This window comes from Gobio gobio (assembly GCF_949357685.1).
Source record: "Gobio gobio genome assembly, chromosome: 17".
NCBI classification, from domain to species: domain Eukaryota; kingdom Metazoa; phylum Chordata; class Actinopteri; order Cypriniformes; family Gobionidae; genus Gobio; species Gobio gobio.
Window position 1 is genome coordinate 17,119,257 of NC_137110.1, and position 288,358 is coordinate 17,407,614.

At 38.7% G+C, this 288,358-nt stretch overlaps 7 protein-coding genes across 11 annotated transcripts; 2 read left to right on the forward strand and 5 right to left on the reverse strand.

The window, feature by feature from the left end:
* Nucleotides 1–25,635: 25,635 nt before the first annotated feature.
* Nucleotides 25,636–39,572, reverse strand: traf3ip2l (TRAF3 interacting protein 2-like). The gene is made up of 10 exons (XM_079840679.1): nt 39,425–39,572; nt 38,403–38,490; nt 36,260–36,915; nt 33,030–33,072; nt 32,842–32,909; nt 31,404–31,501; nt 31,237–31,305; nt 29,857–29,970; nt 29,702–29,776; nt 25,636–27,521 (listed from the first exon to the last, which is right to left on the reverse strand). Exons 2-10 carry the CDS (start codon nt 38,432–38,434, stop codon nt 27,375–27,377), a joined length of 1,302 nt encoding a protein of 433 aa, XP_079696805.1. The 5' UTR covers nt 38,435–38,490; nt 39,425–39,572; the 3' UTR covers nt 25,636–27,374.
* Nucleotides 39,573–40,088: 516 nt separating this feature from the next.
* chd1l (chromodomain helicase DNA binding protein 1-like) lies at nt 40,089–60,299 on the reverse strand. Its single transcript, XM_079841875.1, has 25 exons — nt 60,067–60,299; nt 59,053–59,165; nt 58,838–58,944; nt 58,085–58,199; nt 57,948–57,979; nt 57,195–57,276; nt 56,896–57,058; nt 55,993–56,148; nt 55,809–55,901; nt 55,616–55,712; nt 52,768–52,841; nt 52,232–52,342; nt 50,983–51,097; nt 50,603–50,756; nt 50,269–50,449; nt 50,030–50,175; nt 48,472–48,635; nt 48,153–48,349; nt 47,490–47,588; nt 45,844–45,914; nt 45,635–45,749; nt 44,140–44,248; nt 43,347–43,628; nt 43,156–43,237; nt 40,089–40,840 (listed from the first exon to the last, which is right to left on the reverse strand). The coding sequence occupies exons 1-25, from the start codon at nt 60,158–60,160 to the stop codon at nt 40,718–40,720; spliced, it is 3,075 nt and encodes a 1,024-aa protein (XP_079698001.1). The 5' UTR covers nt 60,161–60,299; the 3' UTR covers nt 40,089–40,717.
* Nucleotides 60,300–60,553: 254 nt separating this feature from the next.
* sft2d2a (SFT2 domain containing 2a) lies at nt 60,554–63,002 on the reverse strand. The gene is made up of 8 exons (XM_079840379.1): nt 62,803–63,002; nt 62,540–62,629; nt 62,162–62,247; nt 61,998–62,079; nt 61,448–61,483; nt 61,286–61,344; nt 61,107–61,136; nt 60,554–60,892 (listed from the first exon to the last, which is right to left on the reverse strand). Exons 1-8 carry the CDS (start codon nt 62,863–62,865, stop codon nt 60,841–60,843), a joined length of 498 nt encoding a protein of 165 aa, XP_079696505.1. The 5' UTR covers nt 62,866–63,002; the 3' UTR covers nt 60,554–60,840.
* A 659-nt stretch (nt 63,003–63,661) lies between these two features.
* On the reverse strand, nt 63,662–73,515 carry tmem45a (transmembrane protein 45a). Its single transcript, XM_079840380.1, has 6 exons — nt 73,287–73,515; nt 70,840–71,041; nt 69,648–69,860; nt 66,399–66,583; nt 66,185–66,327; nt 63,662–64,697 (listed from the first exon to the last, which is right to left on the reverse strand). The coding sequence occupies exons 2-6, from the start codon at nt 71,033–71,035 to the stop codon at nt 64,601–64,603; spliced, it is 834 nt and encodes a 277-aa protein (XP_079696506.1). The 5' UTR covers nt 71,036–71,041; nt 73,287–73,515; the 3' UTR covers nt 63,662–64,600.
* Nucleotides 73,516–74,110: 595 nt separating this feature from the next.
* Nucleotides 74,111–85,034, reverse strand: lnp1 (leukemia NUP98 fusion partner 1). Of its 2 annotated transcripts, none has more exons than XM_079841610.1 (4): nt 84,431–85,034; nt 80,300–80,536; nt 76,398–76,496; nt 74,111–76,065 (listed from the first exon to the last, which is right to left on the reverse strand). In XM_079841610.1, the coding sequence occupies exons 1-4, from the start codon at nt 84,578–84,580 to the stop codon at nt 75,913–75,915; spliced, it is 639 nt and encodes a 212-aa protein (XP_079697736.1). In that variant the 5' UTR covers nt 84,581–85,034; the 3' UTR covers nt 74,111–75,912. The 2 variants fall into 2 exon arrangements, with proteins under 2 accessions (XP_079697736.1, XP_079697737.1); XM_079841611.1 differs by having other exon boundaries at nt 80,312–80,536; nt 84,431–84,917.
* A 6,520-nt stretch (nt 85,035–91,554) lies between these two features.
* On the forward strand, nt 91,555–150,832 carry opa1 (OPA1 mitochondrial dynamin like GTPase). Of its 4 annotated transcripts, XM_079840139.1 has the most exons (31): nt 91,603–91,781; nt 92,929–93,247; nt 93,588–93,684; nt 95,138–95,245; nt 98,376–98,423; nt 100,301–100,389; nt 107,657–107,812; nt 110,585–110,638; nt 110,727–110,831; nt 110,927–111,013; nt 112,665–112,778; nt 112,925–113,005; nt 113,094–113,168; nt 113,270–113,341; nt 113,469–113,568; nt 113,675–113,805; nt 114,025–114,097; nt 114,171–114,243; nt 114,332–114,447; nt 117,184–117,248; nt 117,554–117,630; nt 120,245–120,410; nt 121,146–121,298; nt 121,432–121,540; nt 121,616–121,695; nt 121,817–121,957; nt 122,060–122,176; nt 122,642–122,735; nt 122,909–123,019; nt 147,035–147,103; nt 150,596–150,832. In XM_079840139.1, the coding sequence occupies exons 1-30, from the start codon at nt 91,753–91,755 to the stop codon at nt 147,097–147,099; spliced, it is 3,105 nt and encodes a 1,034-aa protein (XP_079696265.1). In that variant the 5' UTR covers nt 91,603–91,752; the 3' UTR covers nt 147,100–147,103; nt 150,596–150,832. The 4 variants fall into 4 exon arrangements, with proteins under 4 accessions (XP_079696268.1, XP_079696266.1, XP_079696267.1 ...); XM_079840140.1 differs by lacking the exon at nt 98,376–98,423 and having other exon boundaries at nt 91,576–91,781; XM_079840141.1 differs by lacking the exon at nt 107,657–107,812 and having other exon boundaries at nt 91,598–91,781.
* A 119,745-nt stretch (nt 150,833–270,577) lies between these two features.
* her6 (hairy-related 6) lies at nt 270,578–272,522 on the forward strand. The gene is made up of 4 exons (XM_079840646.1): nt 270,578–271,125; nt 271,258–271,353; nt 271,460–271,547; nt 271,706–272,522. Exons 1-4 carry the CDS (start codon nt 271,018–271,020, stop codon nt 272,224–272,226), a joined length of 813 nt encoding a protein of 270 aa, XP_079696772.1. The 5' UTR covers nt 270,578–271,017; the 3' UTR covers nt 272,227–272,522.
* Nucleotides 272,523–288,358: the final 15,836 nt, after the last annotated feature.

Consider the following 288,358-nt stretch of genomic DNA (forward strand, 5'->3'; position numbering starts at 1 on the left):
GTATTCTCTAATTTACTAAAGCACAAAATAAGATATCCAGAATCCCCTCTGTAAAAGCCCTCTCATCTAATATGTCAAAAAATAGAACCAAGAATTTTAAACCTGGTCCTTTCCAATTTCCAGATTTTGTTTTTGGAAATGTATGCAAATGAGCGTATATTTATGTATATAAGGCCTCATCTGCATATTAAAACATTAATTTACACAAAACTTGTAATACATTTTTTTCTTATGTTTATGCCAGTAATAAACTGGAAAGGTTTCACAGTGATATCTTGTAATTAAAAAAAAAATCCCTATTCACCTGTAGTGTCTCGCCTTAAGAAAGGAAGATGTGTTCAGAGTTTTGCAGACCGGATACAGCAAAAGTTTAATCTATCAACTAGCTCTGCTTCACCTTCTTCGTTGCTCTGGTTGGTTGTAGCACTATCCTATTGCGTGCAGAGGGAATTTGAAAGACAACCGTTTATCCCACCCCTCGGATTGAGTCCTGCCAATTGTGAGTTCCCAGACCCAACATCTTGAGTCAGGCTAGCTAACATAGTTTTTTTGCAAAAATTCTGCTGTTAAAAATGATTCTTAAAAAAATTAACCAATGCAAACTGATTGCTTCAAAAGCACATTGATTAGCAACCTCTGAGCTCTAAACAGGTCTATCTTTAAAGGTTTATAAGTTATCGAAAAAAATAATAATTCAGTGACTTTGTCTGTATATGCCGGTGCCAATTGTGTCAAATGTGTCATTGAATCATGCATTCAACTGATTGTTCAAAAAGCTGATTCATTGCAGGAACACCACTACTGTGTTGCCGGGAGACTATAGGATGAGACACTGGAAGAAATGTTATATGAGGTAAATAGTTATTTTTTATACTCTTCAGCAATTATTTGTAATAATTTGTTATTTGTGTGATGTTTTCCATAATAGAAACCAAGGCCTGCTAGCTTTGAAGTATTTGATTTATATCTTCAATTAATCTCAAGATCCAAGAATGACCTTTAAGATGCATCAAACAGTGACAAATGGGGTCATTAGAGATAACCTTCTCTTAAACATTGCATGTTGACTGGTTGATGTGGTTGGTGAAATACATTTCAGGTATTATTCCTTTTAGATTTGGCAAATAAAAGCATAACACAATTTAAAACTCTAAAATACAAGAGTCAAGAAAGATTGAACATTGGTTTCAGAGACTTATAAGTAAATATTGCCATAAAAACATCTGAGCTGAGATAAGAATGATATTACTATTTTTGATTAGCAATGTGGCATTTTGATGACATTTTCACTTTTGAATAGTAGCTGGAGTCATGGCAAACAAGATATGATTAATGCATAATGAGAGTATAGTTTAAAGATGTAATTTGAACGTTAATATGTTAATCAAATGGTTTCATTCCTGTAAAAAGAGATCAGGGGATGAATTCATACAAAAGATCCACCACACTGAGAGTTATTGTTCTGCCAAAATGAAAAAGGAAATGTTATCCTGTGTTATGCTCAATTGGCATCATCAAAGAGAGTGACAGTGGACGCCAACAGGATATTGCCCACCAGTACAAACACAGTTGGTCACAGTTGGAGTCTTGCGGTTCTTTGATTTAAACATAAAAAAATATTAAAAATACACTGGAACTTTGTGCCTGCAAAGTATAAACTTGGAAGACTTCTTGATTTTTAAATTTGAAAAAAAAAGAAAAGAGAATGTTATTTTTTTATTATTAATCAGTTGTAGCATATCAGTTGTTGTTGATCAATCATCAATTTTTATTTTATTTTTTTACAATTGAACAAAAGCTGCATTATGTGAAAAATGCTGAAAACTACAATGTCAGGTTCCTTCTCTAAATTACAACACATGCCCAGGGGAATCTTTCCAATGAAAATAGACAGTGTTTAACTGAAAGAACACTTCAAGAGTCTGACCTTCATATGCCAGACTGGAAGTTAATTTTACATCTCATTTAAAGCCAGTGATCAGAGAGGCTGAGTTTCCCCTGCAGATAGGGCTGCGGAAGACTGGGATTTTCAAAGCAGGTTTTAATCTGCCTGACCCTCTCACATGGAAAGGTAGACTACCCACAGTGCACTTAGACCTAAAACAGCTTTATCAGAGCTCAGCCTAAATGCAATTTAAATCCATTGCCTTGAGCTGAATGTCCATAGTAATACAATACTGAAACAAGGAGCATCCTAAGGTCTTGGTGACAACAAAGAACACATTTTATTCTTATTTTTATGTTTGTTTGTTTTTTTATTATAGTGCTGTCAAGGTGAATAATTGCAATGAATCACATCTAATACAAAAAAGTTTTGTAAATATAGGGTCATATGATTTGAATATCATCAAAAAGTTTATTTATTTCACTAATTCCATTCAAAAAGTGAAACTTATATATTATATTCATTCATTACACACAGACTGATATATTTCAAATGTTTATTTCTTTTCATTTTGATGATTATAACTGACAACTAAGGAAAATCCCAAATTCAGTATCTCGGAAAATTAGAATATTGTGAAAAGGTTAAATATTGAAGACACCTGGAGCCACACTCTAATCAGCTAATTAACTCAAAACACCTGCAAAGGCCTTTTAATGGTCTCTCAGTCTCGTTCTGTTGGCTACACAATCATGGGAAAGACTGCTGACTTGACAGTTGTCCAAAAGACGACCATTGACACCTTGCACAAGGAGGGCAAGACACAAAAGGTCATTGCAAAAGAGGCTGGCTGTTCACAGAGCTCTGTGTCCAAGCACATTAATAGAGAGGCGAAGGGAAGGAAAAGATGTGGTAGAAAAAAGTATACAAGCAATAGGGATAACCGCACCCTGGAGAGGATTGTGAAACAAAACCCATTCAAAAATGTGGGGGAGATTCTGCAGCTGGAGTCAGTGCTTCAAGAACCACTATGCACAGACGTACACTCTAAAAAAAAAGGTTCTATATGGCACAAAAAATGGTTCTTGGCTAGTAATCATAGGGGAACCTTTTTAAGTGCTATATAGCACCAATTTTGGTGCTTCAGTGGTTCTTCAGCGGTTCTTCAGAGGTTCTTCGCCGGTTCTTTGACTAAGGTGCTATATAGCACCGCTAACTAAGGGTTTCGGCTGTCGCATTCCTTGTGTCAAGCCACTCTTGAACAACAGACATAGTCAGAAGCGTCTCACCTGGGCTAAAGACAAAAAGGACTGGACTGCTGCTGAGTGGTCCAAAGTTATGTTCTCTGATGAAAGTAAATTTTGCATTTCCTTTGGAAATCAGGGTCCCAGAGTCTGGAGGAAGAGAGAACACAATCCACGTTGCTTGAGGTCCAGTGTAAAGTTTACACAGTCAGTGTTTGGGGTGCCATGTCATCTGCTGGTGTTGGTCCACTGTGTTTTCTGAGGTCCAAGGTCAATGCAGCCATATACAAGGAAATTTTAGAGCACTTCATGCTTCCTGCTGCTGACCAACTTTATGGAGATGCAGATTTAATTTTCCAACAGGACTTATGACCAGCACCTGTATAATGTCTGTGTCATTGTTACACATTTGACCAATTACAAACCACATTAATCCTAATAATTACTATTCATTTTGTATTTAATAATTTATAAGTGATATATAATTGTTCATGGAGGCGGGAAATGAAAAACACCAGGTGCAGATTTATTAGGCACATTTTCTTTTACAGATAAAACGAGCCAAAAAAGAGATTTAACTCAGAATAAAAAGTCAAAAATTATTAAATGCCTATGAGAAGGAGACAATACTAATGCAATACTAGAAATTGCAGTTAAGGCATGACCATTGGACAGAGAAATGCTCAATGGGTCAGCAGGGTCAGACAAAAACAGGTGGCGAAGAAAAGACACAAGAAGTAAAAATTAAGGTGAAGAATTAAGTGTGAAACCATCAGGAACCCTTTAGTCTCCAGCGCAACCATTTTACAGAACTGCAACCTACCTGGAGTCTCCATAAGTGCAAGGTGCCAGGATCTCAGAGACTTAAGTTAGGTAAAAAAATTAAATCCTTACAAAAAAAAAAGACCCTACTTAATAAGAATGACACGCTGAAGTGTTTTTATAGGCTTTATAGACAGATAGGTTGAGAGTGACTCTTGAAGGACCAGCACCAAATCCTCTTGTACAACTGTTTGAAGATTTCATTTTCCAGAATCTGGCAGTAAGTTTTGGGAGATCATTTGGTAACACTTTATTTTGATAGTCCACTTTAGACATTCTACTAACTATAAGTAACTTTGCAACTACATGTCAACTAACTGTTATTAGAGTATTTGTAGACTGTCTGCTTAATATTTACTAAAACTTTATTTTGTTGGTCCCCCAACAGACATTCTACTGACTATAAGTAACTTGGCAACTACAATTCAACTTATTCTACTAACCCGGACCCTAACACCTAACCATAACCTACCAGTCTACTGACAGTCAACTAATACTCTAATGACAGTTAGTTGACATGTAGTTGCAAAGTTACTTATAGTTAGTAGAATGTTTAAAGTGGACTATCGAAATAAAGTGTAACCGATCATTTTTAGTCCATCTCCTATCCTGAAGACTGTTTTCCAGAGATGGACTGTAAATGAACTCCCAAAGTTTACTGTCAGATTCTGGAAGATGAATTCTTCAATCAGTGGTATCAGAGGAGCTAAACTCTGCAAGAAAGTGGCCCTCCAGGATCAACGTTCCCCACCCCTGCTATAAAGCCTATAAAAAACAGTATCTATAGATAGAATATGTTTAAATATGTAATTTTTTGAGTTTTAAGGGATCAAATAATTGACTAAAGGGGGATGTTAAGGTGCGGGTACATTTACCGGTGTTCAGTGAATTTTTGCATGCAAAAATCAGTCATTTTAGTCAGGAAAGTTTCACAACTTAGATTTTGTAACGGGTTCAATTTGGTCAATCGGATTGGCCGTGTGACTTTTGTGCTATGTGCTATTTTACATTTTAGCCCATTGGTGGCTAATTCATATGATCGTATTTGCACGGTACATTTTTGTACGATTCACAAATTAATACAAAATCTCCATCACTTAACATAGTTACATTTTCTCCTGAGATCAGGTTGGAAATTTCACTAATGTGAGTGACCACATGATTTGAACTAATATTCACCGTCTTACATTTCTACCAACTTTGGCACTCTGTGAATATGGAGAAGGAAGCTATTTCAAGAGGCCAAGTCACAGATTTTGCAAAGATCAATATATTCATATGAATGTGGTGACCTTCTCACATTCAAAGACAAGAATGACTGCACTCCAGATACTTTCAGAGGTCTTTTGTGCGGCCTGGTCATACCTAATTCAGATCGATAGGCCCTATTGGTCCAAAAAAAAAAAAAAAATGAAGTAGCTCTCTGTGCAAGATCATACCTTTGATTAGTAGTTCGCTTTCCTCTGTAAACAGAGATACACAGCGACCAAGCCAGAGCTCACACTGCAAGCATTTTTAACGGTATCTGTCAAGGGGCTCATTAAAACAGGAAATAAAATACATCTGAGAGCTGTGAGTAGTTCAGGAAATGACCAGCAATATCTAGGCTCTTTCCTTCTCGCTCCTGTGGCTGGCAAATAAACCCTAGGAGAAGGCAGGAAGCAACTTATTCAGTCTGGAATTGGCTAGATTGTGATATTCAGCAGAAGATAATGAGAAGTGATGGGGCAAGGCAGACAGGCCAGATAAAAGGCCTCCAGGCATGCTGAATGCCGTTTAAAGGTGGGCACATTGACGATTCGCACCTCACGTTCAGGAGAACTCTTTATCCACCCGTGTTGTTTTTGTCCGCCGCTTCTCTTGCCACATAAGCGAGAGCTTTTATTTGTAGTGCCTGACAATTTCTGCGAGCCACTGTGGAGCAGAAGCAATGGAGGTGAACATGTTTGTGTGAGGAGAAATGCTATCCAATTCCAGTGGGGTCCCTGTGGTAAGGGCCCAATATCTGCAGACACACAAGCAGAGCATAAGTAAATAGCCATATAGTGGTATATTTGAAGACCCGGTTGGAGTCCATTTCATCTTCACTGAGCCGGTTCAGGAGATGCACTGAAGTTTACTTGCCAATTTAAATGTAGGCTGGTGTTTCCATGTGGTAAATTCAGTTTACCACCCGAATTGATTTCCTTACTTTGGCTTCATTTAAATGCAGCTGGTGCATTTCAACCAGGTTTTCTTTTCCCTCTGCAGGGGGACTTCTGCGTCTTAGTGCGATTCAAAGACACTCATAGATGACACAGACAGGTATGTGCCCTCTGGGATGGTCTTTGAATGAAGTTTTTGAATGTTTCATATTCAACGCGCTTTCTGTGATCACACCTCGCTCGTATGAAAACAAGCGCCAGGGATGAGACTTGATTTGGTACTTTTGTCCTCCTGCTATAGTACTAATTCTTTTTGTTCAAAACACGAATTGCTGCTTGCATTATAATAAGGCCTTACTTTCTCCCTTCTACCAAGCGCACAATTCATAGCCAGCTCTCTTACTTGCGTGCCCGCACTGGTATTGTTTTTAGAATACCATTCGACGTGTCCTCTGTGAATTAGTGTTATCTCAGCTGCACAAACGCAGTTCACGGATAACGTGACATGTTGTTAACCTGGGCCATCATGCATTCAAGACAACAAATTTACCAATGTCCTATTATGACAGAACCCGCATCAAATTGTTAATCTTTTCAAGATGCTCGCTGTCTTCTCCAATAACCGCATTCATTTTTTTTTTTTTCAAATACATTTATGCCAAAACCCACATCACCTTCGGTTAGAGCTCCTTTTAATATATTGCATATAATGACCACAGGGAATGACAAAGAACTGCTAAATTACCTATTCTGTTATCATAAAGTTATAACCTAAACCTCTCAGCCAGGTGATTACTGCTGGGGCTCGCCTGACTTGCTTCTCTGAATACTGATGATATTCTACGATATTCAAAATATTATAAATATTTAAAACCGTCATCTTGAAGATCATGAATATTAAACCGCTAGGTGTTGTATACTTCATATTGTGCATCTCAATAAAGATTGTGATTCTATTATATGCTACATTTATTAAACAAAGTGCTGTAATCCCAAGAGATTTGCCAGTCAATGATAGCACACGTCTAGGACCTGTTAGAAGGAAGAGGGAAAAGGCAGTGGATTGTAAAATTCATTATTCTACTGATTTAGGTTAAAATGATGTGGAAAAACATTTCGCTCCCGGTGTATGTACTTAAAAAGGAAGGGGGTCTCCTTTCAGTTTGATCATTCATGTGTGCAAATGTTCCTATTTCTGTTCCAAATGATCAAAAGTTCTCATTCAGCTGGCACATAGAGGTCCATCAATCATGTACATACTGAAAAAAGTTAGCACAGAGGATTCACAAGGGCGAACTGCAAATAGTTTTACTCACATTGAATTATTTAACTCTTTTTTAATTTGCATGGAGAATTAATATTACATTTTAACTTGAGATAAATAGAGATGCTGTCATAAAATCTTTTTTTAGGAAAGCCTGCTCGTTAGAACATGAGCTCTACATCGTGTGCATATTTGCCGATATGACTTGAATCTGTCTCCTTTTTTTTGGTGCAAATCAGACTGTAATCAATATACAGTGTAGCCGCTTAGAGAACAACTTTCCAGTGATAAAATCGAATGTTTTTGCTGAGGTTATGATCAACACCTTCATTTCCCCATTCTACTTCATCAAAGCAATGACCTGGAAATATGTCACCTTGTAGTGTCACCACGTTCAGTCATCTTTGGAGGCCACCTGCAGTTCGAACGTCTCATTTTCAGATTCTGCAGATTTGTATCACCGTGTCCCCACAAGTTTTCATCTAAAGTGACATTCTGCAAATACGTGAAAATGACTTTCATATGCGGTTTTATAAGACAAATTCACACCACATCTTTACAGGGCTCGCTGGAAAGTTAGCAGAAAATAAATGTGTGCCCATTTATCATTTGTCAGACCGCCATCTCCTGATCTCATCCCTTCTGTGAATTGCGTGCGGAAGGTGCAATTAAATTGACGACAGACTGAATCCGGCTTTTAAAAACGCTTGAGACATTATAACGCTGTCTATTGTGAAAAAAAATAAACATTACATGAACATATTAAATAAATAAACAATGCAACGGTAAAGCGTATGGTACCGAAATGATTGATCTTGCAGCCAGAAGACAACCTCCCCGCATCCTTGACACTCTACTCTTCCTGAAATTAAGGCACATCAGAAACGAGCCACCTTTTGATATGCCTACTGTTGAGGGAGTGAGCTGTGCTGAACAGATGGAGAGAGCAGCAGGGGTCTGGGTGGACCCACATTCCTATAGAGATTCCCCTGGACAAACAGTGGAAAGTGACTGTGGTAATTAATCCATCTTCCTCATTTCTTACTCTATCTCTCTTTCATCCCTTTATAACAGGACGGGGTCACGGTAGGGCATGAGTGTTTGTCTGCTATTTTAAATGTACTTTTTTTTTAGCTGCTGGAGAAAGGAGCCAGGGGTTGGTTTAATTAGGATGGTGTGATACTCATGCCTTAAGTTATTGTGGCCCCCAGTTTAGGAATATAATGGCAGTAGCTGGATGGATGGATGGATAGTGTGAATAGATGTGAATATGATCAAAAATGGCAGTGAAAAAAAATCTGCATCATTAATACTTTTGAGCTTTCATTCAAGAATTTAAGAAAAAATAACCTTTAATTGAATTAAAAAGAATTGAAGTGGGGGAAATCACATTATGAAAAAATATTTGTTCCTAATACACTATGGCCACAATTGAAGGGGCCACATTATGCCCCATTTCACAAGATGTAATATAAATCTCTGCTGTCCACAGAATGTGTCTGAAGTTTCATCTCAAAATTCCCCCCAGAACATTTATAGCTTGTCAAATTTGCCCCTATTTGGGTGTGAGCAAAAACGTGCCGTTTTTGTGTGTGTCCCTTTAAATGCAAATGAGCTGCTGCTCCCCACCCCTCTTCCAGAAGAGAGCGGATCCTTTACACGAGCTTCGGATGCTCAGTAAACAACAAAACAGGTGAAATAACCAGCTGTGGAGTGCAGACTATGTTTGAACCGGAGTCGGACACAGATGGAGAGACTCAGGAAGAGGTTGCGACTGCATGTTTTTGAATGGTTAGTGGATACATTTATGTAACTTTACACCATGTCTACACTGGACGCGACCGTTGATGGGTTGCGTCGCTACAGCTAGAAGCTGTCTACACTGGACGCGACAAAGCAACCGTTGCAAAGCATTTGTCCTTCGTGTCAGTACGTCGTAAATAGAACGAGGCATCAGTTTATTGTCAGGGATTTGTTGTTGTGTCGCGCCACACTGCATCCAGTATAGACAACATCACTGATTATAATAGGTTATATTCAGGGCTTGACAATAAAGGATTAGCTCACTTTTAAATAAACTTTTGCTGATAATTTACTCACCCCCTTGTCATCCAAGATGTCCATGTCTTTCTTTCTGCAGTCGAAAAGAAATTAAGTTTTTTGAACCATTCCAGGATTGTTCTCCATATAATGGACTTCAATGGGCCCCAAACGGTTCAAGGTACAGCTTCAAAGGGCTTTAAGCAATACCAAACGATGAATAAGGGTCTTATCTAGCGAAACGATCCGTTTCTGCGAGAAACTAAGCAGTATTTATGCTATTATTTGACCTCTTATCAGACGAACTTGATCATCTCTGAGCTCCGCCATAACTTCCGCTAAGTGAGGTCAAAATACGAGCCTGGTCATAGATGTATACGTAGATGCCTCATTAGCGCTTGCACGGATCAGTAGAATGAGGCATCTACGATCGATATATCTATATGACCATGCTCGTATTTTGACCTCACTTAGCGGGAGTTTTGGCTGAGCTCAGAGATGATCACGTTCGTCTGATAAGAGGTAAAATAATAGCATAAATACTGCTCGGTTTCTCTCAGTATATAAAGCCCTGGTCATGTTATGTTTTGTTGCGTCGCATAGCGCCACTTGCGTGTAGACACGGTGTTAGTTGTTGTGTTGTGGGGTTACGTTGATTCAACTCATCGACTAGCATGTACTGTCATGTTAATCTATACAATGCACAATAAATGTACGTTTTTGAATCACGCAGACGGTGAGCATTTTCGAGTTAAAACTAACGACATAGTTCTATTCTCTGTGAATACAGAAAGAGACTATGGTAACTTTAGCCATATTACCCGTACAGCATTCTAGAAAGCTCATTCAGAAAGGAAATTAGCAAACATTCAAAATATGAAGTGCCATCCTTACTTGTTCAGGATATAACCCTCGTTGGTGAAGCATTCATGAGTAAAATGATTTGCGCAAATATATAACATTTTACTGACATTCTTCAGCACATTTCCTTAAAAAATTAACCACGGTGTCCTCAGTGGCTCGGATGCCAGATATATGCATATATATCCATGCACATATGGCAGAGCAGACTGTCAATGATTTTTCATTATCGATTATTATCGATTAGTTGTTGCAGTCCTAGTCCTGATGCACAATGAGGAGGAAAGTTTGATTGGCCAAAGACTCTCCAAGGATCACAGATGGAGAATTGCTGAGATTAGTTGAGTCTTGGGGTCAGAAAGCCAAAAAATAAATAAAAACCTACATGACCACAAGTTGTTTGGGAGGGTTTCTAGAAAAATCCTCCTCGCTCATCCAAAAACAACCTCCAGCATATTCAGTTGTCAGACACGACAGGAACTTCAAAAGGGACTTGGTTCTGTGGTCAGATGAAACTGAAAGAAAAAAAAAACAGATGGGGGTTTGATGCAAACAGGGATAAAAGTACCCCATGCCCACAGTTAAATATACCGCTGGATCTTTAATGTTGAGGTCCTGAACATCTTGTCCAGATACATGGTATCATGGATTAAATTGAAAGATTCTGGAATCTACCGCCGCTTCAATATAATAACTTAAATTCATAATCAAAGCCTCAATAAATATTCATCCTCCTATAAAATTATTATGATTTTAACGATTCTTTCCAGTTATGATTTTGCTTAAATCAAGAGGACCAATGATTGTTTCTTCCTTTATATTTTCTAAAGTTTGTATTTGTCTCTGAGTGGTGACTGTGATTGCTCATTTAGCCCGGCTTCAAGAGATGAAATATGGATTTGTCTTTCATGTTATTTTTTTATTTTATTTTATTTCATTTTATATTTCCTTTTACTGAAACCCTAAAGAATCAAGATGAATATGGTCTGTACTATTGTCTGTATCTCTCACTGAGAGAAAAGCACATGTTATCAATATGTTTTGGAAAACTTTCTCTGGTTGGGACCAGATCTCACCAACTCCAACCTTGGAAAGACTGTGTATCTGTGTATGTGCGCAGTATTCGGTGTCTGTCGTATGTCTGTCGTATGTCGGAGTCTGGAAGGTCATTACGTGCCTAATTCCAGGGTGAAAGAGTCAACAAGTGATATCTGTACACGTGAATCTGATTAACTGACAATGTGTGGAAATTTACCAAGACTGTCCATCAGTAATGACGTGGCTAGACCTTGAAAACAGTATAACTGTTCTGAAATTGTATGTACGATAGGCGGAGGCGGGTAGGCTGGTAGAGGGAGCGCGGCCTACGAACTCCTTCTGAGACTTGAAGCTGGCTTCTGTGGATGAAACTGCAAACTATTCTTCAGTACATTTGACTTTAATTAATCTAACTTCTGACTCTTGGTCTTCATTTTTCACTACTGGTCCTGGGTCCTAAGGTGTTACCCCAACAAAATACCAACAGATAAAAAAATCAAAACGTGATGGCCTCTGCTAGAAATATTATTTTTGCCAAGATCAAAGACGATTGACAGTTAGCATATAGTTTGGATTGGTGGTATGGTTCTGTTCTGGGCAAAAACTCCCTGTGCATCCATGCAGCCTAGCATGGATAAGAGCAGGGAGAGCAGCGATAACCCCCCTTTGGGTAAACAGAACAGAACCAACATAATGTACTGCAGATATCGTTAATGTCAATATTTAATGTATAACATAATTCGGGAATTTAGCCTGATTCAAGGGGAATCAGAATGCCAAATCCTGACTGATGAGAGGAGGAGCTGGGGATGGAGGAGGGTAATTGGCTCCGGAGAATCGCGATAGCTGCTGATAATACTGAAGGAGCGTATGCTCTTATAGACATTTAGACGTGTATCAGCTGACAGTCAGCTGATGCACGCTTGACTAACGTGACCTGCCAGAACTAACGCTATACGCTTGATAATAGGCTGTGGTTGGATCTTCCATCAGGACAATGATCGAAAACAAACATCAAAATCAACACAAAAACGTGTCACTGAACACAAACTGAAGCTTCTTCCATGGCCGTCCCAGTCTCCTGACATGAACCCTATAGAAAATGAGTGGGGTGAACTGAAGAGAAGAAGCACCGACATGGATCTGGGAATCTGAAGGATCTGGAGCAATTGTGTATGAAGGAATGGTCTCTGATATCTTGTCAGGTGTTCTCCAAACTCACCAGGCATTATATAGAAGAAGACTCAGAGCTGTTATCTTTGCAAAAGGAGGTATTGGAAATATTGGGAAAAAAAAGGTACCATTAATTGTGTCCAACGTGTATTAGGGAAAAAACATATATTCCCCACCATTTTAAATTCTTAGGGTTCTAAATATTAGATTTTTGTGATTTTTAAAAAAAGAGTAAAGATCTAAAGGTTAATGATGCAGATTTATTTTCACAGGCTTTTTTGTTCATATTTACCAAGGGTACCAACAATTCTGTCCATGTCTGTAGATAGATAGATAGATTTTAACGAGGTGATAGTTCATCACGTGACCACAATATGTATGGAATCCTTCACCTTCTGTTCACTGACCCAGTTTTCTATACTATGCTCATTTATAATGGACAGCCATTCTTGTCAATTCCTGGCCTTAGGGCACAGGAAGACATGGATAAGGACATTATAATAAAGTTTGTGGTATGTTTTAGTTATAGAATTGAGAGCTTATATTAAATCATATTTTTAATAAATCAGAAACTCAGATATATTTTGATATTTACTGCTTAGTTGGAACCATGGGATAGTCTATATTTTCTTCAACCCCTCAAATGTAATTAATACATTGTTGATTTAAGACTCTATGGCCTGGTTTCACAGATAGGGCTTAGATTAAGCCAGGATTAGACCTTCAATTACCACATTTAAGTATCTTTTATAAACGTGCTCTAGAAAAAAAAAACATTACTGGCGTGCATCTTGAGAAAAAATAATGGCACTGACATATTTTAAGATGTGTCAGTGCAAGTTGCTTTCAGTTAAAACAGCTCAAACATGCATTTTAGTCTGGGACTAGTCTTTAGCCTTGTCTATGAAACCGGGGGTATATCCAGTCCTTATATTTGGGGTAAAATTATATGAGGTAACGGTCTATAAAATGTTAGTTATGTAGCTTCTTGTTTATTGAACTGTTGTAGGCTATAAAATATCCACGTCTGAATAAATATTTGCTAAACATAAAAAAAAAAATGCAATATTAGCCCATAACTGAAAGTATTCCTTGTAACCGATAGTAGCTCCGCTTCCATTACAGATTTACGCAAAACTTTTGCTATATTTTCTATAAAAAAAATGTACCATTATGACAGGGTCACAAATGTCAATAAAAAAAAAACTATTGCGAAATGACAGCATTTCAATTAACCGTTGTTATACGACTAAGCGCGATTTTTTTTCCTCTTGCGATAAGTCATTCCAAAAATCATAACCACACCCTAACCCTACCCTAACCCTACTCACAACCGTATCCCGCCACCCCATTAGACAGAGAGGTGGAGCTGGACTATTCCCACCCCACTGGACCTCCAGAGAGGAGGAGCAGGATGTCATTTGACTCTGCAATGAGTATCACTTGATGGATGTTGGTAGGTTTGCATACAATATATCGCAGTCACCGCACTAAAGATTATTTTTAACCGAAGAAGACGTAAGCGTGTTATCCAAGCATTAATGGCAAGGAAAGCCCCTTAAACTTGGGAATGGCCACGTATGAGGTGTTTCTGGGTGTTTCTCCCTCATATCTGCTTCGAGGTCTTGATAAATTCTGGCATATCTTTGTTATTTAAAATACAGTATTCCCGTAATTCTTTTGTCTTCAATGAGTTTCATAAAGAACACAAGCTGCGTCTACATTAGGTACTACGTTGAATTTGAACTTACTTTGCGACCGTTTAAAAAAGTACGTTCTATGGTTTGAATGCGTGTAGTATGAATGTAATCCGGATGTACTACATCCGCCATGTTGTCATTATCATGTGACCAGCGTCAGTTGCGTCCCCTCACCTCCATTCATAAATCCTCTCCCATGGCCTCATGGGATAGTAAAGTGTCCATCTAATGCACACTTCAGAATCTCGCCAGAAGTAGTAGGTCATCCGGGGACTTTTCGAATACTATGTATTCAGACATACTACTCTGTTGCCGAACTTTTTTCTGCATACTATAGGGCAGTATTCGATTTCGGATGCAGCAACAGCCTCGTCTTCTGAGTCGTCCAAACTAGAGTTGTTCCAATTCCGATACCACAACAAATTTTGGTATCGGTGAGTACTTGAACCCATGTACCGATCCGATTGTCACATGTCCAGTCTGTTTTGGTTGTGTTTTCTGTCGTTGTCATGTTCCTTTGTTCTCTTTCCCGCCACTTTCTCTGTTACCCTCGTTAGCCTAGTTCTGTTCAGCTGTGTGTAGTTCATTATCATCTGTGTCACCTGTGCCCCTCGTTATTTATTATGTACCTGTGGGTGGGAAACATGTGTGTGTTACACATGTGGGTGGGGCTCTGGTTCCGCCAAGGCGCCCAAAGACTCCTGTCCCGCCTAGGTGCCCAAAGGCTCCAGACCTGCCCAGGTCTCCTGCTCTGCCCAAGGCTCCAGACCCACCCAGGTCTCCTGTTCCGTCCAAGGCTCCAGACCCGCCCAGGTCTCCTGCTCCGTCCAAGGCTCCAGATCCGCCCAGGTCTCCCGACCCGCCATGGCCGCCCACGGCTCCACCCTGGAGGCCCCCCAGCCAGTCAGACCCCAGTGCTCCCGCCTCCATGGTGCCCACCCTCCCTCCCCATTTGGACTTCTACGGCGCGAGGACGCGCCTATAGGGAGGGGGGCGTTATGTCACATGTCCAGTCTGTTTTGGTTGTGTTTTCTGTCATTGTTATGTTCCTTTGTTCTCTTTCCCGCCACTTTCTCTGTTACCCTTGTTAGTCTAGTTCTGTTCAGCTGTGTGTAGTTCATTATCATCTGTGTAACCTGTGCCCCTCGTTATTTCAGTCATCTGTGTTTGTATATAAGTTCCTCTTGTTCACTCTGTCTTTTTCCGGTCACCGTTATGCTGTTCTGTTATGCCCGTTATGCAGAGCCGTTATCCCTGTATGTGTTTCTGAACTTACCCTCAGTAAACTACATTTGAGATACTGCCTCTCCTTGTCTTCCTGCCTGAGCCAAACTGTAACACCGATACCATTTTCTTAAACAAGACCTAGTTATGACCGCGAGCTTTGCCTAACCACTGCGCGGTTCTTCTTCGCTGCTCAGAATGCATTGCAAATACAGGAAGTTGTGCTGTGTTGCCACAAGCAACCCATGTTTAGAGCAGCGATGAAGAAATGAAAATGCGTTAGCAGCATGTCCGCTGTTTAGCAGTATTTCAGACTGGACCAACCAGATAGTAAAACGGCGACTAGGGATGTCACAAGTACGGGCACTTCAGTACCAAGTCGGTGCTGAAATTTTAAAATTGTGATGATACCAGCATTTCTGTAGTAAGTTACCGACTCGCAAGTAGGCTATATTCGGTAACGTACCCGCAGCTGCGTTCAGTCGCTTCCGTGTTAATCTAAGCGCAGGGCTCCAGACTGTAGCCGAATACCTGTGAATATTAAACCGCAAAATACTATTTAAATATTACTCCTGCAAATTTCTACGTCTCTGTCGTGTGTCACTATATGAGGACACGAACGAATAAACCGTCACTTCATGAGAATTTACCGTTTGAAAAAACTGTAATATCATGAACACAGACACTAAAAGCTCTTCACGGCAATCCGTCAAAATAAAAGTTTGGTTTAACATGAATAAATGTACAATATATTAACCTACAGTTGTAGCCTACAGTAGATTTAGCTACGGCTTTATGTAATAATAATAATAAAGCCTAGACGGTTACTTATTTTTTTTACTTGTTTTGTTGCAAAGAGATTATTTTCTGATTAATATATAATTTTTATATTCCTAAACTTATTTTTTTATACCGTTATATTGTAAAACTAAAATATCTTTTTTAGTTTGCGGTGTTAGATTTGTGGCTGCATTTGAAGTTCTTTTTCGCTTAAGAAAAATAAATAATATTACTGTCAAATGCATGTCAGATAATAAAAATACTGTAATAAATAGTTCACCGTGTATTTGTTCATGTTTTAATAAGGGATAGGTCTGATCGGCTGATACCCTGAGCCCAGGTATCGGTATCGGGAAGGGAAAAAGGGTATCGGAACATCTCTATTCCAAACATACCATGTCATCTTTAAAGAATGATCGACTTTGACCTGTAAATGTGAAAAAACGGTTTGCAGTTTTGTGAACTATTCCTTTTTTGAATTGCCTGAACCCGCTCGTGCGAGCGTTAAAAAATTGACGTGGCCTTATTTTATTATTTTCGATTTGAGCAATTTGAAGGGTAATGGAAACGCTTCTAGTGACTTGTTTTCATTCCCGGAAAAGATCTCCCTTTTCCTTCCCCTTCCCAGCTCTTAAAAAACTGCAAGTATAAAATAAACTGTGAAACATGGCTTCAGAAAGAGTGCTTCTGAGGGTTTGTTTCTGGGTAATCTGGAATGATTCATAAAATGGAATCAATTTGCTCTAAAATGGGATTACCTTTATTTCCTCGCTTCGGTTTCCTTCCCGTGTTCCAGCAGGTTTAATTATTGTCGGCACACTGCAGTATCTTAATGGCAAATAATATTAGAAACGAATTCATTACAGGTCAGAAATATCTGACAGTCACAAGTAATACAGAAAGACACATTTTACCCAGTTCAATCGTTTTTGTCAGGACTCATTCTGCTCTTGAGTGAAGAGCGGGTCTGGGAAGATGACTACTTTGATTTTTGTCTCATTTCAGCTTTCATTGTTTCCCACAGGGCAAGAGATGAAGGCTTTTCCCAAAAGACTGCTGCTAGACTCAGTTATTTTTCCTGGAGGAGGCCCTTGAACACAGGACTGACCTAAGCATTGAGTTTTGAGCCAGACTGTATTGATGTGATGGGGTAAAGCTTGTTATAAAGTCAGTTGTTATAGAGTTGTAATTCCTTCTCCTTTGTGAGCCACAAAAAAGCACTCGGGTAAATGAGCCGGAGGGGTTTCTTGGATGCATATGCCGACCACATATTTAGTTTTCTAAGATGTATCTCACCTGCTGAGCAGACACATAGTGAGAATGATAACAGGCACAATTAGAAATGTGAGTTTATCTGTTGGTTGTTCTCCTCCTCACTGCAACTGGATATAGGCCTAAGTTTACTTGAATAGCAGCTGGAAAGTGTAAGCACATCCGAAATCTTTCAGAGGTGAAATAAATGCAGTATCAGTATTATTTCATTACCACTCTTTGTTGAATATCAACATATCCGTTTGTAGTTTGCGTGTTCTTATTGCGTCAGTCCATAATTGCCATTTAAACTTTGACTCGTTTTATTACACTGAAACTTGATGAACTGCAATGTTACCATGGCAACAACACTTCACAAGTTTAAGGATCACCCGGCTTCCCCTTGCAGGAACAAAACAGCAGCCGTGATTTCATGCGCAGAATTACTCCCTTGATACTTCCTGAAGTAACTCCTATAAAACGTTCCCACGAAATGCAATCAAAATGAAAGAAATACAGGGCCTTGGAAGCATCAAAAATGTGATTTGAACACTTCTTTTTCTTCCTATGAGAGTTCATTTCCTTCTTTGATATTCCTGTCCTTATTTGCCATAAAGAACTTATTAAATTGGAATTTAATGATGAAATACTGTGTCACGGATCTAGTGGGGGTTCAGAAGCCTGGCAATGGACCGTTACAGAGCATGCTCAAAGAAATCTATTACGACAGCATCGTTCCGCATCATTATATTATCTTTGTAAACAGAGAGTCAATTGAAGTTGAATCGAGGGTGGTTTTTAGGTCATGTATATGTTCATTAATGTCATTTTCTGTCCTAGAACAAAGCTATTCATAGTTTCACAGCTGTATATCACTTTCTAGGCTCCACATCGAGGATCAAGTGATGCAACCCCATTGTCAGACTGCTAGAAAAGAGGAAATGTCACTGATCATATATGGCTCTGTATTGAATTATTCAGCAGTGTAAAAATAGAATGTGTGAAACCTTCAATTCGGGGTGGAACTGAAAAACTATCTCAAACAAAGACCTGATGAGATACTGCCCCCTAAAGGACTGCAGCAGCAATGCAGACGGTTTTTTTTTTTTTTGTCTGATTCTTTTCTAATTAGGTCAGAATGTTAATGAACAGAAACTTTTTTTTTTTAAAGTCTGTATCCTGTTATTAGAAAGAAAAAATAAATATTACTTCATATTATAGTTTCAGATAAAAAAAAAACCAATGAAGTACAGTGTAACTGGAGGACAGAAAAACCTGCATAATATATTTGACTTCCTAAATGGAAAACAAATTGCAGCTATTATTGCTACTGCACTGGGTAAAACTCCATAATAATATTTCATAGAAACATTATAACAAAATAATGCTTAACATATTAAATAACTAATAATTGCAAAAGTCACTGAACATTAATGTAAAGATTTTCATATATATTCATATATTAATGTAAATTTTAAGCATTATAGGGAAGATGCTCATTTAGAAGAAAAGGTTCTGTCAGGCGATTAATTATTTTGTTTTATTCATTTACAGCTCAAAAACATGCTTTATCACAAGAAAAAATAACAATAAATCCTCCTGGGACCCACAAATAGACTTTTGTCCACTGCAGTGGACGTTATATTTTAGGGAATTTCTCTGACATCATACATGTCACATGTCACAGTCTGGATGTCCTTTAAAGAGCACATTCGGGGCTTTGCAGAGATACCACATGTTTGGAGGTTTCACCTGGACAACAACAACTTCTTGGTCTTTAAAAATGGCTGACATTAATGTTTAGCACTCTTAATGGAAATATGATAATATTTTTTAATTATAATTTAAATCTGATTAATTTTCAAATTGTTTGTTATAAATCAACATCTCAGGAAAATGTTACGGGGTTTCTGATCAAAATATGACTTTCTGTTACAAAACAGGGCATTGATTTCATAAATGACCACTGTAGGACGCCAGGACTTAAATCATGTTTATCAGGCATTTTGGAGACACAACAAGTGAATAGGGAAAGAAATTACATATCAATATTCCTATGAAATATTAGATATTATTATGAAAATGTTGCCAATTATTACTCCCATTATTACACTTCTATTTTCATTACATGTTTCACCAAGAATACATTAATATGCAAATTAGATGCAGTGTATAGATGCATTGTATTGAATGGGAAAATCCAAGTATGGCCATTTTACCCACATATTACATAAAGTAAAATGGTATATCAATGCATTCCGTTATATATCTTTCATAACATAGTTCAGACTCATATTTAAACAAAGTTTGTTTTAAAAAAAATCCTTAAACCTAAAAATGTATTGGTGAATTAAAAATAAATACCATTGTTTTTGCCTATACATGCAATTTCATGTCATTTTATTTTTTAAGCAACTGAGTCCTGGTGTCAACTACAGAGGACATATCATAACATATGAATAAAATTTCATTTTTCAAAAAAGTTTGTTTCTTATGCTCTAAACAATGTAATGACATGAAAAAATACTAAATTCAAAACACTTTTTTTCCCCTGGGTCCCAGGAGGATAAATAACCCGTTAAACATAAAAGTATTATGCAATCTTTTAAGACGTTTCTCCTTATAGAACCTTTTTGGCACAAATAGTTATTTAAAGGGATAGTTCACCCAAAAAAGAAAGATCTGTCATCGTTACTCACCCTCAAGTTGTTCCAAAACCTGTATAAATTTATGTTTTGCTGAACACAAAGGAAGATATTTGGAAGAAGTTTTTTTTTCTTGAGAGAAATCTGCTTAGTTATAAACATTCTTCCAAATATCTTCCTTTGTCAGTAAATTATGACAGAATTTTTGGGTGAACTATCCCTTTAAGAAACGCACTACATTTTTTTTTTTTATATACAACAGTGTGGACTATTTAATGGCAGGTTTCAATTGTGACAACATGCCCCGTTATTGTTTTGTTTTTTCTTTTAGGTAATAAAGATGAAAATGTTCTATAATGTTTTTTATAGCTGTTAAATGAAAATTCCACTTTTTTTGTTCCCCTAGAGTTAAACAGTTGATTTTTACCGTTTTCGAATCCATTCAGCTGATCTCCGGGTCTGGCGGTAGCACTTTTAGCATAGCTTAGCATAGATCATTGAATCTGATTCCAAAGATTACCAAAGAGTTTCAATATTTTTCCTATTTAAAACTTGACTCTTATGCTGCGTTCCAGGCAGGTTTTTGAACCCGTAAGTTACAACTTCAAACCACGTCTCACGACTTTGTAGCGTTCCAGGCAAAGTCACGCCAAATTGCCTGAGCGCAAGCAATCATGTGGTAGCTAGAAGTAAACAAAGCATGGCGGACCGTATGAGGCTTATACTAAACTTACAATCATTTATATCGCCAAAGGTGCTTACTTGCTTATTTGAGGGAAACGGAGGGGAAAAAACGGCGCATACAGCAAGAGAAGCTATTATACCTTTAATTTAACGTTAATTGTATATTTGTTTCATAAACACCGCATCCGTATGGGGCTGTCATTGTTGTTTCGCGAGCTATGTGACGTCAGATCTGGTAACTGGGAGTACATCGATCTAGTACGAGTTCACGGGTGGGAAGTCACGGGTTTGACTGCCGTTCCAGTGCACTTTCAAGGGTAGAAGGTTGGAAAAACACTGGTTACGGGTTGCCTGGAACGCGGCATTAGTTTCACAGGGTTAACAGGCTTCAAGGTTCACTCACAAATGAAAATGGCTAGGAACTATACTCTCATTCCTGCCTAATAATCACGGAACTTTTCTGCTGTACCATGGGTGCAGCGGCGCAATGATATTTTACGCAGCGCCTGAAAATAAGCTAACTTCCGTCAACATAACCAACGTGACCATAGATATCCATAATAAAGGCTAGATGTCTCGTGCGCGCTGCTGGCCAATGGAGGTCGACGTCCGCACCTGGCGGCCATCTTGTCACAGGCAGCTTGCTCACTCGTAACATTGTTTTCATGGGTGCTTGCACTTTTTAAATAACCATAACTTGCTCAATTTGCTACCGATTTGCAAACAGTTTGGTTTGTTATAAACGTCAGAGATGTAGTTATGACACTGCAGTGCATACTTATGAAAAATTATTCATAATTTGTTCAAGCATCCATAATTATAGCCACGTTAATAAAGTTTGTAAGAAACCAAACCATTTGTAAGTCCGTCAAGATTTCAGTGAGATAAGAGTATTTGTGTTCATGCAGATCACTCTCCTTACATCAGGTACCACAGAGCCCTGCCTGTGACAAGATGGCCGCCGGTGATGACGTTAGAGACTCTGCCGTAAGACATCTAGCCTTTATTATGGATATCTATGAACGTGACAACCTACTAGCACTATCAGCTGAATGGATTCGAAAACGCTAAAACTCAACTGTTTTCAAGCCTATTTTCAAAAATAGTGAGTGTTCCTTTAACACTGAGGTAAGTGACTTGCAAAAATAGCCCAGTTATCCCCTATAATAATGACTTATTAGTATAAACTAGGCCTACACCCCGATTTCTTCTTCAACATTTACAGTAATAGCACAAGTGAAGAGTGCCATCTTAAGGCACAACAAAGCAAAGAGCCGCAGTTCTGTGCTGCAGGTGATGACTGAACTCTGTAATGCATTGTGGATTTTCTAAATGAATGTAAAGATGTGAAAACACTGTCACTTCATATTGTTAGTGACAAGCCTTCACAATATTTCACAGAGCTGCGGTGCGGTTGATGGATGACATATTCCTGGAATTAACTTGTTTCATCTAGAAATTAACCAGCTATAAAAAGACTACTTTAGAGATCCTGTTCCCATAACCTTTTCTGTCACTGAGTCGAGTAATCAATCATTCTGTTTCTCATCTCATTTTAATTACAAACTGATAACCATTTCTCCTCAGCAAATCATTTTTGGATACTGCTAATATTGTTCATATGAGGATTATGTCGGCCTCTCTATGACCAAATCCTCTTGATTATATTGTTACGGCTGATTTATAATAATTCATTCCTGATAAGCCTCAATAGGAGGGGTTACACTTTGTTTAATGGGGCTTAATTAACCTTCAGTAACTCCTTGAAGACAAACTAACTGGGTTCAGCTCTTTGAGATTCCATCCTGCATGACAGATGTTTGACAAGTTTGTTATGTTCAACAGGGTTAACAGGCTTCAAGGTTCACTCATAAATGAAAATTCATCATTTACTCAGGTCATTCCGATACTGACTTCATTCCACCGAATACAAAAGAAGACATTCTACTCTCTTACATAAAACAAAAGTGGATGCGGAGCTGATAAAACTGCAAAAAGGTGACCCTGTAGACTGGCCCACCCTTTGCACCTATAACAGCTCTTCTGAGAAGGCTTTCCACAAGGTTTAGGAGTGTGTTTATGGGAATATTTGACCATTCTTCTAGAAGCGCATTTGTGAGGTCAGGCACTGATGTTCAGTGTTGGGGGTAACGCATTACAAGTAACTTGAGTTACGTAATAATATTACTTTTTCCAAGTAACTAGTAAAGTAATGCATTACTTTTCAAATTTACAACAAAATATCTGAGTTACTTTTTCAAAAAAGTAACTCAAGTTACTTTTTCACATTAATTTGACTGACAGCTCTCCTGCCCCCATGTTGAGAAAAATAAGTGCAGAGGCGTTGTGTGTAAACATGATGGTTATTGTAGTTCTAGACTAAATGTGAGCATTTATTTCACTTGCACAATAAAGATTCTGTACTCCTCAAAATGAATAAAATCAGTCAAATGCAAAATCAGAATACAATGCAAACCTCCAATAATTAAATGTTAAATAAAACAACTATTTTTATGCATAATCTACCTTTATATTTAATTTATCAATGTCTTGCTGCTGACCTTTGATGATGAAAATGACTAGATTTTTTGTTTTTATTGGTAAAACTTTTTTCTCCTGCATCCTATTCTACCATTATCCAGAATGGCAGCAGAGCTGCGCCCTCTACTGTTCATGCGTTTGCATTTTTACCTCAGCCTGGGGCTCATTATTTCAATTTTGGTATGAAGAGGTCTTTACCGTTGCACAAAAATATAACTTTTTTTTGTTATAAAAAACAACAAAAACAAGCCCAGCCCAGGTGAGAAAAAGTAACGCAAAAGTAACGTAACGCATTACTTTTCTTAAAAAGTAACTAAGTAACTCAATTAGTTACTTTTTAAGGGATTAACACAATATTGTAATGCATTACTTTTCAAAGTAACTTTCCCCAACACTGCTGATGTTGGACGAGAAGGCCTGGCTCGCAGTCTCCGCTCTAATTCATCCCAAAGGTGTATCGGGTTGAGTTCTGGACACTGTGCAGGCCATTCAAGTTCCTCCACACCAAACTCGCTCATCCATGTCTTTATGGTCCTTGCTTTGTGCACTGGTGTGTGGTCATGTTGGAACAGGAAGGGGGCATCCCCAAACTGTTCTCACAAAGTTGGGAGCATGAAATTGTCCAAAATATCTTGGTATGGTGAGCAGAAGTGCACCAAACTATAATAAAATATTTGGTTGCTTTTATTATTTGAGTGCCATTGCATGAGAGAACAAACAATTGAACCAAGTGAAAATTTGTTTGAAGAAAAATGCCAGAAAGACTTTTTTTTAAGCAAAATATTTCACCTGAAGCATTAAGAGTTTATTTCACTGGAACTAAGGCCCCATTTACACTGCATGGTTCAATTGACCCAATTCCGATTTTTCCCTCATGTGGCACAGATCTGATATGACGGCTGCGTCCGAAACCTGGAAAATGCTACCTTCGGAGGACACATTTCAAGGTAGGAAGTCATCAAGGCACGACAGAATCTAATGTTAGCTTCACTTCCTGTCTCCTGAGATACCTTCATCTGATCGATTTTTGAAGGCAGCTTATTTGTATCCTTCACTGCCTTTGATATCCCACAATCCTGTGCTTTCCATTCTGTGACAGTTGAGCTGGGAAAAAAAGATGGTGTCCGAAAGTTGCGTTTGCTGGTCAGTTTGTGTGTAAATGTACGTTTTTTACCAACATTTTCTACTTTTGATGTCATTTCTATCGAGAAATTACTAATGTAGGCTAGTTAAATATTTGTTTAGTTCTCACCAACGCTCTCTCTATTTTGCTGTAGATCATTAAACTGTTACACTGCCTAAGAAGTCTGTCCGAAATTAGTTTCTTGAGGTGCCTTCATGCACAAACGCTGCCTTACAAGCCATTGTCTTATAAGGCAGCGAGGCAACGAGTCAGCTGCCTAGGTTTTCGGACGCAGCCCTGATGTGAATGTGTAAGCAGGAAAAAAACACATGAATTCCGATATCCTCAAATCGGATTCAGGCTTCACTCGTATGTGGTAATAAATTATATGATTCGGATACGTACATTTGCGTCTGCCATGATGTAAGCAGTCAATAACATGCAACGGGCTCTCCTCTTTTTTCTCTGCCTTATACGAGAGCAATTTGCTGACCTTTAAAGATAGCGCGGAAAGCAAAACATTGAATAATCATTTCGTCTGCGTCCATGCATATCGCGCCGTTATAGCCTACTTAATTTTCCGGATCAGAACATCTTGGGCTGTTTCGCCAGTGTGTAGTGTAAATGCAAATACCGGATACGGGTCGCTTTTAAAATATGTAAGCCAGGCTCAGTGGTTCCAGTGCGTCATCGAGCCACCGTTTTAGTACTACACAGTTCACAATCTTTGTTACGTGTTTCAGCAATACATTTGTAACATTTATAATGTGTTCAGAAACAAATTTTAGAATTTCCTTTACTGTGACTTTAATTTAGTGATACCACTGCATACCACTAGAGGGAGCCTTGAGAACCGCTGCCGTGGAATATTTAGTAGCGAGGAAATTTCACGAATTGACTTACTGCACAAGTGCAACCTATCACGGTACCACGCTGGAATTCACGAGCTCATAAGAGTGACCCATTCTTTCACAAATGTTTGAAGAAGCAGTCTTGATTTATACACATTTGGCCATGGAAGTCCCAATACTTTTGGCAATATAGTGTATATAAATATAAAAATCTCCCTCATGTTCCATGAAAGAAAGAAGTAGTTTATCCAAAGTGACTTATTGCATTTCAAGCTAAACATTTTATCAGTTGATAAACTCTGCTTGTTTGATAAATGGTGTGTCCACCAGTTAGCCTGCTAAAAAAACAGTATTAAAAGTCTGTGTGCAGTTATATGGGAATAAGTGGTTTATTTTTCAGAAATGAAAAAGTATGGGAGGTATGAATTTTGAGTCTCTGGAGCATGTGGCAATAGCCTCAGGCAGGTATTGTTCTGCATGCCATGACATATTTTCTAGCAAAGCACTTTTTTATATATTTTTTATAGCTGACTGCCATTACATAATTATATACTCATACACACATCAATTGCTATCTGATCAATACAATCCTGAGCATCGTCCACTCGTAGTTTCTTTGTTAAACCAACACCGTTGCACTCAAAAACAAGGTATGGTAAACTGTCCTAATGTCCCTCAAAGCCCTGATTCTGTCATCTTATTTAATCAATAAGTTGTACAGACAAACCAATTTTTTTTCATTCAATAAAAGGGTGTATGCTGATAAAACATGAAAGATCATACAATCTCAACATGACACTGGCAGAGCTGTGGAAATATTATAACTGAAATCAATTTTAACGTTTTTATCTGGCGTATTACTAAAAAACAACTCTAAGGCACAAGTAGTCTGTTATAATAAAATCTATACAGTGTGTGAAGATACTACAGTACCAGTTTGTATAGTAAATTATGTCCTCCATCTATTTCAGGTTCATCCAACAGCAAAGAACCGAGATGAAAAGGTTACATGTCTTTGAAGATTCCTGGTCTACTACAATGAGTCCGCGTTAAAAGTGTACTTATATAGCTACTGTTACAGACAATTTAATTAAGTCAAAAGGACTGGTCACATTTACCACTGTTTACGAATTTTCAAAATCAAGTCATTTCAATAGGAATCTACAAGAATAGGTACTTTGTGTGAGGGTGAAAGATTTCCCCACGCAGCTTTTGCAACAGATTTGCGGTGTTGACCAATAGAAAGCTGCTTGGTTTGAAAGTACATTCAGTCCGACTTTAGATTAGGGTCCAATTCTCACTATTAACTATGACTTTTGCCTCAATAAACTCATAATTACTGCTTATTAATAGCTAGTAAGGTAATTGTTAAGTTATTGGGTAGGATTAAAGGATGTAGAATTAGGTCATGCAGAATAAAGCATTAAATATAAGTACTAATATGCAGCCAATATCCTAGTAATATACATGCTAATAAGCAACTAGTTAATAGTGGGAATTGGACCCTAAACTAAAGTGTTCCCGTAAATTCTGTCTTTTTCATACATCTCTGTACTATTACCAATAGACCTTTTTTGCCTGTGAAATTTTGGCAAAATGTCACAGTTTATATTCATCAATCGTGAGTGGTGAAATATTCAATGACAGGAGTTTTATACAAAGATTAAAACCTAGTATGACAGAAGCTTGTGTTTTAACATATTAAACAGACATCTAGTAGTTCAGAGGGGCAAGTAAACTTAAAGGGATAGTTCACCCCCCAAAAAAAGCTTTTCATCATTTACTCACCCTCATGTTGTTTCAAACCTGTATGAGTTTCTTTCTTCTGCTGAACACAAAAGAAGATATTCAAAAGAATGTTGGTAACCAGACGGAAGCCATTTTTTTCCTACCATGGAAGACAATGGCTACCGTCAACTGTTCTTTCATTCTTTGAAAGATCTTGTTTTGTGTTCAACAGAAGAAAGAAACTCATACAGGTTTGGAACAACACGGGTGAGTAAGTGATGACAACATTTTCATTTTTGGGTGAACTATTCCTTTAAAATGGATCACAGGCTTGTTAATAACTGACATAATGGGTCTACATAGCAAACCTAACTAACTAAATGGGGATGGAGACAATGGTTGGCAGCTCTCCAATGGGTGGCGGGTTGTACTTCTCAACCCGCATGAGTCGACGAAGAATGTCATCTCGGTCCCTGGGCCAGGTGAAGATTTGTGTGCTTTGAAGCCATGATGGGACGTGGCACTGGCAAACAGAAGCAGACAGAAATGTTGCAAACTAACACAGAGGCATTATTACATCTGAACTGGATTTAAGTGGAATATAATGGAGTAATCCTTTGGGTGTTCCCATAGTGTTGATCAAACAACCACAGATGTCTATTACTGTTATGATAACAGTTAATCACAAATGTGTATTTTGGCTCCTTGAGCGAGTACTTGTTCAAACACAAATATCATTTCATTAAAGGGATCCCATGGCGTTAAGACTTGTATGTCTTAATATAACATAAATGATGTCTCTTACTGAAATATGTAGTAGAAAACCCATGTAATGGCAAAAATTAATTCATTGACATCACTAATAAGAGACAAACCATAATCCAATTGTCTTTATAAAGATTTATTTTCCTTGCAAGGAAGAGCCACGGTCAAACGCAGCCGCTCGAGGCTACCTTGAGCGTGAACTGGAGACACAAAGAAGCCACAAGCTTCTTATACCCCCAATGTCTAAATAACCCCCTCAGTAATTTCCCATACATCTGGCGAAACCCACTGAAGATTTCGCCTTGAGCAATTAAAAGCAAGAAACACAATGGTCCTTCATCTGTAACAACAGACAGAGTATCACCTACTCTTAATCAGCATATCTATTCAAACGCATAGATGCTAGTCAGGAATTCCAATTCCAAGAGCCATAAAAGATAAAAGGGACAATGTATGGCTTCCACAGGTGGGGCCTCTTTGATCTGACTCATTTAAAACACAATAGAGAAAACAGGTCTGGAAGATTAAATCTTCTGTGATTACATTTTTCCCCAACACCCATCAAAGATCCACGTTATTTAAAAAATCCATTATATATTTGGACAATGGGTGGCGCCATTTTGTTTGCGTTCTATGTTGATGACGTAGAATGGTTGCACTCGGCAATCAACTGGCGCTACCCGTAGCTATTCTTACCACAACACAACTCAAAAAATGTTTCAGAATTAAACAAAACCAATCATTTGCTTTGTAATTGCATTTAAAACAAGTGCACACAAACTCTCTCTCACACACAGACACACCAATAGATCGGCGCGCGCTCACACTCTCACACACACACACTCAATCAGCTGTAATGTTATACATGAGGTTGACTTGCCTAGTTTGTCACCTGGTTACGATTCGGCAGGCCAGCACTCTCCCTGGCTGAATCCGAAATCGCCCCCTATACCCTCAAATATGGCATTATTTGAGGGCACAGCCATTTGCAGTGGTGTCCGAAACCATAGTGGACGTTATTGAGTGCACTCATTCAATCCCACACTGCACCGCAATAATGAGTGTACAGAACTGTATTAGTGGATAACATAGGGAAAAGAGATTTCAGATTCAGCCCCTGTTGTGGAGACTGACGAGGGTTGCCCATAACATATCTCGATTGAGACAGAGCAGTCTGTCAGATCAGATGTGTGTGTGTGTGTGTGTGTGTGCTTGCGTGCGTTTGTGTTTGTGGGAGAGAGCGCACGCACACAATCTCAATTGAGACCCTGTCAGATGACCCTGTGTGTGTGTGTGTGTGTGTGTGTGTGTGTGTGTGTATGTGTGTGAGCATGCACGCGCGTGCCGATCTGTTGGTGTGTTTGTGTGTGTGAGAGAGAGTGTTTGAGTGTGTTTCAAATGCAATTACAAAGCAATTGATTGGTTTTGTTTAACTCTGAAATATTTTCAAGTTGTGTTGTGGTAAGAATAGCTACGGGTAGCGCCAGTTGATTGCCAAGTGCAACCATTCTACGTCATCAACCTAGAACGCAAACAAAATGGCGCCGCCCATTGTCCAAATATATAATGGATTTTTTAAATAACGTGGATCTTTCATGGGTTTTCTACTACATATTTCAGTAAGAGACATAATTTGTAATATTATGCCATACAAGCCTTAACACCATGGGATCCCTTTAAAGGGATAGTTCACCCATAAATGAAAACCCTCAAGCTGTTCCAAACCTGAAGAATATGGTTTGCCGAACAGTTACTGACTGTCAAAACAGGGCCAACTGTTCGGTTACAGACATTCTTCAAAAGCATCTTCTTTTGTGTTCAGCAGAAGAAAGAAATTCATACAGGTTTGGAACAACTTGAGAGAAAAACTTTCATTTTTGGATGAACTATCCCTTTAAGTAAATGGCTTTCAGTTCCTGAAAAGAGACACAGTTTTACCTTCTTGGCACCAGGAAACAAAATGGGGATGAATCTGTAATTCCTGGCCCCGTTCTGAATGAATTCGTTTTGTAACTAAAAGACAAAGTTTTTGAGTCAATTGACAAGAAAAATATGATTATAATTGATTTCCACTATTTAACTGTAAGCTGTACCTGCTTGTGTATGTAGACGGTGTTGAGCGTTTCATCGTTTTCCATGAAAAATGAGGCATTGGTCACAATCTCATGGTACTTTGGACTAATGACTATGATGATCAGATAGTCTTTCTGTGAATAATAAAAAAAACCCACAAAATTAGTCAACTTAATGGACAGAAAGTAGCAATTAGTTCAGATAATAATTAAAGCGTTTGTTCACTCTGTAACTGCTGAAACTAGACACGCAGGTTTATCATTGTCACTGCAGCAGACAGTTTCCTTGTGTAACTGTAGCACTGAAAGGAAATGATGCCAGAAATATGTCCTCCCCCACTTGAGGTCTGAATTAAATTAATTAAAACTACTTGTTTCAGGGATACATGTTTTTTTAAAAATGTATTATTAGATGGTCTAAAAATGCATAAAATTAAAAGTTTTGTTGGATTTGTTCATGCCATCATACTTTCTTAAAATAAATAAATGATGTCCCACCACTTGCAAAGTTCAGCAGATTAATGCAAAATAAGAACACCTGGCCTTCATAAAATTGTACAAGTTCCCATGTACCTTGTGTATTTGCCTAATAAAATAATTCTTATTTAATAACGAGTGTAGTATTTCTACTCCAGCTTTGTTTAACACATATTACCATGTTTAAATCCATTCCTCAGAATTCAATATATCACAATCTGAATATACATAATGGTTGACTATATTAGTGGTGCTATAGATGTGTGTATTGCCAACTCACAAACTGGCTGCAAGCATTTAGGAGGACACACACTGCCATTTTAAAGGGAAAATGTAATAGTATGGTCAACTATATGTCAGGGATCAATCCTTGCCATTTATAAGGTTTAAAAGGTTAAACAGTGACATTTTATCAGACATATAACATCAATGACCATAAAATTTGCGATTTGTAAGAGCTGAAGACATCCTCAACAAAGGAGAGCACCCACCAATAGGCTCTACGTATTGACCATAAACAGCGATATTAGTTCTTACACTGCTTGCAATTTAATAGTAAGCAGTTCTTTATAAATGCAACCATTGTTGATATCTCTGTGACGTTTTTATATACATGTTTGTTGGTTACACTTCATTTTAAGTGTATGTGTCATTGTTACATGTAATTATATATGTAAGTACTGAGTAATATTAATGAACTACATGTACTTACTATAGGGTTAGGGTAGGATTAGGGTTTGGTTGAGGTTTAGTTGCATGTAATTATGCATCATTTACTGTTATTATATACAGTTTATTATGAAGTATTGTCCGAGTCCAATAAATCTGCTCCTAAGTGGCTTGTAAGAACTTGTGCTGTGTATGTCAAACTATGAAAAACATGCGCTCTGAAATACTAGGAGGCCTGAGATGATCACTACTTACTTCGCTGATGTATCTCTCCATGAAATCAATCTTGCTTATGCTCTTGAACTGCTGTTCAAACATGTCAATCTGTGCAAAAAGAACAAAGGGGCTGAACATGATCTCTGACAGACCCCATATCAAACATGGCTGCAAGGCAATGTTTGGCACAGGTGGCTTTATCTTACGTGAGTGTAGAAGCCATTGTGTCTCAGTAGCGCGACAAAGTTGATGATCTCTTTGACATGTTTTTCACTGTCTGCTTCATAAGTAACAAACACCTTCCCTGCAATAATAAAGAGTGAAGAAATATTAAATAGATCATTAAATTAGAATAATTAAAGTTTTTGCTAATTATATTTAAAGTACTATTAACTAAATATTATCTACATACTACATCTTTAAAGGATCAATTCACGTTAAAATGAAAATGTCCTGATATTTTACTCTAACCATCATCTCATCCAAGATGTTCAACGTAATAACGTTTTTGAGGAAAACATCCCACGATGGCCTTCAATGGCAACCAAAATGTTGAAGGTCCAAATCAATGCAGTTTCAAAGGGCTTCAGAGGCTCTGCCCGATCCCAGCTGAGGAATAGGGTCTTATCTAGCGAAAACATCGGTCATTTTCAGGAAAAAAAATAAACATTTATATACTTTTTAACCTAAATTGCTCATCTTGCGCTGCTCTGCGACATACCACGGATTGCACAATCACGTCGGAAAGGTCACGCTAGACGTAGGTGGAAGTACCGCCCCAAGCGAATGTGCTTAAGACTAATCCAAAAGCCCTTTACAAAAAAAACTCCATCTCCAACTTCAAAATCATCTGACATCGTAACCTTTCTGTCGTGATTGCGCAATCCGTGGTGTGTCGCAGAGCAGCGCAAGATGAGCAATTTAGGCAAGGCAAGTTTATTTATATAGCCCATTTCATACATAGTGGCAATTTTCTGTGCTTTACACAGAAAAGGAATTAAAATATTCATAAGAGTATAATATATATATATATATAGTATAACCTTATTCACCCCTATCTGGAGTGGAAGAAAATGGAGAGTCAGGTGTACGATTTTACTATTTATATTTGTCAGGTAACTTTGCGTTTAAACAGTACCCTTGCAGATATATCTATCCATCAGAGCAGATCTAAACTCTAACCCAGGGGACTCTTTTAATTTAGGTTAAAAAGTATATATATTTTAATTTTAGAAAATGACCGATGGTTTCACTAGATAAGATCCTATTCCTCAGTTGGGATCGCGCAGAGCATCTGAAGCCCTTGGAAGGCCTTTGAAACTGCATTGATTTGGACTTTCAACATTTTGGTTGTCATTGAAGTCCATTGTGTGGAGGAAAAATCCTGAAATGTTTTCCTCAAAAAACTTAATTTCTTTTCCACTGAAGGAAGAAAGACATGAACATCTTGAATGTCATGGGGGTGAGTAAATCATCAGGAAATGTTCCTTTTGAAGTGAACTAATCCTTTAACACATAAACACTTTATGTTCAGGTGACTCTGAAGACAGACAAGACATATTTTTTTCTTTATTACAGTTGGATGTTACACACATCCAACTCCACATTCTTACAGTGTTGCTCAACATCAGTGTGTATACTCACTTTGCTCCAGGGACAGAGGGGCTGTGCTTGGGGTTAGTTTAGCTCGAGGGTGAGGAGCAGTGTGGCCACTGTGAGAGATCAGAGCATTGCATAAAGACCTCAGGAAAAAATTACGTTTAATGCATCATTGAAAATCAGTCTCCTACAAACAATACAAGACTGGTTGTCCCACCACTATTACACATTACCTATGAGTGAACTCTGTGTCTGATTGTCTGGTGTTTTCAAGACCTGTTGGAGATGAAATGGTGAAGTGAGACATTAATCAGAATACACTGTAAAAAAAAATGTATCAGGTAACCTAACATATAGTAACATTTAAATTAACAGCTTTTATTCAAACCAAAATATTATTTAATATGATTGGATCCGCCTGATAATTTGAGTTACACTCCTCAATTCAGATAAAGTAAAAGTATTTTATTATAAATACGTGGCCATTTTCCATCATTTGATGAATCATTGCTGCCTTTATCAATACAAATGTACACAAGCATCTCATTTTATTAATATTACGTTTACCGCCTGCAGTAATAGCTACACATTAACTGTGCCAGGCAAATAATTAAAAACAAAATGAAGCAATACGTTTAAAACTTAAAATTGAAATAAATGAATCACCTTTTTTAATGTAGTTAAATAAAACAATAAAAAAATAAAGAACTTTTATATGGAAAAATAAATTGACTACTTAATTTGTGTTTTTGAAATGTAGTTAAATAGCAAATTAGAAGATTTTTTTTTAAATGCACATTATAAACCACATTTTGAAAAGTAATTTGTCAGTTGATTTTCTTTTTTCATTTGCTAATTCCTTTTCTTTATGTCCATTAGTTAATATAGGTGACTGTATATCAAAGACGCATGAAATATTGCATGGTGTTCCACAAGGATCAATCCTTGGGCCTGTCTTATTTTCATTATACATGCTCCCTTCGGGTAGAAATTATTATTATTATTCAGAAATACGACATATATTTTTTATGCTGATGATATACAGCTTTATATCTCAGTTGAGTTCAGAGACACTGCTGTATTACATAGAGAGAGGTTGTCTGACCAGCATTGTAAAGTGAATGAACACAAATTTTTGAAACTGAACCAAGAAACCCCCCCCCGAAATTCTCATTATGGGCCCAAAACATGAGCGGGAGAGGTTAGAAGCTGGATTGGGTACCTTAGCCCTACAATCTAAGAAGGAAGTAAAGAACCTAGGTGTCATTTTGGACTGTGACCTGACTTTTAAGTCTTTTAAGTCTCAAAACTTGCTTTGGTCATCTGAGAAATATTGCTAAGATTTGTCCTTTTTAACCCTGGATGATGCTAAAAAAACTCCTTCATGCTTTTATCTTCTCTCATCTTGATTATTGTAATGCTATATACACTGGCTTACCTAAAGGCTCTATAGGGAAGCTACAACTGATGCAAAATGCATCTGCCAGAGTATTAATGAAATTAAAAAGGAGAGAGCATATCACACCAGTTTTAATGGACTTACATTGGTTACCAGTTCATCAAAGGATTGATTTTAAGGTTATTTTATTGGTTTAAAAAACACTGCATAATCTGACACCTCTCTACATTTCAGACTGTCTGTCAAGACACGTTCCAAATCGTCTAGATCCTCTAGCGCTAATCTTCATCTGGTGGTACTTCTTTTAGCCACTATACTCCAAATATTTGGAATTCTCATCTAATGAAGTGAAAGAGGCTCCAAGCATTCATATTTTTAAACGGCGGGTTAAGACATATCTTTTTAAAGTTTCTTATCAGAATAATATGGTGTGAAGGTTTCATCATTGATATTGAGGTGACATTGTATTGACAATTTCTTTATTTTACATTTTTTTTACATTTCTGTTGTTTAATCTTTTTATATTGACTTGTATATTGACTATTCTAACATTTACAGCGTGTGAGCATTATTAACTGCAATTCGTAAAAATTTATATAATGAGCGAGTACATCATGAATCCATTTTCCAAACCGTGTTTTTTGTCTTCTCCTGAATCACTACGGCACACCTATAATAAGTGTTTATATTCAGACTATTTTAGACTGGTTCGGGTCGGCACCACTGCGGAGTAGCACAGTACCAGCTTGATCGTCATAAACATAAACAGAAAGAAGTAGCTCCGGCTACAATGTTCTTCCGCCGCAAGACGCATGCAGTCAAAGTCACGGAAGGCAGCTTTAAAGGTGCACTGTGTACATTTTAGCGGCATCTAGTGGTGAGGTTGTGAATTGCAACCGCCCACCCCTCTCTTTTCAAGCACATAGAGAAACTACGGCGGCAAAGATGTCGTCTGAGACAGCAGAGAGTAGCTAGCGCTCTGTAGAGCAGTTTGTCCGTTTAGGGCTACTGTAGAAACATGACGGCGAAAAATGGCGACTTCACAGCAAGGGGACCCGCGGTGTGTGTAGATAGAAATGGCTCATTCTAAGGTAATAACAGCATAACGGTTCATTAAGTAAGGTCTTTATACACCACTGTAAACATAGTTATGTATATTATTGCATTTCTGTCAATAGATCCTCATAAATACTACACACTGCACCTTTAAGTAGGCCTACACTACTTAACAGTTTCATACGCTTTTAGTATTTACTAGTTATAAAAGTTCCTATCGTCTGCTGTGTTCATTGCAAAAATGTAGCCATGTGCAGTAATATTGAAAATTGAGGATGCAATGCATCGGGATATCAAATCGTTGACATGATAATCGTAACATCCCTATCGTCAGTGCAACCATGCAGCTTTAGAATTGTTAGACTCTCAGTTTTTAGACTTATTGTACGAGCCACCCAAAGTACATGTCAGATGGACTATCACTGCACACCGTAAGATATACTAAATGTTTATTAAAGTGGGAAGTTTATATCTGTTTTATTTCTATATTTTCATTATGCAATGGATAGTAATGCTCTGGAAGATGTTGCAAACAAAGCCACTTTTTTATAATTTCCACAGTAAGTATGCATTTAAATAAAAAGGGCAACAGTGACTTAATCTAAATACGGTTCAGTTACAGTATTTCAGTATATTTAACATTTATAGATTATTGAAGTCTGTGAATAAAATGTTTGTTTGTTTTTTGCATTTAAATACCACACTTAAAAGTGAAACCTTACATTCATATAATTAATCTACTGACAAAATATGAGCGTCACTTGTAAAATGGAAACTTGTTGCTCAACTGAATTGCAAATTTGGCAGAGGCAGGATTTGCCGTAGGCTTGATAAAGATTCCTGATAAAGACATCATACAGTTAAAAGACAATGGGCTTTTGAATGTTGGTATTATTCATTATTGTGTTTACAGCCTTTAGTGGCAAGTGTTATGCCGGAAAAAAAAAACACCTCACTCATGACTGAATCATAATAGGCATGGAATTTTAACAAAGAACCGAGACTTACGTGAAGGCCAACAGGGCCTTTGGTAATGTGGTCTGTAATGATAGCCATGATCCATTTGATACACATCCACAGGGTACTGACTACAGCAGGGCGGCCCACGGGACGCGCAGGGTTGCGGAGGCATGCAGTAGCTGTGAGGTGCGAACGCAGTTGGGATAGAGTGCAGTGAACGTGGCTGTTCTAGACTGCCCTCACCAAGACTGTGCCTATCTGGAGAGCAGGAGTAGCAGGAATCATTAGGATAACTGCAGTAATTTCCAGACACCAAGCAAGAAGGAAAGTTGCCACTAGGGTATTCCACTGAACTGCTGCCCACTGAACTTGAGTGGAGCAGGTCTCTGTTGTGTGGCTCTAGGGTGCTCAGACATGCTTCCGTCTGACTGGGAAAGGGTGTCTGGGGACTGTAGCCAGAGGGCAGACCTAGCGGGGGCTGGTAAGGTCTGTAGCTGGACTGTATGGATCTGTAGTTGGTCTTTCTGTCTCTGCAAATATCTGTGAAGTCGGCCTGTGCATTCAAAGAAGACTCATTCTCAGACATGCAACAGTCACTGTTGAAGGGTTGGGAATCGGTGGACTCTGAGTCACAGATGGCATCCTCAGTAATGATTTTATCCATAGTCTCGTCGTTCTCTTCTGGAAAGTTGAGGGATTGTAAACTGTAGTGGCCAAAATGGAGATTTGTAGTTAACATAGGACCAGAATAATTCAGATAAAAATCGACATTTGAAGAGTGACAATACACAATGACACTGCCCTAAATACTGTTTTAACCACTACAATACAATACATCGAAAATATTGCTGTAGCTTGCAGACGTTCCTAATATTTATTCAAACAGCAATGTTTCAGTCGAACAACCTTCTACATGCAGTTTGAAAACTTACCTAGTTCCTGGATGTCAGAAGAAGGCTGTCAGACATAAATGTTTGAATAAACAGGGCACAAAAATAAACAGCCCTGTGCCAGTGTGAGCTGTCGGTTTATGTTAACATATACATATATATACACCGATCAGGCATAACATTACAGGTGAAGTGAATAACACTGATTATCTTTTCATCACAGCACTGTTAGTGGGCGGGATATATTAGGCAGCAAGTGAACATTTTGTCCTCAAAGTCGATGTGTTAGAAGCAGGACAAATGGGCAAGCATAAGGATTTGAGCGAGTTTGACAAGGGCAAAATTGTGATGGCTAGACGACTGGGTAAGAGCATCCGTGGGATCACAGAGCAATGGAAGAAGGTGGCCTGGTCTGATGAATCACGTTTTCTTTTACATCACGTGGATGGCCAGGTGCGTCACTTACCTGCGGAACACATTGCACCAGAATGCACTTTGGGAAGAAGGCATGCCGGCGGAGGCAATGTTCTGCTGGGAAACCTTGGGTCCTGCCATCCATGTGGATGTTACTTTGACACGTATCACCTACCTAAGCGTTGTTGCAGACCATGTACAACCTTTCATGGAAATGGTATTCCCTGGTGGCTGTGAACTCTTTCAGCAGGATAATCCCTCAATCCCATCGAGCATCTGTGGAATGTGCTGAACAAACAAGTCCGATCCATAGAGGCCCCACCTTGCAACTTACAGGACTTAAAGGATCTGGTGCTAACATCTTGGTGACAGATACCACAGCACACCTTCAGGGGTCTAGTGGAGTCCATGCCTCGACGGGTCAGGGCTGTTTTGGCAGCAAAAGGGGGACCAACACAATATTAGGATATAATGTTATGCCTGATCGGTGAATATCCGAGTAAAACGGCTTCCCAAACATGAAAAAAATGTAGGAAGGGACTTGTATTTGTCCAATGAGAATTATGTTGTCCAATGAGAATCATTGTTGTTTGCCATTGCTGTAATCTCAAGTGAGTGACAGGTTGTCCCACCCTCGCACAAAAAAACATGTCTTTAGTTATGCCTGATTGGTGTATGTATAATATATATATATATATATATATATATATATATATATATATATATATATATATATATATATATATATATATATTACATATCATATTTTATATTATGCTTATAATTCTTAATTTACTAGCCATTGGCAGGTAATGCAAAAAAAAAAAAAAAAACAGTTAAAATTTGGAACAAACTTATATATTGATAAAATGGGATGCATATTTTACCTATATTGTAAGCAGTGCTGAGCAGGCATCATCCTTGTGCCTAATACAAAAGAGCTGCAGCCATTTCATATCCCCAGTCAGCAAAAATCTGTAATAAGTAATTAATAAAATATGAATACAGGAAACCTTGACTGATGATCACCCTGTGAAATAAAATTGTATTTGAGAAAATGAACAACCTTTGGTTAGATGGCTACAGAAACACAGGAACCCACAATTATGCCATGGGGATTTTTTTTTTTCACTCTCTCGCTTGCTTTTTCTGTCAACTTACTGTATGAAATTGCAATGCACGTTACATAAACTGCGGAAAACACCCCGTTTGTCATAATCACAAGTAATAAGGCCATCAATCTCAAGCACAAGTGGAATACTTTAAAAAACAAACCAACTGCAACTTCGTAATTTCTTTATGAACTAGAGCATATAGTAGCACTGCCGAGTGAAAGGAATTCGAGGAAGGACAATGTTCGAAACCAAAGTATCTCAGTTAAATCATGTCATTCTCCTTTCCGAACAGTTGAGCAGTAGATGATAGATGAATGTCTTTAATTAAAAAGTATTAAAGTATAAACAAGTATAATGTACATTCATTAAAATGTTGTCCTAGTAACCACAGTATCCGTCAAGATAATGTAGTTAGTATAGTATCAAAATACATTCAATGGAATCTTTTATTTTAAAAATAAATAAATAATAATAATAAGAGTTACTTATATTGTTGAAATTTTTTTTAATTTGGACATTTTCGTTTAAATTAGCTTCGTGTTGTCGCTTTAAAACTGCCGCGGGCTTCATAACATGCATTAACGTTACTCAGGTAAAATTTGTACAAGAAACGCAATACGTTTTTCATATTTCTAGCTTCGTACCGTAGTAGTACTAACGTTATACAAGAAAAACCTTCCAAAACTAAAATCTTAGAAAAGCTTAAATACTCAAAAACAACAAAATAAAACTCTGCGCTACCTTTTATGACTCTTAAAATGTCACGTCTAACGTCACACAAAACACCTCCATACCTGTAAACTGACCAGTAGATTTAGTCGCGTGAATTATTTAATTCCGATCAGCCTCAATCGCTGGACATTACAAACGCACGAGCTGTAACAGTCGAAGTACAGACTGACTGCTTGGAAGTTTCTGAACAACACCTGCACCACAAACTCCGCCCACTTCCCAGAAAGCACATCCTCGTAGACGTAGATGTTTATCTTCACCAAAATAGTTCACGAATCGTTCTTTTGAGCCGATTCTTTTTAAAGATGCCGACGAACCGATTCGCCCAGTGTTTGTAAATCACTTGACAGTAAAGGGTTGACTTTGAGAGTAAAACTGTGAAATGGGAACTAAATAGCAAGGATACTGACAATAAACAATGATTCATAATAATTGAATAGCATATAACACATTAGTTAATATTATAGCCAACAATATTAATTTTGTTAACAATACTTTTTGAACAATAACATAATTTGACTCTTTACAGATATGCAGCAATTTCACTGCAAATGTTACAAATATTCAGGTACATTTCTGAGCGACATTGGGTCTTTGAACAAACAGGAAGGACTAAATGAACTAGAGTTCAACCTAAATAAAACAGTGGACCAAAAAAACCCAACAAACAAAAAAACATTTACTCTAGGACTATATGGATAAACAACTCACTCACAGCAGTCTTTTGGGGGTTACTTTTTATTATAAAAAAATTGCCAATGACAATAATTTTCCATAAACATAAGCACATTATCATAGACATCTGTGGTTTGGTTTTTGAGCTAAACATTTCTGAGTAAAACCGACATCCGAGATCCGACACTGAACTAACAGCTTTTACACCTTTATCTTTGATTTTGCTTTTTGCTGTTTTTTTTACATTTTGCAGTATGTAAAGTAGATTTGCTGTATCAGTGTCTTTTTGCAATTTTATTAATTTGCTCAATTGCATACGTTGACAACTAAAAACAGGGTGACGTTTTAAACCACAGCACTGGTTATGTGAAATCATGTAGGAAAATAATGTAAATGTTTGACATGCACTCACTCTTACCACAGATAAGTGCATAGAGTAAATACATTAGTGTGTACTGTAAAGTCTCTCCTGAGTGTGTCGTTTCTCTTTACACAGAAAGCAATGCTTTATTATTTAACTCATCCTATGACAAACCTCTTGATGTCATTTAGCTGTAACTGGATATACAGCGACAGACCAGTTCATTTCAAACCCTAAATAGAAAACAGATGCGATTGTAGATTAGCCTAAAGCAAACTGATTTGATCAGACACTTTGGAAGCACACAGGAGGAGCTTTGTCAACTTAACCCGATTACATATTTAGACACATTGACTTTCCTTTGGTTAGCAAAGCAGGACTCCAGCCACTTTTTCTCTACAAGGAGTGCCTGAGGGTACTGATGCAATAGATCTCTCAGTTCCTGAAAAGAAAAAAAAGAATAATACATAGCATATTGCTGTTACTAAATCAAATGCCAAAATATTAGTATTAATAAACGGTAATCTAATTAGTAGGCAAATCGAAGGGGTCCCTATTAGGCATTTTTACATTTTCAACATTGTATAGTGTGTAATGTTGCTCTTTCAGCATGAAAAAGGTCTGCAGACTCAACAAAGCCACTACATAGGGAGTTATTGTCTATATCCGTAAGCACGGTTTCTGAACTCCCTGAAACGGCGTGAAAATTTAAACAAGGCATACGCAAAAAAAGGGGTGAGGACTGGATGAGTTTTGTTAAAGGGATAGCCCAAAAGGTTAAAAAGTAATCCATACGGCTCCGAGGGGTTAATAAAGGCCTTCTGAAGCTAGTCGATGGGTTTGTGTAAGAAAAGTATCCACATTTAAAACTTTACAACAAAAAAAAAAAGTTAAATATCTCGCTTCCACCAGACTGCCTTCCGTATTCAATTTACAAAGAAACTGTAACGCCTATCGCAGTTCAGCTTACGTTACGTCCTACATATTTTGCGCCAGTTATGCTTTTTCCGTAAGTTGAATACATGTGTTCCGCCGGAAGCTAGATATTTTACTTTATACCATGTTAAATATGGATATTTTTCTTACACAAACGCATCGCTTTGCTTCAGAAGGCCTTTATTAACCCCCGGGAGCCGTGTGGAGTACTTTTATAATGGATGGATGCACTTTTTTGGGCTTCAAATTTTGGGCTCCCATTCACTGCCATTATAAAAGACATTTTTTAATATAACTCTGACTGTATTCGTCTGAAAGAAGAATGTCATATACAACTAGGATGGCTTGAGGGCGAGTAAATAAATGGAGTAATTTTCATTTTGGAGTGAAAAATGAACTATTGTGGTTAATGTAAAGGACCGTGACATTTCCGAAACATGCTCGAAACGGTTGATCAAAAACACAAAGACCAATCAGAACACACTGCGCTTTTTAGAAGGAGAGGCTTCATAGAGTGTATAGAAATAATTAGTTCTTAAAGGGGTGATGAACTGAGAAATCAACTTTCCCTTGAGCTTTTGATATATAAAAGGTCATGGTAATATAAGAATATCCTGTAAGTTTCAGAGCTGAAAACTTCCTTGTTAGTCAAAGAAAAGCTTTTATAGACACCAGGCGCAGCAAACGATCGATCTCAGAATGTGTCAGGCTATGACGTGAGAGTGTAGTGAAGCACCGCCTCAACAGAAGAAGAACGCCTGATTCTGTAGCCCCACCCACCGACTCACGCCACTAACATGACAGCTAAGAGTAGCGTAGAGCTAAACAGCATCAATCTAAACAGCATATCTAGATTTAAATTTAGAGAGACCAGCACGTGACCTGACAGATTTGGATTATTCCTATCCAAAATGAGATGATCATGTGAGCCTTATGTATAGTGTAACTTCGAGGGTTAAAGCCGCAGGGTGCTCTCACACAAAACGCCAAAAACAGTCTCGTTGAAGTTATGATTTATGGCGTTCCAGTAGGCAAAATGGAAAAAATAAGTTAAGCTAAGTTCAATAAAAAGCAGAAACCTTTTGACTGATATCTATGGATTATGTGTACGTGTCTAACTGAACATAACTTAGCACGCTGTCACAGGCTGGAGAATACTTAATTTGTGGTGTTCTTGGTTCATTACTGCCTTGAAGTGCGTTGTTCACTCTCTTGACTCAATATTTGAAGGGCGTGCACACGCGTGTGTGTGTGTGTGTGTGTGTGTACGGTTCGCGGTTATATTCATAGATCGGGCAGGCCAAGTAACATTAATACAAAAACAAAATTCCAATCAATCGCGGGGGGATGAGAGATGAATCATTGTGTTTGTTTGATAAAGACATTTTGCTAGCCCTGGCTGTGGGCTGGGCGATTCATTCCGTTTGCCGTTTGCCACACGCTTTCACTGACAGTCGAGCAGAAGCTCATTAAATATGCAAATCTTATCCAATCCTAGCCATGGGCGTTTACTTCCAAGTCTTCAGTGTGGCACGCCCATAAAATCCGAGCATGCAGGAGAGAGCCTCAAAACCAGGGCAGAAAATAGCCTATTACTTATTCATTATGATGTTTTTGAATGTAAAAACCATGCAAACGCAATAAGTTGACCTCAGACAACAGTATAAAAAAAATGTAAAAAGCCAGTTCATGACCCCTTTAAAAATCAAGAATGAAAACCTTTTCTAATTGACCCCATTAATAAATTCAAGACATTGAGAAATGGCATAATAGGTCCCCTTTAATACCTCTTTAAAAAGTCAAGTGTTTTGATTGTACTACCTTTGCATGGACAGGACTTTCTACCTCTCCTACGATATGAGTGACGTGTGAGCTCATGAGATCCTCTTCATCACCATCATATGTGCAGAAATGTTAAGGAGTACACCATCAGCCTAGTGGTTAAACACATTTGTTCACAATTTTTTTCATGCAGAGGAACATGTGGGTAATGGAAGGACGTGAAAGGATATGTGATAAGGTAGCGGGTGAGCTTCTTCTTTTCTGTAGCAGCCATGTTGTAGAAGTAGATATGAACACCTCTCATGAAGTCAGCCAACCCTGGTGTGCCCTGACTTTCATGTGATGTAGTGGAGATTTTTGGTGACTTTGTAAGGTCTTTTTTGTTACCAAGGGGACTGGAGGAGTGTGGGGATCCTGCTGCTGATGCTGCAGGGTCTGAGGTTGATGGAGTAGCCGCGCAAGTGGTGGAAGAAACCGTAGAAGAGTGTGAAGTGGCTCGCCTATAATAGTAGCTGAAAAACAAGTCAAGGATAATTCCTGTTTCTAATGATGATATCAAATCCATTACTTCTAAAGTAATTAGAGTATTCATTTAGGGGGCTTTCACACCGGGCACATTTGATGTGGTCTGAATTTGAGTTTGATTGCTCCTGGTACTCCCCCATTGCATTGGTCTGGTTTCACACTCACTTGATTCTCTCGAACCCCAGTACATGTGCGTTCATCTTACTTATAGTTGCTTTAATATTCATGCGAATCACATCACAGTTCCAGTGCAACCGAACTCAGACCACCACATATAGGTAGTTTTGGGTTTGGTACCATGGCGCACTCCCCGGTCCGCACGACAGCTTTCCAATTTTTCATGTGCTTATGTTTTGAACTAAACTGCCAGTGTGAAAGCATTCTTAGAGTACAGATATTACATTCTATTCATGCATCTAGCTAAATGTCAAAGTGATGCAAATAACTTATGGCTTCAGTTCACTGTTTTTAGAAGTAAGGACTTCTGGGGTTGGATACATAGACGTGGAGATGCCTTTGGTGGCCAGGTGTTTACGGATGAGTCTCTCTGTACCGTACCAATTGAAGCCTTTAGTGGAGTGACCAATCCGAGGCAGATGGACACTTGCTATTGAAGATAACACAGAAAAGGTTTAATATCAGAGGTTAAAGACATCATTAACCGACCATTTTTGAAAAAGCTGAACTTCTTTTAAGTTGAGCGGCGAGTTTTTAGAACGGTGTGTCATGCACAAGACACGAGTCAAACACATCCATCTCGTGCAGGGTTGGGCAACTCTGGATTCACTTTCCTGCAGAGTTTAGCTCCAACTCTAATAAAACACATATGATCAAGCTAATCAAGTTCTTCAGGATAAAGCTACAGGCAGGTAAGTTTAAACAGGGTTGGAGCTAAACTCTGCAGGAAAGTGCATCTTAGTGGCCAGAGTTGCCTAGCCCTGATTTAGAGTTTTGAAATAACTCTACCTCTTGGAAACAATCCCATCAAACCTATATAATGCTAAAAGGTGTGTGCAGTGAACTTGGATTTTAAGACAGGTTTGCAGAGCAGGGCCCTCATTTATCAATAGTGCGTAGAAAAGGTTCTATATTTCGTCCTACGACTGAAATTTAGAATGTTTCTAAGTACAAGAAAATACGTATTTATCAAACGTGTGCACAGTTCTTACGCACATGAGTAAGTAGTCATTGTTGATAAATCCCACATGTGCGTAAGTACCATGCTCGTTCACGGTCATTAGCATTCGGAAACGCCTCCAATGAACCATATATGGTGACAACATATCCCTTTAAAATCATGTAATTGTGTTTTTTCCTCACCACAATTATGGAAAAAAAAAAGAGGAACTTCACAAACACAGAAGGAGTCACGCAACGACGTTTATCAACAACAAATTTGCATTAACCGAATGGAATCCTTTTCTATTTACGTCATAAAATTTGTTGGTTGATGGTGCTTTTTTGGCGATGTGGGTGCAGTCTATGGCTCCGATTATGTGTGGGAATCTGGCGATAGCGTGAAAGCCCCATTTTATTTCGGCTTGTTGAGGATTTCGGTAAGGGAAATGGATGTTGGTTGGGTCCAAGGAAATAATTGCATCCAACATTTGTCTTTTATAGGGTTTGACACCCATTACGCATTGTGTTTAAAATGACAAATATATAGGACATATGTAGATTGCTTAATGCATACTGTGACACTCTTAAATGCTTTTTTATGTGTAGTATCGCTATCCTACCACTAGATTCTCTGCATAAGGATGCTCAGAGGTGTGCTTTTATTTACACACATTTTTACGTATAAGTAAATCCCACACTTTGCGTAAAACTGTTCTTACGCACAGATCTGTGCGTATGCACCGTTGATAAATGAGGCCCCAGGAGTGTAGTTCAGAGGCAGCTGTAATAAAACACAAATAATATATGACAATAATATACATAGCCATGTCGTTGCAACTAGCTCAAAATTCATCAACAAATGAGTGCTGAGTACCCTTCTTTTGTTTGGCATCTCTGTAGATTTTCTTGAGGCCCTCATCCAAGGCAGAGAGCCGAATGCCTGACAACTTGTTGGCTTTATCCCTCTGCTGGGCAACTATGAGTGCCAGCTAGAGAGACAGGAGGCATAAAATGATTAAATAAATGAATGATTAAAAATAATTAACAGCAGTAGATTAAAGACAAAACAGCTTGCTGACTTACGTAGTCTCTTCCACTGAGCCTCGACTGTTTGTCATCAATAGGAAAAAGCAGAACATTCCCAAGTTCTAAGTCTGCAACACACAATTATCACTTTATCATTTATATATTTTGCTTGTTGCATTTAAATTTTGACCCAAACAGTTATGGAATAATGGAATCAACATGTGTTGAGTAAGCTGTCAATTCTAATGATATTTTTTAAATTATTGGTAAATATTATACATATATATATATGATGCTGGCTGATATTGGATATTGAATTGTGCAAATAATTATTTTTTAAATAAATGCTGTTCTGTTAAATGTTCTATTCCTCACAGAATAAAAAAAGAATAAAGAATAGAAAAAAATAACAAATGTTATATATGCAAATGGAAAAAAGTTACTTTAAATTGTAATATTTCACATTGTTTTTGATCAAATAAATGAATCCTTGGTGAAATTACCTGTGAAAAGTAGTGTAATCTTTAGCAAATCTCATAATTAATATCCATTTTTTCTAGTGCTGTGAATCAATTAAATTTTTTTTAACTAATTAATTTAAAAAAATCTGTAATTAATCATGATTAAATCACAATTAAAAAACATTGGAGTTTTTAATATTTTGATATTGTAATAATTTCAGTTACTCTCCAAATTAATGAAGAAACAATTTAAAGACAGCATATTTTAAATATTTGTTGTAATGGCATATTTTTATGAATGAAGGCCACTGATCACTGATACTAATGTCGCTATGAAACATAATGACGTTACATTACAGTATAACTGAAAGCTACCAATTTCAACATTTATTAGGCTTTATTAACTTTTCATTTAATTGAACAAAACAATCTTTACATAAACCCATTATAATAAATGTTATATTTACCCATGGCCTTCCCTGTTAGACATAGTCTATACAGAAATTGAATAAAGTTATCAACACCTTTCTTAACTGTATAAATAGTAAATGAAATATAGATTAATCATCATTAAAGCTGCAGTCCATAGTTTTTCCTCTTTGTTGCCATCTCTGTTCGAAATCTCCAATTGTAGTTATTCGCGGAATTATCAACTTTACGTGAATTGTGCCTCGGCATGGCACAAAGGAATCAAATGTTTTGAGGAGAATGTACAGCTGTCAGTCACCGTGCCGGTGTGGATACTGTCATTCGGAATCACAGATTCTACTTTGGAATTTCCCGCGGAAATCCACCAGTACCACTGGAATTAAAAAAATATTACAAGCTTACCGTGGTAAATCGCGCTAAGGTAAGCAGATCGTTTTGAACATTGGCTGGGTACTTGCTCAAATTTATTTTGGATCATTTTTAACCCAAAAAAGTTACGGACTGCACTAATAAACAGGAATAAACATGTCTACGATCACCCCAGTGTAGAGCAGAACTACAGAACAGCTTTGTACACTATTATGTGAAAGTACAGCAAGCTGTTCTACTGCAAATGTAAATACCATCTTTATAGTTCTGATACCACAAACTACATAAAAGCCAAACATCACATTGATCATGGGTATTAAATCAATTCTGAAAAATCAGCCTGCAAGTGAGCTGTGTGAACTGGATCCAGACGTCAGTATGGAATGTTTGTAAATTATGACTGAGCATGAATTAGACCTGTCTCAGCAAAGACCTGTTTGTCACCTTTCATGTCGCCAGCCAACTCGTACTGCTTCCTCGGCTCATCTGATCTGAGCTCCAGTGCGGAGAACAATCCTCCTCGGCCCCAGTGTCCAGAGTCGTCTACACCAAACACACATCACATCATGCCATCTGTTAAAGGGGTACTTCATCACTGGCAAAATGGGCTTTCAATAAAACTTGGCTGCCTATACAGTAGAAAGGCAATCTTTTTGCTTTGATATTGATGCTACCTGACTAGAGAAATACCACTTAGCAAACTTTTAGTCACAATGTTGTTGACTTGTTTTATTTGCGGAAGTTACTTTTGGTTTTCAGTGAAGGATCCAGCCTGTTGTTGGCAGTGGCTAAAGACGGCCGAGAATTGTAAATATGGAGAGAACTGCAACTGCAACGAAAAATCTGAAAAACTTCAGTGTTTGTGGTCATTTGCAGTGATAAACCTACCCATACAATAATAACTGTCCTGTTAATTACTGTTACTTTAGTGCTCTTAAAAGTCTGCTGGATGACGACATTGTAACAATACAAAGCGGGTAGAAAATGTTACATTTTAACAAGCCATGTGGAATAATCAATATGTTGACAGTGGTCTTCTATCAGTGAGACGTCTCTGTTACAGGCCAACTTGGCTACCCCGTTGAGAAGTTTTTAATAGAGACATACCAACACAGTGCACGATGATGGCATCTTCTCGATCAGCCTGAGGGCGAGTTACATCACCCAACACATAGCGAATGGCTGTGTGATCCGAATCAGTGGAGCTCCAGCTGACATCATCATCTTCATCCATTTCTTCTCCCTCACTGTCGACACTTGGCAAGCACAGCGATCTGTAGCCACAAGAGTCCCACCATGCCATCCTGACATTGAAAAACAAAGATTTACATACAATATACAGGCTATAAAATATATATACACAGGAACATACAATACATTTACTATATACTGGTCAAAAATGTGAATGCCACAATTTTCTTTTTACTTCTTCTTGTAATTTAGCTCTTCCTGTTGCTTCTTCCTTTCCTCCTGTAGCTTTGCCCTCTTTGCAGCAGCTTCTTGTCTCTTCTGACGTCTCTGTTCTAACTCTGATTCTGTAAGAGGTCTCTTCTTCCTCCCTTGGTCTATCAATGGTCCAGTCAGGGACACCTGATAGGCAGTAAAAGACATACGTTTTAGTTCAAATTAAGTAGGCCTACATGAATAAATATATATATTTTTTAATTCTAAAATATTAATAATTGGCTATCATAAAAAAAGAAAAAAAATCACAGCAAGTAAATATTTGTGAATATTAAATTCACATTAAACACAACTGTTCAAATGTTGGTAAGATTTTTAAAGGAAGTCTATGCTCACCAAGGCTGCATTTATTTAATCAAAAATAATTTTATCAAACAAATCTTTTATTTTAATATATCTTAAAATTAAATGTATTCTTGGCAAAGCTACATTTTCAACATAATTACAATCTCCATATCACATGATCCTTCAGAAATCCTTCTAATATGCTGATTTGTAACACTGTAATAGTCTTTACTGTGACTTTTGATTAACATAACATGTCCTTGTTGAATAAAAATAAAAGTATTAATTTCTTAAAAATGAACAGAAAATACTGACCCAAAATGATTTCATTAAGGGGTCCTTATAATGCCCCTTTAAACATGATGGAAAATAAGCCTCTGATGTCCCCAGAGTGTGTATGTGAAGTTTTAGCTCAAAATACCCCACCGATAATTTTTATAGCATCACTTTTTGAGGGTGAGCAAAAACGCACTGTTTTTGTGTGCGTCCCTTTAAATGCAAATGAGCTGCAACTTCCCCTTTCAAGAGGGCGGGGCTTCAAGAGCTTGTGTTAGTTAGCACAAATTCGCCCTGAAAAGGTCAGACACTGTTCAGCCTTTTATGTTCAAACCAGAGTCGGACAATGAAGGAGAGACTCAAGAAGAAGTGACATGTAGAATGCAACAGGACGTTTATGAATGTGTAGTTGATGAATTTATGTAGCTGATGTGGAGTTAACTATCTTCAAGTCATTGATTAGCATATTCTGTCATGACAATCTATAAATCGCTCGTGGAAACTGTTGTAAAATGCCTTCAGAGCCAGAGAATATATGCTGCATGAAGACAGAACAGGTACAGTTTAGTCAAATTATGTTGTCATCTTGCTTTTATGACATGCTATTGCATTTGTGTTACGTACTGTATTGCAATAAATGTGAAAAGATGGATCTGGCAGCTTGAGCAGACTCCCAAATGTGCTCTACCTACAACAACTCTTCCACTTCTCTAAAGCAGCCCAACCGGGGGCAGGGTATATGTGTTCCCGGGGGCAGGGTATATGTGAATTTTAGGGTTAGTGATGTCACTAACCCGTGAATAAGCTCGTTGTAGTCCCTACCAGCCGTTTGTTGTAGTGCTTAAAAAACTATTTCTTTAAAAGAAAATATCTCCCTTTGCTTTTAAAGAGCAACATTACACACTAACTAAAATTTAAAAAGTGAAACCATATATCAACCACCCCTTTAAATAAGTTACCCCAGCTTTGTTACGAAGTGCGCGACCCTCCTTCCCAGCATCCTCTAGATCAGGTAACTGCTTCTCAAGTAAAAGTTCAAAGGTCTTCTCATCCTCGGCACTGGGGTCTTTAGAGTAGTCCTTCCCCTCGAAGTAGTACATGTGGTCTGGAGGTCAGGAAACACATTAACAGTTCATTTCATTCTCATTTTCAAGTGCCAGTTATACCAGGATCACTGAAAAGAAGCTAAGTGTTGTACTTTGACCCTCCATGTCCTCATCTTCCTCTTTATCACTGTCATTAAGCTTGACATGCTCTTCATCCGTTAGCCATCGCCCATCTCGAGAATGCCCTAGGATCAGCCTGAGGTCCACATCTTGAATAGAGCTCTCCTCTGACGACAGCAGTTTATCCACACCAAACTTCAGGATCTCACTCAACTAGTTTGGTGGGGATATAAAAGACAGCATACTGAAAAATTGCTAACATGTGCAGTTTCACAATAAGCAAAACCACAAGTGTACAAAGATATGAGCCAGGAAACAGTGCACAGAGATAAGATGACGAGTCAGAGAATGTGTGTCTCTTTCTACCTGAAGGCCTGAAGCTGCGGCTTGAGCCTGGTCCAGCAGAGAAAAGCGCCCCTCCTCAATCACTGTGTCTGTGAGACGTAGTTTAGACACAGCGCGGGAATAGATGATCTCTTCTACAGTATCTCTACCGAGAAGCCGGATCACTTTAACAGGCCTGCACACAACGAAAAGATGAGAATTATCTACATGGTCAAGTGTTCTTAACAGGGGACGTTTAAAGCATGTTCAAACAGGACAATTAAAATGTCAATTACATTTTGGTCTGGTCCTCGAACGAAACCATCACATGGACCACTTTTGTGGCACTTATTCCTTTTTTATTCTTGACACTTCAAAACTAGCTGGAACAACACAGAATATGTATTTTGCCAGTGGAGTACCTTGTTTGGCCAATCCTGTGGGCTCTGGCTGCTGCTTGTAGGTCATTCTGTGGGTTGAAATCACTGTCCACAAATATCACAGTATCTGCTGCTGTTAGGTTCATTCCAACCCCTCCTAAAACATGAAACAAAAACTCTGTTGAAAGCCAAGGTGCAAGGTCAGCAAATACAGGTACACTACAGTTCAAAAGGGCTCAGAAAGATTTTGAAAGAAGTTTTTGAAAGAATATCGTATGCTCACAAAGACTGCATTTATTTCATCCAACATACAGTAAAATAATAATATTGTGAAATATTATTACAATTTAAAATAACTATTTTAATATATATTAAAATGCTATTTATTTCTGTAATGGCAAAACCAAATTTTCAGCCGTCATTACTCCAGTCTTCATACGATCCTTAAGAAATCATTCTAATATGATGATTTGCTGCTCAACAGAACTAGTTTAGTATCACTGAAATACTATTATAATGTTTTTATTAATATTTTTTAAAAATTAGTTTATATTTTTATTTTAAATTTAGTTCAAGTTTCAGTAATTTTTACAGAGTTTTTATTTTTATTTAAGTTAATGTTTATTTTACTTCAAGTAACAAATATAATTTTTTAGGATTTTAGTTTTAGTTTCCAGTAACTATAATAACCCTGGTGCTCAAGTAACATTATTATTATCACAGTTGAAAACAGTTGTGCTGCTTAATATTTTGTGGAAACCGTGATACTTTGAGGTTCTTTTAAGTTCAAAAGAACAGCATTTATTTGAATAGAAGTTTTTTGTAATATAATGCATTATAAATGTCACTTTTAATCATTTTAAAGCATCCTTGCTCAATAAAAGTATTAAATGGTAGTGAATGATATTTGAAGGGTAGTGTGTATACTGATAAGAGTTCAAATACAATTTTACAGTGAAAGTGAGGCTGTAATTATTATAAGAAGAAGAAGGGAAAAAAAGGCTGAATCTCTCTCTACATCACTGCCATCTCATACAGAGACACGGTTGTAATGCATGTTCTCAATATTTATGCATTATCTCGTCACGACTTTCAATTTTTCAATTACTTAGTCGTTCTAAAAGATGCTAATAAGATTTGCATCAAACACATAAGGCCACTTTTACAACCTTGAATGGCATTCATATAATACTCTAAATATTATATAAAGTAACTAATAAAAAATCGATTGATTGATTTATTATAGAGTGTGATATTGTGAATTTCTGACTTTCCCAGACTGTGAACTCACCAGCTTTGGTGCTGAGGAGAAATATAAAAACATCTTTGGTGCTGAAGTTTTTAATAGCTAGGTTACGTTCCTCTCCCCGGACTGAACCATCCAAACGCTCATAACTGTAACCTGCAGAGAAGTGGGAGGGCCCAATCAGAGCTGGCAGTTACACGGCCGGTAGCACATTAACACACATGCAGCAGAAAACACAGGATGTGATGCTAAACCCACATTAACTGCTCTAGATCAGAGGGCTAGATTACTAGGAGAATATGTAGGGTAAGGTTACATAAATATTCCAAATTGAGAAGAAACACAAAGCGAATACACATTTCTTTTTAAATGACTGAAGTCTTGAGCAAGCACAGTGTGGTAACATTACATTGTTTGTGATTTCGCTTTCATTTAATCATTTAAAGTCGGTTGTTGCTTGAGTCAAAAAAAAAAAAAAAAGTAAGCAGTAAGCACTTTGGTGATCTGTCATGCACATGGTGAGACCACAGGTTAATAAGTAAAGGTGAAGGCTCTGACAGAGTCAAAGTGTGTCTTAGTACCTCTGTACTCCAAGTAATCTTGCAGAATATCCAGCATCCTGGTCATTTGAGAGAACAGAAGAACACGATGGCCCCTGAAAACAGTGACAAAAACATCTATTTTATATCACCAAATCAATAAAACACATTTAAAGCTACACAAATGTAACGTTTGGTCTTCTAGCAGCTTAATAAAAAAGAGAATAAAACTGCATGCGTTTTTGAATGTGGTTCAAGGCACTGGTGTACACATGGATAAAGGACATTTTATCAAAGCGGAGGGATTTTTTGTTTTGTTTTAACAACCTGAGGACAACCAACATTTTTCTCGTACGTTGTGACTTCAAACTTGCAGCTTGAAACTACCCACAGTCTGAGCTCCTTTTCACAGTGTACGGATATGATGTGACACATGGGTGAATTACATACACCAATCAGGCATAACATTATGACGTGAATAACAGTGATTATCTCTTCATCACGGCAACAAGTGAACAATTTGTCCTCAATGTGTTAGAAGCAGGAAAAATGGGCAAGCATAAGGATTTGAGTTAGTTTGACAAGGGCCAAATTGTGATAGCTAGACGACTGGGTCAGAGCTTCTCCAAAACGGCAGCTCTTGTGTGGTGTTCCCAGTCTGCAGTGGTCAGTATCTATAAAAAGTGGTCCAAGGAAGGAACAGTGTTGAACCGATGACAGGGTCATGGGCGGCCAAGGCTCATTGATGCACGTGGGGAGTGAAGGCTCGCCATTGTGGTCCGACCAAACAGACGAGCTACTATAGTTCAAATTGCTCAAGAAGTTAATGCTGGTCAGGGTGCCCATGCTGACCCCTGTCCACCGCCGAAAGCGGTGTCAAGTCTGAGCCATGGAGGCCCCACCTCGCAACTTAGAGGACTTAAAGGACCTGCTGCTAACATCTTGGTGCCAGATACCACAGAAAGTTCAAATATTTAATGCATTGATGCTTAAAAATAGTGTTAGACCGATATATGCGATTTTTACGTGTATCGGCATCGGCCGATACAAGGCTGCTACGTTCGCCGATATTTTTTTCCCCCTGCATTATTTACAGACAGGCGTCCACAGGGCAGCTCTCACCGTCTTCAAACTGTCTGGCTCTCCCTCCCTCGCGCATATTAATCAAAATCAATTGAGAATTGACACGATGGTAAAAGGTCGAAAGACTGAAGTTTCACGTGGAGCATTGGGAGATTTTTTCCTGAATCACCGCTGATGTTGCTCTACAAGAGATTAAGTTAAGTGCACCTACACTTTAAAAAATGCTGTGTTAAAAATAACCCAAGGGTGGACTAACCCATCAATTGGGTTGTTTTAACCCAGCAATTGGGTTGTTTTAAGCAAACATTTAACCCAACCGCTGGGTCAAAACAACCCAATTGCTGGGTTAGTCCATATTCAACCCAACTTGGGTTATTTTTAACCCAGCATTTTTTAGAGTGTAACCATTAAATGACTAGGTTGTAAATAGTTTTAAAATTAAGTATAGTACAGTCAGTGTGCACTGTATTATGCTGCTTGATTGTTGATACTGTGTGCAATAGTGTAATTATTTTATTTATGCTTAAATATTTATTTTCAGAATTTATTTTCAACACTGAACTCTTTTTTTTTCTTGTTCTACCTCACCTGTTTTTACAATTTGTTAAATATAGTTTTTTTTTAGTTCAATAAATGTTCCTTTTTTAAATTGTTATCATCATGATCATTGTGTCATTTTTATGATGTAAATTGAGGGAGCAAAAGCAGTATCGGCTCCAAATATCGGCTCAAGAAAATCGGCAGCCCGTATCGGTCATCGGCTAAGGCTGATGAAAAAAAAACGGTATCGGCACTAAAAAAAATCCATATCGGTCAATCCCTACTTAAAAAGTTTGGAAGGTATTTTACATTGCTGTAGTCCAAATATGACTAAAAGAAGTTAAATGTAATTCAGAAAAATTAAACTTCAGTTTCACCATAAATTTAATGTGGTAACAAAATCTCAAAATCTGTATACCAGTTATGTCAGGGTTGGTGAAGGGAAAGGAGCGAGGACTCAGAGATGCAGAGGATATGGGCTTTTAATGATAATAATAAAACAAAAAACAAGACAAAACAAAACTACCCCGAGGGGGAAAAACAGACTTGACTTGACTTGGCCCGACTTGACTTGCAGGGAGAACATGAGGTAAATACGATGACGATTCCGCACTGGACTGCAAACACAAGGAGATTAAATAGGGAACAAACAAAAGAGGGTAACGAGGGAAGACAGGTGGGGCAAATGAACCAATAATCAGGAAACAAGGTGGGCGGGGTTAGACAATGGACACGAGCACATGGCACAAAGAAACACTTAACAAGACATGTGCTCACAAAAAACATGACATGAACATGCAACTAATGAGAACTCATCAGCTGCATGTTCACACAAAACATGACATGACGTAGCACGTAGCCAGTGAAAAAACACCAACCACGTGCTACACAACATAAGACAAAACATGAAAGCATACGGCCGATGTAAACATGAACCGTGTGCTACACAGAACACAACACAGACAGAAGAGCACACGCTCACATCACAAAACAAACACACGGAGCATGAATGTCCGAATCCCAACACAAAACTGAAACCCAAACTAGACCGAAGTGCTGGGATCCGAACACCACGCCCCGCACACAAAACACAAGGACAGAAGAGCACGCAGCTCGAGCATGCTCAAAGCTGCGCGCTCACACAAGACAAGACAAACAATACAGGAGTGTCAGGGCTCTGTCACAAAACCATGAATAAACTAGACAGAAGTGACAGAACCCTGACAAGTTAAGTTTTTGGCAGGAACTTTAGGTGAAAAAGACAAACCCCTCCTGAAGATATGCCAGCATTGTGTCCAACAGAGAGAGCTTTCCACTGGCCTCCACTAAATGCTCCCCCATCTCAAACGGTTCTGGTTCCACACCTTACATGGAAATAGTGCGGAATAAAGACAATAAGTTAGATAAATAAATGTGCTTTGCTTACCATGGAAAATCATAGAAAGTGATAGAGTGATTACCATCAAACAAGTACGGATGGTTCACACATTTCCTGAGCTGCATTAAAACGTTCAGAAGTCGGGTCTTAGTGCTTTGATCTATCCTAAAGGCATCTGAAATTATTAAACAGAGAGTGAACACTCATCCTTTTGTTGCTAAAGTATTCAATTTTTTCTTTTGTGAAATGATTCATGACAGTCTTACCGAGGTCTCTCATCAGAATGGCTTTATAGTATCTCTTCTGAAGAGCAGACAGCCCATGAAAAACCACAAGTTCAGTCTTCTTGGGCAGTTCGGCTGCCACTTCTGCTTTAACTCTGCGTAGCAAAAAAGGCTGGAGCACTCGATGAAGCTCATCGGCTGAAGACAAGAACAATCATGTCACAAACTCCCATACAAGGTCACTCGAGTACAAAAATTAATTTATGATCTATATCCTATTATCTAAAGATATTATCTATTCATTTCTGACTCCTTTGTGCTTATTTATGGGTTATTATCTGAAGTGGTTAGTTTGGCACCAGATGTGAGCAATTTTTCTGTTTCAAGCTGAACAAAAGTTTGTAAATGTTGCAGGCAGTCATGTCACAGTAAATTTCACCATAAACAGCAATTACAATCGGTTTAAAAATATGTTTGTTTAACTAAAGCCCTGAAGGTCAATGATGGCATCTATTTTTTGGATATTTAACATTTGCTTAAGCCAACAACCTTAAAGTCATCATGAAACAGAACTTGCGATAGTCTTTTCTTTGTATCCGAATGAAACAGCTTCCTGAACAAGAAAGAAATGGAGGGCTTGATTTCAGAATTGATTGGATCATTGTGGTTTGCTATTGCTGTGATCTCATATGAGTGGCAGGTTGTCCTGCCCTCATGGTTGATTAAATATTAAGAGGGTACATACATACATGTAAAAAAAATATGATGTGCATGGATAAATCATTTATAATAAATACTGCAATATTCCATTAAAAAACAAGAATAGTCCGTTTTGATTTCATGGTGACTTTAAGTGCTAATAAGGATGGTGGCAGACATAAGTTGTCTTTCAGCGCAACCAGTTTGATTTTCAAACTGAAACCGTAAAGGTTGGGGATGCCATACCAAGGGCAGGTTCAGTCTGTACGTCTGCATAGGCACTAACAAAGTCCTCAACAGATTCAGGAAGAAACAGACTGGGCTGGATGAAGGTGAGGAGGGAATACACTTCTTGCAAGTTATTCTGAATGGGAGTGCCTGTCAACAGCACTCGAAAACCCACTGTAAACTGAGAAAAAGCAAATGGCAGATGGCAGTTAATAGCAGGGAAAATCTGAAAAATTGACAGGCAGGGCTAGGTTTATCATCAAGGGTTTTACAGACTGACAAAAAAGCATGCCTATATTAAAATGCAATCATGTAACCTCTTTGAGGGTTTGGTGCAGCAATGATTCCTGGTTCTTTAGCCGGTGAGCCTCATCAACAACTAAAATCTTCCATTTCCAGCTGTGAGAATAGAGTGGAGTGGTACAGTTGAATTTGAATAGAAATATGCAGTCACTGATGCAGATAACTCGATTTTTTTAAATAATTATCAGTTTATGTCTAAAATAAATTAAAATATACTACAACTTTAAAATACTAAATTAGTAGTAATTTTCTTAAAGTTTTTTTAAAGTTAAAAATATTAACTTTAAGTGTTAGATGACAGCCAAGGTCATTTTAAACATAAAAATAGGGCAAATGAGCATGAACAATTAAATATTTAATATCCAAACTTTGACCATTGTATCTCCAACTATGGCCAATGACAAAAAATAAAAAAAGCTTTAATATCACCCAATAATCAATATGGGCCCGGTTTCACAGACAAGCCTTAGATTAAGCTCAGGAATAGGCCATCGTTAAATTAGCAAATTTAAGTAGCTTTTATAAATGTGCCTTACAAACATACATTACTGTGTATCTTGAGACAAAACAATGGCACTGACATATCTAGTTGCTTTCAGTTAAAACAGCTCAAACATCCATTTTAGACCGGGACTATGCTTAAGCCTTGTCTGTGAAACCAGGCACTATTGTATCAATATTGTCATTTAATTACATGTAAAATGTGTAGCAGAATTGTGTAATTTATATAAAGATTTATAATATATCCGTTCAAAAACATAGATCACCTTTTCAGGAATCTGGCATCCTTGAGGCACATCTATTAAATATGAAAATGATTTCACATTAACGGTGCAAATACTTTGAAAGCAACCTTTTGAATGTAGTAATCATGGATTTATCCTCTGAAAACAGATGCACTGACCTCATAGGTGGTGAGAAGAATATGGAAGTTTTTGCCATTTTTGAGCTCTTCCTGGAGCTCCGCCCTTCTCTCTTTATCCCCAGTGTAACAGAGCACAGAAAGACTGGGACAGAAGCTGAATAAAAAGGAAAATAAGAGAACCTTAACTAATCTATCATGTGAAGTCGAAGCTTATATTGCCTTCAAGGTAGATCCTAATCCAGAGTTTATTTGCTACTGTCTCCACCTAGTGACAGTGACAACATACTGTCTTTTAGGTCAAATAAATTTATGCTGGATTATTCACACATTCATAAGGTGGAATATAGTTTCTCAGTCCTGTAAAAGTAACAAATCAAGATGTTTAAAGTCCTCATGAAACGGAAGTTATGATAGTATTTTCTTTCCAATAGAGTGGTGCAGATATGACATCACTTTGTAGGCCAAAACGCGGAAATGAGTTAGCATTTTAGCACTTCCGGTTCCCTCGTCCCAAAGTCAATGGTTTTTTAATTTTTTTATAGGATTTTGATTAAATGGCTGAGATATGACGCAATCTACAGGCGACTCCCTCACACGTCCCGGTTCGGTTAAAATAGCAATTTCTCACGATTAACAAATAGCTGGAAACATTTGGGATATTGTAAGTACTCAACTGAACAAAATATATAACACTGGCCTAGTGGTTTTTGGATATTTTACTGAAACATTTTTACATAGTGCACCTTTAATATACTGACCATACAAGTCTGATCATATACCAGTATCCCTTACCGTTCCAACTCTTGCCTCCAGTTCTCCAAAACTGATAAGGGACAAAGCACAAGGAATGGTCCGTTCATCTTAAGGCATCCTCGCGCATATGCCAGCAAAGAGATGGTCTACAGCAGAGGATGACATCTCACTTATCTGATATCTGACATCTTGGAATAAATCTTTGGCTTAAAAGCAAGCAATATAAGCAAGATAAAACCCATCCCATTACTAACCTGACAAGTCTTGCCCAGACCCATCTCATCACCAAGGATGCAGCCCTGCTGGTTCTTCATGCACTGTGACAGCCACCTCACTCCATCAACCTGATAAGACCTCAGATGAATAGCTGTCAGGAAGGAGATAAAGTATTGTAGTGTTGTTTGTAAAAAACCTTAGATTTAGAAAATGTCAAACCATAACCATGCCTTTTTTACTGGTCAAATTAATGCACCACATGAAAAGCCAACCATGGCCAAAAATGTTGTACGATGAAATGGATGCCAATGGCTCTAAAAGTTAAGTTTGGGGTGTAATTTCCAGGTAATTTCAGAATCATAGACCCTTTTCACATTTCTGAAGAATTCATTAAATATTTTTGTGTGCCCATTTGCTCAAATAGCAAAAGAAAAACGCCACAATAGTGATTTCACAACTTTCAAAAAGAGGGGAAAAAAGAGATTGATTGATAACGGCAGTCAAAAGAGAGAAATATGTTCGTAACTAGTTTTTTTTTTTTTTGTACTTTGATGCAAAAGTAATACAATGCAAAGTATTAGTGTTATAAATGTACATACTTAAAAAAAAATGAAAATACAAAAAATGTTGCAGGATTTACGATTAAAACTTTACCGATTACCGTTAAAGCATGTCATCACAGTCTGTGAAAAGGGATTATAAAATACACGATGAGGTGGAGAAATGGCGTCAGGAATAACGAAATTTGAGTAATAACAAGTACCCTTGACTGGAATCAAATTTTGTGCTGGAAATATACAAATAGGTTCAAGTGTGCTCAAGAACTTACAAACTATCTAGGCATCCTATTGAGATAAGCACATTAGGTTGAGACACGGCCACTCTATTTATCTACGAACGCACTCCATAAAAAAAAAAATATGTATTTGTATTACACGTCGTATGTGAAATATTTTTCATGCCAAAAAAATAAAAATAAAAATTAAGTAGGCACATATATACTTTTCTGTGTTTCTTTTAAACATATTATACGAAGCTTTCCATTCACTCACCTCCTAGTCCCCATTTTTTCAGGTCACTCTCCATTAGTTCCGATTTGTCCTTTTCTGGTATGTTGCTTCTGACTGCTTGAAGAAATATTGACATTGTTGTGGTTTAGTTACGTTTAACTTAAGCCCTCTAATTTTCCACACTTTATTCAGTCGAAAATAAAGTTATAGTAGGTTTCGCGCTCCAGAGGACTACTTCCTGCAACAGTGAGTGGGCGGGTACCAAGACAGACGTCGTCCAATGAGTAGTCGGAAATGTAATTACGTATGGTCAATATTAAAGGCGACATTGTTAAAAAGAGGGAACAAATATTATGAAGTAAATATAAATTAAAAAAGTTTGCCTTCAAAACCAAACAAGGTCACATATGTGTATTGCAGACCTTGAATTCACAAATCCTGGCAGATAATATATACAGTTAGCATAAAACACAATTATACAATTGTAATATATATATATATATATACAATAAACAAAATCACAAAATTTAGCTGATAAAACTTTTCTTTATTTACAGGGTGTTATCATTAAACAATATTAAGACAAAGGTAGAGAAAAATAGAAAGTGCAACTTTCAAAAGCCAGCCCCAAAACATTTGCTTTTATAAATATACATTTTCAGGTATCTTACAATCTTTCCTAACTGTTTTACAACATAATTAATGGTATTAAAACTATAGCTTTGTCCCATTGTGCCATTCTGTCAATGATGTTTTGAGGATCAGAATACTTGAGTAGAAAGTCCCTGAGTGATGAAAGGCCAAACCTCAACCTCTTCATTTCACACACATGGTGCACAGCATGGAGAAAAACTTCAGGACGGCATCTCTGGTCAAGGCAAAGAGAATGTAAGGCCTTATAAAAGATGTCTAGACTCAATATTATAAAACATCCAAGTTAAAAAAAGGCTGTGCATGATTACGGCTGTCATATACCAGATTTACCTGCAAAATATTTAATTTATAACAGAATACAACAAAAAAACGGCACATTTGTAAATGTCAATCTGTTCATATCTAATGCTGTGCAATTCCAGACTAACCTTGCGAAAGGAATGTATGACAGGCTATACCTACAGAGAAGAAAAATTAAAATTGATTACATTTATTTCAGTACAATAATAAACACCGGGTGCTGAGCTACTGGTTTAAATAATGTACTTAAAATATTAAATGAAATTTTTAATCTAAAATGTTAGATTATGCATCAATGGAAACTTACCATGCAAATGCAAGGATTTGTAGAATGACAAACACCAAAGTGAGTGCAAAGATCTTCCACTGCGATATAGAGATTAGTGTTAATAAAAAGATTAAAAATAATACTGCACCATCTGATTCAGACTTAGTTTGAAATACGCAATAAGGATAGAATAGAACTCACCCAAAAAGCTGCACAGAGTGTGAGAACCAGACATGTCTATAGACCACAAAATGAAAAGTGGAACTCTTAATACCTGATCAAAAATACTGGATCTGTAATCAGAATCTGTATTCGCTGTAACTGGCAGACTTCTAAAGGTTGCACATAAACTAAAATTATATATATATTTGTTATTTAAAAAATTACTTCCAAAATGAGATGTATTTCCAAATGAAACAGGATATTTAATAAGAAAATAGAATGCGGCATGAAAATTATTTACATTATTACCACTATCCTCCCTATTGGTGACATCATCCAAAAAAGTAAGGAAAGTAAGTTTCAGAGGTGGAATAACTTTTTTTGTTAAAACTTACAAGGATAAACACATTTTAAATGTGCACAATTAAATGAACTGTTTCCAACACCAAAACATGTATAAAAAAAGATTTCGTCTTGACTTTAAACGTGTTTGTCTGCAAATTTAAAGACTCTTCTAACATGTCTGCTTTATTTTCACAAATACAATTTTCATTTTTAGTGTTATATGAGAAAAAAAGGAACAACTCACTATCATAACAACCGTAGCAAAGGCTCTGGTCTTGTCACACATGCGTTTCAGCTGTTTCATCGGTCCCATCAAAAACATGGTGCTGGGGGTGGGTTCAAATTAGACAGGCAAGTCATCAAAATATAATAATAAATAGTACATTTAAATACAGCTTGTCGACCCACCTTATTAAGGAGCATATGTTGCCAAATGTGTAAAACACAATGAAGAGAATCAATCCCATTTTGGGAATAAATAGACAACATACTCCCTGATGAAAGAAAGAAAAAAGCCAGTTATTAATATAGTACTTAATAGTCACAAAGTTAGACCAAATAATACAAGAAAGCAAAGTAGTTCATTTCCTAAACTTCTAACTCTAAAAATATTTGGATGCACATTACAATGGCATTTCATCTCATTCCAGAGAGAGCAGGTCAAACCGGTGACACAGCTCTGCTTCTAAACATATTCCTCCAACTCATCGCCTATCCCTTCTCAACAGTAAGGAAGTTACCTGTGTGATAACCAAAATACAATTTATTACATTTTAAGTCACTGACCAAGACACTGCACACTACTCCGATGACCATACAGACGAGGAATCCTTTCACGCGCGGCCCCCATCCCAGCGTGGACGCTTCATTCGCCGCCTTGAGTGAGCAGACAACTGTGATTTACATGTTTTTTTTCTTTCAAAATGTGATGTTGGAATGTCAATACGTTGAAAATCAACGTCATATTATTATGTTTATATTTTTGTTTAAATATCTTAATTAAAAATCCTAATTAAGATTTATAGGAGAACACAAAGACAGTGACTTACCTGCAGTATAGTCCTGTCATTGTTTCCATCATGACCACCCAGAACTGCTCGGAGTTTGTCCATTACTGTACATTCAATTCTCGGTATTAACTGAATCAATTCACTCTAAATCCCTGAGAATGTGTTGTTGTCTCATTGTCCAGCTGGCACTCGCCTCGACATCACTCGTGCTTACCTTTGCCTTCTGGGTTCCCTTCATTGAACATGATCGCATTTTGCTCAAGCACGCCACCTACTGGTGCTTCTCAAGTGCACTAAATTAGTATAGACAAATTTTGATCCATACTCTATACTATATATATATTTTCACTGTACTATAGACTATGGATCAAAATTTGTCAGTTGTTTTTCGTGTTACTGGACAACTTTTTAAGAGACAGTTTTTTTTGTTTCCATCCAAGCAGATTCTATCTATCTATCTATCTATCTATCTATCTATCTATCTATCTATCTATCTATCTATCTATCTATCTATCTATCTATCTATCTATCTATCTATCTATCTATCTATCTATCTATCTATCTATCTATCTCTATCTATCTATCTATCTATCTATCTATCTATCTATCTATCTATCTATCTATCTATCTATCTATCTATCTATCCATCCATCCATCCATCCATCCATCCATCCATCCATCCATCCATCCATCCATCCATCCATCCATCCATCCATCCATCCATCCATCCATCCATCCATCCATCCATCCATCCATCCATCCATCCATCCATCCATCCATCCATCCATCCATCCATCCATCCATCGTTAGTTGGGTCTTTGAACAATTCAGAAAAATAAATACCAGAACATGCCAAATAAATAGCAATTAATATAAATACAGTCACTGCACACTGTTATAGATTAATAAAGTATTTTATTGGAAAAATACTTGTTTTTAGAAAATGTATTTATCAAATTAAATTAATCAATAAATGCATGTGATAAGATACTCTAATTAAAAGATTTTCACATACAATGGCCAATCCTGATTTTTTTCCTTTTCTTTTCCAAAGAATACCGTGGCACAAACGAACACAACAGAATAACTGAGGAATTGTCAAGGCTGTCAAGAATTGTCAAGAAAACACAAAAGTGTCATCATTTGATGACTGAAAAGTGACTTACAAACCCTCAAATCCTAGGGGGCATTAAAATATAATAATTTCAGCATATACAGTAGATCATATAGTACCACTAAAAACAATATGATAAAAATATGATATTCTCTGTCCTTGAGTGACAACATATAAAATACTGACAAGGCACACAAAGAAATTTACACAGTATTGCGTCAAAGAGAAAATGATGTAATGACAACAAATAGTGTACATTATGAATGACCCAAGAATAATCAATACATCATATTTGATGGACTTTAATCCAAACTATAGAAAAGAATCAAGTTTTAACTAATTTCTCAGATGTTGGTCCTGAGGTGCATCAGAGAAATGAAGTGGAAGTGATATAGTCAAATAAAAAGGAATGACCACATAAGATAAGATTTTTTTCTAACTGTAGTGATCGTACTGGGAACATGAGCGAGAGATTTAACACTATGGCTCTTGTGATTTACTTAGAGTCACTTGTAGCAGTTTGATGAAAAAGATCTTCGGAGGCAAGACTGCCACTGTTTGTCATCACTCATCTGCTCTTCAGGAAATTAAGACAAAGCTAATATTTAGTGACAAAGCCTCTCTGTTACTATCCATCTCTCACTCTCTGTCTCCATATTTGTCTTTGGTCTGAGGCCCAAATGCATTTGGATGCAGGGTTGAACGAGTAAAGATGATAAACACTCATAACATCTCGTCTTCAGACTCTACTTCCTTCTCCCTTGGTTTCAAAAGCCCCATTTCCATGGGTGGCATCCTCCTCAGTCTGGAACGCACAGCACTGGAGGGAGAACAATGAAGGCAAATGAGAAGGAACTCAAATCTAACATATAGAAAGACATTTTCATAAAAAATATGATTTCATATGCAATGGGGTCAATACGTTTTTTTCTGTTTTTGTTTAATGCACACCAAGGCTGTATTTATTCGATCAAAAATACGGAAAAAAATGTAATATTGTGAAATATTAATACAATTTAAAATAACTGTTTTCTATTTTAATACATTTTTAAAAGTAATTCTTTCCTATGATGGCAAAGCTGAATTTTCAGCAGCCATTACTCTGGTCTTAAATGTCACATGATTCTTCAGAAATTATTCTAATATGCTGATTTGGTGCTCAAGAAACATTTCTTATCATTATCAGTGTTGAATAAGCAATTGTGCTGCCTAATATTGTTCTGGAAATGCATGTAATACATTTTTTTTTTTTTATCTTTGATGAATAGAAAAAAAAAAAACAGCATTTATTTTAAATAGAATCTTTTGTAACATGATACTGTAGATGTATTTATTGTAGATGTATTTTCACTTGATCAGTTTAAAGGGATAGTTCACCCAAAAATGAAAATTCTGTCATTACTCCCCCTCATGTCGTTACAAACCCGTAAGTACTTCGTTCATCTTCGGAATACATAAAAAGATTTCTCAGGCCCCTCCATAGACAGCAATTTAATTACCACTTTCAAGGCCCAGAAAGGTAGTAAAGACATCGAGTTCTTCGTCAGAACGTGTGCAAACGTGTTGTGCGAGGCCCAGGGGTATATTAACGGGGGTCTACTGTTGCTATAGTGACAAACAATTTGTTGTTTATGTGGATATTTAAGAAAAAAAAATTATATTCAGTTTAACAGCCTTAGGTTCAAGAAGTTAAACTGTAACTGAACTGCGCAGTGTGCACATTTTGACGCTTAAATTATGTTCTAAATTATGAATGGGTCAAAACGTGTTTGCTCGTCTGAATCCACTTGAATTACTTTGGACTGCTCTCTCACTGAATCATCTGAAGCAATTTCTCAGTCAGTAAAATAAACAGACAGTATATTGAAAGAACAACAAGCACTGTTTTTCAATTGTTTTCCTCTGTGAACATGCGCTAAATGGATGTCTGACAATTCCGTTCCTTTTTGCAGTTTTCAGATTTAAAAACATTAAAAACGTCTAGAGATAGAGTAGGCTTTACTCGTTCTGCGGCATTGATGCTCCGAAATGTGCATACCGGTAATAGTTAGGCTATATGGTTATTTAACTTTATAGTGTTAAATAAAAAACTGCTGTCTATGGAGAGGTCAGAGAGCTCTCGGATTTCATCAAAAATATCTTCATTTGTGTTACGAAGATGAACGAAGGTCTTACGGGTTTGAAACTAAATTAAAAAAAAATTTTTAAAGTACTGACCCTAATCTTCTGAATGGCATTTTATGTTCCTTTAGCTCTTTTTAGGTTTTTGTATTTCATGTTAGAATGGATAGGATATGTCATACTCACCATAGAACAGACCAGTACGCTACAGCTACAGTGAGCAATGCAAACGCGAGGTGCCAGCAGTAGCATAACGTGACAAACATAACATTGTCATGGTCTGTCTGATCCCATTTCACTTGACTGGGCGGGTACAACACAAAACCAATCTAGAAAATACAAGAAAAAGAGAGTTAAACAGTGTCGAGTCAAAATGATTTATGTATGCCCACACACTGACCTGCCAGAACCAGCTGCCCTGAAGTACAGTGAGAGTGGCTCTGAAAAGTTCTAGTAGAATATTCCCCCTGTGGAAAACCTCCAGAAGGCAGATGAAAGCTTGTCCAAAGATGGCATAGAGGAGAAGAGTGTGCACATGGACATCAAGCATGTCTCTACCATGGAGATGATAAAGGAACAGAAATCCTGCAAGAGGCAGTCATGTACTTTAAATATTAAATTTGAAATATTACAAAATTAGAAAATGAGGAACTTCAAGCGTAAAAAAGGGTGCTCAATTTAGGTAACAATTCACATATTATCCAACATTAAAAATGTTTTACATACAATTTTTTTCTCTTTTACATACACCGATCAGGCATAACATTATGACAATATTACAGTCGCTTTGGTACATTTCTCAGATCAGAATTGAAATTCTCAAAACTACCTGTTCAATTCTCACATCATTGTGTCACTTGTGCACATCAAAAAAGCAGTTTTTCATTTCTTTGAACAAGTTGCAAATGCTTTTGTACATCCATGCAAATGATTATGTACAATTTTCTGCTGTTTCCTACATTATCAGTTGCTTATGTCATGTTGATCAAAATGTATTATATTGGGTCTCTGTTGAATAGTCTCACCCCCCACAACATTTAGGCATTAGTTCATAGCACAAGTCTTTACATGCAAAATGGTTGAACAAGTTGTCGTAATATGTCAAGCATATTTCTATGCATTTCCGTTAGACGTTCATATTTCTACTTTTGTTTTTCTTTTTTTTCTTCTTTGTGCTATGCAGTGCTGTCTTTTTCTCTCTGTATCGCAATGACATGGTCTGTCAACAAATTACAGTACAAACAGTAAATGTGAATCTTGTCCAGTCTCTTACAATCAAACTCACACATACACTAAGGTGTAACCAACAATTTACAATAATTGTCATCAAAACTTTAGCCATAGTTTACATCAGAACATCCCTCTAGAGTACACTGTTATATTGACAACATGACTAAGCAATTTGACTGTCTTATCCGTACACAATGACACAAGGACTTGTCATTCTGATGGCACTGACATGTTCATTGACACAGATATTTACTTTTGAGAGATGAACTAAGGATTTTGAGCAAGAGACTGGCTTTTGCAGGTAATCCATGGTGTTTTGCTATTTGTACGAATTGTTTTGAGAAATGCACTTACTGTTTTGCAAATTTATGTCGAGGATGATTCGAGAAATGTACCAAAGCGACTGAGAAAAACTGTAAGTTGATCCCCCTTTTTCTGCTAAAACAGTCCTGACCCGTCAAGGCACGGACTCCACTAGACCCCTGAAGGTGTGCTGTGGTATCTGGCACCAAGATGTAAGCAGCAGATCCTTTAAGTCCTGTAAGTTGTGAGGTGGGGCCTCCATGGATCGGACTTGTTTGTTCAGCACATCCCACAGATGCTCGATTGGATCGAGATCTGGGGAATTTGGAGGCCAAGTCAACACCTCAAACTCGTTGTTGTGCTCCTCAAACCATTCCTGAACCATTTTTGCTTTGTGGCAGGGCGCATTATCCTGCTGAAAGAAGCCACAGCTACCAGGGAATACTGCTTCCATGAAAGGGTGTACATGGTTTGCAACAATGCTTAGGTAGGGTACGTGTCAAAGTAACATCCACATGGAAGGCAGGACCCAAGGTTTCCCAGCAGAACATTGCCCAAAGCATCACACTGTCTCCGTCGACTTGCCTTCTTCCTATAGTGCATCCTTGTGCATGTGTTCCCCAGGTAAGCGACACACATGCACCCAGACATCCACGTGATGTAAAAGAAAACGTGATTACAGTTTTTCTCAGTCGCTTTGGTACATTTCTCGAATCATCCTCGACATTTGCAAAACAGTAAGTGCATTTCTCAAAACAATTCGTACAAATAGCAAAACACCATGGATTACCTGCAAAAGCCAGTCTCTTGCTCAAAATCCTAAGTTCATCTCTCAAAAGTAAATATCTGTGTCAATGACCATGTCAGTGCCATCAGAATGACAAGTCCTTGTGTCATTGTGTACGGATAAGACAGTCAAATTGCTTAGTCATGTTGTCAATATAACAGTGTACTCTAGAGGGATGTTCTGATGTAAACTATGGCTAAAGTATTGATGACAATTATTGTAAATTGTTGGTTATACCTTAGTGTATGTGTGAGTTTGATTGTAAGAGACTGGACAAGATTCACATTTACGCTTTTACTGTTTGTACTGTAATTTGTTGACAGACCATGTCATTGCGATACAGAGAGAAAAAGACAGCACTGCATAGCACAAAGGAAAAAAAAACTGAAAAACAAAAGTAGAAATATGAGCGTCTAACGGAAATGTATAAAAATATGCTTGACATATTATGACAACTTGTTCAACCATTTTGCATGTAAAGACTTATGCTATGAACTAATGCCTAAATGTTGTGGGGGGTGAGACTATTCAACAGAGACCCAATATAATACATTTTGATCAACATGACATAAGCAACTGATAATGTAGGAAACAGCAGAAAATTGTACATAATCATTTGCATGGATGTACAAAAGCATTTGCAACTTGTTCAAAGAAATGAGAAACTGCTTTTTTGATGTGCACAAGTGACACAATGATGTGAGAATTGAACAGGTAGTTTTGAGAATTTGAATTCTGATCTGGGAAATGTACCAAAGCGATTGAGAAAAACTGTAATCAGACCAGGCCACCTTCTTCCATTGCTCTGGTCCAGTTCTGATGCTCACGTGCCCAGTGTTGGTGCTTTCGGCGGTGGACAGGGGTCAGCATGGGCACCCTGACTGGTCTGCGGCTATGCAGCCCCATACACAACAAACTGCGATGCACTGTGTATTCTGACACCTTTCTATCAGAACCAGCATTAACTTGATCGGACTACACAGGCTAGCCTTCGCTCCCCACGTGCATGAATGAGCCATAGCCGCCCATGACACTGTCACTGGTTCACCAATGTTCCTTCCTTGGACCACTTTTGATAGATTCTGACCACTGCAGAACACCTCACAAGAGCTGCAGTTGCTCTGACCCAGTCATATAGCCATCACAATTTGGCCCTCTTCAAACATTTTTCCTGCTTCTAACACATCAACTTTTAGGACAAAATGTTCACTTGCCGTGATGAAGATATAATCAGTGTTATTCACTTCACCGGTCATAATGTTATGCCTGATTGGTGTAGTATTTTTTGACCAATTTAGAAATCAATATGTGGGAAAATCAAGAACCTACCCTCATTAAAGAAAGCAAGACCCAGGAGCATACGGTCTAATGCCAATGGGGCGATGTCTGTGCTGTGGACAGTGAGAGATATGGCCCCGGCGATGGCAAAGAACAGGTACATGGTGGTGTGCTGCCAGTTCATCAGCTGTTCCCAGTGCTGAGTGGAAGAATCGTACAGTTGAAACTTGGGCCCACCTGCTAAAAGCTGCTCTGCTAACATACCTGTGTAAATGGCAAGAGAAAAAGAAATATAACAAGCAGCAATTATGGGGCCAAGCACCACAGAGACAGAATAAAGAGCCAGAAATCAAGGCAGCGGGTTCTGACCAACTGCTAAAATGAGGAAAGACATTTGGAGATGGTTTTAAGCTAAATGGTTAAAAGCCCATACATACAATCACAACCATTAGGTGGCACGGTGCCAAAACTGTACAGGTACCCTCAGGTCGTGGTTCTCATAACACACACTAAGTTTGGTCAGAATACGCTAAAGCATTGCAGAGATAGTCTCACGTCCATTTTGGCATGCTCTTCATCAAATTCGCTTGCATGTTCCTCAAGAACAGTTTGATGAATCAACTGTTTTTTTGTTGCCGTGGGCTCACTGACTTAAAATAAGTTAAAATAAGACAAAACAAGCATTAAAATATATTTCTTATTTCAATTGACCCCCTCAACAACTGTATATTGTCTTTGAAGAATCAGGGTTCCCACTGCTTCAAAAACCTGAATGTGGAAGCATAATAAAAATGTACAGAAAAGTGTGATATATATAGACAAAATATTAATGTAAATTAATAACTCCATGGGAAGTTGTATACATTTTATGAGTATACAATTCTCTAGTTAAGCCAAACTGTAAAATATTTGACTGGCTAGAAATTGAGTAGAAAATATATTTTTAAATCTGTATCCTTATCCTTATACATGTACAACTGGAACAGTCATGGAGCCTTTGAATATAGTTGTTGACAATAGGGGACCTTAGAGTCAAAAAGGTTGAGAATCACTTGTTTGACTGTAAAACCTTTGATTTAGCAGCAATTTCTTTTACACCATTCAGTCCTATATAGTAAAAAATGGTTTTTGAATCCAAATGTATTTCTTTGCTGAACCTAATGTGCTTTAAAGACAACCTTTATTTGTCTACATCTATAATGAAACTTCATATTATATTGATGAAGGCATGGCAGCAACTCACCAATAATAGAAAATGATAAAATGACAGCTCCTTCTATGATTTCTATGCGGCGTTGGGTAGCTCGAGATGCAAGTCTGCCCGCACCAGCACTTTTGTTCCTGCGGGTGGCGTACAAAAACGTCTGCTTTGCGGCCCACCACAGACCAGTGATCAGGAAGAAACTTCCAGGCAATGCATGGCCTTTAAAACTTCCCATGATTTCCTGAAAATCAGAATAACAATTGTATTTATTAATAATAAATAAATAAAAACTACAAAACCAAAATACCTCATAATAGTAATTCTGCTTCATAGTATCTCAAAATCTTCAGTGATTAAAGCAAAACGAAAAGACTATGTTTGTTTACTGGATTTGTTTAGTAGATTATGTTATATAGATATATATATATAGACAAAATGAGAGACTTCATATTGATATACCCATCTTTTCCTCCAAGATCTGCATTTTTACAGGTGTGAAAACTGTTTCTAATTACGAAACAAAAATATATTGCAGTATATTGGAAAATATCATGTAATACATTAGGCAATATATTCCCATATATGGGATTTAATATTTATATTTTCCAATATATTGCAATATATTGAAAGCGGCAATCATTTGTATATTTTGCAACATACTGCAATATATTACATATATTCTATATATGTACCATCAATATATTAACAATATATTATAATATATTTCAAGTAATATATTGGTAAATATATTTTCCTTTCATAAGAGTTTGTTACTCCAGGGTGGCATATAGCATGCCATCCTGAACAAACAATTCCACACAAAGATATATACTCAGCAAAGATTTATATTAAACAACAATGTGAGGATAGATAAAAAGAAAAAAAGTCCAAACCATAACAAATCAGAAAGTCTACACTGTTAATCTTGGAAGTTTAAAACGGTAACACTTTACAATAAGATTTCATTACTTAACATTGGTTAATCACTTCAGTTAACATGAACTAAGAATAAACAATACTTCTACAGCATTCATTAATTAATGTTTATTTTAACATTTACTAATACCATATTAAAATCAAATGTTGTATTTGTTAACATAAGTTAATGCACTAAAAGGAACAAACAATGAACGACAGTATTTTTATTAACTAACATTAACCAAGATTAATAAATACAGTAACAAATGTATTGCGCAGCGTTAGTTCATGTTATTTCTTGTTACCAAACAAGTCCTTATAAGTGTTACCTTTAAACCTACAAAAAAGCAGACTCCTGTCTTAAACATTCACCATGAAGGCTAAATGGCATGTTGATTTATAGGCCTAATTGACGGAACTTTAATTTTGCATTTAGCATTTAACTTTAAAGATCAATAAAATCAAGTATTCTTGTTCTAAAGTAATCAAATCAACACATAAGGAAATTATAAAAATGGCATGTTCCTCCTTTTCTCTTGAAGAGGATGATTTCGGATGGAGTATTATTTAATCAACAGGCTGATCAGCACTTGGCCTCAATTTCATTCAGGTCCCATGACAAACAAAAGGAAGGTGGTCATTACTGCCAAAATCAGATGTGTGAGTGTCTAAGTGTGTCCTTGAGACCAAGACCTTTTATTTAAACGTCTCCTTACAATTGCTTTCAGAAAACATGAAAAGGACGCTATAGGCAGAGGCAGCAAGACTCATAATGATCAAATGGGGGAAGAAAGAACAAAAATCAAAGTGATGGTAATAATGAGAGTTTGAGACAAAATCTTATTACTCAGATTTAATCCATTTGCCATTTCTGTCATGGCTTATTTCAACCGAATGTCTCAAATGTTGTCCTTAAAATTAAATTTCTGTCATCATTTTCTCACCCTCATGTCGTTCCAAACCAATTCTTCTTTTGCGTGTGAAGAGAGAAAGTAATACGGAAATGAGGGTGAAATTGTATTTATTATGCACTATATGACAATGAAAATCAAGGCAATGAGTAGCATCTCTGCAGCTTTGATCTAAACACACTGCTCTTCAGGATGCTCTGCTGTTACCATAGAGACAAACCGAAGCTTTGAGAGTCTCTCCAGTGAAGAGGCCCGATCCTTTGAAGTGTTTATGACAACAGAAGGACGACATTATTTGGAATTGGAAAAACAGTCTTTTTTTCCGAACCAAAAGAAAAGAGAACTCGCAGTGCACTTTTAGGCTACACAGACACACACACACAAACAAACAAAAAAATGTAAAAATATGATATACTGCAGGTTTCACGAAAAGATGCAAAAATAAATAGGCAAATTTAAAATCGTTTAAAACCTTACATGAACAACGATTTATTACACCGTAATGACTGTAACAATTTTTTGTGTAAAAAAAAAGGCTTTTTAAAGACAGATAAGGAGAAAAGGCGTTCTGGGTCCGTTATTTCATTAAGAAAAAGTGGAAATAATAACTTCATTCGGGCACAGTAAGTGTCTGAAATATGATTTAAGAGTTCTTACCTTATCGATTGACCAAATAACGTTAATTGGGATATTCTTGAGAAAAATAAGAAGGAACCTCAGAGTCGATGTTTTTCTCGAGTGTCTGCATTTGATGCTGTAACAGTTCACAAAAAATGTTGAAACATCCTCACACGGTTCCTTTTAGTCCCTCTTGACCATCATCACTTTTTTTTCCCACCAGGAATTCACGTATAAACTTGTTCGTCCACTTTTCCAGCTGTTTCGCAACCAGATTTGTGGGGTTTTCAGAGCGTCTTCATAAGGGAACCTCCCATTCCATCAACGATTCGTCCGTGCAGCCACTAGACGTCATTGTTTTCGAATGTGATTGGTTAGTTCACCTGTCAATCAACAGTTGGTCTCTTTTCCACGTGTGCATTTCTTTTCTTCTCTGACCGAAGCAGTCTGAAGTCTGGACTGAAGCTAGACTTCACTACAATAAACAGAAATTTCAGTCCAGTGGTTTGAGAAATTAAAAGTAGTGTAGTTTTGCTATGCGTTACGTATTTTGAAAACCTTGACAAATTATTGATAGACAGACCACAATTCAGTCATGTTCTCGCTATAAACAATTTGCAAGAAAAGATAAATACGCCTTTTAACGTTTTAGCTACTAATGCTTTGGTAAAAGTTGAATAGGCATAATATTTTGCTGCCATACAGTTTTATAAGTACACTATTCACAGAGTTTTGTAGGGTTTTCACTGTTATTGTTTCACTGTTATCAGTGTACAATTGGGCGGGACACGAGGGCAGGGTTTGGGGACGTGCACAAAGACACGGTCCCTCAAGGGTCTGGCACGGAGAGAAGAACACCATCTCACTGTATATTCATTATTTATTTCACAGTTTATAACGTGGCACTCACTTACATTTATAGAAATGGCATTTAAACTAAATAACATACTGGTACTAAATCGATAAAATCTGTTCTGTAAAAACAAGTATCCTAATGGCACATATGCAACAATAATGTCAAAATAACAGCACTATATAAAAACTTTGCAACAATGTAGTTAGGCTCATTTCTTAATCTGTTAATATTTAATTAAAGGTATGGTTTCAGTACAAACAACATTTCTACAACTTTGAAACTTATATTTTCTTTTCTGATCATCAGAAAAATCACAATAGCCTATATTGGACAGAGTCTAAAATTCTCTGCCTTTGAATTTGGCATGTACGTTAATGGGTAATGCAGATATGCATTTTGAGCAATACATAAGTGAAGAGATGGACAAAGAGAAAACAAAAAAGCTCTGGTCATACATTTAACATGCACAGTTTTAACCTAGCCAAACATTCTGTCCTCATGACAGCACAGAGGAAAATAAGCAAGAAAGACGGAAAAGGAGGGTAAGGAATGAATGGCTCTTGAGATGCACATCCAAAACTCTTAGGCCTATCTCAAGTAACAGACCATATAATCACATAGTATTGCTACACACTCGCCTATACTTAAGTCTTAAACCCATGCCTCCACCCAGAGATGATGGTCTTGTTTTGTTTTTATTAACACATAAACATGTGCCCAGGGTCACAGGAAGCAAACAGACACGGAAAGTGATGAAATATGGACATTGTCAGGAAAACTGGACATGAGCAGAGGACTCAGGCATGGTCACATGAACTCGACAGGTGGTATACATGACTGTCTCTGTTAAAGCCATTTCTCAATGCACTGTAAGAGAGGAAAGCCAAATAATGGAAGGTCATTCAAACTAGGGTGTGGCATATAAAAATGGAAAACTATTGGAACATGTTTCTATACTAAAAATACTGAAACAATTATTGCTTTTAAAGAACCGCAAGAGTTTACTGAATATAAGTTTACATGATCTATATGCATAAATGATTGGGAAATTCCTTCTCTAGAATGGGGGGGGGGGGGGGGTCTGTATATCTTAACCCATAAAATGTTATATCACTGTATTTTACAACAGCCGTAACAGAGGCATGATGGCACCTGCATTACAACTGCATGCATGAAAAAACGATCTGTTGACCTTTGAGGGGCAAAACCGTGGCCCACCATTGATTTCCATTATAGTGGCGTATAGCCACCAGCTTATTTCCACTTTCCAGCATGCGCATTTGCTACTGTATTTTCACAACTGCAACTCCTGACATATGACCTGCAAATTCAGGAAAACATATTTACAGTTTCAACATCCATAATTCATCCAGTCTAGTGGCAAAATAACCCTAATCATTTTATATTCACAGTTTGGTTTTCTAATCCAAAATAGCTGTATATTAACTCTGAAACACAAAATTTGACTGAAAGTTAACTATTACACATAACCATATTACGGTTCATATCATTCTTACCAAAGACATTTTTAATGGTAATTTATAAAATGTAAATGACTTGGAATGGGAAAATAAAAATAAAATAAAAATGCTGGTATCTAATTCTTTGCTGATTTAAAAAAGGGGGGAAAGACAACATTTCCTGCAAACAAGAAATCACCATGTTCATTTTTTTAAAAGCAAAAGTAGTGTGGAAATACACACAAACTTAAATAGATTTTTCAAATTAATGTAATTTTGATAATACACTGAGTGAGTACTGTTCAGTTGAACTACTATTGGTACACATGGAATATTCCACTGGAAACAATCAACGCTGTCTACGCAAAGAGAGTTGACGACGGGGAACGCAATATTCCTCTTGTCCAGGGCAGAACGGTGTCTCCTTCCCTCGTTCACATGCAGGTGCTGAACTCCCACTACGTGGACGTGCACGGTGCTCTGGCCATTTTGCCTGCACAATCTATAATCAGAGACGGAATATTCAATGTCACACCTGGCACAAGAGCAGCAAATAACCAGACTAAGTACTGCATGTATGCCAGGAGGGGGAAAAAAAATATATTGAAATTGGTGTCCGGCGTAAACCTCTATTCATTAAACCACTGCCTCAATTAAAATGGGGCGTCTGGACTCTGGACTCCATACACTAATAAGGTTACACTTTGAACCCCATCTGTATGATGAAGAGGAGGGAACACATGCAAAATAATGATCAAGCGTTATGAGTTAAAGGGACGGATTTGGCACTGTTAACAAGCAACAGAGGAGAGAATTGATGCAGGAAGTGTTTACCTCTTTATGAAAATGATGGCTGCAGTTAAGCTCTTGGATGCCACCCCTTCCATTCCGAAGTTCTTCATGGCAAATAAGACATATGCTATCTGCATCGCCCTACAAATAAAGCAGAGAATAAAAATATAATTATTATAGGGCATTGCATTGATGCACTTTGTCTAACAGTCTATAACTGTACTGTATATTGCAGTATGTACTAACACTACCGTTCAAAAGTGTTGGTAAGATTTTTCTCTTATGCTCACCTAGGTTGCATTTTTTGATCAAAAACACAGTAAAACGTGTTATATTGTGAAATATTGTTACAATCTAAAATTATTTTGTGTACATTTTAAAATGTAATTTATTGCTTTGATGGCAAAGCTGAGTTTTCAACAGGCATTACTCTAGTCATCAGTGTCACATGTTCCTACAGAGATCCTTATAATATGCTGATTTGCTCAAGAAACATTTCTTCTTATGTTGAAAACAGTTTTGCTGCTTAATTAGTTTTTTTGTGCTTTCTTTTTCAGGATTCTTTGATGAATAGAAAGTTCAAAAGAACAGCAGTTATTTGAGATAAAACATTTTTGTAAGACTTTAAATGTGTGTCTATCACTTTTGATGAATTGAATGCAATTTCAAAAATCAAATAAATAAATCTTACTGACCCCCAACTTTTGAACAGTAGAGTTGAGTATGTTGGCTATACGGCATACAATAAAGTTGTTCACTTTTCCATCATGAAAAAAGCACCGCAAAGATTAGTCAGGTGATGTAGGACTGTGCGCGACTTTCCAGTTCCCGCTGGATTTTGTACTCCAGATATATAAACTTAATAAAACCTGAACCTCGTTGTAGGTCCATCAGTTGTATTTTTTTAAAAACTTCTTTGTTGATTCGAATACCTTTTTAAATGGTGGTTGAAATAAAATGCTGCATGGAGTCGACCAATAAAAATGCTGCGTGAACTCAACCAATCAGCCTGTTCAATGCCCAAGTCCCACCACTGAAAATTCCTGAACTTTGAAAAAGTACTACCTCACGAGGGGAAATATTTACCCGGAACTTCATTTAGACACTGGTTCCTGCAGTCGAAACACATAGACCCCTTTTCCACCAAGGCAGTTGGAATGCTGGTTTAGAGCCAGAGCCTAGTTTCAAATCGGTTCTTTGTCTTTCGACACCCAATGAAAGCACCAGCTCTGAACCAGGAAAAGTGATTCTTAAAGGGTAACTTCAGTGATTTAGCATTAAGCTTTGTATCAGTAGAAACCCCGTAGTATATTTGAATTATGATACTTTATGATATCCCCCTGAGACGAGAGAATTATGCATTTTATTTCTGGAAAAAAAATCCTCCGATGACGCAAATATCGTCATTTTGCGTCATCGGAGGATTTTTTGGCCAGAAGCTAAAAACTACAGCCAGTAGAAGGAGCTGTACCGCATTTTAAACCCGCCCACAGGGGAGAGATCTCACTCTCAGAATGTAAATGCGCTTGGCTCGGCCTCAGGGATTCATAACGGAGCAGTGCGGAGCAAAGTGAGTGTTTCAACTTTTCAATGAATTCCTATGAAAGTTTAACTTCCATATGCGATCAGAAAACGCGCCAGACTGGACACGCGCTGAGAAGGACACGCGCTGAGCCGTGCTGAACGTTACCTCAGCTCTGCTCAGCTCTTACTTCCCTCTCGTGCTCCTGTTGCGTTTGTCCTGTGACTTTCGTTCGGCTCACTCACACTTTATTGAAAAGACACGTTCAGTTTTTAATTGTAGTGTTTATTCTCTAACTGAACAAAATTATTGTATTATTATGAAGATCAAAACGACGCTGGGGGCGGTGTAGGGAGTGGCCTAGTAGGGCAGCGAAGCAAGTGCATTCTGGGAGTTGTTGTCTTTCATCCACATGAGACAAAAATACATTTTCTGTCTTTTCTCAGTCTATAAGGCACCAAATTCAAAAATAATGTCACATTTCTACTACATAAACGACACAGTTTAAATACACATTCATCTTCCCAGCGCTGAAGTGCCCCAAAACATAGCTGGTCTAGAAAGAACCGCTTGCATCAGGGGCTGTGGGCTGGGTTACCGTGCCCAACAAGACGAACACAAACTTGTGACCGCCATATTTGAAATAGCAGCTAATCGATCTAAAAGCTGCTCAATTGTAATCTCCGTCTATACAAACTACGGCGAGCTGCACGAATGCTTTGGATTTACAGTGTTTTGATGCCGATGTAGGTTTGCAAAGTCATGTGCATCAATAGTAACGCAACATTCGCCATTGTTGATGGAAGGCTTGTTCGAGATGCATCGCGCTGCGCAGACCGATCGCCATATGACATCAAAGTACAGCGAGAGCATATGACACATTGAGATTTTGAATCACTCTTGCGGTACTTTGATGTCATACGCTGATCAGTCTGCGTAGCACTGATGCATCTCGAAGCCTGGTGTGTTTGTGTTTCCCGCTGCCTCGCTAGCGTTGCCGAGAAGGATGAGACGTATACAGTGACGCAAGACTTGGCTCTGTGGTGGCTCTCTAGCCCGTGGAAAGGCAAACCGGTTCTTAGAAGGCTCGTCAGTCAAACCAACTCCAAGTGGAAAAGGGGTAACGTACCACCCCAAAGTCCCTAGTTACTGGGGAAAGTTCCTGCGGTGGAAACGCAGCTTATGGGTGCTTTCCAGATGGAAGGCTGTATCCTAGTGAGGCATTGTCCTAGTCCCATCCTTTGGAGGCTCATAGGCAAGAGTCCACCTTAGGATTAAACCATAGAATGTTACACTGATGCATCCTTCAAAATGAGACGAATGAAGGATGCGATCCAAGGATCTTTCAAACTGAGATGTCCTTTGACAGAGCTTGATGATGTGGCAGCCGACATATGCAGCCATCAGAGGACGAAGCCTTCTAATTGAGAAGCACCCTTCAACTCTGCATAGCCTCATCATGGAACATGCTGATGACGTGTGATGTCCATAGAAGCAGGGAGTGTGGAGGTATGGAAATACATAGGTTGACGGGGAGGTAAGACATCCTATCAAGTGGTGCAGGATTTTCCCCATAAACAAGCTGTGTGTTAATGATACTTATACATTTTGTCCATCATGATAATTATTACGGATTAACACAACTTGTATGAATTTTGAAGCCTAAATGCAGTCGCCAGAAGTGAAAAGCTAAAGGCTATAAACGGACAACACCACGGTTGCTCAACTTCAACATCACCACGACTAAGCTTCCGACAACTCTTTCCATTTTTATTTCAAAATATTTTCCAAGAACGTTAGAATAGTTTATAAGGGTACAATTATGAGGATAATTGAGGCTGTAAAAGCAGACTGTTCGGCGTGATGACGTTAATCTCCCTGACTGCCTCTGTCATCCCATTTAGCCTTGTTAGCAACCGCCTTTTTCAAGACACGTAATAGCTTCAAAAAAATCACGAGTGGGGTAGTACTGATGTATTTTATGTTGTAAAATAAAACGTGAAAGTGTCTTGAGCTTGTGTTCACCACAGACCTTGTGTTCTCCACAGGAGTACGGAACCAAGTGTTAAAATGCGAACTAATTTCCATGTTTTGGGTTACAAAGTAATGTCATACCTGCACCACTCTATTGCATTTGGACCAAATGCAATGATTGGACGAAAAAAAATGTTTGTCCTTCCAGAGAAAATATATGCACATGTTTTTAATATTTAGACCACCTATTATTGATTGCCATCAGGATGTTAAGAGAGTTTCAACCAGTATAACATAAAGTGTTTCTGAAAAGAAAAAAATAATCATATCAGCCTTTGTGGTTTGGACCTTGTTTTGGGGGGTATGACATTTTCAAATTTTTAAGTATGACAGTTGCAGAACCTTTTTGGTCCATTGTATGTGACGTGTAATCTGGCCTCTCACCCACCAGTGATATCACCTTCTGGTTGTGGAAACGTAGCCTCTTCTCCAAACACTCGGAGAGCTCTGGAATGGTGGGGATGTGACATTCAGGTCCCCCCATTTTGGTTCTGCTGTTTTCGTCTGAAGACACACGCCGGGCACGAGGGTGAGAGTGCACCTCCTTCTCCTCACGGCTCTTTGAGTGGACATGGGCAGGGGTCATAGCATGGAGATGGTTCACCTTCATAGCTTCCAGCTGAGACTTTTAGTACAGAAAACAAGACAGAGAGATAGGGAGAAAGACCATGACATAGAAAGTGATAAGCTACATATTCAATAATCAGAATATTTTAAAGCAAAAGGAAATTATTTCATGAATGATTATTGTTTGTTTGCACATTTTGAAGTAGGGCATATTTGATATTGAGCTGAATAACATCATTGAGTAAGCAGTCATAATTTCCTATTGCAAATGAATGATGAAGTTAGTATTAAGGCTCAATATAAACACCCGTATAAGACACTTAATCATTTTGCAGATAATTGCAGTAAATAGACATAATAGTCTGTAAGCTCTGCCATTACAAGGGTCAAATATAGGCTAATTATTCTTGAGAAGCTCATAATGACTTGTGTAAGCATTTCACTTGAAGTCAAGCTAATCATAGTAGCTTTATTAACTTGCCTATTAACGTGTTTACTGCCATTCACTACTGTCTCTACTCTCTTAGGCTAAATAACATGTACACTGTTTACAGATAGCTATGTTATTTTCTCCAACACAAACTGAGCATGTATGCATTGCCAAAACTAATTTCCTGACCTATACAGTTCAAATATAGATGAACACAAATAATGAAAAACCAATTTAACATGTCACCATGACACTATGGAAATTTAAAGTCAATAATTCACATAAAAAAACAACAGATAAACGTGCCGGCTCGTCATGAGGAGGTGTAGCCAGGCGATGATTTTAAAATGTTCAAAAATGTAACATATTTGACCCAGAACTTTTCTCTGAATGGATATATGTACCACATATAATTTCTAGGAGGACTCTGGAGCAAAATTACTCTTTACAATATTCAAATAATTCAGTATATGTTTACCATTCTGTGCATATGAAAACATGCAAAGCCACCTCAGGAGACTTTTGGAATAGCACTCTGTGGCCTTTTTATATTGATCACATTCAGATCTGAGCATATAAATAATGTGATCATTTTAGCAACAACAGTGACATGTAAAGATAGTAAAAAAGCTAAACTTACACAAGTTGTATTATTTTAAAGAAAAAGCTGTTCTCTAGTAGTATATTCTAAATGTAATCAATTATGTATACATATACACCGATCAGGCATAACATTATGACCACTGACAGGTAAAGTTAATTGATTATCTCTTCATCACGGCACCTGTTAGTGGGTGATATATATATTAGACAGCAAGTGAACATTTTGTCTTTAAAAATTAAAGTTGATAAGGGCCAAATTGTGATGGCTAGATGACTGGGTCAGAGCATCTCCAAAACTGCAGCTCTTGTGGGGTGTTCCCGGTCTGCAGTGGTCAGTATCTATCAAAAGTGGTCCAAGGAAGGAATAGTGGTGAACCGGTGACAGGGTCATGGGCGGCCAAGGCTCATTGATGCACATAGGGAGCGAAGGCTGACCCATGTGGTCCGATCAAACAGACGAGCTACTGTAGCTCAAATTGCTCAAGAAGTTAATGCTGGTTCTGATAGAAAGGTGTCAGCATACACAGTGCATCACAGTTTGTTGTGTATGGGGCTGCATAGCCACAGACCAGTCAGGGTGCCCATGCTGACCCCTGTCCACCGTCGAAAGCACCAACAGCACCTTCCATGTGAATGCTACTTTGACACGTACCACCTACCTAACCATTGTTGCAGACCATGTACACCCTTTCATGAAAACGGCATTCCCTGCATGATCCTTTCAGCAGGATAATGCGCCCGGCCACAAAGCAAAATGGTTCAGGAATGGTTTGAGGAGCATAGCAATGAGTTTGAGGTGTTGACTTGGCCTCAAAATTCCCCAGATCTCAATCCAGTCGAGCATCTGTGGGATGTGCTGAACAAACAAGTTCGATCAATGGAGGCCCCACCTCTCAACTTACAGGACTTAAAGGATCTGCTGCTAACATCTTGGTGCCAGATACCACAGCACACCTTAAGGGGTCAGGTGGAGTCTGTGCCTCGACGGGTCAGGGCTGTTTTGGCAGCACAAGGGGGACCAACACAATAGTCATAATGTTATGCCCGATTGGTGTAATTTATAAATGTATAAATACATATTATTCTAAATGTAATCAATTAGTAAACAATTTGAAGAAGGTTAACATATATACATTTTGCATGCACATGGGCTGAAACCATTACATTTAAATTCACAATTTATCCAGATGTAAATCAAAAGTAATGTCTTGGTTTGGTCGGACATTATAAAAGTTAGCTGATAACCTTTGCTGGAATAAGTGAAATGTATGAAACTGAATACTGAACCTTTATAAAACATTTATTGTACTGTTTATGTAAATTGTGATATTTAAATGTAATGCATGCAGTTAGGAAAGCATGAAGGATATTCAACTTAAATAATCAGTTCTGGTTTAAATGGCTCACCAACAAATACATTTATAGAATACTTGGCTGTCTGTTTTTATTTTAAATTAGCAGTAATCCATTTTAATCCAGGCAACCATCACACATTTTGTTTTCTTCTCTCCCATATTTTTGCTATAAACAGTCCTGCTGTACATTGTTTACACAAGGGGGCTGTGAGGCGTGAGAAAGAGCGTGTGATGCACTGATTTGTGGGGGAAGAGAACGAATTTCTGCTGGGTCACCACCTCTAATCAGAGCATACTTTCCTGTTTTCGCAGAGGCTCTCTTCCAAAACACATTATACAATATTTTGCCCAGCTTTATTTTCAAGATCAACTGAGTCTGCATGTCAATTTGCCAATGGATTCGTTTGCTCCCAGAAGCAACAAAGACACCAGTGCTCAAAGTGTTGAATGCATTTATAATAATTCTAAATGTATAATTCTAAACAATATAATTTTAAAATTATTTAAATAAATATTAAAATATTAAAATATTTAATATATACAAATATTTAAATATTTTTTTAATATAATGAATTATAAATAATATTAAATGTGTGTGTTACATTTGTATTATTGTATACTATACATTTATAATTATAAAATATATATAGTTTATGATTTATTATATTATATAACTTTTATATTACTTTTAGCTGTACAAAACAGCTGCTTGATACAGCAAATTAGTATTTTTCATCATATTCTAATGTATTGTCATAATTACAAACACACTGGCTTGTAGTGCAAGTTTTCACAATGTACTTTGTCATTATAAAAAAAAATATTGATTGTAGTGCAGTTTGTCCTACACTCTAAAAAAAAAAAGGTTCTATATTGCACCAAAAATGGTTCTTGGCTCGTAATCATAGGGGAACCTTTTTTAGTGCTATATAGCACCAATTTTGGTGCTTCAGTGGTTCTTCAGCGGTTCTTCAGAGGTTCTTCAGAGGTTCTTCAGCGGTTCTTCAGAGGTTCTTCAGAGGTTCTTCAGAGGTTCTTCACCGGTTCTTTGACTAAGGTGCTATATAGCACCTCTGAAGAACCGCTGAAGAACCACTGAAGCACCAAAATTGGTGCTATATAGCACTAAAAAAGGTTCCCCTATGATTACGAGCCTTTTTTTTTAGAGTGTATGATGTCCAATTGATTTGTCCAATATATTTGAAAAAAAAGTTCTCAACATTCAAGAGTAAGTAAAACTCTTGAACAAAAAATTGCAAGTAAGAAATAAGTACCTAATTTATGCATTGCAAAATAAGGTGGGTATTATAATTATAAAATTAAGTTAAATTAAATACAACAATATTTCTGCCAAGAGATATAGTTCATTATCCTAACATTTGGCTCATTTTGACAATGACTTTGAACATGTCAAATCAGAGTTTAAAGTTGAAACTACCATTTTATACCAGGGAACTCTTAATACAATCTGGGTTTTGTTTAGTAACATACATTCATATGTTGCATTTCTGATCATTCCCATTCCCCTAACATCATTCCACATGTGTGATCATCACTACCTTACCATACAGGGCAAAGAGGCACGGCGGTCAGTTTTGTAGCGGGAGGTCCTCCTTAAGCTCCTCTTCCTTTCTTTGGCGTGCTCCTCCCCGTGCCCCCAGTAACTGCTCATCCACTTGGTGAAGTTCCCATCATCGTCCTCCTCATTGTCCATAAGAATAGCGGGAAGCAGCCGAAGAGACAGCTTGGGAGCTGGTGTGTGGAGCTCTCCGTGAGGCTCCTGTCTCCTGGAAAGAAAAAGCGGAGCAGGGTGCAGCCGGCGTTAGATGATCCAGCTGGGTCAGACGGGGCTGATGTTGAGCTTCTCAGGAACTCTTTCGTTGAAGGCAGGGCGAGGTCCAGACTCCAGACTGTGGACGATATAGGCTGGGCTTGGCTTTGTGGTAGGATGAAATTGGATTCCTCCAGTTAGGTGCTCACAAGGTGTGGGTGTAACTGCAAGCCGACCCAAAAATATGCATGCACAGCTTTTTGTCGAAGTCTTTAAATACAAGTCTTTGGATCCTCTGTAATCTATTTAACATGAGAGAGGGAGGGGACTGTAGTATAAGGGCAGGAGAGGGGGCGAGCTAGTTAGACAGAAACAGAGAAAGAGAGAGAGAGAGGATGGTGTTTTGTGGGTTGGTGCTCTGCTTTTAATCTTTCCATTACAGAGCGATGGGCCTGAGGGTGGGAGTTAGTCACACACACTCTGTGCAACTCCAATTCTCCCATACTTTCCCCTCACTGGGCACATCAAACCTGTCAATAATTATGGACTGCAGCAGGCGAGAACCAGCATGTGTTATGAGAGTGGGTGTGATCATGTATTTATACTTCAGTACTGTCTGGCAATGAGTATAAAGTAAGATTACCAATCGATACTTTGTTCTGATTATGACAAATGCTTTTCGCTTTGTATAACCATTAGGGAAGAAATGTGGGTTGTATTGCAGCAATTTAATCAACAAACCAAAAGAAGATATGGTAACACTTCTATACTGTATATAAAGTAAATAATAAAGTAATATATTAAAATATAAGAATAATTGTAAATAAAAGTTAAATATTTTATAGTATTTTGCAGTATTGTTTCTTATGAAAATGGTTTATTGTTTTAATGCATTATACTTTCGTAGCATTATATAAGCTAAATGTATTAGTTATATAAGCTAAAAGTGTGCTTACAATTATTCATGATATCAATGCATTATAAGGTGCGTCATGGCATAATTAATACATTAAAAAACACTTTTATAATGCAATGTCCAAATGAACTATTTTAATAATACAACCAAATCCTAAATATGTTATGAATCATAACCGATTATGTCTGTCTACTACAGCAAGTTCAAAAAGCACAGCGTTCAGACAAATTATTCTCGCATTATAAATGTTGCAGCTGCACGTTCAGTAGCACGTATTTTCAGCTGACCCCATTTTAGAATATGATAAACCCCCTCCCTTTCAGGAAGAAGCAATCTGGGGCACACAGCAACCACCCCCAAGCCTCGTCTACTGTCCTGCTCCAGTTGTTCCCACCGCTGGACATTGGGGCAGCAGAGCATACAGTATGAGCGGCCAGAGACCCTAATAACACACCACACCTGTGGCCATGTCTGTTTGACCCTTGCCCTTAATTACAAGGGTGTTGTTGTTGTGTAAAATGTAAATTCTGGGTCACTATATTTATTTTATTCCTTATGAAATATTGCCTGAAATTAGTCATTACAAAAACAGTTTTGCACAACGCGCACATGGGGGTTTCTTCAACTATGGGCACTTTTCTCACAATGTCCATTTCAAATAATGTGCTGTGTTTACTGTTGTAGTATTCTGTTAATTTCTAGCATTTCATGTTTTGTTTATATATGTTTACTGTATGTAAAAATGCACAAATTAAATAATGATTATGCTTTTTGCATAATTTTACAGTTTGATTGAAAATGATTCTGAATAAAGATATTCTGTTCAAGTTATTAATTAATATTTTTATGATGTTTTTGAAAGAAGTTCCTTTTGCTCGAAGCTGCATTTATTTGAAAAATACAGTAAAACTATTTAATATTTTGAAATATTATAAAAAAAAATAATAAATTAGATGTAATTCATTCATGTTATGTTGAAGCTGAATTATCAGCTAGAATTTGTTTGTAACAATGTAAAAATGTAAAACAATACCCCCCCCTAAAATATTACATATATAAATATTAATAATTTTTTAGCAAAAGCTCTATAAAATGTTTTAAAAAATTAGCTCTTTATTCAAGCAAAATGTATGACCTAAATACAGTAAAACACTTAATATTTTGAAATATTATTACACATTTTATATACATATATTTTACATGTAATTACTTTATGTTAAAGCTGAATCCCCCTCCAAAAATATTTATTACATATATAAATTCTCTTCCGATTGTTTTTAGCAAAAGCACTTTAAAAATGTGTATTAAAAATAGCTCTTTATCCAAGCAAAAAGCAATGTTCTGGAAAATACAATATGTGATCTTTCAGATATTACATGCATTGGGATTGTGTCAAGCACTGACAGAAAGACCTGTTCTCACCGAAACCCTAAGGATGTGTGTCCTTACACTAATGCAAAGTGCTTCTAATCACATAAATCTAAATGACCATCTCTTTTGCTATCCAAGGATCTTAATCTTATTATCCTGCTATTCCATGTAGGTATTCACATAATTTAGATTATAACATTAAGGAGTTTAAAGTTGATGAATCATGTTGTTGTGGATAGCTGAAGAGTCCATTCAGTGTTGGGTTGAGTGTGACCAAATCCAACTACTTCCTGACAGAAGTAGCAATTGAACGGGAATAAATGCTGACTATAAAAATAAATCTGTACTTTTCTTCCTAGTTTCAGTGCATACTTGTGTGCGTGCGACAACTGATTTATTTGACCATAGAAAGGACTTTATTTTTTTGTGGTTCTATTTCAGGTGTTTTCTTACAATAAAAAACAGCCCTGGTCCTACATTCTCCCATCTAAAAATAGCAGGGATGACTATATTTGTTCTTGGTCTAACCAGACCTCTGAATAATGAGCTTATGGTTCAAAAAGGACAGAGTGCTTCTAAAATTGGAGCCAATCATGGTTGTTGACTGTGGAGTACAAATAATTATCTCAAGAGGTCTTGACTATAAATGATTATTCACTGTTTGTACAGAATCCAGGAGTCGTCCTGAAATTGCAATTTACAATACTAAGTTATACTAGTAGTTTAAACTGTTAAATTAAATTATCTGTTGAATTAAGCCTAAGATCTCATGACACAGTTTTCAACACTGAGGAGAAAGTGAGTGTCTTTTAAGGATGACCACTGTCCTTAAGGCATCTAATCAACGATAATAAATGTTTAGTGTGTTCGTCATATTTTGAGTTTTGAATGGCCTTAACCTAAATTCACTAACTAAAAGATGAGTGAAAAGACCCAGGCTGAACGGAGGCTATACAGGGAGACAGCAGCCTCATAACTGCGTTACTAGCACAAACACAAATTGATCATGTCTCGTGTTCTAGCTAAGAGCTATGATTGATCTAAACTTGCTATGGCAGTGTGCATTCAATTGACATTTTACATCATGTGTCAACCAGAGAGCCTAGATACAGTATAGCAGTGTTTTTATAAACCACTGAACACACGTACACTGTCTTGAAATCTGATTTTTGGAAATTTGAAAAATCAAATGTTTATTTGAATCAACATATCCACTATCAACTAATATAATATAATGTAATGTAATGTAATGTAATGTAATTTAATGTAATGTAAGAACAAATAATTAAATGACAAGCAGTAGCACAAACAAGTGAAATAGAACAAAGTTACAAAATAAACAGTGCTTTTCGGGTAGGTCTACAGTAGCATAGTTACAGAAATTCAATAAAGTAGGCTAATCAAATGTAAAATAACACTTTCTTCACTGTATAAATTAAATATAGATTAATCCTTAAATTTACAAAAGTTATTCCGACAAAAGCAGAGTGATTTTCTGTTTGTCTTTTGTTTTTAACATTAATGACACAGACAGCAGCAGGAATATTAGGCTGCTGTCACTTTAAGACAATGCACGGATCTAATACCATAGGGGTTCAATCTTCAACTGGCTGGCAGGAGCCGCCACTGGCACGTGGGCGGTGGCAGCTGGCAGTGGGATTCTGGGTGGGCTGGCTGGCAGTTGAGCTGTGCGTATAACGTGTTCACTCTTGCTGCATGGAAATACATTATTTTATTATTAAGAATATAATCTTAGGAATCTATTCTTTTGTATAATAGACGTTTAGGGGGGGTTCTCACAATTAAAGCAGTCAAATGAACGTGATCACATGGGTGCTTACTGACGCTTGGCTGGCCGCTCAGTTCAGCCAGCCGCCCTTGCCTCTAATTCCAAGAAAATTGAAAGAAAAAAATTGCCTATGAAAACATGAATTATTCCAATATGAGTATTCAGAGAGCGGCCAGCCAAGCGTCAGTAAGCCCCGAGTCGTGATCACGTTCATTTGACTGCTTTAATAGTGAAAAACCCCTCTAAAACATCTATCATACACAATAATATATTCCTAAGATTATATTCATAATGATATAATAATGTATTTCCATGCAGCGAGAGTGATAGAGAAAGCGTTACACTCGTAGCTCAACAGCGGCTGGTTGGATTGAGCGGCCAGCCAAGCGTCAGTAAGCACCCAGTCGTTTTCACGTTCATTTGACTGCTTTAAAGGGTTAGTTCACCCAAAAATGAAAATTCTGTCATTAATTACCCTCATGTCGTTCGACACCCGTCAGACCTCCGTTCATCTTCAGAACACAAATTAAGATATTTGAGTTGAAATCTGATGGCTCTGAAAGGCCTCCATTGGCACAATGCACGGTTCACTCTCAAGACCCATAAAAGACGTCGTTACAAAGTCCATCTCACTTCAGTGGTTCTACAATAACTTTATGGAGTGACGATAATAGTTTTTGTGTGCAAAAAAACCCTAAATAACAACTTATATAGTGATGACGATTTCAAAACACGGCATCATGAAGCTTCGAAGCGTTATGAATCAGTGAGTCGAATCATGATTCGGATCGCGTGTCAAACCGCCAAACTGCTGAAATTTGGCGATCCAAACTGCTGAATCGACTCACTGATTCATAACGCTTCGAAGCTTCATGATGCCGTGTTTTGAAATCGTCATCACTATATAAGTCGTTATTTAGGGGTTTTTTTGCGCACAAAAACTATTATCGTCACTCCATAAAGTTATTGTAGAACCACTGAAGTGAGACGGACTTTGTAACGACGTCTTTAGTACCTTTTATGGGTCTTGAGAGTGTACCGTGCATTGTGCCAATGGAGGCCTTTCAGAGCCATCAGATTTCAACTAAAATATCTACATTTGTGTTCCGAAGATGAACGGAGGTCTTACGGGTGTCGAACGACATGAGGGTAAGTAATTAATGACAGAATTTTCATTTTTGGGTGAACTAACCCTTTAATGGTGAGAACCCCCCCTAAAACACCTATAACAATAGATTCCTAAGATTATATTCACAAAAATAAAAATAATGTATTTCCTTGTAGATCCAGTGATAGAGAACGCGTGTAGTCGTAGCTCAACAGCAGCTGGTTGGATTAAGCGGCCAGCCAAGCGTCAGTAAGCACCCAGTCGTGATTATGTTCACTACTTTAATGGTGAGAAACCCCCCTAAAATGTCTATCATACTAAATAATATATTCCTAAGATTATATTCACAATAATAAAATAATGTATTTCCATGCAGCAAAGATTGATATACTCGGAGCTTAACAGCGGCTGGTTGGACTAAGCGGCCAGCCACGCGTCAGTAAGCTCAACGGTGGCTGAGACTGGCAGCTGCCACCACCCTAACAGGTCACATGATCTGCTAGTGGCGGCTCCTGCCAGCCAGTTGAAGATTGAACCCCTTCTCTCTCATATATTGTTACATACGTTTTCTTTCTCATCTGTTTATGTTCAGTTAAGACATAACCAACTATAGCCCTATTTAGACCTTCTTTTTGATCTGAATGGTAGGCTATGTGGAAAACATCCCACACAGCACGCAAGTAACAAATTTAGTTTTCTTTCGAGTCATATTACGCTTGAATATTCACTTGGCAACACCGATTTTTACTCGCATTGGCCTCTTGGCGAGTGTTAATTTTAGGCTGTATAAAGCACTTTCAGTTGTCTCACAGGCCTACATTTTTAGAGAAGTTCTCTTTCAGACATTGTCCAAAGAGAAATACTTCACACCCTTGGCAGTCTCAATATCATGCCATCATCCCAAGAGGTCACGTTTCATAAGCACATATATTCAGCTCGAACAACTTGTCTATACACTATTCACAGTCCAGAAGCCAGAACAAAGAGCACCTCCAGTTTAATAAAATTTGACCTTGCCTATTGAAGACACTCAAAGAGGAAGATTACAGTACAGTCTTTGTTCAGGGGGAGAGTCTTACAGGGGACATTTATAAAAGAAAATAATACATTATTTCTTAAGCTTAACTTGATCTGTGAAGATGACAGTTATAGTTCTAAAGTAATTTTGGTAAATGTTAAGTTGAAGATTTAAAGGTTAAAGCTAGTCGTTCAATAGCATCTGTGTCACTTGTCCCTCTAGTGGAATTTAGTTGTATTGCAATCACAAGTAGAACCTAAAATTAATCTCAGAGCGGCTGATGACTTACAATATCCTACTTTTTTTTTTACTTTTATAGGTTTTGTTACCCTCCCATAACGAGCAAAGATTAAAAAAATTAATTTAAAATGAAGGAAATCCATTGTACTGGCTGCTATGCACACATTTAGGGAATGTCATGTCTATACACTGTGATGAACTCATATTATAGCCAAAAATCAGACTGCTTTTCTTACAGTCACTTTATTTGTGAGAATACAATGCACTTTAGAAATCTTTTTCTTTTTTGTGGTTTCACCTTAGTATTTTACAAATAGCCATTAAAATAATTTCTTCTCCAGTTATACTGCTCATAAAAACTCACATATGTACATAATGTCATTTCAGATTACATAAATAAAAAAATAAAAAATGGTACCATTACATGTGACCCAGACCGTGACTTTTATTTTTATTTTTTGCTGGCTTTTGTTTTGAAAGCATGACGTCACGCTTTGGACCAGGAACTACTTTCCACTCCTCCAGCAGCAGTTGACACTGGTGATCGCCTGCTTGCTATGCCCTTGTTAGCCACGCAGCTAACCTAAGTGCCACATTTGGAAAGATGCATTGAAAGTTATAGCGGAAAGAGATCTGACAGACACCTATACATTCTATTATTGTCAATAGCAGGATGTTACGAGCCGGAAGTGTAGTTACCTGGTAAGTAGAGTAGCTCGTTTGCAGCTACAGAATTTAACGCAGATACAGTAGACTGGGAGGCAGGTGAAATATAACTAACACTGCCTAATCCCATCTCTGATATAAATACACTAATTTATAATTATAAAGGTTAACTGTGAATATTTCCCCTTTAATGACTCATGCTACGTGCTATCGTTTCCTAAATGACACTGACTGACAGGCTATACTACTGCACTAAATAGACACCACCCGAACACTGACTCACTTTTCGCGTTTTTGGATAAATTACATCAATAATAAACAAAGATTCTACGTTGATATCACAATTATATCCTTAAAATATAATAGGACAAATTGCTGTCTATATTCCTTCCTGTTTTAAAGCACTAGCCATTGGGCAACTGTTATAGGAACAACCAAGAACTATTCTGAGGTTTTGTTTTGTGTTCTTGCTTGAAAATGTATCTATAGTCATTTAAAAGGCATTGTTTTCAGGCATTTGTTGGTCTATTAACACAGTTGTCAAGTTTTGGACTTTATACCTTATACAGTGATGTGGTTTTGCATGCTGCGTGTGTTTGACATGTCCCGTTACAGCTATAAATTGTCACTTTTAATCGAAAACGATGGCACACCACGTGAACCATTAGTGTTTTAAAAAAAAATAATTTTCAACTCATTGTAGCTTTCAAGTCATTCGCATAGATTCAAAACAATACTTTTTTTAAGCTTTGCTAGACTTAAAATGTGTTACAGCTGCCAAATGTGGGACTTTATATCTTATACTATGCTGTGGGTTTGCCTGCACTGCGGCCTATGTCTGACAGAAAGCAGAAGACCTGACATTATTACATATTTTTGTATGTAAGAAAATAGATGTGTATTTTTCTTTAAATGTTTCATATTACATTTTATTTACAAAAAACAAACAAAAAACTAAAACCCTAATGATACTCATAACAACTATAAATTGACAACAATGCCATTGCGCCAGTTCTATCAGCTGGCCCAATATTTTGACACTGGCTCCAGGCCATCGAGCCATCCATACTCTTAAGCCCTGCATTTGAACAATATAGTCTATATTCTTCTAATATTCCCATATTGTTATACTCTGGAGAAATAAGAGACTCAGAATGATCACAATGTATCTCTCTCTCCACAGCATTGCCTGCAAGAATCTGCTTCCCCCCAGAATGGGGGTGAAGTTCAGAGTCCCATTGCAGAAACTGCACCCGTTCTCTCGTGCCATCCATCACCGCTACTCTGCTAACAGCAATCCACAAAGACCACCTCACTGCTCAGCTGCCCGCCATTACACGTCTCTCTCCAGACTCCCCATGCGTCCCCCCAAATCCCGGTCAGGAGGACACGGCTATCAACAGCACCGGACTTTCTGGGTGGCCCGACTTGCTGCCAAACTGCTGAAACTGAGGTACATCTTGCTGGGCTCAGCAGTTGGAGGTGGATATACAGCAAAAAAGGTACGCTTAACTATTTGGTTGTTTTGGGCCAATTGAAACGACTGACCTCATGGTCATTTTACTTGCACATGCAGAGTCTGAATTTGAATCTGAATTTGAATGGACACTGGGTGTGCTGGTTGTCCTATTTCAAACAAGATGCAGATATTTGGTTTTCATTTCATCACTGACTCCAATGTCATCATGTTCTTTTAACAGATTAAGCATGTGACTTATAGATTTATAGTATCAGCCATCATATTAGTTGTCAACAATATACTATTGGCTGTTGGAATCAGACAAAATGTTAATTATTAGTACACTACTAGTCAATAAATCCTGTCTGTTCTGTTTTTTACAGACTTATGATGAATGGAAGGATATGCTTCCTGATATGAGCCAATATACATGGGTTGTGCCAGACTTCATATGGGAGCTGAGTGAAAATATTGATTTAGGTAAGTAATTCAGAGAGCCATATTTTGATCAAACAATATGCTTATGCTAGGGATTCACTGGTATGAAATTCTGGCTGATACCGATAACTGATAATACTTTATATTTGAAAGCCAATAACCTATATATTGGCCGATAAAACTAAATCTAATTCTATATTTTTATATAATTTTTATTTATATCTATATTTTTATATAATTTTTATATAATTGAAAGAATTTAATTTTATACTCAGATGGCCAAATTCCTTTATCAAAAAAAGTATTGCCTTTCAATGAAATAAAAAAGCTCAAATAATGCTAACAAGTCATTAGACAACAAGTATAAATAATAAAAACGCATGTGCCATGGATAAATAAAATGGAATATCCTCCGCATGTACAATAATAAAATGATTTTAATTAAACAATATTGTTGATGAAAAAAGTTATTTATTATTAATAATGCATCAATGTTTTTGCAAAAAGAAATATCTCAAATTAATATTACTGTTTTAAATAACAACATTGTTGTTTGAGCTGCACGCTGAAGCTGAAAAGCTGAATGAACACAAACTGAAGCGCTTTGTTAGTGGGTTAATTAACTCAATGAAACTTTTATGAGATTAATAAGATATTATGCAACATAAACATAATATTACAACTTATATCTGCACAAAATGACACAAATGCACAAGTGAACTTGAAGTTACATAGTCAGAAGAATTTATATAACTGCTGTTGTGGACGCGCTCTTCCTGTAACAATGCGCTGAAACACGGCAACTGAACCCAAAGGAGCATCACAGCGTTTTATTACAGTAGTGTTCTCATTATATTGTTATGTATATGATAGTCCCAATCATGTCGTTCCAAACCCGTAAGACCTTTGTTCATCTTCGGAACACAAATGAAGATATTTTTGATGAAGATATCTCTGACCTCTCCATAGACAGCTATTTAATTAACACTTTCAAGGCCAAGAAGATAGAAGAGAGAGAGATAAAAATAAACAAATGTACAGAAAATAAACAGAATATTACAACTTACAATTGCATAAAAGTTTGTCATGAAGGTGTAACTTTGTTGTAGATGCGCTTTTCCCGCAACAATGTGCTAAAACACTGCGCAATTGAATCCACAGCATTCTTTTACAGTTTTCTCATTATAATTTTATGTACCCTGTGTATGACAAGTTTACGCTGCACATGTTGCGCTTAACTGTATTTTCCTTTTCAAAGTGATTCCAAGAATATTTTAAGCAATTCAAAACCATAATGGTGAACAATGTGCCTCTGAAGCAAATAATCAATTTTTTATCAGCTTTAATATATCACCTAAATATCTTATTGGGGCAATAACGATAGCACAAAAAATCTACATATATCAGCCAATACTGATATATAGTGCGTCCCTAGCATATGCTGTAGTTGTGAATTATTTTGCTAATGATGTAATTTCTTTGCCTCCGAATAAAGACAAGCTCGCCAAGGCTTTGCCTGAACTAGAAGAGATAGCCAAACTACTACCTGATATGGAAAAGATTGGAGAGAACTTCACTTTCCTGAAGAGCCTCCTCACCAGCGGTAAGCAATGTCTTTTTCACACACACCTCATGATGGACACAAACTGAATACAGAGGAACAACATATAGGATTTATAAAAAAACAAAACAAGAAATGATTACTTTTTATTAATCAAGGATGCAATAAATTGATCAAAAGTGACAGAAACGACATTAATATATTACAAAATACACTGTATATATATATATATATATTTTTTTTTTTTCAAATAATCCTGAAAAAAGTATTATGAGCAGCAGCACAGATGTTTTCAAGATTCTTAATCTCAAGAAATGTTTCTTGAGCACCAAATCAGCATATTAAGGCCTGTTCACACCCGGACAATCCACACGCGTTTATCGCAGACGTTTAAAGGCCCACTGAAATGCCTTGAAAAGCACAGAATTATGTGTTGACGTAATTTCCCCTGAAACGCGGCGCGTTAAAAAACTGGCCGACCAATCTGCGCTTTTGTTCACGTGCCTGGAGCTGCCGAAGTTACAGTAAAACACGACTTGGTGGCGCTCAAGCTCAAAATGGTCTTGCCGAGCACACATTGATACGACGAAGAAGTAGTAAGTAGACAAAGAAGAATATGAGCTGCTAATGCTGCTTGCCAGTTAGCAAAAAGTGTGTGATTTGTTTCGGTCATAGACATAATATGTCTATGGTTTTGGCAAGCACTTAAATACTGTCTCTTTTCTTCTTCTGTGTGACAAGTGAGTGTCAGAAGCATAAAGTGCTGCAGCACCACCTTGTGTACCAGGAGTACCATCTACTGAATTTGCACGTTCACTCGGTGCATTGCCAGTGAAAATCGCTTGGGTGAGAACACAGACGCGCCGAAAAACGCTGCCGATAAGCACACGCAATATTCGTCCCGTTGTGTACAGGCGTTTTGAATGATTTCTGAAGCATCATGTGATTCCTAAGAAATGGTCAGCTTTGCAGTCTCAGTAATAAATTACAATTTAAAGGGATCGTTCACCCAAAAATGAAAATTAGCCCATGATTTACTCACCCTCAAGTCATCCTAGAGTATATTCTTTCAGACGAATACAATCGGAGTTGCATTAAAAATTGCCCTGGCTAATCCAAGCTTTATAATGGCATTGACTTTATGGTTTGTTTTTGAAGTCCATAAAAGTGCATGTATCCATCATATAACTGCTCCATACGGCTCCGAGGGGTTAATAAAGGCTTTCTGAAGCCAAGTGGTGCACGTTTGTGTAAGAAAAATATCCATATTTAAAACTTTATAGACTAAAATAACTGTCTTCCGGCGGTTGTTGTAATAGGGCTGGGCCGATAAACGATATCATATCGAATCGCGATAAAATTCATGTCGATAACGATGAGAAGCTCTGGACATTTTTACTCGAAATGGATTGATGTAACAACCAATTACACAACAGAAATAAACGCAACAACAACCAGTCCGCGTGCAGCTTTTAGCTTGCACGTCAAAGTACACGCTCTACTGGCAAAGAAAAATCGACACGAGAAGGAAAAAAATAGTTGAATATTAAATTGAAAATGAAACTTACCTTGCGTTATCATCAAAAGATGATGAAATTTTCAATAAAAGGTAGCACGAATTCAGTTACTCATTTGAACCGCTCGGGTCAAAGTACAAACGCCAGCGCAGCACGAGTAATGGAATATTATTACAGTATTTGTTTTTTAGCTATAGAATTTGTTCATTTATACTAAATGTTTTTAGGCTACTGATTTTCATACAAATACCATAGAAACCATAGATACATTTTACCAAGGCAGTGAAGAGCTATATGCATTGTTTTAACTGTGGTTATCATGATCTAAATAAATGGAAGACCAATGGTTAATTTGTAATACAACTCAGAATATTTAAATTTTACCATATAAAAATGAGGTTGTTACAATTTTTTTTTACAGATGTCTGTGTTTTTTTTAATGAACATACATTCTGCATCCTCCTAACTCAAGCTACTACTACTACTACTGTCAACTCACTGTCAAATTTCTAAGAGACTAAACATGTAGTTTTTTTAATATTGCAGCCTGCATGGCAAACTGTGCCGAAGATATATGCCAAAGTCAGGCAACACAAACCTCATGACTAGAAACAATATCACCCGTTAGCACATGCAGAAATGAATACATTATTTCCTCTATTAAGATATTTAATTTGTTAAGGAAAAATGACTGGAAAAGGAATTTAAAAATGTGAAATGTTTGTCATGTTCTGACAATAAAGAGTAGTTTAAAACACACAATTAACAGTCTGGTTTCTACAACTTTCACTTAAGAGCAAATATCTTCCTTTAATTTTGAAAGAAATAAATATTTGACATTTATCTGAATTATCGATATCGACTGATGTGAACATTTTTTATCGAGATCACTTTTTGACCATATCGCCCAGCCCTAAGTTGTAATAATATTTCACAATGTTACTATATATTTGATCAAATAAAAGCAGTGTTGGTGAGAATAAGGCTTTTCTTTCAATAACTTTTATAAAATGTTACCAACCCCAAATGTTTGAATGGTTGTGTAAATTTTACAGTATTTAATAAAAATATAGTGGCCATATAACACAACTCTCTCTTTACGAATTTATTAAGTTTAACATAGTGAATGTGGTTTATTATCTATTTTGATCTTCTGAAAAGATTCCCAAAAATCGAAGTTTACTGCAATGTTTGTGAATGTCAGTTTATGTGAATGTCTCTGTGTGTGTGTGTGTGTGTGTGTGTGTGTGTGTGTGTGTGTATGTGTGAATATTAAGATTTTTAAAGCTTCAAGGAGCTAAATCTAACCATGACCCCATGTTGTTTGTCTCTATGATTTCTGCCAACTAAATGGATCAGTATAGTCTTAGACACTGCATTGCTTATAATCATTTTCACATTTGCATAATCAGCATCTTCCTAATGGTAATACGACATTGAGGCATTTTAAGATTTTTCACATAAGTCTGGGTTATTTGTTTGCATTAACATATTTTCCAGTATACTGTGCTGACACTGCTTGACCGCTAGAATCCCAATCCAATGTGCAATGAAATGAGCGCTCCATGCTTTTTCTACAGCCTTTATTTTATTTTCATTTCATTTGTTCCTCTTGTTCCTCCCTTCTCCTCTCCCTCCCTCCACGTTCTTCACAGGTTTGGGTAGTGAAGTCAATGGAGCTTCTGGCCTGCGTCTGTTATTAGGTGTGTAAATGTCTCCCTTAGCGTGCCTCGATTTCTCCTGCGCTGCTGCACTGATGAAATAAGTTGATGGGGTGTGCGTCTCTAAGGATGGACCTGCAAAACCCCTCTTATCAAAGGAATAATCTTTAAATTATTATAAAAATGTTGTTAGTCAGAAATCGCTTTATTGTCTGTACAGAGCTACTGCTTCTTTATGTGACAGAAGCTTAATTTGAACAGATAAAGTAAGCTTCCTGTTGCAGTTGCGTTACAGTGTTGCGTTGCATTTCAAAAGTCTGGGGTTGGTAAAATGTTTTTGAAATGGCTGTTTTCTATTTTAATATATTTTAATTTATTCCTGTGATGCAAAGCTGAATTTTCAGCAGAGATTACTCCAGTCTTCAGAGTCACATTTAATAGAAAATTCAAAGAAATAGCATTTATTTAAAGTATAATTTTTTTGTAACAATGTAAATGGCTATAGTCTCTTTTTTCTCTCAATTGAATGCGTCTTTGCTCAACAAATGTATTCATTTCTTACATTAAAAAAAGTACTGACCCCAAACTTTTTTAACGCTAGTGTATATTTAGTCTAAACTGGATCACAAAGACTCAAGTGTTATCAAGTTTGTTTGACTTTTTATAATATACAATTTTCCAAAATCTTTTAACTAGATGCTACAGCATTCAGTCCCAGTCAATTTCAGATGCATTTGCAGTTACAGTACAGATGCAGTTAATGACACTAACAGTATCTGTGAATGTGTGATTTCTCCGATTTTAATTGTCTTGCCACTTGGTCCCTTGACTTCACCTTCTCCTCTCTAAAGATTTTGTGGGCCCTTCCCTGTGTTTGTCCCTTTCTCTCTTTCCATCGATAATTTATTCTATATGAAGTTCTTACAGCTCAAGAGTTTTGAAAAGTACACTGACTGAATATTTAATCAGAATTTTTTAAAAGGGTTATTTCACCCAAAAATGAAAATTCTGTCATTAATTACTCACCCTCATGTCGTTCTAAACCCGTAAAACCTTCGTTCATCTTCGGAACACAAATTAAGATATTTTTAATGAAATCTGAGAGCTCTCTGACCCCTCCATAGGCAGCAATTTAATTACCACTTTCAAGGCTCAGAAAGGTAGGAAATACATCTATAATCGTCCATGTGACTCCAGTGGTTCAATCTTAATTTTATGAAGTGATAATAATAACAATAACAATAATAATAATAACAACTTTATTCTTTTCTTATTCTTTTATTCTTATACTTAATTAAACCACTGTAGTCACATGGACGATTTTAACAAAGTCTTTAATACCTTTCTGGGCCTCGAAAGTGGTAATTAAATTGCCTTCTATGGAGGGGTCAGAGAGCTCTCGGATTTCATCAAAAATATCTTAATTCGTGTTCTTACAGGTTTGGAACAATATGAGGGTGAGTAATTAATGACAGAATTTTCATTTTTGGGTGAACTAACCCTTTAAGTATCTCAGACAGGGATTGATTGTTCAGAACTGTGTTTTATATTATGTTCATGTTTTCTATAGCAGATTGCACATATTTTCTCATACAGTATTTATTCTCATTAGTATTACTACACTCACTACAATCCTAAAATTATATGGTCATTAAGTGTGCCTTGATAATTTATCAACTATTTCTCAAGCACTTTTGCACCATTTACTTTTCAAACCTTTGAGTCTCTTTGGGATATGGTAACTTAGTATAGGCTAATGGCTTTAAACTACAAGAAAATATATGCTTTCGCATGCTAATTTTTATTGTCACCTGACACAAAGTTCTATTTGTAATGTCTAAATGCTAAATTATTAAAAAAAGGTATTAAAAAGGGGAAAACAACATTTTTTTAAATGTTGTTTTTGTTTTTTTTCCTAGAAACCACAGGTGATTCAGCCCTGAGAGCACCAGATGTCCCACCAACGTCTGCAGCCATGTCCGACGGTAGTGATAAACAGTTCAAGAAGGTAAATGTCTCTCTTTTCACTGCATAAGTTATGTTACAAATGGCTTTTCTGAATGCTAAAGCTCGACCATAATAGTATGGCGTATTATGGCGGCTCTTTTCATCATTATAATAATTTAAGCAGCTTATGCTTTATCTGCATTTTTCTGCCTAGCTGTGTTACTTGGGCTTTTTCTTAGCATTAACTGAGTTGCCATTTGCTGTTCATTTGTTTTGACTGTTTACTGTAAGGTACAGGTTTACTGTATTGGTTGATGGTCCTGCTATTCTGCTTTAATATGGACACATGGACATTATGTTTCAGTAGCTTGTGGGAACTTGCTAATGCTGAAGTTAAGTTTCTCTTTTATTAAGCTGTCCCCTTACTCAACCAATTAAAATTAGGGGTGCACCGATCCGACTTTTTCAGTCCCGATACCGATACCGATGCCTGGGCTTTGTGTATCTGTCGATACCCGATACCGATCCGATATATTGTTGAATTAATAATAAACTGTATATCTTCCACCTTATACCTTCCTTGAAGAGACTAAAGGCACCAGACTTTACTAACTAAACATAACTAAGACAAAATAACAGATGTATGTAAGGTGTTGAATTCTTATTTATTTAAAAAACAATTGTGCATTCAAATCTAAAATAGAATGTAATCAAACTTCTTTAAATAAATAAAATGTAGCAGTGGAAACAAAAAACAGTGTATTGGTCAAACATACAATAGTAATCTGACAGTTACCAAACATTTTTTACACTACAGATAATTGTTTTGGTATATAATCATATCAATATTAAAAAGTAGCATTACAAATTAACAAATAGTCTAATTTTCTACCATATGCAATTTAATAAAAATTTTCAGCTAGCTAATAACAACTTTGTTCTGGTTTCACCTCACTCCAGATTAAATGATTGTAGGCTAGGCCTATTTATTTTACTACACATTGTCAACAAAAATAAGATGAAATACTGTTGATAATTAAAAATAATTCTTACTACCCACTCTTGCTAAAATGGGTAAGCACACTTGTGTTCTCATTTCAGTTGCGTTCTGAGTAAATTAATAAACTGAGTTCATGAGTTCAGTGTTGGACAGATCAGTTGTTCTGGCCAGTCGTTAAAATGATTCGGTTCAAAGGAGTCATTAGGTCACGAATCGGACATTAGCAGACGCGTTGTGTGCGAATCCCGTCTGTTAGAACATCGCGAAAGATGTCAACACACAGAAAACACTTCATAACTGGATATAATTTGTCTCCCGCTTATTGAAAGTATGCTTTATGTCAGCTGGTCAGAGAAGAGTCAATGTTTTTTGAGCGCAATTCACACCCAGTGATAATTCAAGGACAAAATTGTCCGAATGTGTCACGTGCAACATGGTTTCGGTCTTCCGAGCTTTTGATTTGGATTAATATGTGAAATATGAGAGCGAACACTGATTATTTTGAAGACCCAGAGAGCGCGCGCGGGGGAGGAGCTCTCAGATCGGTCTCTCTGTCACTCAGTCACAAGCGCAGCATCTGTTCTACATCACTCGTAAATCACAATAACTCATCAAATTAGGCTTTGGCCGTCAAAAAAATGTCAATGCAGGAAAGACCCTGACTTTGCAGTAATACCCTCGAAACAGCGACGAACTAGTTGGCGTGGCAAGCGTGAAATATCTCCTCCACACAGCTGACTCTCTGGCTCGCTCCCTTCTAGCATGCGACACACGTGAAGCTGACGAATGACGTAGGTTCTGCTGCGACGGAAAAAAAACACCTGGGCTGTTTCCGAAATCGCCCCCTATACCCTCATTCACTATTCCCTACATTAGTCCACTGATATAGTCCACTTCGAAAACGAGTGAGTGATTTCGGACACTAAGTCGCCGGAAAGGCAGCCGTTTTTGCAGTTTGTGCTTGCTGTTTGGCAGCTCCAGTAATAATGAAAAGATTTATCCTGAACTCTGCTACGGAAACTAGCATGTAACCTTAATCAAACAATATAATAATCATCTTAAAAAGGATCATTTATACCTGTATGCATGATATTGGGCTGGACCAGTGCGGTTCGGAAGATGGATGGATGATTGATTCAGCTGTGGGCACTATTTGAGGGAACAGCCATTTAGTGGTGTCCGAAACCATAGTGGACGTTATTAAGTGCACTCATACAATCCCACAATGCACCACAATAACGAGTTTGCAACCGATGCATGCTCGACGGCTAGAGAATACCCATAATGCACTGTGAGAGTCGCGCCGTGCATTGAATGAATTCCCGCGTTTCGCCAGGAGATGGCATCGACTCACACACTTTTTAAGACCAATGATATTGGGCCCACTCACTTATCGTCTCTAATTGAGCATGTCTGTTTACATACCCTGATAAACACTGATTAAACGCGTTAGTAGCTTTATTTTCACTTTTCTAATATTTTCTTCATATTCATAGAAAATAAAATCCTTTCCGATCTGATATATGATGGAAAAAAGGATCAGTGCGAGTTTGGCAAAAGGCGAATTCGAACCTCTGATCGATTTGCGTCAAATCTTATCGTCAAGCCTCTTACCCCTACACTATTGCTGCTGATGAAGATTGTGTATTCCGTAGGTGTGTCTTCCTCAACCAGACGTTTAAACAAGCCGATATATTTAAATATATTTTTTGTAAATTGCATCTACTCCAGTAAAATGTTTCTGTTAAAGGACCCACCGACATTTTTTTTGCTTCTGACGCCCATAATATTAATAGTAGCCTACTATAAAGTATGAAATATATAGGCCTACTACAAATATTATTATTATTTTTTTTAATTAAATGCTTATTAGTTACTTTATTATTCCCCTTTCCAAGTAAGTTCAGTGCCACACAAGTAAAGAGTTATAGGGTTAACTTTAAGCTTGTTGGCTCGTTTTTGGAGTAATGGAGAATGAGGGTACATAGGGCGAATCGGACAGCGGTAAGTTCATTCATTCAGTGCGCGACTCTCAGTGCGTTGAGAGTACACCGTCTGGTTGAGTGAGAGAACGTTTCAAACGCATAAGGAGTTGTTTCTCGTTTGCTCTCGAAATGCTCTCGCGGGACTTTGCTGTCATACGCCGATCGGGCATCGAACAAGCATATTCTCCAGCGCGTACATCTAATGTACACTCGTTATTGCGGTGCATGGTGGGATTGAATAAGTGCACTCAAAGACGTCCACTATTGTTTCGGACACCATTAAAAATGGATGTTCACTCAAATAGTGCCCTATTTAAGGGTATAGGGGGCGATTTCGAACACAGCCCTGGATCGGCTTGTGGATCTGTTAATTTTTCCGATCCCCGATCCAGCTATTTTGTCAGTATCGCGGCCGATATCCGATCCTAATATCGGATCGGTGCACCCCTAATTAAAATACACTACATGGCTAAAAAGTATGTGAACTTTCATGCTGGAACAGAAAAGGCATCCATTCTGCTCCAGATGTCTATGCATGGCTTTGTTCTTGTTTTTACGCTCCTCCTAGTAATGGGTGTAACTGAATTACCTAAACCAACCACAGTGCTGTAGTGTGCAGTAGTGTTGTTTTTGGCGGCCTGTTTTAATTTTAGTTTTAGTCTAGTCTTTGTGTCAAGCTGTCATTTGAGTTTTTATTAGTTTTAGTCACGTTCATACTATTTTTAGTCTAGTCAAGTTTCAGTCGACTAAAAATCTGAGCATTTTAGCCTTATTTTAGTCAGAATTATCCACTACTATTTTCGTCTAGTTTTAGTCAGTGAAAATTGAATTTTAGTCTCTTTTTAGTGATGCAATTCTATTTAACCCAGTCAATATACACTTACCTAAATGATTATTAGGAACACCTGTTCAATTTCTCATTAATGAAATTATCTAATCAACCAATCACATGGCAGTTCCTTCAATGCATTTACGGGTGTGGTCCTGGTCAAGACAATCTCCTGAACTCCAAACTGAATGTCAGAATGAGAAAGAAAGGTGATTTAAGAAATTTTGAGCGTGGCATTGTTGTTGGTGCCAGACGGGCCGGTCTGAGTATTTCACAATCTGCTCAGTTACTTGGATTTTCACGCACAACCATTTCTTGGGTTTACAAAGAATGGTGTGAAAAGGGAAAAACATCCAGTATGCGGCAGTCCTGTGGGCGAAAATGCCTTGTTGATGCTAGAGGTCAGAGGAGAATGGGCCGACTGATTCAAGCTGATAGAAGAGCAACTTTGACTGAAATAACCACTCGTTACAACCGAGGTATGCAGCAAAGCATTTGTGAAGCCACAACACGCACAACCTTGAGGCGGATGGGCTACAACAGCAGAAGACCCCAGCGGGTACCACTCATCTCCACTACAAATAGGAAAAAGAGGCTACAATTTGCACGAGCTCACCAAAATTGGACGGTTGAAGATTGGAAAAATGTTGCCTGGTCTGATGAGTCTCGATTTCTGTTGAGACATTCAGATGGTAGAGTCAGAATTTGGCGTAAACAGAATGAGAGCATGGATCCATCATGCTTTGTGCAGGCTGGTGGTGGTGGTGTAATGGTGTGGGGGATGTTTTCTTTGCACACTTTAGGCCCCTTAGTGCCAATTGGGCATTGTTTAAATGTCACGGCCTACCTGAGCATTGTTTTTGACCATGTCCATCCCTTTATGACCACCATGTACCCATCATCTGATGGCTACTTCCAGCAGGATAATGCACCATGTCACAAAGCTCGAATCATTTTAAATTGGTTTCTTGAACATGACAATGAGTTCACTGTACTAAAATGGCCCCCACAGTCACCAGATCTCAACCCAATAGAGCATCTTTGGGATGTGGTGGAACGGGAGCTTCGTGCCCTGGATGTGCATCCCACAAATCTCCATCAACTGCAAGATGCTATCCTATCAATATGGGCCAACATTTCTAAAGAATGCTTTCAGCACCTTGTTGAATCAATGCCACGTAGAATTAAAGCAGTTCTGAAGGCGAAAGGGGGTCAAACACAGTATTAGTATGGTGTTCCTAATAATCCTTTAGGTGAGTGTAGTATAAGTACCTAGTGAATAGACAAAACCAAAATTTTCTTTTAGCCAAACCCATTTCAAACAAGATTATTTTATTATATTATTGTTACCTTATAGACTCAATAATGCATCCATTCCAGACACGGAAGACGCTCTGATTTGAATTTAAAACATATTTATTTTACCAACCAAACATGTTAGAGGTACACACACATAAATTTAAATAAAAACATTGAGATGTCTCTTAAGGTTCGTGGTGTTTTTTCCCATGAGTTTGTGGCCGCATTTCTCCCAAACTTTTTCCACAACACATTCCGTTTTCTTTTCCACTTCTATGTAATGAAAGTTTTTCCAATTGTCGTTTCTTAATTTTCTCCTATACGAACACCGGCTGGCCGGCCATTGGTCCCTTTCTCTGTTTCAGACTTAACTTTATTGTCGTTTATGCTAACTCACTGCAGCTGCATCTTCTAAATAATGCCGCGAGTAGGGCTTGAGGAAGTGAAGTGACGCCGCCTGCATCTGCGCAGTGCGACCTGATGCAGCCCCTGAAGTGAGACATGCAGAAATACTGCAAAATAATAATAATAACGCGACGAAATAACTTTTATAACATTTCGTCTCATCTCGTTTTGGTCAACGAAAATGAAGAGACATTTTAGCATAGTTTTTTATTTTGTAAACCACATTGAGTCTTGTTTTTATTCGTCAACAATATTGCATTATACATTTAATTCTAGTCATCGTCACATGACCAGCATTTACGTTGCGCCTTGTCTCGTTTTCGTCACGTGATAAAGGTTCGTTGACGACGATATTTAGTCATAATTTTCGTTGAGGAAAGCAACACTAGTGGGCAGATGTATCTTTTATCGACTTGCTGAAACATTGACAGATGAGCATCAAGGCTTTTTGAGATACTTTTGTGTCATGCAAGTCAACAACTCATCATTTTAGATGTTCTAAAATCTTTTTTTCCAAGGTGTTTTAAAGGTCAGATCCAGTTTTATAATGATGATAATAATGATTAATTTCTGTCTTTTTCAGCTCATTGTCTGTGTAAAAGCTTCCCCCCTCCATAACTCCTACATGTTTGTCTGCCATGGTCATTTTATGCTTTATGAGAGAACTTGCTTCTCTGAGAGCAAAGAATTCACTACTTGATATGCTAATGTTTAATGTCAGTGTTCTGTTTTCCGTTTTCTTTGTTCCATCACTCATAAATCACTCTTTGTCTGCAGTGGAAAACTATATACTTTTAGTTTATCTTAGATTGACACTGAAGTTTTTAATATTAGCATTCATAAAAGAGCATATAGCCCATCAAATAACAAGGTTGTAGCAGATATATTGGAAGTCTAAACATTATATACACTATCGTTCAGTATACTTTATAGTATACTTTATAAATTTATACTTTTATTCATCAAGGATGCATTAAATTGATCAAAAGTGGCAGTACATTTATAATGTTACAAAAGTTTCCCATTTCAGATAAATGCTGTTCTTTTAAAATTTCTATTCATCAAAGAAAAAATGTTTCATGGTTTCCACAACAATATTTAACCGCACAACTGTTTTCAACATTGATAATAATAAGAACGATTTCTTTAACACCAAATTATTTGGAATTGTAATAATATTTCACAATATTGCTGTTTTTGAGCAAATAATGCATTCTTGGTGAGCAAAAACATTTAAAAAATCGTACCTACCCCAAATTTTTTATGGTAGTATGTGTGTGTGTGTATGACAACATTTTACAATTGAATTAATACATGGGCTATGTTCTGAAGCCGCGTTTTTTGAAAGATGTGTAGTTATATTTGCTCTCTCTAGCTTCAGGCTTTGCACTGCTCTGCAACTCAATCACTTATTGTACCTCAAATGCTTGCTTTGCCTTTTAGCACTAGTTTTATATGATATTAGTGATCTATTAAAACTTAGACGTGCCCTCCTGCAATTATAGCAGCTTGACAATATTTACTGTGAGTGCAGGCCTTGAATGTGATTCAACATTATTACTAGTGCGAATAAATGTTCTCTTTTTAATTTCCTCTGATGTCCGCAGTTCAGCTCTTCCCCTGCCGTTTGCTGAGAGACCTTTATGGTAGTTTCTTATGCTCTTTAAGATTTTAGGTTCACCATAACCAAATCCAAAACTACTGTATTATCAAGAGCAGTACATTAAAGGGAGACGGACCATTACCCAAAGTACCAAAGTTGGTAATCAGGTTGATTGATTGCCCCTCTCTGTCACTGTGCGTCCCTCAGCAGGGGCTGCTCAGCGAGCTCATTCTCATTCAGCAGCAGATCCAGCAGCATGAGGAGGAGATGCGGCGGGCGGCAGCCAATAATGCTCCGCCTCCGCCGCTTGAACCCAGTCCCAGCCCGGCCCCGAACCCCAGCCCCTCGCAGTCCAAACGCAAGGTGAAGGTTCACTCCCCCACCATCCCTCTGATGCTGTGGCTCTCATGCCAGTCTTTGACTGCTCCACACCATTCTTTTTTAGTTACGTTATGCTTTTGAAAGGATATTTTGAATTTCTGACACTCATAAATGTATATTTCCCAAATTATTATTAGCTGACTATAATGCAGATGCTTATATTTCTAATATATCTAGCAGAATGGTGGAGGTATTCACGACTGGTGTGAGCGAACTACAGCTTTAATATACTCTAGTTATAAACCAAATAAGTAGCTCCACTCATCCAGGCGCCTGTAGGAAATTACATGTCCTAAGTGAGAATTTAGCCTAATCTACACTTGTATTTTAATTTGACCTGAGCATCTATATGACTACATGCTCTTACCACCAAAATGCTGATTTCACTGTGATCTTATTCCATCTCATAACATATATAGTGGGGTCCAAAGTCTTAGACCACTACCACTAGATAAAATTTTTTTTTATTTAAAGGTGCACTGTGTAAATTTTAGTAGCATTTAGCGGTGAGGTTGCGAATTGCAACCATCCTCCGTTTACCCCTCCCTTTTGAAGTTCATAGAGAAGCTACGGTGGCCGACACAGGATGAAGATGTAATCGTCTGAGACAGCAGGGAGTAGCTAGCGTTCTGTAGAGCAGTTTGTCCATTTAGGGCTACTGTAGAAAAATGGCGGCGCAAAATGGAGACTTCACTGTAAGGGGACCCACTGTGTATGTAGATAGAAATGGCTCATTCTAAGGTAATAAAAATGTAACAATTCATTATGTAAGTTCTTTATACACCACTGAAAACATAGTTATGTATATTAAAATGCATTTCTGTCAATAGATCCTCATAAATATTACACACTGCACCTTTAATTAAAAAGTTTTCATTCCAAAATATAGGGGATACTGATCCTAGTTGGGCAAAGTTGTCACAAAGCCTATCTATTTAAACATATGATTAAAAATGCCTCTAAAAATAAAATTACAATATCATACTTTTGTAATAGGTTAATTTTTGAGGAAGATTTTTAACAAAAGGTTGAACTGTGTTCTCAGTCAGGGATATTTTTCAGAAATGTTAGGTCAGGGTAAGCTAAAACATGTTTTAGATGTTATGAATGTTTTAATTACAACATTTTTCTATTGTGACACCTTACCCCATACAATGTGGCAAAATGCTTTTCTATTATAAAATGTTCCAAAGAGCATTATCACAAATTTGCTCATTTTATTAGTGACCTGAAAATAGTACAGAATCTTTATGTATAAATATTTATTTTTCAATTTATGCTTTGTTTCTTGGTTTATAATTTGAGATACAACTTAAAACATTTATTTACAAGATTAAAGGAGTAGTTCACTTTAAAATAAAAAATACTCCATGATTTACTCACCCTCAAGCCATTCTAGGTGTATATGACTTACTTCTTTCTGATGAACACAACCTGTGTTATATTAATAAATACTCTGACGCTTCCAAGCTTTATAATGGCAGTGACGGGTCCATTGAGTTTGAAGCTCAAAAAAGCACATCCATCCATAATAAACATAATCCACATGGCTCCGGGGGGTTAATAAAGGCCTTCTGACAGACCGCCTTCCATAATGAAAAAAGCGCGACAAATTACGTCGAACGTAGCATAAGCTTTTTGAACTGTGAGAGGCGTTACACTTTCTGCGTTTCAGGATATTTTTTAATATATCTCCGAATTGTGTTCATCAGAAAGAAGAAAATCATATACACCTAGGATGGGTTGAGGGTGAGTAAATCATGGGGTAATTTTCATTTTAAAGTGAACTTTAAATAAACTTTAGATTTTTGATCTCAGATTTTCAGTGTGGTCCCAGACTTTTGAACCCCATGGTTTGCACTAGACATTGATTTTTAATGAAAAAAAGTGACTTTGAAAACATCATCCATTTAAACAATCCAGTAAAATACTAGCAACGCTAGTAGCTTTCAAAAGACCACTATTAAAAACAAATAAAAAACATAAAATTTGCAATCCATCTATTACGAGCAGTATAAAGTGAGTCTTGTATATTTGCATAATTTTTGCGATAAGCCCAAACTGGATCCATTCTGCCTTGCTCATGCAAACCCATTTATTTACACAGTCCCAAGTGAACAGTTAATTTTCACTGCATGGAGTGGTGTGCCGTCCTGCCACATGGAGTGCAATGCACTTTGCCTCAGCGGTTGGCCAGCAAAACTAACCTGCCTAACACCAGAACCAGTTATGTCGTCTATCTGCACATAAGCAAAAGACATGTTATTTAGCAGGAAACAAAAAACATTTTATATCACACACCCTTGTTTTTTACGTGTGTTTGTGTGTGTTTGATGTCTTCCGTTTGTGTCCTTTCCTTTGTGTCCAATCATTCACTGCTTTTCTGTGATTTGCCCAGTAGTTTGAGGTGTGTGCGCTCAACAATTGCATTGCAGGTGCGGGCCAATAAATGATTCAAGAAGCGCTTTTGATGCATTGATTTTATAATCTAAGCATCCTTTACAAATCGTTTTTTGTGTGGTGATTTGTGTGAAGAATAAATGATTGATTAAATGCTTGAAAAATCCAGAAGTGTAATTTCTTTTCTTTGCATTAACTTGCCTTTCCTCTGCTGGGATGCCCACTGGAATTGAATGCATGCGATGTGGATTGCTTGTGCAATGACTCTTACAGGGGGATATTAGGAAGATGATCAGCTGTCCTGAAAAGATATAACATGGTCATAGTCTGCTACATTGTTTCTTGTGCTTACAGTCATCTGATAAAGAAAGAGTTGACCAGCTTCAGGAAGAACTTCTCCGAACTCAGGTATCAACTGTTAAGTGTCATTAATTTTAAGCCTTGACTTTTTAAGTTTGTAATCATTTTATACTCCATTTCTCTCATGCTTGTATAGATGAAGTACCAACGGATGCTGGAGCGTCTGGAAAAGGAGAATAAGGAACTGAGGAAAGTCGTATTGCAGAAAGATGACAAGGGGATTCACCAAAGAAAAGTCAAGGTCAGATTTCAACCGTTTTTGTTTTTGTCGGTGAACGCAAAGAACAGATTACTGGGTTTCGTTGATGCATTTGTCCTGTTCTTGATCCTGTGCAGAAGTCTTTGATTGATATGTACTCTGAGGTCCTGGACATTCTCTCAGATTATGACTCCAACTACAATACTCAAGATCACCTGCCAAGGGTCAGTGTCATTCTTATTTGTTCTTCTTTTAGAATGTCAAATATTTACACAAAGCTTGAGACTAGTAACTCTTTTGAAAGTCGATTCATTTGTAGATTAATCTTTAATTCATTGATTAATTGGGTATTCTTTCCATCAAAAATGTCTATAAAATGTATGCTGCATTGAGTTCAAAATGGTTTTAAATTAGTACTATCAATCGATTATTTAAAAAAAAAAAACGAATTACATATTTTTTCTGTAATTAATCGCGTTGGAGTTTGTAATATTTTTATATTGTAATAATTTCAGTTACTCTCCAAATTAATTTAGAAACAACTTGACATCTTTTTACAACATCTTTTTATGAATGAAGGCAGGTCAGTATCACTATGAACTAGTGCTGCTACTGATGTCTCTATGAAATTGATTAATGATAGACATTCAACATTACAGTATAATTGAAAGCTATCAATTTCAACATTTGTTAGGTTTTAAAAAAAACGGACCCACTTTATATTAGGTGGCCTTAACTATTATGCACTTACATGTAAATGAATCATTTGATACAATGCACTTCCTACCTGTTAGAGATATACAGAAAATGAATAAAGTTATCAAACACCTGTATGAAATATAGATTAATCCTTATTAAAGCTACAATTGTCTGTTACCTTTGTTGTTTGATTAACATTAATGACAGACATCATAGCAACTGATTTATTAGGCTGCTGTCACTTTAAGATCTGTTGCTGCCGAACATGACACGGATCTGACATGCTGTTACGCGCATCTCATTTTCTCACATCTCTTAAAGTTCATTTAAGACATTATTTAACTTATTTACAACTGTTCTTATGAGAATACCTGACAAAACGGACAATTTAGCATAATTCTTTGTGTTATTGTTTGTTCAAGCACGAAAGAGCTCGATTCAAGTGCGCACGATACTGGCACGCGTCTTTCCGTGCATCGTGTGAGTGTGTCACATAGACAGGATATTCACAGACAGCCCGTTCTCTTTTGTCTTGTGGCGCTTAAATGGTTTAAAAGCATTTTTCATGAATAAGAGTGTGATCATATAATGTAACGCTAGCCAAAGGATGATTGGAAAACGTAAGCTGCATTAATTGTGTTAAATATTTTTAACGAGTTAATAATAATAATAAAATAAAAAGATTACAAAATAAACAAACTGCAAACTACGTTTTACAGGTAAAACTCACATTCCCTCCTCTGAACATAATAACGCATTACTGCAACCTTATTATTTCCCTGTAACGTGGTTACATAAAACACCTGGTAACACTTTACAATAAGGTTGTATTAGTTAACATTAGTTAATGCATTAGTTAACATGAACTAACCATGGACAACACCTCTGTTCAGCATTAGTTAATCTTTGTTAGCATTAGTTCATAAAAATCCAGCTATTTATGGTTTGTTTATGTTAGTTCACAGTGCATTAACTAATGTTAGCAAGATTTAAATAATGCATTAGTAAATGTCGCAATTAACATTAACAAAGATAAATAAATAGTTTATAAGTGCAGTTCATTATTAGTTCATGTTAACTAATGTAGTTAACTAATGAACCTTATTGTAAAGTGTTACCAAACACCTCTTAATGAGTCAAACATAACCAGGTTCTGTCTTCTCTTCTCTTCTCTAGGTGGTGGTGGTTGGAGACCAGAGTGCAGGAAAGACTAGTGTGTTGGAGATGATAGCTCAAGCTAGAATCTTCCCCAGAGGCTCTGGAGAAATGATGACCAGGTCTCCTGTTAAGGTGAATTAAACTATTTAAACTCTGTAGTAGTTACATGCTCTAACTGCTGATTTGATGCAAACATTTTTTGTATTATTATCAATGTTGAAAACAGTTGTCCTGCTTCATATTTGTGATGCGTTTACCTGACTTGTTTTATTCTGAAGGTGACATTGAGCGAAGGCCCTCACCATGTAGCAATGTTCAAAGACAGCACTCGTGAGTTTGACCTTGGGAAAGAGGAGGATGTAAGTATCTTAAAATTCTGTAGTGCAAGTTTGTGAGTCTTTATATTTGACTGCCAGGTCACTAAGATGAGGTTCTTTTCTTCACTAGCTTGCAGCATTGAGGCACGAGATTGAACTCCGGATGCGGAAGAGTGTGAAGGATGGTCAGACAGTCAGCCCTGAGGTGAGACCCTTGTTCCTTCAGTGCTTTGTGAAAACATTTACGCTTGAATCTGCCTGAATGCTTTGATATTCATAATTCATGTGTTTTCTATTTTTTGTTAGACCATTTCCTTAAGTGTAAAAGGCCCAGGAATCCAGAGAATGGTGCTCGTTGACTTGCCGGGGGTTATTAGTGTAAGTTTTGTGTACATTTTCATACAGTTTTACTCATCACACATAAGCTTATACATCTATGCAGAACATGGTACATGTTCTTGACTTGATTAAAAGTATGTCACTTGACTGTTTCATTTGTATACAGACTGTGACCGCCGGCATGGCTGCTGACACAAAGGAAACCATTTTTAGCATTAGTAAAGCCTACATGCAGAATCCAAATGCCATCATCCTATGCATTCAGGGTGAGTTTTCACTCTTTCATTAAAATATTTGTCATTAAGCACTATCATTGCTTTTAGCCAACACTATTAATATTTCTTTGTCTCTTGTTTTATTTCTCTCTTTCAGATGGCTCAGTAGATGCAGAGCGTAGTATAGTCACTGATCTTGTCAGTCAGATGGACCCTCAGGGCAAAAGGACCATCTTTGTTCTTACCAAGGTTGACATGGCAGAAAAGAATCTAGCTAGTCCAAACAGAGTAAGACCTTGAGATATTTCACTACATGAACTCCCAATACTAAGTGTTACCTGCTGTATTAGCCACTAGAGGGAGCTCCTTTGTATCCTCTGACACTAAGAAGGAAATATTAAATGCTTTTATGTGCAGGTGATGGCATTCATGGGAATGTTTTACACTTCATTTACAAAGTTAAAACATTTAGTTATTCGCCTCACTATTCATTTTCTCTATTTGTAGATCCAGCAAATAGTTGAAGGCAGATTATTCCCAATGAAGGCTTTGGGCTACTTTGCAGTAGTAACCGGCAAAGGTAAACAGTGAGATCTTTTTCATTTGCATTTTGCTGGGCTTAGATGTCATTCAAACTCATGATTGTTTTGTAGGCAGTACTAATGAGAGCATAGACTCCATCAAAGACTACGAGGAGGACTTCTTCCAGAACTCAAGATTGCTGAGGTAGGACTCAAATGCCTATTTCTACTTTACCTTTTTCTATAATCTGTCACATATTTTGATTGAACTGTCTTCAACCAAACTGCTATAGGGATGGCATGTTGAAAGCGCATCAGGTGACCACAAAGAACCTGAGTCTTGCTGTGTCAGACTGCTTCTGGAAGATGGTGAGAGAGTCAGTGGAACAACAAGCAGATGCTTTCAAAGGTAAGAAGGAAAAGAAATACAAAATGTGCAGATTGGCGGGTCCCCAGGACCAGGATTTAAAATCACTTTTCTAAAGCCATATGATAGCATTCTGCAAAGAACATACTTTTTTTTTCCACCAGAAACATTTTCTATTCACCCTCTCTCTCAGATATGTAATATTTGTCTACATCTATATCATATAGCATATCCTTTTAGGACAGTGGTTCACAACCAGGGAGCCAGGACCCATTAGTGGGACCTTATCGATCTTACAAGGAGGTCTCAAGATGACTTGAAATAATTTAAAATAAGAAAAAACAAACATTAAAATAATCTGACATTTTTTAACCTGATTAATAATTATAAAAAATTATAAAAAAATAGGTAAAATCCACGGTAAAAAAAATCCTAGACGTGGAAATATCATGTAAATTAATCAAATCTTTTGAACTATATGACCATTTTTATAGCTAATAAACATTTTATTGTTATTCAGTCAGGTAGAAATTGTGAGTGATAAATATATTTAAAAATCCTTATCCTTAATATACCCTTTTATCCTTTCGGAGTTCTATGAAGCAGGTGAATAGAAACTACTTTTTTTTTTTGCGAATAACAAAAGAAACAAATCCCTGATCGCATTTCTAATGATTTTCCAAAAGATGAAAAAATATTGAGAGATATTGTGGTCAGAAAAGGAAGATGTCAAATTTGCTGTCACTCCCTTAGCCGTTGTGTTACAAACACCCTCACAGCAGGTTTTCTGAAATGTAATCCAATGTAATGTAACACTAGTGTTATAAATGCAATAAAAAAAAAATGAAAATATAAAATATAATTGCTGAAATTTCTATGTTAATAATTGGAAACACATCTTCAAAGCCTGTGAAAAAAGGTCCATCCTTACACAGTACAGTGGTGGCCAAAATTATTAGAACACTTGGCATCTGCGAGTCGTCTTATTGGGCCTGGATTTATTTTCCAAGAGGACAATGACCCGAAACATTCTTCTAACTATTGCCGGAACTACCTGCGACGGAAGGAATCTGCTGGAACATTGAAAATGATGGACTGGCCCCCTCAAAGTCCGGACCTCAACCCCATCAAGCACATTTGGGGCGAGTTGGAAAATAAACTGGACAGATTGTACATTCAAAGGAAAGCCTTTGGCTTCAGTTGCAGAAGGCATGGGATAACATTAGTGTTCTCAGAGGAAATGTATTCACTATGCCAGAGAGATGTGCTGCTGTAATTGCTGCAAAAGGTGGACATACCAAATATTAAAGTGGTTAAATACAATAAGACTCACTTCATCTGATATTTGATGGTCAGAGCAACCATCTGCATGTTTCATTATGAAATTAAATCATGTTTTGGAGGCCAAAAAAAGGTCAATATTTTCAGATCTGTCAAATGTTTTAATAATTTTAGCCACCACTGTATATAACAAATTACTGAAAAAGTCATGGGTCCCTTGATTACTCCTATGGACAATAGGGAGCCTTGAAGTCAGAAAGGTTGTTAACCATGGCTTTAGGACATGTCTGAAAACCATGAAATAAAAAAGGCACATGAACGGTGCTTTTAAGTTTGATTATTGCTATTTTTATCCCTTAATAAGATGCTGATTTTCAAGGGAGTTTTGAGAAGAGTACACATCAGCTCTCAGGAGACTCAGTAAATAAACCTTAATAGAATCCAAACCAACAGCTCGACAGCCACTTAACTCTGGAACCCACCTCAGCAGAGCTATTTCCTAGTCCTGTGCGTGGCGATTCCCGTCACACCTCACCTCAGCTCAGGCGTTCTGCACAGGGCACGCTGGAGACCTCCATGCTGCCAATTAACAGGCCACCCCTGCTAACGCTCTGCCTCTAGATTTATTACCTGACACGGGACGCTCCTCAAACCTTTGTGTGGGCTATCGATCTCCACAGCTGCACCAGGGCCAGCCCGATAACCAGAGCAATTAGCGTCATCTCCATTGTGCGAGACGGCCGGCCCGTGTGTATGCTGGGAATGCGGGGGCCCCAGGGGGACGTGGGGTTGCTGATACAGTGCACGCCTGCCTCCAGGTGCATTGATCACGGCCACAGCGCAGGCTATCTGGTGTCCCTTTTTGGGGAGCTAGACAGAGATGGGAAGTGTCTGAGGAATAGGGCTGTTGTCATTTGTAAAGTTTTAGTCAAAGTTCACTCTATTATTTTTGGTGGCTAAGTGAACTTTGAACGCATTGTTTTAAAGAAAATCTGATTATTCTTTTTTGTGTGAAACCAATAGCCAAGTTGCTAATGATAATTTTTTTACTTACTGTACATCTGACCTACTTGCTACAATCATATGAACTGAAATCGAAATGTTTTGAAATTTGTAGCACTTTTTTACCACATGTTAAGGTCACAATGGTGGTTATATTAGTACCTCTATGTAAGACACACTTTCCATAAAATTATATAAAGGGATAGTCCACCCAAAATTGAAATTTCAAAGTATTCCAAACCTCTTTGACTTCTTCTGTATAACACAGATGATGATATTTTGAATGTTCAAAACAGTTTTGGTGTACATTGACTTGCATTGATTGTATGGACAAAAAAATACAATGAAAGTTAATTTGGAACCAATGGGAATCTTTTTTTTTGTGTTCTGCAAAAGAAAGCCATACAGATTTGGAATGACAATGAGTGAAAAAACAAACAAAATCTATGGATCGTAATGAAAAGCTAAATGGATCTTTCCTTCCTTGTTGACCAGCATCTCGATTTAACCTGGAGACTGAGTGGAAGAACAACTACCCTCGCTTACGAGAGCTGGACAGGGTAAGAATCAGCTCCTGGTTGATCTATACTAGATCTTTAAGTCTAGGACACCTTATTAAGTGTCAGATCAATATTCTAATTTAAGTATGGCAAATAATTAACGCCACATTAGTGAATATTAGGAATATAAAATGTTCCTAATGTGTTGTCCTTTCAAAAAGAAAGTGGAGAATAAAAGAAAAAATTTTTAATTCTGTAATTTATGTATTGGAAAATCTTTGACATCCTTAATAATCATGTGTGATATGACCAGAGCTTAAGTATATATATTTTTATACTGTGTATATTATGCTCTTCATTCATAGAATGAGCTCTATGAGAAGGCCAAAAATGAGATCTTGGATGAGGTGATCAGCTTGAGTCAAGTTACACCAAAACACTGGTGAGCACTTATCTTTTCATCAACTACAAAATGAATCATAGGACTGTCAATCGATTAAACATTTTCAACAAATGAATAATGTGTTCTGTGTGGATGGCTTCTTACTAATTTTGTAATTGACTTGAGATTTACAAAAATATTAATGCTGGGCAATCGATTAATCGCGTTTAATCGCATCCAAAATAAAAGTTTGTATTTACATAATATATGTGTGTGTACTGTGTATAATTATTATGTATATATAAATACACACACATGCATGTATATATTTAAGAAAAAATTTATATTTATGTATAAAATATTTATATATAAGATAAAGTATATAAATATATATACAGTATATACATCCAAATATTTCTCAAATATATACATGGAGTATGTATTTATACATAATTATACACAGTACACACACATATATTATGTAAACACAAACATTTATTTTGGATGCGATTAATCACGATTAATTGATTTGCCCAGCACAATTTTTTTTTATTTGGTACTTCCAACTTAAATTTCTTCTCTATTAGTGTGCTTGTTCATTCTTTTGTTCATTGGGTGTGTTCGACAGGAAGTGGTGCTGAGGAGATCGATCGGTGTATGACATCAAAGCTGTCTGCTCTCGCTGTACTTTGATGTTGTACATCAGTCTGCATAGTCAAGTGCAACTTCTAGTCAAACACACCTATTCGTTCATTGATTCATTAGTTAATTTATTTGTTCATTTGTTGATTAATTAATTAATGTATTCATTCATTTAATTTTATTCATTATTTTATGATATTTATACTTTGCTAAACATAGCTTTTGACATCACATATCCAGGGTAAAAAAAAAACATTAATTAAAATTATGTTAATAGCATATATATATATATATATTAGTGGTGGGTATAGATTAATTTCTTTAATCTAGATTAATCTCACTGTAATCTTGGAATGAATCTAGATTAAAATGGCTCATTTGAATTCTGCCGAAGGCATTCAGAATATGTGTGCTCGTAAGTGATCGTTTGTCTTTTTGTAGTTTGAATAATAAATAACTTCTGTCGCTGTAAGACCTGTCGCATGCATGGATCCCAAACACTGTTCCTGTGAGCTGGTTACGACTGTGTTTACGTTAAAACCATAGGTTAAAACTCACCAAAATGGGCATTGAGACATTTTTGAGTGTATTTGACCATTAATAATATCTAAGAGCTCCTTTTTGCACTTGTATGTCAGAGGCGGGTTTATTACGGTATGTGTGTGTGCGCTTCAGATGCGAGCGCGAAATCTGCGGGAATTAGTAGAATTAACGTTATGTGCAACCCCGCGCGAAATTCAGACCGGTCACACATGAGGAAAAATCCAGCAGAACACCCGTTTACAATGTTCAGAGGATTAGGCGGTGCGTGTCAACTTGCTGTCGGCCGGAGAGAAGAGCGCAGCTGATATCGATACTGTAGAAAATTAGTATTGTATCGTTTCAGATATTTCAGTATTGATACATAGCGAAATATCAATATTTTTGACGAAACTCGAATCTCTCGCCCCTTCAGTGCAATTCGGCATCCGCGCTACAATATCAAGGTGAAAGTCATCATAGCTTGCGTAGTATAGACCCAGCTCCCATCCCAACTTTGAGAATAGATTAACGGCGATATTTTTTTTATCGCCCGATAAGAGTCTCACGTTAATGCACATAATATATATATATATATATATATATATATATATATATATATATATATATATATATATATATATATATATATATATATATATATATATATATATATATATATATATATATATATATATATATATATTAGTGGTCGGCCCGTATCGGCATTAACGTGCTGCGTTAACGTGAGACTCTTATCGGGCGATTAAAAAAAATATCGCCGTTAATCTATTCTCAAAGTTGAGCTGGGAGCTGGGTCTATACTACGCAAGCTATGATGACTTTCACCTTGATATTTTAGCGCGGATGTATACCTAGCCGAATTGCACTGTAGGGGCGAGAGAACGAGTCTTCGTTTCACAGAGGAGAATTCCTCATTTGTTGTGATTTTGCTGATGGACAAGAAATATATATATATATATTTCTTGTCCATCAGCAAAACCACAACAAATGAGGAATTCTCCTCTGTGAATCATTGTTGGCTGGCTGACATTAAACTCTGCATCTCCATCTCATGGCTTCAGGGCTGACTCTACCATCAGAATGCAAAGCTGCTAGCTGTACCTTGAGTTATGATCCCAAAACCCAGAGGAACAAGCTAAATGAAATAGATCAGATGTTTGTAGGCAGCCCAGTGTGCTCCATCAGCCTCTCAAATCAATGGCATGATGAATAGCTGGAGGGTGGCTTCTCTGGCCAGCGCTAGTTTGGTGTTATTGAAGATGTGTGTATATTGATGTGCCACGATAGAACAAAGCAAACAGGAAGCTATGAAATATGGTGCCTTTTATGATAAACGAGCTTGACCGTCACCCTCAGAATATTCTTATCTTTGTCTTAATGTCAAGTCCTATACTTTCCACACGACTGTTTAGAATTATGAAGTACATTTTTGTTGTTATTTGTTCGTGTGTATTTTCAGAATGAACAAACGTAAATTTTGTCTTTGTAGGGAGTCCATCTTGCAGAAAAAGCTTTGGGAAAGGGTCTCGACACACGTTATTGAGAACATCTACCTGCCTGCCGCTCAGACCATGAACTCGGGCACTTTCAACACCACTGTAGATATTAAACTCAAGCAGTGGACTGATAAACAACTTCCTCATAAAGCACTAGAGGTAATCTTCGCTGGTGAAACACTGATATTTCTTTTGTGCTGATTTTTAGTTGTTAAATTTCCCAAATCATCAGGTGAAAAAGATTGTTAATGTGAAATGTAGAAGATTTTGTAATATTTACATTTTGTTTGGTTAGAAAAACGTTTTTGACAGCCCCATTGCTCTCTTCTGAATTTTATATTATATTACCATTTAAAAGTTTTGAAAGAAGTCTTTTATGCCCACCAAGGCTGCATTTATTTAATCAATTATAGTAAAACGTAGTAAAAAGTAATATTGTTAAATATTAAAAAAAAAATAAAAAAAAAATTGTATTGTTAAAAAAGCCTTACCAGGGACTGTGGCTGCAAATTAGCCTTTGGCTAGAAGCCAGTATGTGGAGCATCGGCTGCTTGAAATTGTAGCAATGTTTTTCTGCATTGTCCCTTTCAAATAAACTAATAAATAAATATAAATAACTGTTTTCTAATTTGTTTTATGTTATTAACTGCATTCAAAATTGATAATAGTACTAACAACAATAATGATAATGTATATATAAATATTTTGTTTGCAGCAATGTAAAAATCTTTACTGTTACTTTTGATCAATTTATTGCATAATAACAGTATTCATAAAAAAACCCCCAGCAAAACATATCGACTGACCCAAGAATATACGGTGACGTATAACACAATATGAAAATAAAATTTCTCTCATCCAGTTTTTAAATTATATCTTTTCTTTCCTAATCAGGTTGCTTGGGAGACATTGCAGGAGGAGTTTGCCCGTTTCATGTCAGAATACAAAGGGAAGGATCAGGATGACATCTTTGATAAGCTTAAGGAAGCTGTCAAAGAAGAGAGCATCAAACGACACAAGTGGAATGAGCGAGCCATGGACAGCTTGGTAAATATCATGCACAATACCAGAAATTCGATATAGAATTTACAACCAGAAATAATATATTATTTTGCTAATGCAACACACAAGGGTTTCTTGAGTGCCGTTGGTAAATGTTACTCGTGTATTTACGGTACAGAGAGTGATTCAACACAACGCTTTGGAGGATCGTTCTATCACAGACAAGCCCCAGTGGGACGCTGCTATTCAGTTCATGGAGGAAACGCTACAGTCTCGCCTTAAAGACAGTATGTCTACCCCTCATAAACTCCCTTCTTGTCTCTCTGTGCATGGAGTGTGTGACTCATCTTCCTGTGTTGCAGCTGACTCCGTAATAGCAGATATGGTGGGGCCAGACTGGAAGCAGAGGTGGTTGAGCTGGAAAAATCGAACACCAGAGCAGGTTGGACAGACAACACTACATATTTGTCCAGTTTTTTTTATTATCGTTTTTATGATCATGGTGTCATTAGTATTAGTAGGTACTAGTGAAAAGAGTCAACAATTTTGCTTCCTAATTCTAGCACATCCGTAATGAAACCAAAAACGAGCTTGAGCGTCTGTTGAAGCTTCATGAAGATCACACCGCTTACCTGGCCAATGATGAGGTCACTACAGTACGCAAAAACCTAGAGGGCAGAGGAGTGGAGGTGGACCCTGTGCTGGTGAGTGAGACACTGAGAGAAAATATCTAGCATTACTATCTGCACATCTGATTTTATACTTTATTTTTTACTAATGTATGTATAACTAATTTCTCTCTGTAGATCAAGGATACGTGGCACCAGCTCTATCGACGCCACTTCTTGCAAAAGGCATTATCACATTGTAACCTCTGCCGGCGAGGTTTCTACTATTACCAGAGGCACTTTGTAGACTCTGAGGTAGAGAAGATGCCTTTTTTAGTAACATTTTGTGAAAAGAAAAAAATAGGGCTGCAACAGTGTTTTTGAGAATTAAATGTTTAATGAGATTAAATTCATTTATATATTTTTGTTTCATGAGAGAAAATAAATGGATGAAACAAAATTAAGCATTTGAAAGTGCAAAAGTAAAATAAGTAAATAAATAAATGTAATGCTATTATTAATAGGAATTTATTTAAAAAGGAAAACCAGGTATTATTATTTATCCACAACAAGACTAAAGTGATTTGCACTTTTTGTATAACTGAGCTGAATTATCATCATAGCATTTTTCTCTCTCTCTTTTGGCCGAAGACTGAAAAGTTTTGGTGTTTCCCTACTTTATACTCACAGTTTCTGTAAAATTTGCTATTTGCTTTTCTGTTGGTTCATGTTAAAAGGTTCTGTTTAGCTAATAGTTTCTCGTATTTCTCTGTGTTCCAGCTTGAGTGCAATGATGTGGTTCTGTTCTGGAGGATCCAGAGGATGTTGGCCATCACAGGCAATACTCTTCGACAACAGCTCACTAACACTGAAGGTAAGCGTTCCTGCAAAATCGGCGCAAATCATCTCCCAATACTAATTAAACAGGCTTCAGTGTGAGGGAACAGTGACTGACTACTGGTAGCGTTTACGTTCCATGTTCAAACAACACAAATAAGGATTTTTGTTTGTGTGTTTGTGTGTGTGTGTGTGTGTGTGTGTGTGTAGTGCGGCGCTTGGAGAAGAACGTTAAAGAAGTATTAGAGGACTTTGGAGAGAACAATGAGAAGAAAGTCCAGCTGATCACAGGCAGGAGGGTTCAGTTGGCAGAAGACCTCAGTAAGTTTATCCTCATACTTTCTCTTCTTTCAGTCTGTGAAACATCAGCATGACCGATTGACCACCAGAGGGCAGTGTTGTTTTGCACTTAAGAGTCCATTCATTGGGTCTATATGGGTAATTCATCCATTTATCAAATTTCACTCCAGCATTAAATTTCAATTTTTCTTGTTGCATTTATAAAATTCATGAGTATTTGATTTGTCATAAATACTTTTGATGTTTATCGATCTTCTTTTTTTTCAATGCAACAACAGTTATATAGTGCACTGTCAGAAATTTTAATCAAATCAGCCCCCCCCCCCCCCCCCCCCCCCATCTGTTTCCTCTCTCTCATTTTAATTCTAAACGTTTTTTTTTTTTTTTTTTTTGAAGGGCCAAAACCATTCCTACTTCAGTGTCAGGTGTATGTGCTGGGAATTCCACTGTTTTCAATCCCCTTTCCGTTCTACTTTCTAGCTAATTTTAAGTGATATGACTTCAGAATAGGGTACAGATAGCTTTCCACACACACTTCTCTCTCACACTCCCTCTCATTTTTTCCCCCTGTTCCTTCCTCTGTTGAGGCTTGAACCCTTAATTGCCCTTCACAGTGTGGGAGACTGTGTGAGAGAGCTCCTGGCTGCACACTGCCTGCTGTCTGTCATGTCCTCAGCCCTGGTTACTGTTAAACACCCTGTTGATTAAAGCAGCAATTTGTGGATGCACGTCTGACATGCTCAGACTTGATCTCGCACAGACACACGACTCGCACACACGTAAATCCCAGTGCTGTCATTACTGTGATAACAGAGAGTGAGGTAATGGCCCTACCTCCCAGGTTAGTGTATGCTTAGACACAATGGTCAAACTGCCCATACAGTGTCTTGAGTTATAAAGAGCCACTCTGCCTTTTCTATGAAGAATTTCTTTGTGTATCGTAAGAGGCCTCTCTAAATGTTTAGTGGGCACTGTCTCTTTTGACCAGGTTGACTTGCTTAAGTGTCTTTGCAGTGGACAGAAAAAAGCATGATGGCAGTGATTTTATCCCATAACTCGACAGATATCTTCCAAGAATGTTTACACCATTCAAAGCATTGAAGCTTTGCAAAGGCACATTCTTACAGATGCTTTAGGTATTTAGTACACAGTCTTTCAGGACAGAGATGTACCATGTTAACCAGAAAGAGTGCTCAATCTATTTTATCTGCTTTTGTACCTGCCCGAATATAAAGACCCCAGGATGTTTGGTTTCTTTGGTCCCATGAGCATGTCCACTAGTCCTATTATAGTCCTATGTCTGACCCGCCGCGGTTTAAGCCCGATGCTTGGCGTTGGGTCACCCTTAGAGTGGATTCCTGTGCTGTAAAGCATGACGTTGCCTGGTGGATAACCAGCACTTAGGGAAAACACAAGCATGACCTCCCAAGAAGTGGCTGTTATGCTAATAAAAGCAAGTCTGGGCATGCACGCATGCATCAGTGCCCTAGCTGTTGCCACTGCACAAAACACATGGTCACTCTATTAAGGTGCAGTCAGTCTTTATGAGAGAGAGAGAGAGAGAGAGAGAGAGAGAGAGAGAGGCTGTAGTGACAGGTCCTGGATTGTTAATAATGGTTGCCATGATATGAAAAACAATGGCTGCGTTTAGTAAAAAGTAACAATTAGGGCTGCCAAAGTGATCATATTTGAGATCAATCCAAATTTTAATTTTCATAAATGCCATTAGCACATTTACATAACTTTTTCACTTTAAAAATGCTTCATTTTGTTCTGAGACATCAAGCCGATAGCCTCCGACATGTAGCGTACTTGTGCTTTGGGCGACCCGAGTTCGAATCCCGTCTCATGGTCCTTTCCCAATCTACCAAACTTCGCTTCCTGTCCTCTCTCCAACTGTACTAACTGTAAAAATGCCAAAAATAAATCTTAAAATAGTTTTGAGACAATTTTTTTTTATGATTTTAAAGTCAAAAAACGAATTCAGCATTTTTATAGTCAAACAGTTTAAGAGAATAAATAAAATACCATTTAACATGTAATTACCATTGTTCAATGGTCAATAATTTCAAAAGACCTTATTAATAGGGAATTTATTTACAAAGGCAATCCAGATATTATTACCCATTACAAAATTCATTAGAATTGAAGTAGTATCATAGCTCAACAAGTATGACATACAATACCATTCAAAGTTTGATTTTAGTAAGATTTTTTACAGTAAAAATCTTCTTCAGTAAGAAATTAATACTTTTATTCAACAAGGACACTTTAAATTGATTAAAATTTGCAGTTGATCTTCCTATTTAGCGATAAATTCTAAAAAATATCCATCAAGGTTGTTACAAAAGTATTAAGCAGCACAACGTTTTTCAACTTTGATACAGTTATTTTAAATTGCAATAATATTTAAAAATATTAAATAAATGTAGCCCTGGTGAGCATAATACACTTTAAAAACATTAGTGTAAAATCCAAATTTTAATAATTATGCTAAAAAAAGATTCATGACTAATTGTTTTAATCTATTGACAGACCTAGTAACAATACATTGAGTATTGCTCATTAATAGACACATTAAGCATTGGTCTGACTTAACTAATAAACAAAATTGTGTGTTTTAAATTGAAGGAGAAACTGTTTCTAATTATAAATAATTTCAGACCCAGCTGTTTTCATCCTGTCGTCATTGTGGTGTGTTTTGTTTAAAGTTTGAAGTGGAAAAAGGCTTTTCTATTTGGCATTCATTTACAGGAATCATAATGGCTTGATCGTGTGCTGTATCATATTATATTCAGTTTTTCCATTTTCTTTCACAGTATATTGTCACTTTTTGTGTACATGGGTTAAATCAAAAGCATATTTGTATAGTTTTCACTTTTCAGGCCAGAGGTTTGCCAATGTGTGTTTAGTATAAGCACACTACATTGTCTGTAGCATGGCTTTGTACAAGAGGTGGTGTTTTTGTAAGTGCGTTCGTTTTGCCACCCTTTTTGGGCCACTTTTGTGGTTTCTGCCACATCCTGAAGGCATATGCAAAGGAACATGAGTTTGGACAGAATCCTGGCTATTTCCAATTTCTTTTCAAATAGCAGGGAAGAATTTGTGGGCCTGTCTGGCCTTGCCGCCTTTCCTGCGTGAGGTGGCATCATGTTCCCAGGGTTCCTGGAGCTTTTGATGTATTTTGATGCGCTGTCTCGGTTTCTTCAGAGAGAACAAATGATCTTATTTTGACCGTATTCACCTCCTAAATTCTTAAACCATTTAAACAACAGCAAGCTTTTCAACCTAGCCTGGTTTCAAGCACCAGTATGCTACGCTCCGATGATCCCAAATTAATATGATAACAGCTGATCAAATATTAAAGTAATAACTTTAAAAAAAAAAAGGAATCTTTTAAGAACGGTTCTTTGGGTAATCCCAGCATGGATCTTCTATGGATTTGCTGTGAAAACACCTTTTGGAACCTTTGGACAGTTTTAGCTGATCTAAATTAATTTCTCACCTTCCCGGAAATCATATTGTTGGATAAAAAAAAGAAGAAAAGTTTACTAGCCCCTTAGCATACTCTCCCAGTTGGCTCTTCCTAAAGTTCCATCAACTTTGAAGTATCACTTTCTGACCAGCAGTTTTGACAAGCGTCTCTTAGATGTTTGACTTCTGGAGAGCTTCTTGAGGTTTTTACAAATCAGTGAAGCCCATTACTCCTTATGAAGCACTCTGAGTGTTGTGCTTCAGTTCACTTTGATGATGCTTTGGTAGGTCCAATCTTACACAAAATTGGACCTTTTATGCAATTTATATATTCCTGGATGGAGATTTCTAGGAGGTGGAAAGTGGGCGATTTTTATTTTGGGAATATGTCTCCAAGCCACATCTATTCCACATCGCCCACCTTACAAGACCCAACAGGAAAAGATTCCAGAATCCAGTAGCGGACGGGAGGGGTTAGGAAGCAGGGGGATTTCAAGCTCCATGCTCTTTAAATCACCTATGAGCTGTTGTTACACGCTCCCCGTCTTGCTCTCTGTTTGTCTTCTTTTTTTTTTTTTTTTTTTTAGACGGATTGGAAAAACTGACAGCCCCCTTCATAAAGCGAGAGATGTATTGATGGGCTCATAGAACCTGGGGCTGGGCCAGGGGTTGAGTCCGGCTCACACGAGGCCATGAGGGGCTATTACTCCCACAGGTGCAGGGAGCTGAGCCGCTGACCCTGGCCTCACCTGTCTGCCTGTTTGAAGATGAGGAGCAGGGGGAGGACAGGGGCACTTCCCTTAACAAAGGAAAAAAATTTAGCCCCTGGGGCAAAGTCTGGTGTTAAGAGCGATTTGCCCTTACTTGCAGGCAGGCAGGCAGAGAGCTGCTCTGGTTTCACACTTGGGGATTGTACATGTGTGAGTGAGAGAGTGGGAATGCGTGGGATTATATGTGCAAGATGGCTGCATTCAGGCTTGTTACTGTGGCTGCTGCCTGTGGGTGATGTGTCGTGTGCGCTCACAGTGCCAGGGCAGCTGTATGGCACTGTGCCTTCGCTGGAGCTCTGCCCACATCGCTAATATGCAACTGCAGGCACGTCAGGAGACGGCTTTATGAGTCTTTGATTTACCTAATAGACTTAATTCAATTACTGCAATCCAGGGCGTGCATGGCTGTCTTGTCAGCCTGTATGACAGTCATAGACTTGGCTCTTAGTTTCCATTTCATTTTTTTGAATGGTGGAAAATTGATGTGTAAACAGCCAGAGTAATTATTTTTTGAGTACTTCTTTTTTTAGGCTTTTTAAGGGCCCACAAGCACTTACAAATTAGTCTTTGAGACATGGCAACTGAAGTGTGGACGGGTTTTTTTCCCCCACATTATGAGCATTACTCTCACTTTTTATGGGGTGATAGGACATTATTGTAGAGAGGAGGGAGGAGGGGGATCAGGACAAAAATAGACTTGCAACCCTGCAGCAGTACTACAAGTCTACATACATGTGAAAGTAAAAGCAGTATAAGTAATTAAAAGTAATTAAGTTACGTTTTTAGAAAACTTTATATGAGCTAGAATATTTCTTTATTACATTTTTTGGTATTAAAGGGATAGTTCACCCAAAAGTGAAAATTATCCCATAATTTACTCGCCCTCAAGCCATCCTATATGACATTTTTATTTTAGACGAACACAATCAGAGTTATATTTAAAAAATGTCCTGGCTCTTCCAAGCTTTATAATTGCAGTGAATGGCAGCCCAAAATTTGAAGACCAAAAAAGTGCATCCATCCATTATGAAAATAATCCACACAGCTCTGGGGGTTAATAAAGGCATTCATGAAGCGAATCGATGGGTGTTTGAAATAAATTTTTATTTTATTTTATACGTTATAAAGTAAAATATCTAGCTTCCGGTGGACCACCTTCCATATTCAACTTACGAAGAAAGTGTAACGCCTCTCGCAGTTCAAAACACTTGCGCTACGTCCAACATAATCGTCACGTCAGTTACGCTTTTTTTGTAAGTTGAATACTGAAGGCGGTCTGCCGGAAGCTAGATATTTTACTTTATAAAGTTTTAAATATGGCTTTTCTTACAAAAACCCATTCGCTGAAAATCGAAAGCCTTTATTAACCCCTGGAGCCATGTGGATTACTTTTATAATGGATGGATACTAGGGATGCACCGAAATGAAAATTCTTGGCCGAAACCGAAAAAGAGGAAACCAAGGCCGAAAACCGAAACACCGAAAGAAATTATGCCAATTATTAGTACCATTGCATTTATGGCTATGACTGTGTACTAACTTTACTCAATTCAAGGCATTGCAATTGCATAAATTAATATTAAAGTTTCAAAGAATAAATCAATTACAAATAATGCCAATATTTATTTAGCACATTGCAACAATGCACAGTCTAAAATAAAATTCAAACTAAAATGTTTAACTTGACCCCACTCATTTGTACATTAAATAATAATGTACAGGCCTACAGAAAGGTTTTAAAATTAAATGTTCTCTCATTAAAACAAAGTGCATTTAGGTCTAGTGCATTTTAATTTTTTCTCTGTAGGACTACTCATTTGTACACAGTGTCTGTCATTTTCATGACAGGTTTACGTATTTAAACATACATGAAATAATCAAGATATCATTAACAGGTTAAGTAGAATATAATAAATATAACGGCTAATATAGGTCATATATTTAGTGAAAGAGTTGATTTACTCTAGTGAATAAGTGACAGTAAGTTGTAATGTATCCTCAACACACCTTAGATGTTCATTCATGTTTATTCTCAAGGAAGAGATGATCGATCGCGCTCACAGATGATCGCGCTCACAGATGATCGTGTTCACGCGCGCGCCGCCGCTTCTACTGTGATGTGATCAGTGATGCCACATTAAAGAGCGCCAAAACGCCATTTATCGTTTGAATTTCGTGATACATGTTGATCGATGTTGGTGTGGGAACTCTGATTGAAGTGTGTTCCGCGCTTAAAACATGCCCACTGTTAAAGATTGCATTCGGAAACTGTTGGGTTTCACAGTGAAGTCTGGTCCTCTTCTCGTCGAGAACATGAGCTCTCGCTGTCATTGCTTGTGCATGGAGCAGACGTGGGTGTTTCTCAGATATATTGAAATACGTCCACACCGCAGACATGTTGCTTCAGACAAGCACGTGAGGGTCGCGGTTTGGTTTGCGTCATCACAACATTTCGGCCGTGTTGTTTCGGTGATAAAAGTCTTTCGAAAATTTTCGGTGGCCGAATATTCGGTGCATCCCTAATGGATACACCTTTTTTAGGCTTCAAATTTTGGGCTGCCATTCACTGCAATTATAATGCTTCGAAGAGCCAGGATATATTTTATATACAGTGAGGAAAATAAGTATTTGAACACCCTGCTATTTTGCAAGTTCTCCCACTTAGAAATCATGGAGGGGTCTGACATTTTCATCGTAGGTGCATGTCCACTGTGAGAGATTCCAGAAATCACAATGTATGATTTTTTAACTATTTATTTGTATGATACAGCTGCAAATTAGTATTTGAACACCTGAGAAAATCAATGTTAATATTTGGTACAGTAGCCTTTGTTTGCAATTACAGAGGTCAAACGTTTCCTGTAGTTTTTCACCAGGTTTGCACACACTGCAGGAGGGATTTTGGCCCACTCCTCCACACAGATCTTCTCTAGATCAGTCAGGTTTCTGGCCTGTCGCTGAGAAACACGGAGTTTGAGCTCCCTCCAAAGATTCTCTATTGGGTTTAGGTCTGGAGACTGTCTAGGCCACGCCAGAACCTTGATATGCTCCTTACAGAACCTCTCCTTGGTTATCCTGGCTGTGTGCTTCGGGTCATTGTCATGTTGGAAGACCCAGCCTCGACCCATCTTCAATGCTCTAACTGAGGGAAGGAGGTTGTTCCCCAAAATCTCGCAATACATGGCCCCGGTCATCCTGTCCTTAATACAGTGCAGTCGCCCTGTCCCATGTGCAGAAAAACACCCCCAAAGCATGATGCTACCACCCCTATGCTTCACAGTAGGGATGGTGTTATTGGGATGGTACTCATCATTCTTCTTCCTCCAAACACCTTTAGTGGAATTATGACCAAAAAGTTCTATTTTGGTCTCATCTGACCACATGACTTTCTCCCATGACTGCTGTGGATCATCCAAATGGTCATTGGCAAACTTAAGACAGGTCTGGACATGTGCTGTTTAAGCAGGGGAACCTTGCGTGCCATGCATGATTTCAAACCATGACGTCTTAGTGTATTACTAACAGTAACCTTGGAAACGGTGGTCGCAGCTCTTTTCAGGTCATTGACCAGCTCCTCCCGTGTAGTTCTTGGCTGATTTATCACCTTTCTTAGGATCATTGAGACCCCACGAGGTGAGATCTTGCATGGAGCCCCAGTCCGAGGGAGATTGACAGTCATGTTTAGCTTCTTCCATTTTCTAATGATTACTCCAACAGTGGACCTTTTTTCACCAAGCTACTTGGCAATTTCCCTGTAGCCCTTTCCAGCCTTGTGGAGGTGTACAATTTTGTCTCTAGTGTCTTTGGACAGCTCTTTGGTCTTGGCCATGTTAGTAGTTGGATTCTTACTGATTGTATGGGGTGAACAGGTGTCTTTATGCAGCTAACGACCTCAAACAGGTGCATCTAATTTAGGATAATAAATGAAGTGGAGGTGGACATTTTAAAGGCAGACTAACAGGTCTTTGAGGGTCAGAATTCTAGCTGATTGACAGGTGTTCAAATACTTATTTATACTTATTATTCACCGTGGACATGCACCTACGATGACAATTTCAGACCCCTCCATGATTTCTAAGTGGGAGAACTTGCAAAATAGAAGGGTGTACAAATACTTATTTTCCTCACTGTAACTCCGATTGTATTTGTCTGAAAAGAAGAATATCATATACAACTAAGATGGCTTGGGGGTGAGTAAATCATGGGGTAATTTTTGGGTGAACTATCCTTTTAACACATTTCACAATGAGTTTCTGTTCACAAGCTCTTGGTTCAATTTTGGCATTTAAGAATCGATATCAGTTAATCGAAATAAAGGTAAATGAAAATAATTTAATCAATATTGTCAATCCAGCCCTAATTGGAGTTTACAGTTTATCTGCAGTTTCACCTCCTGCACGGATTATACCGAAGTTAAACCAGCTCAGTGTTATGCAGGTCCTTTAGAAACGCTGTTACGTTCAGTCTCACACTCCCCCTCATCACCTTTGCATCATTTTGTCTCTCTCCTGAAAGGATGACTTGAAAACCAGTTTTAGTGCTCAATGAAAAACGCTCCCCTGTTTCCTCCTTGCGTAGTGATGTACTGTTGCTGCCCCTGAGCTCTGTATACACAAGGTTTAACTGTGTTTGCATGAGGCGTTAGGTCACCACAGAAGCTCCTGTACCACCTCTTTACAGTGTCTTTCTCTCTCACACTCTTTGTCCTCTATCTAATCATTCCTTTGACTGTATGTTCTTGCCTTTTATTGGTTTATCTAGAGTTGGGAATATGAAACTGTTGATCCTGTGAGTGTTATCATCTGTTTGTGATGTTGCCCAAAAATGTTGACTTAATTTTTAAATATTTGCGAAATGGAATTTTCCTTGATGTTTTGACGTATAAGAGGTCATTGTAATATAAAAATATCCTGTACGTTTAAGAATTCAAAACTTCCTCGTTAGTCCAAAAACAGTTTGTATTGAAACCAAGCTCAGAAATCGACACGGATTCGGATTTTGTCACATTATTATGTCATAGTGAGACGAAAGACTGCCTCTGCAGAAGAAGATCAGTGCCTACTTCTACATCATTGCCTCTTTAGCCCCGCCCACCGATTCGTGCTTGTCATGTAGTAGTAAATACGAGACAGACGCAAACACAAGATTACTCCAGCAACAAAACGGTAGAGATGCCTTTGAGGATTACAAGATGTTCTGAAGTGCCAAGTTATAGAAAAACACTGTTTATATATAGTTATAGTCTTTGCACTGCCATCCTTGTGATCCTAACATTTAGAAAGCATGGAACGTTTTTAATAAAGTCCCAATCAGATCGCGTCAGTAAGACACTTCATTTGTTCGCTTCATTTTACTGCAGAGTCGTTTTTAAACAAGACAGATCGACACAGGCTTTTAAGAGAGATGATGCAGTGCCGACTATATTAGATCCGACAGTTATGTCGCAGCACACTAGTGTGAGTAACAGTGTTTTTACCATGTGTCACTATTGCTTTGTCTTTTACAGATCGTTTGATATGTACTGAGTATTTATACTGTAGCGTTTTAATGGTTGTGATTAGCTTGTTCTTTACTTTGCTTCAGCATTTATGGGTTTAATGCGTTGGATTCCTGGATACGGATGAAAGAACGTAGAGAATGATGCTTGTTATTTTTTTGATCTAATCCATTCTTTGTAATCTTGAATAAAAGCTTCAGTGAGTGACATCTTCAGTAAGACATTACAACACGCTTCATTTTATTTAAAACACGACACTGCAAATGACAATGTATACGTTTTTCACTTTATTCACGGTAACGTTATATCGCGATATCTATAGAACTCTTGAAAAAAAATAATAATAATGTTTCAGTCAAATTCATCTTTACTTTGTTTATATTGTGTTTTGCTTTCTTTTTTCAGCCAATGAATCACACCATTGCATACAGCAATTACAACAGTTGAGACAGTTGGCTTTCTCTGGCTTCTTTGACACTGCCTAATAAATAACCAATAACACAACTAATACCTTAACCTGTTAACTTGCATCCCCATTTGGAACCCAAATCCAAGAAACGGCATACCCAAATTAAAATACAACACTGTAATTTAAGGTGATATAGTTACATGTTACTACATGTACTTACTATAATAATAACAGTAAATTATGCATAATTACAAGTATCTAAGCCTAACCCTAACCCTAACCGTAGCTCTATAGTTTGTACATTTAGCGTTAATGTAACTTTTAAAGGGTTAGTTCACCCAAAAATGAAAATTCTGTCATTAATTACTTACCCTCATGTCGTTCGACACCCGTAAGACCTCCGTTCATCTTCGGAACAGAAATGAAGATATTTTAGTTGAAATCTGATGGCTCTGAAAGGCCTCCATTGGCACAATGGCACGGTTCACTCTCAAGACCCTTAAAAGGTACTAAAGACGTCGTTACAAAGTCCATCTCACTACAGTGGTTCTAAAATAACTTTATAAATCGGCAAGAATAGTTTTTGTGCGCAAAACCCTAAATAACGACTTGCATAGTGATGACGATTTCAAAACAAGGCATCATGAAGCTTCGAAGCGTTATGAATCAGCGAGTCGAATCAGCGGTTTGAATCGCCAAATTTCAGCAGTTTGGCGGTTTGACACGCGATCCGAATCATGATTCGGCTCATTGATTCATAACGCTAATAATTTAATTTAGAGAAGACTAAAATGCTAACCATTTTAGCTTAGTGCAGCGTCAATACAATTTATGAAAAAAAAAAACCCAGCATATTTGACTCCAAAATTGTGTTATAGCTAGGGTTGGGAATCGTGATAAATTTTCCGGTTCCGGTTCCGGTTCCGCCTAACGATTCCGGTTCCGATTCCGGTTCCATTAAAATTATTAAACATTAAGTGGTATTGGAAAAAGGCACAATACGCAACTCAAACAATCCATTTTGTGTTTATTACTTGCTCTAAAATGTATTTACAGGTTGGCAATGTCAAAAAAGTCCTGTACTGTACATATATTACAGTATTAATTAAGCCATTCTTGCAACACATTTTTTTTCAAATGAACACCTCTGAAATTGTCTTATTACATTTTATCTCTCTGTCTCTGAATAAAACCAAGTTATATATATATATGTATATATATATATATATATGTATATATATATATATATATATATATATATATATATGTATATATATATATATATATATATATATGTATATATATATATATATATATATATATATATATGTATATATATATATATATATATATATATATATATGTATATATATATATATATATATATATATATATATGTATAGGCCTTTCACTATAAATCTGGTATAAGCCCTGTGGCACTCTGTGCTGTAGCAAATGTTTTGTCAAATTGCTAGTGCAGCCTCCTTTGCATGTTATTAACTTTTCACGTGTTACATTTTGCTTCATTATCATTCATTCTTTGGAAATGAATCCATACTTGTGACTTTCTCTTCGCTATGCTGGTGGTCAACGAGAAAATATCTGACGCAAAACCGTAAATGTGTAGCGCGAGGGCTTTCAGGCTGAACTGCGTTGCCCTCCTGGAAGCGGCAGGCAACGTAATTAATATTCATGATGAGGTGAGCCAGGGTTGCCAGGTTTTCACAACAAAACCCGCACAATTGCACAATCGTTTCAACCCGCGGACATGAAACACAGCCCGCGGCAACAGTGGAAAACGGGAAAGCGTGAAAATCACGGAGTTGGCAACTCTGGCTGTCACTCGCTATGAAAGGATACGCTTCCAGCGCTTCGCACACACATTGCACCAGAACCGTTTTCGGAACCGAAACTTAGGAATTTTGCGCGGTTCTGGTATTTTTCAAAAATCAGTTTCGGTTCTGCATAAGAACCGGTTCTCGGTTCCCAACCCTAGTTATAGCGTCCGTCGAGTGATTGTAATTACTTCCTTCTGTGAACTGATGTGACTTATCACAGAATATACAATTATATTAGGCCTATTTTATAGAATTCTATACAGTGTTAAAGGCTATGTCGATTATTCGCATTGCATTATAAATGTACATTATCCTTACAAAAACAACCAAAATGGCTTGAAGAACACAGATAAACCATATACTGTCACAATGGCGTGTGAATTCTCCATGTTTATTCAGTCAAAATGTCCATATTAGGGATTTCTTGGAACATCAAGGCTGCGTCCTGCGTCCTGACTCGTTGCCTCGCTGCCATATCAGACAATGGCTTGTAATGGCATGATGGCATCTCACAAAACTAATTTCAGACAGACTTCTTAGGCAGTGTAACCGTGTAAGGATCTACAGCAATAGATAGCTTTGTTGAGAACTAAATAAATATTTATTTACTACATTAGTAATTCCTCGCTAGAAATTACATCAAAAGGGGAAAATGTTGGTATAAAACGTACGTTTACACACAAACTGACCAGCAAACGCAACTTTCGGACGCCAGCTTTTCCCCCAAAGCTCAACTGTAACAGAATATAAAGCACAGGATTGTGGAATATCAAAGGTAGCGAAGGATACAAATATGCTGCCTTCAAAAATCGATCAGATGAAGGTATCTCAGGAGACAGGAAGTGAAGCTAACATTAGATTCGGACGTGCATTGATGCCTTCCTCCTTCCTGTCATGCTCGACTGGAATCTGTCCGCTTTGGATGGTAAAGTCGGATTTGCAGCCGCCGTACGCTTTGGGTGTAAGTGCGCGGCAACTAGTGGCTCCATGGGGGGCATTCGGAGAAGGCCATCCTTCTCCATCCCTTCCACATCAAGAGCGGATCCTCCCTGCACGGGCATCTTGCTTGTGAATGGTTTGTCCTTCCATGTCACCGCAACCTCCTCCAGCAGCTCTGGAAATACTGGAAGGAGCTGTCGTGCTGCCCGTTTCGCTCTCGGCAGCCTCTTGCCCTCATAGCGAGACTTTGCAGTCTCTGCTACCACGGTCGGCCACGGAATATTTAGTTTATCTGCAGCGCGTTTGCACACACACATCTTGCAGATCAACACTGAGAAGCGGAGAGGATGGTGCCCCGCCCGCCTCTCCCGTGGATCCCGCCGCAGCGAGGAGTTGTGCCGAGTGCGCAGGGGGAATGAAGGGGGAGTCCTAGAAATCTTCCTCTTCCTCAGAGAGAAGATAATCGGATTGTCCCTCTTCCTCGAAATCGAGCGCGTCCTCATCCTCGTCCGTGCTGAGCACACCAGGCAGAGGGACGCACGCGTCAAGCTCTTCACTCCAGGACAGAACTGCCGTGGTGGGCAGCTCTACTGCAGGAATGGATACCTGCGGAGTGGCAGCTGGAACAGGGCTAGGTGACATGAGGGGATCTTGGCCTGACAGGCTAGCTTGGCGTGCTAGCCTGCGGCGAAGGCTCTTCATGGTGAAGCGTGCGCAGTGTTCACAGGAGCCGGGGTTCTCGATCGCCAATTGGGCATGTTTCAGACCGAGACATGCAGAGCAGACCTGGTGTGTGTCCTTGCATGAAATTTTGTTCCCGCATGAACACAGTCGCACAGAATCTCCCTCACTAGCCGGGATGGTTTGCATTGCTGCGGCCATCGTTGTATCGAACAATCCTTGCAATCGGCTGGAATGCAAATTGAAGGAGCCAGACGAAAAACGGCGTGGTGGCCAGTGGTTCGTCGAGAAGTTTGTTCTTTGAAAAGGTAGGCTTCAAGGCTTCTGGTGTGAAGCGAGAAGAGGTTTTTGAATGTCGTTGTGACGTTGTGCTGCCCCTTTATACTGAGGGAGGGGGAGGCCACTCCCAGACACAACGTCACGTCTGCCAGCCAATTGGGGCTGGCGTAATGTAATAGGGCTTCTGAGGAATACGCGGAAGGGGCGTATCCCATAGTGAGACACCGAAACGTATGCTTGAAAGAGAACAATTCATTATGTTGGTGTGAAATAAACAGTTATAGAAATGTAGAAATTAAAGCTAAAGCTCCAACCTCCTCCCAAAAAAGTCTGTTAGTGCCTCAGTGACAACTTCACTCAGAGAAGCCGTCAATCTCAGCTGTCAATCATGATGTCACCCCCCCCCATTTTTATAGCATCAAACAACGAACTAAAACTAAACTTATTTAAAAAACGAACACTTGAAATTAAATCATCGTAGTAAAAACTGCCTAAAATGACAGAAACCATCTTTAGGAAACAATTATTTGAAGTGTAATTGAATTGTTTAGTGTGTCTCGTGTCCATTCTAATACATGGAGGGGTAGGGTTTAGGAGCTGTACTGAGACCAGCCACCGGGGGGGCGATCGAGGCGCGGAAGCTTCAGTTTCTGACAGGAGCACTACAGGCTTGTTTCAGACGCAGCTCAAAAGTGTAATTCTTCTATGGGTCTCACTTGTGGAGTTTCTGCATGAGTGCGCCCTCCAATGTTGAGTATGAATGAAACAAATTACATGTGAGAGTTCAACATTCCATAATTGCCCAATTTTAAATACAACCAAAATATTCCTCTCTAAAGATATTTGAAGTTAACAATAACATACGATAATCCACAAGTTTTTATCCGAATGAGCACACTTTTGGACTAAAAGCATTAAGGGATGTAAACATAACAAAAAAACAGAAAGGCGTTAACAGGTTAATTTAACATTTCCCGTTTCAGGACTAGCTAAATATTTGCAACTCACTCTGTATAGTGGCAAAATCCGCAGGATGATGGAGGTGGGTCCTGCATACTAGGACTGACTCTAAATCCAAAAAACACCCTTACTGGTGAGCTTACTTTCTTGGGGTGTGGGTAGAGACTCTCCTCAGTGTAATCGGACAACATTATTTTTGCATGGCAGCGTTATGGCGCAATACCGTCACCTATTGTTCTTTGAGTTAGTTGTCAACCAGATACTGCTGCTGGATTATTTACGTGCCATATTATTATGTGTACTATTCATTTTTAATATTATGGTTATCACCAATACCAGTGTATTGTCACACCCTTAACTAACAGAATATCAATATTTCATGTTTTGAATATCATGGTTATCGTCAATACTGGTAGGCCTATATCGCAACACCGCTACGCATAAATGTTCCACGTTGGCAAATGTAATGAGAAGTCTTGCGGCACACCTATTAGTGCTTGGAAGAGAGGGTCAAAAACAGGATAGAAAATAGCTTGTTTCTTCTAAATTATATTTTTAAAGTAAAAAATGCAGTTCATGACCCCTTAAATTATTTGTTAAATATTCCATTTATATTTATTAAATTTCACTATTCTTTTTACATATTGTATTTTAATATGATATTTAATACATAACTTTCAGTTTTTTTTAAGTAATATAATTAAGTCATACAGCTATAAGTAACTCCATATAGGACACTTAGACGTTTCCAAGCCGAATTGGGCATGTGGTGGTCTCTTCAACTGGCAACCATCGAGTCATTCTTACTGTTGATCTCTGTATTGACCAGATAACTTGTTTTTATTGATTTATGCAAATGATTGTTCAGTTCACTAAAGACATGTACATGAACTGATTCACCCAATGAACTTGTATTGAAAACAAAACAGCATACTTTAGGATGTCACACATCAATTTATGGAGAACTATATGCACTTGCCTTTCATCTGTGGCCAACTTCTTTGTTTTTCCTCCTCTCACTCTCGCCTCTTCTTTCTCACACGCTCCCACCATATTCCCTGCACCCCATTGCTCTGATGTGAAAAGCATATTTTTGGCCTGCCCCTCTAGTGACAGAAAGACGATTATGCCTTTCTTTCAGGCTGAGAGGAAACCGCTCCCATCTCTAAAACAGCTGGAGCGAGCCCCCCTTCCCCTCCGAAGCTGGCTTGTAGCCTCAGTCTTCCCATGCAAGCTGATAATGGGCCGCCCACTCCCACCAACGTATCCCCGTCACCCCACCCAAGTGCTCTCAGAGGTCCTGCTCCCCTCATATAAATCTCTCAGCACTCGTCATCCCAGTGAAGGAAGTATTTTCCCTCTTCTCTCTTTTACCGTCACCCTGCCTCCGAACCTGGGGAAGCGGAAGTTAAATGAGTGGGAAATGGGCCGGCGATCTTGCATTTCCATTTCACCATTCGTCCCATCACAAAAAGTGCCTCTGGGGTTAGCAGGATCAAGTCCTGTTGTCGGTCGGTCTCCTGCAAGGCTGTTCTCAAAACCTCTGCACACCACACCATACATCTATCTGTCAGATAATATGTTATGAGGTAATAGGAAAACCATACATTTCCTTCCTCGCTGAGTAAAAATAGAGCACTTGTTGCAATGCCTCACCTTCTGGACCAGTCGCAGTGACACTGCATGACATAGTGCTGCTCCTTTATCATGTCTTTGTTAAATTCGGTTAAAAGAACGGATTTACTGAAGCTATAATTTTAGTCCCCGGCATCACTTTTTAATGTATTCTGCAAACTGCAGTAACAAAGTGTGTTTTTCTCTTTTAAATCCAGAATCCTAATATTTAACCCTTAACCCAGTGCACAACATCCATCAGCAAATAAGTTGTCCTACCTAATGATCCATTAAATCAGGGCCTTATGAAAGGCCTCAATTGATTTCTGCACACATATTAGCCAGTTAAAATGACTGTAATATTCAGACAGATCAGGTTCCTCATAAGTGGGGTTAAAAGGATAGTTAAACACAAAAATTTTCGTTCCAATCCTGTTTAACTTTTATTTTTGGAACACAAAATAATATATTCTGATTAAATAAATCAAAAAAATCCAGAGAAGTTTTGTAGAATGTCCTCTTTTGTGTTGAAGTGAACTTTTCCTTTTAGATGCCCATCAGTGGTGCAAGGAATTAGGGGTGGGATGGAAACCCACTGTGACCACCTGCAGTTGTGAGTGCAGGGTCAAAGTTGGAACTTTATGCTGACTGACATGGAGTTATGAGATTGTTCTTTCTAGCGAGGGTAACTTTTGGTCTCAAATACTCATAGAGGGGCGGCCGTCTATTGTCCGGTTGACTGTTTTCTGGCTGTTCCTCGTCTTGACTTGCCCCTGTCTTACCTGTGCCAAAGCCCTGTAATTAAATGCTTATTGGAGTCCAGGCTGGAGGGAGGCTGTGAAGGGGAGGTGAGGAGTTCAGCGTACACCTGGGTTGACACAAGGCTCTCTGCACAGCACTCATAAGCAAGAGTCTCTCACGCAGCCTAAGGGGAAAGTGAAGTGAAAATTCCCATTAGATGCACCATCAGATGTTGTTCAAAATGTTAAGTGTGTTGAAATGAATGCTACAAAATTTCTTTGTGGTCTGTAGCGGTCTATTTCCTTTAAAGTCATCATGCAACAACATCCGCAATACATTTTACTTCAATATAGGGATTAGGAATGATGATTTAAAAAAAAAAAATGTTATGGCCAATAATTAATAAATTGGCATTTTTTGGTTTTGAATGACCTGGGTGTGTAAATGACATAATTTTCACTTTGGGGAGAACTATCCCTTTAATATATACAGTGAGGAAAATAGGTATTTGAACACCCTGCTATTTTGCAAGTTCTCCCCCTTAGAAATCATGGAGGGGTCTGAAATTGTCATCGGAGGTGCATGTCCACTGTGAGAGACATAATCTAAAAATCTATAGTTTTTCACCAGGTTTGCACACACTGCAAGAGGGATTTTGGCCCACTCCTCCACACAGATCTTCTCTAGATCAGTCAGGTTTCTGGCCTGTCGCTGAGAAACATGGAGTTTGAGCTCCCCCCAAAGATTCTCTATTGGGTTTAGGTCTGGAGACTGTCTAGGCCATGCCAGAACCTTGATTTGCTTCTTACAGAGCCACTCCTTGGTTATCCTGTCTGTGTGCTTTTGGTCATTGTCATGTTGGAAGACCCAGCCTCGACCCATTTTCAATGCTCTAACTGAGGGAAGCAGGTTGTTCCCCAAAATCTCGCAATACATGGCCCCTGTCATCCTCTCCTTAATACAGTGCAGTCGCCCTGTCCCATGTGCAGAAAAACACCCCCAAAGCATGATGCTACCACCCCCATGCTTCACAGTAGGGATGGTGTTCTTGGGATGGTACTCATCATTCTTCTTCCTCCAAACACGTTTAGTCGAATTATGACCAAAAAGTTCTATTTTGGTCTCATCTGACCACATGACTTTCTCCCATGACTCCTCTGGATCATCCAAATGGTCATTTGCAAACTTAAGACGGGCCTGGACATTTGCTGGTTTAAGCAGGGGAACCTTTTCATTTCAAACCATGACGTCTTAGTGTATTACCAACAGTAACCTTGGAAACGGTGGTCCCAGCTCTTTTCAGGTCATTGACCAGCTCCTCCCGTGTAGTTCTGGGCTGATTTCTCACCTTTCTTAGGATCATTGAGACCCCACGAGGTGAGATCTTGCATGGAGCCCCAGTCCGAGGGAGATTGACAGTCATGTTTAGCTTCTTCCATTTTCTAATGATTGCTCCAACAGTGGACCTTTTTTCACCAAGCTGCTTGGCAATTTCCCCGTAGCCCTTTCCAGCCTTGTGGAGGTGTACAATTTTGTCTCTAGTGTCTTTGGACAGCTCTTTGGTCTTGGGCATGTTAGTAGTTGGATTCTTACTGATTGAATGGGGTGAACAGGTGTCTTTATGCAGCTAACGACCTCAAACAGGTGCATCTAATTTAGGATAATAAATGGATTGGAGGTGGACATTTTAAAGGCAGACTAACAGGTCTTTGGTCTTGGCCATGTTAGTAGTTGGATTCTTACTGATTGTATGGGGTGAACAGGTGTCTTTATGCAGCTAACAACCTCAAACAGGTGCATCTAATTTAGGATAATAAATGGATTGGAGATGGACATTTTAAAGGCAGACTAACAGGTCTTTGAGGGTCAGAATTCTAGCTGATTGACAGGTGTTCAAATACTTATTTGCAGCTGTATCATACAAATAAATAATAAAAAAATCATACATTGTGATTTTCTGGATTTTTAAAAAAATTATGTCTCTCACAGTGGACATGCACCTACGATGACAATTTCAGACCCCTCCATGATTTCTAAGTGGGAGAACTTGCAAAATAGCAGGGTGTTCAAATACTTATTTTCCTCACTGAATTCATATTTTACATGTTTATCTTGCATGTAATGTGATATTTTTTTCCATTGTAGTCACAGAATCACATTGTGATAATTAGCATACACTGTTAAAATTAGAAAAGTTTAGGCAAGCAGGCTCATTCATGAATTTAACTTAAAATTATCATGTAATCTCAACTTAAATATATTTAGTAGTGGAAACCTGGCTAGCTTTAACTAACTAATACAATAAATGCTGAATTGCTAAAACATTGTTTTGAAAGCATTAGCATAGCAAATGCTGAATGAGTATGGCAATATAAAATATGTAACGTATATCTGTTCTTAAACCAAGCTCATGCTCTACTCGTCATCATGATGGTAGCCCCTCAGAAACCAACTCTTCTAAATTAGCATATCAAAATATTAAACACTACTTTATGTCCCAGTCAACATTAATCTTGCACAAAACACATCATATAACACTTAATTTTAGCATTTACTCGCCCTTTTTAGTGAAATGGCAAAGCATACTGGGAAATAGGAATCCTAGCCCAGTTTCAGTTAAATTTAAGTTTGTCTAAATTAAAAGAAACAAGTTCAGAAAACTCAAAACAATAAAACAATTCAGATTACTTAGAATGTGTCAGTTTTGTGAACTCAAAAGGAAAAGAAAGTTCTAAATACTCATAAAAATTCATTTGATTTAACTAAGTATTAACTTTAATTTAAGTTGGCTCTACTCAAACCAATTCATTATTTTGAGTGTTAAGATTTACAGTGTAGCTCTATGGTATATGGCCTAAAATGTCATTCTAATAAGTGGATCTATAGGTAGAAAGACTGGAAAGATGTCTCTTTCATATTTGGACAGAAGGAATACATGCAAGATTTGTTCGTCAAGAATGTCATTTTTTTAGCCAGTCATGTCAATGGAAGTTATTTCTGGGAAATCAGCCTGCTAGTGACTTAATAGTTGTCTCTGCACTTCATGCTGTAATGGGGAAAGTGTTTTAACTTCAAGAAATTACGCACTTCATCTAACTGGCTGTGTGTAAGATTTCACACACTCAAATAAGCCAGTTATCTGAGGTAAGCTGCAAGCTACCCTCATGTTGAACCCTGCGGTACTCCACAGCAGAGCTCCGTCAGCAGTTCCTCTCCTCCTTGTGGACATATGTTTTAGAGATAACTTGAAAGGGCTGATTTGTGGGACTGCCATTTTCCATGGTGTTGTGACACCTCAAAATTAACATTCTGTCATCATTTACTTGTTTTGACTTTCATTGCATGTACAAAAAATGGTTCTTCCAAATATATTATTTTGTGTTCTGCAAAGGAAAGAAAGTCATGGAGGTTTGGAACAACATTTTTGGGTGATCTACCAATTTTAGGACCTCTCTGGTTTTCTGTTTGCTGCTTGAGAAGCTTTATCTTGGATGTTAACATTTCAAACGTTCCCCCCCCCCCCCCCCCCCCCGATGTCACCTGATGTGACATCGATTTTCCGTAGACTTCAGCAGTTTTGTTTCCGGGAAGGCATGGTGGGAAACGTGAGCTGCTGAAAAGGCTGTTGCCACATTTTAATTTCTTTGCCATTTTCCCCATTAATGGTCGTGCTACTTGATGGCAAATACCGAAGGCCACCATTTATATCAAAAGGGATTGAGTTTCTCTTCAGCTTCATCTCCTTGGCGGTATCCCGTGCCCTGACTCTCGCTTTTTTCATCATCCTTCTGTTCTCCACGGCCACACTGTTTCACAGTCTAATTACAGGTCAATTAAGGGCTTTCTCCAGCCTTCTGCCGCTCCGGCCCAGGAGGCTTAGAGGCCCGCAAGAGTGGGAGTGAAAGAGATATCATTTCATGTGGAGATCAGGCGAGAGCCCCTTTCAAAGAAGGGATTGAGGAGGAATCCTGAAAGAGAGAAAGCTACCACACACCTCCCAAAAAAAGGAGGCTGCTGGGACAGGGGCCAAAGGATTATGGGAATATTCATGACCAGATAAAGAGAGAAGACCTATGAATGGATGTGTCCAAAAGCTCATCTCTTAGGTAAACAAGGGTCTAAATGGAGTTTGGACCTGTTCTCGGACTCACAGAAGCAGGGGAAGGAGCAGTTCTCTCTCCTGCGTCACATTTCCGAGGCACTGAAAAGACCGGTCTTGTTTCAGCCTTTTCTTAGCCGTCATTTTGCGTTCCTCCATGTGGAACAAACAGATGGTGACCAGAAATAAATATCTGTTTCTCACAGTCTTTTCAGACATTTTAAGCCCATATACACACAAGTTCACATCATCCTTAGCTGTCCATTCTTCTTTAAAACTTCATTGGCTGTAAACGTACACGTTTCGCTTTGACAGTTTCCATGGACTTGCAGTTGCCCCGTGCATCACCTCCTCTTGATTCCATTCCACGTGTTAGTAGTCTTGGTCTATAAACAAAACAAGCCACAAATTCCCTTAACAAATAAACTAAAACTTTTAGTATTCAACATTATATTCATTCTAGGGATGCACAAAATATTATATTATATCTCTTTTTTGTATATCTGTATCAGCCGATGATTGGATATTTAATTACTACTTAAATATCCAAAAAAAAATTGGATTACTTTTTCTTTTAAGACCTGTAAAAATTAATCTCTTGAGGAGCACTGTCCCTTTAAGAGCACATGTTGCTGGGAGATCACATGTTGCACAACAAAGTTCATTTGTAGTATGCAAACTATTTAAGTTTTTGGTGTTTTTTAAATATACTTTTTTCTTATACAAGTACAAATGTATAATTTTTTGACATTTATAATTCATCAATAACATAAAAACAATTATCAACTTATTGGTAAATATCAGTGCATCCATAATAAAAGCACAGATCTCCATTATCCAGTGACATGCAATTAGATCAGGCATCCTCAAAATTGTTCAGATTGAATACATTTTATGCCAAAAATCTTTTCCTGCTGCTGTAATGCATTCTTCAGAAAAGACCACGGGTGGCTTGGGTTTCATCTCCACACCTGCTGTGTCACCAGGCCCTTTCCAAAACTTAATGCCTGTTATATTCGCTAACCTTCACCATTACTCTTCATGTCCCTAGGCACAAAAAAGATACTCAAAGTCTAAGCCATGAGATTGCGTGTATGTGTTCAGAAGGTGCTGAAGGGTCAAGTTTCCAGGCTTCAGGATATTTGTGAAAGTTTGTGTGTTTGTACGTGTGAGCACGTGTGCGGTTGTGTGTGGGTCATAGTATTGTATTTCAGACCTTAGAGATGTCAGATGGCCACAAAGGCTGTCTTATTTCTTTCATCCTACACCTCTGAGGAGAATGGGGAATCCCCGCACCACAAATACACCTAAAACGGCTGCACGAGCCTCGGATGACAGTATTTAGTTACGGCCACAAACTTGTAGCCCAGTGTCCACTTGAAAAGCCAAGTTAACCTGTTGTCATATGAGACCTTGGATTGTTTGTTCTCACACTATTAGGCCACAAATGGTCTTACATGAATACATAACATACATAATAGCTCTGCTCCAAAACCTAGTGAGCTGCCTCGCTGCCAACTGGTCATTGAACCTCATAAATGACTGATTTGGAAGTGTCTTGTGAGTTTCTCAACGCAACTCTCAATTGAGTTCAATGTAGGTGATGGAAGATTCAACAAGCAAAAAAGGTTACACTTTATTTTGTGTGCTTGTTACGGTGTAATTATACATTTAAGTACTGAGTAATATTAATTAACAAACAAAGGATTAGAGTTAGTTGCATGTAATTATGCATAATTTACTGTTATTACTATATTAAGTACATAAAATGTATAACAAGGACACTAAAATAGTGTTACCGCAAAAAGTTCTCTCGCTTTCCTTGAATGAATTCAATGAAAAAGTCTTTTCATATTATAATTTCTATTGCATAAACTTTTTTTTTTTTTTTAAGTGACAGCCTAAAATGTATGTTATTGATTCTCACTAAACCTCAAGAAATGTAAAGGCCACATTTTACCTAACAACAAACAAAAAAGAAAAGAAAAGAAAGAAAAAGAAAAAGTCATATTTTGTATATAGAAAATGGAGCCCTAACAATTTTTGCATTGTCCTATTTTTATTCGGGACAATTATGTACATTTTACCACCCACTTTCCATCACTGTAATATTTATGTATTACATTGTTTTCTTTTGACTTTTGGGCTAAATTGTGTGGCCTTGACGACCTCGTTGTGAGATTTACCCATGCAGGAACAGAAATGCTCAGCGAGAATGAAATTGAATTTCATATTTTAAAGGACATCATCTTGCAACATTTTCATTACCTTCGCCCCTCTTTTGCACATAAAAGTTGTCACCTATTCCCACTCCTCCTCCATGACTCCCTGAAGGGGACATGCTTTGAAGTAGCATGTGGAGGTGAGGAGGTGCAATAGAACACCACCTCTTCATCATCTGCTCCTCAACCGCAAGCACCTTTGAATACTGAACTGTCAGTGGCCACCATCTGCTGTTTGGGTACAGAGAATATACCCACAGTGGCACTTGACATGACTTGATACTTTATATGAAAGAAAACCTGCAAAAAATGTTATGCACATGAGTCCACTTGAAAGTGCGTCTCTGCAATGATGTGGCCGGGTTAGGGTTTTTCCCAGAAGAAGCTTGAACTTGAGAAGACGAGTGAATTTCATTCAATTCAGCGCAGAGGTGATGAAATGATAATTTTGTGCTGTTGAAATGGCAGCATTATTACTATGTGGTTTGCTCACATTTGCATTTCTCTTTACAGAAAAAGTACGCGAAATTCAGGAGAAACTTGAAGCCTTCATTGAAGCTCTTCACAAAGAGAAATAGAGAAGTAGGTGGTTTTCATTTGTACTGCATGGATAAAGAAAACAGTAGAGAAAGTGATAGAAATAGTGTATGATTAATAATTTAATATACTTTAATCGGTGTAAATATTATCACAAATATAATGTAATACATTTGTGTTGTGTATTTTATAATTGTAACCCTTAATCGGCCCTTAGGGTCCAGCTGACCCCACTGGACTTTTCCTCCATTTTTAAAAAGTGTTCCCTTCATCTCAGGCCATGAGACTCTGTGACTTTTCCTAAATAATCTCTCTAAACATGCACACAAAATCTGGGCTTGATTTGAAAAAAATAAATTACCGTTTAAGTCCCTCAGGGTCAGATTGACCCCACCTTGAAAATGATAGGGAAAGTGTAAAAAAAAATTTTGTTCACTTTTTTTGTGAACTTTTTTTAACCTTAACAGGTTAAAAAAAAAAGAACCAAATCCAGTATAAATCTGAAGATTTCTACATTTATATCAAGGTCTGGTCCTAGAGCATAAACACAAAGTAGAACGAACTTTCTATCTCATACACACACACGTACACACACACGTACACACACACACACACACACACACACACACACACACACACACACACACACACACGTGTGTGACTGCAACAGAGAGTATTTTTATTGAAATTGGCAAATAAAATCAACAAAACTGGCATAAATCTGAAAGATTTTCATACATAAATGAAGGACTAATACTAGAGCACAAATGCAACATGGAACAATCATGAGAAAGAGAGGGAAAAGGGCAAATAAAAGAAAGATGAAAGGCAGCTTAACTTTTGCATAACTTCCCTATGGACCTCTATTGGATAATGTGGTCATTGCACTCTCTCTCTCTTTAACTATAATTCCTAAAGTTTTTCAACAAACCTACAGATGGCGGTATTCTATCCCTAACACATAGAGCAATGTCAAAAAACTATTTATATTTAATTAAGATCATCAGTGATTTTTTCATAACAAATTTTTTTTTTAATGAGCCAATTTATGACATAGTTAAGTATTTGTGCAGTAAATAGGTAAAAAACTACCAAATACCCACAAAAACACAGCATAAATGTATAGTTGAGAAGTAAATAAAAAAAAAATGATATACAGTTTCCATGTAAAAAATGTATATTTCCTTATGCAATCGCTCTGTAAAAGTTTGGGGTCTATCTGATCCCAAGGGACTCGAACGTAAACCCTACTTGAGGGACGATTAAGGGTTAATATAAAACAAGGGCCGCTAATGTAACACAAGAAATGCAATAAAAAACAAATAAGAAATTAACTATGCCTTCTGACTTGTATGTAAAAAGACTTTAAAGGGATAGTTCACCCAAAAATGAAAACACACTTACTCACCGTCAAGCTGTTCCAAGCTGTTGAATTTATTTCTTCTGGTGAACACAAAAGAAGATATTTAGAAGGATATGGGTAACCAAACAGTTGATAGGCTATGGAAGTCAATGGGGGCCCATCAACTGTTTGGTTACTGACATTCTTCAAAATATCTTCTTGGAACAACTTGATGGCGAGAGATGATGAAGATAGAATTTTCCTTTTGTGTGAATTATCCCTTTTCATTTCTTCAATGCTTACTCGTCTTATTGTATAATCTAATGAGGTATTTTAATTTGGTGCTTTTGATATACTACACGAGATGCAATTATGCGACGTATGCAAGTAATTCATTCAAAATGTTAAATAAATCAATGGACAGCCATAATTAAAAAGCACTGAGGGGCCAGATTTACTAAACAGGGCAAATTGACCGTTCGCAAAGACCCGCCCCCTTTAGTTACTGTTGCTATGTCCGACAAGCCATGGCGCTCTCACACCACACACGTTCTCACGTAGAGAAAATACATTGCGGAGCAAAGAGGACACTGACAACACGCCAACAGACAGGACAGAGCAAGTTACTTTTGATATGAAAGTCTAAACTTTGAAATTGTCTTTTTTTTTGAAGAAATTTAAAGGTCCTGTTCTTCGTGATCCCATTCTTCAAACTTTAGTTAGTGTGTAATGTTGCTGTTAGAGCATAAATAATACCTGTAAAATTATAAAGCTCAAAGTTCAATGCCAAGCGAGATATTTTATTTAACAGAAGTTCCCTTTCAAAGCCTACAGCGAACGGCCGGTTTGGACTACATCCTGGTATTTCCTGCTTTAATGACGTCAGTAGAACAGTTTGTTGACTAACCTCCGCCCACAAGAATACGTGAAAAAGGGGGCGTGGTCTTTTTGCTCCCTCGTGGAGAAGAGGAAGTGTTGCGTTCGGTTTGGTTCGGTTGCATTTGTCGCCATCAGACGCTGTTATTTTCATCCAGGAGTCAAATCACCTTTGTTTGGCCTTCAGGGGCTGTAGTTTGAGTGCGTTCATCTCCCCGTTATGGTAAGAGGCGTGACCTTCTCGTGCAACGTGTGCTAAGCCGCTGTCGAATCACAACACGGGAACCGCTGGCACAATCAGAACTCGATACGTATTTCTGAAGGAGGGACTTCATAGAACGAGGAAATTCTCAGGCCGTTTTGAGGACAGTGAAAACAACGGTATACAGATAAGTAAATTGTGTGAAAAATACTGTGTTTTTTTACACATGAAACATTAACACATGTTATATTGCACACTGTAAACATAAATCAAAGCTTAAAAAAAAACCACGAAAAACGGGACCTTTAAACAATAAATACCGTTTTGTGGCTCTTTAATGTGTCGTGATCGCTGTAGCGCCTCAGTTAAAGCTGCCCGTGAACCGATCGTCTCTTCCTTCAGTGATAAGCACGAAATAAACATGAATGAACACTAAAATAAATGTTGTTTCAACCGCGAAAAGACGTCAGTACACACCGCTTTTCCAAGTTCAAGTCCAACAACGGTAATCTACTATGTAATCTAACTCTCCTGACTGCTTTGTCGGACAAAACGGCAGATTCGGCGATGTGATTGGTCAGATCGCCTGTCAATCAAACTTGTGGCGAAGGGTGAATTAGCGTGAGAGCGCAGATGGGAGTGGAAAGTTCTGCGTGTGATCTACTGACACAGACACAGCCGGTTAATTTCCATAATGACCAACGCAATCTACCAGTTAGCGTCTGGTTTAAGATGTGCTGTTTTCGGGCTGTAAATAATGCCGCAAACACCAGTAAATTGACAAGCGCAAACCTTAGTAAATCACCTTGCATGATTCATTTAAACACTCTCCTCCTATAAATACTGCGTCTGAAAGGGAAACTCCTACAAATGCATGTGCAATAAGGTCAGCTGCAAAAATAACTGCGTCCATGCCTTTTCAGCGCTAATTTTAAATTAATCCTGACAGTCGTTTTTTTAATGCTAAAAGATGGTTTGCGCAGGCACAAGCTGGTAGTAAATCTGGCCCATAGTGTTCATTGTATTATTAAAGTATATTATTATTATATTAATATATGTATGCGTTTTGCTGGATTTCATGATCTGAGAACTAAATCTTAATCTTTTTTTCTTTCAGGATCTTGTTTCTGGACAGTCAGGCCCTTACAGAAGAAAATGCACTGATTAAACACAACATCTCTTTTGCTCTTTGCCCTTCGTAAATAACTTCCTTCCCAGCTTCTTGTCTTCTCTGTTTTTAACGTATCTCCTCACACACACACACACACACACACACACACACACACACACACACACACACACACACACACACACACACACACACACACACACACACACACACACGCACACACACTGTCCCCCCTTAACAACAGGGAAAGTGAGTGAAGTGAAGTGAGCGCCCTTTACATTTGCTGTGTATTTATTCACTGTTGGAGAAAAAGCACTTTCTTGACTAGAGAATGGTACACGTCAGAGTGCCATGCGTTATTCTTTCTTCCTCCAGTGCTTAAAAGCCACCAGTGTGTTCACCAGACATGTTCTCAGAGAAACCAGTCAGACATACATCTCCCATCACCCCTTCCCAATAAATGGCTTTGTCCGGGTCTCTCTTTTCCCTGACTTTCTTTTTTAAGGTGATGTTTAAGGATAATCCAAAAGGTAAAATGCATCTGTTATTGATTGGCCTTGCTATGAATAGAGAAAATATTCAAAAATGTCTTATCACCAATTGCCGCCTTTGTTCATCTTTTGGAGCTGTGGTTTTACAACATTTAGACGGATTCACAGTTGGGGAGATCACAGTAAAAATAATCTTACCAATAGACCACCATCTAAATCCTTTGTAATTCTTTTGTAGAATCTGATATTAATAATACAGCAGATTTCATCCGCACCTCATTGTTACCATTTGTTTGTAGTTAGACTTACATTAGTTTAATATATTCAATAAACGCTATGAGACTTGGTCTTGAAGATACAAGGCCAGATTACGTCATATGCTCACACAGAAGGATGAAAATGCAATGGCATATGCGGCCCGTTACTTTGGCCCTACACACCATTTCTTCTCACTTTGTTTTTCTGTCTTCCTGTCTTTTTCTATAATGTATTTTTGAGAGATTCAAATGGTTCATCAGTCATCTGCAGCTTTAGTGCACTTTTATTTTTGGCTTGCACATTTTATATCTCGCTCCCTGGAATTTTTTTTGTGGTCTGATTGGGTTTTATATAAAATCCACTTTAATGTCCTGATCATTTTGAGTGTAAGGGACACCACACCTTTGTTCCTGGTTGCTCAAAAATGTAAATGGGTAAATATATGTACTTGTAAAGTATCCTTAGAGTAAGTTAATTGAAATCATGGATCTGTTCTCACAACGGGAACATATACGAGTGCAGTGCTTGTAGCAGAATATCTGTCAGTTTGTTGTAGATTGTAATGTTTGCATGTTGTACCCCAACAGATGTGGTTTATTTATTAAATTGGTGTTTAAAAAAAGTAATAATAAAAGTGACTTTAAAAGTATGCTAAACAGATCTCCATGTAAGATGATATGGGATTTGCGATATCCAATGTGCAGATTTCCAGCTTTATGAGAATTTTGCTTGCTGCATCTTTGATGATTGCTGTTAAACTTTTTGTCAGGTATCACTGTGTGTGTCTGTGTTTTTTTTTAAACTGGTTAAATTATAACGCATTTATTGCACTTTGGAAAATATTTATTGACAGAGCCACAGTTTGGCCATATCCTGGACTCCTCTTTCTCTGTCCAGTAGTTTTTATGCATAAATACACAGGATAACCAGAATAAACTCCAAATTTCTCACTCATCCCGATGTTGAAATTAAGAAAAAAAAAACTATATCAGAAGTCCTTCACCAGTTCTTAACTGCTGGGCCACCCAACCTGGAATTTCAACGTTCCTGCAGCTCAAAAAGTAGCAAGCTATGCAAGTGTTGTGCTGGATTCCCAGGGAATGCATGAACACATCAAATGCATTGTAAGTTGCTTTGGATATGCATCAATGTTAAATATAATGTAAATGAATTTTGAGACATTTAGAGACCACATTTGTCAGTTTTTCTATTCAACCTATGACAATAATAATTGTGCAAATAGTTGTGCTTGTGCAACTTGATTTTAAAGTGAAAATTCTGGGTAACACTTTACAGCGTCCTTGTTACATATTACATGTACTTACCATAGTAATAACAGTAAATTAAGCATGTAACTAACCCTCAACCAAACGCTAATCCTACCATAACCTTATAGTAAGTACATTTTGTTAATTAATATAACACTGCAATAATGACACCTTAAAATAAATGGTTACACTTTATTTTAAGGTGTCCTTGTGACAGTGTAACTATACATTTAAGTACTAAGTAATAATAATTAACAACATGCTTACTATAACATTAGGGCTGGGGTAAAGGATTGGTTTAAGGTTAGTTGCATGTAATTATGCATCATTTACTGTTATTACTACACTAGTACATGTAACATGTAGCAAGGACACTGTAAAGTTACCAAATAAAGTATAACCAAATTCTGTTACCGCATGTCATTATAGGTGTAATTACAGTCTGGTATTTTTTTGATATAAGTAGGCCTACAATGTAACATGTATGTGCACAATAAATTCATTGTATCAAATGATTGATTTAAAAGTTAGTACATAGTAGTTAAAGCTGCAGTCCGTAACTTTTTTGGGGTTAAAAATAATCTAAAACAATTTTTTTAGCAAGTACACAACAAGCCAGTATTCTAAACTATCTCAATACCTTAGCCTCATTCACAACGGTAAGCTTGTAATAATGGGTTATAATTAGAGTGGTATGGAGGATTTCCGGGGGAAATTCAAGCATGTCTTTGCCATTACGTCTCGTCTGTATGCATAAAGAAAGAGTCCGGCTAGTAGTAGTAACGCACGTGAGGAGCATGCATACCGCATGTTCTTCAGCGGATCATATAGCCTTTTCTCACAGCAGCTAAAATAATTAAATTGATCATTTTGATTGCGGATTGTAATCCAGAAAGGCCCAAATTACATCATCAGTGACAACTGGAGATTCACCAGTAGTCAAAGGCAAAAGATTAGACTGTACAGAAATTGAAATCAATAGATAATGCTAATAAACACTAAATACACGTAGTAAAGCAATGCTGATGTAGCCTAGAAATCTAGACGCACCCTAGCGGCAGCAAATCTAATTTGCCTCGAGTGTAGTCTAGCAACTCTCGGTAGACCTGCGAGCTGGAAAAACCAAACTCTGGTCAGGTCAATCACATCGTGTGTAGAGTCGGTGGGCGGGCTTAACAAAATGACGGCACGTCACGGCAGAGTTACGGTGGTTCCGCGTGCTACTTGTAAACAAAGAAGCTGGCGAACGGCGGTCTTTCGAATCGGCTTTGGCCGCGACTCTGGAAGACTTGGGAGTTAAGCTTTTCTTTGAGAAAAAAACAAAGAACGGCACTGAAGTCATTCTTAAAAAAGGATGATGTGTTCAGAGTTTTTCCGACCGGATACGGCGAAAGTTTAATCCATCAACTAGCTCCACTTCACGTTGCTCTCTGGTTGGTTGTAGCCCTATCCAATTGCGTGCAGAGGGAATTTGAAAGACAACCATTTGTCCCGCCCCTCGGATTGAGCCCTGTCAATGGTGAGGTCCCAGACCCAACATCTTGATGTGGGTCTGGCTTGTCAGGCTAATGCTGAGAACAATAATAATAATTTGCACGGTTTGATGTTATATGAGCGATCGTTAGATTTAATCACCGTTGGTAGCGTGATTTATTGTAATGTTTTGTTCCCAAAAGTGGCAGACATGTTACTTGTTCAGACTAAATTTTTCGGTGAAAATTCTTATTTAGGTTATACTCCAAGATGTAGAATCTGTGATTCTGAAGTACAGTATCCACATCGGTGCGGTGTCTGACTCTGACAGCAAAGCCGCACATATTCCTCTAAAAATTAGATTTATCCGTACTGAGGAGCCGCGCCAACGCACAATTCACAACTTACAACTCACGTACAGATGATAACTCCACAAATAACAGCAGCTTTAAAGACAGAATTTTTATTCAACCTTCCAAATTGTATTTCTTTTTATTTTAACAATAGATTTTGGTAGGGTGTTTGGTTGCTGCTTAATGTCCGATGTAAAATGACCACATTGAGAGCCACTTTCCTAGATTAGTTTACAAAAAAAAAAAAAAAAAAAAAAAAATGTTATTTCGAATTTTCTTTTTACTGATATTCAAATAAAGACCAATTTGATGCATATGCATTCAAGTTCTTGTATGTCAATGTGCATTTCCTGCAACTAATGAAGCTGGAAGATGATGTACGTTAGGTATGAGTGGCCCTTGCTCTGAGGTATGACTCTGTGCTCTGTGGCCTGTGCTCATCAGTGCAGGGTTGTCAGAGCTGGACCTCTGGGCTATGTGTGGAAGCGTGGGACCCTTGAGCTCTCGGCTCCAGCCCACACTGATGAATAACACAGTGGGCAAGAGGTCTTTAACTCCTGGGCATCCTCTCCCATTTCACAAGGCCTTGATTGTTACTGGCATCGTTACCTCGCCGGAGGGGTGCGGAGGGAATTGCGGGGTGTCTGTTTTTTAGAGAGCGCTCTATTTCTTTTCCAGCACCTGAGGGGTCGCACGCATACATATGCTCCGGCCTCTCTCACGTCTCGGAGAATGGTTATATTCCCCGTTTGTTAAAGAGGATAGTCTGAGAAGGAGGAGTGTTTGGAGGGAAAAAAAAGAGAAAGACTTTAACCTAATGACTCTGTAGCGTTTCAATAGGGGCGAAGGAGAAGTCAACCTCCAGCGAAATGCCTTTGTGCTATCAGATAACCGGCTTCTGAAGACGGGGGAGGACACACTATATGGCCATTAGCATCTCCAAAGGCCGTCACGTTGACTAATAGCCAGGGCCACAACGCCACAGTGGCTCAGTTTGTGTTTTTCTCCATTATGTGAGTGACACAAAGGAGCTGAAGACTGGTAAAGACCTGTCAAATGTGCCACCACTGCCGATGCTCACAAAGCTTTATTTTTCCCTCAAAAGACACTGACTTGTTCTGTCTATGCCCCTTCTGTCATCTGCCCCCAGTCTACCTCACCGCCCGCCTTTTTTGGGGAGGGTGGCCACGCAGAGTCACTTTGTGAATAAAGCTTGGGAAAAGGAAATAAATTCAACAGTTCAGCTCTTGGGCTGTTTTGGCCATGTAACCATTTGTTCACAGGCTTGTCTTTTGGGACGGGCCAGCCCCTCTGGGCTTTGTGCTGTCCCAGTCCTATACAGATCGCAGTTGATAAAGGGCTGTACGACAGGGTGGGATTTTAATTTTTTTACTGCACTAATATGGCCGAAAGCCAATGACAATGGGAGTGAAGCAGTTTGTGTTGTGCATATTGTTGTATTCTAAATGCTTTTTAGGTTCTTTGGCTTTTAATCGTTTGATTAGGAATCAATTTATACAATTTTCTTATTATTTTATAATAAAAAAAAAAGTTTATTCTAAATATTTTAAGATGGCTTTAATATTCTTCTTGTGCTGAAACTGAACACTTTACCTTATGATCTGTTCTGTTGAAATAAAGTAGCAGCTTTACTTGGACTACAGACAAAAATATTCACTAAAATGGAATTACTTTTGTAGTTGACAGAATACAGAATCGCTTGATAGAGATGGTTGTTCAGAGGCATTTCAGTTCATTGAATGAATAGCTTATTTCAAATTCAACTTACCTCATTTTCTAAACAATAACCAATCATATTTTTGTCAAATATTTGAATGTTTTTTAGAATACCATTTGGTAATTAATTACGATAACATACATTTTATTTTAAGGTGTCATTGTTACAGTGTAATTATATATTTAAGTACTGAGTAATATTAATTAACAACATGTACTTAAGCGGATTAGGATTTGGTTGTGGGTTAGTTGAATGTAATTATGCATAATTTACTGTTATTACTATAGTAAATGCATGTAACATGTAACAATGACAAAATAAAGTGTTACCCAGAACTTTTTTTGTTTCATTACACATTGTCACATGAACAGTGAGTCAGTAAACAGACTGACGCATGTCTCATAAACCTAAAATATACATCACACTTCCTTCCTGGTTCTTTTCAAATTTGACATAAATGACTGTTTAAGTAACAGATTAGAACAATTCAACTGATTTACACTGCTAACTCACAAATATGTTTGAGGCTGTTTCATGAATCGTTTTTATTGAGGTGCAAAAGAGCAATTTGTTCGTGAATCGGACTTGCACTGCTGTACAGAAAACACTGGCGTGCGTTTGAATCACATATGAACACGGATTGATTTTTGTCTCCAACCTAAAGCAGAAAAAGTTAAAATAGTGATTATTGCCCCCTCAACCTTTTGAGAACACTACTTTTATTACTGTAAACGTGCTGAACAGCTTTAGCGTTTATCCTAAATTCATGGGTTTGTCTATCCCACAATGAGATGCTCTTGATTGCTGAGTCGACACCCCTTCATCACCGAGTGTCATCATGCCTGAGAAAAGCAACAGGCTTCATTCACCCTTTACTGTCCCCTGGGCTCTTTGCTTTATGTTGAGGAGAGAAACCACTGCACAATTGGCTATTGTGTGCATTATGTTTGAGGCATCTTCCCATTGCTGCTGTGGGGTCCATTCCCCCAGCTGAATTAGGCCCATGGGGATTTTGGCCAAAGCACAAAGGTCACTTATTTTCTTCCCCATCCCCCTGGCCTACGACTCCGGATGAGCCATAAATTACTATAACTATTTAGCATAGATATTAGCCACTGGTTGTGACGCACTTATCCCTCATGCTTATGGGAGAAGCTGAATAGATCCACGGTTCAGTTTCTCAAGCATTGGACGTGTCTGGTTTTTTTTCTTTCTTTCTTTGCTTCACTATTCATCTGAATAGTAAAAGTGGGAAAAATCAATAAGATGACCTCACTGTCTCATGGCTTGGAATGTCATAAATGAATTAGCTCCTTTGTTAGGGGAACGAGGCCATTTAATGGATTCCCGATGGCAAATCTATATTTCGGCTCCCTAATCCCTCCGTGGCTCTTTTCCACTCACAAGACAAAACAAGCCTGGCTCTTTCTTTTACTCATAAAGGGACACGAATGCTTACTGTTAGAGGTTTAATTTAACACGCCGAGCGCTGGGAGTAAACACGCGGCATCCTGTGAAAGGTTCGAAGACGGCGGGAGGCGGTGAAGGCAGCGAATGAGGTTTGCATCATGACAGGCTCCACACTATGGAGATAAGGGCTGCTGCCATGGCAAACTGATCAACAACAGAGCGCCACCTCTGCTGGGCCGAGCAACTCAGCCTGGGTGAATTTGCATGGACTTAGAGGGATTATTGGGATATTCATGGCAACCTCGGGGCCAGCAGGTGAGGTCCTAGCTCAGCTCCCTCATCCTTTAGGTAAACACTGCTGTTTGGTATGGAGAAGGGACCAAGGGGGGATCGGTTGCCAGGATGAAAGTGTATCCACAGGCAGGCTGATCCCTCCTAGCGGAGTGGCTCTTGTAGGGCCTTGCCACTACAGCGTAGGGGACTCTAAGGGCCGCATTCACTGTGTAAGTGGTATAGTGTGTCTGCACCAAACGGAGTCTGGTGACATTACTTCATTGGCAAGAATGGTATCTTAGCAGATGCTAAAGCCCTTGGCAAACAAGTGTAGAGCCTTTGCATTGAAGCGGAGATTCTTTACAAGACTGAATGCTGGTTGCATTTCCTCTGTAGCTTAGCAGCACTAACAACTAGATGAGACCAAATTGAATTTAGACAAAAATTATTTATCCACGATTACATGTTAAATGTAACAACCACGTTACTGTCCAATTAATACACTTCAGATTATCTCTATCTTATAAACTGTATGTTTTTATTGTTTAAAGAAAGTGTTTATTTGATCAAAATATTGTTAAAACTGTAATATTGTGAAATATTCTTACAATTTTAAATTATTGTATGCTATGTTAATTTATTTTAAAATGTAATCTATACTTCTGTGATGACAAGCTTCATTTTCAGCTTTCATGATCCTTCGAAAATCACTCTCGAAACATTTCTTATCATCAATATTGGAAATAGTTTGCTAGGATTTTTTTAATGAATAGAAAGTTATAAACAGCATTTGAAATCTTTTGTAGCATTATAAATGTCTTTACAGTCACTTTTGATCAATTTAATGCTATCCCATTAAGTATATGTTAAGTTTTATATGTTAAATTCCTACTACATGCTGTATATTTGTAACACATTTAGGTAGAACGTATAAGTACATTGTAGCATAGTGTTTCCATTAGGGAGTTACAAATGAAGTGTCACATGACACAAAGTCCTAGTCCAGGACGCGTGTGGCGGGTGAGCCAACACAAGATTACTCATTTGTCCTCGTGAGACCCAAAATGTCTCGTGCATGCAGGAATAGAGCCCAATACCTGTTACGAGCCCCGACCGATGAACATCACTGGTGCTGTCATGGATACTGTGGACAACATGTTTATTCACCTGCTTGTTAGGGAGGGGACATCCCACGGTTTGGTCTGGATGTATACTTCTCCAGCAATGAGGATGCTCGTTCTGTGGTCAACACACCCACAGGCCTGCTCAAATATTGGGTTAGGACCTTGAGGATGGTTGATACACACCCTACAGCCTTTGACAGTTGCTGCCTAATGGCCATTGTGTTCATTGTCCAGGATGACTGCTGTGCCCCTCACCAGACCAGGACCTGCCCTTTGCAGCCAGGGGACAAGAATGCCTGTGTGTAAATATGTGTGTGGGTGGGTGTGTGCCAAGACTGTTGGTTTGTGTGTACGGGAGGGGGTGGCGATTGCGAGTTTGTGTACCCATCGCTGTGATCCTGTGCTCAGGAATGTTTGCTCTGACAATAGACAGCAACTGTAGTCTGTCTAGTCCAAGCCCTCTCCAGCCTCAACTCAAACAGCACTTGCAAAGCAAGAGGCTCTTCTTTATCTGAGAGACGTTGCCCTTCTTTAGGATGGGGAAGGTAAATAATTACAAGGCTTTAATAGGTGGATAATGTGCTCCCAGGGTGCCGGGACTCACCCTGAGCAAACAGGGCGATCCACTGGCCAGCTTGCACAGCACGCTCCAGTACATCACACACTTTTATAGACGTGCCATCAGCAACCTGTAAGAGGCAAATCCTAGTCATCTTTAACAGTGGCAATGTTCAAAATGAAATGGCTTACTATGTGCTGAATACTGCACAGTATGCATTAAATATACTGTATTCTTAGCTTTATTTTGTGTGTGTCTGTGTGTAGTAAACCAGTAAGCTTTATTCAGTCCATGGTGAACCTTTTTAAACAGTAGCATACTGCTTCTGTCTATACACAGAATATGATCTGTCTGTCTGTCAATCACTGTCTATCTGTGCACGTCCTGATTTTGCAGAGTTAGACGCGTTCCTGGGTCAACATATTTTGTTGATCCTGGAACAGCATTCAAATCTGTAAATTTAGTCCTAACTCTTTAGTCCCTACCCTTAAACCTAACCCTACCCATAACTTATCCCTAAGATCAAAAGGGAAATTTTGTGAATAAGACTGATGTAGAAGCACCACACCCTGGTTGTAAGGCCTAAACTTGATATAAACTAAGATGTTGAACCAGGAATATGTTGCACTTTTTTAAATTAGGTTCTGCGAGTTGCAGACAGACCCAGAGCCTGATTTTGCCAAGTACAACACGTTCCTGGATCAGCATCTTTGTTGATCCTGGAACAACATTCAATCCAATCAATCAGATTTGAGGGACAAGTTTACAGTTTATGTCAAGTTTAGGCTTACAATCAGGGTTTGGTGCTTCTGCATCAGTGTTATTAACCTATCGTTTCCCTCTGATTTTGGGGGTACGGTTACTGTGCGTTCACACCGCCGCCGGCGAGAGCGTCAAACTTCGCTCTGGCCGCCCTGCCATCGACGCTGTAGAAAGATTCGTGGACTCGCTGCCGCTCTGACGTAGATCGAATGCTTGGTCTTTTTTGAAACGGCATTTAAAGGGGCTGCAAAGCAAACATTCATGTTGACCGGCATTTGTGCTGACTGACCACAAGTAGGGTATAACCGTATAATATAACCTCATGAAATCATTTAAATGTGAAAGTTTAAAAAAAGCAGATCGATGGAAAGAACTTAACAATTATAGTTACATGTTTGCTAACGAAATAAACCAATTAAAAGCCATTTGTGTGGTGGATAAATAATGTTGCACGTCTTCTTATCAAACCCGCCGCACCAGCAGTGATCAACCTCCTCTATTTTGCTTGGGAACTAATGTGGTAGGAACCGAAGTTTACAGCGCTGCGTTCTCTAGAATCATCTCAAGCGGAGCACTACTACATTCCCATTGGTTGCCGCCGGCTGCCGCCGAACCGCGTCATAGCTCATTACCATAAAGTTGACCTGACTTCAACTCTCCTTGACGCCCAAATCGTCCAAGACGCGCCGCGCCGCTCTCGCCGGAGCTCGCCGCCGGGCTCCCATTGAGAATGAATGACTTCCGGCCACTTTGACGCTCTCGCCGGCGGCGGTGTGAACGCACAGTTAGGTGTAGGGTTAGGGAGGGTTATGATTAAATTTACGTTTCGGAATGTTGTTCCAGGATCAACAAAATATGATGACCCAAGAACGGTAACCTTGTCTGTCTGTCTGTAAATAGATCTAGACCATTCAGGATGACCAAGGTTTTCTTTGTCATGAGTCAAGCTGACAAATGCACACACTCCTTGTCTAAAGATAGAAATTCATTGTGACCAAGCCCTAGCCCTCATGCACTGCTTCCCAAGCCCTGGGACGTGATGGTTAATGAGCTGAGAAAGGCCTGCTCTTATTTTGCAATCAGCACATTACTGAAAAGCTCAGATATATGACAGCATTTATTACCCTCTCATACCATTGCCTCTACACAGCTGCGTTTGCTGCCTCTCACACACTCCTTCTCTTCAGCCGGACACATTCCTGTCATTCACTGGAGACAAACAAGAGATGTGACCCCCACCTCTTCCTCACACTCACTACATCTCTCTGTATCCTCTTGCCAGCTGCAGGCCCTCTCTTGTTAATGAAATTACCCAGCACTCTGTGATGCTTCTCAGTTGAGGTAATGGCAGAGTTATGTCAACAAATTGGCCAGGACAAATACGAAAACTTTGCGTGGAGATGAGGGAGTGAACTTTGAAGAGAGGGTCAGAAGTTTTGGAGAATAGAGCATCTTGTTAATGCTAAGTGTGATTACGATTAGTTTGGCTAAAGCTTGGGAGAGTTCACTAAAAACAAAGAGACCATGATACCACGGTTGTTCGCTATTCATGCTTTGTGATTGCTTTATAAAATTCTAAAATTTCTATTCAATTCCTGGAGGATTCATCTGCCTGCATCATTCCACAGGAAGTAAATACTCCTACAGGCTTTTCCCTGAAATCTTTACCCAAATGACAGTTCTCTTTCCTCCAGTCATTATCATTAATGCTCCAAGTTCATCGCAGACTGACACCCCGACAGATACCGAAAATCTTCCCATCTCCCCAAGGACCAATTAAGACCCTACCTGCCTGAGGCCTCAGCACTCCCTCCACACCTCCAGACCTGACCTTTCACCCCTGACACACGACCCCTGTGTTGAATGAGAACACACAGGAGCGTCAGAGCGAGACTCATCCCCTCCTCTCCCCACAGCCTCTGGCTTTGCATTCCTTACAGGAAATGACCAAACAGACCACCAGCTTACAGGGGTAAGGGGTCTGAGATTGGACACAGTCACCAGGTCAGTATGGAAAATGCACAATTACGGTACACTTTGGTGTCCTATTATCACATTACTTTACACACACACACACACACACACGTCTGGTTCACTATCTTTGTGGGGACTCTCCATTGACGTAATGGTTTTTATACTGTACAAACTGTATATTCTATTCCCTTTCTATTCCCTATTCCCAAACTGTATACACTAACCCTACCCCTAAATCACAAAAAACAATTTTTTTTTACATTTTCCAAAAAAACAACAAAAACAAATAAAACCAAAACTCATTCTGTATGATTTATAAGCTTGTGTCCTCATGTGGACCTCAATTTAGGTCCCCACGGTGACCTAACAAGTCCCCACGAGTCAGTGTGCATTCAGGTTGAAGTCGGGACACACACACACACACACACGCACGCACGCACGCACGCACGCACACACACACACACACACACACACACACACACACATTCAGTCACATCATTTTGACAATTTCTACACCATTTCTACTTTTGATTAATATCTTATTTTATTATATTGGCAGTTTAATATAGGCTAAATATGCAAACATTTGACCTGTTCATAGATTAATTAATTCATGTATTTATTTATTTGTGATAACATTTTACTTAACAAGTTTTAGTTATGATGTAAAAATGTTATATTTTAAAATAAAACTGGGTAAACTTGGTCAGCTGCTGTGGGGGGAGGGGCTCCAGTAAGGATGGTGCAGAGTTACCATGGGTTTTGGCATGCATACAAACATCTTGTGCATTCTCAGAACTGCAGGATTCTTTTTCATTAAGCTTACATTTTAGTGCAATGTCATCATGTGTCATATTTATATAAATTATCTCCAAAAAGAACAGTTTGCATAATTTTATTTATGTTAATTTAATAGCTATCCTTTTCAGCAAAGTTTCTTCATTTAACATGCACACAAATAAACTGTGCAAATAAACATGTTCTGCAGTCATTGCATATTTCACAATCTTTAGCTAATCTCACGATTCACAGAGAAAAAAAGGCTAAAGCCACAGCATGACTAAGAACGATCACTGAATTCATCTTAAACCTGGGACACAATCGAAAGTTCACGCTGAATACAGACTCAGGATGATTCCTTATATAATACATCCCCACAAATCCATCTTTAAAAAGAGCAGAAGATGAGACTGTGTTTATCGTCTTACAATTTGTCCATCTCCATGCCAACACTCTCTATTCTGGCCTTGCATTCACCGTGGTGGGTGCACAGGTCCGTAGCCTTATGCCCTCTTTTATCCTCCTCGTATGCTAATCTGCTGGATTAGGACCTGTGCAGCATTGTGCTCGCATGTGTCCAAACATGACAGGGGTCCGAAAGGGTCACAGTGGACGCTGACCTTGGCCCCTGTGGCCTCGGTGGCCAGTGGAGGGTCCCGGGAGGGCACTGGAGCAGAGCGTTGCTTGGGTCCACTTCTCTAATCTGCTCAACAGCTAGACTGAGACCTCCTGCGCTTTGTCCAGTGGTCCGACAAAGGCCACTATCTGAATGGACCAGGACTCAAAGGTCAGACTGGCCACAGATGACGGCAGCTTTGAAATGCAATCCACAATGCGCTTCCAGCCTTCATCCTCTGCTTTCTTTTCACAGGGACGAGAAAAGGCAGTCTGTGTTAACTGTATAGCTTTACATTGTTTATACACAGATGTGTAGATTAGATCCTGATAGGGTTTGTTCTCTGTTTTCATTTACACATTTAATCCAGAAACATAGCCCTATAACCCTAAAAAATTATTTACTTCTTAAAATCTTATTACACGTTTTGACTTGTAATTGTGCTTTATCTTAGTATTTAGTTCTAATGTCAAAGTTCTAGTTCTATAGGGTGTGTGGATGATTATGTTCAGGTCTTAAGGTGAAGCATTCAGTTAACTGGGATGCCAGTCAGGTGAAGCAGATCCATGTCCATTAGAAGGACTTTAGCTGTTGACACAGTCCTCAATTAAGGCCAATAAATGTCTGGGTCGAGTGTGTTAACCAGCGCTGCTAATGCTGTTAGTCCTTCATAGAAACCGCAAACTGGTAATTCTATTTGAGCCGTCTGCTTTTTACTGTTTGTAATTTCATCAAGTGTTCTGAACGATTTTACACGCGATAATAATGTTTTGGGAAAGCTGGATTAATCAAGAGGCTAGAAAGGAATCTTTGGGATGTACTATTCTTCAATATCAGGAAATACGTTTTTTTTTGTGTGCCTATGCTAATACATTTGAAGATTGTTCTTTAAATTCAGTGAGCTCTTGTCAGTTGTCACATATTTATATTTAAGCATTTGACAGACACTTTTATTCAAAATGAGTTATATTGCATTAAAGGTACGTTAATCCATTCCTTAGGAATTGAACCCATGACTTTTTGCGTCGTTTGCACAATGCTCTACTGAACCACAGGAACAACACAGAATATATAAATATATATGATTTTTGTAGAAACAGAAATCTAAAATCTGTAGCTAACTAAATTAAAGCTATTTAAGGGAGCTATACTATATTGCCAAAAGTATTGGGACACCTCTCCAAATCATTGAATTCAGGTGTTCCAATCACTTCCATGGCCAAAGGTGTATAAATCGAGCATCTAGGCATGCAGACTGCTTGGGTCACTCTCAGGAGCTCAGTGTATTCAAGCGTGGTACCGTGATAGATTGCCACCTGTGCAATAAGTCCATTTGTGAAATTTCCTCACTACTATATTCCACGGTCAACTGTTAAGCTAGTGTTATACTTTCCAAGTCTGAAAGTGTGCGAGGGTTCGCTAGGGTTCGTGTGACGTAAAAATTGTCATCAGAGGGTGTGCACGGAGACTCCTTGCGGACAACCGCGTGCCTCCCATTTTTACGAGTGTCCAAACTGGAGTAGCTGAGCCTTAGTGGTATTATAACAAAGTGGAAACAATTGGGAACAAGAGCAACTCAGCCACAAAGTGGTATGCCACGTAAAATCACAGAGCGGGGTCAGCACATGCTGATAGCTACAGACCTTCAAACTTCATGTGGCCTTCAGATTAGCTCAAGAACAGTGCGTTGAGAGCTTCATGGAATGGGTTTCCATGGCCGAGCAGCTGCATCCAAGCCTTACATCACCAAGTGCAATGCAAAGCGTCGGATTCAGGGGTGTAAAGCATGCTGGACTCTAGAGCAGTGGAGACATGTTCTCTGGAGTCTGGGTTTGACGGTTGCCAGGAGAAATGTACTTATCTGACTGCATTGGGCCAAATGTCAAGTTTAGTGGAGGGGGGATTATGGTGTGGGTTTTCAGGGGTTGGGCTTGGTCCCTTAGTTCCAGTGAAAGCAACTCTTAATGCTTCAGCATACCAATACATTTTGGACAATTTCATGCACCCAACTTCGTGGGAACAGTTTGGGGATGCCCCCTTCCTGTTCCGACATGACTGCGCACCAGTGCACAAAGCAAGGTCCATAAAGACATGGATGAGCGAGTTTGGTGTGGATGAACTTGACTGGCCTGCACAGAGTCCTTACCTCAACCCGATAGAACACTTTTGGGATGAATTAGAGCGGAGACTGTGAGCAAGGCCTTCTTGTCCAACATCGTGCCTGACCTTACAAATGCACTTCTAGATGAATGGTCAAAAAATCCCATAAACACACTCCTAAACCTTGTGGAAAGCCTTCCCAGAAGAGTTGAAGCTGATATAGCTGCAAAGGGTGGGCCAACTCCACATTAAAGCCTACGGATTAAGAATGGGATGTCATTAGCAGACGTCCTAAAACTTTTGGCAATATAGTGTATATGTAACTCTTAAATTATAAACATTTTTGTTTCCACTATGCTAAATATAAAACAAACTATCCCTTTAAATTGATGGATTTGATGCATTTTAAGATTTTGGACTTCCCAAAGCTACTTGAGAGAGGACAGTTTAGGTGCGTGCTATAAACCTCTATATACAATACAATGCAACAGTTACAATGCAAAATGTACAAACAGCACACAACTACAAGTTGAGAATAACTTCTGTGAAAAGCTAACTGTGTTAAAAACTTCTGTGCGATTACTGCTGAAAAATGTATTTTAGTTAGCATCTTGCCAATGCTGAACATAACAATAGATGCTTTAACTGCAGAGAAAAGCACCCTGAAACCATTCATAATTCTGGTCCACAAAAGCTGTGAACAGAGTTGCTGCGAAATCTTGCCAATAGGGCTTTTTCAGGTCACAAACCAAAATGAGCAATTAAATCAAATTGGAGTCTTTGGTGAGTGCTGGGCCCCTGTGGACTTGACCAAATGCTTGATGTCGAAGTGACCTACTTGTGCAGCCTGATGAATGGCCACTGGGAGTGAAACCAGTGGCCAGTCATTAATCTGGAACAGATCAGGATCCAAGTATGTCTCTATTCGGTGTTAATTGGCCAGTTGTTTTATTGCAAATTGCGAGGGTGGGAGAGAACTAGCTAGTGGAAGTCACATAGATCTATGAGTCTCACAGTGAGGAAAAAGCCATGGACTCTCAAGAGATGAAGTGTAGGGTGCAAAAACGCTTAGGAAATACCTTTACTCCAATCCATGAAATATAGAGCCAAAGATAAGATTTACAATAGCATTATTTGTCTTTCACTAAATTGCATTTTATTTGTTTTATATCTCTCTGTCATCTTACTGTTCTTTGTAGTCGCAGCAGTATGTCAGATCAGTGAGCGGTGAGATGTGATTCCAGGCTGCCGAGCAGCTGATAGATGGATGGATGCAGAATGGCAGTTTGGCCCGGTCCTGATAAGGCCTATCTCCAGCAGGGCTTCCTCAAACGTTTGGAAACAGTCAAACACTGTCAGCCCAGAAGGATGGGGACTGGATTGATGAGGGGCTAAAGGCAATAGGTTGCTTTCCTCACTCTTATCATGTGGCTGTATTGGCTGGAGCAGCAGGCCTTGCCATAATGGAGAGGCACAGTTTTCTCATGTCATTCAACTTATCAGCCCTGTGCAAAGGAGATGAGAAAAGCCAGCTCAGATAAACAGGAAGGATGTCACACATTTTAGAAAGACACATGTTTGACTGATGGTACTAATGGAGGTATTGGGTAACAGAATCCTTTTTTTCGTGGCATTACTCCAGGGAAGTCGGCTCGTATTAAAATAAATGGGAAAAATATAACACTCAATATGACGACCACCTCACAGTTAAAAGAAGCAATTAAATTTTTTTATGCCACTCACATTTGAGGCATCGCTTATTTTAGTTTACTCTTGAATGCGGATATACATTAGCCAGACAGTAATGCAGTTGTTTTGCATAAATTGAGCAAAAGAAGCACATTTTGAGAGCAATCAAGTTAACGCATTGCTGCGCCAGGTGCGATGCAAATGCTTTTTGCTAGTTTAATTTTCACGTCCTGTGGCCTGTGCTGGTCTGAAATCGAGGTTTGTTCAGGCGCATTGTTGGCGCATTGCTATTTTGAGGCAGCTGAAAACGACTGCGCCATTGACCAACTGAAACCTGGTCTAATGTCAATAGTGCAGTATTTTTTGTGTTATTTAAAGGGCGCATTAGTAATATGCGCCTATAGGCGGTGCACAATGCGCAGCAGCACACAAACATGCCAAAATGCAAACGTTTGACCATTTTTCCCATCGTTAAACTAGCAAAAGTGGATTCAGACATGCCCTAAGTGCACTTGCGCCATACGCTTTAGACCATGCGCCATGCGCTTTAGACCATACGCTTAGATCTTTAAAATGAACTTTAAAATAAAAATGCTTACATGTCATAATGGATAGTCATTACATGTATTAGAATTACCTATTTGTCATAATGACAAAAGAAATTGGCTACTTATTTAACCAATCATGGCCATACGCACATGTATATAAATTGGCTCGTCAGGTCAAGCGAATCCGCCATGGTGCAAAGCGCAACTGGCTTTTAAAGGGAATGGGAGATGAGACTCTGATTGGTTTAGTGCACATTACGCCCCTACACACCCATGACTCATTAAGAGACTAGGTACAACCCTTTTAGGCTGCGTTCACACTGCAGGCTGAAACGACCCAATTCCGATTTTTTTGCCCTTATGCGACCTGTATCTGATCTTTTCATGACAGTCTGAACGACACAGATCCGATCTTTTCAAATGCGACCCAGGCCACTTGGGTATGTGGTCCAAATCCGATACATATCCGATCTTTTGAAATGCGTCTTCAGTCTGAACTGCCAGGTCACATGTATCCGACCCGCACGTCATTGATACGCGACAAACGTCATCATTGTACGTTGAAGTAGGCGGGAATGAGAAGATAAACAACTATGTACCGACGTTGCTACCACTGCTCCACAAAACGCCATGGCCAAAAACCTTGCTCTCCTCCTCTTTTTTAATTTTCTTCTTAACATGAGAAGGTTGTAATGGTGCTGGCTCCGTTGCGAAAATAACTTTAATAAAGCTAAACGAACTCCAATGCTGACACCCATATTTGGCTACTCCCGTAAACAACAAGTGACGTCGTTGACCGTTGAGTACTCTTCTGCGCATGCGGGTCACTTCTGGGTCATTTCACGTTCACACAGGAGATCACAAAAGGTCGCATTTAATTGGAAATGTGAACGGCCTTGCAAAAAAATCGCATTTTTTCAAAAAATCGGAATTGAGCATTAAGCCCTGCAGTGTGAACGCAGCCTTAGGCATGTGCCAGGCGTGCCGACCATTTTTCCCATCGTTAAATTAGCAAAAGTGGATTCAGACATGCCCTAAGTGCACTTGCGCCATGCGCTTTAGACCATGCGCCATGCGCTTTAGACCATACGCTTAGATCTTTAAAATGAACTGTCTCAGAGCTTACCATATTTAACATTCATGTGTGTTTGTTTTCAGCACATAATAGTGTTAACACATTTACATTTTTGCATTTTGGCAGACACTTTTATATTTATTCATTTAGCAAATGCTTTTCTCCAAAGTGACTAACACTTTTTTAATCTCCTTACATTAAACTAACTGTTTTCTATTTTAATATATTTTAAAATGTAATTTATTCCTGTTATGCCAAAGCTATATTTTCAATAGCCATTACTCCAGTCTTCTTCAGTGTCAGTTTTTCAGAAATCATTCTAATATGCTGCTTGGTGCTCAAAAAACATTTGAGTTGTGCTGCTTAATATTTTTGTAGAAACCGTGAAACATTTTTTCAGATGAATAGAAAGTTCAGAAGAACAGCATAAATATATATTTTTTCTTAGTCTTTACTGTCACTTTTGATCAAGTTAATGCATCCATTTTTTTTAAGAATCTCTCTGACCCCACATTTTTTAATGATAGCGTATGTTTCAGAAGAATAATAGAGTGGATTTATAATGTGACATATAACAACGTTAACTCTGGGTTTACCTCAAAACCTGACAGATGATTAGTAATGATAAGAAACAGTTTGACGATACAGATTATATTTGGGTTAACAATTTCGAGTTTGAAAAGCCCATATAGAGTCCATACAACTGCAACTGTCAGTGCTTGACTATTTGGAGTAAGTCTCAGCATTGAAATGAACAGGAATGCCTCAGGTCTCTGTGCCAGATGACCTATGCTTCCTTGGGTGGTCAGAGCTCAGACGTCTATGTGTTGATCTCTCTTTTCTGTCCATCCTGGCCAGACCCACTGAGCACCATGCCAGGGTTGACCTGGTGTCAAGAACCTACTGAGAGCTTTCAGTCCCTGGGTCCATCGCTAGGATTGGCCCCCTGTGGGATGGGGGATCTGGGTCCCCAGGTGGGTATTGTGCACGTTGCTGACCACTGACAAAAAGCTCTTTGGGGGCCAGTGGTCAAGATGAGAAGCTGGAGAGGGGAAAGAAGAGAGAACGCACTCCCTGCTGTTCTGGTCTAATTTGGCAGGATGCCGACCGACTGCCCTCTGGAGCAAGTGCAGGCATGAAAAAGCAACTCTGCACAATGCTGTTTGTGTAAAGCTTTTCTGCAGTCAATTCAAGTCTCTCTAACCACCATCTGCCCAAGATAAGCACTCACATTCTATAGACATTTGCTTTCAACCTCTATCAAAACACTCTTTGTTCATCTATCTACAATACACACACACATTATATATATATATATATATATATATATATATATATATATATATATATATATATATATATATATATATATATATATATATATATATATATATATATATATATATATATATATATATATATATATATATATATATATATATATATATGCAACATACAAGAAGTTATCATTTAAAATATACACTACCATTCAGAAGTTTGGGGTCAGTAAGATTTAAGTAATATATATGAAATACTTATCTTGTATTCACCAAGGCTGCATCCATTTGATCAAATATACAGTAAAAACAAATAAATTGTGTGAAATATACAGTCAAACCAAAATTTATTCAGACACTTTCACTTTTCTCACATTATCACAGTTTATTCGCTATAGTTTAGAAAAAGCTAATAAAATATGACAAGTTAAACTGTGTGTCAGAACAAATTCATCTTGATAATGTCAGATAACTTTGATAGAAAGGTATTGTTACATAACAGAAGGTACGGAGACAAGAGATACAGGTCAATGATGTTTATTGAACAACCAGAGGAGTTGACGGCAGTGCAGGTGAGTGAGCTTGGAATTGGTAAGAGTCTGATGAGGATAACTGTGATACAGTCTTTGTACTTGCAGATGCAGCGGGCTGGAGACAGAACTGGAACGAAGGAGACTCTGGAGGATCCACACAAGACGAGGGAACACGATGGAGACTTGGAGAAACACAGGAGACAGGTAAGTAGGTTTTGGCAGTCCATAAAGGGTTAGTTCACCCAAAAATGAAAATTAATTACTTACCCTCATGTCGTTCGACACCCGTCAGACCTCCGTTCATCTTCGGAACACAAATGAAGATATTTTTGTTGAAATCCGATGGCTCAGAAAGGCCTCCATTGGCACAATGCACTTTACCCTCTCAAGACCCATAAAAGGTACTGAAGACGTCGTTACAAAGTCCATCTCACTACAGTGGTTCTACAATAACTTTATAAAGCGACGAGAACAGTTTTTGTGCGCAAAAAAAAAAGAAATAATGACTTATATAGTGATGACCGATTTCAAAACATGGCATCATGAAGCTTCGAAGCGTTATGAATCAGTGAGTCGATTCAGCGGTTTGGATCAACAAAGTCACGTGATTTCAGCAGTTTGGCGGTTTGACACGCGATCCAAATCATGATTCGACTCGCTGATTCATAACGCTTCGAAGCTTCATGATGCAGTGTTTTGAAATCGGTCATCAATATATAAGTCGTTATTTAGGTTTTTTTGCGCACAAAAACTATTCTTGTCGCTTCATGAAGTTATTGTAGAACCACTGTAGTGAGATGGACTTTGTAACGACGTCTTCAGTACCTTTTATGGGTCTTGAAAGTGTAAAGTGCATCGTGCCAATGGAGGCCTTTCTGAGCCATCGGATTTCAACTAAAATATCTTCATTTGTGTTCCGAAGATGAACAGAGGTCTTACGGGTGTCAAACGACATGAGGGTGAGTAATTAATGACAGAATTTTCATTTTTGGGTGAACTAACCCTTTAAGGAGAGCATGAAGGTAAGCTTCTTGATGCTAACGAGACCGGACAAAGACGGAGTGCATGAGTGTGTCTTTTGTGTAGCTGGTGATTACTGTGCTGATGAGGTGGAAGTGTTCGTGATCTGGGCTCAGCCCCGACAAAAAGTTGCAAAACGTTGTTTAAATGGAAACGGTGCTGTGTTGAACCATAGATATACATAATAAAGGCTAGATGTCTCGTCCGCGCTGCTGGCCAATGGAGGTCGACGCTTGCACTTGACGGCCATCTTGTCGCAGTCAGCTCGCTCACTTGTAACATTGTGTTTTAATGGTGCATGTACTTTTTAAATAACCACAACTTGCTCAATTGTCTACCGATTTTCAAACTGTTTGGTTTGTTATAACGTCAGAGATGTAGTTATGACTATGCATACTTATGAATAATTATTCATAATTTGTTCAAGCATCCTGAATTATAGCCACGTTAATAACGTTTGGAAGAAACCAAACCATTTGTAAATCCGTCAAGATTTCAGCAAGTTAAGAGTATTTTTGTTTTCGTGCAGATCACTCACCTTACATCAGGTACCACAGAGCCCCCCAAAAAGCTTGCCTGTGACAAGATGGCCGCCGGTGATGAAGTTAGAGACTCCGCCGTAAGACATCTAGCCTCTATTATGTATATCTATGCGTTGAACACCCTGTTCTGATGACGCAGGAGTTGCAACAATGGCAGCTGAGAAGACCATTGTTTGTGTTCTTTTTGAAGAATTTTCGGAGACTGATGAAATCGATATAAGCTTGTTTAAGACTACAAAATACGCTCAATACAATCATTGCCCTTGCCTTCTAGAATAACATCCTCATCCCATTTAATTAACTTTTTATCTCCTGGTAATCAATTCTGATTTAAATAATTTTATTTCTAGTTCTTACTTTTTTAATACCTATAGTATTTTCTTTCTTATTTTTATGTAAAGCACTTAATTACCATTATGAAATTTGGTATATAAATAAACTTGCCTTGCAATGAAGCTAAAAATACAAACAACTACACTCTAAAAAATGCTGGGTTAAAAATAACCCAAGTTGGGTTGAAAATGGACTAACCCAGCAATTGGGTTGTTTTAACCCAGTGATTGGGTTGTTTTAAGCAAACATTTAATCCAACCGCTGGGTTAAAACAACCCAAATGCTGGGTTAAAACAACAATGCATTTTTTTGTGTGTACATCATCATGTTGATTTGCTATATTTTTACTATAAAACTCTTATGACAATCATGTCTTCTAATATCTTCAATTGTTGCGTATACTGAGCTGTAAACAACTTTACTTTGCCCATTGTGCAAACTGTCTCTTTAATACCGCACGGTTTATACATGTTGCTGCCGATTGGGCTGACATTTTTGACACACCTACCAAACGAGAGAAAACGCATCTCAAACCCGTTGCACACCTATGCACACCGTTTCCAGGAAACATGACGTTCAACTGGAAACCGTAGCACAACGTTGCGCACCGGTTTGAGCTTTGAACGTTCCCCAGTAGGTGAAGGAGTGCGCTGTGATTGGGTGATGGTGGAGCCTGGCGTGTCTGTGACAGATTTTGTTCAGTCTGTGGTGTAAAAGGTCGCATTAGCTATTAAAAAAAAACACTTAAGCAAAATATGGTCAGGTCAAAGTGTATAATTTTGGTCCCAAATTTGTATACATTTTACTGGTAGTCCACTGTATGAAGAATTGTTGGGTATAATATGTCACATTTTACTTTATTTTGCTATCCTCACTTACATAAATTAACTATAGTGTCCTGCACCCACTAGTAAAAAGTCATTTTTGGTTTGACTGTATGTGAAATATTAATATATTTTAAAATGTAATTCATTTCTTTGATGGAAAAGCTGAATTTACAGCAGTCATTACTCTAGTCTTAAGTGTCACATGAGCCTTCAGAAATCATTCTAATATGCTGATTTGATGCTCAAGAAACGTATTATTATCATCAATGTTGAAAACAGTTGTAAAGAACAGCAATGATTTGAAATAGAAAAGTTTTATAAAATTATAAATGTCTTTACTGTCACTTCTCTTCAAAGTAATGTGTCCTTTCTAAATAAAAGTGTTAGTTTCTTACATCTTAAATCTTACTGAACCCAAACGTATGGTTTGGATTTAACTTTGGCATCTAATGGAAATGGACATGAAATAGGCTATATCTCAAATCACATAGTTTGTTCAGGAGTGGTGTGCTAGTACTTTTCTAAGTGATCAGACAGGTTTTCTTTTTCTTTTTTGACTGGCTGATGATAAATCAAGAAAAATAATATAGGGTCCAGAATATAATAGAGGCTTGAGGGAGGTCTAATTTGACTTGGGTCAGTAAGTAACCACTTGGTAACAGTCCGGCAACACAACCATAACATTGTGTCAGTATGTTTTGGATCTAGTTTTTAATTGTATTTGTACATTTGGCAGACACTTATCCAAAGCAACTGACATTGCATTACATTTATCAAATGCATTAAACATTTATAGTATACAAGTTCATGCATCATCTGGGAATTAAACCCATTACCTTGGCGTTGTTAGTGCTATATGCTACTGTTAAGTTATAAGAGCGACGCACAAAGCTGGACTTTTCTTGGTCAGACAGAAGTCATACGCTTTTTAAACTCATGAAATTCAGACGTGTCTATCTGTCTTCCAGTGTAACGCTCTCTGATAAACTCTATTCCTGCTGCTCCAACAGAGGACAAATGGAGATGAGCAATGTGCATGCTTTTAGATCTAACCCCGGCCCGTGTCCAGAGGGCAAGAGCGAGAGAGTAAAGACACGAATCCCCTAACATGATACAGATGGTGAAGGAGGAGAGCCAGGGCTGTGAGGGATCTCACCGTTGAGTGTGATCGATACAACCTGTTGGCCCTGCTGAGACAGCTGTGAAGATCTGGGATTCCACGCTGTCATTCAGGTTCATAGAGCCATCCCCTCTCATGAGCTCTCCATATGTACAGGCCTTTCATCCAGGACAGCACATTTATAATATAGTGACATTTCTGTTTTCCTGTGCTTCAGGAGTGAGCTTTGAAAGCACACATTGTATCATCTTAACTGATCAATATCTTTTAAAAAATATATTTTGTCCTGATATTTAGCTACATTTGTTAGTAATCCATTGAACTTAAGCCAAAGCCCAAAATGGCTTTGTGTCGCTGTAAATATTACTCTCTCTGTGTGTTTTTTTTTTTTTTTGGGCAGCTAATGAATTCTGTGCATTGACAGAATGGATATAGACAGGTCTTTTGTATGATATCATCTGTTTCCCAGCGGTATGCTTTATTAGGTAGTGAGTCATTTTAGAATAAACTGTGCTCTGCTTTATAGCAGTGTCTCATGTTGGGTGCAGCTAGGCTGCTACTTCTGGAGCCCCAGATTTAATGAATGGCTGGGAGGAGGAATGAAAGTGAGGCAAACAAGTTGCCTGCCTGCATGCCTGGCTCCGGCCCCTGGCTCCTGCAGACAAGATGTGGGATTGTAGCAGGCGGCCAAAACTCAGCATGCCGTGTGCTGGGTACCTCAAGAAATTGTAGGAGCATGAAACTGTGATGTATGGGAAAGTAGTGTGTGTAAGGGAGGAATTATGCATGGTTGTGTCCAGCAAACTCCTCCATTATAATTTTCAGCAGCTGCATACTCAATTGTACTGCTGGGCTGTTGACCCAACTGAACATGAACTCAAAGAGTGAAATGCTGAGATCTCACATTGTGTACACATTCTCTTAAAGGGATAGTTCACCCAAAAATGTTAATTACCATGTGATTTACTCACCCTTAAGCCATCCTAGGTGTAAATGACATTCTTCTTTCAGACAAATACAATCTGAGTTATATTAAAAATGTCCTGGCTAATCCAAGCTTTATAATGGCAGTGAATGGCAGCCCAAAATTTGAAGCCCAAAAAAGTGCATCCATCCATTATAAAAGTAATCCACACGGGGGTTAATAAAGGCCTTCTGAAGTGAATCGAAGGGGTTTGTGTAAGAAAAATATTCATATTTAAAACTTTATAAAGTAAAACATCTAGCTTCTGCCAGACCGCCTTCCATATACAACTTGCACAGAAAGTGCAACGCCTCAAGCAGTTCAAAGCGATTATGCTATGCCCGACGTCATACATCGTGCCAGCGTTTTTCGTAAGTTGAATATGGAAGGGGGTCTGGCGGAAGCTAAATATCCCTTAATAGTTATTCCTTTAACAGTCAAAGTGATAGTTCACTCAAAAATTAATTTTTTGTTCATGTTGTTCTAAACCTGTATTATTTCCGTGTATCACACTATACATATTTACATACACTATATATCATGATTTTCAGCATAAAATTTAAACAAAAACAAAAAAAGTTACTTCAAATAAAACTTCAGGTTGCCAAGACAACATTTCTCATTTAGTTTTTAGTTTAAGTTGAAGTACTAAAATAACTAAATCTAAACAAAGTAAACTTAAAAAAACTAAATTACTAAAAGTTTAAAATGAAAACAGAACTATTTAAGTTCCCCTAAACCCACCCAACACACAAAACTTTCAGCATTTTTACATTTTCAAAAAACGAATTCTGTAAGATTTATAAGCTTGTTTCCTCATGGGGACCTTGATTTAGGCCCCCACGGTGAAACGAGTCCCCATGAGTCAGTGTGCATTCTGGTTGAAGTCCCAACTGGGATAGAAAAACATAAACACACAAAACTTTTTGTGAACAAATAATAAAAGTCACCGGGGTCTAATGTTGTTTTGAACCTCACTGACTTTCATTGTATGAACAAAAACAAACAAACAAACAAACAAAAAAATGCTGAGATAACTGTGCATTAAACATCAAGTATTTTAACTGGCTATGATTGTGTCTTGTTATCTAGCATTTTTGCGTTCATAGACAAATGATTTGCCTGCAAACTTGTTGTCACACACCTGGACACCCTGTAACACGGTTCTACTCTGCCCTGGCCTTAAACATGCTATTTAAAGATAACATTTTCCTTTTGTATTGTAATCACATGTGCCTAATAGTAAAGACTAACTTTATGCTAGCTAGAGCATCTAGAGACACGGATCGAGACAGAGAGAAAGAGATAGAGAAAGCCCATGTACGTGAGGTGGTCATTTAACTCTTCTTACTTGAGCAAATTGCTGCCTTCCTCTGCCTGACAGCTCTTTTCCCTTTACTTGTTAAAAGGCCTGCCATTGTTAGCCGTTGCTCCTCTCTGACAAGTCGCTGCTGGTCATGATGTCAGGGGGAGACTAATAAGGGCTAATTCACAAGCTGTCCTAAGAGCTCTGCCGGACTGTTAGCTAGGTTCCCAGGATACTTCTAGCCCACTTGAGATGGAGAGAGAGTGAGAGGAGAGAGTTTGCCCAAAAGAGAACAAAAAGGCACGGGGGGAAGCAGCAGCAGGCAAGACGGCGAAGTCAGTCAGGGACTGCATTCAGAGCCCACGCAGGTAGTCCGACTAAAGGGCCCAATTTGTTATAAATGACAGAGACTCATTGAGCAAGGACAGGATGTCGTCTGCTGGAGGCTCCGTCCCTTTCTCTCTCTGCTGTCACCAGAGGCGAGGTCCCGTCTGCCTTTTGTTGACACAGTGATGGTTATAGGAGGGGGAGCTTTGGATGTGTCGAAAGCAATTTTCTGTGTGTCCAGGAAAGCCAGAAAACATTTACAACCAAATCCAGTTAGCGGGCATCCAGCAATAAAGCACATGCCAATGGGAACAAAAGACTTCTATTTTAACATGTAAATTACCCCTGATTAATTCCTTAATCTAGACATCTAGACGTATCCTGTCTTCAGTTCATCACATGTCATTCCAAGCTTTCTTTCTCAGGCTGAATAAATCAGTAAAATCACAGAACAAAATTTTATTTTATTTTATTTATTCTTTTTTTCATTTAGTGATTTATTTTATTTAATGTAATGTAATGTAATGTAATTTTATTTTATTTATTTTATTTTATTTTATTTTATTTATTTTATTTTATTTTATTTTATTTTATTTTATTTTATTTTATTTTATTTTATTTTATTTTATTTTATTTTATTTTATTTATTTTATTTATTTTATTTATTTTGTTTATTTTTTTATTTTATTTTATTTTATTTTTATTTATTTTTTTATTTATTTTATTTATTTTATTTTATTTTATTTTATTTTATTTTATTTTATTTTATTTTATTTTATTTTATTTTATTTTATTTTATTTTATTTTATTTTATTTTATTTTATTTTATTTTATTTTATTTTATTTTATTTTATTTATTTTATTTTATTTTTATTTAATTTTATTTAATTTTATTTATTTTATTTATTTTGTACAACACAAAAAAGTCCCTTTTCTTGAGTGGGACTATATTGGACAGGACCGTATAGATATGTTGGATATGCATTTTAACACACTTTTTATTATTTTTTTATTTGCATCACTTAAAAAACTGTTTATATCTAATAGTTAATGTATATAAATAGTTAACGTAAATACAATATATATGAGACATATATATTGTATATATGGGAGGGAGGGATATATTTATACTACGGGGCCGTTGAATGCTTGAATCTGATTGGTTGATGAACGTTCTGAGGTGTGCAATTATTTTCTGGGAGACGCACAGTGAACGTAGTTCCAGGCAGCTCTTGACCGCATTACAGTTCCATATCACTTCGCATAGTTAACTGTAATAACGGAAATTACAGGACTAAAAAAAAACACCATGACAGACGATTTTCCTAAAGTTAATTTTAATATATAAATGTCATTCCAAACCTGTATGCTGTTATTTTTTCATATTTTTTCACATACATATATCATATGGATTCAGAGGACGTTGCATATTATATTTCAGTTCATGCATTCCTTGGCTTTGCTAACACTATGATCTACTGTTTGAGCTATATGTGAATTAGCTATTAAGAAGATACAAAGATTTCAAACGATATTATGTGACAGCATCATTATTAATGATCAAAAGCACTGTGACGAAGCTGTATCATATGACTGTAAGCGTGTATTACAGAACAGTATTATTTGACAATGTTATTGCTCTTGTGGAGTCCCTGCATTCAGTTAAATTGTATGTCTTGCCTTGCTCCAGAGAAACCTTTTATTATAAAACAAATACAATGGCATCATGTCCCATTCCCCATCTGTGCCTGTGTAACTCCTACTGAGACGCTTGATGAACAGTTCTTATGCTTTATGATGTGACTCCTGAGTTATACTTTAGACCTTCCCCTCTTCAGGCCATGAAACATAAAGCATTTCACCCCAGTCCAACCCCTCCCCATTAAAGAAACATACTGTTCCAAGTTCATATTTCAAAGCGCAGGTGGTGAAAGAAGCAACTTCAGTAGATATTCAGTCATGTCCGATATAAAGGCCAGAAGATTGAATTTATGTCATCTAAAATGTGTAAGGAAGGAAAGCAAGAGCAGGAATCAGAATCGCCATGACAACAAGGATGAAAACATGCACTTCCCTAAGCATAAGCGCCATGTAAGGGTGCATTCAAGTATGGAGAAGTTCACAAAACCTTTAATGTCATACACTGGCGGCTTGCTTTTGTGTTAGCGACCACGAACTGTGACTTCTACAAAAACTCAAAGAGCAAATGGATTAGAATACCATTAAAAAAGATGACTGAATCAAACCCAGTGGATTGTGGAGATTATCAAGGCAAAGGAGATCAAAACGGAAGTCATGCGGTGATTCGAGGAGTCTAAAGTGGACTTTAATCTATACAGCTTTCCTAATTTAAAGCTTTCCCAGAGGGAAATATCTTTTTTTTCACAGCTCATGATTCACATGCATGGCGTCTCATCTACAATCATATTTAATGTTTTGTATGAATTAATTTAATGAAAAGATTTATTATTACACCATAATCTTTTAGTATTACAAATTATTATAATACTGAAGCTTATGCCACTTGAATGCGATGTTTACACTGGGCCATCACACATTTTAGGATCTATGGGTAAACAAAACGTTTACAAAAAGTTTCCAAATCGTATCCAGTTTGGGGCTTTGAAGCAATCAGTTGACAAACATCAGCTGATCATTTCTAAGCCGTTCGTCCAAACATCTAATTAGTATTAAGCACAGGATGTCCACACAAGAATTTCTAAAATAACAGGGGGAAAGGGGGTTTTGTGAAGAATGCCCCTTCTAATATCCCCAGAGCAAAACTTTGAGGAGTTTTTTTGTCTATCACATCTTGGATGGTCACTGTGGAGATCCCCGCTATTTCTCATCACATGCCTCTCTCCCCGCCCCCTCCCGCCCACCATTCATGCTTTCCCTTCTTCCCCGCATAAAACAAAAGCGGGCAGCTGAAAGCGCTCTGAGGTAGGTAAATGTATTCAGTGACATCGGCCGGATGATTCTATTCTGCGTCGGCCCTGTAACATTTGTTTCCAGCCTTGTCTGAGGGCTGGGACACCGTGTTGGGCCTTTTGTCCCACGTGCTCTCCACACAGGGCCGCAGTTAATGGTGGCCTTGTCCAAGGCCACTGGAGCAGAAACTTTAGCCAGCCAGAGCAGGGAGGTTGAGCTATGAGGGGGGTTTTACGTAAGGCTGAAAAAAAAGTCTGCCGGGCCACCTCAGAGGTTGCCATGGGAAGACAGCAAGACAGCTCTCGGAAAACCCTCTCAAAGGAAGTGGTGCAGGGAAAGAAAGGACGCTGGGCAGCCCTCCCTTCTCTCTCCCTTTTTCTCCTCCATCCTCTGTTTCGCCTGTCGTCACATCTGGTCTATCTGGCATATGAGGCTTTTAGCAAGAGATCTAGATGAATTCTTTCTTTGGAATTCTAATGGAGATGGAGGCTATCTCTAACGGATTCACACTGTCTTTTCCTGTGAAACTCTTCTGCATTATTCGGGACAGGGGGCCCATAGGGTGCAGCGAGTTGGCAGGCTCAGAACCAGGTGCGTTGGAGAGGATGAACGTGAAGGAAAGGATGACTGTGTTGGGCCTGCTCGGCACCATTCTCCATAGTTGAGTGGGATCTTCAGAGGAGAGGCTCTCTTCTTTGTTGGCCTCTCATCTGGGCTTGGGTGGCTTGGCCACGCTGATCTCTCTCATGACCAGGGCTGAGCTCTTTTACTCGTTTTGAATAATCTTCTGCTAGAAACCCTCATACTGGAAAGTGCCTTCAAACTTAAATCATTGAATCTATTTAATTTTGTGAGAATGTCACAAAATACTTAATATTTATTGAATTAAATATGTTAACATGAAACATTTTAAAGATCTAAAGGAAGAACTTCACAAACAACAAGAAGAATAGTAGCAGTATCAAAGAGCAGAAGTTTGACATTATAAAACTACATTATACATTCAAACTAGCCTCACTTTCATAGGAATATGAATTATGAATGATATGCATATTTTTGTATGTATATATAAAAAATTATATACAGAGTTAATAACTCATAAATAATACATATTTTTATATTAATTATATTGTAATACAGTTCGTTGTTATGGGAAGAAGGAGGCGGGAACCGGCGAACATTAAAATACTTTAATCAAATAACAAACACAAAATGAAAGTAAAAGCGGCAGCCCCTCATGGACGATTGCCGCGCACACACATAACAAAACATAAACAAAACAACGTAATGTCCAGGCCTGGTCCTCTCTCGTCCTTCACTTGTGTCGCTCGTCCTTATATGCCTCCGTGCTCCGTCATGAGAGGACTCGAGACCGGTGTGCCTCGCAGGTGACGTTCATTCTCAATCACGCGCACCGATCTCGCTCGCTCCTCTCACGTCTCTCGCTCGTCAACCTCACCACATACCCCATCGTACCTCGCAGGCCAGGGGGTACACCCGAGACGGCACCTACTCCCCCCCCCCTCTGCGTCTGGGGGTATGGACAGAAGAGACAAGAGAAACGGGAGACGGAGACACAGACAGTGACAGGATGAGAGAGTAGAGAGAGAGAGAGAGAGAAAAAAAAAAACTTGGTCCGGTTCCCTGAAAAAATGCCACTCGGTCCTCAGCCCGCCGAGAGGCTCTTCCTCGCGGTGCCATGCGATGGCACTGGACATTTGGTGGACGGCTCGATCCTCTGCCGGCCAACAGGCTCCTCCTGTTGGGGGCAGCCGGCAGCGAGGCCCGCACTCCCTGCTCCTACCCAACATGGCAGACGGCAGCAGGCTCCGACCCACAGCGAACGCTGGAGACTCCTCCGCTCCCTCTAGGACGGCAGCCACCCCACCTTAACCCAGGAGCATGGCAGCGAGCTCTCCGTCCCATCGGATCTTCACTTGCTACAGAACCACCGCCTCGGGCAGCCACTCGCGGTCTTCACTCTTCCGTGCTGCCCGACCTCCTCAGCACCGCGATCCCCCTCAGCAGCGAGGGGTCTCCAACAGCATGTCTCTCCTTCCTCCCGGGTTTCGGCATCAATTTAATACAGTTCGTTGTTATGGGAAGAAGGAGGCGGGAACCGGCCAACATTAAAAGACTTTAATCAAATAACAAACACAAAATGAAAGTAAAAGCGGCAACCCCTCATGGACGACTTCCGCGCACACACATAACAAAACATAAACAAAACAACATAAAGTCCAGGCCTGGTCCTCTCTCGTCCTCCACTAGTGTCGCTCGTCCTTAGATGCCTCCATGCTCCCTCATGAGAGGACTCGAGACCGGTGTGCCTCGCAGGTGACGCTCATTCTCAGTCATACGCACCGCTCTCGCTCTCTCCTCCCATGTCTCTCGCTCGTCAACGTCACCACATACCCCTATCGCACCTTGCAGGCAGGGGGGTACACCCGAGACGGCGCCTACTCCCCCACCCCCTGGGGGGGCCAATCTCCGTGTCTGGGGGTATGGACAGACAGACAATATGGACGGGGGACAGAGACACAGACAGGACGAGAGAATGGAGAAAGAAAAAAAAAAACTTGGTCCGGTTCCCTGACACACTGCTACTCTGTCCTCAGCCTACCGAGAGGCTCTTCCTTGCGGTGCCATACGATGGTACTGGACGTTTGGTGGATGGCTCGATCCTCCTCCGCCCCCTGGCGGCCGGCAGTGGCTCCTCCTGTTGAGGACAGCCGGCAGCGAGTCCCGCGCTCCCTGCTCCTCCCCAACATGGCAGACATGTCAGCAGGCTCTGGCCCACAGCGAACGGCGGACACTCCACCACTCCCTCTGGGACGGCAGCTCCACTTGCTCCAGCACCACTTCCTTGGGCAGCCACTCGCGGTCTTCACTCTTCCGCTCTGTCCGACCTCCTCAGCAGCAAGGGCTCTCCGACAGCATATCTCTCCTTCCTCCCGGGTTTCGGCACCAATGTAATACAGTTTGTTGTTATCGGAAGAAGGAGTGGGGAACCGGAGAACATTAAAAGACTTTACAGACTAACAAACACAAAATGACAATAAAAGCGGCAGCCCCTCACGGACGACTGCCGCGCACACACACAACAAAACAAAACAACGTAAAGTCCAGGCCTGTTCCTCTCTCGTCCTTCACTAGTGTCGCTCGTCCTTATATTCCTCCGTGCTCCCTCATGCGAGGACTCCAGACCTGTGTGCTTCGCAGGTGATGCTCATTCTTAATCACTCGCACCGATCTCGCTTGCTCCTCCCACGTCTCTTGCTTGTCAACTTCGCCACATATATATATTTTATAAGAACAACAATTAGTTCACATAAGATCAAGTGTTTGTGCCTGTGTGTGTGTGTGTGTGTGTGTGTGTGTGTGTGTGTGTGTGTGTGTGTGTGTGTGTGCATGTCCATTTAAACCCTATCTTATGAGGATGTCCCCACAAAGATGGCAATATCCGAAATCCTTGTCCGTTTGGAATTTTTTCCAAATTTTTTGGTCCCGATGAGGAAAACAGGGTAACACTTTATTTTAGGGTCCAGTTCTCACTAGTTGCTTATTATCTTGCACATTACTAGTATATTGATTATTTATTAGTACTTATAACATATTAATGCTTTATTCTATATGTATCCCTTAATCCTACCTAATACTTAACCACTTAAGCTCTGGGACCCTTTTTGGGGATTTCCACCTGGATTTGGCCAACCCAAATTGAAAAGCTTCCCATACCCACATACAGTGGTCAAAATACACAATTTTGGTGTGATTTTAAAGGAAACCCTTTGAAGATACATAAACCACTGCTAAAAGTGATAAACAGGTAAGTATATGTTGTCTGAGCTGTAATACCCCCCCCCCCCCTTCCAAAAAAATAGGCGTGTTTTGAAAGTGTGTAACTCAGGCTCTGTGTGCTCTAGCACCCTGCAGGAAGTTTGGGCTGTTTCCACTAGATTCCAGAAAATACTGGGAAAAAGAATTTTGTCTGTATCACGTTGTATGCAAAATTTATTCATATGGATCTGTAACTTCAAAGGGTTTCCTTTAAAATGACACCAAAATTTTGTATTTAGACCACTGTGTGTATGGGAGCTTTCCAGTTTGGGTCGGCCAAATCCAATCGGAAATGATTCCAGAGTAATTTAGAGTAAATAAGTTACTTTGTGTAAAACAAATGCCAAAGTGATGCATGTCTAGAGAAAGTAGAGAGAAAGTAGAGTTTATTGAGGTAAAAGTCGTAGTTAATAGTGATTATGTGTTCCCCATACTAAAGTGTTTCCTGAAAACAGCTTATAAATCATGTGATGTTTTTGAAAATGTAAAACAAATTTCTGTGATGGGTAGGTTTAGGGTTAGCGTAAAGTCTATGGAAAGTCCTCATAAAACATGAAAACACAACATGTGTTGTGTTTGTGTATGTGTGTTTTTTTCACTCTTTTTTGTGTGTGGTTTTATACTGTTGGTGTAAACAAAACATTCTAATTCAATTTCTTTATCAGCCAGGATGTTTCAGAACTGCATTCTCTGAATGGCCAAAAGTATAACATTGATATGATGACACAAAGGCAGCAGTTGTTCAAAGCAAAAACGAACTAAAAAAAACACCCATTGTTATACCCATACACAATACTTGCATTTGTCAAGGTTATAACTCTTGACGCTTATTAACTTACTGTGTGAGCTAAATAAGCATGTGGGTTTTTATCTTTTGTCATGCATCATATATGTTTCTTCAGTAGTAGTCTAGGCCAACATGTGACACTGAATCCAAAATGAAGTTATAATGAAAGAGGCTGGCCATTGGAAAATCCAAACCTATTTAACTCAAAGGGGGTTTGCTTACAATTATTCACTCGTGAAAATCTGCCAAATAAATGCTCTTCATCTATCATGCTGTGTTTCCCGTGATCAAATTCTCACAAGACTTTAGTGAAGCTGGAATGGCAGTCTAGTGGGCCGTCAATGAAGAATAGAGGAGCCCCAGTTAACATCACGGCTTTCCCTTTTATTTTGCGGGATTCAAGGCGGCGAGGGGGTTGCCGTGGAATCAAAAATGAACCCCTCTCTCTTTTTCTGTCTATTTGTCTCTCTCGAGCACACACACAAAATGCCATGAGAAGCTTCGGTATGGGGCACCTTCATTGGATAGGTATTGAGGGATTAGGGATTCTCAGTGGCCTACAGAATAGCACACACAGCATGGCCACTATGATTATGACACTTAGATACTCCAGAAATACAGAGCGAAAGAAGGGAGAGGGATGTGGGGTCCACTGAGGAACCAACCACATGTTCTTCGAGGATGAAATGAGTCTGTAACCTCAAGCGGTAGCCATTAAGGGGAATTTTGGAGCACATGCTGAGGGCAGCATTTGGGCCAACTATTTCAAAAACACAGCTTTATATTCAGAGTGGCAATAATGATTAATAAAGAAGGAGACAATGCTGAATGGAAATAGATGTTGAAGCACAGCTTGAGTTAATCTCCTGGACTACAGCGACGCGTTTGGGAAATGGCTTATAGAGCAAAGGAGTCTGGGAGAACACTTCAGCTCCACGGCATACCTACATTTCCATATAGTTCTCTTTTTCTTTCTGTATTCGGTACCCTCTCAGGGTACCAGAAATGTGTTCCATTTGACTCAAATGATTTAGCATTTATTAGATCATTACATTCATTCTATTTTATAAGTTTAAATAAACAAAAACATGGGGCAAACCTGGATAATCACCCCTAACTTGAAATTGAGAATTACAGTAATTAAGAATCAGGGCCCTATTAGTTTGGTCAGTTTAAGAATTGCAAGGATGAGAGGTTAAGGTGTTGAAAACATCCTGTAAGTATTTTTTTATGGTCAGAGCAGAGTGAAACATAGCATAAATCTATTTCATTACCAGCTCCACATCTGTCTGCAGGCTGGCACTGTGTCAAAATGTACATAGTCACTGGAAGTGACTTACAATGCAGTATTTCATCTGAGAGAGGGAGAAGGTCAGAGATAAACAGCGTTTTTTATGTATTCATGTTACTAAGAGAAGCCATTGTGACATGAATACATGTGCCGACGTGTGAAGAATAAAAAGTATAAAAATACATTATCCTTTGGGAAATGGAAATTTTGGAAATGTTCTCTTCTCAGTTGTGATTCTCACTCATGTGTTCACTTTCTGCCCCATTTGTATAAATAGCAACAGTATGTTTTCTTGGGAGCCAGGTTTGTTTTTGTTTATTGTTTCGTTCACTTTGTGGTTAGGTATGGTCAGTGAAGGTCGCACTGGTGAGAGTTACTTTGGGACGTGAAGTACTCGTTGTTGTTGTATCAAGTCTTTGAGAGAAAGTGTAATATAAATGCTTTTTGATGTTTTAAAATCTATTTTTTTATTTTTTATTTATTAGCCTATTATTATTCTTATTTTAACGCAACCTTTATTGCTCTTGGAATTCTAAAACACTGTCTAATAGCTGCATCCTGTGAAAGGTTATGACTCTTCAGGCCAGTGCTTATGGGTGGCGGACTGTAAAGGGGGTTTTTGAAATTTGCAGCTGGAACCAGGTTATGAGGCACGTGAACATTAGCAGCCGTATAAGGTCTCTACCCCCAGGGCTACATATTTTGTGTGAGTACCTGCCTCTGTTTAAGGAGCCAAATAATTTATACAGTATTTCTGCAATTTTTTACATTGTCACAAAAGTCCTTTTTACATGCACTGAATAGGCCACACAGAAAAAGGACCCTAAGGGCATTTCAAATCAAATCTGACCTCCTGCCGGTTAAGTTGCATGTTGATATACATAAATGCTGCCCCAGAAAGTAATAAAAATGAGAAAACATGCTAAAATCAATATGTACAGTAAGGTCCAAATGTCTTAGGGAACTAGAGATAAAAAAAAAAAAAGCTGGATTCATTTGTATTGATTCGTATTACTATATTAATTTGTATTATATACTAGTATGATTTTTTTGTTTTAATATTTAATATTCCTCATTTGATTTAATGAAAGCAATATTTAAACTGCATGAACTCCACAAGTAAATCCTGAGGATCATGATATTAGCATATTGTGCATAAATGTTAGCATCATTGATTCAAAATCCTAAAAGTCATGGTATAATAATGCCAAAAGGTTCTGAAATACATTTTGACCACAAGAGGGTGGTGTTGGCTCTTGAAGTTTGTATCTTCTCCAGGTCCATTGAAAAGTGACTGTCACCAACTGCTGTTTCGGATTTAGTGAGGGGGGAGGATGGGGGTCATTTGAATTGGCTCTGGTTTTGTTGATCTCAGCCTGCAACACTACCTATAAAAATAATGCTTTTCGGCTTTTACATTTCCATTGAAGGACTTGCAGTAGTTACTAATAAATGTGGACCTCTCTGTATTAAAGCATTGATAACTGCAGTTTTCATCGCATCAATGTACGCTAAAACAAGCACCAGCGTGCTATAACTGTTTATGCTTTCAGTCAGCACCTCTTATGCAACCACTCGCTTTGAATGACTCTAAAGCTATCCAGACGTCGACCATCTCTACAAGTGTCTTTGAACTCTTTCAATGGCTCCAATTCCTGCTCTTAGCACTGTCATAGTGTCCCTCCACAATAGTCATACAGTATTTGCCATGTGGATTACTATGCTGGAAGTCTGTGGGACAGCCGAGCAAACCTGTTAATGTCAAAGGCACACCCAGCCGAGATCTAATGAGATGATAGCTGCAGGTCCCGGTGCTGCTGTTGACTCAGATGTGCTGGGTAAACAGGACTCCGGGAGTTCCACTAGAATGGGCCACAGACCCAGTGGATTAGGCTAATGCTAACCCGTGAGGAGGCGGAGACTCAAGGTTGCCTTTGACAGAGCATGATGGATTAGAGTGTTTTGGGGGGTGGGTGGAGAAGGGATGGTAGATGCAGGGGTTCCCTTAGAAAAGGGCAGGAGCAGGGAGCTTGGCCGGGCCAGGATCAGAGTCTTGTCGACAGGGGATAATCCCGTTTGTCACGTCACTCCAGGGCACAGGTCTGGGCCACGCTGTAGGGATCAGGGCAGTGATGTAGTGATGCGCTCCGGGGCACACGTTCCACCTGAGACTTGAAGGGTAGGACAGGACCTGTGTTTTCCCTGTTTTTAAGCTTCACAAAGTAATAAACTTGAGCTGCACCAACACAGATTTTTCAAACCTTTAAAACTTTTAGATAGAGTTTATCATCACCATGCCCAGACAGTCACATTTATGATACTTTTATGGTATATTTACATCCTTTTAGAAGTTGGACAGCCCTAGTCCACATTCACCTTCTTTACATTATATTCTTCACTTTGTATTCCATGAAAAATTTAAATAACACACATGTTTATTTTTGGGAAATATTCCTAAACCTCATTCCATCTCACACACTTTAACCGTTTTTGGGATGCAACACACTCCCAGACTACTGCCAAAACTTTTCATACAAAACCAAAAAGTCTTCTCTAGCACAACCATTACAACCAATTACTGCTACTACAGGCAAATTCAAATAAAGAGGCAGTCGCTCCGGTCTCCGAGAGGAATCTTGAGGTTTAAGGTGGAAAATGCATCAGAGAGGAGGTGACATCGTTAGGCCCTTTGCCCAGCCTGCTCTACTCAATGCTCTCGCGTGTGACATGTGGCATGGAGGTTTCGGAATTGGCGGTGGTGCCGGCCGTCACTTCACCTCCTCCCATTTTTCCACAGGACTCGTGTGTCACGCGTGGGCGCCCCCGTCACATCTCTCGCTCCGTCTGGCCTGACACTGGCTACCGAGCCTCGTTTTTTGGGAAGCGCCTACATAACACCACTGTCTGCCGCGCCAAGACGAACTGCCTTCGTGGCCAGACGGTGCCTCTGGCAAAAAATTAAAAACATTTTTACAAATACATCGGCCTTCGTCCTGCTTTTCCTATTGGAAAACTCTCAGAATCTTTTGCTGTCAGATCTGTAAGTCAGCACAATCATTACATTTCATGTAATTATACAGGAGTGGGATTTGGGGATAGGAAAATGTAGTGGCGGAAATTACGCGAAGCCTCTTAGCAAGCTCGGCGCACTAGTCACATATACCACACACCATGGTGCACATCGCCTTGCTAGCAGCCCAGTAATTGCTTGCTTGTGGGGCAGCTATAATTTGGACCTGCATTCAAAAGCTCTGTAGTCTTGACAGGCCATTTGCAGCAAGATATAAAGCCCACTTATTTTTCTTCACGTAATCATACTGTACATGCTTATGAAACTCATCTCATGACAAACAAAGAGGACTCTTGCATTTAAGGGCAGTCATACAGTATGTCAGAAGCAGATAAAGAATTTTTAAGGGGAAGAAATTCTACTCTTAAAGTTGAAGTTTGGTTAGTTGATGCTTAGTGAATGAAAATTCTAGTGAGAAAACTAGTGAGCCACTATATACATACTGTATATACATTAGGCATAACATTATGACAACTGACAGGTGATGTGAATAACACTGATTATCTCTTTATCATGGCACCTGTTAGTCGGTGGGATATATCAGGCAGCAAGTGAGCATTTTGTCCTCAAAGTTGATGTGTTAGAAGCAGGAAAAATGGGCAAGCGTAAGGATTTGAGTGAGTTTGACAAGGGCCAAATTGTGATGGCCAAACGACTGGGTCAGAGCATCTCCAAAACTGCAGTTCTTGTGGGGTGTTCCCGGTCTATAGTGGTCAGTTTCTATCATGGGCGGTCAAGGCGCATTGATGCACGTGGGGAGCGAAGGCTGGACTTAAAGGATCTGCTGCTAACAACTTGGTGCCAGATACCACAGCACACCTTCAGGGGTCTAGTGGAGTCCATGCCTTGATGGGTCAGGGCTATTTTGATGGCAAAATGGGGACCAACACAATATTAGGAAGGTGGTCATAATGATATGCCTGATTGGTGTATTTTTCCTGTGCGTGCGTGGTGTTCTTTTTTTTTATTTTTTTTTACACGGGTTTCTGGTAACTCACCGAGATGGAGATATGAGTCGTGTGTTATCCAAAGGTGTCAGATCTAGTTGCTGTTTCCTACCAGATCGGTCTGGTGGCCAGGGTGCAAGTTATATTTATACATTTGGCATTTACACATTACCCAAAGGAACTTAGTGCATTCAAGTTGCACATTTTTTAACAAAGCAGGTTCTCTGGAAATCAAACCCATGTATTTGGTTTTGCATTAGCGCAATGCTCTACTAATTGAACTACAGGAATTCTGAATTGGCATAGTACACTGTACAGAACTTAGATAAAAAAAAAATGCTTTCATTGTTTAAAAAGATTTAAGAGCAAAACTGTAGGAATTGTCTTTAACAAAATTGAGTTGGTGACTTATTGGCTAGCACAGAAATAAGGCATCCGATTTGAATCCTATCTGACTCAAGAGGCTTTTCTGTGTTTTCCCTGTGTTGGCTTGCGTTTCCTTCTGGTGCTCTGGTTTCCCCCAAAATCCAAAGTCATATATGTGAGTGGCAGTATGAATGTGTGTGTTGTTCCTGTGATAGATTGGCCTTTCTTCCAGGTTGTTTCCCTGCCTACGGCCTGAGATACTGGGATAGGCTCCAGCATGGTATACGTGTAAGTGGTTTGGAAAATAGATTGACCAAAATTGTGTCTCTTGACTCAGTGTATTTTCTAGGAGGCAGCTTCCAATTTATCCATTACCAGTTAAAATCATATGTAGATATTATAAATGTTGCTTTCATGATACTGAATTTTTGTAACAATCACTTTGAGTTAGCAGGCTAATAGGATACAGTACATCATAACTCGGACAGATGGGTCCTAAGATGCATGGTAACATTAGTTTAGTTGGTGAATGGACAAAATCATGAGATTGTGTTGTCAATGAGGTTAGTGTGTCGACATTTTTCTTTTTAACAATCGGTGTCTTTGGCTGAAAAGGTCCTTGACGCTTATTTGCAATAGCAGATTCAACATCTGTCTTGGAGTTTTTGTTATGCTCAGGGTATTGTACTACCTTTGGGGATTCTACCCCAAAAACAATGATGGGAATTTTTGCATTGAACATTTGTGTGTCTCACTCAGTATGCAGGTGTGTGTAGGCGTTAGACCCCCAGGATTCGCCCACTCAGCAGAGTGGGTTGGGTCCTAGAGAAGAGGGGAGGGGACCCTGAAAGTGTGGGGACAATGACCCCATCCGGTCTTTCTCCGTGGGTGTGGGTGGGAGGCAGTTATGCGTCATTCAGCCCCCACTGAGTGCTCCCAAGCCGCCCCCGCATTCTGGAGATGCCTACCTGCCCAGGATCCCTCCTCTCTCCATCTGTCCAGTTTGGGGAAGCAAACGCAAGGGGGGAAAAAAAGATAAAATGCTAAAACAGGCAAATGGAACAAGTGAAAGATTTTTAAAAACAGAATTTAAGAATAGCAAAATAACTGATAAGACAACTTTAAACTTTAACAAGAAATTCTTAATCATTGTGAATCATCTTAACTTACAATCCGGGTGTTAACTCAAAACACCACAGCAAAATTTGGCTATATTGGTTATCAGAAGTTACCCAGTACTGCACACTGTCCAAGATAACATACACTCCTCTGTAAAGCTGTTAAACTGCTCTACACCCAGAGTGGGAGAGATGGGAGGAGGTAACGGTTCATTTCAACACCCTAGACTGTGTCAGTTGATTCAGAGCTTAGACGTGGGAAAGGCCCCAGTCTGACAATATGCAGCCGTGCTCCAGCAAGCTTTGCGGTACCCATCCCATAATCTCAAGGGTTTGAAAGGAGGGAGATGACTGCGGTTTTGGGGGAGCTCTCTACAGCTGCCATACTGCCATTTATTTTGTTAACTCAAACCCAAATAATTCCTGTCAGGATCTGCTCCAGAGTGTCTTGACTCAGCTCTTTTTAAGTTCTCACCGGGAAGTATGAATTGCAAAAGTGGGAGTAACTATTGAAACAGCTGCATTTCTAGTAGAAATGAGTGCAAAAATCAAGAGGGGATTGCTCATTGTTACTTTTTTTTTGGTCAGTTTGCCCCATTGCAGATCAAGAAACATCCTGGTCTTCTTGCTTTAACATGCTGGTGCTGATCAACGGTTTCTTGTGTAGATTGGGCAATGAGGTAATGTATGAAGCAATGATAATGTTTGCACACTTTTACCCAAATGTAATGTATCAAGCATTCAAACTATATACTTTTTGTTATCTTATGGGTTCCAGTGGGATCGAACCCATGATTTTGGCATTGCTAGCCCTATGTGCTACTGTTTGAGCTATACATGATCGTGGTGCTATGTTGCTTTTGCTAGTGATGGACCAAATAAGCTGTCTACAATTTTCAGGCGTTTAAGTAAGCTGTAAAGATATAACCAGCCCAGCCACTGGTTGTTTAATCACAATCTCTTGATCTCGAATTATGGTGTAATTGCATGCATAGACACTCATGTAAATTTTGAGGCCTTTGAAGAGATTATATTGACAGCAGAACCGTCGTTCTTCTACCTCCACCTGGTAATTACTCAATACTCTCGGTGAACTCCCATCCTTGGAGCTACACTCTTCTGTTGAGGGTTATAAAGCGGGCAGGTGAGACTTCTTTTGTTTTGTTTTTTCAAACTTTGCAACAGTTAAATCAGTCTTTAAAAAACGTTTCACACTGTCGCACAATAAGGCTCTCTTGTTTCTTTTACCTCTGATCTTACACCAATTATACTTATGATTGCGTATGGCAGGGATATGCCCAAAGCCGAATACTTTATACGGAAAGGCTCCAAACAATGGCTTCAAAGTGAATAGCGAATTCTAGCGAATAATAGGACAAATGTTCACTCCTCATGTTTGCTAGAGAACAGTTGAGCCAGGGGATAATACAATATCATAGCTACATAAACCTTTAAAATCACTACGCAATAATGAGTGAGTGAATGCAAACTCTATGCCCGTCTTGTGGAGTATCATCGTAAACAGTCGGTTGAGCCTTAAGTGGACATAAACATGAACGTCACCGCCAGCGTTTTTGGTCTCATGGCTCACAGGATATCTTATAGAATATGATATGCAATATATCAGATATTTTTTTCAACACTTGAATGTGGGTCAGTTTCATGAAAAAAAGCTACATTTTGAGGAAAAAAGCTGAGAAAATCGTGTTTTTAACCAAGACTAATTTACACACAGATGGGATTAGGGCTGCACGATGACCTTAAATCAAAGCCTTGATTAATTGAACACTTTAGCGTGATTATGATTAATGAACGATTATTGCTTAATTCAATGACAAGGTATGTGCTGTAAATATGCTTGACTATTTCAGGGTTTTTCCTGGGTCAGAAAGGGTCTTCGGTGGGGCTGACAGACATGGTCATCTACACACACACACACACACACACACACGGACGCACGCACGCACACACGCACGCACGCAAGTTATTAACTCATCAAAATAAGTTATGCAATTGTAAACTTTTTTTGTATGTTATAGAAGATACATTTTTTTTAAGTCAGTTTAATGTAATTTCAGTTGAATTGACTTAAATACCCAAGTTGAATGTACTTAAAAATTGAAGGCAGTTATTTTTATTACAGTGTATATAAGTCAACATTTGAACCTCTTTAAGGTGCTTTCACACCTGCTTCATTTAGTTCGGTTGAATCGTACTAGAGTTTGTTTTCCCCTTTGGTGCGGTTTGTTTGGTCAGGTGTGAAAGCAGCAATTGTACTCGGATGCGCACCAAAAGCGGACCAAACAAGCGTAAGGAGGTCTCGGTACTCTTTCAAACGAACTCTGGAGCGGTTTGTTTGTGGTGAGAACGTGATCCGACCTCGAACAGACCCAACTGCAAAAAGGACTGATCATTTTTGGACTAAACCAGCTGCTGTAGTCAGCTGCGCTGTGCATTATGTGATGAGGAAGTTTTTGTTGACAGTTTGCACTTTAGCATGGCAGCTCGCGGACAAAGTTGGAGTAGTGAGGAGGTGCAGAGCCTCATAGAAATTTGGTCTGATGACCATATTAGGTCCCAACTTTCGAAAACTCACAAGAACAGCGTGATCTACGCTTGAAGTGACGAGCATTAGAACGTTGTTTTCAAGCCGCATCCGCGCTTCATTATAGAAATGTATTGTTTGAATATTGTGGTGTATACAAACAATGTAATAGATTATGGCCAGGGACAAAACCAGCCCATGCAGTCGCAGTTTAGGAAATACGGCATGGCCAATGAGTGATGTGGATGTTGTCGTGTGACTGCATTTTGGTTCGTTTCAACTGGTTCGGACCAAATAAAATCAGTGTGGTGTAAAAAGGAACCAAAAAAGCTGAAAAATGCTACAGTGTATAATTGTTTGCCCTTGGTTCGGACCAAATGAACCGAACTAGAGATGTGAAAGCACCCTAAAGGTTTTGTTTTTATTTACATTTGTATCAATAGATATTTAAGTAAGTTAAAACCCAATACTTACATTTAAAAATGTAATTCTTTCTCTCTCTCTTAAAAAAAACCACAACAAAAAAACTACTGGTCACTGTTGCAGAATGATTTCTGGGGTAGTCAAGGTCACGAAGGATCCATCTGTTGTATCCTTAATTTCACGGGGGGAAACAGACACATTTGGAGAATTGGGACAGCCTTTGTCTCACCAGCAATAAGTTAAATGTTCTTTTATTGAGTTTCCAGATGTTTTAATTAAGCAGATTTGTTAAATATATGTATATAGCTAGCAGATATATTATTAGCATGCTGTAAACACACTCAATGGCAAATTATTGTATATCTCAAAGTCTTTAAATAAATCATTATACAATGCATAAAATAATAGATAAGTATTTTTTTAAATAAATGTCATTAATACATTAAAGGGTTAGTTCACCCCAAAATGAACATTTTAATTTATATGAAAAAAGAATTTTATGAAGCAAAAAAAAAAAAAAAATAACTACTTAATTCAAGAAGTTCTCGTCTCTCCGTCTGGGCCTCTGACGTGAACTCGCGAAGCACCACGACGCATCCGCGAGAATATGACGTAGAGCCGCTCTACGCTCTATTCTCGTCGCTTCATAAAATTATTGTAGAACCACTGTAGTGAGATGGACTTTTTAACGACGTCTTTAGTACCTTTTATGGGTCTTGAGAGAGGAAATGTCATTGCTGCCAAAATGGAGGCCTTTCTGAGCCATCGGATTTCAACAAAAATATCTTAATTTGTGTTCCGAAGATGAACAAAGGTCTTACGATTGTCGAATGACATGAGGGTAAGTAATTAATGACAGAATTTTCATTTTTGGGTGAACTAACACTTTAACACTAAATCATACCATATTTTCATTTTGTATCTACTTAAATAAATATAAAAAATGTGCTAAATTTTTTTTTGTGTTTTTTTATGACCCCAGTTTGTGTTAATGACAGCAGTGCTCGGGCTCCACTCCACAAGTTAAATTTGTGTAAAATATTATCCAGCATGATTTTCTAATATGATAAGTGACATGGAAATAGTCCAGAATCGTAAAGCATTTCATTATTTAACATCTTTTCTTTACTTATAGTTTTAAAATACTTTCACATTCTCCATCCTCTGTCCCTCCTGCCACACAGATCAGCAGCACCAAGCAGAAGCGTCACTCACTCCTTCTGCTGATCTCATCAGAAGAGCACACTCTTGGATAGACTTTCCGGTGTAGGAGCACAAAAGGGTACACATGTCACTAACCTCTTGCCACAAAGCAGGTGCCGCTATCAGGGGTCTACTGGGAGGGACAGCTGTCCATCACACAGTGATAAACACTTACACAATGGTCATGTCAGCTACATTTCATTCACGGGTATCTATAGATTCAGCATTGGGACAGTTGGTACGCCACATCTATTTAAATAATGATCTATGGAGTAAGTCGTCAATGGATTTTGGGAATCAATGAATTAAGCCTCTGCATCTGACGTTCGCTTGAAAAAACATGGCAACTGGCGTGAAATTGACATTGACATCTTTTTATTTTGTCCTGGAAGGGGGCAGGCAAGCCAGATGCCCACATTAGTATTTGTCACTCCCTCTCTTTGTCTTTGTTTGGCGATCTGCCTATAGCTACCTGTAGAGTCCCTCTACACCTCATGCCGGGGAACTGTATACTCTCATCTCCACCCTAAATGCATATCCAGCCCCTCGGAAAGTCCCCTAATTTCACCCTGCCCTGTCTTGTTTGACCTCCCCGTCATTTGGGTTTCGACAGCATGAGGGCTATCCTGACTGTTGTGTTTAGCTCAGCTGCTTAGAGGGGGTCTTCTTGGACATTAGAGGACATGTGTCCATATCCAGGCAAGCCCTTACATGTCTAACCTCTCATCTGGAGGTATCCTGCAAGGGAAATGTGGTGCGGAAAATTATAAAGCGGGAATTCATGCCCAGTGTTTATTTTTCATGATCATACTCATATTTCTTGCATGCATAGAACCTATTTGATCGTGCCACCAAAACAGTTCGACTGAAGATTCGGGTGGCATTTCACATCATGCTGTTTCCCATTTTCACATCAACACACATTTTGCTCTGTGCTTGAAAGGATTTCCACAGGATTTTCCATATCCACATGATTTTAAGTGAGTAAAGCCACCCTGACATTGGCTATCAAGATGTAGCAAACATGTGGTGCTAGCAATAAACGTCTTATCAAAATTGTATAATTCAATCTGTATTGAAAACGTAGTAGTTTTTAAAAGGTTTTAAGCCCCCGGAGGGCTACTGGAACAAGAAATCTGTCAGTGGCTGTCTTTTATTTGCTTGCTTGGCAGCATTCTCATGACTTCCATGTGAACATTAGACTTCTCCATGCCCACTTCTAAAAACGCTTTGATAAATGATATGGACAGCTAAATATATTACAGCTTTGCTGTAAAATGTCTCAACATGGCTTTATTAATTTGTCTCACTGTGGGAATACCATTCGTTTGAAACTGGACCACTACGTTCAAGTCAATTTACCCTTTGAAACTGTGTAATTGTTCAAATATATCTAATTCAATAGATTTAATATGTGTTGACTTTTCATGACCACATTAGAAGTATTAGTCAGTACTGTTTTTTCCTCTCTCTTTTTCTTCTCCAGAGCAAATAGCCTTTTCAGTGTTTGTCATAAATGGTTTTCTTTGATGATTGGTCAATATAACTTAATAGTTATATCATTCTTTTTGTTCGATGACTGTTTTGCTGCTATGCTTTTTGAGTTTAGGCAGCCGTTCACAATGGTAGAGGCTTATTTGTCTTATTTATTACAAAATTATATATTATTATTGGTCTTATTTATTATAAAACTTGGGATAAGTATACCATTAATCACAATGAGTGCAAACAGAGGTTTTTACGTTGTCTCTTTGCAAATGGAACTCATTACCATATTCATCAAAGATATACATATATTAGGCCATCCACATTGTGAAAATTGTACATTAACAGACCAAGATAGAGCAGTGATAATTGTTTTTAAAAAAAATATATTTTTCCCCCATTATCTAACAAGGGCAATGTATGGGCTACTAATGTAAATTACAGCCAAAATAAGAAGAAAACGTGTCAGAATAAACTTTTGAAAATGTAGCGTAAATAAGATAAGAAATAACTCCAAAATACTTTTTTTTTTAATCGTTTCTTTTTTTTACCTGTCTATTTTAGTTTGGTATGGTATAAATTGGGTACATTCAAATGTGTATATATGTGACCACAAAACCAGTCATAAGTCACACAGGTATATTTGTTGCAATAGCTAACAATATTGTATGGGTCAAAAATTATCGATTTTCCAAAAATGTATAGGATATTAAAGGTCCCATGGCATGAAATTTTCATTTTATGAGGTTTTTCAACATTAATATGAGTTCCCCTAGCCTGAATATTGTCCCCAAGTGGATAGAAATGTTGATCGGTGTAAAACCAAGTTCTGGCTGTCTTTCTCTGCCTTTGAGAAAATGACAGGCCAGACGAGCCAATCCTGAAGTCTCCTGGTTTGACGTCCAAGCAGGAACGGTTTCCTCCCTTTCCTCCGCCCAGAGAATCTGGCACGCCCATGCAAACGCTCGAGAGAATAGAGATCATTGCTTGTGAACGAGTGAATGCTGGCAGTTTCTCAGTGTTTGGATGTACAAATGAAAACAGAAGTCTTTTTTCAGTTCCTTCTGATCTGTGATCATTGATTTCTTATGTGTAGCTAATTATTTATTATTCGTGCACACACTGCGGCTTCTCTCTCTCGACAGAACGGTGTTTTCGATCTTGTGAGTCAGTGTTTTTGTACGTCCTCGTCGCGTCTATCTGTTCTAAAATGTGCATACAGTCGTTTCTGCTCAACATAGAGAGCCACAGCTTTAGAGATAAACCTCACACACACCGAAGCTCGGGCTGACCGGTCGGCCTCCAACATCCCCGACCCCCAGTACTGCATCTGGCCCACAGCGGAGGTAAGATAAAGCAGGCGCGAGATAAAGCAGACAGGGGGTAAGCGTGAGGGTATCCGGCTAGGCTAGCCAGCTTTCCCCACAATAAACTGGATTACATTCGATTACTGCTGTTGTGTCTTTGTTTGCGCTGTGTACTCAATGCGCGTCACTGAGGCTTTTCATATGATAGGAACATGTCTAAGAATAATGCTATTATCAACACTTACTCGTAACTCGTTCATCTCGACAGCTGTAATGGTACTTTGCATGTGTTACAAAGTTGGTAATAATGATGAAGACGGACTCGGTGTGACTGGAACTCGTGTTTATTCAGAACTCTCAGATACAAACACAATAAACTCGCGCTGACAGAAAGCGCTCTCATAACTCAGTAGTTACTATAAATAACTTTGTTAGCAATCGCTCCGTCTCCGTGATGTCCGGTTCGCGAACGAATCATTCTTTTGAACCGGTTCTTTTTAGTGAACCGAATCAGTTCACCAAATCGGACTGAATCGTTCTAAACGGTTCGCGTCTCCAGTCAGCGCTGATCCATAATTTACTAAAGTTACTAACTTTCTGACATGAGTGACAGTCCCTCCGACTAGAAATAAACTAATAACCTGAAGTATATGCTGTAACCACAACAGCACTGAACTGAGACTGACAGAACTGATGTGAAGTGAACTCAGGTCCATCCGTCTCTCTGGCAGCAGCTCGTGCCTGCTCGCCCCCTCCGCTCATTTAAAATGCAAAGATGTCAGCCAATCACAACAGTGGGCGTTTTTACTGAAGTCTCACAGCAGACACGCCTCTTGAAGCAGGGCTTTCAGCCAGAGGACAAACATCAGTATTGAAAAAATGCCTTTTATTTCTAAATTATGACATTTTATGATGTAAAAATCATACTAACAATATAAGTACACCTCAGGAAACATTATAAAATAATAGAAAAATGCCATGCCATGGGACCTTTAAGTAAAGATCATGTTCCATGAAGATATTTTGTAAATGACCTACCGTAATATAAAAAAATTTGTTGTAGTAGTAGTAATATGCATTGCTTTAAAGGTCCTGTTCTTCGTGATCCCATTTTTCAAACTTTAGTTAGTGTGTAATGTTGCTGTTAGAGCATGTATAATACCTGTAAAATTATAAAGCTCAAAGTTCAATGCCAAGTGAGATATTTTATTTAACAGAAGTTCCCTTTCAAAGCTTACAGCGAACGGCCGGTTGGGACTACATCTCTGTACATCCTGCTTTAATTACGTCAGTAGAGCAGTTTGTCGACTAACCTCCGCCCACAAGAGTGCGCGAAAAAGGGGGCGTGGTCTTGTTGCTCCCGCGTGGATAAGAGGAAGTGTTGCGTTTGTATAGTTTGTTTGTCGCCATGTCGTCGAGACGCTGTTATTTTCATCCCGGAGTCAAGTCACCTTTGTTTGGCTTTCCCAGGGACACTGTACTTAGAGATCATTGAGCGCATGCATCCCCGTTATGGTAAGAGGCGTGACATTTCCGGTAACGTGCGCTCTGCGTGCCCTAAGCTGCAGTCAAATCACAACACGGGAACCGCTGGCACAATCAGAACTCGTTACGTGTTTCCAGTGGCGGATCTAGAAAATTTTACATGGGGGGGCAAAGGGGTGGCAAGAGGTCTTGGCAGGGTGGCAGGGGTAGACGGTACATGGAAATCCCTATATGTGAATTGCTTTAACAAAACAAACACAAAACCACTTTTAAACTACAGTACTTATTGTTTAATCATGCCCTTACACACTACAAAGGTTTTTAATTCACAACAGGAATAAGCCCAGTGTTCAAACAAAACAAAACAGTATAAAAAGCAAAATTAAAATATAAAAAAAGTACCATAATTGTGCCCAAGATGCAGTGGACTACAAATATACAACAGTGGACAATACTCAAGTTCTTATTATAATTAAAAACTTATAATTACAGTCCACAAATGAAATGACCCATGATCACCCATCTTTTTTAGCTTTGCAGCAAAATGTTTCAAAAACAGCGTTATGCGTAACAGCGTAACAGCGTAAACAGTGTTTACATGGTACAATTTCTGGTAAGCTACGCTTTTTTATTTCAATTAAATTAAATTATTGTGATTTGATTTAATATTGACTAATTTGGATAAATATTAGGCACACAAGATGTACCTAATCTCAAGAAAAAACAACTCACCTAATGCTGTAAACATACAGAGAGCCCTATCAGCTGGCAGTGTTATTTAAGGTTCAAAATAACTCAAATTACATATAATGCGTTTTTTTTATTATAATAACAACTTTATTTAATTATATAAATAAAAATATAATAAATATGTAATATGGTACACTACACATATTTAGCAAAATACTCTAGACTATAGCACATTTATAGCCAACTAATGTGTTATAGCCTAAATGGCTAAATCATTAAATCATAATCATTAAATGGCTTTCCTGGCTAAATGTTACGTGACATAATTGTTCTCCAGTTGTTTTATTGACCCCTTTGTTAGATTGATTGGTCGATATTATGTATGAGGAATATACATTTAGGTATAGGCTGTTTCTTTCAACATTGTTCATTCGTGTTTATTTACTATTAGCTAGTAGAGATGATCGGTCCACGTGCAGCTAGGGATCTGTCACGTAACATTTACAAGCGCCAAAACGGCATTTATTGTTTGAATTTCGTAATAAAAGTGACGGAATCTGAGAGCTGAGATTTTTTTTTATATCATAAGTAACCTGCTCTGTTTACTCTGTCGGTCTCCGTTTCCTCTTTGCTTCGCGATTTTTCTGTGCGTGAGAGCGAGACAAGTGTCAATTGCGTGTCTCATGGTGAATGCGTGAGATTTGGCAGTTATGGATACAATATTTTTAATATTTTTTATTAAGCTGTTCTTGTCTTTACTAAAATCAAAAGTAGGCTAATCAAAGGGAAGAGTGCTCTTACGAACCACAACCGCTGATTTTGGCTTACGTAATAGACTCGCTGTTTTTGGCATTTAGCATACAATACATTCATTACAAATGTAATTTTAAGTTAAACGTGTGTTTAAACTACACCTGGGGAAACTCACTTCACCTTCAGGGGCTCTGGGGCAGCTCAGTCTCTCCAGTCTGTTTGTATGGCCACTGCACCGCTGCAAACTCGCTTCGCTGTGTGTGAGCCAGACTGAGCGAACGCCGCTCTGCACGTTTGAATCAGGGACGTAGCTAGAATTTGAGGGGCGGGGGGAGGGGTGTTTTATGTTTTTTAATTTTAATACATTTAAAATTAAAAATTAAATGGTTTACTTTTGGTAAATGTATTGGACATACTGGTGGGTTGTTTTTACAAGTACAGTTTTTGGATCATCAAAGTTAGGGGGGCAGCTGGGGGGGCAAGGCTCTAGAGTGGGGGGGCACCTGCCCCCCCTTGCCCCCCTGTAGATCCGCCCATGCGTGTTTCTGAAGGAGGGACTTCATAGAACAGGAAAATCTTTCAAGCCGTTTTGAGGACAGTGAAAACAGCAGTATACAGATAAGTAAATTGTGTGAAAAATACTGTGTTTTTTTACACGCGAAACATGAACACATGTTATATTGCACACTGTAAACACAATCAAAGCTTCAAAAAAACCACGAAAAACGGGACCTTTAAAGGCGATTTTCTAAATTTTTTGCACCCTCAGATTCCAGATTTTCAAATAGTTGTATCTCTGCTAAATAATAATAAAAAAATTATTTAAAAAATTTGACTGGCCTTGTGGTCCAGGGTCATATATATTTCAAACCCTCAACCAGTAGTTTAAAAGTAGTAAACCGGGAAAACCATAGATTTGGAGTGCAATGCAAGAGTGCATTGTACATTCAATTGCTACAGTAAAGCAATATATACAGTATATATATATTTTTTACATTTAAAATTGAAAGACCATTCTGCTGTTGTGCTACATTAAATCAGTCACCTGAAAATCTAGCATCTCTAATAGAGCTGAAAAGGTCCCTGCTGCTAAACTGTGCTCCTTGCGTGATCTTGCACATATCTTTAAGTCTTTAAACAGGATACCTCAACCAGCCCACTGGTTTCCCCTGAACCAGGGAGACCGTACAACACTTGGCTCATTGAATACCTCCCCCTGTTCAACTCACTTTGGGAAAAACAACAGTGTCTTTTAGTCTCCTTCAGTCCGGGCATTCCCACCTGCAGCCCGTGTGGCACACAAGTGTAAAATATCAGCATGCAGAAGCTGGGTCTCTTGTACAGGGCAGCTGTTTATCCACAACCACCCATGGGTCATGGGAAAAGGTGGGTGTAATATGATGGACATGTGCTACATCCTGTCTGGAGCTGCTGAGTTTTGGCATATGTTCTAGTCTGGACAGTGAGAGGCCGTGGGGTCGGGTTAGCATGTGTGTGTGTTGTGACAGCTGGAACATGGCCTCATGACCTCCTGTGTGTGCTGGAAGATACATGACAGACATTAAAGATAGTTTGGATGAAAGTGCAGGTCAGAGGAAAGTTCTGAAGGAATGACAGCATTTTGTTTGGCTCTGAAAGTGGAGTACAAACATGAGAATGAGATAACTAAAGGCTGCTTCAAGTTAAGGTGCAGTGGTTCATTTCTGCACCCATAGTGGCACCCATCTTTTTCTTCTCCAGCACTTTAAATGTATGCATGTATGCTTTATTATAATAATAAATTATACTACCACCCATGGGTTATACATATTTATGACTCTGTATGTGACCCTGGACCACAAAACCAGTCATAACTTGCGCAGGTATACAGGTGCATCTCAATAAATTAGAATTTCGTGGAAAAGTTAATTTATCTTAAAAGTTGAAACTAATATATTACAGTTTTTCTCCATAGGTTTGGCTCATTTCTTGAAACAGAAATTACATTATCACAATTGTAAGATAATTTGGCCAAACAGTCTTCCAGTTCAGCACAACACTATAGCTCACTTGCAAAAGCAATATCTCTCCCAAAACTGTTCACTCATGCTTCAAAACTAAATCCCTTTCCCATATACGTAAATAGTCAGTGCCACGAAAATGGCAAGGATCCTTCTCAATTGCTTTGGCTCATTTCTTGAAACAGACCGGACGTTCTCAACACTCTTGGTGCTTTTGCCAAAATAACATGGATGGTTCGGCACAACACCATGGTTCACCTGCAAAAGCTCATACCTCTCCCAAAACAGTTCACTCATGAGTCAAATCTAAATGTCCTTCTCATTTAAACAGTCAGTGCCCCCAAAATGCTTCGTCCCTTTGGCATTGTGTAAGCACTGCAAGTCAAAATGTTTAGATGTTTTGTCACTATGGCAGAGGACCATTGAAATATCCCTCATGTCCACCTTTCAGTCTTAGCCCAGTCCTTCATTGACAATGGTTACTGTACTGTTTTTTTGTCTAGCTAACAGAATACAATTGTGTATAAAACTGAAATTTAGGGTAAGAGTAGCCTCCAAGGTTTGACATCACACATTGCACTCATACTGCCAAGGAAATTGTAACCATTATCATTCGCACACATAAAGTAACTTCCATACATCAGAGTAAAAAGAAAATGTATACAGCATAATATACTGTAATAGAAGCACACAAACAAAAAAACAATGAAAATTATATGCAGCCTACAGTGCTGTAAATAAAGCTGGAGTTTCACAACTAACAGTTCTTCACTGGTCACTGTCCTCACCCTCCCTCACCTGACCACCGTCCTTACCCTCCTGGCCATCCACACGCTGCTGTTCTCAATCTTAAGTTTTGGAGCGAACAACCATTAGACTGCGGCTACCTGTACTTAATCATTTGCAAAGATGTACTGAGACATTGAGACATGTACTAAGACATTTGCAATTTGATGAAATTAATGAGAAATGCTATTCTGTTGTGAACAATTGCCAAGTGGTTTGGAGGTTTGTCCATGTTGTTTTGAGAATGTAATTTCTGTTTCAAGAAATGAGCCAAACTAATGGAGAAAAACTGTATATAGACTCATTGCATGCAAAGTGAGATATTTCAAGTCTTTATTTGTAATAATTTTGATGATTATGGCTTACAGCTTATGAAAACCCCAAATTCAAAATCTCAGAAAATTAGAATATTACATGAAATCAATAAAAAAAAAGGAGTTTAAATAATGTCGGCCCTCTGAAAAGTATAATCATGCATATGTACTCAGTACTTGGTTTGGGCCCCTTTTTCATGAATTACTGCCTCAATGCGGGGTGGCATGGATGCTATCAGCCTGTGGCACTGCTGAGGTGTTATGGAAGACCAGTATGCTTCAATAGCGGCCTTCAGATCTTCTGAACTTTCTCTAGGCAATGCCCCATAGATTCTCTATGGGGTTCAGGTCAGGCAAGTTTACTGGACAATCAAGCACAGTAATCCCATGGTCATTGAACAAGGTTTTGGTACTTTTTGGCAGTGTGGGCTGGTGCCAAGTCCTGCTAGAAAAGGAAGTCAGCATCTCCATAAAGCTTGTCTGCTGAAGGAAGCATGAAGTGCTCTAAAATGTCCTGGTAGACGGGTGCGTTGACTCTGGACTTAATAAAGCAAAGTGGACCAACACCAGCCGATGACATGGCTCCCCAAACCAACACAGACTGTGGAAACTTCACACTGGACTTCAAGCATCTTGGACTGGGTTCCTCCAGACTCTGGGCCCTTGGTTTCCAAATGAGATGCAAAATTTTCTCTCATCAGAAGAGAGGACTGGACCACTGAGCAACAGACCAGTTCTTTATTTCTTTAGCCCAGGAAAGACGCTTCTGACGACATTTGAAGCCCATGTCCAGGATCTTGATGCAGTAACTCAAGCCTCAGTCCACTCCTTGTGAAGCTCCCCCACACATTTGCATGGCCTTTTCCTGACAATCCTCTACAGGCTGCGGTCATCCCTGCTGCTTGTGCACCTTTTTCTTCCACACTTTTCCCTTCCACTTAACTTTCTATTAATGTGCTTCGATAAAGCACTTTGAGAACATCCAACTTCTTTTACAATTATCTTTTGAGGCTTTCCCTCCTTGTGGAGAGTGTCAATGATGGTTTTCTGCACAACTGTCTGGTCAGCAGTCTTCCCCATGATTGTGAATTGTACTGAACCAGACTGAGATGCCATTAAAAGGCTCAGGAACCCTTTGCAGATGTTTTGGATTAATTAGCTGATTAGAGTGTAACACTTTGAGCCTACAATACTGAACCTTTTCACAATATTTGAACTTTATGAGATTTTGAATCTGGGGTTTTCATAAGCTGTAAGCCATAATCATCAAAATTATAACAAATAAAGGCTTGAAATATCTCACTTTTTCTACACAATTTATTAGTTTCACCTTTTAAGTTGAATTACTGAAAAAAACGAAGTTTTCCACGACATTCTAATTTATTGAGATGCACCTGTATTTGTGGCAATAGCCAACAATTCATTGTATGGGTCAAAGTTATCAATTTTTCTTTTATGACAAAAATCATTAGGATATTAAGTAAAGATCCTGTTCCATGAAGATATTTTGTACATTTCCATAAATATATAATTTTTTTTATTATTATTAGTAATATGCCTTGCTAAGGACTTCATTTGGACAACTTTAAAGGCGATTTTCTCAATATTCAGATTTTTTTTTTTAGATTCCATATTTTCAGATAGTTGTATCTTGGTGTATCTGCATGTGTGTGTGCGCGTGTGTGTGTGTGAGTGAGTGTGTGTGCTGTTACCAGTTTATAAATAAAAATCGTCTTTGTGGAAGCCCTGGATCTTCTCTTCCCTGCTGCACCACACTACTGTGACAGAACAACGGACCAAACTGCTAGGACTTCTGCTAAATTGGGGATTTTCGGTGGATCGCCTGTGTGGGCTTCAGCAGGACGGTCGCCCGCTGGAGAGGTATGTGGAGGAATTCACTGAGTTATCTAGTTTGGTGAACTGGCCAAACGCTCCTTTGAACACTGTTTTTCTGATGGGTCTGGACGAGGACACTATCCGATACATTGAACCTGCCTGTTCCTTTTCCCTAGTCGAATCCATTAATCTGATTCTATTTCTAAATTGTTCCCTGTAATTGAGGAGGTTCAAGAAAGGAAGTGTCTTCCTCGTCCAGTCCCCTCAGAGAAACACGCGGCCTGGTCAGTCATCCACAGCCAGTTTCCTCCACCTATCCCTCCAGTGGGCCGTCCCGTGTGATCCTGCCAGCCCCAAAGCCCAAACGGCAGAGGAGGAGGGCCACTGCTAATTCCGGCCGAGATGGCCGCAATCTCGCCAGAGCCACAGGAGCGCTGGCTTATAGACTTTTGGAGCGAACCCGCAGTGCCAGTTCTCCGTGAGCCAGCTCCTAGTCTCCAGGTGCCCGCTCCAAATCTCCTAGACTCAGCTCCTGCCTTCTAAGTGCCCGCTCCAAGTCTCCTGGATTCCGCTCCAGCCTTCTAAGTGCCCGCTCCAAGTCTCCTGGATTCCGCTCCAGCCTTCCAAGTGCCCGCTCCAAGTCTCCTGGATTCCGCTCCAGCCTTCCAAGTGCCCGCTCCAAGTTTCCTGGACTCCAGCCCACGAGCCCGCTCCAACTCACAAGCCCGCTCCAACTCACAAGCCCGCTCCAGCTCATGAGCCCGCTCCAGCCCCCGAGCCCGCTCCAGCTCACGAGTCCGTTCCAGCCCACAAACTTGTCCCATGTCACAAGTCCTTCCTACCACCCATGAAGCTCCCCAAATAATTTTTTTTTGGGGGGGGGCAAGTTCATGTGGGTGGGGAACATGTGGGTGGGGCTCCTGATCCGCCATGGCCGCCCACGGCTCCCGATCCGCCAAGGCTACCCGAGACTCCTGATCCGCCAAGGCTACCCGAGACTCCTGATCCGCCATTGCATTCCAAAGCTCCTGATCTGCCATGGCCGCCCACGGCTCCTGATCCGTCGTGGCATCCCACGGCTCCTGATCCGCCATGGCATCCCACGGCTCCTGATCTGACATCATAGCCTCGCCCTGGAGACCTCCGTACCCGTCTGCACCTCCCCCTCACCTGCGTGTAGGTCTCCAGGGCGCCCACCCCCCTTGGGGTAATGTTTCAATCCACGCCTGTCCCGGACTCCATTTCCCAAGATCCTCCCTGTCTCACACCTGAACTCACTTCCTCATCATCTCTCCCACTCTCCCCGGATTGCCTGCACCTGGTCCTCGTCATCTAGCACTCCTTTATATTGTACTCACTCCCTGCATTTCTGGTCCATTGTTATATGTTATACTTACGTGTGTGTGTGTTCTGCTACCAGTTTATAAATAAAACCCGTCTTTGTGGAAGACCTGGATCTTCTCTTCCCTGCTGCACCGCACTACTGTGACAGTGTTAGTTGACATGTAGTTGCAAAGTTACTTATAGTTAATAGAATGTGGAAGTGGACCATCAAAATAAAGAGTTACCTATTATATTACATATAAGGTTTTTGATTAAGGTAGAGGGTTTTGTTGCAATTATTGAACATTATTTGGTACAACATAATGCAACATTGCAATACAAAATGAAAGGCCCTTTATGATTAACAAATCACAAATACTGTAGATTATTGACAAAACCTATGCTTCAGTAGTTATTGCTAGGGATCACATTCAATATTTTGTTCTTGTCCAAATTCTTTGATCAACTATTTTTAATAAAGAACCCTAAAACAAAAAAGAGTTATAGTTGTTTTCACACATTGCAGTCAATGTGAGATTGATAACTAGATCATTTATGATGGTTTGATTGCATGGGAAAATGAGAGACATGTTAAAGTGTTCCTGCTCTATAATTAATGCCCAAATGAATTGCGATTGACCCTGCAATAACCGACTAAATGCACTAGTGCATTTCAAGTAGGATCTAGTCTTTTGATATAAATCCATCCTGAGACTCTACTTTAATGAGTAGAATAAGAGTAGAGAATGCAACTCACTCCTAACACTAGACAAAAATGGATTACCATAGAGAACTGAACTCACTAAACTATTCATGGTGAATTAGTAAATAATACCACTTCCGCTACCTGGGATTAAGACCACTCTAAACTAATATGAAACTGCCTTTGAAGGATCCAAATGAATTAAGTCATTTTGCGCTAACTTTAATTAGGCCCTTAGACTCTAAAGGCAAGCCATTGGTATAAAGAGTTTCATTAAGCTCATTACCAAGTCTAGGTGTTGTGGAAGTTCATTTTCAAACTTTTTGTGAAACTTGTACAAACCCTCTCCGCTCATAATACTACATGCCTTTAAGCAGCTTAAAATAGGGCTTTTAAGTTTACCCTTACCCTTATATATGAAATGGGTTCATGCAATGTCAAAAATCAATCATAAACCAGCCTCAACTTTGTTAATTGTGTCATAACGAATCTTATTCGAGCACTGATGACTACCAGTCATAAATCTAAATTTAAGATATGGAGCCGCTAGGGGTCAAAGGTCACATTTAAAGGGATAGTTCACCCAAAAATGAAAATTAGCCCATGATTTACTCACACTCACGTCATCCTAGGTGTATATGACATTCTTTTTTCAGACGAATAAAATCTGAGTTATATTAAAAATGTTCTGGCTAATCCAAGCATTATAATAGCAGTAATAGTTGCTCTGTTTTTGAAGTCTGCACCTGTCCGTCGAATAATGTGCTCCACGCGGCTCCGGGGTGTTAATAAAGGTCTAAAAATATATTGGGAAAAATATCCATATTTAAAACTTTATCAAGTAAAGTTCCAGCCGATCGCCTTCCGTGGAAAAGTGTTGAAAGTTCCTTCTCGCAATTCAAGATGCGTACGTGACGTCTGACGAGTGTACCTGGTTGCGGCAAAGGCACTTTCAACACTTTTTCCATAAATTGAATACGGAAGGCGGTCGGCCGAAACTTTACTTTATGAAGTTTTAAATATGGTTATTTTTCTTACACAAACGCATCGATTTGCTTCAGAAGTCCTTCATTAACACCCCAGAGCCGCGTGGAGCACGTTATTTGACGGACAGATGCATTTTTTATGGACTTCAAAAACAGAGCAACTATTACTGCCATTATAAAGCTCGGATTAGCCTTGACTTTTTAAATATAACTCAGATTTTATTCGTCTGAAAGAAGAATGTCATATACACCTAGGATGAATTGAGGGTGAGTAAATCATGGGCTAATTTTCATTTTTGGGTGAAACATCCCTTTAACTTCATGGTTCAGAGCAGAGGTTTGAGAGTGGAGATGGAGAGTCACCACCATGTGCTCTGCAGCCACCGTACCCTAAAAAAAGCCGGTCTAATCAAGTTATCCTATCAACAAATCTCTCATCAGGGGCCCACGCCTGACACCAGCAGAAAGAGAGGCCTGTTGACGACTAATTTCCAGCAGCGGGATATGGCCAAGGAGGATACCACCGTCCCACAGTGCGGGTCAGTCACCTCAGGACCCATGCTGCCTTTCTATGTCCTTTGACCAGAACAGGCTCCATATCTGGTGAGGGGGGCTATTATTTCCTGCAACACACAATAGGAAAAGGATACAATGCCGGCAGTTTATCACGCAAATGCCAATAAATTTCAGGGCCAGCCCACGGCCAATTAGCTGAAAGGGTGAGGAGCTTTCCAGACCCGTCTCCCTGGTCCGATGCAGACAAACAGTCCACCCACACGCGCTGGCAGCTGCTGGGGCTTTTCAGCAAGCTAAAAAACATCGCTGCGCCTTTGATTCAGCCTTGAATAGGTTGCACAATTCAAAACTGTGACTCACTAAATTCCTATCTATTTAATGTGTTAATATTCATGTGGAATAATATAAAACACAACCGTCTTGGTTGCTAAGATTGCTCACAAAGACGGCATCGATCTTATTTTCAGCGACGCACGCAGCTAAAATGACTCATTAGAGTCTCATGAATGGCGTGAGCAACGGCGAAGGATTTTAAAATGAGTTTTTCATGTGAGATAATTTGAAAAAGGTTTGCTTTGTAGTTTGCATGTAGGTTTGACATCTACATCCAGCATAAAACATGTAAGAAGAAGCCCATCTGTTCATAATCGCTTAACAAGAACAAAAGGGCAATGGAAATAAGTCTGTCGCCTTCTTCCAATGAGCAAAAATGCCATTTGGATGGATTCACTTAACTGGTTTGGCATTAGATAAACTACTGTCAGAGGGATGAGTGACAATGCCATTTATTAATTTCGCCTTTGGAGAGATGGTCACCACATCTAATGAAAACGTGATTTTCAAACATCAAAGATTATCTGAAAGCCTCAAGCTTTTAGCATGCACATACGAGAACAATCCACAAAGGCCATCTGAAAATGTCTGCCGTATTTCATCCACCAAAACAGCGACTTCAGGCATGCAAACTTCAAGAAGGACGTCCCAATGCAGGTTGGCAATAGCACATTGTGCATAGGGAACAGGGAGAATGGCATCTGACAAAGGCCTTGCTGTTTGAGTTTGATGCCCAGCGGGTGTGTTGTAGTGTGGTATGGCCTGTAATCTGAACAGCCATTAATCACTTCGCTAGCCACCCCAGACCACATTTGTCATGAGCATCGCTTGTGTCCGGCCAGGCCAGTGACCCATGAACTGGTCAGAGAGCCTTGGCCAATGGGAGGAGATGGTCAGCGTGGTGGCTGTAGCATGTGGGCTACCTGCTGCTCTGGATGAATGCGATTGGACACAGCTTTCAGGATGATGGAGAGCTGTGGATTTGCTACGCTGACCGTTCCTCTGGTCGACCCACTGACCAAAGCATGGCAAAAAGAGATGGTTTTGTATCAAACTATTGATGCTCTTTTGTTTTTTGTCATGGTCCACATTGCTGTTTCAGTTTTGGTGATTGTGTAGAGGGAATTCTAACCTTAAAGGCCACGAGGATCAAATCTTTTGTATTTGAGCGCACATGTCCATTTTTGACAGTTTCTGCTCCACCAAATCAGAAGCATCTGATCTGTGATAACAATAAAATAGTAAAGAAACAAGAGATTACTTTGGATTTTACATCCACGTTAAATATAACTACTAGGACTGAAGTTGGAGAGCAAATAGTTTTCCCAAAGATTCCAAATCCACAATCATCAGATTTGAACAAATTTTCTCTCACAGTAGGATAGCTGAAGACAATTCATCTGTGCTTTATTTGTCCACTCTACTTAACGGTCAATTCTGTTGTGCTCCTCACTCATGAGCTGCAGTGTTGAGTGTTGTTAAAAGCTTTTTGAGGTTGGCAGCATAATTACTAACTTTATTTTTGAATAGCCCAACAGGAACCTGGCACCATACAGTTCACCCCCTACCTCCTAGCCCTGAGGTGTGTCTATGTAATCATTGCAGGTGTTTCCCTCCAAACCAACCTGAAGAACCCCTGCCATGACATCACAATCACCCACTATGTGGTCAAATACAAATGCAAACACCTGAGTGAATACCTTGGGGAACAATTAATCCAAGGTTTAGCATTCATTAAGTAATTTTCTGCTTGTTTGTTTAACAACAACACATAACCAGCATCTTGTGTACATTTGATTTCCCCTCCTATTCCTCATACTTTTCGAGAATCAAGGTTATTTTAATATCTTTATGTTCTTTGTACTGAACACTTCACAGAGTCAGGGAGACCTGTTCTGTGTAGAAACTTATGGTGTCAGTTGATTAAAAAAACAAACAAATTAATCAAATTTTTTTCTGTAATTAATCGTGATTATTCACACCTAACATTAACGTTTTTAAAATGTTTTTATATTGTAATAAGTTCACATTTGACCTCCAAATTAATGTAGAAACAACAGAAAGACAGTATATTTTATATATACAGATTTTAATTTTAAAGTTATCAAACACTTCACAGTCTTCACTGCATAAGTATAATATAGATGAATCCGTATTAAAGCTACATGAGTTAAGTCAAGAGCAGTGAGTGATTTTCTCTTTGTTGTTTGTTCTCTAATTTACATTAATGACAGACATCACAGCAGCAGGTTTATTAGGCTGCTGTCACTTTAAGACCTGAAGCACATGACGCAGATCTGACACGCATCTGATGTCATCACATCTCTTTGCCTTCATTTAACACTTTTTAAGACTGTGCTAATAAGGATACTCAGTGACGCCGCTCCCATCACGCGCTGTGGTATATATATACTGTATATATATACTCACCTAAAGGATTATTAGGAACACCATACTAATACTGTGTTTGACCCCCTTTCGCCTTCAGAACTGCCTTAATTCTACGTGGCATTGATTCAACAAGGTGCAGAAAGCATTCTTTAGAAATGTTGGCCCATATTGATAGGATAGCATCTTGCAGTTGATGGAGATTTGTGGGATGCACATCCGGGGCACGAAGCTCCCGTTCCACCACATCCCAAAGATGCTCTATTGGGTTGAGATCTGGTGACTGTGGGGGCCATTTTAGTACAGTGAACTCATTGTCATGTTCAAGAAACCAATTTGAAATGATTCGAGCTTTGTGACATGGTGCATTATCCTGCTGGAAGTAGCCATCAGATGATGGGTACATGGTGGTAATAAAGGGATGGACATGGTCAGAAACAATGCTCAGGTAGGCCGTGGCATTTAAACGATGCCCAATCGGCACTAAGGGGCCTAAAGTGTGCCAAGAAAACATCCCCCACACCATTACACCACCACCACCAGCCTGCACAGGGGTAACAAGGCATGATGGATCCATGTTCTCATTCTGTTTACGCCAAATTCTGACTCTACCATCTGAATGTCTCAACAGAAATCGAGACTCATCAGACAAATTCCTATTTGTAGTGGAGATGAGTGGTCTCCATCCGCCTCAAGGCTTCACAAATGCTTTGCTGCATACCTCGATTGTAACGAGTGGTTATTTCAGTCAAAGTTGCTCCTCTATTAGCTTGAATCAGTCGGCCCATTCACCTCTGACCTCTAGCATCAACAAGGCATTTTCGCCCACAAGACTGCTGAATACTGGATGTTTTTTCCTTTTCACACCATTCTTTGTAAACCCTAGAAATGGTTGTGCGTGAAAATCCCAGTAACTGAGCCGATTGTGAAATACTCAGACCGGCCCGTCTGACACCAACAACCATGCCACGCTCAAATTGCTTAAATCACCTTTCTTTCCCATTCTGACATTCAGTTTGGAGTTACGGAGATTGTCTTGACCAGGACCACACCCCTAAATGCATTGAAGAAACTGCCATAATTGGTTGATTATATAATTGTATTAATGAGAAATTGAACAGGTGTTCCTAATAATCCTTTAGGTGAGTGTGTATATATATATATATTAGGGCAGTCGATTTAACACGTTAATTAGATTAATTAGTTAAGGTAAAAAGTAACGTGTTAAAATTATTAAAGCATTTAACACACTTGCCCCGCCCCAAGTTGATTGATTCAAATGAATGGTTCAAATGAACAATTGACGGTTCAAACGAACACGGTTAAAATGAACCATTTTCATGTGAACCGTGCCCCGTTTCGAACTAAACTGTCAGTGTGAAAACACCCTCACATTTACATCATGATATAGGCTAAGCAATATCAACAAGCAAGTTAATATTGTGTTGTTTTAGACAACATTATATTGTTTTAGTCTGTTTTGCTCAGTTTTACAATGATTCCGAGCTCATTTCTTTCTGAAGCTACTTTTTTCTAATGTCTATTTGATTTTTTACACAACAATGACTTTAAATTATCTTTTGGGGGTAATTTCTTAGCCAAATTTGATGTGCAATTAATTTGCGATTATATATATATATATTTGAATAATATTTGAATACCGCTTACATTCTGTGTTTGTAAAAATCAGATGTTAAAGATAATATGGAGATCTCAATAGCTGCCTAAACTGAACTGCCTCAAGCAGAATGCTGATAACAGCATCTGTTGTCTTTGTTTGTTGAGCAGCGTTTGATAGAGGAATCAACCAGTGAGTGCCTTGTGAGAGAGTCAGGGGACAAAGATTGATGGAAGCAGGGTTATGTGCATTGGCCGGCACAAACTAGTATTACCTTATCTCTGGACCCCAGTAGCCAATTGATTTGCTGTGGAATATAACTCATAAGCCACTGAACTGCTAGTCACTATCTTAAAGACAAGAGGCCAAGCCTTTGTTTTAGTTATTCCCTGATAACCTTTTTTCCTCATTTGAATTTAGGGAAATATGGGTTTGAAAAATGAGGGTCACAACACATTCAATCCAGGATGATCAACTTATGAGAAAGAATTTGGTTTTGGGCACTCATGAGAAATGTCAAAGAGTGAGGTATAATGGGGGAGGGGCAGATCTTCTTAGGTTTTGAGCGTAGCTGTAGGGTTGTGGATATAGGACATGATATCCTGTGGGGTGGCTTTTAAGAGAAGGAAGCCTGGAGGATGTCTGCGCTGCAGGCGCCTAATCTAGACCCCTGAGTTGTCCATCGGAAGAGAGGAGTTCCTGAACCACTGGGGCAACCGGCAGGTGCTTTAATAGGCCCAAGGATACTTTTGTTACTTGCTAAGCCTATTGGGGAATTAGCTTCTTGCTACATTGACTGTCATGTAAAAGTCAGCAGGGGCATCGTTTTCAGCATGGGTAGCTATATTGTCCCTTTTCTGTGAGAAAGAATTTCCTTTACTTCCCAATACCTGGATTTAGACCCAGGAAATCCAAATCATGTCAACAAAACATTTTCAACAAAAGTGACATCATTGCGCTACATGCATATATTGTATAGACTCGTTAACAACTTTGGGAACACTACTGATAAATCTCAGCCAGCCTGCTCATTAGTAAGCTTAAACTACACAAATATTAACAATAAAGTTCACAAGAAACAAACCTTTGTAATATGAAACCAGCTACTACTTAAACTACTTTATATATATACATATATACACATGTATATAGTGTATAGACAGACAGACAGACAGATAGACAGATAGATATAGGTAACACTTTATTTGGTAACACTTTATTTTACAGTGTCCTTGTTACATATGTTACATACTTACCATAGTAATAACAGTAAATTATGCATAGTTACATGCAACTAACCCTCAACTAAACCCTAATCCTACACTCTAAAAAATGCTCTAAAAAAAGTTGAGTTGAAAATGGACTAACCCAGCGATTGGGTTGTTTTAACCCAGCAATTGTGTTGTTTTAAGCGAACATTTAGCCCAACCGCTGGGTTAAAACAACCCAATTGCTGGTTAGTCCATTTTCAACCCAACTTGGGTTATTTTTAACCCAGCATTTTTAGAGTGTACCCTAACCCTATAAGTATGTGTAGTTAATTAATATTACTCAGTATTTAAATATATAATTACACTGTAACAATAACACCGTAAAATAAAGTGTAACCTAACCTTAAACCAAACCCTTACTATAACTTTACAGTATAGTAAGTAGGGGAGCGCGGGGCACAACCTAACGCAGGGTTAGTTGTAACACGCATGGTTTAAAACTTTCCACACATGCCAGGATGATGAAACTTAGTGTATTTACTAATTGCCATATCAACATTATTTAGAGAAACAACTGCGCCAAAATTAAAAAATCTTTGGAAGATATCACTGAACATTTATTTAACCATAGCAAAAGTACATTTCTTACTTAAGTTTATTTTTCATCTCTGTTTTTTGTGTTTATTTAAAATAAGACAAATCTGATATTATTTTAATCTAATATCTGTTATTTAACAGTTGAGATATAGTTCTTTAATGCTGATCTAACCAGCATAAGTACGGTGGCCCAGTAGTGCACAACACAACGAAATTTAAAAAGCATACATAAGTTCACAACACAACAAAATAAATCCACAACACAACGGAATGAAACCACAACACAACGAAATCAAGCCACAACACAAAGAAAAATCCACAACACAACGAAATCAAGCCACAACACAACGAAAAATCCACGACACAACGAAATAGCCACAACACAACGGAAATGCTCCCAACCACTCGGGGGCACTCGGAGCGCTGTAAAGTTGCCACTATAGAGTTGGCAATCTTACAAAGAAATCAATACCACAATTAGTTTCAACAGTATGTAGGCTAACCATTGTTTATCTATATGAAATATTAATTTTAAATCACATCACCTACATGCATTATAGCTGCATATTTATGCTCGAGAATGCTTTGACCCGATACCACGGCGCTAAGGCAACGTCTGCCAATTCCACCAATTGGTTGAAATGTATAATTTGTATGAATTAAAATTACTTTTTAACATTTAAAAACAGACATGTTAAAATTCCACAGCTTGATTGTATTGGTAAAATTGACTTAATAATGCACAACACAACATTGGAATTTGAAAATTAAAAAAAACAAGTTAATTTAATTCATACAAATTATTTCAACTTGGTGGAATTGGCAGACGCTCCCTTAGCGCCGAGGCAGCGGGTCAAAGCGTTCTCGAGTATAAATATGCAGCTATTATGCACGTAAGTGATTTTTAATTGATATTTCATGTCGATATACAACTGCACACTTAAAACTGATCGTAGTGTTTAAATATTTGTAAGATTGGCGAATCTATATAGAACAATGCAAGGAAAACTAACTTTAGCGCACTCCGAGAGTCCCCTAGTGGTTGGGAGCATTTCCGTTGTGTTGTGGCTATTTCGTTGTGTTGTGGACTTTTCGTTGTGTTGTGGATTTTTCGTTGTGTTGTGGCTTGATTTCGTTGTGTTGTGGATTTTTCTTTGTGTTGCGGCTTGACTTCGTTGTGTTGTGTCTTGATTTCGTTGTGTTGTGGTTTCATTCCGTTGTGTTGTGGATTTATTTCGTTGTGTTGTGAACTTATGTATGCTTTTTAAATGTCGTTGTGTTGTGCACTACTGGGCCACCATACATAAGACACCAGTCGGGTTTAAATCCCAGTTGCGCAGATTGGGTTATTAGAACTACGATATTATATTCTATACTTTTATGAATTCTTTTGAGAAACCATGAGAAAAGGGTGAATAATGACTGAGAGACAATGTTCAGAAATGTTTAATAATTATTATTATGTTTTTAACTATGCTGTATAACTGTTTTTAGCAATGTGTTTGTTGTCGAACAAAAAAATTAGTTCATTTTTAATGATTAAAAAATGGCGTTATTTTATTTTAAAAAGTTAATAATTGTATTTTATTGACAAAATATTTTAGTTTGTCATGGATATATATTTTTTTTATTGTATCAGATAACATGTTAAGTTGTCATTTGGTCATGTTACAATGTGCCCCTCACATGTTACAATGTACCCCACCTATGGGGCATGTTGTCACATTTCACTTCCATTCTTTCGGGGTAAATCAAGAAAAAAGTATACACTCTATTAATGAAACAAAACCACATAATTGTTCTAGACATGTGGGAAATGAATGTGGGAAAAAATAAATACTCTGAACCCCAAGTGGATTTACACAAACTGAGAAAGTCAAAAAGCGTTAGGTTGTGCCCCGCTCTCCCCTATATATAGTTAATTATTACTTAGCACTTATTTATGTTAGTACAATGTAACTACATCACCTTAAAATAAAGTGTAACCAAAATACATACCTATATATAAATTTTTTTTTTTTTAGGCTTTGTGTCATTCTTCATCGAACAAGTTTTTTTTGTCTTGTGACATCTGTTCAGCACTTATTTCCACTGTTTGATCACTTAAGATGGAGTTGAAAGTCTCTGGACTCATTTGGACCAAGGCTACGCTGGCAGAGACAGACATTAATTGTGTGCTAAGCATAGAGGAATTAGTGGCTCATGCGCAAATCTCCGCACAGGGCCGCAGCTTATCTCCGTCCGATCCCCTCCTGATCCTCGCTTGTTCTTGGAAACTTGTCATTGTCGACAGGAGATGATTTGGGTGATCTTTCGGGTCTTGTGTCTGTCTCCTTTGTCTTTGTAACCAAGGGGATTCCATCTTTTGTTCTCTCCTCGTCCCTTTTCACGGATCACCACAGATGCCCTCTTCATTCAGTGGATGACCCCTCACCCAAGAGTCTACTGTAAAGGGAAGGGGGGTTAGAAAACAGAAACACTGACAGATAACAAGGCAATTTCATCAGTCCATGAACAATGCCGGTGTCCAAGCTTGTACGTGTTGATGTGACCCTGGGTACTGGTTGTGATATCCTTTGGGAAATGCTGATGTTAGTGGGACTGCTGTTCACACATAAACCTGGTTTGTTTTGAAATCGGATCTGTTTGTTCAGACAGTTTAAATGTCATTTGTGACATTTTGCTTCTGCTCATGTCCACCATGACATCTAGCTGCTGTGCTGAGGTGCTTCAGACTAAATGTGTATTGGAAATATAACTGTATACTGTTTACATGTTAATGTATATGGCTAGTTGTTTTATGCTATTCAGAGTGCAACTACATTTGAGTCAGTTACACAAAAAAAAGTAGGACTCATCCATTAAATATGTTCAAATCTGATTTACTATTTCCCAAGTGGTAAACTTAGCACATTTTTTGTATTGCATATTTTTGAAGAAATGATTTCAGAATTGTAAGATTTTTAATTAGGATGTCAAATCTCAAGCATGTTCACGTTAATGTGCCACATTAAGTCTTTATAGCACATTTATGTGGAATTTTAGATTTTACTTTCATTTCAGCTTCATCTCCAGCGTATTAGTCAATGCGAGGGATAAAGTCGGGTACTAAAGTTAGCTCGTGTTGTCTGGCCATCTGTCTCCTCGAATGTTACAGACTCATTGAAGTCTGCAGAAACAAAATTAAAATGGCTAAACAATTACCCCTCAACAGCTTGTTAATGATTTTATTGCTCAGGGAATGACACCCTCAGAAATAAAACTACAGGATTCCCACAAAAACCTTACATGGCTGTAAATATGTATTAACCAGAAAATGGGCCTTGTTTAGGATCATTTAAAGGAGACAAAAGCTGACATTATCACAAAAGACAGAGATGCAATAAGAAAAGAGGAGTTTCTACTTAGCTAATGAGTTGCCCCATAGAGATGTAAAGAGGTGGGTCTTTAGGGAAAGCGAGGGCTCTCTGGTTTGGCCTGATAGACTGTAAAGTGTGTGAAGCTTGAGCTGTACATGGATTGGCTATTGTGTGAATGCTAATTTAGCCCAGAATAGTCATGTTTCTGTGTGAGTTTATTGTGGTGTGGTAGTTGAAACTTTTCGATCGGGCAATTGAGAAAATAAGCCTTTGTTGCTGTTTTCCCTCCATTTTGGTTTCAAAGAGGTGCCTCTTTACTCAAGAAACCTTCAGAGGCAAGCAATGGGGAAACTGTGCTCTCACAGACCCTCCATGGGCTAAAGGACCTCTCAAGCACAGCACTTTTACTTCATTTTACAAAGAAGTGGCCAACTATATTGTGAAAGTGCACTTCAGTACACAGAAATGAGCAAATATACTCATTTAAAAAAAAAGATGCAAGACAAATCTTTTTTCAATATTTCTTCAAAAAGAAAGTTTTGTAAACATGCATTATTTTATTACACTTAAAAGTCTCTAGCAAACCTAGATTGTATTGCTATTTTGTAAATATCTGCATATTTGATACCTGCAATGTTTGAAGAAAATTGTGAAATATAGTAATTGGTCGCAGTGGGATTATATGTAATATTTTGCATTAACTTTATAATAAACGATATTAACAATAATTCTCCATAATAATTAACGAAAAAGACATTGAAAAAACTTTACATGTCAATGCTCATGAAAATTAATGCAAGGAATGATATATATGCAAAGATATTATCTTAACAAGTGCAAAACAGTGGCTGGAGTTATGCATAACCTTACCGCAAACCTTGCTTCAAATAATAGAGCTGTATTAAAAGACAATGTTACCGTTTTAAGCCAGAGTAAGAAAATAAAACAAAGATCCTAAAATACATAGACTAAGATGAAGTTTGTCTTGTCACTGGTGACATAAATTGTTAGCCCTATGTCCAAACCTTTTTCAAAAGCTAGCCAGTCTACACCACTGTAAATATATTTGCATACCATGTTTTCTTAAAACAATGTATCCTTTATTACAAAGGTTTCAAGATTTTAGACTATTATGGTTTATCAATCTCAAACTGGCTGTTCAGACCTCATTGATCATGAGCAGCATGGCAGGTGTGTGAAATGCTACTGATATTAGCATTTTAATTCTGTGAAACTACCTAAGGATCAGAGTGGGAGGTCAAAGAGCAGTTACTTTACAGATCCACCCACCCATCACTATTCTGGGGTATCTGTGTGTTTGTCTCTGTATTTGGGATTAGTTCAGTGATTTCAGCTATAGGCTGATGGGACACACACACATACACACACACAGACCTGTTATACCCCAAATGGCCAATGTTTCACTGCGCTCAGCTCAGGTTTTTATGTTTGCTGTACTGCTAATTACAACCTTTTATCACATTGTGTTGGCTGGAGATAAAGGCTGGCTTCAGCCCTCTTGAGAGAGAGGACAATCCCTCAAATCTCACAGCCCAAATAGGCAGTGCACGCGAGACAGATGTGGGACAGGGTCCAAGCTGCTCTGTCTGTTTGCTGTCCCGATCCCCTCGGTCAACAAACCTCTCTATTTCTCTCTATCGTGCCAACAATGATACTGGAACATGTCTTTGTTGCTGATGAAGGCTGTGTAGCTTGTCTCACAAGATGTGACTTTAGGTTTGTGTTTGTTCATCAGTTGTATGTGTACTCTGCTTTGGTCTTTTACATGGGCTCCTCTTCAAGACTGTTGCAATGTTTGGACTGGCTGATTAGCATCAACAAAGCAGTGAAATTACTTTTCTTTCTTTTCTTTTTTGTTGCAACAAATCAAAGAAACCTGAAACTATAAGTTGAAACGTGCCAATAAAGTTGATTTCATGGAACCATACTGAGGTGCGTTTCCCGTACAACGACGTAACTCACTGCTTAACTACCATAGTACATTGCATCGTTGAAGAAATCAACTAGCTAGTCATGACTGTTTCACGAAACAGTCTCAGTTCTCAGTTATTTTGCTTTATTTCCAGATTCAATCATTGGCTCGTCCTTATAGAGCATGTACGCACATGCACACTCTTCAAAAAAAGATGCTTTAAATCTCTCGACGAACTAAAAGACATAAAACATTTGTATGTATTCGAAATAAAAGATTGTACTAAATGTAAGCTTGCTAATTTTGCTCAAGATAAGGATTTATTAAGTCCACATGTCATGCAAACAAGAAACTCTGCTTCTAACCTGGGGCTGTCGTTCCAACTACACGACTTTGCGATGCTGTTTGCGAATGTTCGTTGGAACTATGGTTTCGGGAAACACACAGACTCGTTGAACTATGTTGAAAACTACGGAACTTGCGACCATAGTTGGCTAACGATGCTTTTGGGAAACACCCCCCCGGATGATCAGCCATTGTTATACATTTTGGTTGAGAACTGATCTATTAGAAAAATGCTGCATCATATGACATTCAGTTCCATTAATGAGACCATACTAAAATACTCAGATATTGGTGCAATAGGTATAAGCAACAATGCAACACTTCTACAGCATGAAAAAGAGCCTTGTGTTTAGGAGAATGAAACAAATACATTAATGTGAGAAATGTAGTGGCTTGTGGCTCATTTGACAACATGTTATACATGTAGTTAAAGATACACATTATTTGTTTTTTTCAATAGTATTTTATTATTAATGAATGAAATATGTTATTTTTTTATTGCTTAGTGTTACTGGTAAAATTTTATTTTGAAAGTCCACTTTAGACATTCTACTAACTGAATACCTTTGCAACTACATGTCTACTAGCAGTCATTCGATTATTAGTAGACTGTCTGCTTAGTATCTGCTAACACTTTCTTTCGGTGGTCCACTTTAGACATTCTACTAACTACAGTATAAGAAACTTTGCAACTACATATCAACTTATTCTACTGACTCGAACCCTAACATCTAACCCTAACCTAACAGTCTACTAATACTCTACTAATAATGAGAGTTAGTTGACATGTAGTTGCAAAGTTACTTATATTTAGTAGAATGTCTGAACTGGATAATTGAAGAAAAAAAATAAGATCAATTACTGAATTTCATTTATGCAACTTTGAAAAGTATGTGGAAACACATCTTGGCAAGATTTTTTTTTAAAATTATGATTAAAATCATATAATCATTTTGCATTGGAATTTGATTTCCTTTGTTCAAATGTTAAAATGACTAAAATTACCATTAATGATACCATTAAGGTATCCGAATTGTCAGGGAACATGACATTCTTTACAATTCTCATCCACATATAACACTATACCTATCAGCAAAAAGATAATATACTTTTGTTCTTAGAAGCCAATGATATATTAATTTACCCTAAAATACAGTTTAAAGGTTTGGGATCTGTAAGATTATAAAATGCTTTATGACATAAGTCTCTTGTGCTCACCGACACTGCTTTTATTGGATAAAAAACACAACAAAAAAGAAATATTGTGAAATTTAATAAATAAATGTGAATATTTTAATATATTTTAAATGTTATTTATTACATACAGTAATGTCATATGATCCTTGGAAATCATTTTAATATACAATTTTGATGCTCAATGTTGTTTTTCAGGATTCTTTAGTTCAGAATAACATTGCATTTTTTCTTTTGATGAATTTTCTTTGCTGAATAACAGTATATATGAATATATGTGAAATATACACAATATACACAGTATACAAATACATACTATTATTCCAAATCAAGAAACAACAGTAATTTTTTAATACACACCCATAAATAGCCATTCAAAGATAGATACAGATTTTTACGAGTGTCCTTTGAGGCCAATAACACTCTGATTTACTTTCAACCGATGTCAGGCATTACCAACCAACCATAGATGACTACATCTTGGATACATTTCCTAAAGAAGAAAAAAACAAAACAAAAACAAAAACAGCTTACTGATTTGCACACTTTAATCATGACTAAGTTGGGTCTCAGGATTTTACCATGTATATGGCCAGTAATCAAAACTGGAGGAAAAACTGTCCAACCAACCAACCACCAACTTGTTGGGAAATAAGAACGCCAAAGGTCTTAAAAAAATCTTGAGTAACACTCACCAGGGGAGATGGGTGTGAGTGTTTGCAAAAGGAAGCTGTTTCATCACAGGCTCTTGGCCTCAAAGTGTGAAACATTAACACCCTCTAAAGTGGATGTTGTCAGTTAGAATGTAGATTTACTGCACACTTGCATAGGCCCGGGGCTCATTATTTCTGGTTTACTCAGCATTTACAAAGTCGGGGTGACAGTTTTTATGCTTATTCTTGGTCACACAAGGAACATAATAGCCTTTGACCAGTAAAATGACATATACATTTCAACTGCCATTTTAAAATGAATTTTCAAGGGAGGAAATGGTTACTTATTAGCCTGCTGTCTAAAATCACAGCTGACAGGCAAGAACAGCACCGGCCTTGTTGAGTGGAATGGTCCACAGTTTGCGGTCAGGGTGTGTCCACCTCAGGCCTGTGCCTCTCCCTATCATACATTCTGATGGAACCCCAGGAGGTGAGCTCTCCCGACAAGGCAGCCCATGACAGATCAGTCCTGCCATTGTCATGCAGCTTTGTCACTGGTTGAGCTGGTGGGAGGTCTCCATACTCTGCCTTAAGCAACAGCACTCGGCATATGCACATCCAACAGATCATTTTGTAATATTTGCATGTCTTCTGCTTCCTCACATTTCCTCAGTTTCAAAATGCAAAATCTGACATCCTGTATGGGGTAACATAACGAACACACATTTCGCTTAAGGGTTAATTTATGGATGGCTAAACTGTTATGGAGCAGACCAATGTTTCTGAAGACTTTTTGTTGTACAGCATCAGACTGTTATCACATTGGCAGCATTTTACAACACTGTTATTTTAGTTTCCTTGATATACTATTATAGTTTTTGTTAATATTTTGAATTCGATTTTATTTTAAATTTTCATATTAATTTTAGTTAAAGTTTCAGTAATTTAATTGTGTTTTTGTCAGTTTTATTCATTTTTTATGTCTATATAACAATTTTTTTATATATTTTATTTTATTTCAGTTAATGTTTATTATGTTTTAAGGAATGAAAATGTTTTTTTATGGTTTTAGTTTTAGTTAACAATTATAACCCTGCTTTACATTTAAGTACATACATTTCATTATTTAGTCAGATGAATGTACAGAATGTACATTTATACAGAATAATGTTTGTAACCAAGCAGATCTCGGCAGCCATTGACTACCATAGTGGGGAAAACGACATACTGTGGTAGTCAATGGCAAAAAAAAAATGAAAGTGGAGGGTTAGTCACATTATGAAATAAATGCTTTTCCATGTTGGCCATAATTATTGGCACCCTTTTATTAAATACTTTTGCAACCTCCTTTTGCCAAGATAACAGCTCACACCACTCATTTTCTATAAGGTTCAGGTCAGGGAACTGGGATGGTCATGGCAGAAGCTTAATTTTGTGCTCAGTGACCCATTTGTGTGTTGATGTTTGTATTGGATCGTTGTCCTGATGGAAAATCCAACCACAGCCCATAATAAGATTTCCAGCAGAGGCAGTCAGGTTTAGGTTTTTTATCTGTTGGTATTTGCCATCTGAACAAGATGTCCAGGACCTCCTGCAAAAAAAATAAGCCGACAACATTAAAGATCCAGCGATATTTTTTAACCGTGTACATGGGGTACTTTTATCCCTGCTTTTTTTAGTTTCACCTGGTCCCTTTTGAAGTTCCAGTCGTGTCTGACAACTGAATATGGTGGAGTTTGTTTCTGGATGAGCGAGGAGGATTGGTGATGTAGGGGTTGTTTGATTTTTTGATTTTTGATTTCTGACCCCAATACTCAACTAATCTCTTCAATTCTCCAGCTGTGATCCTTGGAGAGCATTTGGCCACTCAAATTTTCCTCCTCATCGTGCATTAGGATGATAAACACGTCCTCTTCCAGCCAGATTCGTAACATCTTTAGTTGATTGGAACTTCTTAATTATTGCCCCGGTGGTGGAATGGCCACTTTCTATTTTGTGAAGCTCAACAATCTTTTGCTGCCCATCAGAACTATATTCTTTGGTTTTACTCAATGTGAGGGATGATTAAAGGGTTAGTTCACCCCAAAATAAATTTTTTGTAATTAATTGCTTACCCTCATGTCGGTCGACACCCGTAAGACCTTTGTTCATCTTCGGAACACAAATTAAGATATTTTTGTTGAAATCCGATGGCTCAGAAAGGCCTCCATTGGCAGCAATGTAATTTGCACTTGAATAAAGTCATTATTTAGATTTTTTTTGCGCACAAAAACTATTCTCGGTGCCTCATAAAATTATTGTAGAACCACTGTAGTGAGATGGACTTTGTAACAACATCTTTAATACCTTTTATGGGTCTTGAGAGTGCAGAAATCATAGCTAGACAATTTCAAGTTCCTGGTCACCCTGGTGTGCTCAGAAATGTAAATATTAATGGGACTATTAATGGGAGATATTTTACTCATAAAAAATTCTACAGGTGCCAATAATTATGGCCAACGTGTTTTGGAGAAAAACATTTATTTCATAATGTGATTTCCCCCCGACTTTTCATTCTTTTACTTCAGTGAAAGGTTAGATTTTTGCAATTTTTTTTAATTATTTTTACAGCCATGTTGATCATATTTACAAGGGGTGCCAATTATTCTGATCATGACTGTACTAATATATATATATATATATATATATATATATATATATATATATATATATATATATATATATATATATATATATATATATATATATATATATATATATATATATATATATATATATATATATATATATATATATATATATTTTTTTTTTTTTTACATTTCAAGTTGTATAAATGTGCTATGAATAAACATGAAGTAACAACGGACAACAGCATATTTATAAATAACATTAGTCCAGATAAAAAAAAAAATGATTTATGGTCAGCGCATGTTGCAAAATGTTAACAAACGGAATCTAACCAGTAAAATATTGCATCATATTATTATAGAATATACACTTGAAAAGGTAATAACCCTCCAAATTTATGCTCTCACTCCATCTGAGGTTAACTTTTGTCCAGGGAACATAAGACCTATAAAAGTCTTGGTCTTCCATTGCTGTTGGACATGACAAATTTTATTTTCAGATCGTTCCTCTCATCACAGCTCACACATCATTGTAAATTCTTTTCATCTGTACAGCGTGGGTCCCTTGAGCATCATTTCAAAGTCTGAATCCAGCAAGAACAACTGAATGAGCATAGGTGTCAACCCCCATAACACATCACAATAGAGCCTTCAACAACCCAGGCCGTCTACGGCTCCAGACCTGCTACTCCATGCAGGTTAAAGTTCAGCTCACTTATACTTGGTCTCCGGAGCCCTGACGGTTTTGTGGCCCTATCCTTTTATTTTCAAATACAGGTGACATCACTGGTGCCAGGGCGGCCTTATTCATTTATTGCATGTCTAACCTGGTTGGCTGGGTGACTCATTAGGTCTTTAATTGAGTGTGTGGGGTACTGAGGTCATTTGAGTGAGGGGTAATTTACCCTCTCTCTCTGACAGCACCTGCATGAACTCATTTATGACTCAGCTAACAGCACAACCTTCTACAGATTGCCAGATGACCTCACGGCCACAGACGGCTCATGTTTATGGTTTGGGAGGAGAACGGTCAGCCTCCCTGTCTGGGCACATTGGCTTTCAACTCCTAAAAAGCAAAGCAAAATCCAAAATAAAAATCACTTTGGTACTAATTATCCCACTTTCATTCCCCACAGACCACTCAGAATTTTGAGATGGATGATACTAAGAGGTCAAAGGTCAAGTACTGGATCCAAAACATAGTCCATATTTTATTAGAACAATTTTGAGTTTTTCTTATTATCATATATTAATATTACTACTAAAATGGAGAAAATGCTGGTAAAGGAATACTCCTCATTTACTTACCCTCATGCCATCCTAGATGTACAGTACCAGCCAAAAGTTTGGAAACATTAAGGTTTTTTAATGTTTTTGAAATAAGTATCTTAATCTCACCAAAGCTGCATTTATCTGATCAGTAAAAACAGTAATACTGTGAAATATTATTACAATTTAAATTAACTGGTCTCTGTTGTAATATATTTTAAAAAGTAATTTATTCCTGTGATGGCAAAGCTGAATTTTCAGCATCATTACTCCAGTCTTCTGTGTCACGTCAAAATAAATCATGTTAGACACAATTGCGCTGCTTAATATTTATGTGGAAACTGTGATTCTTTTTCAGGATTCTTTGATGAATAGAAAGTTCAAAAGAACAGCATTTATTATAAATAGAACTTTTTGTAATATTTATTAATTTCATAAATGTCTTTACTGTCTTTTTTGATCAATTTAATGTGCCTTTGCTAAATAAAAGTATTATTTTTTCTTTCTTTCTTTCTTTCTTACTTACCCCAAACCTGAATGGCAGTATCATGAATAAAAAAAAACAGCTAAAACTTTTTTTAAACATTGATAATAATACAAAATGATTAATGATTTTAGAATGATTTTTGAAAGATCATGTGACACTGAAGACTGGAATAATGGCTACTGAAAATTAAACTTTACCATCACATAAATACATTTTAAAATATATTACAACAGAAACCAGTTCATTTAAATTGTAATTATATTTCACAGTATTACTGTTTTTACTGTATTTTTGATCAAATAAATGCAGCTTTGGTGAGATTGAGAGAATACTTTCAAAAACATTAAAACACCTTAATGTTTCCAAACATTTGACCGACCGGTACTGTGACTTTTTTCTTCAGATGAAGATAAACAAAGAAAATAATCCATCTCTGCTGTGGTGATGAATCAATGTCTTCTGAAGCAAAGCGATAGTTGTGTGTGAGAAAAATACCATTATTTTTTTTAACTTTTTCAACTAAAACCCATGGCTTCCAGGCAACTGTCATGCATGGGTTCATGAGTTCACACTTGACATAAACATGAGTATGTTGTGAAGCTTGACGTAAGCACATTGTGAAACTCACACGGGAAATGAGGCGTAAACACGGAGGACGTTAACATCAAACTTGAACTCATAAATCTGCGTATGACAGTAAAAATGTTTTTATTTTTTTTAGACACCTATTGTTTTGCTTCAGAAAATTCATTAACTTCGTTAAGGTCATATGGATTACCATCAGGTGATAGGTTGTGATAGGTTGATACCTGTGCTATAAGTCCATTAGTGAAATTTCCTCACTACTAAACATTCTGCGGTCAACTGTTAGTGGCATTATAACAAAGTGGAAGCAATTGGAAACAACAGCAATTCAGCCACAAAGTGGTAGGCCACGTAAAAACAAAGAGCGGGGTCAGCGCATGCCGAGGTGCACAGTGTGCAGAAGTCGCCAACTTTCTGCAGAGACAATAGCTACAGACCTCCAAACTTCATGTGGCCTTCAGATTAACTTAAGAACAGTGCGTAGAGAGCTTCATGAAATGAGTTTCCATGGCCGAGCAGCTGCATCCAAGCATCATACATCACCAAGTGCAGTGCAAAGCGTCTGATGCAGTGGTGTAAAGCATGCCACCACTGGACTCTAGAGCAGTGGAGACGTGTTCTCTAGAGTGACGAATCAGGCTTCTCTGTCTGGCAATCCGATGGACGAGTCTGGGTTTGGCGGTTGTCAGGAGAACGGTACTTGCCTGACTGCATTGTGCCAAGTGTAAAGTTTGGTGGAGGGGGATTATGGTGTGGGGTTGTTTTTCAGGGGTTGGGCTCGGCCCCTTAGTTCCAGTGAAAGCAACTCTTAATGCTTCAGCACACCAAGACATTTTGGACAATTTCTTGCTCCCAACTTTGTGGGAACAGTTTGGGGATGCCCCCTTCCTGTTCCAATATGACTGCGCACCAGTGCACAAAGCAAGGTCCATAAAGACATGGATGAGCGAGTTTGGTGTGGAGGAACTTGACTGGTCCTAACCTCAATCTGATAGAACACCTATGGGATGAATTAGAGCGGAGACCGTGAGCTAGGCCTTCTCGTCCAACATCAGTGCCTGACCTCACAAATTCGCTTCTAGAAGAATGGAGCTGGAATGAAGCTGTTATGGCTGCAAAGGGTGGGCCAACTCCATATTAAACCCTACGGATTAAGAATGGGATGTCATTAAAGTTGTGCATGTAAAGGCAGGCGTCCCAAAACTTTTGGCTATAAAGTGTATATTTAGTGAACAAATCATTTATTTATTTTATTATCGCAAGTTATTAACATTATAACAAGAGTGGTGATATTCCTGCCAGAGTTTCATTCATGTGACAATGCTTATTTATTTGCACTTGATATCATATGATGTTTCAGAATTAAGATGACAAGATAAACGTAGTTTCGTCTGCCTCTGTCATATATTGCCTATAATGGGTCGTCATACCTCATGACTTCATTGATGTCTGTGTTGTTAGTGTGACTGGTGAACCGAGAGGTCAAAGTTTACTCTTATCATCCGCCTGCGTCCCTGCAGCTGGCTGGGAGCTTCTTTATGAGCAATATCAGCAGCGGCAGGCCCTGCGATAGTTGTCGGAGAGTCAAAGGCAGAGGTTGTTCAGTTGATCACACATATAAACACACACACACACACACCCTCTCTGGACCTTCTTTCTGTCTTTCCCACAGTGATAGTGATCTAGAGCATGCCATAAAGGCCGGTCGTAGATCAGAGAAAACAACAAAGAGACTCCTCGTCACCCCCCCTCACCCCCGACCGTCTCTCGGGAGTGGTGACTGGGCCGTAGGGGCTGATAAGGGCAGCCTGGCGCCTTGCCACTCCCACCGGTCCCACACGTACTGGCCCATGGCACCTGATATACAGTATGATGTTTCCTCATATTTGTACAGGTGATCTGTTAGACAATGCTATGACATTCAGATTGATCAGAAACAATAACACAGATGAACTGAACTAAAAAGATCACATTGAAACAACTTCTCTATTACTGCATTTTCATATAAACTCTCTACACTGAACATGTAGGTGTGTGTGATGATGTGTGTAGGAGTATTATGTTCATTTAAGGCAGGATGTTTTGAGGAACTGTTAATTACTGACAATAATCTCTGTGATTGTCTTGATTGACAAACTTGATAGTCTAATTGGTTGTAAACTACCCATGACGCTCATACCAGGATCCCTCTCTCTCATGGTATTGCGTCAGTATGAGTATAAGGCATTTTGCTGTAACACATGTTTTGCAAGTTATTATTGTAAACAAACTAATAAGACTAGCAGTAAAAATAAGAATTTGTAAAAGAAGAGAAACGAAAGTAAAACTATAAATATAATGCACTACCGTGCAAAAGCTTGGCGTTAGTACAATTCATTTTTTTAATTTTTTGTTGAAAGAAATTATACATTTTAGCAAAAAGGCATTAAATTGATCAAACATGACATTAAAGACTTTTACATTATTACAGAAAAAACGAACAAAAGAAAATGCTGTTCTTTTGAACGTTCTATTCATCAAAGAATACTGAAAAATATCCACAAACATATTAAGCAGCACAACTGTCTTCAACATTGATAATAAGAAGAAATGTTTCTTGAGAACCAAATCAGCATTTTAGAATGATTTCTGAAGAATCATGTAGACTGTTCTAGAAATTCAGCTTTGCCATCACAGAAATTAATTACATTTTATAATAGAAAACTTTAAATTGTCATAATATTTCACAATATTACTGTTTTCACTGTATTTCTAAACAAATACATTATTAGTGGGCATAAGAGACTTAACATTTGAACAGGAGTGTATGAAAGATAATTACAGAATAAATTACTTCAGGTCAATTAGACAGGAAGGGGGCATTTATGCGAATAGAAGGAAAAAAAGTGAAATAAATACTATAATTGCTTAAAGGTGCAGTGTGTAGCATTTATGAGGATCTAATTGCAATATACATACGTTTTCAGTGGAGTATAAAGATCTCTGCTCTCTCCTACGACGACATTTTTGTCCTGTGTTGGCCACTGTAGTTTCTCTATGTGCTTTCAAAGGGAGAGGTGAGCGGTGGGCGATTGCAATTCACAACCTCACCACTAGATGCCGCTAAAATGTACACACTGCACCTTTAAAAAGAAATAAAATAACATTTAAAAATATAATGCTTTGTTAAATTATTACTCCATTTACTCATTAATTATACACTGGTGTTACTGTGCAGTTAAAGGTGGCACTTTTACAACTACCATCCTGAGGGAAGATGTGTGCGAAAGAGGGGGCAAGCTCGTGCTCCGCCAGCGTGTCTCCTCACGGATGACACACCACTTCAGAAAAGCTGTCAGCATGCTGACACACACACATACACACGCTCACTCTCACATTGTATTCTCAGCAGGTCTCACCAACTGAAGGCTGACGGCGACAGACAAGCGTTTCATTCCTTCTTTTTTTCCAGCCATTGTATGGCGGGCGCAAGCGTTTGGGCCACAGAGGGTTCAATACACAGGCGCCCGGTCCCATGTCTCCGGCCCAGCCCAGCCTTTTTTGTGAGCCAGTCATTGGGATTGAATTGAGCCTGGTCGTGGGTGCCAAGGAGGATTACGCCAGGAGGCTGGGGGTGAGGAGGTGGCTAGTGGCAGACCAGGCGGGCGACCTATGGGAAAGCCCAATGTCCTTTCTCTTGGGGTAGAGTGTGGGAAAAGTGGCTGAAAGCTGGCAAAACGCTCTGAGGCCAGAGTTGATGGGAGAATGCCAGGCCAATGTGGGGCATATGGTGGTTATTCAACTTCCCGGGTCCAAGAAGAGGGTTCATGCTGTGCCTCAGCGTGCCCCAAAGTTACCCCTTCCCCGGCCCTCCATTCGCATGCTCTCTCACTGGCACTGGCTCAGCACAGCAGATGGCAGTTTAGAGCAGAGGTTAGCTACAGGTAACTAAGAACAATATGAGAACAATGGCACTTTTGCTGGCATTGGATCAGCTGTTGATCATTGCATAATCGTTTTAATTAATGAGATGAATGATTTCTTATCTCCATTATCTTGAGAGTATGAGCTGGAGTAGTTCAATAAAGTTTTAGCATATTCAGTGATTTATCGAACAATATAATCCACAATTACAGCCATTTTAATTAGAAGCCTCCACCGAGTGCATTCAAATCGTTTATTGCAAAGCTAGCTCTGGATTATTCCGCTTATACCATGGTCATTTGCCAGTATTTTACAAGTACAAGTTTAAGCTAAGCTGTTATTGATGTTTGCAGTGCAATATTTTTCCCAAATATACTGTATATACATACACACACACACACACACACACACACACACACACACACACACACACACACACACACACACACACACACACACACACACACACACACACACACACACACACACACACACACACACACACACACACACACACACACACACACACACACACACACACACACACACACACACACATATAACATCCCGGTATACTGTATTTTAAAGTTAATTATGCAAAATCTAAATAAGTTAAAGATAATTATGCAAAATCCAAATAAGCTTTACATATCTTTATTGGAAAGGGTTTAAACAATGTTTTTCATGCTTGTTCAATGAACCATAAACAATTAACCTATCGGTAAGCCCCTCCCCTCGAAAGCAGGTGAGCCAATGGCAGTTGAGTATGAGTATGAGTTGCAATCCGTTTGTTTGTCCAAGTTAGCAACAGTAACTAAGGGGGACGGGGCTTACCAATAGGTCAATTACTGCACATGCACCAGTGGAACAGTCCTTAAAGGAATAGTTCACCCAAAAATGAAAATTACCCTGTGATATACTCACCCTCGCCATAGGTGTATATGACATTCTTCTTTCAGACGAACACAATTGGAGTTATATTAATAAATGTCCTGGCTAATCCAAGCATTATAATGGCATTATAAAAATTTGAAGCCCAAAAAAGTGCATCCCTCCATTATAAAAGTAATCCACACGGCTCCAGGAGATTAATAAAGGCCTTCTGAAGCGAATCAATGTTTTTTTTTTGTAAGAAAAATGTCCATATTTAATATGTTATAAAGTAAAATATCTAGCTTCCGGCAGACCGCCTTCCGTATTCAATTTACAAAGAAAGTGTAGTGCCTCTCGCAGTTCAAAATGCTTACACTACGTCTGACGTCATCATCGCGTCAGTTACTCTTTTTGAATACGGAAGCCGGTCTGCTGACGCTAATTTTTCACTGTGTCTTTACTAAATCCTGATAGTAGTTTTTAAATGTCAAAAGAGGGTTTGTGCTGGCGCGAGCAGTTAGTAAATCTGGCCCTAACAATTAAAGACAATTGACAAGATAAGACACTGATAATTAAAGTCACACTTACAATTACTTAGGACACTAAAGAGACTTTTCTACTGACTCTGAAAAACACTAGGAGAAAGATACCCAGGGTCTCGGATCACCTGTGTGAACATGTCATTGACCTGCTACAGGGAGGCATGAGGACTGCAGATGTGACCAGAGCATTAAACTGCAATGTCCGTAATGTAAGATGACTAAGACAGCGCTACAGGGAGACAGGAAGGACAGCTGATCATCCTTGCAGGGCATGTGTATCCTCCAGACGTGTTTAACCCGGGACACACCAAGCCGACGTCAAAGAACTAGCAGCGACGAAAGCTGACTGTGTTGTCGTCTCTCGTCGGCGGCTGCGTCTTAGCCAAAAAGCTGCGCTTGAACACACCAAAATGACTAAAGGCGACTATCAACTAGCATGTGCGTTCTGCACCTGTGTGTATGTAAATATCTGTCTGTATCAACAGGTATCAATAGTCTATTTTCTTCATTCAAAAAGGGAAAACGAAACTAGGACTGCAGATATACAAACCATAAACAAAGCAGTGATTGCTTACCATTTTGAATATCAATCACGCTGATCACTTTCTTCATTTCAGTCGGCTCATGGTATTATGAAAATATTTGTGCATTCGAATGTACAGGTAAGATGACGTAATATTATAGCAGCCTACTGTTCTGTTTGCTCGCTCTCATCACTTTTATTCTCATGCACTGATTGGTTTGCTACGCAGAATGGCCAATCAGAATTCCCTCTCTCAACGACGGCCCGACACTGATTCAAAATGCTGAATTGGCCCCCCCAAAAAAACAGACGCCGCCTGACTAGAGCCAACAGTGCGGAACACACCAAAACACTTGCCCGACCAATGCTCAAAAATGGCCCAACATTGCCCGACTTGGTGTGTCCCAGCCTTGTGAGAATGTGTGCTATTAAACATACACTATTGTGACCATAACTTAATAGCAAAAATAAAACAACAAACAAAATGATTCAGAAAGACATCTTTACAGAATATTCAAACCATCTTGTGTGCCATCACACAAAGACTGTTGGTTGTTTGTATAGAGGATACACATGGCACACCAGGTCTGCATTTAGCCACATTGCTGCAAGAAGACATAAACTATTAGGGACATTTGTATTGCATGTTCTTGAGGTCAGGACAGCTGTTCCCAGTTGGATCACAAATTCCCCTCTAAATACTATCATCCTTTAGCCAGACCTCCAACATGCAAATCATCTTCATTTGGACTCCATGTCCATCCAAGTGTGGTCACCTAATCTTTAACATGATTTTCTAAAGCATAACGCTGATATATGAGGCTTAGTGTGAAGTTCCAAGTGGAGTTAATGGTGGATGAGAGTGGGGAGAGATGGGCTTTTATATAAGCTGGTTTGGGATTAATTATTTAGAAAAACAAGCGGAATCTCAATTTTAAAGGGCACCTATTAAGCAAAATTCACTGTTACATGGTGTTTGAACATTAATGTGTGCTGGCAGTGTGTGTACACAACCACCCTATGATAGTAAAAATCCACCCACTCCTTTTTTTTTATCCCCATAAATCTTAAACATTGTCTCAGAACAAGCCATTCGCAGATTCCTGGGAATGTGACGTCATATTTCACAGGCCCCGCCTACGAGTGTTGATGGACACTGCCGTATTAGCAAAGACTCCGCCCTCAGAGAGCTGTACACAATCCGCCATGTTTATCTCCTCCAGAGCATTTAACAGCAGCCTTCAAGTAAGAATGTGTTCTTAATAAAGCTAAGTTCATTCAGTCAAGAGTCCTGATTGATTTTGTGTTTATTGTTTGTTGATTGATTCATATTAACAGCAGATGCAGTAGGTACTGTATATTACACTGCTTTCACTTTAGTACACATATCTAATATACACACGCGATTTCTGTACTTGCTGCATAAGTGCACAGATTTTTCACAGGTTTTCATGTGAACTTTGTGTGTTTTTGAAATATCCTTGTGTGCATTTGACAGTTTAATCGTAATAACACATGAAAGAGAACTAGTCTAGTAGTTTAGTAGTCATGGTCGCACCGACATCCAGCTCTCTGTGCGCACACGTCGAGTGTGTGTGCTCAAGTTGAGAGTGATAAGGCTTTAAAACGCATGCAGATGACAATATTTCATGATGATGAAGAACTGCAATGTCACATGTCTGCGACAGAGATGATCATCAAAACAAACAGATGTATCATGTTTCATTTTTCATTTGCGTGTTCACTGGTGTTCACCAAGCGGCAACCTCCCTCAGTTTCTTTTGAAGCCAATACGGAAGTGACTTAAACTGCAATTCATCGACTGGCCATTGACAGGCTCCAGAAGGGAGCAGAATCTCATTGAGCCCCATGTTAAAATGCCCAACTTTACAGCAGAAAAAAATATGTTTACAGCCTGGTACAAAATTTTGGTTTGGTCTATACAGCTAACTGCTCTTTTTGCCCTTCATGACAACTGTGAGGGGGGTGATTTTTTTTATAACTCATTCGTTTACATTCTATAAAGTTCTGCATAATTAAGGGCGTGGCCACTTTGACTGACAGGTGAATAGCCATTTATCTGCTGTCTGTTAGTCATCACGTCACCTCAGCTCAACCCACGTCCCGCCTCTTTGCCCATTTTCTATTATCCGGGAGTGGCAGCGATGACGCGCTGCCAAGATGGCGACAGCTTGTCCCTACTTTCCGCTTCAAAACTGCTCTTCAGAATCCTATGGGTGACGTCACAGACACTACGTCCAAATTTTTTTTACAGTCTATGGTGTTCACGAGCTGTGAAGGCTCCGCCCTCTGGGGCCGGGAGCAGCAACTCATTTGCATTTAAAGGAGACACACAGAAAACAGCTCATTTTTCTCAAACCCAAAAATTGGCATTTTCAAAATGGTATTTTCAATAATTTGTCAGGAATTTTGATCTGAAACTTCACAGACACACTCTGGAGACACCTGACACTTTTATTACAACTTGTAAAAAGGGGCATAATAGGTGCCCTTTAAAATATTATAACTAAAAGTAAATTTAAAAAATAATAAATGGCAAGTAACTTTGAATTAATCTTTTTTTTTTTTGTAGAACATACTCCAATAATCAATTTAATGCACAACTGCTAAAAATGACAAATTAAGCATGTTAAAATGAGCAAATATTAATACAGTGATTGCATAATTACTTTAATTAAGTGTTTTTTTTTTTTTGTAAATTAACAGCCTATTTAATCCCTTGTTTATTCAAAAACTCTGTTTTGTGTTTAACACCTTTAAGGAAGTAATTTTTTTCTCTAACTTTAACAGACGTTTGTTATCAATGTCACTTTTCATATTGTAAGTTCTGATTCAGTGCCTTATGAACTATGCATACTCAGTTAAGTTTGAGTCCATCAGTTATATTTCAGCTTGCCTGGCCAAATCAGAATTGGATCAAATAAACAAAGTGCACAGATTGAATGTCTAACTTTTGAAAAGCCTGTGAAAAAACGGTGGCAGGTGGCACTGGCCCATAAAATAAACAGAGGTAGATATAGTCTTTCAAGTTTTTCCCACGGTTGGGAGTGGTGTTGGAGTTAGTGAGAACTCTAGGTCCAGTGACTGACATTGGACTGCTGTGACTGTGTTCAAACATTACACAGAGAACTGATTCTTATTGTGCCAATTCAGCAGCCTTTGAAATGCCACACTGCCAAACAGGAAGGTGGATGCTATCCAGAACACTTCACTGTCACGGCTGCCCCGTGACAAGACTTTGACAAGACTCATGCACCTCTGTTCATTCAGAACTGAGCCATAGGCGTTGAAAACCATAAGCGCATTGAAATGTCATGAGCGAGCTGTCCAAGATAGTAGTTAACCGCGTCTTTGAGTGAGTGCTGCCACTTGCACTTGTTATTGTTTGTCAGCGAGTGAGCAGGATCAGTTGCCCCCTTTGACCTCTGCCCTCCCACACACTTACTAGTCCCTCTTCATGAACAGCGGCTGTTGATATCATTAGTTTTAAATGTGTGTGTGTGTGTGTATAAGGCATAGTTTATTGGGGGAGTATGGCTGATCTTTGGTGTACAGTGGTATTTTTAGAAAGACACTCTTCTTGTTCGTTTTCTGCATTTGTCAGCAATTCTGTGAAACAATAACCTACACTCACATGTGTGACATGTTGTATACGTCAGGTTTCTGTAACAGGACCTTTCAGAGGACAAGACCTTTGCATATTTCATCATCCTTTCTATCTATAAACAGTATTTACTGTATATTTCATATGATACAGTCTCGGTTCATATGGCACTGTTCTGTTCCCCATGTGTGGCTAGAGAAGATAAACTTTTTCTATTACTCTATTCTAATTTTATTAATTATTTTAAGTTATTGTAAATTTCTTTTTTACCCCTTCGATAACTGTCAATAGATTTTTTAACAACTGCGTGCCTGGTTAAGTTACTCTTACAATGTGGATTTTAAATCTCAAAAGTCTGTTTAGGTGATTAATATAGCAGGAATTCATAATCTTATAACCTGTAGCATCCTTCAAAGACTACAAATCAAATATACCTTTTTAAAAATAAAATAAAATATGCTTTTACAGGAATAATAAATAAATAAATACATAAATAAATTAAAGCTGCAAGCAGCGATGAAAGGGCCCTCGCACATGCACCGCCACCCGGTGGACTCAGGAAAACAGCGAATAGTGGGCTACATGCATTTAAGTGGGTAAATATAGGAGAAATATGGCAAAGTCACTTCAATGTGCCACACTTCCTGCTGCCAGAAGGTGGTGCTATGACTATAACTGAATATTGGAATGTAGATGTCTTCAGGTTAGGACTTTTATCAAACATGTGAAGTTTCGGGCAGATCGGACATTGTATGCCTGAGTTACAACAACTTCCTGTTTTGTGGCGTAAATCGCATACATTAGCACGTAGCCAAGTTTTGCTTGATTTAATGTGTTTCTAGTATGTTTGAGACTTGATGGCATATTAAAATGTGTTTCTGGGAGGGAATTAAAGAGTAAATCATGGAATTTCCTTTTGCCAGCAGGTGGCGCTATGACTAGCTAATATTGGCATGTAGATGTCTTCAGGGCAGGACTCTTATCAAAAATGTGAAGTTTGGGGCAGATCGGACATTGTATTGTGTATTGCATTGTGACTTACAACAGCTTCCTGTGTCATGGCAAAACATCAGACTTTGACAGGCCGCCACGGACACGCCCTTCAGCGAAAACTCAAGATCTTCACAATTTAACATCACTAAGGTCTTTAGATTAGACTGTGCAAATATGATGTTGATCTGTTTAAATCTCTAGGAGGAGTTTGTTAAAGTACAACGTAGGGCTGCTCGATTATGGAAAAAATCATAATCACGATTATTTTGGTCAAAATTGAAATCACGATTATGTAACACGATTATTTCACATGACTTTGGGAATGTGTTGTATTTATTAAAAATACACCTTTCAACAATTCAATTGAAATTGTAACATTTGTTGTACTTTTTGAACTATTAAAATAAATAATATAACATATATTCAAATCAAAGTATAAAAGTATTCACATAAAAATGATAATCACAAATAAATAAGATCAACAATATGGTTCGGCTAGATATGCTTTTCAGGTACGTCTAACATTAGTTTTCAGGTACAGAAATGTATCAAATGTAAGGTAGCATTGCATATTTGAGTGCATAAATTAAAGATGAATCCTATTAAACTTACAAAAGCTATTCAATCCGGATCGGATATGCGTCGTCTTTCTCGACTGTATAAAGTTCACTTAAGGCATATACAGACTATGTCTGCTAGGATACTCATCAAGATGGACATGTTGACATACGTTTTGTGTGAGTTTGTCCGTTCAAGAGCAAGACTTGAAAGAGAACTCAATATTTGCGCGCTGAGAGACGTGTGCGCGCTCTCGGATGAGTGGACAGAGATACATTTCCTCACAGCGCGCGCGGCTTCTCATTCGCGTCTTCTGGCACAAAACCCGGGTGACGACGGTGAAAACGACTGGTCATATTCAAACATACGGCAGCACTCGCATGCATTGAACAAAGTTTACAAAGAGAGAATTATTTGAAAAATATGAGGGGAAAAAAGGACGTTTACACGGCACCCCTGCTCTCGTCAGTTTTTGTTTCTTTATTAGATTGTCATAGGTCACTCTGTGTTTAATTTTCAAGTGGTAAAACAAATTCGTGATGTTCCCTTGCGTTGCAGCCACTACCATGTAGCAAATCTTGCACGTAGCATGTTTCTGCTCGTCGTCTGATTCCTCGAAGCCAAACTGTTCCCAGACAACGGAGTTGGTTTTGCCTTTTTTGCTCACCAAACGCTGCTGTAACTGCCCTCCTTCTGCCATCTTTACTCGCGCCGAGTTTTTAAATTCTGCACACGAGACTCCCGATCTGAGAAAGTTTGTGGCTTCGGGAGGGGCGGATGAGCGCGTGCGCGTTTCATTCAGAACGCAAGGCAAAATAATCGTTTTTTCTCGATTGTACTATTTTGGTGATCGTTGGGAGGCAAAATCGAAATCGAAATCGAAATTCGATTAATTGCACAGCCCTAGTACAACGTCTGGAAATGGCAAAAACTGCACAAATTTTGCAGAGAAAATTCAAAATATCTCACTTCTTGTTGGGTTTTTAGATTATGCACCCAAGGTCTTTTTTGTAGGTATTGGGCTGTTACATGTGTCTACCGAATTTCATGCTCGTACGTGAAACATAGCTCGAACGGTGCTTAATTGAAATTTTGTAGGTGGCGCTATCGAGCCATTTTGCCACGTCTAATTCTGAAACCCATATCAGACGTAAATGTTCGCCACTTCTGACGCGTGTGCAAAGTTTCATGAGTTTTCGAGCGTGTTTAGGCCCCCAAAAAGCGATTCATTTGGGAGAAGAATAATAATAGGCTGAGCAAATACAATAGGGTCCTCACACCATCGGTGCTCGGGCCCTAATAAATCAAGATCCTTGTTGCTAAAAGAAGAATACTTTTTATTTTGTTCAGCATACTAATAACAAAGAAACGAAGGAAGGAAGGAACAAACGAACGAACAAACAAATAAATAAATAAACCTTAAAGATCAAGATACTGGTGATAAAAACATTTTACTTATGTTTTAAATGACCAATCAAGAATGAATGAATGAATGAATGAATGAATGAATGAATGAATGAATGAATGAATGAATGAATGAATGAATGAATGAATGAATGAATGAATCAATCAATAAATCAATCAATCAAACAAACAAACCACAAATGTGTTAAAAGATGAAGACTTTTTTGAAAGTGATAAATAAATAAATAAATAATTTTACTAAAATAAATATACTAAAATCCTTGTGCTAAAAAAGATTTTTGCTCTTAAAAAAAGGAAAATCTTTTAAAAAAGTATTTAAGTAACACACTTCACTGTGTGCAACAGAAAGTGATAAAGAAACAAAGCTCTATTCCTTAGGCCCAGTTCATGTCCCCACCAAGAACACTGAGTAGGAGGGTGGGAGAGAAGAGAGGAGGAGGGAAGGATGGAAGAAGGAGGGGGGGGGGGGTACTGGCGTGAAAACGTTCTTCGGAAGTCATAGTTCCAGGCGACGCGCTTTTGGCAGCCCCTTCCATTTCCTGTGTGCGGCCGACGTGGGGCAGGGCGGTCGCCGGGAGAGTGCCAGAGGAGAAAGCGAAGGAGAGAGAGAGCGAAGGAGGGAGGAGAGGGGGAGAGTTCAGCAGAGAGCAGCACTTTCCCACAGTCTGGGGATTTGACACATGGCTCTCACACATTCCACAGCCTGTGGCCGGTGGGGCCTGAGCCAGTACTGAGCGTCAGAAGCACAGCCTGGTGGAGGAGAGGAGAAGAGAGAGGGAAAGGGGGGTGGCAAGTGTACATGTGTGTATGTGTGTGTATTTATGTGTGTGTGTGTGTGTGTTTGGAAGGGTGGTGTTCCGCCCTTGGCACTCGCACCGGTGTGGAGATATGAAGGGAGGGGTGTGTGTGTAACCCACGTTGTGCTCTTAACCCTCTCTCGTCCAGGGTGAGTGTACAAGTGTGTGCGGGCGTGTCTGTGCGTATTTTTAGACCTGTTGAAGTGGATCGAGCCTGTCTGGTGTGTAGGAGGGAAACTATAGCTGTCTTGTTTATTTGTACTGAGAGGAAGTGCGTTTCATTTCTTTCTAATGACACTTAACAAAATGTCATGTATTCAACCTTTGTACTGAGTAAATGAACATGTGATGGCCCAAAAATGAAGACTGTAAGTGGCTAAAAGTTAGTACGTTTATATACGCAGTTATAATCAAACAGGATGCTTGTGTACAATCTTTATCTGTCTTTTCATATATATGAAAGAAAACAAATTGATATTGTTCAATACATGTCACACGCTGCCTCTGACTTTCAGAGCGATGGTACAATTCAAGGCCAATTGTAGTGCTACTATTGTGTATAGGCTGGAAGAAGATGAGATATACAATCACATTAGCACTCCATTATTAGTCCAACTTCACAAAAACAATACTGGTAAACTTTCAGTCAAACTAGAGCATCAGAAAAGGGTATATTGTACTAGAAATAGTACACTTTATGTGACGGTGTCATTGTTACAGTGTAATTATATATGTAAGTACTGAGTAATATTAATTAACTATATGTACCTACTATAGGGTTAGGGTAGGATTAGTGTTTGGTTAGTTGCAGTTGTAATTATGCATAATTTACTGTTATTACTGTGGTAAGTACATGTAACATGTAACAGGGACACTGTAAAATAAAGTCTTACCCACTTTATTTTAAGGTGTCCGTGTTACAATTTTACATTTAAAGTGCTGAGTAATAATAATTAATGTACTTGCTATAGGGTTAGGAAAAGTGGTTGGCTTGGGGTTTCAAATCATGAAATTATGCATAATTTATAGTTATTACTAAAGTAACTACATGTAACAAGGACACTTTAAAAGTTGACTGTTTCCTATCTATATGCAAAAAAAAAAAAAAAAAATCTCTGAAATATTAAACACTACAGCTGAATATATTTAATGAATTAATACTTTTATTCAGCAGGAATGCAATAAACTAATCAAAAGTGCACACTTATAATGTTAAAAAAAGTTCAATTTCAAATAAATGCTGTTCTTTTGAACTTTCTATTCATCAGATGACCCTAAAAAAGGGGGTGTTCAGAAAAATATTAAAAAAGGCACAACTGTTTTCAACATTGATAAGAAATATGTTTTGTTTATGATTTCTGAAGGATGATGTGTCACTGAAGACTGGAGTAATAACATTAAAAAATCTTACCAACCCAAACATGAATATCGAGATTGTACCATCATTTCTATCCAGAGAAAAATATTCATATCTGACAAAAATGAGTCACGCAACGCCCACTTTTGACAATTGATCAGTGAGTACAACATCCTGTGCCGTTTCCCCCTCTCCATCTGCTAGACTCATCTGGGATAAACATCAAGGAGGTCTTCACATCACTGTGACTGTGAAAGTCCATGAAACAGGTGGCTGTCTGGCACTATCATTAAGAACACTTGCTCATTTTTTGACAGGATTTTCAATAAATCTAAACAAATGATGTGCTTTTGGCGTTTGTGTGCGGTGGAGCGGGATTGCTGATCTTGTCATGCCACTGTTGTGCTTTTTCGGTTTCTCCCAAGCAATCATTGTACATCGCCTCTTCCCTCCTCCTCTCTGCGACCAGGCTTTGAAGTGGCGGCCAAGGCCACGTGGCCCTGCCTCTTCCTCTCCCCTGTGCCTCCTAAATAAACGTTCTGCATGGTGTGATTTTAAAGGAACGAGGAGGTCACCCTCTTGGCAATTAGAATCTCAGCACGGAAAAGAAGGGCTTGGGAAACCAAAAACTGCCTTCGCAGACGACAGACCACCCATTAGCTTTGATTTAAAACACGGGTTGGGAGACGACAAGAGGAGGAAAAAGAGAAACTGGAAAGAGACACCCGAGCAGGAAGGGAGGAAAAAGTCGGGCGGGTGGCAGGGTGGGGCGTCTGATGAAAGGGGGCCAAATCATTTCTTACTTGAGTGCCCATCTGCAATGGGACTCAACTGAATCACAAATTGGCAATTAAGCGAGGCTCCTGAACTTTTCTCCCCCGTCCCCCCCCCCTCCCTGGTCAGGGTCAAGATGAAAACATCTCCAGATGACCGGGCAAGCCTGGCCCTGGGAGAAAAACAGGCTGGAAATCAGCTTGGTGCTAATTCCGTGTGCCCCAAAACGGCAACAAAGGCAGGAAACGAAGGAAGGGGCTGTAGCCTTCTCTTACCTCTGACACAGTAACTTCTGGGATAATTAGGAGCCGGTTTTGGAGTCAGACCTCCTGTCATCACACTCCACTCCTCTCCATTGCGACTTTGATTTCTGCCTCCCTTAGGATCAAAGAGCACGAGTGAGGAAACAAACCTTCACCATTACAGTACTCTTACAGTAAAATGAGTATGAATTTACTAGCTGTAAAGTCTATAAGCACGAGGTGGATTACCTTGTGCCAGTCACAAGAAGTACTAGTTCTCCCTGCTTTTCTTCTCCTTTTTTTCTCTCTCCCAGGATGGCTCAGAGATGTTGAAGGTCTTTGATCTATGGGTGAGATGTTTTGCTCGCCGAGGCGGGCGCCAGGCGGTGCACCCCCTTTGCACACTTACACCCTCATCAACCCCATCCGTTCTGTTCTCCCGGTGTGTGTGAACATGTTGGATTAGTGGCCCCTTGAGTTCTGCTAATGAAGGTTCCCGTTTGATCTGCAGGGCCCCAATTACCCTGCACAGGATCACCCATTAGAGCAGACCTTCCACTGACCCCACGTTTCTCAAACCAAGCCTCACTATGACAGTTGTCGAGGAGTCCGCAATTTTTGGCCTAATTTATTGTTGGTTTTTTGTTAGTTAATTAAATTATTTTACTATTTGTACCTAACATGCTGTTTTTGTCTTAAAAGGGTAAAAATGAAAATTCTTTCATTACTTACTCACCCTCATGTTGTTCCAAGCTCATGCCGTTTTTGTTTCTATGGAAGATTAAAAAAGATATTTAAAGTAATGTTTCAGCTGTTTTTGTCCAAATGGAAGTCATTGTTATAAGCTCAAAAAGGACTTAAAGGTAGCATAAAATGTAATCCATACAAATCAATATTTAAAGGCACAGTTTACCCAAAAGCGAACATTCTGTTCATTTAATCAACTGCATGCCATTCTAAACCTGTCCTTTTTGAGTGAGCTATACCTTTAAAGGCCCACTGAAGTGCCTTGAAATACACAGTATTATTCTATGTGTTGATGTAAAAAGAGGACAGGACATTTCGAATAGCTCGTCCCATTTTCTTTTTAAATAGCCAATAGCGTTTAGGGTTACACTTTATATTAAAGGATTAGTTAGTTTAAAATGAAAATTGCATGATAATTTACTCTCCCCCATCTAATCCAAGATGTTCATGTCTTTCTTTCCTCAGTTGGAAATAAATTTAGTTTTTGAGGAAAACATTCCAGGATATTTCTCCACACAATGGACTTCAATGGCAACCAAAATGTTGAATGTTGAAAGGCTTTGAAGGGCTTCAGAGGCTCTGCACGATCCCAGATGAGGATTAGGGTCTTATCTAGCGAAACCATCTGTAATTTTCAAGAATAAATGAACGTTTATATACTTTTTAACCTAAATTGCTCATCTTGCACTGCTCTGAGACGTGCCATGGATTGCACAATCACATCGGAAAGTTCAAGCTAGACGTAGACGGAAGTTCGCCTTGAGCGAATTTGCGAAGAATAATACAAACACCCTTTACAAAAGAAACTCCATCTCCAACTTCAAAATCGTCCGACATCTTTGTTGAAACTTTCTTTGCTAAAGGACGTTTGTATTAGTCTTCTCACAAGCGCTTTGTAAACACGGGGGTGGTACTTCTGCCTACGTCTGGCGTGACCTTGCCGACGTGATTGTGCAATCCATGGCCGTCGCAGAGCAGGGCAAGATGAGCAATTTAGGTTAAAAAGAATATACTTGTATTATTTTTGTTTAAATGGCCGATGGTTTCGTTAGACCCTATTATCAGGAAATTTTCATTTTGAAGTGAACTAATCCTTTAAGGTGTCATTATTACAATGTAATTATATATTCAACTACGGAGTAATATTGATTAACTACATGTACTTATTAGAGGGTTAGGGTAGGATTAGGGTTTAGTTGAGGGTTAGTTGCATGTAATTATGCATAATTTACTGTTATTACTATGATAAGTACATGTAACATATGTAACAAGGACACTGTAAAATAAAGTGTTACCGCGTTTAGTTTATATCACAGCTCAGCCAGAGCCGTTGAGTCAATAAAATTGTGGTTTCGTCCTTATCTCTAACAGGTTAATCTCCTCCATATCACTTTAAAATACAGTATAGCATTCTGTGCAGAATTTTCTGGTATGCGCCGAGTCACACATATGATCGTGTCTCTGGACTGTGTGCACGTACTTAATTTGCCCCAATTGAAAGCATATTTACACTGTCTGAATCGTTCCCTATCCCCTATATAGTGCACTGTGTGCCATTCATCATGTAGAAGTGTCGTTCCATGTAGAAGTGACCGATTTTAGCCACAGTTTCAGCATCTATTTATAATGTAGGGGGCGGGACACCTTAGATTCTATAAAGCATTTGATTGGACAGAAAATCTGATAAGAAGCTGAAGGGCAGAGTGATGTCATCAAAATCATTGATCCACATTGGCGGAAGTGAGAGACTGTATGTTTCGAATGCTTATATCTACAAAATTTGAATTTTGTATAGATATCAGCAAGGCTCCTATATATTTATACTTAATGCCAAAAAACTATTTTTTTGGTTTCATGGGAACTTTCATGTAAATACATGCATACAGATGCCTTAAAGATTTGCTATGTGGGCAGCTGTCTTCCAAGGGAAAAAATTGTCTATTTTGTTTTCACCAATCTGACCCCTGTCCAAACCTATGTAAATATTTGGTTAAGGGGAAGGAAATCTATTCTGACATGCCGGCAAGAATCAAGCGTGTGAATGCTCAAATTGTGTGTGCTCTGAATAAGCTTTCACATTCAATAATACGTAACTCCTTGTATATGTGCCTGTCAGTCTGTGTGTTGGTCTTTATTTTGGCCTGTGTGTATCTTCGCAAGTAGGCGTGTGTGTGGGTGTGCAGTGTTTGCCATAAGGAGAAAGTACCTGGGAGAATAGCTTCTCAAACTCCCTTTGTATGAGTGAGCTCCTTGTCTGTGTGAAAAAGAGAAGGAGAAAGATAGAACGTAGCTCTGGGATAAGAGTATCTCTCTTGACCTCTGCCTCGTAATTCTGTTTTGGAGGAGTATTTAGACATTCACAAAGAGACACCAGGGAAACGTTCACCAACACGCACATTTTATGGCTGCTTCTCAAACGGATGCCTCAAAACATACTCAGTATCATACAAACTGCATAAATATGAATTACATAAATCAGACAAAATGGCTTTGTAAAATGTTGTAGTAGTGTTGCTCGTGTTTTGAGGAGGATGGTGAGGCAGCGTAACACAACACATAGCTTGATAGAAAGGGTGAAAATATATGAGTTGTGAGATTGTGGATGAGAAGACATGGAAGAATACGACGGGCAGATGGATTGATTTCTTCCCCCGTCAAGTTTACACATCATACTATAACAGTGAATCCTTGAAAATAGTTATCTTCTAAAACCTAGTGAGCTGCTTCGCTTCTGACTGTCTACAAAGGCACCTTAACCATTATAGAACATCATAACTGTCCAAATTGAAACGCTCTACATTGGCAGCAACTTCGCATTTTGCCAAGAAGACTCCACTCCACATTTCAATACAGTTTGACATTAGCGTGTTGCTAAGCTAACGCATAAAATGCATAGCACACATAAATATTTGTTTCACTTATACAATACTGAATGGATTACATGTTTATTTATATACACTTAATTATTTATAACAGTTTTCCTCGCCTTCTACACCTCAATGTATTTGTAGGCCGATAGATTTTTCATAAGTGCTCTAAGACAAGAACCAACCATCCTTGAGGTGAATAACAACATTACAAACTTTAATTTGGAGCAAAAAGCATTTTGAAATTAGACAGACAAAACAAAACAAAGAAACTTAGCATCTTAAATGAGCGAATGAACCACAGTTTACGTAATTTAATTAAAAACAATGGAAAATACAAAACTATTGATTGAAAGTTGTTTATTTTAAATAGAGAAACAAAAGATTTTAAAGGTCCCATGGCATGACATTTTCATTTTATGAGGTTTTTCAACATTAATATGAGTTCCCCTAGCCTGAATATTGTCCCCAAGTGGATAGAAACGTTGCTCGGTGTAAACCCGAGTTCTGGCTGTCTTTCTCTGCCTTTGAGAAAATGACAGGCCAGACGAGCCAATCCTGAAGTCTCCTGGTTTGACGTCCAAGCAGGAACGGTTACCTCCCTTTCCTCCACCCAGAGAATCTGGCACGCCCATGCAAACACTCGAGAGATCATTGCGTGTGAACGAGTGAATGCTGGCAGTTTCTCAGTGTTTGGATGTACAAATGAAAACAGAAGTCTTTTTTCAGTTCCTTCTGATCTGTGATCAGTGATTTCTGATGTGTAGCTAATTATTTATTATTCGTGCACACACTGCGGCTTCTCTCTCTCCCGACAGAACGGTGTTTTCGTGTTTTCTATCTTGTGAGTCAGTGTTTTTGTACGTCCTCGTCGCGTCTATCGGTTCTAAAATGTGCATACAGTCATGAGTTTCTGCTCAACATCTTTAGAGATAAACCTCACACACGCCGAAGCTCGGGCTGCACTGGCCGGTGGCCTTCAACATCCCCGACCCCCAGTACTGCATCTGGCCCACAGCGGAGGCACCAAATGCGGCGTGAGATTAAGCAGAAGGGGGGTAAGCGTGAGCATATCCGGGCTCAGGCACGTGCAGAGGGGGGGGCTTTGGGTGCTCGAGCCCCTGCCCTTTTTCAAAATGAATCAAAAGTGCCCCTCTCAGACAAATATCAATGATAATATCGTGGTCAATAAAACTAAATAAATGTGATTATTATAACATGACATTGATGACAATGTATACAATAGTAACGAACGGCTCAAAAGTTGGACAATTTCTGTTGAGGCGTTGCCATAACGCGTTGCTATGGGTTGCGTGCGTTTTGATTGATTGCTGATTTTCCTCTGTTCGGAAGCGGCTCTCGAGCCAAATATGGTCCTTTCAGAGAGTGTGTGGCCTTACGAAAAAAAGAAAACCAATAGCCTATTTTTTTTCATCCATAATCAGAGCTAATGTGTTGATTTAATTACAAATCTATATATTATATATTTTAAAGTATTACACAATTCAATGCCCGTTTGTCATGTATATACACCAACCAATCGTGATCTGGCACAGCAAGTTCAAATTCCATTGGGCATGTGAAGTGGAGCGGTAATTTTCTGTTCTTATTCATAAATCGGTTGAAAACTACATGGACAGACGAACTAACGTTTCAGGCTTTCGGTAGCCTACGGTGCGCGCGTGTACCGAACGGTTATGAATGTAATCTATAACAGTTAACAGTCGGCTTGTTTAAAGCGCGGAACACACTTCAATCCGAGTTCCCACACGAACATATTAAGTATTCAGTCCATTTTATCACGAAATTCAAACGATAAATGCCGTTTTAACGCTCTATTATGTGACGTGACAGATAGACGCGTATCATTTCAACTTCAAGCGGCAGCGCGCGGCGCGCGAGTGAACGCGATCATCTCTTCCTAAAGAAATGAATATCTAAAGGTATGTTGAGGATACATTACAACTTACTGAAACGTATCATATGTTGTGTAATCGCTCCATCGGTGTTTCAACCGCGGAAAGACAATAAAACAGCTTGTAAACAAACAATGTCATGTAGAATCACATTTACCTCAGAAGTCATTCAGTGTCCACAGCTGTGAGTTCACTAGAGAGATGAACACTTTCACTGAATACATGCACTATAGCCTATATATTCGTTATATTAGCCATGTATATATTCATTATATACCACTTAGCCTGTTAGTGATGTCTTGTTTATTTAATGTATGTTTAAATAAACCTGTCATGAAAATTACAGCCACTAAATGATTATATTTCAACGAGTTGGAGAAAAAATAATAATAATTAGATTTAGATATTAATGCAAAAACTGCCTTATGTGACGCTTATGAGTGTTGATTATTATATCTAAAAATAAATAGCAAATGAATTTAGGCTAATAGTTTGGGCTCTGTTGTTAATCTTTAATATGTAAGGGCTCCCTATATAGTTTACAGCATTATCTTTAAGAAACTTTTAGTTATAACTGAATTCATTTAAGGACAGACACATTTTTTTTCCCCATTAAACCACTGTTGAATAAAAATGAATAAAAAGCAATTTTGTAAAACTGCTGTACCGAACCGTGACTTCAAAACCGAGGTACTTACCGAACCGTCAGTTTTGTGTACCGTTACACCCCTAATATATATATATTTAGGCTACATATTGCCCCTTTTTTACATTTGAGCCCCTGCCTCTGAAGAACTCTCTGCACGGCCCTGTCCGGGCTAGCCAGCTTTCCCCACAATAAACTGGATTACATTCGATTACTGCTGTTGTGTCTTTGTTTGCGCTGTGTACTCAACGCGCGTCACTGACGCTTTTATTTTATTTTAAAAATAATGCTATTATCAACACTTACTTTTAACTCGTTCATCTCGACAGCTGTAATGGTACTTTGCATGTGTTACAAAGTTGGTAATAATGATGAAGACGGACTCGGTGTGACTGGGACTCGTGTTTATTCAGAACTCTCAGATACAAACACAATAAACTCGCGCTGACAGCGCTCTCATAACTCAGTAGTTATTATAAATAACTTTGTTAGCAATCGCTGAGCTCAGTCTCTGGTACATTAGTGATGTCCGGTTCGCGAACGATCTTTCTTTTGAACCAGTTCTTTTTAGTGAACCGAATCAGTTCACCAAATCGGACTGAATCGTTCTAAACGGTTCGCGTCTCCAGCCAGCGCTGATCCATAATTTACTAAAGTTACTAACTTTCTGACATGAGTGACAGTCCCTCCGACTAGAAATAGACTAATAACCTGAAGTATATGCTGTAACTACAACAGTTCAGACATGCTGAGAACTGATGTGAAGTGAACTCAGGTCCATCCGTCTCTCTGGCAGCAGCTCGTGCCTGCTCGTGCCTGCTCGTGCCTGCTCGTGCCTCGTTAAACCACGCCCTCTCCGCTCATTTAAAATGCAAAGATGTCAGCCAATCACAACAGTGGGCGTTTTTACTGAAGTCTCACAGCAGACATGCCTCTTGAAGCAGGGCATTCAGCCACAGGGCAAACAGCAGTATAGAAAAAATGCCTTTTATTTCTAAATTTTGACATTTTATGATGTAAAAGTCATACTAACAATAGAAGTACACCTCAGGAAACATTATAAAATAATAGAAAAATGCCATGCCATGGGACCTTTAAGTTTATTGCAAATGTATCAGATGTATTTTATAAACAGTTGAATGTAGGAAGACTCAAAACAATCTTTTTTGTCGCATTTCTCTGATTGGATGGATATTTCTCTGCAGGATCATGGGTATTGTAGTTCTTCACAACGAACTGTGGGTTAAACATGGTTTTCAATTAAATCAACTGGAAATAATAAATACTGATAGATTCAACATAAGTATTTATTATCAATGAACAATCTTGGAGCTCCAGATGGTTTTTAAAGGTTACGTTGTTGTTAAAAATCACTACGCCTATGGAAAAATTAAAGGGGTGGTTGATTATTATTTCACTTTTTTAACTTTAGTTAGTGTGTATTGTTGCTGTTTGAGCATATACAACATCTGCAAAGTTACGACGCTCAAAGTTCAAAGAAAAGGGAGATATTTTATTTGAAAGAAAATGCTTTTTGAGGACTACAACAAACGGCCGGTAGGGACTACAACGAGCTTCTCGTGGGTTAGTGACATCACTAACCCTAAAATTTACATAAACCCTGCCCCCGGGAACACATAAAAAAGGCCATGTTGAAAAGAGGAAGCGTGAGTAGTGTTGTTGCCATGCCGTCGAAACCTGAACCTTCCTGAACATTATAATTCAAATATAGCTCATGTGCTGCAGATTTTACAGAGGACAGCAGTTCCCCCTTTAAAAGCAGAAGCTGTTGTTTATGGGCCACAAACTGTAAGTATGTTTTATTCTTTGTTGATGTGTTTTCCATGAATAGTTTCTACTGTTATTTTTATGCTGTAGAAAGGACGTAAACAAAGGCAAACGCTGTTTGGATCCGCTAGCCAGTTACTTGCTAATTCAAATTTATCCAATAAACTTCTTTTTAATTCCACTTTTAATCCCAAACTTTGAATGTTGGTGTTTGTTGGCGTTTAAGTGATCAGTGTAAATGCAGGCACGCTAAACATGGTGCTGTGTTTGATATGGCCACTGTTATAAATCCATAATTAGTCTTCATAATGGTCTCATCGTTCTGGCGACAGATATTTGGCTAAACTCGTTGTATAATGACAAAACTACCAGTGCTATACGTCAGTAGCGATCACTATCGATCCAGTCTGTCTCAATTAATCCCTTCGAGAACTGTACTATCATTTGTTAGAATAATTATAAGAAAAAAGGCTACAAGGCAATCATGTATTCTGCTGTACTAAAGCTTTAATAAGGCTAAAAACGTATATCAAAAGCTAACGTTAGTAGCATTTACAAATAACAGCGTAGCTACAAAGTATGAGACAACTATAAATAAAAAAAACATACCATTCTGAAAAGTTCTGTAACAGCTGTTCTTGCACAGCTTCTGCTCGATCCTCTTCACTAATATTCTCTGGGTCTGATTTGGGCTCAAATTGATAAGGCAATATTGACGCCGTTGTTTATTACAATACACCTGAGCATATGCAACTAACCATAATGGTAAGGGACATGCCGTTTCCGGAAAACGTGCACTAGGCGATTAGCGAATCACAACTCACAGGGCCAAGAATCACAACTCTGAGCCCATTGTGTATTTCTCAGGGAGGGGCTTCATAGAACCAGAAAAGCTATCCAGAAGTTTTTACAAGAAGGAACACAGCGGTGTAGAATAAAGGTAAAATATGTGAAAAATAATGTGTTTTTCTTTTTTCCGTGTTACAGTGCACCCCATAAACACAATAAAGCCTTCGAAAAAGCTGCTCAACCACCCCTTTAACAATATCTGTGAAGAGTATACAGCTGCCAAGTACACGTAGCAGGTATAAGCAATAAAAAATGTCTTTATTTACTACAGGCATGATTTTTTTTTTCTTCAGTGAAACCATTCTTGAAGTTTGGGGGGGGACAGACGAAGAGTGCAAGAAGAAAAGGAAACCAATTTGAATAGATCAGGACAGGAAGTCGGTTGAGAGGTCCACGGATGGCAACAAACAGAACAACACAGTAACAGTCAAAAGAACCATTCAAAGATAAACAGTGAATGAAAAATGCTTGGACTTGCTAACCAAAATGACTCACACTGAGAAGGGGGGAAATGGAGGGTGAGTGAACGGGAAATGGGAGATGACATACTCGTCCCTCTTCTCAAGGGCCACTACAACAGCGAGCCAGTGTATGTGCGTGTGTGTCCTGGCCCTGGGGGGGCCCTCTCTACGTGCCAGCGGGAGCCTGTTTGCCTCTGAAAGCATGCGCGGCACTCCCTGGAGAGGCCCCGGCAGTTTGTTGTGTGATCTTATCTGGCGCGTGCCTGGGCCGCCCTTTCCCACACTCTGCACGCTGCGCTGTCAAGCATGGAGTGGGGGGGAGGAGGGGGGAAGAGGTAAAAAGGCCCCGGCCTGTCAACATTACATCGACTTGACAGCCGTGACATAAGCCCCACACCCAAACCTTTTCAATCATTACTACACTTTATATAACAGAATCTCTGTTGCGAGGCTCTTCTCCAGAATCTGGCCTCCCCTGCTCTCCACAGGAGAAGCTCCCCTCCAGTCAGTCTGTCCTTTCCCTCTTTACAGAAAGCAGCTTTTCACCTCCTTGTGCTTTTCAATTTAATTCCATATCTTATAGGATTAGGTCCACCCTGGTGCTGCTGCCATCATAGGGGAGTATGGAAACAATTCTGACATATTTGAGAGATCAAACGGTCTAACGGAGGAGGGTTGGGGGGTTTATAGTATTGCGGTGTACCGATGTGCCACTGCAGAATAACCAGATTGCTATATTGAATAGAGCCGAGATCCCAGAGACCTCTAAATTCTCCAAAATGATAATTTTATCGAATTTGACTGAATTTTATAAATAGGTGCATATTTATTTTGTTCACACTGTATCTAGCCTTAAATATTAAGAAGTGAGTAATTGTGCTCTCCATTCAACGACACTGTAATGAGTCTGGAGTGAGGGTGGAGGAAGGGGAGTGTGGGAACATGACAGGTTGTCTTGAAAGAGCCGAGGGCTGCAGCAGAGTGCAGGTGAATACATGGAGAGCTGAGGAGACTCTGGGTCAAGCTCTCTCCTTTCAGTCTTCTCCAGGGGCTACGGATGCCTCCGCTGCTAGGGAGGATCGATACTCTCCTCGTTCTCCTTTCACTGCCAAACCCACTAACAAAATGAGAAAGAAATGAGGGATAGAAAGAACCATGAGAGAGAAAGAAAGCAAGCAAGGAAGGAAGGAAGGAAGGACAATCAGACAAAAGAAAGGAAAGAAGGATGGAAGAAGAAAGAAAGAAAGAAAGAAAAGCAGGAACGTATGAATAAACAAATAATAAATAGATGTAAAGGAAGAAAAAGAAAGGAAGGAATGAAGAAACAGAAGCAGACAGAAGGAAGGTATGAAAAACAGAACAAATCAACAATTAAAAGAATAAAAAGTGAACAAACGAATGAACAAATGACCGAACAAATGAAAGAATGAATAAAAAGAAAGAAAGAAAGAAAGAAAGAAAGAAAGAAAGAAAGAAAGAAAGAAAGAAAGAAAGAAAGAAGGGATGGAAGGCAGGAACGAATGAATGAACAAACAAACAAATAATAAACAAACAAAGAAACAGATGTAAAGAAAGAAAAATATAGGAAAGAATGAAGAAACAGACAGAAGGTTTGACAAACAGAACAAATGAACAATGAAAGGAATCAAACTAAAAGTGAACAAACTAATGAACAAATTACCAAATGAATGAATGAATGTCATAAAGGAAGGAAGGAAGGAAAGAAAGAAAGAAAGAAAGAAAGAAAGAAAGAAAGAAAGAAAGAAAGAAAGAAAGAAAGAAAGAAAGAAAGAAGGGGAGAAAGGCAGGAATGAATGAATGAATGAAGCAAAGAAAGAAAGAAAGAAAGAAAGAAAGAAAGAAAGAGAGAAGGAAGGGGAGAAAGGCAGGAATGAATGAATGAATGTCATAAAGGAAGGAAGGAATGAACCAAGGAAAGAAAGAAAGAAAGAAAGAAAGAAAGAAAGAAAGAAAGAAAGAAGGGGAGAAAGGCAGGAATGAATGAATGAATGAATGTCGTAAAGGAAGGAAGGAATGAACCAAGGAAAGAAAGAAAGAAAGAAAGAAAGAAAGAAAGAAAGAAAGAAAGAAAGAAAGAAAGAAAGAAAGAAAGAAAGAAGGGGAGAAAGGCAGGAATGAATGAATGAATGAATGTCATAAAGGAAGGAAAGAAAGAAAGAAAGAAAGAAAGAAAGAAAGAAAGAAAGAAAGAAAGAAAGAAAGAAAGAAAGAAAGAAAGAAAGAAAGAATTGGACAAGCAGAGGAAGAAAGAAAGAAAGCAAGAAAGAAGGGGAGAAAGGAAGGAATGAATGAAAAAGAGAAACAGACAGAAGGAAGGTATAAAAAACAGAACAAACAAACAATTAAAAGAATCAAAGAAAAAGTAAACAAACTAATGAATGTATGACCGAACGAATGAATGAATGAATGACAGAAAAACAGAAAAAAAGAATGAAAGAAACATACAGAAATAAGAAATAAAGAAAAGAAGGATGGATGGACTGAACAAACAAACAAGTGAACAAATGAATGAACGATTGACAAACAAAGGAACACACAAAGAAAGAAAGAAAGAAAGAAAGAAAGACGGAAAGAAAGTAAAAAATAAACAGAAGTAATTAGGAAAGGAAGGAACAAATAATTAAAGGAACAAATGAGCGAACTACAAGCTAAGAAAAAGAAGATGCCTGGATATGCACATCACAGATGTTACAGTCACTTGAAGACAATTTAACCACATCACACACACACACACACACACACACACACACACACACACACACACACACACACACACACACACACACACACACACACACACACACACACACACACACACGCTTATAGTACTACCCACACACATTGTTGCATGCTGCTTGGCTGTGCACCTAATTTCTTCCTTTCTCTCTCCATCCATCCATCTCTATCTCTCTCTCTCTCACACACACACACACACACACACACACACACACACACACACACACACACACACACACACACACACACACACACACACACACACACACACACACACACACACACACACACACACACAGAGCCGTGCTCCTGCTTGTCTGCGTGGGGGGCCCTGCAGGCTGTCTGGAGCCCAGTGCAGAACAGGATGCAGAGAGCACGATGGAATGGAACTTTTGCTCATGGCTGATCTCTGCTCTGATCCGACTTGCTGCTGAAGAACACTTTTCTCCTTCTATACATCATTTCTTCTGCTCTCTCTCTCTCTCTCTCTCTCTCTCTCTCTCTCTCTCTCTCTCTCTCTCTCTCTCTCTCTCTCTCTGTCTTGCTTTCATTTCATTCTAGTCTCCACTTTCTTCCAGACATGAGCCAACCTGAACTCAGGCCTCATCTGATCCCTCCAGGAACCCGCGAAGGCACTGAACACACACACATGCACACAAACATTGTAAATACAGAGAACACAGATCCCTGACACACCACATGAATATGTTTTGAAAGAGCTGACGTGAATGTGTTGAGAAACACTCTATAAAATACTTTTAAGCAAATCACATGCACATCTGATCGGGATCAGGTGCCAAACATCCCTCCTCAATTATCTAAAAGCCAATGTCAAAGTTACAGTGAAGGGTATGAAAGAAGTTCATGTTTATAAAATAAGTCTCTTATGATCACCAAGGCTGCATTGATAAAAAGAGTAATATTGTGAAATATTGTTCAAATTTAAAATAACTGTTTTCCAATGAAATATATTTAAATGAGTTCTGTCAAATCGATAAATCACGATTAATCACATCCAAAATAAAAGTTTGTTTACATAATATATGTGTGTACTGTGTATATTTATTATACAGTATAAATACACACACGTGCATGTATATATTTAAGAACAATGTGTTATGTTTATATATAATATAACACATATATCATTTCTTAAATATATTGGGTCTCCGGTCTTTTTCCTTCAGTACTCCGTCTGGGATTGCGATATATCCTCTGGTTTTCTCCGCTCAAATTTTAACCAGTCCAATCAGCGAACAGAGGGAGTGGCTGAGAACGATGACGTTGATGTCGTGCGCTAGTTTGAGATGACATACGTCACGACCAAACGTTAGCGATTGGTTCTGGCAGATCCAGAGTGGCTCTGGGCAGATCCAAAAGTTTTCAACAGAGTACCCGCCTTCAAGGAAGTAAACGCTTGTCAATGGAGAGTGGCCAGACTCTCTGTACAAATGAAACGTATGAGAGTCTGGTAGGACCAGGCTAGGAGAGCGGGGCACAACCTAACACTTTTTGACTTAATCAAATTGTGTAAATCCACTTGTGGTTCAGAGTATTTATTTTTTCCCAGATTAATTTCACACATGTCTAGTGCAATTATGTGGTTTTGTTTCATTAATACAGTGTTTACTTTTTTCTTGATTTATCACGAAAGAATGGAAGTGACATGTGACAACATGCCCCATATGTGAACAAATGACAGCTTAACATGTTACCTGATATAATCAAAAAAATATCCAAGACAAACTAAAATATTTTGTCAATAAAATACAATTATTCACTTTTTAAAATAGAATAATGGCATTTGTTAATCATTAAACATAAACTCATTTTTGAGTTTGACAACAAACACACCTCAAAACACAGTTATACAGCATACACTCTAAAAATGCTGGGTTAAAAATAACACAAGTTGGGTTGAAAATGGACTAACCCAGCAATTTGGTTGTTTTAAACCAGCATTTGGGTTGTTTTAATCCAGCTGTTGGGTTAAATGTTTGCTTAAAACAACCCAATCGCTGCGTTAAAACAACCCAATTGCTGGGTTAGTCCATTTTTTTAGAGTGTAGTTAAAAAAATTATAACAATTAAGCATTTCTGAACATTGACTCAGTCTTTTTTCACCCTTTTCTCATTGTTTCTCAAAAGAATACATAAAAGTATAGAATATAACAGCGTAGTTCTAATAGGGGCTCATTGTAACGCAGTGTTACAACGCACCGCATCTGCGCAACTGGGATTTAAACCCGACTGGTGTCTTCTGCTGGTTAGATCAGCATTAAAGAACTATATCTCAACTGTTAAATAACAGGTATAAGATTCAAATAATATCAGATTGGTCTTGTTTTAAATAAACGCAAAAAACAGAGATGAAAAATAAACTTAAGTAAGAAATGTACTTTTGCTATGGTTAAATAAATGTTCATTGATATCTTCCAAAGATTTTAAAATTTTTACGCAATTTGTTTCTCTAAATAACGTTGATATGGCAACTAGTAAATACATTAATTTCGTCATCCTGACGTGTGGAAAGTTTTAAACCGTGTGTGTTACAACTAACCCTGCGTTAGGTTGTGCCCCGCTCTCCCCAATGTATGTGTGTGTATTTATATATACATAATAATTATACACAGTACAGACATATATATTATGTAAACACAAAGTTTTATTTTGGATGCGATTAATTGCGATTAATTGATTTGACAGCACTAATTGAAATAAGTAATTATTATTCCTGTGATGGCAAAGAGGAATTTTTACCAGCATTACTCCAGTCTTCAGTGGCACATGATCCTCAGAAATCATTCTAATATGCTGATTTGATGTTGAATAAACATTTCTAATTATCAAAGTTGAAAACTGCTTCATGTTTTTTTTTAATGTAAACCTTATGATACATATTTTTAGGGTTCTTTGGTGAATATCACGTTTATTTATTTAATTTTTAAGAAATCTTCTGTAACTTTATAAATGCCTTTATCGTCACTTTTGATCAATTTAATTTGTCATTGCTGAATGTATAATAAATAAAGTTTGAATCATTTATCTTGATGTTTTCAAATTGCACTCTACCCTTTCACTCAAATCAGAAAGGAGAATCATGCCCTTTCTGTCACATCTTCTTACATCACGCCTGCCAATGGCTGCCCATAATCCCCTCGCTGGAACATTCATTAGAAACCATGCGGAGCTTTGTGCCCCGGGGGCCAACCATGACTTTCCCAGGACAATTAAAGTTACTTAGGAGGAGAGAAAAAAAAACAGGGTTTGCTGAGGAGTAAAATAAAGGAAGGATAGAAAAGAGAGAGCAAGGATGCAGGGAAGGAAAGATGAAGAGATCCTTCACAATCTAGCCAGAGACAGTCAGACTGGATCGGACCAGGATTACCCATTTTCGTAAAGGGTATAATTGGCCAATCTGTGGGAAAAATCAACCCCAGTTGCGCATTTACCTCTCTCTATAATTTATGCAAAGCTCTTGCGCTGCCCTCTTTTTAATAAGCGACTGAGTGATTAAATGTCCAGTTGGCTCCTTGCTTCCTGCAAAGCATGAAATAGACTCACGAGGCTCAACATCATGTGGAACGCAACTTCTTGTTTCCCCAAAATAAATAATTCACCAAGTCTAAGGAAGAGGGGAATCTGGCCGGGAGCAACCTGTGGAAAGGGGGTGCATTCTGTGTATGACTGGAAGGGGGATTTGTGATGGTCTTTGAGATAGGGAACACCTCCTTATCTACAGAAGAACCCAATTTGACAGATGTTGTTATCCAGACTGATCTGTCAGAGATGCGCTTTAATCTAGTTATATCTTGCTTCAGGACGTGGGATGAGAAAGCAGAGGTTACAACTAGCATCATACTGAACCTTTGACCTCACGCTGACCTTACAACCCTTAGCTGCATTTTATTATATTTCCATTTGCAGAAATGCCAAATGATAGACAGCTAAGAGCTCTGTGCTCTGTATGCGAATGTACTGCATAACATGCAGTCAAAGGCTGTTTTGAGCATGATATTCAGGTTAATTGGTTTCAATCTGCCTGCAAAGTTGCTTTTGAGAGCAACTTATCATGGAAGACATGAATATGCCTACTTCCCTAATATATAGTATGCAAAAAGCAGTATGTCAAATGAGTAGTATGTCAGAATACACACACATACACACGTCTGGTTTGCTATCTTTGTGGGGACTCCATAGACGTAATGGTTTTTGTACAAACTGTATATTCAATCCCCTTACACTAACCCCGCCCCTAAACCTACCCATTACACAAAACTTTCTGCATGTTTACATTTTCCAAAAAACTCATTCTGTATGATTTATAAGCTTGTTTCCTCATGGGGACCTTGATTTAGGTAAGTGTGCATTCAGGTTGAAGTCCCCAACGGGATAGAAAAATATGAACACACTCAAACTTTTTTAATGGTTGAGAGAGGTTTGGTAAAACTTTATTTCATAGTGTGCCTGTTACACATCTTACATGTACTTACTATAATAACAACCTTAAATTATACATAATTACAAGCCCAAACCCTAATTATATAAGTACATGTCAATTAATATTACTCAGTACTTATTTGTAGAATAACGCGGTAACAAGGGCACCTTAAAATAAAGTGTAACCATAAATGTCACATTGAATGCGATACACACTTTGACATTCTTCAGAAGGAAAACATAAACCGGAAAAGCCAAAATATTAGCTTGGGGCAAAATCAGCACAACAAATGAATATATTTATACAAAGAAGAAGGGAGAGACTGGGAATGTGATGCATGGAACACCGGTAGTGTGCTTGTTTTAACAAAAAGCACAACAAAAAGGTTTAGAGTGACAGGTATCTCACCTTGAGGGATGAATTCCATTCGTGGCATAAGTTATGCAATGTAAACTAAAAAAACAGGCCAGTGATGGAAGAACTTCTAATGGCTTGTGTATTGGCAACTTTATATAAAACTTCAAATAGTAGACCTTAATTGTATTATTCCAGTCAGAATGAATACAGCACAGTAGCTTCTGATAATCTAGCAAGTCAGATCGTTTTAGGCTTAAACCCTCTTATGGGTGAAACTACAATTGAAACCAATTATAAGCTCCCAGGCATCAGTCTAGTACCAGCAATGGGACTGTAAGTTCTGAGGGTGAAAGTTGATGCTTCAGCAGGGCTAAGCTAGCCACTTTGTCCAGGGGGAGACAATGGACCCTGAATGGGTGGAGTGAGACTAAGAGGCCAGATTCGGTGTTAATACGGCCAGAGGGAACAGGGAATGTGATTGGGAGGTGCAAGGTGAAACCTGGGGAGAATGTGCCAGCGATGAGGTCATGTGTGTGTGAGTGTTTCTGTGCGAGACGCAATGAATAGCCTGGGCTACAATGAGCAACAGGCCAGGAACTCAAAGGCGGCGTATGATGTCATGGGAACTTGTGAGTGGCTACTGGATAGAGCGAGAGAGAGCAGTGAGATGTTTTGAAAGCCTTTGAATCTATGGCAGTGTATCAACATGAATCAAAGTTGAATCATTTGCAGCACCTGGTTCAGAAAAAAAACAGAAGCAATTTACTGATGCCTTTTGACTAATTCATTTCCATGACTTTTGGATAAGGAAGTGAAAACTATGAACAAATTGAAACTGACTCAAGAACTTATTCACAAATCAACAGTGCTATTTACATTTCTAAATGATACAAACAATCCACTTATATTCACATTTCAAAAATGACTCAGTCTTCAGCTAACTTTGAAGTACATTTAATAAAAAATGCTTTAGAACCTTAAAAAGAAATGGAAAAACTGAAAAGAAATGAAAATATGTAAACCTGCGGTGACAAGAGCGGGGCGGAGAAGGAGACGCCGAGTCGATTCCAGTTCCTCAGATCTTTCAGACAGTGGCACTTGACCTTCTCCAGTACTAAAGAATATGACAGCCGTGAAGCTGGGGGGAAAAAAGCAGAGAGAGACAAAAGCCGCACAAAGTGCAGCCTGGCACCAAATAGTTAGTTTGCAATCAACGTCAGTCATCCCTCCTGTAGAGACAGTTTGATTTCTACTTTTCAAATGAGGCGTTTATTTCAAGGCCTGATAATAGGGCGGCGAAATTGAAATTGGCAGCTCGACAATCTACAGATAATAGTGCACTGCACAGGAGATCATGTGAATGGTGCTTTTTTACCCCCCTTTTTGTCCGAGACTTGATAGAGAGAGAGAGGGGGGCAGCATTTTGTGTGAGAGAGTGTGTGTTTGTGTGTGTGTGAGAGAGGGAGAACGAGAGAGATGTTTCACAGTAAGATTACAAAAAAGAAAAGTCTAAAAAAATGAGTCCAAGAAAAGGTAAAAACTAGACAAAAAGCATAGAAATGTTAGAAATGGGGTAGAAATGCACTGGGTGGGCATGCTTGAAGGGGGTTAGAGCTCTTTAATGTTCCTGGCAGAGACCCAGCAGAGGTCTCAAGGTTATCCTGGCTTTGCAAACTCCCACGGGAAAGGTGGTGGAATGAGGGGAGGTGGCTGGGATGGAGGTGGAGGGAGAGGGGGGACTACAATCTTCTAGGAGCAAAGCTCATGAACCAGGGGGTTGTTATCTAGGGACCTGGCCTTGCTTGAGGTGGAGGTGCAACTGTGACCCTTAAACATTTTCAACATCTGCTTCAAAACAAGGAGGCCAAGTAAGAGTCTGATATGTGAATAACTCATTTATGCAGATTCAATCAATGCAGGACACACAAATCATATTCAATCTTTTCGTTCTGAGAGTAAAACCCAAATGACACCAGTGCCTCATTGTGTAGGCAAAGACAATAAATAAATAATCAGTTATTGGTTGAGCAATGTATGCGTTTTGGGATTTTTTTTTTTAAAGCTTATGCAAAGTTAGAAAAAAATACAGAACATGTGTGCGCATCCAAATCCCAGAATCCCAAAATGAACAAAAGAAAAGAAAAAATAGATAGAATAGATGCCAGCACAATGAACTTAAGCTCCAGAAAGCTTATTAATAAACAGAGCAACATTTCAACCAATCAAATCTCCATGTAATGAGAACTTTTTATTATACGGGTGATGAGACTGATGACAATATCACATAGTAAATCAAATTTTGTGTAGTCAGTAGTAAATGCATAATAGTAAATGCAATTGGCATGTATAAGCCAAACCACATTTCCTTACTAAATGACCGCTTCATGAAGCTTTCTGTACCTTTTCAATACCAGCGTATTGCAAAGCAGTAATGCTATGTCCAGCTTGCTTAAATGTAACGCTCTAGGACTTCACAGTTAAAACGGGAAATAAAAAATGGACAAATACCATTGAATGTTTTAAAGAAAAGTGAACCAATCATTAAGAAAATACCACCGAGGCATTGATATTTAAATTGAGAGGTAAGGTAGGTTCAACAATTCATGCTGTTTATTTACACTCTCCCAGTGCCTGTTAAAGATAATTATGCAAGACTAAAGAGGGCCAATGCCTTCAACAGTTTATCTACTGTAAACAACAGGACTCCCTGAAGAGGAAACAGGCCGGTTTATTCACCTTTAATTCAAATGCAGCAAGATCAAGATCCTTTTTGTAAACAAAAAGCCATTGCTTGGCCATTGTGTGCAGAATACTTCTTTATCGCTGAGGTTCAGATACCATCAACAGCGAGAGAAAGACAGCTATCTTAAACTTGAAGAATGTATTCAATGTTTGTGGTCTGAGAAAGTCTCAATTGAAAGACTAAATTAAATCAAGCGACACATACACCGAATGTTACACGGTACGTTAATGCACAATAAAGTGCTTCATGCGTTTGTTTGAGCTCGGAAGTGTATTGTCTCTATTGGAAGGCTTGTCATTAGCAATAACGCCCCAGGCTTGTTAATTCACTCACCACCCAAACCAGTCGAGCCTGGCAGCCAGATACTCATGCTCACGTACTGACCTATGACCCAGTCTCTACTGCCTCCTCCACACAAGCACACAGCCCCTGGTACGCCGCTCCATGGGAGAGAGAACTTGGCTAAGCTTTACTAAAGATCCCCCCTAAGGCACACGCTTCTCCCCTGCCACAGAAGAAACAGGAGCAGCAGCAGGAGCCGAAGCGAGCCCGGAAAGGCTTGAATCACCACTGCGCTAGGCATCTGTTTGAAACACTCCCCAGCCCCTGCTAAATACAAAACACAGAGCGCTAATGTCTGCGAGGCTGGTGGTGACCCCGAGTGATCTGTGTGTGTGCGTGCGTGCGTGAAGGTGTGTTTTGGTCTTGGGGAATTTACATGTAGGTGTGTGCATGTGTGCGCGAGAAGAGCACTGTGAATCGACGCTTTTATCACGCCCCTGCCTCTGATCCCCTCAGGCCCTGGAGGCTGTGCTGTTCAGAGCCTTGCTGCTGTGTGTGAGTATGTGGCGCCTATGTTCCACCACTCGCTCTGGCTGCTGCGTCTGCTCCGTGGGAAGACTGCTGGAGGGTCTCCAAAGCAACACTCACTCCCCTCTCTCATCTCTCCCACCTCTTATTTCGCTTCCTTTTTCTCTGTCTCTCTGTACTTGAAGGGTCTTGGTGCTGGAAGAAACTTCAGCATGCACCCGCTCACATTTTCACTTCAGCAAGTGGTTGTCTACTTATATCTTGGTTACAGGCTATATTAATCATTCTCGATAAACAGAATACACATACACAAGTGAATATATAAATGCACTGTAAAAAGTTTTTAATTATGATAATAATGCTGCACTTAAAATGTCACTTTGAATCTGTCATTTACTGTCAGGGGTGTCACGTTCCAATACATATCACGATACGATATTATTGCGATACATCAAATCAATGTATTCTTCACAACTATTCACAATACATATTGTCACTATCCACGATACTAGTGTTGCCTTTTTGTATTGATATATATTGACTCTCGATATATTGTTACACCCTTACAATACAGCATACATGAATTACCCGTAGCAGATAGAGGTGGAGCTGGGGAAGGTGGAGGGTTTCTGAAAACTTGGTGCACTGCTAGCTCATTGGCTACTGATACATCAGGAACCAATCAGCTGTACCCTACAGAGAATGGTGTGAGGCAAGCAGATTGAGTTAAGGACCTATCAGTCAGCGTCATCTAGAGTTTCATGACAAAATGTTGTATTTCTTCTGTGGAACACAAAAGAAGATATTTTATCCATGCAAGGCAAAAAAAGTTGAAACATTCTTCAAAATACCTTCTTTTGTGTTCCGCAGAAGAAAGAAAGTCATATAGATCTTAGTCAGGGTTGCGCCATATTTAATTTTTTGACAGGAATGAAAACAAGGCTGTGAGGGATAAAAGTACAGTGCGTTCAATGCTGTTTAACAACATAACGTTTATAAACTGTTTTGGGTTGTAAAAGTTATGAGTTGTAAAAATTACACAATAAAAATGACATACAACGCGGCCAATGTAAAGACTGTAAGTCTATCCCTCACAGCCTTTTTTCATCTGTTAAATTCAATATGGTGTCTAACCTGACTTAAAGGGATTGTTTACCCCAAAAATGAAAATTACCCCATGATTTACTCACCCTCAAGCCATCCTAGGTGTATATGACATTCTTCTTTCAGATGAATACAATCGTAGTTATATTAAAAAATGTCCTGGCTATAATGGCAGTAAATGGCAGCCCAAAATTGGAAACCCCAAAAAGTGCATCCATCCATTATAAAAGTAATCCATACAGCTCTGGGGGGTTAATAAAGGCCTTCTGAAATGAATCGATGGGTTTTCATATTTTTGCGTATTCGGTATCCATATTTAAAACATTATAAAGTAAAATATCTATCTTCCGGCGCGACTGCCTTCCGCATTCAACTTACTAAGAAAGTGTAATACAGTTCAAAACGCTTACGTTTCTGACGTCATACGTTGTGCCAGTTACACTTTTTTCGTAAGTTGAATACGGAAGGCGGTCCGCTGGAAGCTAGATATTTTACTTTATAATGTGTTAAATATGGATATTTTTGTTACAAAAAAAACATTGATTCGCTTTGGAAGCCCTTTATTAACCCCCAGAGCCATTTGGATTACTTATGTAATGGATGGATGCACTTTTTTGGGCTTCAAATTTTGGGCTGCCATTCACTGCCATTATAATGCTTGGAAGAGCCAGGACATTTTTTTAAAATATATAACTCAGATTGTATCCGTCTGAAAGAAGAATGTCATATACACCTAGGATGGCTTGAGGGTGAGTAAATTATGGGGTAATTTTCCCTTTTGGGTGAACTATCCCTTTAAAGGGATAGTTCACCCAAAAATGAAAATTCTGTCATAATTTACTTACCCTCAAGTTGTTACAAACCTGTATGAGTTTCTTTGTTCTGCTGAACACAAATGAAGATATTTGGAAGAATGTTTGTAACCAAGCAGATAGAGCAACCATTGACTACCATAGCATTTTTTTCCCTACTATGGTAGTCAATGGTTGCTCTCTGCTTGGTTACAAACATTCTTCCAAATATCTTCATTTGTGTTCAGCAGAACAAAGAAACTCATACAGGTTTGGAACAACTAAATGATAACAGAATTTTCACTTTTGGGTGAACTATCCCTTTAAGACCTGTTCACACCAAGGACGATAACGATAAAGATAACGATAAAGATATAGTTCCAAAAATCATTCTCAGTATTAAAGAATATAGAGTTCACACCACAGCTATAATAACAATAACGGCGCAGAGAAACTATATCGTTGGAATCACTTTCAGAGGAATTTTATCGAGCTGATGAATGATGAAAACATTGACAGCCAATCAGAATCCATCCTGCTGTACTGAACTTGAGCATAAAAAGTGACAGACAAGCATGCTTAGAATAAGCAGAAGGATATCCGCTGGTGTGGGCCCTAAGATAGATATTTATAATTATCGTTCTTGGTGTGAACGGGCCTTTAGTCTAAAGGTTTGGAACAACATACAAATGAGTAACTAATGACAGAATGATCAGATTTTCAGATGTAATATCTGTTCTCTTCATTGATGTTTAAATTATTCAGTATTATCTGTAATTTCATGTTTTTATCAGAAATATACATGGAGAGCCAAGTGCTTGTTGGCCTAAACTGTTAAAAACATCACATATTCATCACAAAACAACCAACGTGACAGCAATCAACCAACAACTATGTAAAGAACACCTGGCAAACAGTCAAATGCCAGCAATTTCTCAATACTTTTGAAAATATTTGTATTGTTTTTAAGCATCATTTACCTGATGTTTTACATACACTAGTCTAAAATTCATCTGCTTGTTCTCACATATGGATATCTGCCAATGTCATTTAACGTAAGCCATCAAAGGTGACTGACAGCTCCTTGAGCGAGGCTGACACCATGACACCCTCACTGCCGGCTGCCCGACCTCTTCTAGAGATCCCTATGAGCCGTCAACAGCAACTTTCCTTTGGCAGCTGGCATTCATCACTGGCTTACACATTAACTTTACACCGGCTCTGTGATTGCAGCTCAGCTTGTTTGGGAGCATGCTATCTCCCACTTTCTCACGTACTTTAGTCCTGATTACATTATTGCTGTGTGTGGACAGCCATGGTTGAGAGACCTCGATAAAGATATGATTCTGAGAGAGAGAGAAGAGTAGGGTGGAAGGGGGCTGCAGAGGGAAGTGTATGGGTGTGCTTACGTGAGTGAGTGAGATAGAGAGAGAGATAGAGAGAGAGAGAGAGAGAGAGAGAGAGAGAGAGAGAGAGAAGCGGTGACATAAAGACTTTGCTAAAATGAGTACATGTTGCTTTATCTATACCTGTGACACAAAATAGACTTTTTACATAGCCATAATGAACTTAATTGCACAGATGTATGCTTTATTGTTGCAATTAATACACACTGTAACAATGAGCCTATTTTCCCCCCATATAGACACAATAACGACATGATCTCACAAAAGGTAACATTGCAGGAAAATGCACACGGGACTGGCAGCGTCCAGGTGCTTGGGGGGTGGGTAAGGGGGGTAAAGGGAGGGACAACGCAACCTGCCCGTAATTCAATGCACCCTCTAGATCCCTTGTGCAACACGAGCATGAGAAAGTTACTCATGCGGAGACGAAAGGTTTCTGAATCTACCGGTCTTTGTCTACTTGACATCAATACATTTGTTTTGCGAGTCCTTTACAAGTGTGAGAAAGAGCGATGAATCTGTTTCGCAGTGTAAACAAATAGGACATTGAGTACTTTGAGCACTACTTTTTTCTTAAAATTGCGTGGAGCTGGAAAATTGTAACACATTTTGTCTGTAACTCAGCGTTTTGTGTCTCAAACTTTGATATAGTATTCCCATATGTGTCTGCTTCAAATTGACATTGTTTAGAAATCTAGGCTACTACTTAACACTAAACTGTGTAAATTGGTGTGAAGCACAAAGAGTGCTGTTTGTTACAACCTTCCCCCACTTCCGGGGTGGGTTGTAACAGTAGGTGGGGTGGGTAGCAACACTAATTTACTTGTTCAAAATAATTGTTATGCCACCCCTCCATCACCTCCCCCCTTTGATAAGCATTTTAATTTGAAGCCGTAAATATGCAAATTTTCATTCATAACAGCTAATAAAATAGAAAACATGTCTGGCCATTATTTTCAGCTGTTTTTTTTGTAACATGTAGCCTATATGAAATGCATAGATGTTAAATATTTTATCAATAAGCTCACAAATCTTTGATGTTACAATAGCTGTCAAAAATCAAAATAAGAAAATAAATACATAAAGTCACATACTGTTCAATATAATGGTCATTAATGTACAAAGGTAAAGTAAAACTGATAATGAACAAGATGTAATTGCTTTGTGTCTTTTTGATTTTTGTTTTTAATGTATTGCTATAGCAGTTGATTAACATCACCATGCATGCTACATAAACGCTGTAGTGTCGTCTATACGTATATAATTTTATAGCAAAACGGAGGAAATGTGATTAGAATCGCATATAACAACACAGACAGTTTAGCAGCATGCCACTATGATATATCACACTCATGAACTGCAGGCGAACCCCCGGCGCCCTGTCCCGCAGACGCGCGCAAAGCCGGCAGGAGCAGCGCCTTCCCCCGCCGCTTGCGCGCCACGTGTCGCGGGGTCTGCAGCAGCTGGAGACTCTCACCCCTGTAAATGTGCATATAAGAGGGCTGGCAACACACTCCACACACTCCAACCAGTGTCTTTACTGTCAGTATGTGGATTATGACACCACTAACTGACAAGTCTGTTAGTTGATGATAGATGGCAAGTATATGCAATAATCGTTTAAACGTCAATACATTCGACAATATCTTCCCTTTAGCGCACCGTGCGCAAGGCTTTGTCCAAAATGTTTTTTGGACTTTTGTTATTTGCGTTTTCATTGCGTTACAGGCAGAAAACCATGAATGAATTTAGTGGCTTGCGACCTCGTCCGATGATCATAAAATCATGACCTAAATTCGAGCTGCGTCTGTCAGACACAGTCAAGGACACTATCCGCGCTGTGCGCGCTTTCGGTCTGAAATATCTTCACACTGGCTCGCATTCCGATAAGCCCGATCGAGCTCTCAGTGGGCGTGGTTTTCCCAGGCTTTTAGAACAGCAGCTGCTATTTACCTTCCCTCTAATGTAAACCACCACCGCCACCCCTAGCCCGCCAGCCAAACCTCAACCACCGAGGTAATAAAACATCCTGGCACGTGCTCCACATTCACAATAGCGCTCGTGAGCCGACAGATGTCAAAATGCCAACAGCAGCGACGCGCTTAAAGAAATACAGCACTGCCTTGTCAAATGAACTTGTACGCAGTAAAATTGAACGCCTAAATGTAATCACTGTCTTATTATTTTAAAGTTAAATCAAAGTGGTGGGAAAGTTATTGCCTGCAGTGATCACGTTGCGCATTTTTCAGCCACTTAAAATCGAATGACAGCAATTATTGTGATAAGTTAAATTGACTTTTTTCCGTGTAACTTGACAGAACATTCCAACTCTTTTTTCAGGTTAATGAAATTCAGACCACTTTTAAACAAATACAGTTTTTTAAAAATAATTTTCCATATTGTGACATATTGCGGTCACGTGCAGTTTTTATTTAGTAGAACGCAAACTCAGCTGCATTTTTTAATGTTCGCCTATTGCAATAATAAACTTTCACGTGTTAAACTTTCTATATTTTTAGTTTCCCTTACTTGGTTTCAGTGGATCTATATGTGTATTGAATTGTAATTACACAGTTTGCTGTTTCTTCACGGAGACTGGCTCTTAAGTGTTAATATGTAAACTGAATGATTGAAGGCAGTCCCGGTTGTGCCCTAAACCCAGCCGCGCGCCATTGGCCACCCGCTCAAATGCTAAACAACCAATGGAGGGACGCCGACCACGAGCCATCCTCCCCTCGGGCCGCGTGTCCCTCACGCTGATTGGTAGAAAGTTACTGTGGGAAAGAAAGTTTGGGAAGTTTCACACGAGCCGTTCGCGTGCAGTCGGAGATATAAATAAGACCAACACGACGCTGAGGCAGGCAGTTGCTACGACCGCTGGCAAACGGTGAAATCAGAGACTGTGACATCATTGCCGCACCAGTTGAAATCGGGACACTTCGTGCGGATATCCATTCATATCTGGAACTGTATCTGCGTAACGTTACTTAACAGCGTTTACTCTGATAGAAGAATACTGAACAGGAGGATTTCTTTCTTAAAAAAATCTCAAAGGATACTTCCCAGAGAAGATGCCTGCCGACATCATGGAAAAAAACTCCTCTTCTCCGGTTGCCGCGACTCCAGCGAGCATGAACAGTACACCTGATAAACCCAAAACGGCTTCAGAGCACAGAAAGGTTTGTAGCCTATTGATATTGAACCGTTCTGCATTTATTTCCAAACCGCGCGCATGTGCGCACTACTACATTGCATTGAGAAACAGTTCCCGAAGTTGACTTATTTTTTTTTCTTTTTCTTTTGCATTTTAGTCTTCTAAACCCATTATGGAGAAAAGAAGAAGAGCGAGAATCAACGAAAGCTTGGGTCAGCTGAAAACGCTAATCTTAGATGCCTTGAAAAAAGATGTAAGTACTGAAAGTCCGATTGATTCAAACAATTACATCTGGGTTAAATATTAATGCATCTCCTTGCTTAGCCGCCTATCTAAACCAATCAATTTTTTTTACACAGAGCTCCAGACACTCCAAACTTGAGAAAGCGGACATCCTGGAGATGACAGTGAAACATCTCAGAAACATGCAGCGGGCACAAATGACCGGTAAGTCGCGCATCTAATGAATATTCATAAAAAATAGTTTGATAACTTCCAGAAAGTTGCGAGATTAGTTCCCCCCTGCATTCAACTAGAACGTACCCAGAACAATGTCATGTTCTCAAGATTATCTGACCGAAAGTCTTTCCTCGTTTTCTTTACAGCTGCCCTAAACACGGATCCCACCGTTCTTGGGAAATACAGAGCTGGATTCAGTGAATGCATGAACGAGGTGACCCGGTTCCTGTCCACCTGTGAAGGGGTTAACACCGAGGTCAGGACCCGGCTGCTGGGTCACCTGGCCAGCTGCATGACACAGATCAACGCAATGAATTACCCAACACAGCACCAGATACCCGCCGGGCCTCCTCATCCATCCTTCAGTCAACCGATGGTCCAAATCCCCAGCGCGACTCAACAAGCCAACGTTGTGCCTCTTAGCGGAGTCCCCTGCAAAAGCGGGTCTTCCTCCAACTTGACTTCTGACGCAACAAAAGTTTACGGAGGTTTCCAGCTTGTGCCGGCCACAGACGGACAGTTCGCCTTTTTGATTCCCAACGCTGCCTTTGCTCCAAACGGCCCAGTTATTCCAGTGTATGCCAACAATTCCAGCACACCGGTTCCGGTGGCCGTGTCTCCGGGAGCACCGTCCGTCACGCCAGATTCCGTTTGGAGGCCTTGGTAGACAGGAGGTGGAAAAAAAAACTCTTAAAGACTCTTAAAGACAAATTACACTTGTTTTCTTTGTTCAGCGTTTACTTTTATGTTTTTTTGTATGAAAAATGTGTTTTAAGAGATGATGCACTATATTTGTATATATCAAAAGGGAGAGAAGTTCATATTGAAATAAGTTTTGTATTGTTGAATTCCGTTCAATGCATTTTTATATTTGCGGTATCTTTTCCACGTTGTGATGCCAAAGATATGTTGAATGCGCTTTCAAGTTTCTTCATTTTGGAAGATAAATAAATTGCATATTACAAAATGAAACGTTTTGCCTCAGTGTTCAGTTTTATTCTAATGTTTTCAGTAACCTAGTTTGTGAACCTCGCTTACTTTAAGCAATGATTAGGGCAGGATCGCATGTTTTGGCTGAACACGATGCAGTCTTTAAAGAAGCTTGTCTTGTTGCTCTTTATCACTGTACAGCACAAACTCAGGAGAACTTGTTAAAACGCGCCGGCGGAATGGCCTCCAGTGTTAGCCATATGGATGTGCATTGCGAACAGTCGAAGAAGTTGTTTTAAGTAGTTAAAATCATCACAATCAACTAGTCAAACTACATCTGTGACTTAAGCCTCGTTTTCATTCTCGAAAAAAGGCTATATTGAATAGGTTTAGTAGCCTAGGCTACAGCTGGTGATAACTACTAGATTAGGCTACATATATGCCTAACTATTGATTAATCCTGGTAAACCCTAGTATTTTTACATAGGTAGATTTTTGTCAGCACATATACATCCTAATGCGACATTTCTATCGTATAGGCCTTTTCTCTGTTAAGAGAATTATTAAACAAATAGCCTACGTTTGTATTAATTAAATGAAGATTCTCATTGGAAAAAAACAACAACAAAACGATTCATTTCCATATTTGTTGATAACGTTTGAAGGACACAGGATGAATACACTTGAATTATCATATCACTTTATAGATAGGCCTAGGAGTTTTAGCACAACTTCACATAGCCTACATTACCTACTATTGAACGATTAAAGCCTGTATATGCGTTGTGTGTGACATGCAGACAGCCATCAAGAGGATGACAAGAGTCTGAAGCTGAATGTAGCAAAAAAGTTCAGTGGCAGAGAGAACGAGCGCAGGCGATTTTTATTACACGACCATTTAGCGCCATCTAGTAATTCAAATGTGAACTACTACACCTACAGAAGCCACAGAGCGGACTGGTCAACACTTTCAGTTTGAAAGAAGTTGGACCTTTACTTGCGCAATGCCATTATATGTATTTATTTAAAGCATTTGCATCACTAAATAAACATTTATAACAAAAAAGCAATAAACTCAATAAATGATTATGATAATAAAGTAGTAATGAAAAGGGGGCTACATATTAAATATGCTTAAGCGTTTTTATCTGTGTGTGGGTACAAAGGATGCAGAAATGTTTACACACACACACACACACACACACACACACACACACACACACACACACACACACACACACACACACACACACACACACACACACACACACACACACACACACACGCACACACGGGTTTGTGTGTGTGTGTAAAATAGAAAAACGCTTGACATGATGAAACGTTTCCTTCTTCATGCATCCCTGTGTTTTCTGTTTGCCAGGTGTGTGTTGCCTATAGCTATTTCAGTGTGGCCATTCTTTGAAGGGGGCATGGCAGGTGTTTGCAATTACCTGCTATGAGGCACAAAGTGTAGATAAGTGCAATCATTTTGAATTTCCATCACACCTTTTGTGGTGCCGAGAGTATAGAGATTGGAACCACATGTTATAGAGGAAAGCCTGCAAGGACATGCTCATCTCGAAATGCATACGGTGGGTCATATACTTTGCCCACCTTAACTTTGAGCACACCACCATCTCAAAAGATCCACAATGATGTGGTGGACCATGCATTCATTTCCTTTAATCCAAACTGGATCCAGAGGCGAGCTGCAGCGCAACCCAGGAAACCGCCCGACCCCCTTCAGGCGTGCTTCCCCCTGCCCGCCTTGCAACAACCCGCCTCTGGAGGACAGCTTTACGAGGGTCTCAGGTTACTGGCGCACTGACCACTGTGCCGGGGCGCCCGTGCACATGTCACAACATGACCGGAGGGTTAGCCAGCATGTATGTCAATTAACTTTTCCCACACTCTGTGCAAATGCAAGAGGCTTGAGAGGAGAAAGGAGGGGAGAGGGAGAAAAATAAAAAGGACTAAACGAAAGCCCCCTCTCTGCTTCCTCCTTGGCTCTTAAGTGTTACCATATGGCATGATCTCTCTCTCTCTCTTTTTCTTTTTCTCATTCTATCTCTCTCGCTCCTTCTTTCTCTCTCTTAACTCGTCATCATTACCGCCTTGTCTTTGATTGTAGCCCTGACAAGCCTGGGATTTATGATTTAAGCACAGGGATTGCTGTACCAAGCTCTGGACTCACTATGCAGCCCTCTTTCTCTCATTCGCACTCCTTTTCCCTCTCTCGCCCTCTCCTGCAGTTGCAGGGGAAAGGCTGTTTTCTGGCAGGAAATGAATAGCTCCCAGATGAGCTGAGGAACCTGAGAGGTCGTGAGAAAGAGGCGAACCCCCTTCCCACAGCCGGCGCACTGCCAGCCGCCGGGGGAATGTGGGAGAGCGTCTCTCTGACACACGCATCAACTCTCCCGCTGCTTGCCCAAACACCCCACCGCCTGCCTGCCAGCAAGCGCTGACGCACAGGGCCCATCTGAGGGGGGTAGAGTGGAGCTGATTGGGGCAGTATGTGGATAGTTTGACAGCAGAGACGTAAGTGAGCACGAGGACAGGGGGACAGGAAGGAGGATGGAGTGATGAAAGCCACGACGAGAAGAACATGTTCACTAAATATGCAGTCACATAAGTGGTTTTTAGCATTGAGTTGAGTCGAGTTAACTTTATTGTCCTAAAAGGCGATTCTTTTTGTAGACAGCAGTAAACAGCAACACAAATACACTTTAAATAACATACTTTTATAATAAATCATTAAAAAACTTAACAGTAGCATAAAGGAATTTTTATATCTATTTGATTTACACAAGTGGAGCAGGCGATATCATTCAAAAGGAAGCAAGAGTTGGAGATTCGGGTACAACAATGTATTGTTCATATTTGATCGATTTATTCTTGCTAACAAAAATATGATTTTCATTGCCTAAAAGTGTCTTTTTCATTAGTCAAACACCCCTACCCCCCACACTTTTATATAAACAGAAAGCTTAACTTGCTTTGAGACTTTTTCCAGTTCTCAGACAGGAGAAGCAACGGTCAAGGGCTTTCATTCTGACTGGAGCAAATAAGGATTAATGTGAGTGACCAATGAGTAATCAAAGTGGCACATTTGGCAGAGGGAGATGGCAAAAGATCTGCAGCATTTAAAGTTTAATTAGCTTAAAGGAAAACGCAAATACATGAACACAATATAGATGGTGTCAAAAATGTGATTATTTATTAGGCTACAGATATTTTGTTTATGGCAAGGAAATGGGATCATTTGAAAATGAATCGTAGCAAAACAAATTTTTTTGGTAACACTTTATTTTAAGGTGACAGAGTTACATGTTACTACATGTAGGCCTACTTACTATAGTAATAACAGTTAATTATCCATAATTCCAAGTTACTAACCCTTAACTAAACCCTCTATAAGTACATATAGTTAATTAATATTACTCGGTACGTATTTGAAGAAGTACAATGTAACTGTCACCTTAAAAGAAAGTATAATCCCGTTTTTTATTGTTAAATTTTTTTTTTTTTTTTTTTGCTTAATGCAAAGACAATCCACTTAGTACTGAGAAGTTTTGACTTATTGTGGCTAGTTAATATGTGTAACAAGCAAAGATGTATTTAGTATCTCACATACACATTTGATTGAAAATACAGTAAAAGTAATATTGTTAACTTTTATAAAGAATTTTAAATATGGTTTTTTTTCCAGCGAAGCTGAATTTTCAGCAGCCATTACTCCAGTTTTCAGTGTCACATGATCCCTCATAAATCATTCAAATAAGCTGATTTGAAGTATTTCTTAATATTATCAATTCTGAAAACAGATTAATAGTTAATTGAACTGCTTAATATTTTTGGGGAATCCATGATAAAAATTTTTCTTCATGATTCTTTAAAAAATTCAAAAGAGATGTGCTGTCATATAAATATGCTATCTTTTTACAGTGTAACTAGACATTATACAGACATGATATGAGACTCGACTTAGGGCCAATCACAATTGTTGTGATAAAGTACTTGCACGTTCAAGCCTCTCAACTAAATGCTTTTCTATAGTACAGATAAAGACTATAAAGTCACAATGAGGGTATAAAACACAGTCTGTGAATGCAATTGGTAGCTCTTTTGCACCCACCATTCTATTCTAAATCCAACATCTTCTTTACTTAATATGCGAGTTGTCTGTTTTTACATTGAATGTGTGGCTATAGTAGCCTCCCTGCATTTTTTGGTTGCTTGCGTAGATCTTTTCCTGTAAATTAACTACACTTGGTTAAAATTAATATAGATTTCCTTTTTGGATGTCTAATGTCTCTGGAGGTTTGTATTTGTGTGAATACTGACACTTTTTTCTTCAATCTAAACCCGTTATACATGTAAGGTTTTTGGTCAAGGTAAGACGGATGCAAACTTCTAGAGATAAAAGGATTCAAACAGGTGTGAGGACACGTGTTTCCTGTGATAGGCCGGAGTGTGTCCGTCACAGGACCCTTGGGAAGCTCCTAGGATGTATATTTACACACACAGACAGACACGCAAAAAGACAAGGACTTAAAGGGATAGTACCCAAAATGAAAATGTGTCATTATGTACTCGCCCTCAAGTTTTTCCAAACCTGTATGAGTTTCTTTCTTCTGTTGAACACACAAAAAAGAAGTTTTAAAGAATGTTGGTAACCAGACAGTTGATGACTTCCATAGTAGGAAAAAAAAATACTATGGAAGTCAATTGGTGCTGTCAACTGTCTGGTTACCAACATTCTTTAAAATATCTTTTGTGTTCCACAGAAGAAAGAAATTCATACATGTTTGGAACAACTTGAGCGCGAGAACATTTCATTTTTAGGTGAACTAGTCCTTTAAGTGTGATTGTGTGGCTTTTGTTATATTCCTGCTTCAAATAACTTATGCAACATCAGCTCAAGGAAATATTTGAATGCTTAGTTCATTTTTCAGCTTGTATACTACAATCTTACAAAACACACATGGTTTTAATCCTAAAGTTAAATTATTGTATGCTTCTGTCTACATTCCTCACTTTAGATTAGGTGGTGGTGCTTGTATTCTGAAAACTCATCCATATAGGTGACGTTTTGTTCTCATAGTCATTCTTCTGGACTTTGCAGTACCAGATAGAGAGGCCCAAATCATCCGAAAGGTTCTATGAGCTTCTGAAACACAGGGATGTGAAATGGCATTATCCCACCGCCTCTCACACCGTCCACGCAAAATGGTTTAAGCCGCAGGAATGCTTCCGTGGGCCACTGGCTAATCCCCTTTCTTGTATAAAACCAGTGGCGGGGCCGCTACATCACTGGGCAGTGCGATAGTGCACTAGTGTGACAAGCCATTAAAGTGCCGTTCTGTCTGTGTGTTTATTTACATTCTTGTCTTTCGATCCACCACAGAGCTTTTATTCTTGCCAGTGATCACTCTGGGAAGGTACTCTGATCTGACACCCACAGGCTGCTGTTCTGTCGATGCTCTTTTGCATCAGACATAATGAGATGGGTAGGGCGGCATGTTTTGATGGGGGTGGGCATGCTAAGGTTCCGTCATGTGCCATATCTATTGAATGTATATTTTTAAGAGGGTTACTTATGTTTGTATTCTTTCTTTCTTTATTTCTTACAAAGTTAGTTGCAGGGCAGTCCTGCAAATGTAATGGAGTCCTGTATCAGAATCTACTAATGCCCCCTGGTGGCTTCAAGGATATACTGCAATATATTCAAAAAGAGACATGGTTCTCATTAAAGTGGGAAAACTTGAAGCAAACCTGTTCAAACATATGATTTTTTCCCCCTTCGCTTCTGGTTCAACAGTTTTACAGTATATTCGTTGTGCAAAATGTTAATTCTCAATGCAAACTGACCCACCTGGCCTTGATTGAAATGTCTTGTTTCAGTGGTGCAGGAGTAACGCTGGAAACTCAAGCTGTTTGACGGCCTCCAGATCACCTTCAGCGCCTGGAGTGGGAATGAATTTCATCTCAGTCAAGGCGAAGAAAAGTGGCATCGCTGTAATACAGATCAGAAAAAAATTTAATAAATACAGCCTAGTGAAAAAAAAAATCCACATGTAAAAAGGTTTAATTTGTCCCAAATGTTTTTATAAAATTTTTAAATTGAGAAAATGAGAGCATTTAATTACTTCATTACTATTTTATAAACATTTTAAGTTACAGCAACCTGAACATAAAAAAAAACATTACACTGCAAAAAAAAGAAAAAAAGAAAAAAAAGAGAAGTAATTATTAAAGCTATTAATGGGCTGGTTTCACAGACAAGGCTTAGATTACTAGATTAAGACCACAACAATGCCTCACTTCAATTTGGATATTTAAGTAGCTTTTATAAACATGCCTCCGAAAAAGAAAAAAAGTTACTGATGTGCATCTTGAGACAAAGATATATATATATATATATATATATATACACACATACACCGATCAGGCATAACATTATGACAGGTGAAGTGAATAACACTCTATCTTCGTCACGGCACCTGTTAGTGGGATATATTAGGCAGCAGGTGAACCTTTTGTCCTCAAAGTTGATGTGTTGTCAGCAGGAAAAATGGCCAAGCATAAGGATTTGAGCAAGTTTGACAAGGGACAAATTGTGATGGCTAGACGACTGGGTCAGAGCTTCTCCAAAACTGCAGCTCTTGTGGAGTGTTCCCAGTCTGTAGTGGTCAGTAACTACCAAAATGGTCCAAGGAAGGAACAGTGCTGAACCGGTGACAGGCCAAGGCTCATTGATGCACATGGGGAGCAAAGCTGGCCCATGTGGTCTGATCAAACAAGCTACAAGACTGTAGCTCAAAGTACTCAAGAAGTTAATGCTGGTTCTGATAGAAAGGTGTCAAAATACACAGTGCATCACAGTTTGTTGTGTATGGGGCTGCATAGTCGCAGACCAGTCAAGGTTCCTATGCTGACCCCTGTCCACCGCCGAAAATGCCAACAGTGCGCATGTGAGCATCACAACTGTACCATGGAGAAATAGAAGAAGGTTGTCTGGTCTGAATCACGTTTTCTTTTACATCATGTGGATGGCAGAATGTTCTGCTGGGATACCTTGGGTCCTGCCATCCATGTGGATGCTAATTTGACACGTACCAACTACCTAAGCATTGTTGCATACCATGTACACCCTTTCATGGAAACAGTATTTCCTGGTGGTCATAATGTTTTTCCTGATCAATGTGTGTGTGTATATACACTCACCTAAAGGATTATTAGGAACACCTGTTCAATTTATCATTAATGCAATTATCTAATCAACCAATCACATGGCAGTTGCTTCAATGCATTTAGGGGTGTGGTCCAGGTCAAGACCAGTGTTGGGCACGTTACTTAAAAAAAGTAATTAGTTATAGTTACTAGTTACTTCTTACAAATAGTAACTGAGTTAATAACTGAGTTACATCATTATAAAAGTAACTAATTACCAGGGAAAGTAACTACTGTGTTACTTTATTTTTTTCACATGTTCAAATATGTCAAATAACTTGGATGCCCCCAATATTAAATATGTTAAATGACATGTACACTTGTAACATGTAACATGACAGGTAAACATTAATGTACACTATTGTAATGTTGCTGTGGGACAATGTGAGAGACACCTATCCAATTCAATACATTATTGTAAATATTATCAGTAGACCTACTATAGTGTAATGTGTTAATATTATCAGTACTACTTCTTTGGTAGTGGAGCTCGCGTTATCACCTGGGTTTTTAGCCACTAATTTTGAGGCGGCATGTGATGATATGTGAGGTGCTTCATTCGATTAGAATTACTTGCCACCGACATGGAGAGACTCTTTCTTCCTGGGGATAAGTTGCACTTTACATAAACATTCTTACCTTTCACCTCAATGAGGGAAAAGTAGCGCTTATACTTCCAGACTTGCCATCGCTGACTGTGCATATGTGTGTGCGTCATAGGTGTGTGTGTGTGTGTGATCTCAACCTATCAACCTCAACATTGTCTCCCACCCACCAATCATCATCAGTTATGTGTACCACCCAACCCACCCCCCAACACGCATGGCTGGCCCGTGCGCACACACAGCCTGTTCGGATGAAAACCGCTTCAGTGAGCTCAGTTATAGCCGCATTTTTTTCTCAGTAACACTAACGGTGTTGTAACGGAAGAAACAGTAATTAGTTTGATTACTCGTTACTGAAAAAAATAATTCCGTTAGTTTATCTATAACGCCGTTATTCCCAACACTGGTCAAGACAATCTCCTGATATCCAAACTGAATGTCAGAATGGGAAAGAAAGGTGATTTAAGCAATTTTGAGCGTGGCATGGTTGTTGGTGCCAGACGGGCCGGTCTGAGTATTTCACAATCTGTTGAGTTACTGGGATTTTCACGCACAACCATTTCTAGGGTTTACAAAGAATGGTGTGAAAAGGGAAAAACATCCAGTATGCGGCAGTCCTGTGGGCGAAAATGCCTTGTTGATGCTAGAGGTCAGAGGAGAATGGGCCGACTGATTCAAGCTGATAGAAGAGCAACTTTGACTGAAATAACCACTCGTTACAACCGAGGTATGCAGCAAAGCATTTGTGAAGCCACAACACGCACAACCTTGAGGCGGATGGGCTACAACAGCAGAAGACCCCACCGGGTACCACTCATCTCCACTACAAATAGGAAATAGAGGCTACAATTTGCATGAGCTCACCAAAATTGGACAGTTGAAGACTGGAAAAATGTTGCCTGTTCTGATGAGTCTCGATTTCTGTTTAGACATTCAGATGGTAGAGTCAGAATTTGGCGTAAACAGAATGAGAACATGGATCCATCATACCTTTTTTACCACTGTGCAGGCTGGTGGTGGTGTAATGGTGTGGGTGATGTTTTCTTGGCACACTTTAGGCCCCTAAGTGCCTTAGTGGGCATTGTTTAAATGCCACGGCCTACCTGTGCATTGTTTCTAACCATGTCCATCCCTTTATGACCACCATGTACCCATCATCTGATGGCTACTTCCAGCAGGATAATGCACCATGTCACAAAGCTCGAATCATTTCAAATTGGTTTCTTGAACATGACAATGAGTTCACTGTACTAAAATGCCCCCCCACAGTCACCAGATCTCAACCCAATAGAGCATCTTTGGGATGTGGTGGAACGGGAGCTTCGTGCCCTGGATGTGCATCCCACAAATCTCCATCAACTGCAAGATGCTATCCTATCAATATGGGCCAACATTTCTAAAGAATGCTTTCAGCACCTTGTTGAATCAATGCCACATAGAATTAAGGCAGTTCTGAAGACGAAAGGGGGTCAAACACAGTATTAGTATGGTGTTCCTAATAATCCTTTAGGTGAGTATATATATATATATATATATATATATATATATATGTATATATATATATACAGGAATAAATCGACAGGATGAAAGATCTGAGCAGATGGGCAGCAATATCTTAACGTCTTAGACCAGGGCCAAATTGTTGTGGCAAGGCAACTTGGTCAGAGTATCTGTGAAATGGAAAGGCTTGTGTGTTGCTCCCAGTCAGCTGTGGTGAGAATTTACAAACGGTGGTCAGACGAGGGACAAACCACAAACCGGTCACACAAAATTTAAATGATGGTTATGGGAGGAATGTGCCACAACACACACATCACACTCTGCTTATGCGTATGGGGCTATGTAGCTGCAGACCAATTAGAATGTCTACGATGATCTCTGTCCACCGTTGAAAGTGCCTACAATCGGCAAGTGCAAGTGTCCGAACTGGACAATAGAAGAAGGTCGCCTGGTCCGATGAGTCCCATTTTCTTTTACATCATGTGGACGGCTGTGTTTTTGTGCCCCCTTTTCCTGGGGAAGTGATGGCACCCGGATGCACTGTGGGAATACGTCAAGCTGGTAGTGGGAATGTGATGCACCTGGGAATGTTCTGCTGGGAAACCCTGGATCTGGTCAGTCATGTGGATGTAAATTTGACACGTGCCACCTTCCTAAACATTGTTGCAAACCAGGTACACCCCTTCATGACAATAGTGTTCCCTGGTGGAAGGGGCCTCTTACATAAGGATAATGCGCCCTGCCACACTGCCCATATTGTTCAGGAATGGTTAGAGGAACATGACGAAGAGGTCAAGGTGTTGCCCTGGCCTCCAAATCCCCCAGATCTCAATCCAATTGAGCATTTGTGGAATGTTCTGGACCAACAAGTTCGATCCACAGCGGCTCCACCTTGCAACCCACAGGACGTGAAGGATGTGCTGCTAATGTCTTGATACCACAGGACACCTTCAGGGTTCTTGTAGAGTCCATGCCCCGAGGGGTCAGGGCTGTTTTGGCAGCATGCAGAGGACCAAGATTTCTCGATACAAAATATAAATATTGTATTTATAGTGTATGTCTTAAAGGGAAAGTCCACCCAACAATGAAAATTCTGTCATCATTTACTCACACTCATATTGCTCCAAACCTTTTTGACTTTCTTTCCTCTGCTGAAAACTAAAGATTTAGCAGTAGACAGCTTTGGTTAGCATTGACTTCCATTAGCTGTAACTGTTTAGTTTCCAACATTTTTCAAAATATCTTATTTTGTATTCCACAGAAAGAAAAAAAAGAAAGTCATACAGATTTGGAATGACAAGAGGGTGAGTAAATGATGACAGAGTTTTCATTTTTGAGTGAACTCCCTTTAATCTGTGAAAATGAAACAAAACACATGAAACAGTCTAAAAATACCCATAATTGAAAGAGATACAATATTTTTAGTTCACTAAACTGCAGGAGGAGTGAAACAGAGTATCCTGTTCCCACGTGCCTCAATGCAATGTGGCTTCCTTTTACCCCTGAAAGCCAGAACCCTCAACAAACGGTGTCAGAGTAATCAGCAGTGACTTGAAATATGTGGCGTCATGGAAATGTGGATTCTGTGACTAATGTTTTTATAATCCTCCTTTGAGCAGTGGCCTGTCTCAAGAAGGCATTGGATGTATTCAGTTTGGTTCCCTTTTAGGTCAAAATCTGCCTTTATTAGCATAATTTAGGTGAGCTTTCTATGTATGAGGCCTAGGAGAATATTAATAATAGTCAAGTTGTATTAGCATCTCTGTGTTACACTGAAGACTGCAGGATGCCCACTGAAAGCTGGGCAAATTTGATTCAGATGGCAGGAAATACAACTGTTTCTGTATCACTGGCCCACAGATGCCTATATTTCACCACTTTGTCACGATTTGTCCATATGCATTCAATGTCTACACAATCATTTAGTGGTAAAAGAAGTGATGCTGCACGTAGAACATCTGTATTTTTAGAGGTCTTCTGCATCCTATTAGAATCGTAGACTGTATTTTACAGTCTATCGGGGTTTCATATGCAAACACACATATATAAACACACCACATTCACTATATGGACATTCCTTTTGGCCCTACACTGTCTGAACACTGTACACCTTGTGTCTTGCATATCAATGCAGTCTGCAGTAAAAATGTAGATGTTCTGTACAATAAAGAGCCTTCTCGCTTTCATTTACACATGCTGTAAGAACCTTCTTTCAAACCACACTGTTAAAACTGAAGCCCCCTTCTATAAAGGTTTCAGTGTTACAGTCCATTTTGCAGTCTCACCCCCCAAAAAATCCCTGTAAATCTAAACCTTTTGTCGTGGCAGCAGCAAACTCCTGTAGTTCCCAGAATTCTCTTTGCCAGCACGTCGTGCTATACGAGACAGCCGGGCAGACATATAGAAATCTAACAAGACTTTTTCCTCTGCGCCGCTTGTCTGGTTAAATGGCGAAGAAAGACATGTAACCATGGTGAGATGATAGTAAAGCTCCATAAAATAATGGGGGGAAACTGGAAAAGGCTTTAGTTTCTTGGCCAGTAATAGATGTAAAGAATATTTGGGTACTACAATAGGGTCGGACACAGATCAGTCCTCAGCAGAAAGCTGAACAGGTGGTCACTGAAAACACAGACAGAGAATGTGAAATCATTCTGTGGTGTAGATTTCACTGATAGGGCCCAAGGGGTTATTTGCTGCCTTGTTCCTTAGGAAGCACAAAATATTTCAAGTCCTTATGTTCTGGGAAAAAAACTTGTCTGGCAAAAATGTCCTTCCAACGACTGCAGGTCTCTATTAAAAGCAACAGTTCATCCAATTAAAATGCTTCATCTTTATCTAATCTTTCTTTTACAAAGCACAAAAGGTAAAGCATTGGAAAATATTTGGCCACTCTTTTCAACTAAATAATAAAATATGTTAAAAAACTAGCAATGTCGAATCTGTGAAAAAATCATTCGCAACACACTGACTCAATGATCTGGTTGCAATGGTTATCAGCTCACTGAATGGGAAGATTATCAGTGAATAATGAATTTAATGTTGGTCTATTTGCCACACAAAGCTATCATATGGTTTCAAAAGACTTGAAATTGCATGAATTGCAATTTTTTTAAATATATGTTTATGGTGCTTCTGCATCCTTTTTGAAGTGACCAGTAAATTAAATAACAATTTCACCAGACAAAATTCCATATAATAAATACATCACAATATGTATTATAATGCTAATATATAACATATTTATACATACATGGGATTTATTCAGTATCATTTGGTCATCTTAATGGTGAAAAGCGCACCAATTTACCTCAATTCACCCCTCAGTATATGAATGCCAAAATAAATAATAAATAAAAATAAAAGTTACACTTTATTTTAAGGTAACGTAGTTACATTGTACTTAACCAAATACAGACTGAATATGTATTAACTACACTTATTTTAGGGTTAGGTTTTGGTTTAGTTACCTTTTAATAATTTACTGTTATTAATGTGGTTAGGTGTAATTATGTCACCTTAAAATAAAGTGTTACCAAAATAAAAAATAAATAAAAAGCATTATGCAAACATACCGGCTTTTGGAAGCAAAGTGTGGCCATCTGTGGGTTATGGTGTATAAATAAAAGTGTTTATCCACACACCACATTTGTGTAATCATAGATTCATAATGACAGACTACAGCAGAATAAGATGGGAGGAGTTAAGAGTAGATGCTTCAGGTGTGAGATAAAATGGAAGTTTTGTGAATTTGATCATGTCGGGTGGACAGCGGGATGTGTGTGTATGGTTCTGCTTAAGTGAGCCTGAAGAATCCGTGAGGATCTCGCATTGGGAGAATGAGCCCCTTTCATCACTTATAGCGTGCAGTTTCTCTCTTACACAGGAAGCTTTAAAAAAGATTGGATGCAGGCTTGTCTTCTCTCCATCCCCCACAAATCTCCCCTTTCTGTAAAATGAAGATATACACGCACCCAACAACCCCTGTATACATCATGACTTTAAGGTCTATGTAAATTGGGCTTCAGAAACTTGAATTGTTAATATTAACTAATTGATGATACGTACAGTATATGTGTGTGTGTGTGTGTGTTTGTCTTGCTCAGCATTACGTGTATGAAACACGAAAAGGGTCTTTTTAAAATTCTCCAGAGGCACATAACCATAAACAATCACGTGTGAAGGTATTGTTGATAGTGGCTCTTGAGAGGATCTCAATGGCTCAGAAATTCTCTCTAGAATACTACCAGAGGGACCTCAACAGAAAGGGAGAACCCTTATTAGGCTTTTGAGAGCACAGAGGGAATAATGGCTATTTAACCTCAACATCTAAACCTTTCACCCACTCAGACAAGATCTGGGAGAGACAAAAGAACCAGCAAAATTAGAAAAGGCTCTGCATCAGGTACTAATGGAGCTTGAAGAGCAGAATAAATCCCTGTGGTGTAGAGCATCATGTTTCCCCCAGCCACTTTTCTGAAAAAACTGTTTTTATCTGCCATCTAACCATCCCTTTGCTTTCCTTTAGCTGTACACGGATAGAGTGATGACAGGCAAAGACGCGTAGCACCGCTAGAGTCAGGGCTGTCAGAGGGGACCACCTGCATAGCCCTCTTTTTCCTGTGGGATTACTGAGGGTGCGGGCCATGGTCTGGAGGGGCTGTTGGTGGAGGTCCCAGGGTGGAGAGTGAGCGGCGTGGAAAGTCGAGCTGGCGTGAGGTGCCAGGAAGGTTCTGCCACATACTGCATGCTCCCCGTGCTGCCCCTTCACGGTCACATTGGTTCCGTGCCGTGCAGCTGCCAACCCGTCTTTCATGGGCCGGCCGCCTGGGCTGTCTCTCTGAGGTGGGTGCTCTTTCACATTCAAAGCAGTCTCACTGAGTAACCACACATTCCCATACAAAAACTCAAAGAGCCCCCACACACCCCCTCCTGCCCCACGCCAAGCTAGGCATAGCTTTCCCACCAGCGGCAGACAAGTGTGTTTTCCCCATACCATAATGCGACAGAGATGGGCGAAGTCCTTCCACGTACTCTCCTTCGGCGAGGGCACATTCCAAGCTTTGTGTTCCAGGGCCCTCAAGTTTTTAAACACTATAGGCACTGAAATGACAAGGGTGATCTGAAAACTGCTTTGACAGGATTTCAACAGAACTATTGGTGTCCTTGAACCAAACTAATTATACTGTACATCAATCTAAATCGTATATTATATTACAATAATGTAATTATATATAGATTTTTTCCACAGGCCAGATTTGCTCTGCCTTCACAGTATATTCAAATCAGCATTTTGTGTCGACTTTCTTCTATTTAATGTTTTAAATAATTCCTTCATTTAATTTCAAATATATTTATCCTTAACCTAAACACAGCCGTGTTTAGGTTACACAGAAGAATTTGAGCACATGGTTGGCAGTTCTTTGACGCAAAAGCCAAAGAAAATGGTGGTTATATGCCTTGCTCAAGTCTATAAGCTAATGCTTATATATAAGACCATTGGTTAGAAAACAATCAATAAAGGAAACTCACTCTCTAAGCCAGACAGCTGCAAGACTCCTGATGGTTGTGGTTCATCCATTCATCATTCCTGTGTCTGCCCCCTAGTCTCATTCTAAAATTAATAGTTTGTTTTGGTTAATTATCTTTGGTCTAACCGTTTCTTAACTGTTGAACTATGTGTGACTCATTGGGTCCGAAGTCAATGTATAATGATTCCCTTTGGACTTTGCTTTTCATTCTCGCAAACTCTCTAAACTAATAATTGTTGGCTTGCTTTTGTTTTGTTGCTGATTCAGCTAATTAGGGATTAACTCCAAGAGCCTTGTCCTGGGTCTTGGCAGTGCCACATTTTGATGGAGCAGTTCTCCATGTGCTCTGTGAACAGCCCTTTCAAACGGACCTCCATCCATTTCCCTCTGCCTTTTCAAGGTGGCAGATTTGCAGGCCTCAGCATCCCTGGCCTGTGATTGAAAATCACAATTGAAAAGAAGAGCACATCTGAGAACTCTTAAGTATTTAGGGGGTTGCCTTTTTTCTTCTTCTTCTTGCCTTATGGCAGGTCGGAGAAAATTCAGGCCTTAGATACAGTGTGTGCAAGCCCACTTTGACATTCTAATCATAACCCTGATGGCATGCCTGCTCAGAGGAGAACTCCATGAGCTCCTGCCATGCCAGCTCTCTTTGTGTGACAGGAGAGAGATGAAAATGGGATTAAAATGGTGGATAATGGAGGAAGAAAAATCTATTTCACTCTGCAAGCCACTGAGAGCTTCGGCTGCACTGGCATGCCACGGAAAGTGTGCGAGGATATGAGAGAGAGAGACAGAGAGAGAGAGAGAGAAAGGTTGAACATGTGCTATCAAGTTTATAGAACATTTATTCATTAGTATCATGCAACAATCATTGTAGTACAGTAGCCTCCAAAAGCTTGGAAACGCATAAATACATAAATACAAACTACGAAAACATATTTATTAATATAACACTATCATTAAGACAGTAAGTCTTCATTCATTGTTATTATTATTC

What these genes read in the sequence shown, in the direction of transcription:
- her6 (XM_079840646.1), top strand. Translation starts at nt 271,018, where the DNA reads ATGCCTGCCGACATCATGGAAAAAAACTCCTCTTCTCCGGTTGCCGCG. An exon ending in CGGCTTCAGAGCACAGAAAG is followed by an intron (nt 271,126 to 271,257) that starts GTTTGTAGCCTA and finishes TTTGCATTTTAG; the next exon opens with TCTTCTAAACCCATTATGGA. An exon ending in GCAGCGGGCACAAATGACCG is followed by an intron (nt 271,548 to 271,705) that starts GTAAGTCGCGCA and finishes TTTTCTTTACAG; the next exon opens with CTGCCCTAAACACGGATCCC.
- sft2d2a (XM_079840379.1), bottom strand. Translation starts at nt 62,865, where the DNA reads ATGGACAAACTCCGAGCAGTTCTGGGTGGTCATGATGGAAACAATGAC. An exon ending in AACATATGCTCCTTAATAAG is followed by an intron (nt 62,080 to 62,161) that starts GTGGGTCGACAA and finishes ACCCACCCCCAG; the next exon opens with CACCATGTTTTTGATGGGAC. An exon ending in TCATACATTCCTTTCGCAAG is followed by an intron (nt 60,893 to 61,106) that starts GTTAGTCTGGAA and finishes TGCCTTGACCAG; the next exon opens with AGATGCCGTCCTGAAGTTTT.
- chd1l (XM_079841875.1), bottom strand. Translation starts at nt 60,160, where the DNA reads ATGTCAATATTTCTTCAAGCAGTCAGAAGCAACATACCAGAAAAGGAC. An exon ending in GTCTGGGCAAGACTTGTCAG is followed by an intron (nt 58,945 to 59,052) that starts GTTAGTAATGGG and finishes CCTCTGCTGTAG; the next exon opens with ACCATCTCTTTGCTGGCATA. An exon ending in CTGGCATATCTTCAGGAGGG is followed by an intron (nt 52,842 to 55,615) that starts GTTTGTCTTTTT and finishes CACTGTTTTCAG; the next exon opens with GGGCCATCGTGTTCTTCTGT.
- lnp1 (XM_079841610.1), bottom strand. Translation starts at nt 84,580, where the DNA reads ATGGACAATGAGGAGGACGATGATGGGAACTTCACCAAGTGGATGAGC. An exon ending in GTGCCTCTTTGCCCTGTATG is followed by an intron (nt 80,537 to 84,430) that starts GTAAGGTAGTGA and finishes CTGTACTAAAAG; the next exon opens with TCTCAGCTGGAAGCTATGAA. An exon ending in GCCATCATTTTCATAAAGAG is followed by an intron (nt 76,066 to 76,397) that starts GTAAACACTTCC and finishes CTCTGATTATAG; the next exon opens with ATTGTGCAGGCAAAATGGCC.
- tmem45a (XM_079840380.1), bottom strand. Translation starts at nt 71,035, where the DNA reads ATGGGAAGTTTTAAAGGCCATGCATTGCCTGGAAGTTTCTTCCTGATC. An exon ending in TTTATCATTTTCTATTATTG is followed by an intron (nt 69,861 to 70,839) that starts GTGAGTTGCTGC and finishes CCATTTACACAG; the next exon opens with GTATGTTAGCAGAGCAGCTT. An exon ending in GCGTACTGGTCTGTTCTATG is followed by an intron (nt 64,698 to 66,184) that starts GTGAGTATGACA and finishes TTCTCCCTCCAG; the next exon opens with TGCTGTGCGTTCCAGACTGA.
- opa1 (XM_079840139.1), top strand. Translation starts at nt 91,753, where the DNA reads ATGTTACGAGCCGGAAGTGTAGTTACCTG. An exon ending in CAAGTTACACCAAAACACTG is followed by an intron (nt 117,631 to 120,244) that starts GTGAGCACTTAT and finishes TTGTCTTTGTAG; the next exon opens with GGAGTCCATCTTGCAGAAAA. An exon ending in ACAGTCTCGCCTTAAAGACA is followed by an intron (nt 121,541 to 121,615) that starts GTATGTCTACCC and finishes CCTGTGTTGCAG; the next exon opens with CTGACTCCGTAATAGCAGAT.
- traf3ip2l (XM_079840679.1), bottom strand. Translation starts at nt 38,434, where the DNA reads ATGATGCCTGCTCAGCACTGCTTACAATATAG. An exon ending in GACACAGAGTTCACTCATAG is followed by an intron (nt 32,910 to 33,029) that starts GTAATGTGTAAT and finishes GATCTCTCACAG; the next exon opens with TGGCCACACTGCTCCTCACC. An exon ending in ACAATGGCTTCTACACTCAC is followed by an intron (nt 31,306 to 31,403) that starts GTAAGATAAAGC and finishes CTTTTTGCACAG; the next exon opens with ATTGACATGTTTGAACAGCA.